Raw genomic sequence first — 266,614 nt, 5'->3', positions numbered from 1 at the left:
ACAAATGACACATCAACACATGAGAATTTACTTGACATTAGGAAAAGCAAATTAAAACCACAAAAAGAGACCACCAGCTATCGATTAGGATGGTTTCAATCAAATCCTAAGTGTAGGGGCCCGTGGGTGGCTCAGTGGGTTAAGCCTCTGCCTTCGGCTCAGGTCATGATCTCAGGGTCCTGGGATTGAACCCTGCATCAGGCTCTCTGCTCAGCGGAGAGCCTGCTTCTCCCTTCCTCTCTCTGCCTGCTTCTCTGCCTATCTGTGATCTCTCTCTGTCAAATAAATAAATAAAATCTTAAAAAAAAAATAAAAACCCTAGGTGTAACAATTACTGTTTATAAAAGCTCTGGCTAAGTGCTTGACCACCCCATGCCTTAGTTTACAGTTTTAAGACAGACATAATACCCACCCAGTTTTAAGATAGGCACAATTTATTGTCACAGTTATATGAAATAATGTATCTAGTTGGGCTTGTAGTAAATACTAAGGACATTTAATCCCCCCCCTCCATTGCCCCTTTTTTCCCTTGTACCAGGGATATGAATCATCTACTCAATGAATGTTTTACTCTTAATTTCTACACAATCTAAAGCCTAATTATCTTGTCCTATTTCATAGGAAAACACCTGAGAGGCCAGCTGACAGCAGGGAGAAGGAACAGCAAAAGCACACCAGGGTCCACTCATACCCATTCATTCACCTGTTCAGCCCCATTTCCTGAGCACCTGATGCTTTCAGGTACTGTCCTAGGATCTAAGGGAAAGTGAAGACTCCGTGAGCTCAGGGAGATCTTGTTCCTATAGGGCACACAGAAGGAGGATACTAGCCAAACCTCTCCCACTTGCAAGTAACAGAACCCCAGTTCATACCAGCTTTGGGACCTTGATGGCCTCTTTTGCTGGGAAGGCTCCAGGCTCCTAGTACTGGGGAAAAGCAACAGAAACTAGAACTCTGGAGCTCACACTAGGGGCTCAAAAAGCCAAGACTCTCCCCAGCCCTCTCTTGTCTCTGCTTGTCTCTCTTTCTTTCACAGCAGCCTCCCTCCCCTCACAGCCATAGCCTTCTCCAGGACCCAGGCACTTGAACCTAGCTAAGATAGCATCCCTTTCTCCAACGGAAGGATTTTGATTGGCCTGCTTGGGGGACACACCTGTCTTTTGGACAAATCACCTTTGCCAAGTCAGGTAGTCACGTGCTATCTGCGCAGGCCTCCCGCAGAAAGCAGAGTCAGCAACAAATTCGATGCAGGTAATTCTCATTCAGGAGGTGACTGCAGGAAGCAGGCATGAGGAGAGTAAAATGGGGTAGTGGGAAAGCCAGTGAAGGGTGAGCTTCGAGCTGGTTAGCGCCAGAGGCCCTGTGGAGTACACCGCAGGACTGACCCCTGAAGGACTGGGGGCTGGAGCACTTCTCACCCTATCCTTGTTCCCTAGGTATTAAGGATTGTCCCTCCCCCGCCTTCCAGGCTGTCCCAGTGCAAGGGCTGAGCCAGCTTCCTGGACTTCAAGGCCAGGAGGCAGCTGCTTGAGGTGGACGGAGCTGTCCAACACCACCAGGTCAGAATTGGAAGTGGTCCAAAGGGATGAGATGGGAGACACAGGGGCCTCGGCTATACTGTGCCAGGAAAGCAAAGTCTGATCAATAAGGAAGGGTATGGGAAGGCTTTGGGGCCAGACCCAATCAGCAGCCCCCACAATCCGGCATACCTCTCCACCAATAGTTATAATACAGCAAATAGGATTGTAATGCAAGGTACCCAGGAAGGGAGCTCTGCAGCGGTGTGGGGCACGAGGACTCACAGATTGCTCCCCCAGAGTTGCTGCCCAGGCCAGGGTCAGCATGGCCCAGAACACGCTCAAAGCACCCCATCCCCACCTGCCTCTTCTCTTACCTCCCATTTATTATATTCTCACCTACAGCTGCCAGGCCAGGCAAGGACGTCACACTGCTCCAGCTCCTGGACCCTGAGCAGTGATGACCATTCTGGACCTGCTCTTCCCATTCCTACAACAGAGAATGGGGGGAAAAATATCCAGCCAAATACTGAACCTTTCTTCTTTCTACTTCGCCAGTGCCTCCCAGTAGGAGAGATAAAATTCTCCACCATTGTGAAGAGAAGCAGACACTCAGAACGTGAAGCGGAGCCCAGAGCTGCCTTCAGCCAGGGTGAGCTGTGTCTGGGTGACACAGACCCAAGCACACAGGGATGGACCTTAAAAGCCTGGGATCTAGGAAGGAGAGGGTGTTGCTTACCCGGCCCGCCTTTCTGGGCTCCAAACCCTTGGCTTTCTAAGTCATGTAGGGCCCATCTGGCCCAGGTATCCATAACATCTAGAAATGTTCTTGAATTGGACTTCATGAAAAGGACAGAGAATTGATGTTTTAAACGATGGAACTCTTCCAGGCTTAGAATGAGAGGTCAATACAATTAATTACGCAGAAAATGTTTCGATCATCATTATTGGCCGATACTTCTATAACATCGACTCTGTGCCAGGCCCTCTTCTAAGAGCTTATTTAATCATTACAAGTTATGAGGTAGAAATGATTATTATCTCCATTTTATAAATGAGAAAACTAAGTTCCAGCAAGGTTAAGGAACTTGCCTGAGAGAGCACAGCTAGCACAGGGCAGAGCTCATGGCCAGCGCCCTACACCGCCTCTCAAGTGTAATTAACAACCACAGCAGCTGGTGAAAAAAATGTGTGGTCAGGACCGGCTGAGAAGACACTCTGGTTGAAGTCGAACCTGTTCTGTATTTTGCAGACTTTGGGCCTTCTCTGGGGGCCCCAGGTTGTTTTCACTGTACAAAAGATTTGATGGTGTCTCCAGTTCTTTGCTAGTATTTGCAGATTGTCCCAGTCTCTATAACTGCTCAAAGTTCACCTGAGCCCCCATTCTTTCTCAAGGATGTTCCTGAGAAGTTGGCGTGCTCTGGGGTACAGTCTGCAGAACGCCAGTTCTGATGGACGAGGGGCAGAGGCTCCCTTCTGGGTGCACGGATGCAGCTGTCCCATCGGGGCCCCTCGTGACCACACGATGCTGTGTGACCATCCTCCGTTCAGCGGTAAGTGAGTGTGGGAGGGGACTAGTCTGCTTCTTTGGGCAGCAAGAGTAACTTCCTGATTGAAACAGATCCTCCACTGGACAGAAAGGCGAATGTCTTGACCCTTCCTGAGTAGCGTCATTAATCATCCCCCTGCTTCCACAGCCCAGCAGTGCTCATGTTTAACCTCATTTCTCAGCCAAGAGCCAATGGTTTCCACACCTGGTGAGGAGTGCGGTCAGTCAGAAAGGCAGGGAGGCGGGGTGTCTCAGAAGACCTCTGGAGCCTTTGTAACTACAGGAGCAGCATCCAAAGGGGCTGAGGAAAGGAAGCAGGATGGGTAAGTGGGGAGTACTGTGAAGGAGCAGTTTGGAGACTTTTGAGTCTTGGTCCCATAAAGAGTAGGGAAGGAGAGGGGAAGGAGGGACACCCCAAAGATTTGCTCAGCAGCAGTGGTGGCGGTGGCTGGCCCTTCCCATCCAAGGGCCCAGAATATTCTAGAACTACTGAGCCTGCCCAGGGAGGGTTCTGAGATTTGACTTTGCCTCCAATGTAAGCACCTACTGTCTACACCTGTCTCCAAGATAGATCAGCACTGTCTGGTTGGGAGATGAAATGTGCGTACAACATAAGACCTAAGGACTCAGGGGAGGGCTATCTGGAGGGGCTGTGGAGAAGAACTCAGCCTGAAAGGAAGTAACATACCTTGGGGCGCCTGGGTGGCTCAGTTGGTTAAGCATCTGTCCTGGGATCGAGCTGCTCAGGCTCACCGCTCAGCAGGGAGTCTGCTTCTCCCTCTTCTTCTGCCCCCTCTCTGCTCATGCTCTCTCTCTCTCAAATAAATAAAGTCTAAGGAAGGAAGGAAGGAAGGAAGGAAAGAAGGAAGGAAGGAAGGAAGGACACACCTCAACTGGCCACGAGGAAAACAAACATATTACAGACAGAAAAATGAAAAACCCATTTATTCATTCCCTCATTCCACAAGCATTTATTGGTCTGCTACCATGGTCAGGGACTGTTTAGGCCCTCAGAATACAAAAGCTTACAAAATGGGACCTTTCTCCTGAGCAGGGCCAGGTCTAGGGTGAGGCAAGGAAGGCACAAAGGACCTTGAGCCTCAGGGGGCGAGCCCGGCATGGACACAATTCTGAGAACGAGAACCTTCTTATGTGCTGCTCCTTTGGCGCCACACCCCAGTCCTAGCCTTGCTTCGGAGGGGTTCGTAGTCTATGATGAGCAAAGGCCTGAAGGAGGGAAGCCGTGACCTCCTCGGTGTGGCATCAAAGCTCTCAGGATTTGGCCACCCCTTGTTCTTTCTCCCTTAAGCCTTTGCCCAACCAGACCATGTTTGTTCTTCTGGAAATGGTGCGAAACTTCACAGCTCCATCCATCCCTCACCTGGAACTCCCTCCTCCTCCCCGACCCCCTCCACCTGTCAGGGTCCTGCCGGCCCATCAAGACTCAGCTGGAGTGACGCCTGCTCCCAGGTTCATTCTTAGTCATCAGGACTGTCCCTGGCAATGCTGAGGCCCTGGGCAAGGACAAAGATGGGCTTGGTTGTGTCCAATATGGTTAGGGAGGTTGGGGAGCAGGCTCTTGTTAAATATGTACCTGGAAGCTTCCTATTTTACATAATCGTTCTTCCTACCAGGTGTCTTGCTGCGTGGGAGGAAAGTCCTATCGTCAGGTAAATGTAGCAACACGTTTTGTTACAAAATCTAAAATCGTTTCTCCCCAAATGTCATTTCCCCTGTATTTGGCTGGTCTGGAGCGAAACCCTGGTGGTCCGAGGTCTGGCTCTGCTTTGGAAGATGAGAGTTTCCCTCTGTGAGCTCCAAGGCCCCCCGCACGTTCTGCCTTAGCACAAGCTTCCCCTCCAACCTGCACTGTCAGCTTCCCAAGGGCGGGGGCTGTCCCTGTTCATCTCTAGATCTCCAGCACATAGCACAGGGCCTGGTACATGGTCAGAGTGGTGACCGAGCTGACCGGACGTCCTGGGGGTCGGGGCGACATCAGGGGCGCATGGGCTCAGACAGAGCACGAAACAAGAGGTAACAGAGGTTTGGGCAGCTGCCGCTCCAGGCAAAGGCCATGTGAGTCCATGTTGAGGCCATGTGAGTCAGCCAGAGGTTGGGGTGGGGGGAGGATGAAAGGCCCCTAAACTCCTCCCCTTGTTCAGAGCAAAGTCAAGTGCCTCTGGGAAGCAGAAGGGGTCTCGAGGCCCCGCCACACCCATGAAGCTGGATCCAGACCTAGGCCCTGTGCTCGGATGAGAATCTCCTCACAGCATGCCGACAGATGCCTCATCAAGGGGAGAAATCGCAGAGAAATTACAACCCCTTGTTGTGACTTCTCCCACAGAACTAAAAACAGCGCATCCGTCCCACGCTCTCTATCCAGATGGATTCTGCAGCCTCTCCACCCCGAGGGGGACTGGGGATGGAGCGGACACGAGCCTGGGAGGGGGTCCGTGGGCGAGGACAAACCCAGAAGCTCAGAGAATGAGTGGCACCCCGGGCTGGGTTTGTAGCCCGGGAGGCAAATCACTCAGTGTGCTCTCCCCACCACCCCCATGAAACCCCAGCCCCAGGGGGAGCCACAGAACAGCCAGGGGACCGCCGGGGTCCTTCTGCCCCTTCATCGTGCTGGAGAAGGTCAGACATAGGCAGGTTAGGGTACATCGGTACCAGCCGAAGAGTCTGCACCTAGGAAAGATCTCTGAGCCCCAGGAAAGAACTGTCCTAATCATTCCTTCCCCTCGGAGCAAATGAGTTGAAAGAACAGAGCCTCCAGACTGAGAAAGGAGAGAAAGGCGCTTCAGCCTCCAGGCCCCTCTCCAGCCCCCAGCATCCCTCCCCTCAGCAGCCCCTCAGCCCCTCCTGCAAAAGCCTGAAAATGTGAGCAATTCCCTCCCCCCAGCAGCCCCTCAGCCCCTCCTGCAAAAGCCTGAAAATGTGAGCAATTGTCTCGGCAGGGTGACTTTCCTTAGCCCCTTTGATATCTTTGGAACTGTACTGCGGGGGATGGGCTTCCCCATCCCAGCTCAGTGGGCCTAAGGGGGCTTGGAGAGGAGGTTATGCCCATGGCTTGTCCCTTCCCTCAGTAGGATCACTTGATGATGTGATGGGGGAGGGGACTGACCCAGTTTTTTCCACCCCCACTAGGCACAGTGAGAAGCATATGGCCAGGCTAAAGGGAGAAGGTCACTTGTGATCACCAGCCCCCCAACATGTATATGTATTTTTTTCATGAGTTTTACCATTTTTTTTAAAAGAATTTATTTATTTGTCAGTGAGAGACAGAGAGAGAGAGTGCCTGCAAACAGGGGGAGCAGCAGGCAGAGGGAGAAGAAGGTTCCCTGCTCAGCAGGGAGTCTTCTTCTCCCTTTGCCCCTCCCCTCCCCCACCCCACCCAACCCAACTCCTGCATGCAAGCTCTCTCTCTCTCCAAAACAAATAAAATCTTAAAAAAAAAAAAAAGTGGGTCTTCTAGAGTCTGCCTGCCTGGTTTTCTAGCCCCCCTACTTCCTGGCTGGGCTGTGTGACCTCGGGCAAGTTACTTTACCTCTCTGAGTCTCAGTTTCCTCACTTATAAAGGATGTTAATTGTATATCTTGGCATAAGGACTCAATGACTTGTAGCTTCAGTGACTGTCAGACTATGGTGGGCTGAGAGATGTGCTGCCCAGATCCCCCTTCAAGCAAGGATTCACTGTCCAGCTGGCGGGAGGGGAGAGGAGGAGAAGGCCCAGCACAGAGTCCCCACTCTTCAGCTCCTTTAGGGTCTCTCAGCCGCAGAGAACCTCTTGGCCCCAGGGCAGGCTTCCCCAGATGACTGATCAAGAAGGGGCCACAAGGGTACCCCCATGTTGCCTGGATACAGGGCACCCTGACAGGCACTTCTCACTCCAGAGCTCCCCTGGAGTTGGCCGAGCCTTTGTTGGGCCTCACAGTTCCACTTCCCCCTCTTCCCAATCCTGTTTTTTTCTCCCTTCCTTTCACATGTGTTGATCCCCAGTAAACTGTCTCAGCCTCCGCTTCCAGGGAACCCAGCCTATGGAACATGATTCATTATTTTGGACCCAGGCAACCATGCAACAAGCCCTGGGTCCAGACTTGGCCACTGTTTCCAGTTTCCCTGAGTCACTCCAGGAGGCCTGGGATGTCTACAGACCACAGTGTTGGAGCAGTGGGGACCAAGGCAATGCCAATGCTTGGTCAGAGCTCAGAATGTTCATGGCATGTCCCAGTAATGGCCGTCCTATGCCATGCCAGACCCACCAGCTGCTCACTACGGTTCAGTGGAACCCTCTCTCCCTCCCTCCCTTCTTCCCCCCCACCCTTCCTTCCTTCCCTTCTTCCTTTCCCAGCCAGAAGTTATGCCAACATGAGTTCTCTGGCATTATTAGGACAGGGAGCTTACAGTCTAACCTGAAAAACAACTCAATTTAGCATGATAAGCATTCAGCTAGAGAACTGCATTGATCACGAAGGGGCTCCCAGAGGATCCGGAGAGGCTTTCTGGAGAAGGAAGAAGTGTCTTTGTTGAGTCCTGCAGGACAGGTAGGAGTTGGGCAGCCAAAGGGGGTAGAAGGAGGTATTCTAGAGAAAGGGGAAGCTCCTATCAGCCTGAACCAGGTATCCATGCACTTGCTGGGATGCTGGGGGCAGTTGCCAATTTCCCTGAAAGCAACTTTTCTTCCTAAGGACTCAAGTTCAAAGAATGAACAGGAGAGCCTGGAGACATGGCCCCCTTGCAGTTAACACTTGTCTGGTTCCCCAAAATGGTTATTACATTGCCCTCAAGCTCATCTTCTCCCACTCATAACCCACCTCCTTCCCTCATTCCCCGCAGGCCCCACCCACCAGCCCTGCCGTCACTCTCACCCTCTAACATCTCCCTTTCCACACACCCACCTCTACAAACTCCCCTTCCAGCCTAGAGGCAAGGTACAGGCAAGGGACAGGGCTCAGGACATGCTACCCCCAGATTACCACATGTTGGCATGGTGAACATTTTAAGCTGAAGGAATTGGAGAAAGTCTTAGAAAACAGCGTGAACAGGAGGCTGAACTTCCCCACCATGGGGAGGTCGTATAAGACCCTCTCACGACAAGTGTCCTCTCTATACCCAGAGGAGGAGGAGCAGTCTATCCTCTGAGAAGGCGGAAGACGGAGAAAGAAGTACACCAGGAGACCTTGGTAAGTTTCTCCCAGTTTACTACCCTTGCTCACGCTCTCGGACATATTCTATTTCCACGCACTGTCCACTCATCATCCAACCTCGCAAGAAAACATTTGGGTGGAACGTTCCCTCGTGTCTTCATTTCCTCATGGCCCAGTGTCATGTAGAACATTGGTTAAAGTAATTTGTAAGGTTTTCTGTTATCCTGTCAGTTTCCTAGGCAGACCCAGCCAAGGACCCCAAGAGGGTAAAAAAAGGCTTTTCCTCCCCTCCACAGGCCAATGGTGGCCAATGGTGGCCAATGTTTGGGTGCCTAGTGTGATGCCTCTGTAAAGTCTCCACTTCCCAGCATGCATTGAGGTCCCAGCTTGGGGCCAGGGAGGGGGGCTTGCTCTCCTGCAAAGTGACAATGCAGCAAATGGCTATAAACACAGGGTGGTTTTCCCCCCAAAGAATCCAGATTTTTTTCCCAAGGGTTGCAGAGAAAACCTTAACAAGTTGGTTTTTTAATGGTCATCCATGTTCGTGTCCTGGCAGCTTTGTGGGAAACAGGGGATATGGCCTCTACCTGGTGCTTCACCTCCCCCAATCCTTAATCCAGAATCATTCCTCCCTTCCCGGTCTTCTTAAAAACAGCTCTATTACAATATAATTTACATACCATACAACTCACCTATTTAAACGATATAATTCAATGGCTTTTAGTATATTCACTGTCCTATTTTAGCCAGAACACTTCCATCCAGGTTAAACCAATAACCTTGTTGTTTAACCCTTAAACTGTCCCTGCCCCACTTCCCCCAGGGGACTTACTCAAAAACAAGTCCCGGAAACCAGTCCCAGGTAACAAAGCCCAAATACAAGGGGGGGTCAGGCCAGGTGGAGACATCAGATCAGTTGGGGGGGGGGGGAGTGCATACCGTCTCCCTAGTTACCAAGGAGTATGGGCCCCCGCCCTTTGGGAGCCAATTCTGGCCAAAGTGATAGGCTAATTCAAATGTCTACTAGGGTAAATTGTAATTCAGTTGGTCACTGTGCAGTTTTCTCTGTGGTTACAATTTCATTGGCCACCTGTGCATGGCCAGGCCCAACTGCATGGCCTTTGCCCTTAAAAGCTAGTCTGTGAAACAGAGAAAGGTCGCCCTCTCTGTAAGAGGCGCGGCCCTGGCCGGTCAGTTTGATTTTTGGTGCTTGGCACGAAATAAAGCTTTGCTTGATCTTCATTTTGCATGAGTCTCATTCCTTTAATCGTGGACCCATTATTGGGGGACCTAACATTCACAGAGTTGTGTACCCATCAACACAATCAATTTTAGAACATTGTTATTACTCCCAAAAGGAACCCTGCATGTCTTAGTCGTCAACCTCCCAAACTCCCCAATCTTATCAGCCTTGGGCTACTACTAATCTACTTTCTGCCTTTATAGATTTGCTGTTCTGGACTTTGTAGGTAACCTTCCTCCTCCACGGCCTATTTGTGGAGGCCGAGAAAATTAAGGCCATCCCACCTCTGGTTTAGCTTTAGCATAAGTACAGCCATCTTGGCAAAGCAAAAGCTGGCACCTTGCACCCCTTCTCCACCCGCTCCCCTCCCCTCAGTAGTATGTGTGACATTCCTCGGCCACCCCTGGCTGCCCTGGAAGAAAAGCAAATAGTCAACTTGCAAAGGTCACAATCCTGCAAGGCAGGAGTCTCCCTTGGTTTACAAACGTCCTAGAGACTTACAACAAAGAAGCTACCTTAACAATAGCACAATTTCCAGAGGCAAATAACTCAGTTCCTCAAGCCCTAAATAAAGTTAAATTTCTCCTAAGCTAAATCTCACTAACAAGGACACTTGATAGGAGAAATGTGAAACTTTATCTCTAAACCTCCAAGATAGTGTCAGCGGTCATTCCCAAGCATATGACCCACTGATACACATCTAAAGGGTCTCACGAGAAGATTTTTATTATTGGTAATGAATAACCTTTTCCCCAGACAACAGCTAGCCCCTCAAGGTCCTGGAGACCTGCTTCCAAAATTCCTTAGAGACTTAGATCATCCATAACCCCCTTTGTCCTCACCCACCGCCGAGTCCACCCCTACTTTGCCTTTAAAAACTCTGACTGGAATCTGGTTCAGGGTCCAAGTCCCTACTCCGCTGCATCGGGTATACTTGGACCCAAGCTTAAGCATGTCACCTCGGGGTCGAAGTCCCTACTCTGCTGTGTCGGGTATACTTGGGCCCAAGCTTAAGCTTGTCAAATAAACCCTCGTGTGATTGCATCAGTGCTTGGCTCCTTGGTGGGCTCTCAGACGTGAAAACTCAGACACAACATATTCTCTACACTATCACTATTATCTGTAGATCATTTACAGATTACAAAGTCTTTTCCTATATATTATCATAATAAGTGTGCTGTAAAAAAAAACTTAAAAATAAAAACACCGGGCCCAGTTCTTCCTTACTCCCTTTGTTATGCAAGTTGGCTGTGCCTGCCCATGTGGGCATGGCGTCTCCTCCTACCTGACCCCTTGATGCCGGCCTCAGTCACGCTGCCGGCTTCAACCAATGGGATGCCAGCCAACAGGAAGGAAGCAGAGACTGGAACAAATGCTGTGTGTTTCTGCTTCCTCTCCTCCTCGTGAGAACATACACAGTTTGCCCTGTGGTGAAAGATGTCCGTGTTGCAGCGGCCCCATCGCCCTCTGCCAGCCCTGTGGAGCAGCTAGCCCACAGCACAGACAACCAAATCTGTGAGCTAAAGAAATGCTTATTGTGATATGCTGCTGAGGTTTTGTGGTTGTTACTAGAGCATTTCTGCGGCAATAAATAACAGTTATCTCATTTGCTTTTCTACCACAATCTTGGGAGGTTGGTAGAGCAGGAAAAATCTAAAATTAAGAGACAAAAATAGGGAAGAGGGAGGAAACTCATGTGTATTAAACACCTACTCTGAACCAAGTCCTGGGCTTGGAATCTCCTATATGTTAACATCTTGCTGACCCTTACAACAACCTCGTGAGACTGCTGTGTTATAGGGAGGAATATTTCAGCTGTAGGTAACAGCATACTTGCTAATGTCTTATGGAATAAAGATCCATCACTATCTCAGATACGATGTCGGGAGGATAGGCAATCCAGGGTTGATGAAGCAGCTCAGTAAAGTCCTCTAGGATCCTTTCCTCTTTCTATTTTTCTTCTCCACCATCCTTGCTACGTTAGCCTTGCTTTTTCAGACTTAACACCTTATGGTTGCAGGATGGCTGCCAGAGCTCCAAGCATCACATCCTCACCCAACCTCATTCATGACAGGAAGATGACAGCGGGACTTCTTGGCATACGAGGAAAAAAAAATCCTCCCAGAAGTCCAGTAGCCTTCCTCTTACATCTCATTGGTTAAAATTGAACCATAGGTCCACTCCTAAACCAAACGATAACAAAAAGAAAATTACATGACCATGATCAGATTAGACCAATTGTAGTTTATCCACTGAGGTGGCTAGAAGAACCCTTCTCTGAGCATGTGTCACCTAAACAAAATCTAAGGAGAAAGGAGAGATGAGCTTTTAGGTGGGTAGCAAACAATAACATCCATGGTGGTTATTCCCACTTTACAGATCATGAAACTGAGGTTTGGGAATTCAAATAAGTTGCCAAGGTCATCCAGCTGAGAACTGGTAGAGCTGAGATTCAACCCCACCTCGGTCTGGCTGCAGAGCCCTTTCTAGTACACAGTAAAGGCACTTGAGCAAATGTATGCAACCAAGGAGTGCCAGCTCAGGGCTAGAACCTGAGTCTCCGGGGTGGAAGCTTTTTCCCCACTGCAGGCTGCCCATTTCCCCCCACTGCCTGGGCACTCCCTTTGCACACACAATCCTGCCACACCACTCCCTTCCTCCTTCCCTTTGAATATTTGTGGTGCCTCTGGACTGGCCATGGTTCCACAATTTACGGCACATCACAGGAGGAGCTCCCACCCCATAATATGTTACAGCCTGAGCCCCAGGCGTGGCTTCAGGGTCTGTAAAATGACTAAGAGTCTTACCTCTCTCTCCCTGTAAATCTAAACGCCTGTGTATCACGTTTCCTGGAACGGGGATATGTGTTCCTGAACCTGGTAACAGACAGCTCCCTTCCACCTATCCAAATCCCTTGCCTACTTCTCCCCAAGAGAAATGGCCTCAGCTCCTCCAATTCAGCAAGTTTTATTGTCTTAACTACCTCCTTTTGGCTCTCAGAGAAGCGTGCCAGAAGCACGTCCCTTTTCTGTTCAGATGTTCCAGTACGAAGCTGGTTATGCCCACTGGTTGTCCCATACCAACTTCAGTCGTGGGAGAACAACTTGATATCCAGGAAAGACCCTCATGGTGTGGGGGGGAAGGTGTTCCACTCGATCCCTGCTCTCACACCTCCACTGGGCCTGTGAGTTTGTTGGTGTTTCCCACAAACCTATCACAGGGACAATGAAATGGGTTCATTCTCCCTCACAGATGGCCTTTTCTTAATGGAAAATACACACACACACACACACACACACACACACACACACACACAACCAAAAGGCTCTTGGTATCCATTCAGACCTCCTTTTCTCACCCCAGGCAGCCCCATCTGCTTGGCCCAGAGACACCCTCCAGGACCGGTGAGTGACTGAAACAGTGGCCAGCATGCCCGGCCTGCCACCTCCCACCTCCGCCCCAGGAGAAACACTTGTTCCCGAGCACTGAGTCTCAAGAAATCGAGGAAAAATTCAAGGTTGAGGTCACACGGGGGCTGGGACTTAAAAAAATGATGTAGAGGTCAAAGAATCACAGAATCTAGACCTTAAAACCAGGGCAGGAAAAATCGTCAAGGTCCTCGAAGCCAATGATTTTGTTGCCATCGGATCTCTAGGTGTAAGGTAAATACAGGTGAAACCACTCTAATGAAGCAGAGGTGGTAGACTTGAAGTACACTTGACCCTCAGCAGAACCCTATGGAACTCAGTTTGAAAACCATGGCTATCGTCAAGTGCTTAGTTTCACCAATGGGGAAATCGAGGCCCCCCAGAAAGAAGTGATTTGTCATGCAAGATGGGCAGCCGAGCTGGAGCTGAGATGTCAGAAACTATTCACCAAATCCAGACTAGAGCCTGGGGAGAGGAGAGCAGGGGAGGGGAGGAGGACCTGGTGAGAGCTGGAAGGACAGTGCAAGTAGCTGGGTACCTTGGACAGAGCTTCACCGGAAGATTCTGGGGCTGCGTTGAGAAGCCCTCCAGCCCAGGGCTTGTCTTCTCTCTCCCCCACACCAGGCCTTGGCGAGGTGTTCCCATGGCAATTCTTCACCACACTCAACTCTTGTGGGGCATTTAATGCACGGAATAAATATCAGTCCCTCACTGAGAACAGCTTCAAAGTGGAAAGTTGACTGAAACTGACCCAAGACTACTCTGGGGCTGCCATTCTTGCAATGGTGTGGGACCCAGCAAAAGGCCATCTTGTTTCCAGGGTCAAAGCAGGGGACACTCATGCTCCAGATGGGCCTGGAGAGAGGGGCCGAGGGTCTAAGAACTGAGGAACTAGGGCAATCATTTTCCTCCTACCCCTGCCCATCCCACAGCCCCTGGCTAAGAAGATCTGGGAGAGGGGCAGTTTGAGGCATAAGTGAGGTGAGGGGAGCTGTTGTTTTATGCAAATGAGGAAGGGAAGGAACCCAGCAGGGACCTGGGAGGACAAAATGTAGGAAGTGGTACCCTCAAACTGTGGTTCTCACAGTGGTTCTGAGAAGGTAGCTTCAGCACCAGCTGGGAATTTACTAGAATGCCTGCACTTGGGTTGGAGAAGGGCTGTCTGAGCCCCCTACAGCAGCACTTGGGCTGAGGGGAGAGGAGAGAGGAGGGGAGAGGGGAGGGTGAATGAGGTGTCTGAGATCAGAATATAAAGAGAACAGCTGGCCCCCCAGGGGGGACAGCTGTCAGAGAGGAAAAAGAATCTGGTTTCCAAAAGAACAAATGTGGGCCAGGATGTGGAGACAATGGAACCCTCCTGCTTTGCAGGTAAGGATGTAAAATGGTGCAGCCTCTGTGGAAAACAGTTTAGCAGCTAGAAAGCTGAACCTAGAGTTACCCTTTGACTTAGCAGTCCCACGCCCAGGGGTGTCCCCAAAGGAAGTGAGGCGGGCCACAGGCCGCAGGTCAGTGAGAGCTTGGTTCCTCACCATGCTGCAGTGACACTTCTAGGTCAACACGGCACCCTGACCAGGTCTCCCGCACCTCCCAAGGCCTGAACTAGAGCCCTGGAGGGGCCTGGGCCTCCCACCTCAGGGGCTCAACCTGAGGGGAAAGCAGGTGACCTGGGTCACTGAGGAAAATGGCTGTCCAGAGGAGAATGGCCTGGATGTGAATCCTGGGGAGCACGTGGACACACGCAGCTTATCACCAGTCTGACCGTGACCCCGAGGACCCCCGCCCAAGATCACGAGGGCAACAAATGGCGACTAAGCCAGGCCTCGTGACTGGATTCATCCGGCACCCTTGAGGGGGGCGCGGGAGCCTGTTCTATGGTCTAGAAAAACAAGTCCCTTGTTTGAGGGGCTTCTTTCCTCTTCTGCAAAATGAGGAGCTGAACTGGGGGGGTCTCCAAGGCCCCTCCTGGCTCTGACCTAGGATGTTGAGGACAGTCATGGCTTAAGGGGGCATAGGGGTGGGAAGGCTTGAGTGAGAAGGGAGGTAGGACAGGAGTGAACTGGGACCGGAAGGTGACAGCAGCCCCACGGTGAGGGCGTTGGGAGGTCTCCATTAGCATGGTCCAATGACCCAGCGAGTTAATCCACAAACACACAAACACCTTCTGATCTTCCGCAGCCCTGGTTTATAAACAGTCCTCTCACTTTATATCATCGAATCCAAAATTGCTGAGTCATTGAATCCACACACTGCTGGGCCATCAAAAGTGAGTCTCTCCAAGTCATAGCACAGGAGCGTCGCTGAATCGGCACAAAGCACCCCCCCTTTCCCTCCCCCCACCGCCACTGAGCCGAGCCGTGGTGCCTCTACCCCTGTTGCCCTTGCTGCCCCTAGATTTTTCCAAAAGCCAAATCCCACTTCAAGTTCCAATCCATCGACGTACTGTGTGAACGTGATATCACTGGACTCTCAACAATCCTGTGAATGATTCTCATTGTGTTTTAAAACGAAACTGAGGCCCTCAAAGGTCACCCAGCCTAGACTCAGGGCCTAGACTCAGGGTCCTCGGATCAAGCCCCGCATGGGGTATCCTGCTCAGCCGGGAGTCTCCTTGAGAATTCTCTCTCCCTCTGCCCCTCCCCTTGCTCTCTCTTAAATAAACAAATAAATCTTAAAAAAAAAAAAAAAAAAAGAAGAAGAAGAAGAAAAAGCTTGTCTAATCTTCCTCATGTCCCCAGCACCCAGCACTCACCTTGGGCGACAAACAGAGCCTGTGAATGAGTCCATTTGAAGAAAACTCTGGCTACTTGCAGGGAACATGACTTCCATGGGGGCAGACCTCCTCAAGGAAAATGCTTTCTGAGGTTCCAGGCCCCATCGTCCCGTGGGTAGCTAGCTCGAAGCTCTAACGTGGGGAGTGGGCTGCATTCCCATTTCCTTTACCTTTTCCTGATGCCAGCATAGTCTAGAGTGAGGTTTTCTGTTCTGGGTCCTGAACCCACGGAACGCTGGATGAGAGCTCAGGCCCCTCTTCCCAGAAAAAATTTCAAGCCCAGCCACGTGAGATTTTTCCACCCACATGAAATTCTGCAGATCGGTGGGTTTGGCATCTCCTCAAGCCCCCCGAGGAAGCCCTGGTAGGCATGTAGACCCCAAGTTAGAAGACGGCCTGAGTTTGGGAAGGAACTAGCGTCAGCAGCAGCAGAGCATGGCCCTGGAGTTTCCGGTACAATCCGGGATCACAGGGAACCCTGGCGGGGAGCCCAACACTGTCCTTCCAGACCTTCTCCACCTCGATGCCTCCCCACCTCCTTTTCGGGCCCGCTTCCCTGGCTGAGAAACCCTGCGTTCTCCCCACGGCACTGGGATGGAGCTTTCTCTACCGTGAGTTGTTTTGCATCTGCTTCATTAGAAAGCCTTTTAAAATGCTGTTTTCGGTACAGTGCGTCTCGATGTAAAAATTTTCAGACAAATCACTTTAAGCACTTTAAACAGGTTGGTTGTTTTTATTCCTTCCCCCTAGGCTCGCCAGGTCTCCAGGCAAACCGGGCGAGAATATCGTAAACCACAAAGCAGATTTGGGGCTTCCAAGGGCCTGGACCCACTTGATTATCTCCGTGCTACCCGACTGGCTGGGACCCCTGTCTAGCCCCTGTGCCGCTGGAGCAAAGGACAGACTCTGAGATGTCACTGTCCCTTCCCCACTGCCCCCCCTCCCTGATCCTTGTTGACCTTGACCACAGTGACAAGAATTTTCCTTCCCAGGGGTTATTTTCTCAGTTTACAGAAGAGGAAAAGGAGGCCCAGGGAGAGGAAGGTGACCTGCAAGTGTCACCCAGGGAATCTGTGGCCTGGTCTCATGAGAGGGTTTCCGAATCCACTGTTAGTTGGATTTTCTACTGTTTGCAAATTCTAAGAGAAGACAGGTTGTATGCAGCAACCTAGGGTTGGTCTGGAGTTTTCCAGACACTGCAGTTCGATCAGCTCGACAAGGCCCAGACAGTGCCAGGGACAATCGTGGGGACAGGGCTGACAGCTGGGCTCTGGACCAAGTGTCGTAGCCCAGACTGCTGACTCTTCATGGTGACTCCGGACTCCAGGCTCCAGTCCCTCGAGAGGAGTGATATGACTGTCGGAGGGGCCGCGGGACACGGCTGAGGACACAGCTGGTCTGAGGTTTCTGCAGTTTCTGTAGGAACATTTCCTTCTCAAAGCAAGACAGAGAGCAGCACAGATTTCTCCTCTGAGCACAGGGGGCTGACGTCCACAGATGACTCCTTGTGTCCTCAAGTCACACATGGCCCTGCTTTCCCATCGGGCTTTCTGTGCCCACTTTCCTCCTCCTCTTTTGCCCTGAGGCTGCCAGCATGGACTCAGGAGCTCCTGGGGTCAGGACCGATGTCCCGTAAGCTGGTCCCCTGCTCAGCCCTGCAACAGAAGTGAGTGATGAAGAGCCCAGCCCAGAGCCTGGCACATGGCGGGCATTCAGCAATTTTCGCTGAGTTAAAAAGTTGGAGAAAATCCTGAGGCCGACCCTGAATCTGGAAGAGTGAGCCTATCAGGGAAGATGCTTGGGGTCTATTAGTTCCAATGGAACAATTGGTTTGTCCTGGCTGGAGGAGGGTCTACTGGGAAACTAGTAAGTTTACCCTTGAGGCCTTCCGCCAGCAAAGACCATTTCCAAGCTCTGCACCCAATTTTGAATTATAGAAGGTACTTACCTTTCTAAAGTAATGTAAGCTTCAGGCTTCACAAAACCCCCAGTCCCAGCGGTCCTGCTTTACAAACTCTAAGGCCTGCGTATTTGAGAATAGAATCTCAGAATTAGATGGAATCTCAAAAGATTATCCAGTTCAGAGGCACCTGGGTGGCTCAGTGGGTTAAAGCCTCTGCCTTCAGCTCGGGTCATGATCCCAGGGTCCTGGGATCGAGCTCCGCGTTGGGCTCTCTGCTCAGCGGGGAGCCTGCTTCCACCTCTCTCTCTGCCTGCCTCTCTGCCTACTTGTGATCTCTGTTGTCAAATAAATAAATAAAATCTTAAAAAAAAAAAAAGATCATCCAGTTCATCTCTTCGGCGGGCAGATCCATCAATTCCCAGGATCATTTTTCTTAAGAATCTGTAAGTGTAGATGCCACGTCCCACTTGCCCATTCTAATGTTAGACTCCCTGAAAGTCAAGAAATTCCTCTTTATGACTGACAGCTGTCTCCTACTTTAACTGAACATTATTACCTCTTGGTCGAGCATTATGGACATGGAGATCATATTTCCCCTCCCTCCAAGAATATTGGCAACCCACCTCAGGAAACCTGGCAGACAGATGGAGGAGATGATGAAACACCGTTGCTTTGAGAGTGCCCGGGCAGCCCGTGCTTCCCATCCTCCCTAGTAGGTAATTTGGGACCACGGGACGGAGTTCTGGCCAATGGATGTGAGTAGAAGATATACACCACTTCCGGTCTTGGCCCTTAAAAGCACATCTTCCAATTCTCCATCCCTTTCTGCAGAACCTTGGGAGGCCTTGTGTTCCAGACAGTATAGCTAACAGATAAATGTAGCATGGGTCCCGAGGCCACGTCTTGGAGGGAGCCACCAAGTAACAATAAGATGGTGAAATGAGAGAGGAGCGAATGGTTACCGTGTTGAGACATTTCAGGGTGTATCCGTTAAGGTAGCATTGCCTAGCCTAGCCTGATTCACACAGGCTTAGTCTCTCCCCCACTTCTCCTCCCTCTCAAGTTTTAGGATGACTCTTCTACGCAACACAGAGGTTCATGCCAACATAAAATAGGACAGTGCAGCATGATGTATCAGGAAAAAAAATCATTTTTAAAGAAAATGAATTCCACGGAATAACTAAACCATCCCTGCACCTCTCTGCCCAGTTAAACAACACCAACACCTTCACAGTTTCCCTGGATCCAAGGTCCTTCCATTTGATCATCCTTTCTCAAGACTGCCTTCAGTTTTCCACCCTTTTTTTTTTCAAAGAACCAGTGACCCAGATTAGAAAGATCGCTGTGATAAGACAAGAATCCATAACATATTTAGTATAGAATACAGGAGACCTCCTCTTGTTTCTCCTTATGTCTACAGTTGCAAAAACATTGAAAAAAAAAACAAAGCTTGAAAGGCTTTTAATCCCACATTTCAGGTAAAGGCTGACAAATTAAGCACATGGATTTATCATTGTTTCTTTCTGAACCGCCACTGAAATGTGAATTAAGGAATTTAAAAAATGTCTGAGCCCATAAGAATGAAAAGAGAGAGAGGAAAAAAAAAAAAAAACCTAGCAGAAGACAAAAGATGTCAACAGATTTTTGGGAGATGGAAAGCAGGTGGAAGAATTATCAGAGCTGAGAAATTTGAATACCACGTATTTACACAGGGGGATGCTATGGAAAGCAGAGCCAATTCAAGCTGCGGGTTCTTGGCAAGACACAAGTATGGCAGGGACTGGGGACTGCAAAAGACCAGGACGAGTTGTAGAACTGGAAACTTGGCAAGTTCTGCCCCACTGGAGACCAAGGGGTCGGTAGAAAGACACCCCAAGTTCCCGCCCCATTCAGTAGAGCCAAGTGACCACCTTTCCCCTCCCCCCAGCAGGAGGAGAAATTGAGGGTCTGCATCCCGATCAGCAAGAATGGTAGAAGAGGGAAGCACCAGAGGGAGGACAGAAAGGTGACATGAAAGTGGATCTTCAAATGGTTGTCCTCCCAGTCCCCGGCGCCATGTTCTCCAAGGATATTGGCAACCAGATCAGCACTGGCCCACCCTACTCATCCATCTCAGCCCCGGAGAGGTTGGTAGATGCTTTTCTAGAGAAATTGAATGGCCCCTAAAAAAAGACTCACCGCTACTGACGTTTGGGGAATCTCAAAAAAATGACCCTTGTAGAAATCTTATGGTGAAACTCATCAACTGACAAATGACATTCATGCACAAGAGTGTCCAGATGGCTTTTTAATGTCTTACTCTCGAATATTAGTGGACTGAAAAGGATGACCAAGAACTTGAGGAAAGTCAGAAACTGAGACCAGCCGATCAACAGCCAAAGGGAGAGCATCAAAGAAACAGGCATCAATGCCTTCAGAGAGATGGGAGAAGATATTTCACTTCTGAAACTAGAATAAAAGACCATACAAAAAGCAAGAATCCAAATTAGATTGTGGTAATGGTTGCACATCTCTGTAGATTTACTAAAAATCATTGAATCACACTTAAAATGTTATGGTGTATAAATTATATCCCCCCCAAAACTGCTTTTTCTTATTTTTTTTAAAGATTTTATTTATTTGACAGAGAGATCACAAGCAGGCAGAGAGGCAGACCCGGGGTGGGGAGCAGGCTCCCCGCTGAGCAGAGAGCCCAATGTGGGGCTTGATCCCAGGAACCTGAGATCATGACCCGAGCCGAAGCTAGAGGCTTAACCCACTGAGCCACCCAGGCGCCCCCCAAAACTGTTTTTAAAAGGGAATGATCAGGGGGTAAAAAGGAGCAAACCCTTGGATATTGAAAATCTGATAGCAGAAGGGTGCCTGTCTGGCTCAGTCAGTAGAATATGCCACTCCTGATCTCAGGTCCTGAGTTCAAGGCCCAGGTTGGGTATAGATCTTACTTAAAAAAAAAAAAATGAAAGAAAGAAAATATGATAGCAGAAATAAAGTAGTCAAGGGGTACCTGGGTGGCTCAGTTAAGCGTCTGCCTTCGGCTTGGGTCATGATCCCAGGGTCCTGGGATCAAGCCCCACATTCGGTTCCCCGCTCAGTGGGAAGCCTGCTTCTCCCTCTCCCTCTCCCCCTGCTTGTGTTCCCTCTTTCACTGTGTCTCTCTCTGTGAAATAAATAAATAAAATCTTTAAGAAAGAAGGAAAGAAGAAAGAAAGAAAGGAAGAAAGAAAGAAAAGGAGGGAGTGAGGAAGGAAAGAAAGAAGGAAGGGGAAAAAAGAGAGAGAAGCCAATAGGAGGGTTTGAAAGATAGGGTCAAGGAAATCTTTGAGAAAGTTGGAAAAAAATACAGGTATGGAAAAGAAGAGAGAGAAAAAAACAGGGAAAGTAGAAGATGAAAAGGAGTCCATGGACAAAGGAGTAATACAAAAATATTTTCCAGACCTGAAGGACTTACATTTCCAAGTTTTAAAAACCCACCGAGGAGCTCCTGGGTGGCTCTGTTGGTTAAGCAACTGACTCCTGCTCAGGTCTTGACCTCAGGGTCATGAGATCAAGCCCCATGTTGGGCTCCGGGCTCAGCAGGGAGTCTGCTGGAGCTTCTCTCTCCCTTTGTTCCCTCCCACTCATGCTCTAAATAAATAGATAAATAAAATCTTGAAAAAAAAAAAGCCCATTGAAAATAAATGAAAATAAAAATTAAAGCCTACTGTGGTCACCAGTGAATGAATGAATAAAGGTCCACACTAATTTTGCGGTGGTGTGTATGAAGATAAAAGAAGATCTTCAAAGTTTTCAGAAGGAAAAAAAAAAGTTCAAAAAAAATCAATACTAAGAATGGCACGAGATATCTCATTATGAGCTTCTCATTCTAGAAGTCAGAAAACAAGAGAAAATTGCCCCCCTTAAACTGGTAGAAACAAAAAAACACTAGAATAATTAAAAAGCAAGTCTTAGAAGAGGGTGTGTGTGTGTGTGTGTGTGTGTGTGTTTCCACCAACTCTCTGGGCTTTCTTGACCTTTCTCCCTGCCCCTCCACCCAGTCTGTCTCTCTCTCTTTCTCTCTCCCCCCCTTCATTCCCATATTACCAGTTCCGTATCCTCCCACCTTCCTTTGTCTTCCCCTTCCTCTCTTTCCGCCCTGCTGTCTCTCTTTGTCGACTAGCCATCACACAGGATGGAAGGAAGTTTATTTTCTAATTAAATTCATTTGTTGAAGTCATTTTACCTTCTCTCTCCTCTGCTTTAAAAGAAGACAAGTGGAACATTTTGTGTTTCTGCACTACAAAGTTGAAACGAAAATGCTCTTTGGTCGTTGCCCCTTGTGGTCCATAAGGCATCTGCCTGGCTGTCTGCCCTGGGGAGTCCTGCCTCACTTCTGCCTCCAGTGGGTGCCGTTCAAGGTTTGTGGGTCACCTCAGAAGGGACTAAGAGGCTCAACTAGTTTTGAGCTCAGCCTCCTCATGCACATTTAAAGACAATTCCAAACTGGTATCTCCTAGTTCATTAGGGAAAAGGAGCTTAGATTTGGTCCCCAACAGGAAAAGGCCTCCTCATTCTAGATCCTTCTATCCAGTTGGCTTCCTAAACCTCTCACGAGGGTAGGATGTTGCTGCAGGCCAGACATCAAGCAGGGACTGGATCATGCTCAGCATCAAGGTTTGTGTGTAGAGCTGGGTGAGGACGGCAATGACGATCCGGATGCTCCTCAGCACGCATTCCTTAGATGCCTGGGATGTGGAGAAAGCTGAGGCCTTCCATCTCAAGAACACACTATCTGTGGCAGAGGGAACGAGCACCTAACACATAACCATCATTCACCCTGACCACTGTGCTGGGGAAAGGACGTGCGAGGCATTAGAGCAGTACGGAGGAGGACGGGCTTCCTTTGGTCCTGCCGTACTGAAGGAGGCTTCCCAGAGGACATGCCTCAGGAACTGAGCCTGGGGGGATATATGTGACATTGTCAGATGGAGGAGGTCTGAGGTAGGGGAGGGCAGGTTGGGCAGAGGGAATGGCCCGTGCAAAGGCACTGAGGTGTGTGAGGACATTTCTGTGTGACTCTGGGAGACGTGACAGGACTGGGGAGGGAAGATCCCAACTCTCCCCTCAGAACCTCCCAGGGCCCCCATGACATCTGTCACTCTGTCTGGGGAGAGACGGCGGTGTCCGGCCCAGCACGTGGTGTCCTGTGAGTGACGGCTCTGTCATTAGCAGGGCAGCAGCACACTGCTCTCAGAAGAGGAGCTCCTGGATTTGACAGCTGCGCTGTCACCCAGCGGCCCCACTCAGTCCAGCCCGACTCTGAGCTCTGCTGCCCCCATCTCAGGAAGGAATGTCCCCTCCTGCAGGGTCACCAGCTTTCCCTGGAGGCCTAGGGTGATGGCAGCCTTGCCGTCTGTGGGGGTTGGGCTGGCTCAGTCTTCAGGACCTGGGAGACCCTGTGGGCAGGTGCTGCCCCTGACAAGGCGGGCCTTGGGAGAGTCCAGTGCGCGGCTCACACTGTGCGCCCCACGCTGCCCTCCCCACAGCCTGCCATGTCTGCTCGATGGATGAGCAAGGGAAGAGCAAAGGGAGAGAGGGAGAGAGACCATCAGCAAAGAGACAGGGAGACAGAGACGGATGGGGTGTAAAAGGGGAGAAAGTGAGGAGTCAGAGCGCCTCCCACCGGCGGGGCGCTCACTCCTGAGCCCTGCTGCAACCTGACATGCATTAACTCCATGAATGCTCCCGACTCATTTTGCAATTGAGGAAACTGAGGCACAGCGGGGCTATGCAACTTGCCAAACTCACACAGCTCACGCGTGTGGGAGCAGGGTGTGGACCCAGGCAGTCTGGCCTCAGAACCCGCACTTCCTACAGCTCAGTGTAATAAAGATCGCAGTCATGGTGGCGAGGCATCTTCATGGGACACAGAGGAGTTTGTGCCCCTGGGGGATGGGATCCCTGACCAGGAGATCAGGGATGGTCTCAGTCCTCTTGTGATTTGCAGTTGGCTCAGTGCACACTCTGGGCCTCGGGCCTCTGTGCTGGCTTCCAGGAGGCTGGATCCTGTGCTCACTGGCTGCTGCAGTGAGCAGGCCTGAATGTTGCTGATCGGGCCTGGGCATTCTCCCGGAGACCCTGGCCTCCACTGCCGGTTGTGGTCAAAGGAGTCCGGCTCTCCAAACCTCAGCCACCATCTATTTTTGGTGCAAAAACAGGTGGCCAGATGGTTGGCTCACTTTGCCCGGTGCCCATCTCCCTGCCTGTGCCCAGCTCCCTGCCAGCGGGACTGCCCCAGGGGTCAGCAGAGGGAGGGTAGGTCCCCACCATAGCTCTCCAGGGTCACCAGGAAACCTTCCCCTCTACTGTCACTTCCCTCCCCCAGTCGGGCGGGCGTCCCTCACTAGCGGTCCGGTCCGTGTCCTCTCTCTGGTCGGAAACACCACCCCATCACCTCTGCTCCTCTCTGAATACTAATCACCTTCATTTGAATATTGTAGAGTGCCGGGCACTCTGCCAAGCCTATGGCATGACTCATCTCACTGAGGGCAAGTCTCATCCTCTTCTCTGTGCGGGCAGGGAGGGAGGCTCTGGGCATTCCCCGATGGGGAGCCCCCAGTCATAGAAACGCTGGGTGGTAAGAGGAGAATCCCACCCCTACTGGAGCCAAGCCCGCCCTTTAGCCTGGACCTCCGTCTTCTCAGCACCACTCGGGGGTCCTGGCATCTTCTCCCCTTTACCGGCTTAGATCCTTTGTCAGATCCTCACTCCATGTCCGAGGGGAAACAAAGTCAGAACAAGGCTGTTTGCAGAAACAGAGCTGGTGGCCGGCGTCACAAGATGGATGGGGTCCGGGGGAATCCTCTTAAGTGCTAAGATGCCCCGAAGGGATGAAAGGGGCTGCAGACACACCACCTGCTGCAGTGGTTCTTAGGAGTCAAAGGGCAGGCCCCTGCATCCACCAGGGAGGGCAGAGAAGCAGAGATAGAGGATCCCTGGTTAAACAGGGAACTGACCCTATGAGAAGCCACATGTGACCCTGGGGTACCGGTTGCTGGGGCATGCATCCAGGACTTACAGGAAGTAGAAACCCAGGCTGGACCCCCTGTCCCCCTACCCCCGCTCCGCCCCCCCCCCGCCCCAGGTGTAGTCTCTCCCGCCAGGTTCTTCTCAGGAGCATTCGCCGGGTCACAGCGCCATCTGCAGGGCGGCCCTGCGTCAATGCAGAGGCTGCCAAGGCTGGTCCTGAGAGCTGTTGGTCATCGCGGTCCAGTCCTAATTGCGCGCCCCTGACGAAGCCAGCGCCCATACATACAGTTCTGGAAAGCTTAGGGGAGCGAAAGAGGAATCACCCTCTTCCAGCATTCTTCCAAATGATTCTGGTAGATACTATTGTACCCATTTTATAGATGGAAAGGCTGAACCTCGGAAAGCTAGCATCATCTAGCCGGTTGGGTGTGGAGCCAGGCAGGATTCCAGCTCAGGACCATTGACTTTAAAAATCTCTGTGCCGGGGCTCCTGGGTGGCTCAGAGGGTTAAGCCTCTGCCTTTGGATCAGGTCATGATCTTGGGGTCCTGGGATTGAGCCCCACGTCAGACTCTCTGCTCGGCGGGGAGCCTGCTTTCTCCCTCTCTCTGCCTGCCTCTCTGCCTACTTGTGATCTCTGTCTGTCAAATAAGTAAGTAATTTTTTTAATTCTTAAAAAATTAAAAATAAAATAAAAATAAAAACCTCTGTGACCCACAATGGCCTCTTCTGTCTCAGAAGATGCATGGAGGAAGTGGGGTCGGAGATAAAGCAAAATCTGCCGCCTGTGGGGGTCAGAGAAGCCAGATGTGTGACTTGGTTCTGTCTCACCAGCCTTTGGAGAGGACCTTCTGTCAGCCAAACCCCACCCAACCCAGCCCCCTGGGGCCCGTCAGCAGATTAATACACAGAGAATTGAGCTGTTTCATTAAAGGGGATTGTGGATGGGCTGAGGTGGATTTGTTTCACGTCTCAATAACTGGCAAGATCACGGAGAACATTATATTGTACTCCTCTCAGTGCCCATCTCGACAGCAAGCCTTGTCAGCCCGGGTTCGGAGGCTGAGGCTGTCTGCCCTAATGAGAAGATACTCAAGTCGTCGAAATTCACCAATTTTTCTGAAATTTGAAATCTATAGTTTACTGAACCATACCTTGTTAATTGGCCACCCAGATTCTTTTTTTTTAAAAATCTAAGTAGCTTTATTAAATGATTTGTGAATTGGGCATCTAAATTCCCGGCCATCTAAATTCTGGAGCTTGTGTTTAAGCATCATTGATGCAAAACGCGGCAACCCAATCGGGTTTTCATTGATGGCGAACGTTTCACTAGCCATGTGTGAAGAATTCGCTCAGGAGTGGTTCACAGTGTGTTTATTTATTCCTGGGACAGCCTTCTTCTGCCGCCCAATCGAAATCCCCCCACGGGTTTGTTCCAAGAGTAGCAGATAAGTGCAGCCTTATCCTGAGTTACTTGCAATATTATCCCATGGAAGCCTGATTAGAGGTGAGATCTCTCTAGAGGATGGAGGCTTCCTCTCTCTATATGCAGAGCACGGTAGATTCAGCTTTCTAGAGAACTTTTGATTATCTATAACATAGCTCGTTTTAATTGACCACTTTTGCATATTGATGTCCCCTATTTAGTAACAAGTGTTTATTAACTGCCTACTGCATTCTTAATCTAAGATGTTTACTTTGGGTAGGGAAGCCAACCAAAAAACATTTGCTCGTTTCAGGTGCTAGTCTCTTCTGGGGTCTTTAGTCAAATGAACAAGTAATATATATTTTACAATTTTGTGTACAAAACGCTTGCGTGGAAATCCACACATCTGAGAATGGATGCATGGTGGAGAATTTCTAGGGTCAGTTAAGGGAGAAAGAAATGCAAATGACAGTGTTCTGGGATTCCTCTGCATGGTACCCAGCTAGAAGAGCCTAAGGATAACACCTTGAGAGCATGCATTAACTCACCAAATATTTATGGAACTCCCGCCCAGTGCTAGCCCCTAGGAAGATTCTGCAAAAATTCAGTCCTTTATCTCAAAACTGACAGCACGGTGGGAAGGCTGTATCTTTTTTTTTTTTTTAATGCAAATCACAGAACAGAACAGAGGTAAAATCCAGGAGTGGGGAGGAAATTTGGCTCTCGGGGAAATAAGTGGAAAGGCTCATTCCGCTTAAAAGTAGAGCATCTTGAAACGTCTTACCTGATTGTTGCCAGCCTTTGTCCTCAGCAGGTTGAGGAAGTAGAGGAGACAACCACTCTTCTGGACTCATTTCTGACTCTCATGGTTAAAAAGAGAAATGACAGGGGCACCTGGGTGGCTCAGTTGGTTAAGCCTCAGACTCTTGGTTTTGACTCAGGGCATTGATCTCAGGGTTGTGGGATCGAGCCCTGTGTCAGGCTCTAAGCTCCACACAGAGTTGGCTTGTCCCTCTCCCTCTGCTCCTCCTCCTGCTCATGGATTTTCCCTCTCTCTCTCTCTCTCTCTCAAAAATAAATAAAATCTTTAAAAAAGAGAAAGAGAGAGAAATGATAGTGTATTGGGGCTCTCCGGAGAAACAGAACCAGTAGGACATATAGTGACACATAAGGGGAGATTTACTATGGGGACTGGCTCACACGGAAGCTGAGATATGCTATTATATGGTGTTGTAAGATGGAAAACAGGAAAGCTGGTGGCAAGCATCAGTCTGAGGCCGTTCAGGAGGTCAGTCCTATGCAAGTCCCAATGCCCAAGGACCAAGAATTCTGGAGTTCTTGACCAAGAACCAAGGAGCTCTGATTCCCGTGTCCAAGGACAGGAGAGATGGATGTTGAAGCTCAACAAGGGAAAGAGAGGGGCGTCTGGGGGGCTCAGTCAGTTAAGCATCTGCCTTTGCCTCAGGTCATGGTCTGGGGTCCTGGGATTGAGCCCCGCATTGGACTCCTTGCTCAGGGAGGAGCCTGCTTCTCCATCTCCCTCTGCCTGTCCCTCCCCCTGCTTGTGCTCTTTCTCTGTCAAATAAATAAATAAAATCTTAAACAACAACAACAACAAAAAGAATAATTAGGGGGAAAAAAAGAAAAGAGAGAATTTGCCCTTCCTCCACTTTTCTGTTCCATTCGGGCCCTCACTGGATTGGATGATGCCAGCCCACACCGGTGGGGATGAACTTTTCCTCAGTCTGCTGAGTCAACTGCTAACTTCTTCTGGAAACACCCTCACAGATTGACCCAGAAATGCTGTTTTCACACTACCCGGGCAGCCCTTAGCCCAGTGAAGTCAACACACAATGAGCTCTTGCAGATGAAGTCGTACTGTCACAGCCTCCCTCTGGAGTGACTTTCTTCTCTGCACTTCCTGCCATGCCAAGCTTCCTAGATTTTAACCTTTGGACTCCTTCCCATGGCACTGCGAAGGCCAACCCACCTCTCCCCATTCCACATCCTTCCCTAGTTAAATGGGAGCTTCTCCCTTCTGTAAGGAGCCATCAATTACGCTGGGTCAGAACCTTGCATCACCCATTCATCCCCAGGGACGCCGCCCCTCCTGTGGGTCTCGAAAGGCAGGGATTCCCCAAGAGGCAGGATGCACCCAATCAGGAGGAAGGGAAGAGCAACAGCTTTTTTTTTTTTTAAAGATTTTCTTTACTTATTTGACAGACTGAGATGACAAGTAGGCAGAGAGGCAGGCAGACAGAGAGAAGAGGAAGCAGGCGCCCTGCTGAGCAGAGAGCCCGATGCAGGGCTCAATCCCAGGACCCTGAGATCATGACCAGAGCCGAAGGCAGAGGCTTAACACACTGAGCCACGTAGGCATCCGAGTAGCAGTTTTTAAAGAAATCCGAGTGGCTTCTCTGGGAGCCCAAGGCTAAACTCAGATTTTAAGACGACATGAATGAGAAAAACTGAAGGACAAATAGATGGTTTTTGAAATGTCTACTAATGAAACCAATATGTGTAAGACAGCACGGCGACTAGAACACGGTTAAGTATCTAAGAAACATTAGGTGGTGTTATTATTATTACTGAATGCCAGAAGAAGGAGGGCTTGGGATAAAAATGTACATGTAACAAAGGCAGCCTTTAAAAGCTAAATTTGTTTCCAGGCAAGAATAACAGGGAAGAGATGTTCAAGGCAGATGACATGATATTAATCAAAGACATTAATAAAAGACTGGGGGAAAGCTAAAGCCTCCTTTCTCCCTAGTTCCTTCCATTTCCTGTGTTAAAGAGAATAATCGTCAAGCTGGAAAGGTGAACAAACATGATTATCAGGTAATTGGGACCCACGACAGATGATGTAGTGCTCAAGGACAGCCCTGCTGCTGTACTTGGTCTCAGCTCTCCTGATTCCAGCTAAATATATCCAAGAACTTTCTGGTGTGACTGCAGAACCCCTACTGGTAAATACTGAGAAATCAGGAAGCTATGAGGAGTAGGGGGAAACTGGAGGTAGGGACATATTGCCCCGATTTGAGAAAGAAAGTGAATTCCAGAAATTAGATTGGCATGTCTGATGTTGACCTGTACTCAGCTAGGTTTTGAGCCCTTATAGAATATGGCAGGTGTTACTAATGGCCAAAGTACTCACTGGGCAAATTAATCTCACTTCCCATGTTGATAGATTGGTATAGGGAGACACTGCTATGCATCCTATATACTTATTTTTGGCCAAGTACCTACCTAACAGAATCCTTGAGGATTCCTGGTGAGCAAGATGAAGAAATAAGGCTAGATTTAAAGTGCAAGGCTCGGAGAGGTTGGTATTTTTATCCATGTCACACAGCTGACCTTTAGCGAAGCGAAGATCTGAACTCAAGAGAACTTAACTCCAGGATTCAAACTGTTAGCCACATCACTGAGCTGGCATCTACCAATTGTCGGGCTTGCCACTGGCCCCCACATTTTAAGAAGGATGATGACAGGGGCGCCTGGGTGGCTCAGTGGGTTAAAGGCTCTGCCTTCGGCTCGGTTCATGATCCCAGGGTCCTGGGATGGAGCCCCACATTGGGCTCTCTGCTCTGCGGGGAGCCTAATTCCTCCTCCTCCTCTCTCTCTCTCTGCCTGCCTCTCTGCCTACTTGTGATTTCTGTCTGTCAAATAAATAAATAAAATCTTAAAAAAAAAAAAGGAAGGATGATGACAGATCAAAGCAAGTGTGGCAGAGAGCTACCAGGAGAATGTGAGAGGCTAGAAATCTTACATATGAAAAATCTTTGGGGGTCCCATATGGAAGAAAAATTACTTGGGGGGAATGCCATGACTGCCCTTAAGCACGTGAGGAAATGTTACGTGACAAAGCAATGAGGTTTATTCTGCACAGTAGGATAAGGGCAAGAGGGGTGCCTGGGCGGCTCAGTGGGTTGAGTCTGTCTTTGGTTCATGTCATGATCAAACCCTGGGCTCCTGATGAGCGGAGAGCCTGCTGTTCCCTCTTCCTCTGCCCCTCCCACCCCCCTACTTGTGCTCGCTCTTGAATAAAGAAAATCTTTAAAAAAAAAAAAAGGCATAAGAGCAAGTGATAAGATTTCAGCTTTCTGAGGATGAGGGATTTATCCCAAACTAGAATGCGCTGCTTTATGAGGACTGAGCCCCCTGGCAGTGAAAGCATTCAAGCAGAGGCTGGACAGCCAGCAGCCAGGCTTGCTACTCTGAGATGGTACTCTCCCCCTCTTCTCAAAGTGCTCACAGCACTGCTGAGAGCTACTAACGCGACACCCTCGTTGCTATTGGTTTCATGATCATAAATTTCACACCGCTTTTTTGCGGTGTAATTTACCTACCATCCAATTCACCCATTATAAGAAAGCAATTTAAAGATTCTTAGTAAATGTGTACAGTTGTGCAGCCATCAACGCAATCCCGTTTTAGAACATTGATTATAGATTTTGCTTCCCAAAGAACATTATAAGCATCCAAGTTAGGTCCAGGTCTCCCTGGCGGCGGTCTCCACTGGCCCAATATTGCATCTCACACTCCCATGCCCTGGCTCTTCCCCTCCATCCAGCACCCATTCCCTTTCCTGTCAGCTGACACAGTTCTGCACCTGCTGCTCTGTCCCCGGGCTCTGGGCCCTACCCAGATTGTCCCCTTCTCTCCCCACGTGCCAAGCTCTGGAGGCCAGTGTGTGGTCTTCAGCAGAGTCTGAGGTGGTGGCATATTCTGGAAGGATATGGACCCCGGTGCCCTGGATGACATTTGAATCATGGCCATGTGGCCTCCAGAAAATCGCTTTATCTTCCGGAAACTTAGTTTCCCTGTTTGCAAAGTGGATGCAATAAACGTGACTTGCACGCCGGGGGCGCCGTGGCGGGGGGGAGAGGGGGGTGTTCCGCGGGAGGGGGAAGAGTAGAGATGACGTATGTAAAGTGCCTAGAAGCCTAGAACGGTATCCAGCATGCTCGGTAGATGGCGGTGACCACTGCTTTACAATTACCATCACTGCTGATACTGCGGCCACCTTTATTATCATTGGCACTCTGGAGTCCTCTGCACTGGGTGGCCATTTGCCCTTCTCTTCCAGGCATATCTCTGGCCGCAGTCCCTGTTTTCTAGGTTACTCCCGGTGTCCAGGCAAGAAGATGGATTCCGCGGCACTAGGCACCCCCCAGGCCCACCCCTGCTGGGGCGGCAGGTAGGTCAGTGGGAACGAAGCAGCAGCACCACCTAGTGGCGATGAGCCGCAGCGAGTTATTTACGGGAGAGATGGGAGGCTGATCTGACTGCACAATTTTGGAGCCTTGAAGTTCAGTGGTCCATGCACTGCTCACGTGTGAGGCTTGTGTGTGCACGGCACCCTCCTTCCCATGCCATGCGTTAGAGTTAGGGAGAGCCCACAGGGTGTGACGAAGTGGTTTAAAAAGCATCTCTGCCAAGTCTAGAGACAGTAAGACCAGTGACTAAAGGTTACCTAGGACTGCGGAGGTCAGAGAGGTGGGGGGTGAATGCTGAATGGTATGGGGTTTCTTTTCAGGATAACAAAGATGTTCTAAAATTGCGATAACGGTCACACAGATCTGAGTATACTAAAAACCACTGATTGTAACCTTTTAAATGGGTGAACTGTGTAGTATGTGAATTAGATCTCATTAAAGCTGCTACCAAAAAAGGTGAGATGGTATCAAGATTTTTTTCATCTTCACATCATCAGATTTTCTGTGTACTGTTTGACAACCTCCATCAGACCTGTGGGCAAAGGAATCAGGTCACTTCTAGGTGTCCTTCCTCACTTCCCTTGAAACCACTTTGACCCTTCTGTGCCGAGCCACTCACATGGAAATATCCCCAGTTCTGTTAAGATGTTATTTAAAATAGATCTAACTACAGGACCCACAGTTGAGAGAACTCACAGAACCCCCACATTACCCATTGTTGGTATTCACACGGAGCCATCTCCCAGGTCAGCCTGGGAACTTCCATTTGCAGGGGAGGAAATAGAGGGTCAGAGGTTGAATAGTCCAACAGAATCCAGCTAGTGAATGGGCGGAGCTTTCATTTCAGCTTCTGACTTTGATTCCAGGTTCAGAGCTCTTGCCATTCCATAGGGCGACCACACAACCCACTTTCCACATTCCCTCTTAATAAACATTGTGCCCTCTAGGGGGCAGTCTTTCCCCTTGGGTTCTGCCTCATCTGTACCTCAGACTGATGCCTTGGGACAGAGCTGTGGTCAGGCCAAGAGCACCTTGGCACTTCCTAAAGTTCCCACTGGCTCCCCAGACCCCTCACCAAAAAGAAAGTAAATTAGTGGTTGCTGGGGGTGCCTGGGTAAAGGGAGGAAGGGGGAATGGATGCTAACAGATCCAGAATTTCTTTTGGGGTTGTCGGAAATTAGTAGTTGTGGTTGTATATGCTAAAAGCACAGAACTTAAAAAAAAAAAAAAGAAAAGAAAAAAAGAAAAAAAAGGAAGAGGAATAGGTGATGATAGGACATAGCAATGTGCTTGTTGGACAAGCATCCGGAGTGGTCTCATTAGCATTCTCCATGGTTAGAAAAGGACAGAGCATTCAGCAGGATTAGAAGGTGACTAGAGCAAGAGAGATTAAATACAGCTCCCCACCATCCCACTACCCTTCTCCTATAAAGAATGTTTATCAGTTTGCAGTCACACTGCCATTCACACTTAGACACCAAGATACTCCCAGGGAAAGAGTAAGATGTGCAAAGGTCAAAGACTCTGGACCCGCACAACACCATTAGGCAGGTATTACTATTATCCCCATTTAACAGAGTGAACTGAGGCTCAGAGATACAGAAGCCAAGAGTAAATGGCCTGTGGCCAGCAGCTAATAAGTGACATAGCTAGGATGTCAACATGGCATTCAGGGACCCAAATCCCAAGTTCAAAGTTACTACACTTAGGTGGCCCCACTTACCCTCCAACCCAGCAGCTCCAAATCATAGAAGATGACCACAGTTGAAAGCACCAGGAAAACTGTCAGTGAGGATTACTGCTAAAGGCATAAAGTAAGTCTGCCAAGACGGAGGGGAAAAGGGATTTTAAAGTCTTTCAAAATATTCAGAAGCACATGGCTGTCCTCTCCTCTTTCCAAAGAAAGTTCTTTATTGTCCAGCCAATCAACAATTATTTAATGAGGCAGCACCATACTAAGCATAAATACAAAAATGTAAGACACAGTCCCTGCCAATATGAGGCGTACAACCTTACTATTTCTCAGGAATTACTCCAGGGTTAAAACAACATCTGGACTTGGATGCCAGTATTGCAAGGAACATTCTTTCAAGTCAATATTTCAAAGAAAAACATCACACCCCACATGTATCATGGTATGAAACTTCTTCCTAGTAATATCAACTTCATTATCATCAACAAGCAGGGTTTATTTTTGTTAAAATTCACCTTACATTCCCCTCCTACATCTGTAATTTGAATAAACATTTTTCTCAAAAAGGGAATATTCAAAGGTGAAGTAAGGGAAGTGCATAGGTACACATTTGGCCAAGAGCCGTCTGCGCAAACGAGCTCTAGACGACCGCGTGAGACCCAGCTCATCCCCTGGCTGTTTCTATGAATGTTTTGAAGACAACATAAAGCACGTCTCCACACAGGACATTACTGCATCCAGAAGACAGAGTCAGCACCCCGGACAGCGGTTGGGATCAGACATTTTTCGCAGCAAAATTTAGCACCAACTCAGGGGGGCAGTAACAGGGGTTGCCGGGAATTTCGTCTCCAAAATGAACCTCTCAATCCTCTTTCACTCTCAGAACTCACAGGTGTGTGGTTCTGGGAACAGAAACTAAGCAGCACCGCAAGCCGAATGGAGACAACTGAACTTGGTGACGATTCCTTCCCAGGAGTGAACCTCCTGCTTCGAGCACAGAACATTCAGCACAGAGCAGAGAAGTGGGAGCAGCTGTCTCAGGAGCCTGAAACCTGAGATGGTGATACAAGGACACAAACAAACAAGACCCTCACCTCCCTTCCGTAACCCGGCCCTTCACTTAACTGCACGGCCCCGGTAAAGAGCCTCGGCCTCACACTGGGTTACTGACCCCAAATGGTCTCCATTTGGCAAATAAGAGGCAACAAGGGGAAGGAACTAGCATGAGGGAAGGACTGGATGACGTTCTAGTGTTACGGACTCTTGATACTCTAATGAGAAAGATCTCAAGTTCCTTTCAATAAAGTACATTAAACCAGGAAGAACATAACTTATGGGAAAATTTCAGAGCTGAATTTCAACCCGGCAGCAAGCAGGTGTCTTTTTTCTTGAGGACCGTTTGCTTTGAAAGCACTGAAAAGTGAGCTGCGAGCTCTGGCAGTGATGGGGAAGAATGACAGGCCCTTCCTCGTTTACAAAAGGCCACCGAAGTCTAACAGGACTCTGGACAGGCAGAGCCACCGGACCCAGGACAGCACAGCTCTACTTGGGCCGCATGCCAGCTCTCCTCCTCCTGCCCACCACGAGGGCCTCTCAGGCTGTCGTGCGCCAGGAAAGCCCTCCGGATCCCTCCATCATCTGCTAAGTTGACCCTCGAAACTCCTGAAATGGGAGGTAGCGTTTAATATGAAACACTGATTTTTCTTCAAATGTAAGCCTGGTTTTCTTGTAGCATGGCTAAGGCACAGTGTGAGAAAGCTGCTCCCACTCCCAGCCACACATCCATCCTCGGCTCCTCACACGCACACATGCACACAGAAGAAGCCAGCTGAGTTTGCCACGATGCACGGCGAACGGAGCGCTTCCGATCACTTCTGCGTTTTGAGCTGGTTGGAGAGCCAGTCCAGGCCTTCGTAAAGCCCATCTCCACTGGTGGCACAAGTGGCCTGAATGTACCAGTTTCTCTGGCGGAGGGAATGTAAGCCGAGCTTGTCTGTTATTTCTGCTGCGTTCATCGCATTGGGAAGATCCTTGAGAAAGAAAATTCAGGAGTCAGTTTCTAATGATGCCTTTTTATAATGAAATACGCTCTTCTCCCAAAACCTCAGTCACAGGGCGCCTGGGTGGCTCAGTGGGTTAAGCGTCTGCCTTCGGCTCAGGTCATGGTCTCAGGGTCCTGGGATCGAGGCCCGCATCGGGCTCTCTGCTTAGCAGGGAGCCTGCTTCCCCCTCTCTCTGCCTGCCTCTCTGCCTACTCGTGATCTCTCTCTCTCTCTGTGTCAAATAAATAAGTAAATAAAAATCTTTAAAAAAAAAAAAAAAACACCTCAGTCACAGTCTCAGCTCAGCAGATCCCCAATTTCTCTCGCTCTCTCTGACCTCTCAACTCCACTTCGGGAAACCCCATCAAAACATGCAGGATCTGACCACTTCTCACCACGCCCACAGCTACCCACCCAAGCCCACCGCCGCCACTTCTACCTCGGGGTACTGACATAACTTCCGAACTGATCTCCTTGCTTTTGTGCTTGTTCCCCTTAAGTCTGTTCTCAACCCAGTGGTCAGTGAAAAGTCGGAGCAAGTCATTCATTCCAAGCCTTGCAGTGGCTGCATCTCTCAGGGGGAAGAGCCAGAGTCCTCACCGTGGTCGGCCAGGCCTTCGGGACCTGAGCCCCCAGGACCCCTCCCTAATTTGCCTGCTTCATCTTATCAAATGCAGCACTCTCCACATGTCACTGTACTATAAAACTGACTTATTTGCTATGTTGATGACTTAGATTACCTGTCTCTAACTAGAACACGAGTTTTACAAGGGCAGGAATTTCTGTCTTGTCCTCTGATTTATTCCAAGTTCTAGAACTGTGCCTGGCACATGTGTGGTAAGGCAGATCTAGTGACATGGATATGGAATGACATCACAACACGCTACGTGAGAAAGCAGGCGGATTCCCAGAACGTAAGTACGAATGCAATCATGCAGCTGCTTATACAGGCATGGGAAGCTGTATCTCTGAAAGAAGATGGAAGAAATTTAACAACTTTATTTTACCCCGAAGACTGAGGCAGGAATATTTCACTTGGTAATCTAAACTGCTGGCAGATTTATACTACGAGCATGTTCTGCTTTTAGAATTAAAAAGAACGAGTGTCATTATCTTTTTGAAAGCCCATTAACTTCATGAGTGAAATTCGGGACTGGCATAGAACCAGACAGTAGGGTAAAGCCTAAGCGAATGCCGGTCCAGCCACCGTTTAAAATCGTGTTTACAGGGGCACCTGGGTGGTTCAGTTGGTCCTGATCGGCTCAGGGTCATGAGCTCAAGTCCTGCACTGAACTCATGCTGGGTGTGGAGCTACTTTAAAAAAAAAAATCTGAGGGCACCTGGGTGGCTCAGAGGGTTAAGTCTCTGCCTTTAGCTCAGGTCATGATCTCAGGGTCCTGGGATAGAGCCCCACGTCAGGCTCTCTGCTCAGCATGGAGCCTGCTTCCCCCTTTACTCTGCCTGCTGCTCTGCCTGCTTGTGAACTCTCTCTCTCTGTGTCAAATAAATAAATAAAATCTGAAACAAAAATAAAAACAAAAAATCTAAGGGGCGCCTGGGTGGCTCAGTCAGTTAAGCATCTGCTTTCCGGTCAAGTCATGATCCCAAGGGCCTGGGATTAAGCCCTGCATCGGGCTCCCTGCTCGGCAGGGAGTCTGCTTCTCCCTCTGCCCCTTCCACTCTCTCTCTCTGTCAAATTAAAAAAAAAAAAAAAAATCTAAAAAAAAAAAAACCAACACAATACAAAATAAAACAAAATCATGTTTACAAAGACCCGAAGGGCAAGAAAAATGCCTTGGATAAATCCGAAGTGACAAAACACGAAGGACACAGCCCCGTCAGATGAGCATGAGCTCAATCGCAGAACGAATGTTTTCATGACGGAGAAAGTGGAAGCAAACACATCACGACCTGACTGAGGTCTTCTCAGGCTGGTACATTCCATGACTCTACCTCATGCCACGACGCTACCTTCTTTCCAAGCTTCGCTCCACTTTGAATCCCAAGGCGGGACAGCTCAACACTCGGCCCTCTTCCCGCTCCTCCTTTACTACTTTCCGCTACATTTACGCGAAGCCCCTTCTTCCTCCTTGACGACAGACCCCATATGATACAACCATCCCCTCCCTCGCTGTCCCTGTCCCCTCCATTCCAGCTGCACTGGCTGCCTTGCTATTCCTAGCCCCATGCAGCTCCCTTCCCGCTGACCTTCCAATCTGCTCAGATGTCATCTTATCATGGAGGCATTCTGGCCCTTTCCCACAGCCAGCCTGCCCCCTCCTCTGCTCAGCTTCTCTACCACACTTCCAGCAGACACGCCACGTATTACTGACTGACTCTCCTACCACTAGAACGTAAACTCCATGAACACAGGGACTTTTGTCTGTCGTGCCGCTCACGGCTATGTCACCCAAACAATGTCTGTATCTTAGTAGATGCTCAATTTGTATCTGTTGAATCAATAAACAGAAGGCATAAGCTAAAAAGGAAGTGGGGGGAGCACCTGGCTGGCTTAGTCAGTAGAACATGTGACGACTCTTGATCTTGGAGTCGGGAGTTCAAGCCCCACGTTGGACACCGGGCCTAGAGCTTACTTAAAAAGGGGAAAAAAAAAAAAAAAAAAAAAAAAGGAGGTGGAGGGAAAAGTTACGGTAGGGACTAGAGAGAGGGAGGCAGGCATCTAATTTAAATATCTGTGGTTTTTTTTTTAAGATTTTATTTATTTATTTATTTGACAGACAGATCACAAGCAGGCAGAGAGGCAGGCAGAGAGACGGGGCGGGGGGGGGGGGGAGCAGGCTCCCTGCTGAGCAGAGAGCCCAATGCAGGGCTCAATCCCAGAGCCCTGGGATCATGATCCGAGCCAAAGGCAGAGACTTTAACCCACTGAGCCACCCAGGCGCCCCTAAATACCTGTATTTTTTAAGGGAACATCTGGCAGCAACTTCAGTCCCAGTACTCAGAAAGCCAACAACATACCTGTTTATTTACAAACACCAGTAAGACTGCATCTCTGAGCTCATCTTCTGCTAACATTCTGGTTAGTTCTTCTCGGGCCTCATTGACTCGCTCTCTGTCATTACTGTCGACCACAAAAATCAGACCTGGAAAGAAATCACAAGCATGTTGGTGATCTGAACCTGGAAAGCGAGAACGTTTACATGTCCTTACAGCTTCTCCCTACCTACGTTTATGGTTTCACTGAAAGCACTCAGGGAGGGACATCTACTCTCCGGAGTTAGAGAGCCTGTCGCACCGCACTAGCCCATCTTTTTGGAAGCAAACAGGCTTTCCCCAGGTTAACAGAAGAAAGAATACAGAGAAAAGATTAGGTTCATGCTTAAACACTTCTCTTCTACATCCTGTTTACATAACAAAGTCCCCATAAAACCCAGGGACATCAAAGTTCGCATAAGCACCCCTGGTTGGCAACACTCTGCAGACATCACACATCAGGTAGCTGGAGGTCGTGCGTCCTGATGGAAAGGACAATGTTCTGGGGACACCCGCATTTTCAGCAGGTGTCCGAACGGAGGGAGTCTTGTACCTCTAACCTGGGAAGTCTGGCCCAACTCCAGGAAGTTGGTGCCGAGAAATCTTCGCAGGATCCCATTCCAGACAGCATCAGAGATATCCCAGGAAGCACAAGACGGTGGAAGAAAGATACCATCACACTGAGTCTATGCCAAGCTGGCTGACCCTGCACAGATCGGGTCCTCACTGGCTGGGCCAGCATAAGTTCCAGAGGATTCCCCAGGGGCAAAGCCAACATACACCCAAATACAGAATGGGGAAGACCCCTCTCAGCAGTAGTTTCTGTGGCAATAATGATAATAAGAACTGGGTGGTTAGCTGAGGTAAGTCCTCTGGAAGACAAATACGTGAAGCGGCTGCCAGAACAAATTTGCTCCTAAGCCGGATCACAAGGATATGGGGGAGAAAAAGCCTTCTCCGTCATCCGTCAGTCAGAACATCCTGCAAGTATTAGTACCTGGTCGCTGCTAGACCCCACACTCTAAAACACAGGCAAACTGAAAGGACTCAAAAAATGCCTAGGAGGGGCACCTCGGTGGCTCAGTGGGTTAAAGCCTCTGCCTTCCGCTCAGGTCATGATCCCAGGGTCCTGGGATCAAGCCCCGCATCGGGCTCTCTGCTCGGCAGGGAGCCTGCTTCCTCCTCTCTCTCTCTCTCAAATAAATAAAATCTTAAAAAAAAAAAATGCCTAGGATGGCAAAGGAATGAGATGCCACGCCAGACCAAAAAGAACGGATACACCAGGGGTAGTTTATCGTGAGAAAAGACTCACTGGAAGGACTGCCAGCTGTCTTTACGCATCTAAAGAGCTATGCCATAAAGAGAGGTTCAACTTGTTTTATATACAGCTCTCTTGGTACACCGACGATCAGGGGATGCAAACTACAGGAAGTTAGCGGACAGAGTCAACAGAACTGAAGAGGCAATGGGCTCCCTCGGGAGGCAACCCCACCACTGGAGACACGCACGTCCAGCTTCAGCCACTGCCTGTGGGGACACTGCCAAAGGGACCTCCCTGGTAGAAGTGTAGTGGGACAAGATGACCTCTTGGCTCCTTCGGACACTGGGATTGCACAGCTGTGTCTGGGAGGGAAAATCAGTGCCTACCCTCCCGCCCTTCCCTCCGGCCTGACCAGCTCTGGAGAGGCCAAGGGCAGCGGATGGCTTCTGGGTGTTTGGGGACTGCATATGAGACAAAGTCACGTCTGTTATATCGCAACAGATTCCAAAAGTGCAGAACATTCAAAACCTCCCCTCAAAATGTGATAGTCTACCTATAGTATAACCAGGACTCTGATCTTAACTAAGCAAACAAGGTTATCCAGAAATTCAGGGAGATCCTGGCAAAACTGACAGGGTGGGAGCAGATATATAATCCCTTTGCCAATCCTAATAAAAATAAAGGTTTATAAATATTAGGGCCCATTTCATACTGTTTTTAATGTAAATCCTTATCTGAGAAACAAAAGAACCTAGCATCAGATTGACTTCACTTTTGAACTGGAAGAACCTGGAAAATTTAAACATGAATAGTGTAAATAGTAAATTTATACATGAATAGGGTGTTCAATTTTGTTTTAAAGATTTTTTTTTTTAAAGATTTTATCTATTTATTTGACAGACGGAGATGACAAGTAGGCAAAGAGGCAGGCAGAGAGAGAGGAGGAAGCAGGCTCCTCGATAGAGAGCCCAATGCAGGGCTCGATCCCAAGACCCTGGGACCATGACCCGAGCCAAAGGCAGAGGCCTTCACCCACTTACCCACCCAGGCGCCCCTAGAAAGTCTTTTTTTTAAAGTCGTTCAAATTTGTTTTAAATGGGAAGGGGTAATGTATTTCCGGCTGCTTGCACATGCATAAAATATCTTTGGACCAATATACAAGGAATACAAGCGCTTGTCTATGGGAGTGGGGAACTGGGTGGTTAAGGAACAGGAATGAGACAATGACTTTTCTTTATATTCTTTTCTATCTTTTAGAATTTTGCACCATATAAATGTATTGCCATTTAACAAATTAAAATAACTGAACCTACAATCAAGGAGAAAAATCCTTCCACACAGGAACTAATGGACCATTTTATGCACACTGTATAACATATCAACTAAGAAATCACACAAACAACTCAAATTTCAATCTCTACAGGTAAAGCCTAAGTGAACACACAGTTAAGTGTCTTACTGGAGAGCTAAAAGCTATCATTAAGTCTGTCATACTCAAAATACTGATGAAAAAATTTCAAATTAAAAAAGACAGCATGACCTTTGAGGAGCCGGCAGGAGAAACAGGGGCAGTCTCCAAGGCTACTCCTGGCTGAGATGTCCGGACCCACCACAGACAGCAAATCCATTCTTCAAACCGTCCCCATTGGCTGGTTTCACGAAGAGTCTAAATGACTCACCCTAGGGTCCTAGGTCAAGCCAGGTGCCTGCCACCACAGCAAATTACTGAAGTTCCATAAAATCGGGCTTGTTATGAATAGAAGATTGAAAACAAAAAGGCATTCCAACTTGGTGACTGAATGTGACACTACATGCGGCAAAAGGACTCCCGCCAGAGAATGAGGAAGTAAAGCCTCTCACAATTTGGGCTCAGTGACAGCTAATTCTATGTGTCAACGTGACCAGGCCATGGGGTGCCCAGAAATTTGGTCAAACATTATTCTGGGTGTGTCTATGAGGGTGTTCCTGGCAGAAGTGAGTAACGTTTGAATCAGTAGACTGAGTAAAGCAGACTTCCCTTCCCAGCGTCCAGGGGCAGGAGGGTGCGGGGGGCGCTCCAATCCACTGCAGGCCTGAGGAGAACACGAAAGCAGTGGAGAGAAATCTCTGCCTGACCATCCTGGAGCTGGTCTTCTGCCCTTGGACTGGACTTTCCACCTTTGGCTCTCCCGGTTCCCCTGCTTGCCAAATGCAGATACTGGGCCTGCTCGGGCTCTAGTAACCATGTGGGCCAACTCCTCATAATAAATCTGAGAGAGAGAGAGAGAAAAAGACACACACACACACACACACACACACACACACACTCCTCCATCCATCCTTTTGGTTCTGTTTCCTCTGGAGAACCCAGTCTAATAAAGGCTCCTATCTGAGTGCCTACTACCTTCCAACCACAGAACGAAGCATTTTACAAAATCCATCTCATTTAAGCCGAGTGATCCAACACAGCAGGTCCTACCTCCATTTTATAGATAAGGAAACGGAGACAAAAAAGACGAACTTTCCCAAGGTTTCACAGTAGAGCTGTGGTTCAAACCCACACTTTCTCATTTTATTAACTAATAAGGAACTGCAATAGTCTGGCCAAAATGGCACGTGCCAAGCCAAGAAACACGAATACTCCGGGTATCAACAGTACTGTGTGCAGGGGGCTGAAACAAAGACACACAAATTGGAGAGTCGTATGGAAGTTGCTTGTGCTCGCTCTGACAAATAGAATCTTTTTTTAAAAATTAAAAAAAAAAACAACCCCAAAACCAGTGGTAAGGAAATAAGGCAATGATCTGGGATACGTGTGTCAATTCATGCAATTTTAGAAAAGCGGGGCAACAGGGAGGGACCACGGCCACACGAGATGCTGGCATCTGGGGTTCCAGCCTTGCCTGTTCATCTCTTTCTCAGCATGACTTTTAGATATTCTCAACAAGTTTAAAAGAGTTTACTGAACTCAAATTCTCTAAAACCTGGTACTGTGCCTGAGGCACATACAACTTTCAATTAACCAAAAGACAAATTCATCAGGAGAGTCATTTTTTAACTAGTCTGCATTAAGAGCAGTTTTCTATGTAGAGCATTAATGCCCAAGTACTTTTTCTAGGAAGGCAGGGACCAAAAAGAAACCTCCCCAGTAAGTTTAAGTGGGCCATCAGAGGAGAAAGAACGACTGGCAGTCCATGTAAAGTGGAGCACAAGATTTTCCTTCAAGCATCCATCTTTAGACACATTTAATCCAAATGGGCCCAAAAACACAGACTGGACAATCTTTACCTTGGGTGTTCTGGAAATAATGTCGCCACAAAGGTCTGATTTTGTCCTGGCCACCAACATCCCAGACCGTGAAGCTGATATTTTTATATTCTACCGTTTCCACATTGAAACCTAAATTGGGAAGAAGGAGAAAATTTTTAATGAAGACTTTTAAACAATTCAAATGAATTTCAGCTGACATTTGGACAGTATTTTTTAATTTACAAAGCAACTTGCTAGTCAAAATCTTTAGCTCACAGAGGGAGCCTGGCTGGCTTAGCCAGTAGAGCATACAACTCTTGACCTCGGGGTCTTGAGTTCAAGCCCCGCATTACTCTTAATTCAAAACAAAACAAACAAAAAAGATATACAGCTTACAAAACAGGGTGTATTCGTCTTCCATTCACCATGACAGGTGTCTCAAACCTTCTCTATTCTCCAACCTCACACGTCCTCTCCCTCAGATCTTACAGCATACTTCAGGGCAAACAGAAGCCATTAATGAGACTGACCTCCACCTTCCACCAAACAGCGTAGAAACCTACCTACCTCTGCACCCATACTTCTTTTTCTCCCTATTAGAAGAGAAGGGGGCAACTATCCAATGCCGATTCCATCTAAGTATACAGTCTGGACTTCTCCTAAGTCTCCAACCCATTCTTCTCAGCATGCTTAAGTCTTTACATCTTTCAAAAGAGCCCTTCCTTGGGGTGCCTGGGTGGCTCAGTTGTTAAGCATCTGCCTTCGGCTCAGATCATGATCCTGGAGTCCTGGGATTGAGCCCCTGTGTTGGGCTCCCTGCTCATCAGGAAGCCTGCTTCTCTCTCTCCAGCCCTGCTTGTGTTCCCTCTCTCACTGTCTCTTTCTCCGTCAAATAAATTAATATCTTAAAAAAAAAAAAAAGCCCTTCCTTGACTGCCCATCTTCAACTGCTCTCACCCTCGATTTTCCCTATCAAAGCCAAATTTCTCTAAGAAGCTGAGTCATATTCACTGCACTCACTGCGTCACCTGTAACCCAGCAGCACCTTCTGCTTCACTGTGTTACAAAGCTGGTCTGGCCAATGTGAGCAACGATCACCATGTCAATAAACCCAACAAACGCTCCCAGTTCCTGCGTAATTCGATTTCATATCTGACACTACTGCTCACTCCCTTCTTGAAACTCTTCCCTGGCTTCCCATTTTCCTTATATTTCTACGGCTGAATCTCCTTGGTCTACTTAGTGAGCTCAACCACATTTAACTGATCCTTACATGATGGAGTTTCTAGGACTCTGTCCTGCCCCATCCATTCTCCTCTTTCCATTGCTCCAAGAGGTAATCTCACTCAGTTATAGGGCTTCGTTACCACCTTTGTGCTAACAACCTTCAAATTTACATTATCTCATCCCACATCTCCTGAGCTTCAGGCTCGTAATCCAGCCTTCCATCCAACATCTTAGATTAGATCTCTCAAAGGCTCTGATAAGACATAATGTCAAAACTGAACATAAGGGGCGCCTGGGTGGCTCAGTGGGTTAAAGCCTCTGCCTTCCGCTCGGGTCATGATCTCAGGGTCCTGAGGCCGCCTTGGGCTCTCTAACCAGGGAGGCTGCTTCTTCCTCTCTCTCTGCCTGCCTCTCTGACTACTTGTGATCTCTGTCTGTCAAATAAATAAATAAAAATCTTTAAAAAAAAAAATCTTACCCATGAAACCTCCTAAATATCTAACAGCCACCCTAACCCAAGAGACAGTCATTTCTAACCTCAATTACTGAAGTAATTACTGACTACGCTATCTGTACCTACTCTTCCTCTCTCCATCCATTCACCATTTTCCAATCAAAACTCTCAAAATATACAATATGGCCCTATCACTTCCCTACACATTACACTTGACTAAGATATTTAAAATGAGAGGGAAAAATAATCTCTCCTCGGCTTCCCACACCCAAATCCCAAACATGACTGCTGAGGTCCACCACAGCCTGGGCCTGCTCACTTTCCAAATCTCACTTTGAGTCATGCCTTGTTTTAGCAAGAGGCATTCACTACATCGCAGCAGTCTCAATTCTTACTAAATAAATGTGTAAACTCAGTTCCATTCTAATCCTAAAGTGATGAGGGAAGGGAGGTGGGGCGTGAAACTTAGCAAAATGATCTTAAATGTAATCTGGAAAAATAAACAAGTAAACGTAACCAGGAACTCTCTGAAAACAGTTAACAAATTATTTGTAAAGATATTATCAAACCTTAGGAATGCATGAAATAATTAAGTTCAAATAACTACAACAGGGAGTTGTCTAGAAGAAGACACACATACCCATGAAAATTTAGTATATGATAAAGAAGGCATTTAAAAATCAGCAAGGAGGGGCGCGTGGGTGGCTCAGTGGGTTAATAAGCCTCTGCCTTCGGCTCAGGTCATGATCTCAGGGCCCTGGGATTGAGTCCTGTGTCAGGCTCTCTGCTTAGCAGGGAGCCTGCTTCCTCCTCTCTCTTTGCCTACTTGTGATCTTTCTCTGTCAAATAAGTAAAATCTTTAAAAAAAAAAAAAAAGTCAGCAAGGATGGGACACCTGGGTGGCTCAGTCGGTTGAGCTTCCAACTGCTGATTTCAACTGGAGTCATGAGATCGGGGTGATGAGATCAATCTCATGTCAGGCTCCATGCTTAGCAAAGAGTCTGCTTGTGCCTTTCCCTCTTCTCCTTTCCCCACTCACTCTCTCTCTCAAATAAATAAATAAAATCTAAGAAGAAATTATAATAAAAAAATAATAAACCAAATCAGCATGGAAAAATTGCCCAATAAGTGGGTGTGGACAACTGTCTACCCCTGCACATGTCCAATATATATGTGGTCATTTGGATTTAATTAAAATTAAGTACAATTGGGGTGCCTGGCTGGCTCAGTCAGAAGAGCATGAGACTCTTTATCTCAGAGTCATGAGTTCAAGCCCCACCTTGGGTATAAAGATTACCTAAATAAAAAACTTGAAAAAATATTTTTAAATAAAATTAAGCACAATTAAAAAGTCAGCTCGTCAATCACACCAGCCACACTTCAAGTGTTCAACGGCCACTCGTGGCTAAAGGTACCACCCTGGACAGCATGGACAGAGAACACTTCCATCACTGCAGAATGTTCTACTGGACAACACTGGCCTACTCATTTGAAAAATATAAATCCTGACCTTACTCATAACAGAAAAGTAAACTTCAAATAAATAAAATATTTTAATGTTTTTAAAAACAAAATAAAAATAACACAGAAAGTTAGCAGCAGAAAATACTGGTAAATGCTTTTATGACCCTGGAGTAAGGAAGACCTTTCTAAAAATGATATCAAAGCTAAAAAAAAAAAAAAGAAAGAAAGAAAAAAAAAAGAAACTGGTGGGATGCCTGGGTGCCTCAGTCAGTTAAGTGTCTGCTTTTGGCTCAGGTCGTGATGTCAGGGTTTTGGGACTGAGCTCCCCATGAGGGTCCACATTCCACACGGAAACTGCTTGTCCCTCTACTCCTCCTCCCCGCACTCATATACTCTCTATCTCAAATTAATAAAAAAATCTTAAAAAAGAAAAAAACTGGTAAATTTGACCTCCTCAAATTCTATATGGCAAAACACAGAAAAAATAAGGTTGAAAGACAATTGACTGGAAAGCTAACACATGACAAGAGCTGTTCCAGACCCGTGATATACCTCTTCAAATGGCTGAGACAAATAAACACGCTAACAAAAAGAAAAGACAGTAGAACCAAATTAAAATCAAGGCATGGACTGGAGTGCCTGGCTGGCTCAGCTGGTAGAGCACAGGACTCTTAATCTCGGGTCGTGAGTTCAAGCCCCACATTGGACAGAGACTACTTAAAAAATAAATGAATAAGGGGCACAAGGGTGGCTCAGTTCATTAACTACCCGACTCTTGATTTTTGGCTCAGGCCATGATCTCAGGGTTGTGGGACTGAGTCTCAAATCTGGCTCTGTGCTCAGCTGGCAGTCTGCTTGAGATTCTCTCTCCCCCTCTCGCTGTCCCTCCCACAGCACGTGCATGCATGCTCTCTCTCGCCCTTTTGCAAATAAATTAAAAAAAGCTTAAACACTCAAGAAAGAAATAAAATTGAGTCATAGAACAAATACAAACAGCCAACGGATGTTTGGATATACCCATCAGTTTTTCTTCTCAGTGTTTTTTCTCCATCAGTTTGGCAAATTCCAGGGAGAAACGAACACTTTTTAATAGTTGGTGACACAGCCTTTTTGGAGAGAAGTTTGGCAATGTGTATCCACATTTTAAATGTACATAAGTTTTATTTTGCTAGTTTTTTGTTTTGTTTTGTTTTTTAAGTAAACGCTATGCCAGCGTGAGGCTTGAACTCGTGACTTGATCCCGAGATCAAGAGTCCATGCTCTATGGACTGAGTCAGCCAGGTGCCTCTAAATGTACATTAGTTTTAACATAGCAATCCTTCCTCCAGAAATTACTGCAAGGAGTAAAGAACATGTCTGCAAAAATGTTAAAGATGCTTACTTCAGTGTCATTGACAAAGAATCACCGCAAATAATTGAATCAACCATCAGTGGAAATTCATTAAAAATATCGCCACATAATGGAATACTATCCAGTTATTTAAAATTTTATGTCAATCTGTATAAATTGTTATTTAAGCTCCAAAACTTAGTGACTTAGAATAATGATTCTGCCCCTCCAACAATTCTGGGGGTTGCATGGGCTTCAGCTATGGAGTTCCCTAAGGGGTGGACTGGGCCCCTCTCTCTCCAGATAGTCTTTTCAAAACATTGAGCATCCTCTTACGTGATGGCAGTGTTCCAAAAGTACAAGCCTCAAGACACAAGCACTTCTTCAATCTTCGTTTGAATTACATTTGCTGATGTCCCCTTGGTCAAAGCAAGCCATGTAGCCAAGCTCAGCATCACTGTAGAAGGGGATGACTCCCCGGGGGCCATCTGTTTCACAATCTATAAGATGGATATCCCATTCACTCACCACATATTTACCGGACAGCTACTATGTGCCAGGCACTTTGCCAGAGGCTTGGGAACAATGGTGAACACGACAGACATGGCTCCTGCCCTTATCTACACACTGCTGGAAGGAAGGGAAGTGGGAAAGCAATGCCAAATATGTTGAGAATTACTAAGAAGTTCTGGTTACTATGGAAACTTTTAACAGGGGGAAACCAGTCCAGGCCATCAGGAAAGGTGCCCCCAAGACGGAACGTTTAAACTAAGACCAAAAGAATGAGCTGGCATTAGCTACATAAAGGGGGAGGAGGCTGAGCAAAAAGACAGGAAAGCATTCCACAGGGAGGAAATAATATAGAAAGAGATCCAAACATACTGTTTAATGCAAAGTTTGAAAACAGCACGCATATGATTTTACAAAGGTATTCACCAAAATCTTAACCGTAGATTGTTTTTTTTTTTTTAATACTTGTTTATGTTTTGCTGTATGTCTAACATTATGGAAGCACGAATTTTTTTTTTTTTTTTTTTTTACGAATTATTTTTATAATTGGAGAAAACCAAGCAATGACGCTATTTTCATTTTGGACTAATAGCATTTTTAAAAATTGTGGATGTGAACATTTCCTCCATCTGGTTTCCTCCTTCTCCAAATGTTGCAATCTCTGAAACTACTGCCCAAGTTCAAAGTTGATCATTTGGTTTCCTGTGACTAATCCAACATTCAGAACACTACTTACGTCACATGTCATCCTGCGGGGCCTATTCTCACTCAGGAGAATGGATCTAGAGGCAGTTCATAAGGCAAAGATTAAGTCCTATCAGATCTGCCTTTGCAAAAAAATGGCCCACAAAACACAGTGCGAGTTTGCAGGAATAACTCTACTGCCAGGTTCTCCTCCAGCACTGGAACAAATCGGTTTCTTCAGTTGGACACCAACTCAAGGAATTGGCTTGAGCCAGAGTAAAGAACATCACACTGCATCTTTACACCCTAGGAACATTCTTCCTGGGGACATACTTCCACTCAGAAAGGCCAGCTGGAAGGAAGATGGCCTGAAGGGACAACAACAGATTCCCAGCTCCCATCTCAGGCTTAGGCTGGGACACACACTAACTGACTGGAACAGAGGGCATAACTGCCCTCCCTGGTCATTTGTCTAAGATTTTATTTTTAAATAATCTCTATATCCAACGTGGGGCTCGAACTCACAACCCTGAGATCAAGAGTCGCAAGCTCTGGAGCACCTGGTGGCTCAGCTGGTTAAGCACTGGTTTCAGCTCATGTTGTGATCTTGGGGTCCCAAGATCAAGACCCACGTTGGACTCTGTGCTGTGTTAAGTCTGCTTGGATTTCTCTCCCTTTCCCTCTGCTCCTCCCCCACAAGGCTTACTCTCTGTCTCTCTCTAAAATAAATAAATCTTTAAAAAAAAAAAAAAAGTCACAAGCTCTACCGACTGAGCCAGCCAGGCACCCCTGCCCTCCCTGTTTTAACATTATCTTTTTCTTTTTTGCCAGGCAGAAAAGGTTAAGTATGCCTATCCTAAATGTGTCCGTTTAATTGTCCTGTAAACCCAGCAATGGTCCAAGAGATGCCAGGGAGCAATTAGGAAATTCAATATTACCTAGTTTGGGCCTCAAAAAGTTTATGCTTTTGGGGCATACAAGATTTTTAAAAAGACGTATTCAATAACATAAAAGGCATGTAAAAGTGTCACATACTAACTTGTAAACTGGTCTCATCACAGGTCATGAACATACCTATTGTAGGGATGGTAGTCACAATCTCTCCCAGTTTCAATTTATACAAGATGGTAGTTTTTCCGGCTGCATCCAAACCCACCATAAGAATCCGCATCTCTTTTTTCCCAAATAAACTTTTAAACAGTTTTTCAAAAACATTCCCCATTGTGACTGAATTCTGTTACCTAAAGGAAAAGAAAGGCAAGTCAAGTAATTGTTCTTTGCAGAGATATAAAAACACCATACATAAAATACAAATCTCTATTAGAGGTGACTCCTAGTAAAAATTTAAACAATTTTAAGTATAATTTGACCAAGAAAGAGTAGTGTGTTTTGTTTTCAAAGGGAAATTCAACTAGGTCTTTTGATGCCTTGCCAGAAAATTCTCTTTTCCACTGCAGCATCCCAGTGGGGTAAGTGGAAACACAGTCTCAATGCTACCTCTATGGCAGCAGACTTTGGTCAGCCTATAGCAATGCCAAAACAAATACATCTGAACTCTCTTGAAATACGAACTAATGAAGCAGAGAACTAGTTTATTTTACAGGATGTAAAGCTAAGTCCTTAAGGTAGGTTAAATATCAGTTTCTTTTAGAAATGTAGTAGTTGCCTTTGGCTAGCAAACAGTATCAACACCCAGAAAAGAACCTAAGTCAATTTCAGAGGGGAGAAATATAGCACTGGGACACCACACCGGGCTAACAGAGAAACTGACTGGCGCACATCCCGTGTTGACCATCGCCTCTCAACCAGTTTAACTTTTTATTGAAATGTAATTTACATAAGATGAAAACACACTTGATAACCAAACAGTTCAATGAAATGTCATAAACCAATCAATATATGATTACCAGCGACCCAGATCTCCTTGTCTCCCGTCCCAGTCATTACCTCCCAAAAGGTAATCACTATTGACTTCTAACAGCATAAGTGTTCAATATTTTATTTTTTAGAAGAGTGCATGATAGATTCTATAAAGGCAATAGTAAAGACAGACTAGCTTTGCAGAAATTTATTCTACAGTCTTTTAACACATCAGCTATTTGAAGTGTGAGCCTGACATTTTAAAGACTTAAAAGTAGTCCTGTGTCTGACCTCTAACCAAGCTCCTGAAAGTCTACAAAGATTCTTCAAAAATAAGAAAAAAGTCCTTGCTTCAAAGACTATGATTTTCCTTTCAAACTGCTAACCACGGGCGTCTGGGTAGCTCAGTCTGTTAGGTGCCAGACTCTTGACTTCCGCTCAAGTCATGATCTCAGGGTGGTGAGATCCAGCCTGTCAAAGGGATCCCAGCTGGGCACAGAGCCTGCTTAAGATTCTCTCTCTCTCCCTCTGTATCCGCCCCCCCCCCAATAAATAAATAAAATAAATTGCTAACCAAAGAAAAACTTTACTCCCTGCAGAACAGAGGCAAAAATGCAACAAGGACAGCCAATCTCCCATTTGTCTGGACCCTAGTGATCTCAAAGGGGAAGTCACCAAATTCCAGAGCGCCCATGCCTGAAATTCAACGCTTTCCCACGGTGGCTTAACATGGATGATGTCCAAGCATACACCATTCCATTCTACGACCAGAGAAGAAAAGCAGGGCATTGGGGCGCCTGGGTGGCTCAGTCCTTGGGTGTCTGCCTTCTGCTCCCGTAATGATCCCAGGGTCCTGGGATGGAGCCCCGCATCAGGTTCCCTGCTTGGCGGGAAGCCTGCTTCTCCCTCTCCCACTCCCTCTGCTTGTGTTCCCTCTCCCACTCCGTCTCTTTCTGTCAAATCAATAAATAAATTCTTTTTTAAAAAGCGGGGGCAGGGCATTTATCCCGTCTAAAAATGAGGTTAAAGTGAACAGCTATAACCGAAGAATGATGAGGGCTCTAACCATTCATAGTAGGTCTGTATGTAAAGTATATACACGTCCAGGGCACTGCAGCAATCAAAATCTTGTTGGGCGACAAAACGAGAGATGCCTTGTCTTTGGTTCCAAAAAAAGACAAGTCGCATCTATGAGAAAAACTAAAAGGATGTCAAGGGTGAAGAGGGGAGGTACTCCCTAATTAGATGTCCTTTGAGGCTCGTACTCGCGCTCGATTCCCCCTCCCAGCTACACACGGTACACCACCTAGGTTTCCCCCTCCTGCTTCTCTTTTCCTCTTCTTTCCACTCATCTGCCAGAGGCGCCCAAATCCCGCTGAGCCTCTGGAGACCCTCTGGGGGAAAACGTCCCAGACCCCGGCGCCTCTTGGATCCGCTCACCCTTCCCTGCCACAAGCACCAACTATCCATCAGGGAGGAACGGCGGACAGGCATGCGCACCGGGTTCTCGGGAAGAGCCTCGAATGCCTTTTCTGCCCACCCTCCAAGCCGCTCCGCCTCGAGATGCCGGTCCTCGGGAGAGCGGAGGACCACGGGTGGACGCGCTAGCTTCCCTCCGGTCCCCACAACGCCGGCCCTACAGAAGGTGGAGAAGCGCCAGAGAGCCCAACCCCTTTCGCAGCTCAACCGCTACTCTCTGGTTTTCCGCCCGCCGATGGTGCGGAAATCCAGCCAGGCCTTAAGTGCTGCCGCTCCTTCTCCGCAGCCCGCTACTCACCTGTCACCGCACTGAGCACGATTACCCACACCACTGCCTTTCGGATTTCGGCTCCCTCTTCAAAATGGCGACTGGAGCGGGGGCGGGAACCTCAACCAACCAATCATCCTCCGCCTCTTGCAGCTTTAGTACCAATGATCTCGAAGTTCCGTGAGTGACGACATGTCTGACCAATGCAAAGGACAATAAGAGCCTAGTCGCGAGGAGGCCCGCCCCTCGCGGCCTAGGCGACGGCACGAAGCTCTAAAAATGCCGGGTTCATCTTCCAATGACAGCTCCCGGCGTCCGGGCGAGACCCTCCTACACGCCCCGCCCCAATGCCGCACAAGACCAATCAAAAAAGTCAAAGGAGTTCCGATTTGCTCCGCCAATCAACTTGGAAAGATCCCTAGGATTGAACTAACCGGGGAGCTTTTGAACCAACCGGGTGGGGGTATGTGGGCGGGGCCGAGTTCCTAGTGATATTTAAGGAAATTTGCCGCCGTTGAGCTAAAAGTAGAAACCAGTTTGGGGTGGTGTCCTGTGTGGGAAATACCCAGATATTGACACAGAAGTTAGGCTTAAGGAAAGTTTCCTACTTAGTCGGAAGCTAGATTGCAGCCCTGCCTCTAAACAGATTTTCAATAGTTGAGTAAGATACTAGCCACTTGCGCTGTTCGGGTGTCACAGTATCCCAGCCAGCCCTCTCGATAACCCAGAGCTTAAACGCCAACGTGGTTAGCTAAAAAGGTAACCAACTCTGTAAATGGTAACTGAGATAATCAGAAAACGAACACCTGTTAAACACATACAGTGTGCCATGAACTATGTCAAGGACTTTACCTGGATGACCATAATGCCTTGTGAGTTAGAAACTGTCATTTCCATTTTACAAAGAGGAAAATTAAGTAGCCGAACAGAGATAAAAGCTTAGGTTTTGATCCCTTTACAGGATACTTTCTTTCCTGGTCGCAATAATTATATATATGACAGTAAATATATGAGAGGTTTTTCTATGTGACTCCTTAAAAATTTTTTTTCTGACTACAAAAAAATTATACAAAGTCACTTTTTATAAAAGATTTTATTTATTTACTTGAGAGAGAACAAGCAGGGGGAGCTGCAGAGGGAAAGGGAGAAGCAGGCCCTCGCTGAGCAGGGAGTCAGACGTGGGACTCTATCCCAGGATCCCAGGATCATGACCTAAGCTGAAGGCAACCACCCAAGGGACTGAGCCACCCAGGTGCCCCGACAAAGCCACTTTTTAAAATACATGAAAATGATGTTCCTCACCAGAATGGACGCAAAGGAGGGGGAAGAGGAAAAAAAAATCACACATCATTCTATCATCTAGGGGCAATCACTGTTACATTTTGGATTATTTCTTTTCAGTCATTTTTCCTTGCAATTTTCTACATAGTTCAGATTATGAATACATAAAATTTGGGGTTTTTTCCAGTTAACATTTTAATTTGAGCATTTTCTGCATTACTTAACTTTTAAACATTTTTGAAAGCTGTGTAATATTCCATCATATGGATATACCCTGATTCATTTAATCATTTTTATGGAGTTCAACATTTAGATTGTTTTTAAGTTTTTCTATATGAATAATGTTGCAGTGAACTTTTCCCCCCAGCATTCCTGTCTACTTTTTTCTTGGGAAAAACCCCAAAAGTGAAATCACTAGGTTAAAACATGAAGATGTTTAAGGCTCTTGATAACATATTAAGCCCCCAAATCATTTTCTGACTATTCAAATGTACATTCCCATCCTAAAATGTACATTTTTCCATTCGCTTGGCAATGTACATTTGTACATTTCCCATTGCCAAGTAAAAACAGTGCTTACTTCATCATTTGGTAAGCTCTTTTTAATGTGTTTTGTTTGCTAATTTGATAACCAAAAGAAAAAAAAGTATCTCATGTTGGTTTCATTTTCATCTCTTTGATTACTTGTTTTTCCCCAACTGTTTGTACCCTACAGAAGGAATGTTGGAGCTGATAATAATGGGATTTTATCCCTCCACCTCAATGACCTGAGAATATGCATTATTTTCCTAAGATCTGCATCATAATGCCTATGAATAAATTCATGATGCCTATGAATAAAATAAAGTTAAAATAAAATTACAACCGTATATAGATACACATATTCACACAGAGAGATGTTTATATGTATACACACATTTATGTTTTATATGTTTATATATACATTTTATACATACATATGTTTCCTATGTATATGTTTTTTAAGATATTATTTTTTTAAGTAATCCCCATGCCCAACAAGGGGCTCGAACTCATGACCCCAAGATCGAGAGTCCCATGTTCTTCCAACTGAGCCAAACAGGCACCCATCATGTATTTTTTATAATAATATGCATGGGAATGTATGGGAATGTAGGGGTTAGAAGAAAATAGGTCTAACTTACTAATGATCGTATTCAGGAGACGGGGTTGTGATTTTTTTCTTTACGTGATTGAGAGAAAATACTAATTTCATAATGCAAAACTCAACTTTTTTTTTTTTAATACAAAACCCACAAGTAGGAACAAGTTTTAATTGAAATCATGGTAACTGTTCAGGGAAGGTTTATTAAGCTCAATTGTGGTGACTCAATAAATGAATTGCTTATAGTGATGTTGATTGAGTAGAGTTTTTTCCTTAATAGAAAACATCTCTTGGGGCGCCTGAGTGGCTGGCTGTCGGCTAGGCGTCCGACTCTTGGTTTCAGCTTAGGTCATGATCTCAGGGTCATGAGATGGAATCCTGTGTCTCGGGCTTCTCCCTCAGCAGGGAGTCCGCTGGGGATTCTCTCCCTCTCCTTCTGCCCCTCCTCACCCCCATGCACGCATACATGCTCTCTCTCTCAAATAAATAAATAAATCTTAAAGGAAAAAAGGAAACATCTCTTGTCGATATAATGTTATTTGTACAGCATGACAAGTAGAAATTGCTCCCGGAAGAAACTAGGATCATTTCACCCTGAGAAACATCTCATTTGGAGATAGCTTTCCTTCTCTGAGTTAGACTTTAAAATCAGCTAATAGTGTTACTAGTATTATAGTACTATTGGTAGTAGTAGTAGTTAGTATCTGTGTAACTGCTGCATTAGCGAGTGAATGTGTTAGGTACTCCGTGATAATTATCTCATCTAATGCTTACACGAAAACATTTAAGTTTAGAGTGTCCCAATGTCACACAGTATACCCACACTCCCCTCCCCCAAGTATCACTAAACTTATCCCTTTATTCTTTTTTTTAAATAAATTTTTATTTTTTATAAACGTATGATGTATTATTAGCCCCAGGGGTACAGGTCTGTGAATCGCCAGGTTTATGCACTTCACAGCACTCACCATAGCACACACCCTCCCCAATGTCCATACCCTTTATTCTTTTTTTTTTAATATAACTTAAGTAATCTCTATGTCCAACATGGGGCTCGAACTGATGACCCCAAGATCAAGACTTGCATGCCCTACTGATTGAGCCAGCCAGGCACCAGTTTATCCCTCTATTCTGGTCACACTTCTGCTCAAGAGATGTCTTCTTCTCTTGGAAAGCCCTACTTCATATGTTCCTTGCTCTAGAAACCACCCTGGAGAAACCATATGCACACCTTCACTTTTTCTCAAAAGCCCTCCTGAGAGCCATCACAGATAGCCAGTATTGTCATGACCAGTGAGCTGTGGTTTACTGGCCTCTAGTGTCTTAAGAATCCACGCAACTCAATACTTCCCAGGAGACTCTGACTTCCTTTTCGCAAGATGCATAAAAGCTCATCAGACCAATATCTGAATAATCCCTTTCCAAAGACCGGCAAGCAGCTCTCTGGCTCTACAATGTTAATATCCAGGGTTAGGCAGCCTGGCAAGCACTTTGGGGCTTGCACTAAAGGATGATCTGGTTTCCATGGCAACATTCATTCCTTTCCACGGAGGATTCTATCATCTCTCCTGCCCACTCAGACTTTCCAGAATGAATTGATTTTTGTAACTAGAGGTGTTTGTCCTTGATATTCCAAAGAGAAAAAACATATTCATCAAAACAAAAAACACAAAAACACCACCAAAAAAAAAAAAACCCTAAAAACAACAACAAAAAAAACCCGACTGCAGCTGAAATGCCGCATTGCACCAGTCTTCCTTTCTTTAAAAATTCCATACCCTTTCTCCATTTTGCTCTCTTCCCTAGCCTTATTCATCATGTTGGGAAATAGGTTTCTCCAAAAGAAAACAAACAGATGGCGACTCCATTTTCCTAAGACTGGTTACCATGGGGCTATAAAATGAAGTTTTCAGTGAGGCTCCCTTAAGCCTGGGCTTAGGGCATGGGTGGCTGACTTGCGGGTTACGATTGGAAGGGCAAGAGTAAGGATCATTATCCACATAAAGCTCCCTAGAAAGAGGTCACAACCTCTGGAATTCCATCAGTAGCAATTTGTTTGTTTAGGTTAGGCATTGCCATCCCCAGCAATATTCTCTTAAATTGCATATACTTCTGGGAAGAATAATATATGAGGTTGCTTATGCGTAAAGAACTTGGGAAAAAGAGGAAGCGGTAAAAGGGGCTCTGGGGACCACTTTTATCTGCTTCACAATGACATCTTCTACAAGAGGGGCGGTGCAGGTCCTTGTCACTTACATACACAGAGCCACTGGAGGATGTTCTCCGACGTTTACAATGCAGTGGCGAATTCACTACATAGCACTGTTCCCTGGAACACCTGAATGCAGTCTTGCTGGAAGATGTTTGAAACCCACATCGTGAAGTGACTAAAACACATCTCTGTTCCCAGCACCATTTATTTAACCCTAGAGTTTCCTCAGACAAAAGGTAGTTTTCCTCTGGGCAATGTGACGAGCATCAAAAAGCTTCATTGCTTTGTTAAATAAACTAGATGACATAGATTCAGCTTATTTCTACTTAGGTTACTATTGCCTTCACTCTTCAGAACACAGAAGAAATTTTTCCTGCAGTTAAATTTTTAACACAACTGTTAAAACCAAAATGCCAGAAAGTTACTAAGGCCCATTCCAATGGAGCTCTTACTAAGTGATGTTTAATGGGCCATAATTTGAACATACAATTATATCCATGCAGTCATTTAGTCTTTGAGTCAGGCCTCCACCTAGAAATGCTGGTTACCCATGAGGGAGGAACAGCTGATATTAAGTTTCACTATGTAGAAGCCTGGAATCACGTTATTGTTACTAACAGGAAATAGAGTGTATTAGTCAGTGTACTAGTCTGTTCTCTATAGAGAAACAGAACCAGTAGGGTGTATTGTATAAATATCTGTATAAAATAAAAAGATTTAAGAAATTGGCTCATGCAATTGTGGAAGCTTAGGGAGTCCAAAAATTTGATGAGGCAGGCTGGCAAGCTAGAGATTCAGGAAAGATTTGCAATTCAAGTCCAATGGCAGAGTGCTAGGAAACCAGGAAGATGTGATGTTGCAGATGAAGTCAGAAGGCAGTCTGCTGGAAAATTTCCTGTTGCTTCCAAGAGAACAGCATTTTATTTAATGTAGGCCTTCAACTGATTAGATGAGGCCCACCCACATTATAGAGAGCATCTACTGTACTCAAAATCCATGGATTTAAATGTAAATCTTGTCCAAAAATATCCTCATGGAAACATCCAGTATAGTGTTTGATCAGGGATCTGGGCACTGTAACCAGGCAAATTGATACATAATATTAACCATCACACTGGGTCACACACTGGTGGCCATATTCAACAAGAACTGATATCGATCAAACCCTTACCACCACCACCTCCATTCCTCACTGTTATTAATCCTAGATACTGCTATATCTAATTCATCATTATGTCATCATCTTTTGTCCTTTCATTCAAGGTACCTAACTTTTTTCTCTGACTCTCTCCAGTTTCATCTCGTCTACCTCCTGCCTCCCTAAAAAGCTCTGCAGCCCTTAGAAAATTATCCTGGTCATTTATACTTCAGGATAAATTTAGGGACACCTGGCTGGCTCATTCAGTAGGGCATGTGACTCCTGATCCTGAAGGTGTGAGTTCGAGCCCCAGGTCGGACACCGAGATTACTTTAAATAAAATAGGGTAAATCTAAATTATTAACTGTCTTACCTACTTTCTCATTGTAAAAGAAAAGCATATTAAGAGGATTTCAGGATCAATGAAGAGCTGAGGGAGGTATTTCTTTTGAGGAAGGGAAAGAAAAAAAGAAAGTGGCAAACAAATGAAGGCAAAGAGAGAAAGCTAGATTTTGCAGAAGATGGAAACCAGATAAACTCCAGGGGTCTAGATAATTCATGAATGGTCTTTCCAAGGTGTCACTATTGCAGTAAATCAGCTCTCACTGTTTTCTATCTTCCTCAGGATAGTCAAGGAGAGAAGCATCTGATTGAGCTTGGGTTCTGTGCTCCTTTCTGGGCTGGGGGATGGCAGGGCACCTTGTCTGACAGTTTCCAAGCTGCATGAGCTAGAGGAACTGTGGCCAGTAAAAGGGGGTATAGATTTGGGCAGCAAAATATTTATTCTCTATTGACTATCACTGTAAGAATTGCTCAAAGGTGATGCAGAATCAGCTCCACTAAGATAACCTTGAATATCAGAGCAAGGCACAGCTGGGAGGCACAGACACTGTGACAGCCTGGACCTATTTCTCAGAATCCTTCTGCTCCAGCTGGACACTAAGTACCTCAAGGGCAAGAGCTCATGTCTATTTTAGTTTCTTTGGTTGATGGACCTGTAGGACTGTATACACAATGCTATTGAACTTATATCATTTGTGAGATGCTACAAAGGTTGGCTTATCATGGAAATAAGTGCTCTAAACAGACATACTGGAACCTCTCCAGCAAGCCTATCTTTCCTACGTGGTAAGTATTCCTCCCCGTTGAAGACCTTAAAGACATTTTCCCTTGCAATCTATTTTACCTAGTAACAAACCAGTGGTGTAAACACATTTGCATTATTCTCTGGCCTTGAAAATAATGTGAGGTCATTGGACTGAGAACCAGTATCATCTTCTGGATCTGTTTGGTAAATCTCTTTGATTTACAGATTCAGAGTATCAAAAAATGTAAGAGGTAACCATTAAGCTCATCTAATTATACCTCTTACTTTGCAAATAAGGAAACTGGGGCTCAGAGAAGAGATATGGCAAATGAGTTGGCAGAGCATGAAAAGGGACAAGAACCTGCACCTCCAGGCTCCCCAGTTCGTTCTCAGAGTTTTTGTAGCTTTTGCGAGTTAATAGATCAGACTTCAACTAGTTCTCTTTCCTGATAAACTCCACTGGTTTGGTTAACATCTGATTTGCCCAATAAAGCAATGTGGTTTTCAGGCATAGCCTGAGAGTTTATAAAACTGGCCTGGTTTTGTTTCTTCTGTCCCTGGCCGGCCTTCAGGTCACTTATTGATTTTTATTCTCAACCATAAACCGCTAAGCATGCTCACCTCTTCTGTTTTCCTTTGCTCATATTGGAACCACTATTTTTTCCTAATCAACTGTGAGAAATGAAAGGTAACAAATCCTGTTGTTTCTCGTCTTGTGTAAATACGGACAGAAATATAAGCTATCAGGGGCAGGGTCAATAAAAGCACCAGGGAATCTCCTAAGCAGAATCTTCTTGAAGCACGCTGCTGCTGCTGCTGTTACTATTATTATTATTTTTTTAAATATTTTTTTATTTATTTGACAGAGAGAGAGATCACAAGTAGGTAGAGAGGCAGCAGGAGGCGGTGGGGCCGGGGGGGGGGGGGGGGGGGGCAGGCTCCCAACTGAGCAGAGCCCAATGCGGGACTCAATCCCAGGACCCTGAGACCTTGACCTGAGGCGAAGGCAGAGGCTAACCCACTGAGCCACCCAGGCGCCCCTGCTGTTACTATTATTAATTCTAATTTTTATTATCCTCTATTCTGAAGACTCCAGTGAGGCAATGGTATAGTAGAAATATCGAGGTAAAAGAAATAAGAGCGAATTTTGGGCATATTTCATTCAAATTCCGCCCTATTGTCTAAAATGAAACAATACTGGGGAATCATAAAGATTGTTAAAAACATTATCTTTATAAATAAACAATAATGGATTAAAATAGAAAAAATAAAGGTACAGCAACAATTACGATTCACTCTTAAATTTGAAAATCGAGTTTTCCAGGCTACACAAAAGTTATATATAAACACCAACATTGATAATTTCTAGGACCGAGGTAAACAAGCTCGCCCACAGAGAAAAGCTTGAATCCACGCAGAACTTGAATTCAGAACCAGCTTTGGGCAGGCCAGTACACGCGCCGGGTGCTTTTAGGCATTTTAGGCTTTTAGGCCATTTCAGTAGGTCTGGAAGCAGAAAGTTAGAAAGTCTCAGAGGCCGTAACCGGGCAAGCAGCAGAGGGCAAAGAGAAGCAAGGCTAAGGGATTAAAACATCAGAGGCCTTGCTACACAGCCAGGCACAAACGGCCGGCTGTGACAAGACTCGCAAAAGAAACCCTTAAGAAAGTCGCCGGCGGACAGGTGCTCTGCAGAAACATAGAACACCGGCACCCGCAGCTCCCGCTCAAAATGGCGTAGTCGCCCCGCCCGCCCCTCGGCGGTCGCGGACCCGCGCGCGCCCTGCGGGGAGGGGGACGCCAGGGAAGCGTCCGGGCGCGCGCGCGACCTCACGGCGGCTGCGCGCCTGCGCGAGGGCGGGCGGCGAGCGCGCGCGGGGGGGCGGGCTCTACTCTGCGCCCAGCTGCAGCCGCCAAGCCGGACGTGTCCGCGAAGATGGCGGGCAGGGTGAGTGCCGGCCCCGAACCTGCGGCTCGAGGCGGGGGCGCCGGGCTCGCGGGCACTCCGAGATCCTCACGGCCCTAGGGAGGAGGCGTGAGTCCGAGCAGATGGGGGTTCGGAAGGGGCGGCAAGCCAGAGAAGGGCTTGAGGGTGAGAAGTAGGAGCGGTGACGGAGGATTAGCCTTCCGCAGAAACTCCATCCCCCTAAGGAAGCTCGAGGGGAGGCGACCCCCTCACTACCCTGGGTCTCCTGAGTCTCCTTTAATTCTCCCTCTCTATCCCTCGGGGTTTGTTACCACGTCCCCTAAACCAGCCGCAGGATTGTGGCTGTCCCAGCCCCGTCGGACGGGCTCTGGGGGTTTCTCCGCACCCCCTTGCTAAGGCTTATTAGGTGCAGCCGCTGGAATGACTGCGGGGGATCCGTCTCCTGCGTTGGGGCTAGGCCTGTGGGAAGGATCATTAGGAACCCATTTCTGTTTCTTTTAAAGTGAAAGGTCTTGGGAAAGGGAGGAGGAGGTGCAAATGACTTTTAGTGTTAAACCCCAGCCATCTGGGGGACCTGTCACTGTCGGAACAGGCAGGAATGTCTTCAGCTGGGAATGGGGATGCGTTTGGGGTGTCGCGTTTTGTTTTTATGAATGACAGTCGCTTTGAATGCAGCGGTCTATGTTGTAGTTCCATGGCTTTAAATTTTACTTCCTCCTTTACCTCTTAAGATCGCGGTGTAGTGGGTTTGGCAAGGGGAGATAGGGCTGGTTCTGTGCAGTACTGCAGTGTGCCCTGAGCTAAAAGCTCTCTGAGGCATGGATCCTGCCCAGAGATTACACTGGTCATAAACCTGGGGACATTAACTGCGTCACTAGGGGATAAGGGTGTGCTTGACTGATTTATTTATACTGGAATATTTAAACAAGTTTGCGTGGATTTATGCTTGCATGCAAATGTCCTATCTAAATGGCCTATCTAAAAGAAAGTCATGAGATGGTAGAGTAAGAAGAAACCTTAAAGGTCATTTAATTTGACCTCTTTTTCTTTCTATTCTCCATAGGCTCTCCTTTTATCAATGGCTTCTCCCTCTACCCATGCTTCAGATTCTCTTTTTTCCCACCCAAGGAACCCCACTCCTGTGCGTTCACCTGTTCCCGCTTAACATACTTAAGCTTCTCCCATCTTAAGACAAACCCTCCCTCCACCCTCACAGCTATCTCCTTTCTTTTCCCATTTTTCAGCCAGGTATTTCGATAGAGTTGTATACATTTATTGTCTTTTATATTTGCTTACCACCGACTCACCCCTCAGCCCACTGCGGTCTGATTTCTGGCCCTATCATGAAATGTGCTTCTAAACTTAATTGACATTTTTCATTCTTTGTCTGACTTGAGGTCTCCACAGCGTTTGACATTGTTGATCATAGCCTCCTTCATGGTAAACGCTCTTTCCGTGGCTTCTGTGCAGCCTTGCTCCTGTTTTTACTCATACCTCTCTTTTGCAGACTCACCCTCCTCTACGCTGTTATTCAATGCAGATATTCCTCAAGGCTCTCTTCTCCATTATCTCTTCAGGCAGTCTCTTCTAAGCCTACAGCTTCAACTACCATCTATATGCCAATGATTATCAGTATTTTACTCCCAGTCCAGATCTGTCCTTAAGTTCTAGATCAATATGTCAGAGTGCCAATTTAAAATTAAGGCACCTCAAACTCTACTGTTCACATCTAAACCCATGATCTTAGCCCACCTAATTAGTACTTTCCTGTGAATGGCATCACCGTGCATAGGCTAGAAACCAGTGGGGGATGGGGAGATGGGGTGGTGGTGTTCATGGTCATCCTTTATACTTCTCTCTCACCACATCCTCTGCTCCCCAGGAAAATTCATCACTGAGTTCTGTTCCACCCACCCCCACCCCTTCTCTAAAAGGGTATGATTAGGGCAAAAGAATGTGGCGTGGGCATTGCTGCTTTAAATTATACCCAAATAGGGACGCCTGGGTGGCTCAGTGGGTTAAAGCCTCTGCCCTTGGCTCAGGTCATGATCCCAGCATTCTGGGATCAAGCCCCACATCAGGCTCTGTGCTCAGCAGGAAGCCTGCTTCCCTTCCTCTCTCTCTCTGCCTGCTTCTCTGCCTACTTGTGATATCTGTCAAATAAATAAATAAAATCTAAAAAAAAAAAAATTATACCAAAATAACCCACTGGACTACTGGTCACGTGGATTCTGTCATTTTAATATCCTAAAATTCTTCAATCTGTCCATCTCTCTTCATCCTCATTTCTACCTCATTTCCCCAAACTACCATCATTTGTGGTTTGGACTACTTTGGGAATCTCACTAGAGGTCTCTTTATAGCATTTTCCACATTGATTGTTTCCTCTCATGCCTGTTGCTGTTTAAACCCCTACCTCAATAGCATCAGATTACTTTTGGGAGATCAGTCCAAACTGGGCCTTTAAGGCCCTTTGTGGTTCTACTCCTGCTTCTCTCTACTCACACTGCCTTACTCCTTATGCTCAGGTTATATAAACCATTCAGTTCCTCGAACTTTAGTAGTTTCTCTTACTACAAGGTCTTTGCATGTACTGTTTCCTTTCTTTCTTTTTTCTTTAAGATTTTATTTATTTTTGACAGAGAGAGAGAGAGAGAGATTGTAAGTAGGTAAGAGGCAAGCAGAGAGAGAAGAGGAAGCAGGCTCCCTGCCGAGCTGGGAGCCCGATGCGGGGCTCGATGCGGGGCTCGATCCCAGGACCCTGAGATCATGACCTGAGCCAAAGACAGAGGCTTAACCCACTGAGCCACCCAGGCGCCACATACTGTTTCCTTTCTTTGTGATGTTCTGTTCCCAACCATCTACCTCCTACTCATGGATCACTCATCTACTCAAGGGAAGCCTGTTCTGATCCCACACAAGTCATGATCCTTTGTTAGATGCTCTTAAAGAGCTGTATTCCTTTCTTTAGAGATTTATCTGTTTGTCGTTTTAAATTTATTGGTATGGTTATTTGCCTTTACTGTTTATCTTCCTTGAAAGAAGAGACCATATTAGTCTTTCATTCATTGTCATCACTGTGTGCTTTGCACACTGCCTGGGGCGTAGGTGCTCAATACCTTTTTGTTTAAAACGAAACTAATCTAATTTCTGAATACTCTAGCAGTAGAGAGTGCATCACCATCAAAGCTAGCCCATTTTAGTGTCATGTTAGAAATGTCTTTTTTATATGGCGTTCCATGTAATTTTTAGCTGTTTAGAGTTACAAAGAACTAAACACAATTCCTTTTCCGTATGATAGTCCTATATATTTGAAGACAGGTTACATATTCGCTCAGATTTTCTCTTTGCAAGTTAAACATCCCCAATTCCTGAAATATTCTGTATTCCAAACTCTTCATCATTTAGGTTATCTTCCTTTGGAAACACTGTTTTGCCAGTGTTTCTTCTAAAATGTGCCCCAAGTGGAACGCAGTGATTAGTGGAGAACATGCTGAACTCCTCTTGAGCTAGACACTACCATTATTAATACAGGGTAAAATCATATTTGCTTTTTTTCTGCAGTAAATCACACTCTTGGGTCATAATGAGCTTGCAGTCAATTAAAACTCTCATATTCTTTTAAAATTGGCTCCCCTACCCTGTTCTATGTATTTTGCAATTATTTTATTGAACCTAAGTACAAAACCTTACATTTATCCCCTTTACAGTCCTCAGTTTTTTTTGTTGTTGTTGTTTGTTTGTTTTTTTTAAGGTCAGGGCCCATCTACTACTTGTTCAAGGTCTTTTTGATTCTTGATTCTTTCATGTTATGCAACATAGTAGCTCTCTCTGCCAATTTTGTTTTCACCTGTAGGTTTAAAATAATGACTTCTGTGTCTACATTCATGTCATTATTAAAAAGGAGAATAAGATGGGTCAGAAACAGCCCTTGAGCATGCTGCTAGAGACCTTTCTCTAGACTGATACACATCAATATACTTTGGGTACCATTACTTAAATACAAACATATCTCATCTAAACCTGACAAAACCATCCTGCAAGCTAGGTATTATTAATATTGTTTTTCTCAGAGATAGGGGCTCATTAATTTGCCAGGTTTACAACTAACAAGAAGCAGGGTCAGGATATGAATTCAGCTCAGTTTGCTACTTATTACCTGCTTTACCAGCTTAATTGCAAGGGTCTAGAAAAGAGTAGATTTACCTTTCTTAGAGCTTTTGGAGGTTGATGTCAAAGTTTAATTTTCAAAAACTACCTTATATCTTTTGGAAAATCTGAGCACCTTTGGCCTATCCTTGATTGTCTTATTTCTTCTGATAACCATAATTTCCTAGTAACTGCTTATTGTTTAACAAATAGAGTTAGCCTTGTGATGCTTTTAAAATAAATTCTGAATTTCCTTTTTTGGAAGAAAAACTATTTTGAATTATTATTGCTTTTGGTTACTTTAATTTTGGCATTCTGACACCTTGTAAATGGTATTTATATTCAGTATGTAATTGAAGGGTTTTTTTTTCACTGTATCATTATATCACATGTATTACTGGTAGCATTAGTAACCTGTATATCTTGTCCTTTGCTTTTTCTGGGCAAAAGAGAAGAGCATCATGTTTGGTTCATCTGGGAAGTTGGCTGAAGAATAAAATGTGTGATATTATTCAGTAAATAACATCTAGGTCATTAGAACTTGATTAATCCTTAAAATTTCTTGAAGCTTTTAATCTGAAAAAGCAAAGAACATGAAAGAAAATAATTTTTGTCATTATCTTCTTTAGTGTATATACTATATGAGAAAAAATATGGGATTATAAGTTGGATACATTTTATAATAAATGATGAATTGATTTAAAGGTACTTGATTCCCTTTGGCCTTTCAAAAAGATTGGATTAGGTAATAAGTGCTCTTGGCTGTTTTAAATTTTTGCTGGTAATATAAAACAGATTCTCTAGTTCTAATTCTTATTATTTATATAAATACAGACTCTTAGTTATATATGAACTCCCCATACAGATGGCTGCCTTTGCCCCAGGCCTCCACACTATCAGAACTCTTACGCTACAGCTTCTCTGAAGTCATAGAATCAGAAGTAGAGGAAAGGAAGAATCTGAAATACAGCCTTAAATGTTTAGGAGAGCTGATTCTAAGTATGGAGAGGCTCCTTAGTAAAGCTTCCCTGTTTGGTGTTGCTTCTTGGCCCCTTCTACCACCACCACCACCACCACCTGGTTACTGAAAAGAAAAGAAGAGAGGCTTTCCACATTGCCTGAACTTTTTTGTACTGTATCTTTTAAAATTGCCCAGAGATGGGGTGCCTGGGTGGCTCAGTGGGTTAAGCCTCTGGCTTCGGCTCGGGTCATGGTCTCGGGGTCCCGGGATCGAGTCCCACATCAGGCTCTCTCCTCAGCGGGGAGCCTGCTTCCCCCTCTCTCTCTGCCCCGCCTCTTTGCCTATTTGTGATTTCTCTCTGTCAAATAAAAAAAAAAACCAAAAACAAAAAACAAAATTGCCCAGAGATCTGACTTGCTGGAGATTCAGCAGTGCCTTTCTGCAAATACACATACGGTAATGCCAATAAAGCCAATGGATCACTTTCTTCATAAATTCTTATACCCCCTTGAGGTGATCTCTTGTGAAGGAATAGGAGTAAGATGATGTTAAATAGAAATCTAAGGGAGAGAACTCTTAGGAGTAGAATGCGGTGTAGAAAGATGTCAGGTGATCCTAGAGTCCTGGGATCGAAGCCTGCATTGGGCTTCCTGCTCAGCGGGAAGTCTGCTTCTCTCTCTCTCTCTCTCCGCCCCCCCCCCCCCGCCTCTCCCCACTGTTCATTCTCTCTCTCTCTCTCAAATAAATAAAATCTCTTAAAAAATTAAAAAAAAAGATATTAGAGGTAAAATTTACCTAATCTCACAATTTGAGAAGGGCAGGCTAGTAAATTTCGTATCAGTTAGTATATTGATGAAACTTTTGTAACCTAATGTAGAAACCTAGCCATTTATGTATGTATGTGTTTTTGAAGATTTTATTTATTTTAGAGAGAGCGTGAGGGGGGAGGGACAGAGGGGGAGAGAATCTGAAGCACACACCTGCTGAGTGCGGAGCCTGACGTGGGGCTCTAGCCATGACCTGGAGATCATGACCTGAGCCAAAACCAAGTCTGATGCTCAAATGACTGAGCCATCCACGTACCCCAATAAGCCGAGCCTTTTGTAATATTTTGTGGGTGAATGGCATCTTTACCAAATAATTGACCTTCAGGTAGTTTTGGAATACAAGTTCTGAATGGGATGGCTTATGTGCAATACCACGAGTCCAAACAAACAATTCAGAATGTTTTGTAGTCTCATTTCCTGAGGTCAGAGTTCTGCTATCCAAAGCATATCAACATTCCGCCATGTTTGTGCGTGTTACTTTAGTGGAGATTTTAAAAAGTATCTTGAAATGCAGTGTGTTTTAGGAACTAAAATTGAACTCTTTATAACACTACTAAATAGCTTCTTTTTGAAACAAAAGGAATTTATGCTTAAAATGGATGTATTCCGTTTTTCAAGTATTTAAAACAAGGTGCAAAGGTATAAGCTGAAAGTATACTGTTGGGGATGCCTGAGTGGATCAGTCGGTTAAGTGTCTGCCTCTGGCTCAGGTCATGATCCCAGGGTCCTGGGATCAAGTTCCATATCGGGCTCCTTGCTCAGCAGGGAGCCTGCTTCTCCTTCTGCCTTCTGCTCCTCCTGCTTGTGCATTCTCTCTGACGAATAAATAAAATCTTGAAAAAAAAAGGAAAGTATACTATTTTATTCTTGAAAATTCTAGAATTGGCAGAACCATGAACCCTTGGAGACACCTGCATTAGCAATATACTAGACACTTGCTCCAGTGCAGTTCTTAAGGGTCCATACTCTGGGTGTGGCATCTTTGGTAAGAATCTCCTAATGAGGTCCTTTCTCACAATTCAATATTAATACCCCTGAATGGGCTCTGAGGCCTACAGTGGGTTGTTTTCAGTTTCTTAGTGATTTTTTTTTTTAAAGATTCTGTTTATTTGGGGCACCTGGGTGGCTCAGTGGGTTAAAGCTTCTGCCTTCGGCTCAGGTCATGTTCCCAGGGTCCTGGGATCGAGCCCCACATCGGGCTCTCTGCTCAGTGGTGAGCCTGCTTCCCCCACTCTCTCTGTCTCTGCCTGCCTCTCTGAGTACTTGTGATCTCTGCCTGTCAAATAAGTAAAAATAAAATCTTTTTAAAAAAAAATAAGATTCTGTTTATTTATTTGACAGACAGAGATCACAGCAGGCAGAGAGGCAGGCAGAGAGAAAGGGGGAAGCAGGCATTCCCCTGAGCAGAGAACCCGATGTGGAGCTCGATCCCAGGAATCTGAGATCATGACCTGACCCGAAGGCAGAGGCTTAACCCACTGAGCCACCCAGGTGCCCCAGTTTCTTAGTGATTTAATCTCATAATTTCCAACTTACATTTTATGATGGAAACTATTCCTTGCTTGACTGTATTTCTAGAAGCTCTGTGCATTTAAGCAAGTATAAATTATATACACTTCAAGAGGTTTCAAACATGGGACACCTGGCTGGCTCACTCAGAAGAGCATGCAACTTTTGATCTTAGGGTTGTGAGTTCAAGCCCCACGTTGGATATAGAAATTACTTTAAAAAAAAAAAAAGAAAGAAAGAAATATTTAAAGATTTAGAGCATGCTGAAAAGTACAGCAAATAGCATAACATGTATCCATATGTTCACCACCCAGATTTAAATGTTAACATATTGTGATATTTGTTTCAGAACTTTAATTTTTAGAAATAAAACATTACAGATCCAATTCAATCTCTTTTGTATCTCCTTTTGATTTCACTAACCTTTCCCAGAAATAACCACTATTCTAAAGTTGGTATAGATCCTTTCTGTTCACATTTACATATGTTTGTGCCCATAAGTAATATATTGTTTTGTGTGTTTTAAAAAAAATATATAGGGGTGCCTGGGTGGCTCAGTGGGTTAAGCCTCTGCCTTTGGCTCAGGTCGTGATCCCAGGGTCCTGGCATTGAGCCCCTCATCGGGCTCTCTGCTCAGCGGGGAGCCTGCTTCTCTTCCCCACACCCCTGCCTACGTGTGATCTCTCTCTCCCTATCAAATAAATAAAATCTTAAAAAAAAAACCCCAAACATAAAAATACATATAGTGATGTCATATTGTATATTTCCATCTGCAAACTGCATTTTTTAAAAAAAGATTTTATTTATTTATTTATTTATTTATTTATTTATTTATTTATTTATCAGAGTGAGAGAGAGAGAGAGTGCGAGTGAGCACGAGCACAACCAGGCAGAGTGGGAGGCAGAGGGGGAGAGAGAAAAAGGCTCCCTGCCGAGCAAGGAGCCCCATGTGGGACTTGATCCCAGGACTCTGAGATCATGACCTGAGCTGAAAGCAGCGGCTTAACCCACTGAGCCACCCAGGCATCCCGCAAACTGCATTTTTAAAATTTAAAATGACATTTGAAATTTAGTCATATTGATAGAGAGCCAGTTAATTCTGTTTAACTACTGTATGGTATCCTATTTTGTGCCTATACCACAATTATCTGTTCTCTTATCTGAGGATAATTTAAGTGGCTTCCAATTTTACTTTTTATGGTGTACACATTTGTCTATATGTCTCCTTACATACACATACACATGTAAGAGTTTCTTAAGGATGTATGTCTAGAAACGTAGCATGTATCCTGTGTGGAATCGCTACACAGAATTGCTGGGTGATGAGTTACCTTTGTCTTTACATAGTTACACCAGTTTGCACTCTTGCCAGCAGTATTTGAGTGTGTGTTACTCATGTCCTTTTGAGCATTTAATGTTGCAGATATTTTAGTTTTTATAATATGATAGGTATAAACAATCTTACTGTTTAAATTTGCATTTTTGTGGGGACACTGGGTGGCTCAGGCAGTTAAGTGTCTGCCTTCCACTGAGGTCATGATCTCAGGGTCCTGGGATTAAGCCGTGGATCGGGCTCCTGGCTCAGCGGGAAGCCTGATTCTCCCTCTCCCCCTCCTCCCCCTTGTGCTTTTTCCCCCTCTCTCTAATAAAAAAATAAATAAAATCATTAAAAAAATAAATTTGTGTTTTTTCCCTAATTATTAGTGAGATTGAGCTATTTTCTTATTGGTCTTTGGGATATTCTCTTCTTTGAATCCCCTTTATATAACCTTTATCTATTTTTACCTTTTGGCTGTTAGTATTTTTTAAAAAATTGATTTTTAGAGTTTTCCTTTTGGGAGGGGTAAGATATGCTTTGGAATCTAATTCTTACGTAGTCGTAAATAGCTTCTCCCAGACAGTGGTGATCTTTTCATGTTTATAGAGTTTTAGACTTAAATTTCATTATAGCTTATAATTATACATTTTTTTTGCCTTTATGATTATTGTGTTTGCGAGCTTTAGCAGAAATCTTTTTTTTTAAAAGATTTATTTATTTATTTTAGAGAGAGAGGGAGAGAGAGAGAGAGAGCATGAGAGGGACAGAGGGAGAGGGAGAGGGAGAGAAAGAATCCTGAAACAGATTTCCCATTGAGTGTGGAGCCCGATGCAGTGCTTGATCCCAGGACCCTGAGATCATGACCTGAGCTGAAAACAAGAGTCAGCTGCCCAACCAACTGAGCCACCCATGTGCCCCAAAGAAATCTTTTTTTTTTTTTAAGATTTTATTTTTATTTATTTATTTGACAGAGACACACAGCGAGAGAGGGAACACAGGCAGGGGCATGGGAGAGGGAGAAGCAGGCTTCCCCTCCGCAAAGCAGGGAGCCCAGTGTGGGGCTGGATGCAGGGCTGGATGCGGGGCTCTATCCCAGGACCTCAGATTCTTTTTTTTTTTTTTTAGGACCTCAGATTCTTAATGACTGAGCTATCCAGTTGCCCCCCTCCCACCCCAAAAGAAATCTTTACCTACCTTCAAGTTAAAAAGATTTTCATCTTAAAGGTTTAAATTTTTGGTTTTTACAATTTGGTGTTTAATTCATCTGGAATTTATTTTTGTGTTTGGTTGTGAATTGGGAAGCTAATTTTATCTTTTCCTTATGTATAGCCAGTTGTCCCAATATCGTTTATTGAGTCCATCCTTTTTTTCCACTGATTTTTTTTTAAAAGATTTTGTTTATTTGACAGAGATCACAAGTAGGCAGAGAGGCAGGCAGAGAGAGAGGGGGAAGCAGGTTCCCTGTTGAGCAGAGAGCTTATGCGGGGCTCGATCCCAGAACCCTGGGATCATGACCTGAGCTGAAGGCAGAGGCTTTAACCACTGAACCACCCAGGTGCTCCTTTTCCACTGATTTTTAATGCTATCTCTGTTTTATAACCACCCTAAGTCTGGACTCATTTGTGGTTTATATTCTGTTTGCCTGTATGTGCACCAATGCCACTGTTTTAATTAAAATAGCTTTAATATTATATTAAATGTATATCATGTTATATATTTTATAATAATTATATTATTTGATGTTACATATATTGTATGATAGTTTTAAAATTATTCTTAGCCCCTCCTTATTTTTCTTTATTTGGCATTTCTTGACCCTTTTCCATATGAAAATAATCTTTCCTCTGTTAAAAAATATCTTTAAATTTAAATTAATCTTTATTGGGGTGCCTGGCTGGCTTGGTCAGTAGAGCATCCAACTCAGTCTCAGGGTCATGAGTTCAAGCCCCGTGTTAGGTGTAGAGATTACTTAAAAAATCTTTAGGAGAAAAATTATCTTTATTGCTATTGATTTTGACCTACATTTTTCCGTATGTTTTACAAGAGCAGGTAAAACATTACTTTACAAAGCTGATTTTCTTTTCTTTCTTTTTTTTTTTTTTGATGTTAAGCCAGAATGTACTAATAATTTATCACGACTTTGTGCTGTATGGATTTGAAACCAAATGAATTAGCATCAGCTGTTTGTGAGTAATGCAGGGTATTTTGGTCCTTTGCTAAATTCAGAATGAAGTGCTAAAGTTCTCACGTGTTTTGCACTAGCCATATAGATCTTTACTAATGGAGAAAATGGGAAAATTATTAAAGTAAGAAATAAATTGTCATTTTTGAAATCCAACATTCACTTATTTTTAAAATCCCTAAATAATAAAAGAATATTTTAGGGGTTTGCTGGTGGAATATCTAAATATTATAAAATGTTTTTAATGTTATGTGCATATGAACATTTTCTTACTTGATTCACAAGCAATTATCACTAATTCTGGGTCTTCCAAAAAACATCAGTGTGGGCGAATTAAAAACATTTAGTTATCCTAGTTACTTTTCTCCTACAGAATAATATTGACAACATTTTGTGAGATGATAGAGGACGTGGTTCTCATGTATGGAACAGAGCCTCTTCCATGAGGTATTACTCGGTGAATGATTGTTGAGTGAATGGATGAACATTTATTTCTAAATACCTTAATAAATCATCATTTTAGACAGTGTAGTTTGAGTTTTACTGTTACATTCTCTGCCGAGCTATTGGCTACTGTTCTGACTTATTCTGTTCTTCAGATCATTAATAATAGGGCATAGATCTAACTTTAAACAGCTGCTGGATTTCATGCTAGTCATTTTTCTCCATGTGCTGATATTGAGTCTGATTATTGTTTTTTATATATAAAACCTTCTAATCAATTTACTACTTATCAAGCACAAAATAAACTTAACTGTATTTATCACGTTAAATGATGAAATGGCCTAAGGGCATTATTGAAGCCTCTTTCCCACATTTCTTTTGTAGAAAGAAAGGAACCTATAGGTGTTTCTGTTTTTATGAAGTTTATTTCTCCTTACTGAATACAGTGATTCTTTTTTTTTTTTTTAAATACAGTGATTCTTAAAGTGGAATCTGCATACCAGCTAATACAGTATCTCTGGAGAACTTTTTTTTTTTTAAGATTTTATTTATTTATTTGACAGAGAGAGATCACAAGTAGATAGAGAGGCAGGCAGAGAGAGAGAGAGGGAAGCAGGCTCCCTGCTGAGCAGAGAGCCCGATGCGGAACTGGGTCCCAGGACCCCGAGATCATGACCCGAGCCGAAGGCAGCGGCTTAACCCACTGAGCCACCCAGGCGCCCCATCTGTGGAGAACTTATTAGAAATGCAAATTCTTAGGCTCCACCCCAGGCTGATTAAATTATAAACTCTCCTGGGGGCCCCTGCAATCTCCTTTAACATATTCTCCAAGTGATTCTGATATATGCTAAAGTTAAGAACCAGTGACTTAGTATATTTTACTCTCCAATTTAGTTCCTTAACAAATTGCTGAAGATATTTTTCCCATATTTCTCTCCAAGTGTATATTCAACCTTGTTATTTCGAGATTTCAGGGTTATTTTCTTTTCTTCCCTTTAATACCTTAAACTGTATCCAATTTTCAAACATTTGCGAAAGCATAGTTATTTCCTACAGTATAGTGAATTTGGTATTCTAAGTGATCTTCCTATAGAAACAATTTAAAATGCTAGATGGCACTGCAACTATAGTTAAAAATAATATATTGTATACTTGAAATTTGCTGAGAGTAGATCTTAAATGTTCTTTATCACACACAGAGAGAATGGTAACTATGTGACTGCTGGATATATTAATTAGCTTGATTGTGGTTAGCATTATACAGAGTATATATCAAAACACTACATTGTACAAATTAGGCAAAATTCCCTAAAACTGAACATATATGTGTATGCTATGTCCCAGCAATTCTCCTGGAGGCTGTGTGTGTACGGGCGTGTATATCCAGTAGACATGCATACATATATTATTCAAAAGACAGGTACAAACATGCTAATAGCTGCAGTATTCATAATTAAAAACTAGAGACAACTCAGATAAGTAATGGTGGCATATTCATATAATTATATACTATAAAAAGCAATGAAAATGAATGCACTAGTGCTGCATGCAACAGTGGATGAGTTTCACAATCAAAACATTGGGGGATAGGGCGCCTGGGTGGCTCAGTTGTTTAAGCAACTGCCTTTGTCTCAGGTCATGATCCCGGAGTCCCGGGACCAAGTCCCATATCAGGCTCCCAGCTCAGCAGGGAGTCTGCTTCTCCCTCGGACCTCTCCCCTCTCGTGGTGTCTCATTCTCTCTCTCAAATAAATAAAATCTTTTTTAAAAAGTTGAGGGATAGAAGTCAGACACAAAATTGTACATTTCTAAACAATTCTGTTTATATAAAGTTTCAAAAATAGACAAAACTATGTTTCTGTCTAAATAACCAAGATAGTGGTTATCTGGGGCACCTGGGTAGCTCAGTGGGTAAAGCATCTGCCTTCAGCTCAGGTCATGATCTCAGGGTCCTGGGATTGAGCCCCACATTGGGCTCTCTGCTCAGCAGGGAGCCTGCTTTCCCCTCTTTCCCTGCCTGCTGCTCTGCCTGCTTGTGCTCTCTTTCTCTGTCAAATAAATAAATTAAATATTTTTTAAAAAGATACTGGTTATCTGTAGTTGGGGGTGAAGGGCTAGTACCCAGGAGGGGGAAGTATGGGAGGCTGGTCACATTCTCTTTCTTAAACTCAGCGTATTCAGTTTTTAGAAATTCATTGAGCCAAATACTTTAATGTACATACTCTTCTGTAGGAATGTTTTTCTTCAATAAAAGTTAATTTAAAGAAATGGTAGTTCTTTTTCTTAAACTGGGGTGAGGCTCTAGGCCTTCTATATTTGTTCTGATAACCTCTCCAAAGATTCTTCTCTTCCTCTTCACCCTTCAAAAGAACATAGGTGCTAAACTTTCATCAAGATGTTGGGAAATAAAAAGAGAGCTTCACAAACATTGTTTTCATTTCTTTAACATTTAGAGGTAACTTTTTAGAGTAAGAGCACTAAGTTACTGAATAAGAATATCTTAAACTAAATGGTATTTTACAGTTGTGAAAACACCTTCACAGATCTTTTTTTGATAGATCCTCAGAGCAACCTTGAGTTAGCACTCTGTAAATTCAGTTCAGCAAGCAAAATTCAACAGAATAATCCACAGCTCACATTATACTTACTGGTAAAAACTGAAAGCTTTCTCTTTTAGGATCAGGAACGAGATAAGGATGCCTGCTCTTGCTACTTATATTCAGTGTGATATTGGAGGTTCTAGGTAGGCAGTTAAGTAAGATAAAGAAAAAAAAAGTCTACAAGAAAGAATTCAATTTGCAGATGACATGGTCTCGTATATAGGAAACTCTAAAGAATTTACAAAAAATGAATCTAGCAAAGTTGCTGGATACAAGATCAATATACAAAAATCAGTTGCATTTCTGTACACTATCAATGAACAATCTGAAAATGAAATTGAGGGAAAAAATCCATTTACAATAACATCAAAAAGAATATAATACTTATGAGTAAATTCAACCAAGTACAAGACTTGTACACTAAAATCTATAAAACATCTTGAAAGAGATTGAAGATCTAAATAAACAGAAAGACATCTTGTGTTCATGGATTGGAAGACTTAATATTATTAATATAGCAATACTCCCCAAATTGATCTATAAATTCATTGTGATCCCTGTCAAAATTCCAATGCCTCCCAGAAATGGATAAGCTGCTCCTAAAATTCATATGGAGTTGCAAAGTCATTGAATCCACAACAATTGGATAAAGTAGAACAAAGTTGAAGACACACACTTGACTTCAAAACTTACTACAAAGCAATAATAATGAAGATGATGTGATGATGGCATAAGGATAGTGTTATAAACCAATGGAATAGAATTGAAAGTCCAGAAGTAAACCCATAAATTTGTGGTCAATTAATTTTTAACAAGCATGTCAAGACCATTCAATGGGGAAATAATAGTCTTTTTAGCAAATGATGCTGGGACAACTGGATATCTTCATGCAAAAGAATAAATTTGGACCCCTACCTCACACCACATACAAAAAAATTAACTCAGAATCAATCAAAGATCTATGTAAAATTCTTAGGAGGAATCATTGGTTAAAATCTGCATGACTTTGGGTTAAACAGTAATTTTCTTTTAGCCATGACAAAAGTGTAAAAAAAAAATAGCTAAGTTGGACGTCATCAAATTTTAAAACTTATGCATCAAAGACAACTATCAAAAAAGTGAAAAGACAATCCACAGAATGGGAGAGAATATTTGCAAATCATATATCTGATAAGGGTCTAGTATCCAGAATATATAAAGAACTCTTGCAACTCAACATTAAAAGACAACTCAATTTTTAAACAGCCAGTGGAAAAATAAAAATCAGCAAAAGATTTGAATAGACATCTCTACTAAACAGATGTGCAAATGACCAGAAGCATGTGAAGAGATGCTCAACATCATGGTCGTTAGGGAAATGCAAATTAAAACCACAATGAGGGACCCCTGGGTGACTCAGTCGGTTAAGTGCCTGACTCCATCTCAGCTCAGGTGTTGATCTCAGGTGGTGCCTTTTAATGCCACAGCATCAAGAAAAACAAAACAAAATACAATGAGGTACCGCTTCGCATCCATTAGGCTTTGAGAGTTCTTTAGTACCCACACTAAAGAAAAAGTGTGTGTGCACATGTAGGGAAATTGGAACCCTTAGCTGCTGCTGGTGGGAATGTAAACTACTGCAGTCATTGTGGAGAACAGTTTGGCAGTTCTTCAAAAAGTAACAGAATGACTCAGCAATTTTAATCCTAGGTATATGACCAAGTGTGTTGAAAGTACATGTTTATACATAAACTTGTTAGATGGATATTCATAGTATTGTTCACAGTAGCCACGAAGTGGAAATAACCCAGTATTCATAGCATTGTTCATAGTAGCCACGAAGTGGAAATAACCCAGTGTCTATCAGGTGATGAACAAATGTGGTCTATTCATACAGTGTGAATGATCTGGTCACTTGCTGCAACATAGAAAATCTTGAAGACATTATACTAAGTGAAAGAAGACAGTTATATGAAGTCATACGAAGATGACAGATTTTATGATTCTGTTAATATGAAATGTCCAGAATAGGCAAAGCCTATTCTGGACATTTTCTAGGCAAAGCCATAGAGTTAAACTAGTGGTTCTCAGAGGGTGAAGGGATAGGAGAATTGGGACTAACTACTAAGTACAGGATTTCTTTTTGGAGTTTGCTGGAAATGTTCTGGAAATGTTAGTGGCGATGATTGCACAACATAGTGAATATAGTAAAAACCACTCATGTGTACACTTCAAAATGATGAATTGTATGTATATGAAATTATCTTAGTCTCTTTGGGCTGCTGTAATAAAATGCCAGAGACTGGGATACTTTAAGTAACAAATTTATTTCTCACAGTTGTGGAGGCTGGAAGTCCAAGATCAGGGTGTCAGCAGGTGATGAAATGGAACTATATTATGTGCTTGAATTATATTGGAGGTGCCTGTAAGATGAAAAAATGCAATCTCCAGGTTATTCACCATAAAATTAGAATTTTTTCTCTTCTAATTATGCAGTATTCCGAATGAATCCTATTAAAAGATCATTTAGAGAGAAGTAATTTTTCTTGTGAGAAACAAAAGCAGTAACTAGAGTGAGGCAGATACAGTTGACCTTTGAAGAACACAGGGGTTAGGGACATTGACAGTTGAAATTCCACTTAGAATTTTTGACTCCCCAAAGTCTTAACTACTAATAGTCTGTTACCAGAAGCCTTACTAATAAATGGTTGAATAACACTTATTTGTATGCTCTGTGTATTATATACTGTATTCTTAATTATACTGGAGAAAAAATGTTAAGAAAATCATAAGGGGGGCACCTGGCTGGCTCAGCTGGTAGAACATGTGACTTTAGATCTTGGGGTTGTGAGTTTGAGCCCCATGTTGGGCTTAGAGTTTACTTCATTATAAGAAATATATATATACAGGGGCACCTGGGTGGCTCAGTGGGTTAAAGCCTCTTCCTTCAGCTCAGGTCATGATCCCAGGGTCCTGGGATCAAGCCCCATATCAGGCTCTCTGCTCAGCAGGGAGACTTCTTCCCTTCCTCTCTCTCTGACTGCCTCTCTGCCTACTTGTGATCTCTGTCTGTCAAATAAATAAATAAAAATCTTTAATATATATATATATAATCATAAGGAAGGGAAAATACATTTATAATAGAGTAATGTATTTATCAAAAGCCACATAGAAGTAGAGTTCAAACCCATGTAGTTCAAGGGGTCAACTGTAATGTTAGATTTTGGTAATAAGAAAGAATTGTGGGCTGGGATGCTTGCAGGTATATAAAGCTCTTAAAACAGTGCCTAACTCATAATAAAGTTCCCCAAACATGTTATCTATTGTTATTAACACTCTTCCCACACCACCACCAAATGGCTAGTGTGTTGTCTCAGCACCAGTATTGAATAGTTCCTCCCCACTCCCCCATTCTCAGTCTTGTATATTAAATTCTCATGTATATCTAATCCTGTTTCTGGGTTGGTGGTTCTACTCCATGAACTGTTTGTTTTTGTACCGGTACCATCTAGCTTTAATTACTGTATATAGCATGTTTGATGTCCAGTAGGGCCAGTTTCCCTCGTTCTTCCTGAAAGTTTTTTTGGCTACTTGAACAAATTAAAAAAAAAAAAATCCCTCCCATTTCCTCTACTGTATTTTATTTGGCAGTTGCAGTTTAGATTGAATTTACGAATGATCCATTGGGATTCTGCTTATAATTACATTACATTTATAGGTTAATTTGGAGTTCGTGATACCCTTATAGTATTGAGTCATTGCATACAATAACATCATAGTTCTCTAAATTTATATGGATATTCTCTTTATGTATTTCCATGGGTTTTCTTTATGAGAGTCTTCGGCATTTTTGCTAAGCTTTTTTCTAGTACTTTAAACATTTTTTTCTGTTGTAGTTGGAACCTGTTGTGTATTTCCTATTTATAGCAGTTTCTAATTTTATGTATTTATCTGCTTAGATAGGCATTAATTTTCTTCAACTTTGTAGGTATATTTCTCCAAAAATTTTAAAATTCAGCAAATACTTGGGATGCCTGGGTGGCTCAGTACATCAAGCAGCTGCCTTCGGCTCAGGTCGTCATCCCAAGGTCCTATGATTTAGTCCCACATTGGGCTCCTTGCTGCACAGGGAGCCTGCTTTTCCCTCTGACCATAGCTCCCCCTGCTTGTGCTGGCTCTCTGTTTCTCTCTCCCTTTCTCTCTGACACATAAATAAAATCTTAAAAAAAAAATAATTAGAACATAAATAAAATTCAGCAAAACTTACTGAGTCTCTCTCATGTGCTAGGTATTGTTCCAGGTTCTTCTCCAGATTTTAAAGTAATTTATTTTAAGGTATTGATGAACTTTCCCAGATTAATGCAGTCTTGGAGAGGAAATTATTCACAGTGCCAAGGACTCTGTCAACTATGATTTAGTGCTCATTTTGATGCTACCCAATGTAACCTGCCCAATATAAATAAATCTTTAACTCTTTGTATAATTATCAAATGGTTCTATGTTTTAGACCATATTTTATAGCTTCTTACTAAGTTTGCTAGAAGTGCTTTTTCTTTATTTACAAAAATCCTTGTCATACCGTGATCAAAATTGGGTTTAGCCAACATGATTTAATTATGAAGAAAAAACACACACAAAGGATGAGGCAGTGTCTTGTATGTAGTGAATAATGAGAATGACCTTTCTTAAGCATGCCTTGAGTTAATTTCCTAATGTGTGTGGTCATAACTGTCTATACAGAAGCAGACAGAGGTCTAAAATGAAATGTCATCAATTAACTTTAAAGATTTATTTATTTGAGAGAGAGGGCAGGGGGAGGGACAGAGGGAGAGGGAGAGAAAGAATCTCAAGTAGACTCACTACTGAGCTTGGAGCCTGACGTGGGGCTTGATCTCATGATGCTGAGATCATGACCTAAGCCGAAATCAGGAGTTGGATGTTTAACTGACTGAGCCACCTAGGTGCCCCACTGTCAATTCACTTTAAGATAAAAATTTTAATTTGGTTAAATTGGAAAATGCAGGAAAAAAGATGAAAAAAAAATTATTTGTAGTTCCATTATCTAGTCACAATTGTTTCTTACATTTTCGTGTGTTTCCATTTAGTTGATTTGCTATTCTTTTAAAAAACCAAGCTGCAAAGTAGTAAAACTTACATACTTTTTTTCATGTTCCTGTGATAAAAACCCATCAGTATATTATGAGCAGTTTGATGATTATATAATATTTAACTAAGTGGATATGTTGTAGTTTACATAGCCTTTACTTAGAAATAGTATTTTTAGGTTGGTTCTAATTCATCACTGTTAAAATAATGCTGTAGAGAACAATTTTGTACATAAAAGTTTCCCATATTTAAAATTATTTCCCTGAGTGCCTGGCTGGCTTAGTCAGAAGAGGGAGCAACTCTTGATCTCGGGGTTGTGAGTCTGAGCCCCACGTTAGGTGGAGAGAACTTAAAATAACTAAATAGACTTTTAAAAAATTAAAGAAAAATTATTTCCATAAGACAAGTGTTATTTATTGTAAAAATAATTTTAGAATTGTGGAAAGTGTTTCCCTAATGCCTTCTTGTTTCTCCTCAGTGATAACTACTATTAATTTAGTGCATATCTTGTTTGTTAAAAAAAAAAAAAAAACTTACCCTACACATTTTTTCGTAACTTTAAAAAAAAATTAGCACTATAATGTGGACATTTCCCTTGTCAATAACACACAGAAGTACCTTGACCTTTGAAATGGCTGCATAGTTGAGATTCTTTTAGCCACACCCCTATTTCTGGCATTTATATAGGTTTAGATATCTGTGATTTTTTTCTTTCTTTCTTTTTTTTTTTTTTTTTGCTATTACTGAATATCTTTAGGATAGTTATAGAATAGCTAAGATTCATTGAGTATTTCCTCTGCATCAGTAAATGAGGATTATCTCCTTTAATTATCATTGTGTACGAGTGGGTGGGTACACATTTCTTCCTATTTCCTCACTTTTCCATTCCTGCCCAGAGGGAGGGTGCAACTTTAGCTCAAACTTTCTTGCCTCTTAATGGAAGAATTATTACAGAGAAAAAAAAAATCCTTACTTATTCTTCTCAGGAGGAAGAATTACCAATCTTACAGTATGGGACGTTTGTGCCAGAAGGAGTTGTAGGTTTTTTTGTTTTTTTTTTAAGATTTTATTTATTTATTTGACAGAGAGAGAGAGATCACAAGTAGGCAGAGAGCCAGGCAGAGGGGAAGGGGGAAGCAGACTCACTGCCAAACAGAGAGCCCAATGCAGGGCTTGATCCCAGGACCCTGAGATCATGACCTGAGCTGAAGGCAGAGTCTCAACCCACTGAGCCACCCAGGTGCCCTGGAGTTGTAGGTTTTATCCTTCATCTTTCACTTCCTGTGCCCAGGGCTGGAAGGCCAGTATGGGCAGCACCCTTGGACTGGCCTTTTAGAGGTGGATCTGACCATTCTCTTAGTTGTGTAGGTTTCCTACATCTGGGATGAGGACTGGTTGGGGAATGAATGGAGTCTGTTCTTCAGGCCTAATTATCTCTCTCTACCAGGTAGGAGTATGAATGTATCAAGGTCTAGGTCTTTGTTATGTAGGAATAAGGGCCCCATTTTGAACTTGTACCTAAAGTCCATTTTCTAGTTTTAGCATTTATCTTGTCTTTGCAATGGACATTATTAAATTGTACTGCCATTGAAAAATCAGAGCGTAATCTCTCAACTTTGTTTTTTTTTTTCAAAAGATTTTATTTATTTGATATATAGAGAGAGATCACAAGTAGATAGAGAGGCAAGTAGAGAGAGAGGGGGAAGCAGGCTCCCTGCTGAGCAGAGAGACGGATGTAGGACTCAATCCCAGGACCCTGAGACCTGGGCCGAAGGCAGAGGCTTAACCCACTGAGCCACCCAGGCGCCCCTCTCAACTTTGTTGAAGTATAACCTATATACAGTAAAATGCAATCAAGATGTAAAACACTGATAGGGCACCTGCGTGGCTCAGTTGGTTAAGTGTCTGCCTTTAGCTCGGGTCATGATTGCAGGATCCTGGGATTGAGCCCTGCATTCGGCTCCCTGCCAAGTGGGTAGTCTGCTTCTCCCTCTCCCTTTGTCCCTCCCCTGTGCTCGATCATACTCTCACCCTCTCTCTCAATTAAATAAGTTCATCTGAGAGAGAGAGAAAGCGAGAGAGCATGCACACAAGCAGGAGCAGGGGGAGTGGAAGAGGGAGAGGCAGGCTCCCCACCAAGCAGGAAGCCATGTGGGACTTGATCCCAGAACCCTGGGATCATGACCTGAGTGGAAGGAAGACGCTTAACTGACTGAGCTACCCATGCGCCCCAAGTAAATAAAATCTTAAAAATAAATAAATAAATAAAAACCCTATAAAACACTCTGTTGGGGCGCCTAGGTGGCTCAGTGGTTAAGTGTCTGCCTTTGGCTCGGGTCATGATCCCAGGGTCCTGGGGTCGAGCCTCACATCGGGCTCCCTGCTCAGCGGGAAACCTGCTTCTTCCTCTCCCACTCTCCCTGCTTGTGTTCCTTCTCTCGCTGTGTCTCTCTCTGTCAAATAAGTAAATAAAATATAAAAAAAAAAAACACTCTGTCATCTCAATAAATTACTTCATACTTCTTTGCTGTCCTTTTCACTCACGCAAGCACTGACGGACCATTTGTTGTTGTTGCTCTAGATTACTTTTGCCTCTTCTAGAATTTCATCTGAATATGAGATGAATTTTAACATAATTTCCAGTGAACTCTTATTTTGCATTTGGCTTCTTTTACTCATTGTTGTGTTTTTGAAGTTTACGTACGTTGTGGCATGTATCCGTAGTTTCTTTTTAATTGCTGGATGGTGTTCCATTGTATGGCTGAAGCACAATTCGTTTATCCACTCATGTGTTGGTAGGCACTTGTGTGTCTTTCCAGTTTGGGTTGTTATGAATAAAGCTTCTGTGTACAAGTGTGGCTACATGTTTTCATTCCTATTGAATAAAAAGTTAAAGATAGACTTGCTGGGTCACATTAACTTTATAAGAAACTGTATTGTGTTTTTGCCTGTACTTAATGTTGCCAGCCTTTTACATTTTGGGGGAGGGGTCCCGCCTCCCAAAAAACCAAAATGGGAACATGTTTTTTTTTTCTTTTTCATTATAAATCTGTAAAGGAATTTTAAGGTCCTAAGGAATGTTAGGAGGTTCATATATGTGAATAATTATTGGTTGGAAATGGAGAAGATAAAACTATCCCTGCAGCCTCTTTGAGAGATAACTTCAGTATGTTTAACTTATTTCTGCTGTATCCCTCACTTTTAGGCTCATGTGACTTCAAAATTTCAATGGAAATTATTGCAGGGTTTATAGCACAGAGAAATTCCATAGGCCTGAAGACAGGTATCACTGATGGCCTTTCTCACATAATCCTAGACTAGCCCTGTCCAGTGAAACTTTCCACAGTGATAGCCACTGGCCACATGTGGCATTTGAAAGGTAGCTAGTGCAACTGAATGGAATTTTAAATTTTAATTTTAGTAGCCATATCTGTCTAGTGGTTCCTTTGTTGAACAATGTATTTCTAAAATGTTATTTTTCAGCAAAGATCATCCGACAAGAAATAATTGAATGAGACTTGTCAGTGGAGCTGGCTATGGGCAACTTCATGTTATCCGTCCTACTTCCCTTTCCTGTGGGGGATTTGTGTGTCTCTAGAGAGATGTAACCAAGGCCTCAAGCACCACAGGAAGAACCAGCGATTCTTGAGTGTTACAGTGAGGGCAGGGCAGTGATTTGGTAATGAGCTCTTCTAGTGAGCTGCTACACTCTGTTTTTTTCTACTTCATTTTCCCTACTGAACTCTTTGGTAAATGATAAAGCATAAATTTCATTAATTCAGTGGACCTTTGGATGGGAGTATGCTATTTAAATTTGAAAACTGTATAATGTTGCCCAGACGAGACCTGGTTAAATTCTTCTATCTTTTTTTGTTTTGTTTTGTTTTGTTTTGTTTTGATGAAGAGAAGCAAATTCTCTTTCTGCACTTTAAAGGCATTCAAGTAATGATATAATTACTTCTACCAAAGTTTCCATTAAAGAATGGTTGAGATTTTTGTTCCTTGAAGTAGCAATGAGTTAATAATTTTTTACATTTCAGGTTATTAGTGAAAACACTTTATAGCCTTTAGATGGTGAAATGTTCTAGTAACTCAAATAACTGACCTTATATAAAAATGCCTATCAATGTCACATTTTTATTTTGTAATAGCTGCGTGGCTTCAGTGGCTGAGGTTTTATTATTGTTTCCTAGAGGCAAGTTCAATGTTAGAAAAATTGTGGAATTTTCCCTTGGCATTACTGTGGTAAGTCAACAGCTACTATTTATAGGGATTTATATTTTGATGAGAAAATGAGATACCCCGCTTGGCATATCATAAAAACACAGATGCTTCTAGATTCCAGTAGGGAGGCCTTTTGCTCACGGCATCTGTTTTGGTTGGCCAGCCAGATGACTTCTACAGAGTTTGTCACTTTTTTTGAAGGGCACTGCCTCTTTCGCAATCTTTTTTTGATGGATGTAGAAAAGTATTATAATGTCATGTATCAGACAGACTGGAAGGTGACCCCCTCCCTTCATCACTGACTCCTATCCGTGCCTCTGTGTCAGCCCCTCTACTTGAGTATATGGGACATGCAGCTTGCTTCTAACAACTAGATTATGGCAAAGGCAATGCAATGTCATTTCCATAATTACATCATGTTACATAATATTCCAGCTTGCTAGTGGACTCGACCTATTGACTCTCCTTGATGACTTGATGAACTAAGTGGCTATATTGAGAATGCCATGTAGCAAAGAATTCAGAGTATTCTCCAGGAACTGCGGATATTTTACAGCAAGAAGCCTGGACAATCAGTCTCACCATAGCGATGAAATAAATTCTGCCAACCGTCCCATTGATCAGTGAAGCAAGCCTCCAGATGACTTCTTGATTATAGCCTTATGAGACTTTAGGCAACCGAGATGGGCCATGCCTAGGCTCCTGAGCCATAGAACTGTAAGATAATAAATGTGAGGACACTAACCTTTTGAGAACTAAACAAGTTTATAAATGAAAAAGTTAACTTGGGGCACCTGGGTGGCTCAGATGGTTAAGCGTCTACCTTCAGCTAAGGTCATGATCTCCGGGTCCTGTGATTAAGCCATGTGTCAGGCTTCTAGCTCATCAGCTTCTCCCTCTCCCCTCTGCCTCTTCCCCTGCTCATGCTCTCTCTCTCTCTCTATCTCAAATGAGTAAATAAAATCTTTAAAAAAATGAACATTTTGTAAATTTTTTATTATTTTGGCTTTATCAATTCTGTGCAATTTTGAACTGTTAGATAATTTACATTATGTCACTTCATATCACTTCCTAAGGAATCTTGAAATGTCCTTTGTGTACCTGTCCTTTGAACTGTTTATTCTGCAGCTAGATTTGTACTGATCCATAATTTATTCAGCAGATATTTGATGAGCACTCACTGTATACCAAGCTCTGTGCTAGTCCTGGGGAACCACACATGGAAGCAAGATGTAGTCTGAGACCTCGAGAAGCTTACTGTTTTTTATGCCATGCACACACGTAAACAGACAATAAAAATAGGTGCTTTCATTTGAACTTTATTGTATCAGTTTAGTGAGGAGGGAAAGGTCTAGAAAGTTCTAGAAAAAGTAATGTCTGAGCTGAGAATTGTTGAAATGAGAGGGGTTAGCTAGGCAAGAGGCTCAGTATTAGTGAAGAAAGAAAAATATACAAGGAAGAAGCTTATAGATGAGAGAGACCCCAGAATGGGTAGGAAACTAAAAAAGTTTGGTATACTTGTCAGATGGCTACTCAGATTGCCCATGGGCAAAAATACTGTCTCATTCATAAAGCAAACTTTTGACCCAGACTTTATTCACCTCATGTTCTAAATTTCTAAATTAATTTAATTCTAATTTCTAAACATTTTATGAATCCCATAAGTAAAACATGTTTTCATCATGTACCTCCAATATGTATACATATTTATTTATAAGTGACATACTAATAATTTATTTACATAGTAAAACATATACAAAGAGCAAAGTGCTACTTCATTATTCTTTAAAATGTTGGCTTAATATTTTATAATATACCTATTTAGAGGTCTGTTTTCTAAATGCAGTTAATTTTGATATTTGGTATCAATTGGCGAATCCTTCTCGTGAACACAGCCTAATTTAGGGACCACTACTCTAAACAACTGGGATAACTGTTGAAACTAGCCTTTTCGTTAAAATAAGAGCAAAGCGAAAAGGTAATTTAGTTTGCTTTATTCATTTGTATTTGGAAGGCAAGTTTAAGAAGAGTCAGCTTTGGCTTGAGATTTAAAGAATGAGCACTTTAGTCACAAACTACATGTGATGACAACAGGGATCATATTTCACTAACTAGGAAACCCTAGAGAATGGCGGAAGGGTTATTGGTTAAGTACGTTATATTAAGGAATGTTTTGCTAGTAGCTGTTGATCAAAAAGATGAATTGTTGCTTTGAAAAAAATAAACCTTCTGGTTATCGTTGTTGGGTGATACTTGGAAGACAGTCTTTCTTAATCCTTAGGAGATGTGGCTCATGACACTTGGGATCTCTTCTAAAAATATTTTTTCATGATACACTTTATTAAACTTACTGAATTTACTTCACTGCATTTGAATCAGTCAAAATTCTTTTCTTCAGGAAAGATGGAAAACCGCACCAAAGAAGCTTGAGTGAAAAAAAGAATTTATTGGTTCATAACCAATGTTCAGTACTTATCTCAAGGGCTTTAACTTGGTTGTCAGATCTGTATTTCGAGGTGTCTATTTGTGTCTCTGTTAACCTTTGCTTTTTCCTGTGATAGTTTCACTCTCTTTTAGAGCAGAAGGTCGTCCTCCGTGAGGTGGTGAGGCAAGGGAAAGGCCTTCTCCTGGCACATGTCTGTATAAAATCCCACGGATGAATTAGAGTCTATGGTTGCATGTGTGCTTTGATTGGCAGGCCCACGAAAGCATGTGGAATGGATGGGGAAGGAACAGTTTCCCAAAGGAAGGGCTTGCTGTTACCACAGGGGCAGGAGTGCAGGGAGTCAAAAATGATAGGTGAAGAGGAATAGAGGACAGGAGGCATAAACTATTCTCTAAGGTTGTAAAAGATGACTTAGGGGTACCTGGGTGGCTTTAGTTGGTTGGGCGTCTGCCTTCGGCTCAGGTCATGATCTCAGGATCCTGGGATCAAGCCCCATGTCAGGCTTTCTGCTCAGCAGGGAGTCTGCTTCTCCCTCTCCCTCCGCCTGCCACTCCCCTGGTTTGTTTTGCTCTTTCTAAGATAAATTTTTTAAAAAATCTTTAAAAGATGATTTAATTTTGTTAATCATTGATTTTTATAGAGTATGCAAGCTGCAAGATGTCCTACAGATGAATTATCTTTAACCAACTGTGCAGTTGTGAATGAAAAGGATTTCCAGCCTGGCCAGTGAGTATCTGATTTTGTTTTCTCCTAACCAGCCACGTGGTATTTTAGAAACTTCTAGAGAGTCCTTATTTTTTAGGAAACTTGAGAATAATTTTTTAATTCCTCTTGCTGAGTGGGAAAATGGAAGAGTTGAGAGTCAATGTATTTCAGTCTTTACTATGTTAAGCATTGATTAATATGTTTTAAAAATCATACATACGTTTTTATCTATAACTTTTATTTTTATCAGCTTTGTTAGCAGAACTTAGCATACTTGTTATATAAATCATATATAGCATAGTCATTAGGATTTGGGGTCTTCAGTCAAATTGTCTGAGTTTAGATTCTGGCTCTGCCAGTTATGAACTGGGTGACCATGGGTAAGTTTCATCTACCATCTCTGTGCCTCTGTGTCCTAATCTGTGAAATGGGGCTGGTGATAATATCTTTCTCAGGGTTGTTGGGCAGATTGACTTATATAAATAAAACATTTAGAACAGTGCCTTGTACATTAATAAGCACAATCAATATTAGCTATTTTGATAATTATTACTATGATAATCTAAGAGACATGAAAATTACAAGATGCACAACAAAATATTTATAAGTATTTACTTATACATATTTTTTTGTTGTCATTTATTTATTGTCATCACCCACTGCCAGAACTTCTAAAAACCCTATTGCCAAGTTCAGTGCCACCCATGTATGCGTCTGAGACTGGTAGAGGTAAGGAGATAAAGGAGACCCACCAGATGGCAGACTAGGTTAATAAGGAACAGTTAGGCAGAATTTTAACTGAGCCTTATTAAAAAAAAAAAAAAAAAAAAGCTATCTGTAAAATCCAGGAGTTTTACAAAGTTAGAATTGCCAATTATCTCTAGTTTTCAGCTTTAGAGTAAGGGGCTGCACTACATGATTGCAGTAATATTGTTCCTTGTCCTAAAAATTCTTTAATGCTAAGTTGAACCCAGAACTTTCTATGTATAAACTGAGGTGTAGATAATCAGTATGATTTGTTTATGGAATTCTCTTTTTTAAATTTTTAAAAAATATTTTATTTATTTATTTGACAGAGATCACAAGTAGACAGAGAGGCAGGCAGAGAGAGAAGGGGAAGCAGGCTCCCTGATGATCAGAGAGCCCAATGAGGAGCTTGATCCCGGGACCCTGGGATCATGACCTGAGCTGAAGGCAGAGGCTTTAACCCACTGAGCCACCCAGGCGCCCCTGTTTATGGAATTCTCTTATATTTGTCAAATGTTCACCATACTCTTGATTACGTTACCTGAAATATAGCAGATATAAGGAACTTGAAGTGGCAAAATGACATGTATGGAAACATTAACCATTAATATTTTTAAAGTCATAGCATTTTAAAAGGTGATTTTCTTAAAAGATTTTATTTATTTATTTGAGAGAGTAAGCAAGCTAGTGAGAGAGAGAACATGAACGGGGGGAGCAGAGGGAGAGGGAGAAGCAGACTCCCCCCTACACCTCCCTGCTGAGCAAGGATCCCAACTCTGGGCTTGATCCCATGACCCCAGGATCATGACCTGAGCCAAAGGCAGATGCTTGACTGACTGAGTCACCCAGGCTTCCCTCAAAGATGATTTCAAAACAGATAGTGCTGTTGCAAAATAGAGTTTGAATCTTTTTTTTTTTTTTAAAGATTTTATTATTTTATTTATTTGACAGAGAGAGAGATCACAAGTAGGCAGAGAGGCAGGCAGAGAGAGAGAGGAGGAAGTAGGCTCCCTGCGGAGCAGAGAGCCCAATGCGGGGCTCTATCCCAGGACCCTGAGATCATGATCTGAGCCAAAGGCAGCGGCTTAATCCACTGAGCCACCCAGGCGCCCCGAGTTTGAAGCTTTTATCACACATGCAGTCCTTGGCAATTTCTTGTTGTAGGAGGTTATGATGAGTATATTTTATCTATTTATGGGTAACTTCTGAGCAGAATGAATTAGCAAAAAATGCCTTGAAATAATAAATATTTGACATCTATATGAAAGCTGATGTATTTTGTGACAATTTTTTATTCTTTTTGAACTATTGTGAGAGCCTACAGAGATTTAATGAATAATCCTAAAACTTAACTTTTTTTGGACTGTTATATCCTGATTCTTCTATCTTTGGTTCTCTTCCCTTTGTTCTATTTAAAGTGTGAAATAATTCCTAGGAGAGAAAATTCATCTAATTTTTACTTAATATCTAAGACTCTGAATCATTGTCTTCACTTTTATGTAAACTGGAGGAAATATAATGGTGTTGATACTTTGATTGGTATGTACTCTCTTGAACTTGATCCTGATTCTCCTTGTTGTGTGCTTGGCCCAAGGTTATGCCTGTAAAACATTTTGAATTGCTGACAGTTTTGAGAAATGAAATTTGTGGTTCTTTTCCTTCAGGACTTTCAAACACTCTGCCATGTTTCCACCTGGTACTCATCAAGCATCAGTTGTTGGAAATGAGCACATGCAGTGGAAGTGATGGTTTGTATTTCCTATGACACGAAGCACCAACTGTGTTTCTGTCTTTTAGGCATGTGATTGTGAGGACCTCTCCCAACCACAGGTACACATTTACACTGAGGACCCATCCGTCAGTGGTTCCAGGGAGCATCGCCTTCAGCCTACCTCAGGTAACCCAGAGGCTAATTTATTCTCTTCCATTCTTAAAAGTCCTGGAAAAATCAGTTCATTTAAAGCAAGTCTCATCCTGGAACTGTATTGATTCATATGGAAGAAAAACATCTAGGTATTTATATAAGGAATTTAAGGATACTTCCTTTTTTTTTTTTTTTAAAGGGAGGTGGAGCAGAGGGGGGGAGGGGGAGAGAGAACCTGAAGCAGCTCCGCACCCAGTGTGGAGCCTAACACAGGGGTTTAATCTCACAACCCTAAGATCCTGACCCGAGCCAAGATCAAGAGATGGATGCTTAACTGACTGAACCACCAGGTGCCCCTAAAGATACATTCTTTTTTTTTTTTTTTTAAGATTTTATTCATTTTTTTGAAAGAGAGACACAGAGAGAGAGAGAACATGCACCCACTTGCACACACAAGCAGGGGGAAGGGGCAGAGAAAGAGGGAGAAGCAGGCTCCCAACGTGGGGCTCGATCCCAGGAGACCTGAGCTGTAGGCAGATGCTTAACCAACTGAGCCACCCAGGTACCCCTAAAGATACATTCTTAATTGTGAGTTTTACTATGTTTGCCTTTTATTGCCTTGAGTTTTTTTCCTAATTTTTAAAAAATTCTGCAGTAATAGCAGTTAGCTATCAGATAGTCTCAAGTTATTTTAATGTTAACTCATAGGGTAACAAAAAATATATAAAATTAACATTTATAGGGGCTCCTGGGTGTCTCAGTCAGTTGAGCATCTGCCTTCAGCTCAGGTCATGATCCCAGGGCCCTGGGATGGAGCCCCGCATCAGGCTCCCTGGGAGCCTACTTCTCCCTCTCCCTCTACCTGCTGCTTTCCCTGTTTGTGCTTTCTCTCTCTGTCAAATAAAAAAAATAAAATCTTAGAAAAAAAATTATAAAACTGACATCTAATAATAGTGCTTTTTAAAATGCAGTGATGTCGGGGCGCCTGGGTGGCTCAGTGGGTTAAAGCCTCTGCCTTCGGCTTAGGTCATGATCCTAGGGTCCTGGGATCGAGCCCTGCATCGGGCTCTCTGCTCCACGGGGAGCCTGCTTCCTCCTTTCTCTCTGCCTGCCTCTCTGCCTAGTTGTGATTTCTCTCTGTCAAATAAATAAAAGTATTAAAAAAAAATGCAGTGATGTCACGCTAGTGAATATGATAGGAGTAGCTGCTATCTCAGAGTACAATGTAACTTGCTGGTCTTCCTAAAGAGTGGAAGGATAATGATTACATTTATAATTGTTGGAGGATTCTGTGGTGGGAAAACTGCCTTGCACTGTTGCAGACACCTAATACATAACTGAGGAGCATTGCAAGTACTAGTGTGTATCCTTTTCTCCCTTATCATCTTACTTGTGCTGCTAATCCCACAGTCCTCAGCAATATAATGCAACCCCTACCTTCTAGTATGCTAATAAACATTGATTTACTCCCCTGGAGGTTGAAGGAAAGACATCAAACACTCTTTAGGGATCTCTTAGAGATCTTTTGAAGCCCTCAAAAATTATGGTACATCTTTACTCGCAATTCCCTTTTCTCTGTTTGGATGCCTCTGATTATCAGGACTATTTTTCACATTTGTTTCTACACATTAGATGTTTGGAATATTTTAGGGTTTGTCAACTTTTGCAGAGCTGGAATTCTGGTGGTCAGAAAAGGGGTTTCTAATTATTTCTTCTTGTCTCTGCTTTTTTTTTTTTTTTTAAAGATTTTATTTATTTATTTGACAGAGAGAGATCACAAGCAGACAGAGAGGCAGGCAGAGAGAGAGAGAGGGAAGCAGGCTCCCTGCCGAGCAGAGAGCCTGATGCGGGACTCGATCTCAGGACCCCGAGATAATGACCTGAGCCGAAGGCAGTGGCTTAACCCACTGAGCCACCCAGGTGCCCCTTGTCTCTGCTTTTAAAAAAAAAAAAATCCCTAATCTATACAATAGGCCAAGTACTATTCTAGATACTCTTGCGTATATTAGCTCCTTTAATTCTCAAAACAACCCCATATGATAGATACTATTACTTTCATCCTTTGAGTCTGTCTTTGGGATTGAAGTACAGAACCTAATTGTGGCCGCTTTTTGATACAAAGTCTGAACTTGCTCAGCATGCTGCTAAATTTCTCATTGGCCAGAAGTGAGATGGACTATTACAGAAGAGGGCATGGAGGGTAGAGAGGAGGGAGAAGCAACCTATGGTGAGAGAGCTAGAGGGGAAAACAGGTGTTGCACACACTCACCATGCAGCCTTTTCACCATCCACCCCCAAATCCACTCTGCTTGATGAGTAGACAGAAAGTGGCTTTTTGGCCAGAAATTATTTTTTTCACTGTTCTTTGAAGTGTTATCAGTAGTGACTAATTTTGAATCCATACCAAGCCAGTCCTAAATTTCTGCCTAAACACAATCTGGCCTGCCTCCGCATATTCTTGCCATTGTAACCATTCTGGACGTGGGAGAAACTAAAGACTAGTTGCAAATGCCTGAAAATCCTTTGGCTAGTACAAAGAATAATCAGAACCATCTAATGATTCAAATCCCTATTTTGGGTTTCAGGCTAGATTAGCTGACCAGCTTCAGTTTAGTTTTCATGAATTGAAAGTCTTTTCTTTTTTCTTTTTTTTTTCTCTACAATTTTATTTATTTATTTGACAGACAGAGGTCACAAGTAGGCAGAGAGGCAGACAGAGACAGAGAGAAGGAAGCAGGTTATCCACTGAGCAGGGAACCGGATGCGGGGCTTGATCCCAGGACTCTGGGATCATGAACTGAGCTGAAGGCAGAGGCTTTAACCCACATTTGAGCCACCCAGGTGCCCCAAATGTCTTTTCTTTTTGAGATACTATAACAAACAGTGTAAGTAACCATTGTACATTTAGAACACCGAAATGTTATCTGATACTACGAAGGCCTTCGGCATAGTATAGTGGACAAAGGAACATCCTCAGTGATACCAGTTTTATTGTACAAAGGCAAGCTTTGTATGTTTTCTGATAGATGTTCAGATGTAAACTACAGCATATAAATATGTTTCCTAGGGGTGCCGGGGTGGCTTAATTGGTTAAGCATCTGCCTTCGGCTCAGGTTATGATCCCAGGTTCCTGGGATCGAGCTCCACATTGGGCTTCCTGGTCAGCGGGAGCCTGCTTCTCCCTCTCCCTTCCACTCCCCCTGCTTGTGCTTTCTCTCTTTTTTTTGTCAAATAAATAAATAAAACCTTTAAATAAATAAATAATATGTTTTGTAGGGCCGCTGTACAAAATATCACAGAGTGGGGTGGCTTAAATTTATTCTCTTGCAGTTTGGGAGTCTAGAAGTCTGAAATCAAGGTGCCAGCGGGGCCATGCTCTGTCCGAAGGCCTTAGAGAAAAATCTGTTCCGTGCTTAGCTTCTGGTGTTGCCAAAAATCTTTGATGTTCCTTGACTGGTAGATGTATCACTTTAGTCTCTGCCAACATCATCACATGACTTTTCTCCCCATGTATCTGTCTGTCTCTTTTCCTCTTGCAAGGACACTGGGTCATATTGGCTTACACCCACCCTAATTTGGTAATGACCTTATCTTACCTTGATTGCATCTGCAAAAACCTTATTTCCAGATATGGAAATATCTGGGCTAAGACTGCAGCATGTCTTTTTGTGGAACACAGTTCAACACACAACAGTAAACCACATTTTGGTCTTTGAATGTGTTCCTCTTGCTGAGGTTCATAGAGATCCTTCTTTTTCTCATTTCTCTAATTTTGATTAATTTGATATTCAAGTGTCTTTCTTTTATTTTACAGCGAAAATGGGCTGGACTTTCTATTGGGCAAGAAATAGAAGGTAGGTATAGTTTTTAGCTACCTAATGTAGATTTTCTTTATGAGTTTCTCATGATTGAGGTTATCTCTAAAATTTTCTATTACTGGTTGTCAGACCATCAAACATTGATCCTATTTAAGTTACTGGTTAGATATATGAGAATGGAAAAGTAAATAGTTATGGTACTTACCTCTTGACTTGCTATTCTGCCTGAAAATTGCCATCTAATGGGGGGAAAGAATATCCATTTATTCATAGCTCACAGAATGTGTACAGGGTAAATAAGTATACAAGTATTAGCATTGGGAACTCTGTGTGAAAGTGCTAAGGGAGAACAGGAGTGGCTGAATTGATTGGAGACTGGAAAATCAGCCAGAGAAATCTTCTTAGGCACTGGAGTTTTGAGCATCATTATGAAGTAGGGGAAAAGCATTACATAGTAGAGATAAGGAAGAAAGGCTCTTAAGATGAGAAATAAGATCAATCAAAGGCATTCATATGGGAGCAAGCAAATCATAGGCAGTGCTTAGGAAGTATGTTTGCCTGATTGAAAGGATTTGCCTGAATGAGTTCTATTAAGTGATGAAGGCATGCAGTTAGTGAAGGGCCTAAAAGTACAAACTGGAAACTGGATATTATTCAAAGACAGTTGAGAGCTCTTGAGGATTTCTGAACGAGCCTGTCAAAATCCTAACTTCAAAAAAGATTCTTATGTCAGTGTGGAAGATAGTGAGGGAAAGGGGAGAAATCAGAAGTCAAGGAAAATAGCTCGGAGATAATTTGACTTGCCTAGAATTAAGTTGAATAGGACTTTCTGAAATTATGGCTATGGGTTTTTTGGTTTTTTTTAAGTCTAAGTTACATTGGGGGTGCCTTGGTGGCCCAGTTGATTAAGCGTCCAGCTCTTGGTTTCAGTTCAGGTTGTGATATCTGGGTCATGGGATTGAGCCCCGCCTTGGGCTCTGCTGTCAGCGTGGAGTTTGCTTGAGATTCTCTCTCTCTCCCTCTGCCCCTCCCGCTCGGGCTCTCTCTCTCTCTCAAATTAATACATCTTTTTTTTTTTTTTAAGATTTTATTTATTTATTTGACAGAGATCACAAGTAGGCAGAGAGATAGAGAGAGAGGGGAAGCAGGCTCCCTGCCGAGCATAGAGCCAGATGCGGGGCTTGATCCCAGGACCTTGAGACCATGACCTGAGCCAAAGGCAGAGGCTTAACCCGCAGAGCCACCCAGGTGCCCCTCAAATAAATAAACCTTTAAAAAAAAAGTAAGTTATATTGAAGAGTAATAATTGGTATCAATTGGTATTGATTCCATTTTACTGTATACTGAGATATGTTTTCTTCTGTGTTTGTTTGGAAAGATAAATCAGATTTAAGTTAAGAAAAAGGTAGCAGTATTTAAGCAAATGGTTTACTTTTAAAAATTTTTTATTTTAATAAAGATTTATTTATTTATTTTAAAGAGAAAGCACATGTGTGCATGCACACAGGGAAGGGGCAGAGAGGGAGAGAGAAAATCCTCATGCATTCTCCCCATTGAGGGAGCCTGATGTGGGCTCGATCTCATGATCCTGAGATCATGACCGGAGCCAAAACCAAGTGTCCAGCCCTTAACCAGCTGAGCCACTGGACATCCCAAATGGTGTGCTTTTTTTAAATGAAGTGTGTATCAAGTCATCATAGTTCACTGGGGAAGGGCATGGAGAGCAGCTTATGACTTCAGGTATAAAAAAAGACTAAGCTGCTTGTGGATTCTAAGCCAAGAAGCTAATAAGCAAAAACTGACATTGTTAGGCACTGTGGCAAATTGAGAAAATGGGGTCTGAATCTTCTTGTCAGATAGTTTCATGCCAACTTCATGGGCACAAGCAGGAGAAGGAAAGAAGAAGAAAGTATAATTAACTCGGGTTTTTGTTCTGCTTGCTTTTCTTTTTTTAAAAATATTTTAAAGATTTATTAGAAAGAGAGTGTGCATGAATGGGGGGAGGGAGAGAATCTTCAAGCAGCTGGACCTGGGGCTCAGTGCCATGACGCTGAGATCATGACCCGAGCTGAAATCAAGAGTCTGACGCTCAGCCAACAGCCACCCACCCAGATGCCCCTTTCTGCTTGCTTTTAAAGCCTAAAACATTTCATATTTATGAAAAGTTTGCCAAAATAAGAGAATCCCTATATACTACTTTTACCCAGATTCACCAATTATCATATTTTTAAAAATTCATTTTCTCTCTCTACACACATTCCTTCACACACACACATTTTTTAAAAAAAAGATTTTATTTATTTATTTGGCAGACAGAGATCACAAGTAGGCAGAGAGGCAGGCAGAGAGAGAGGAGGAAGCAGGCTCCCTGCGGAGCAGAGAGCCCGATGGGAGGCTCGATCCCAGGACCCTGGGATCATGACCCGAGCCAAAGGCAGAGGTTTTAACCCACTGAGCCACCCAGGCACCCCTCATACACACATTTTGAACCATTTGAGATTACATTGCAGAAATCATTCCTCTTTACAGCTAATACTTTAGTGTGTATTTCCTGAGAACAAAGATGCAGTGTTACAGTAATTGAATTCAGGAAATGAAACATTAATATAACTAAACATTGAAGCTTTCTTCTGTAGTCCATAATTCAGTTTGGTAATTGTCCCAGTTACTTCCTTTACAGACTTTTCCCCCCTTCAGTATAGGATCCAGTTCAGGACCATGTATTGTCCTTAGCTGTCATTTCTCAGATCCTCAGCTTCTTAGTTTTCCTTTCATGATGATGATATTTTTGAAGAAAACACTTATAAGATGGGGGATTATTTGGTCAAAGGGTACAAAGTTTCAGTTATAAGTTCTGGAGACCAATGTACAGCATGGCGACTATTTAACAATATTACATTATATACCTAAACTTTGAGAAGAGGGTAGATCTCAGGCATTTTTTATTTTTTTATTTTTATTATTTTTTAAAGATTTTATTTATTTATTTGACAGAGAGAGAGATCACAAGCAGGCAGAGAGACAGGCGGGGGGCGGGGGGAGCAGGCTCCCCACCAGAGAGCCCAATGCGGGGCTCGATCCCAGGACCCGGAGATCATGACCTGAGCCAAAGGCAGAGGCTTAACCCACTGAGCCACCCAGGCGCCCCTAGATCTCAGGCATTTTCATCTCATATGTGCATACACACACACCCACATGCAGAGAAAGAATGTGCACTGAGAAGGAGGCATATTCTCTGTTATCAGGGTGTAGTGTTTGCTGTATATCTGGAAGCTCTGCTTTACTGATTGTACCATTCAGACCTTCTATATTCTTATTATTGGTGGTCACTTACCCCATTTTGCTCTGAGAGTGGTGTGTTAAAATCTTAGTGTTTTTCTATTTTTCCTTGCATCTCCTGTAGTTTCTATTTTACATAGTAGTTTCTGTGTTATTTGGTATGTAAATATTCATAATTTTTTTTTTTTAAGATTTTATTTATTTATTTGACAGAGACACAGTGAGAGAGGGAACACAAGTAGGGGGAGAGAGAGAGAGAGAAAAGTAAGCTTCCTGCTGAGCAGAGAGCCTGATGGGCGGTTTGACCCCAACACCCTGGGATCATGACCTGAGCCAAAGGCAGCTGAGCCACCCAGGTGCCCCCATAACTGTTATATTTTTAATGTGGATTGTGGTTACTAGAATCATGAAGTGTCCTTCTTTGTATTATTTAATGTGTTGTAAATTATACTTTGATGTTAGGATCACAGACCTTGCTTTCTTAACTGCTTTTAATTTGCTCAGTATATCTTTGCCCATCTCTCTACATTTAGCCTTTCTTTTTTTTTTTTTAAAGATTTTATTTATTTATTTGACAGAGAGAAATCACAAGAGAGGCAGGCAGAGAGAGAGGAAGGGAAGCAGGCTCTCCACTGAGCAGAGAGCCCGATGTGGGACTCGATCCCAGGACCCCGAGATCATGACCTGAGCCGAAGGTAGCGGCTTAACCCACTGAGCCACCCAGGCGCCCTACATTTAGCCTTTCTTAATCTTTGTGTTTTAGATGTGTCTGTGGTATACAGGTGTAGAGGTGGGATTTGCTTTATGAGCTAATCTGAAATGTAATAGGTTTATTAAGCCCATTCACAGATCTCAGTTCTGTTATTTTGCATTTAGTTGTGTTTCTCTAATCGGTAATTTTTATTTTGGTATTTAGGAGTGTTTATTTTATTTATTTTTAAGATTTTACTTATTTATTTGACAAAGACCACAAGTAGGCTGAGAGGCAGGCAAAGAGAGAGAGGAGGAAGCTGGCTTCCTGCTAAGCAGGGAAGCCCGATTCGGGGCTCGATCCCAGGACCCTGAGATCATGGCCTCAGCAAAAGGCAGAGGCTTTAGCCAACTGAGCCACCCAGACGCCCCAGGAGTGTTTATATTTTTGTTTTAGTGATTACTTTTGCATGTATACATCTCATAATCCCTTAGTTCCCTCTTTTTTTTTCTTGACCTTTTCAAAAACTGTTCTGTCAATTCTAAGTGACATCCTTTGACTCTCATCTGTTGCTTATATGACAGTTCATGATTATTTTCTACCTCCCCCTTTCTCCTTCTACATTTTTCTTTGTTCTTTTTTTAAAAGATTTTTAAATTTATTTATTTTCAAAGATTTATTTTTTTATTTATTTGACAGAGATCACAAGCAGGCAGAGAGGCAGGCAGAGAGAGAAGGAAGGGAAGCAGGCTCTCTGCAAAGCAGAGAGACTGATGCGGGGCTTGATCCTAGGACCTTGGGATCATGACCTGAGCCAAAGGCAGAGGCTTTAACCCACTGAGCCACCCAGCCGCCCCAAGGCTAAAATTTTTTGATTGGCGGTGGAAATAAAGGAAATTTCTTTAGATATGGGTAGTTGGTGGAGAGATTTGCATAATTAGTACTTTCCACACTTGCCTGGGAGAAACACCTGGAGAGTTTGTTTAAAAAAAAAAAAAGAAAGAAAGATTCCCAGGCCCTCTCCTTGCGAAGTCTGATTCATGAATCTGTGTTTTTAACACTCACTGTTAAGTGATTCCTTAGCCACATTTTGAGAAACAATGACATAACTGATTCTGTTAACTCTAATTTCCTCACCTGAAGCCTGGTGAGAAGCTGAGACAGCAAAGGAGTTCAGCACTAGAGTGAAGTAGGTCAGTGCATGAAACCAGGGTTGTTTGTTTATAGACATTGGCAGAAATAAAAATGTATGCTTATTAAATCTAGTGAGAAAATAAGTGTGTATGAGGCATAGGTTTCTTCAAACTTATTTTTCTAAATATAGTTAAAAGAGTGCCTAAATTTAACCTTTAATGTAGATAAATTCTGTTATGAAAAGGTATGAAAATTCAAGATTATAAATCTTGATGAGCTGAGAAATGTGTTTTGTGACTTAAATTGTGTTTAAAGCATTCTCCTGCTACCAGAAATGGTTGTCTTGATTGTAAAGTCAGTTCTTTAAAAGGCAAATCAAACAGGGGCTCCTGCTGGCTCAGTTATTAGAGCATGTGACTCTTCATCATGGGATTGTGGGTTTGAGCCCCATGTTGGGTGTAGAGATTACTTTAAAAAAATAAAATCATTTTTTTAAAAGTGAATCAGACAGACAAGGAGTAAAATTATAAAACTAAGTGATTAGGTGGGACTAAGGTAGAGGTAGCTTGAGCAAGGAAGAGTCTGGGGGCCTGAAGGATGTGGATGCTGTGGTCATAAAGGAAGAAAGCTGTTTCAGTGTAAGTAGCAATGTGGGCACAGATAGGATAGGACATGTGGTATGAAGGGGAGTGCTAATTCAAAGATTCTGAAACAGGAGTTTTGTCTGTAAGGTGAGAATTTTTTTCAGTCAAGGCAGTAATTTTAGTGTGAAGGACTCTTCTAGAAGAATCATTTTCATATTTATGTATTACAGACTGGGGGCGCCTGGGTGGCTCAGTGGGTTAAGCCTTTGCCTTCTGCTCGGGTCATGATCTCAGGGTCTTGGGATCGAGCCCTGCATTGGGCTCTTTGCTCAGCAGGGCGCCTGCTTACCCTTGCCTCTCTGCCTGCTTGTGATCTTTTTCTGTCAAAAAAAAAAAAAGTATTACAGACTGATGTCCAATTAACACTTTTTGACCATTATAGTATATGCCTTTCATTGTAATGTCTGTTTATTCAAAGAACTGCCTATATCATTCTTTGCTTATAAAAATAATTTTTATTAGTCTTTGGCATTAGATTTCTATTAATCATAAAATAAGGAAACATTCTCAACCTTATAGCCCTTCTTTGCTCCTGTATGAAACATTCAGGGCATTTGTCCCTTTGGGGCTGAGAGTGGTGCTGACCATGGTGCTGCCTGCGTGACTGTCCGTGGTACTGTCCGTGGTACTGTCCATGGTACTGCCCGCAGAATTTGAAATTGTAACAGCTTGGTCTTTTCTATTTAGGAACACTACCTTAAATTTAAGCACATTTGAAAACTGTAGTCGGGGGGGCCTGGGTGGCTCAGTGGGTTAAGCCTCTGGCTTTGGCTCAGGTCATGATCTGAGGGTCCTGGGATCAAGCCCCACATCTGGCTCTCTGCTCAGTAGGGAGCCCTCTTCCCCCTCTCTACCTGCTGCTCTGCCTACTTGTGATCTCTGTCTCTGTGCCAAATAAATAAATAAAATCTTAAAAAAGAAAACTGTAGTCAGTAATAACTGTATTTTAATACACTTATTCAAGTTTTTTGATACACAGATGATACACACATGTATATACAATACACACATAGGTATATGTGTATATATAAATACACACATCCATAAATACACATCATGACATTATAGAATTGTTTTTCAATCTTTAATGCACAGAATGGTATCATGCTGTATGAATCTGCAGTATGATTTTTTACTCAATATTATATTTTAATAGTCTATCCATCTTTTATACATTTAAATTATACATATTTTAACATTTAAATTATACATATACATACAATATAATTTATAATTATACAATTAAATACATGTGAAGTTTTAATTTTAATTGCTGTACAATATTCCACATTCTGAATATGCCACATTTTATTCATCATTCCCCTACTGATCAGTGTTTTTTCAGTGTTTGACTATTACAAATAATGCTGCAAGGAACCTCTCTATAGACTTCTTTTTAGATAAATGTTCAGGAATCTTTCTGGTACAGACACCTGGAATGGAATTGCTGCTGCACCAAGTTGCTCATTTTTACATAAATATTTCATTCTGTACTCATCTTCACTATATGAGGAAACAGGCTCTCTTGCTTATGAAAATTACTTAACATGTAACCTTTACTTTCTAGAAAATCTTAAGAAAGAACAAAGCACCCAGAAGTGGAGGCAGGAAAGTCTATTGAAACTTCCAGCTGAGATTTGAACTTATTCTTTGATCTTCAGTGAATTTTCTATTCTGTACCTGGCTTTCTTAGTTAATTTGCTTTTGAAAATGTTTATCTTTATGTGTATCCCCCTTTATAATGGCAAACCAAAATATTAAAATATGATTATACAAGCAATTTCATTCAGAGAATTTGTAGAAAATTTTTACATATGACTCAACTGACTAGATTATAAGCAATAAGGTTAGAACACAATATAGGGTATGGAAGAAACATAAAGCTTTACATAGTTCCATCTTCTTGTTTTACAGATGTGACAAATCAAGACACAGAAAGCTAGATGATTTACTTAGAATCTTTTTTTTTTTTGAGGTTTTATTTATTTATTTGAGAGAGACAAAGATAGTGACAGAGAGTATGAACGAACACAAACCAGGAGGAGAGGGAGAAGCTAGGCTCCCCCCACCACCACCACCGTGCACTGAGCTGGGAGCCCAGCACAGTGCTCAGTCCCAGGACCCTGGGATCATGACCTGAGCTGAAGGCAGATGTTTAACTGAGTGAGCCACCTAGGTGCCCCCTAACAAAATCTTTTGAAACAAAGACTCCAACTCCAAAGTTCCTTTATCTTGCCTACTTTATTAATAGCATGGAGATTAGGCTTTTTGCTGGTATGTGCTGTTCATACAAAGATGAGTTAAAAACATGGTTCTTGCCTTCTTTTGCATGTTGTGCATGGAGTACTTACTGTAGTTTGCTGGCTATAGTAGGTGCTCAGTAAATATTCTTGTAGTATTAGAAACGTCAAACTCTAAGTTGCTCTGGAGCAAATCTGCATAGCAAATATTGTTTCTCAAGCCTTTTTTGGCGGGGGGTCCTACACACTAACTTGCTAGGGCAAAGGAGTCCACACACTTCTCACATTAGCTCTTGCTTTTGTCAAACAAAAGTCTGGTTTGAAAGCAGCATGCTATGTCAATTCCGCTGGCACTTCCATGCTGTCATTTTGTCCTCTGTTAAATGAGAAGGAGGAAGATGCAGAGACCGTGTGGGAAGGGCTGTGATTTACTGTGAGAGTCGGGTGAGGGTAAAGGGAGAGATAGAGTGCTGCTCAATATGTCCTAATTCAGAGAGGAGCTAGACTTCCAGTGGTTCTATTATTTTCTTCAATCTCTGCCTGTGTCTCCCTCTAGTGACGGCCATGGAAAAACCCCTTTTGGTCGAATTCTGTTAGACTTCATTTATGTGAGACTTGTAATTACTCACAGAACAGCAAGTATTTGGTGTCCTTGAAATTTTAAAAATGCTTCCTCTTTTTTCCCCTAGTATCCTTATATACATTTGACAAGGCGAAACAATGCATTGGCACAATGACCATCGAGATTGATTTCCTGCAGAAAAAGAGCATTGACTCCAACCCTTATGATACTGACAAGATGGCAGCAGAATTCATTCAGCAGTTCAACAACCAGGCGTTCTCAGTGGGACAGCAGGTGGTTTTGAATTTTCTTTCATTTCCTCCCACTTAACAGGCATTCCAACCCCTGTAGTTGTCCAAAATAATAATTCTACTTTTTAGAAATTGCGAGGAGCTTCACATATGGACAGATATATCCAGTTGAGTGGCAAAAAGTGATGGAGATTTGTTTACTGAATCTCTGAGTCCAGTCAGAAAAATTCTATAGTAGCTTTTAGGGTTATAGTGTCATATTTCATTACAGCAACTCTTTCCTCTGTGAATTTGGGAACACTGCAAACTTATATGTCTCAGATTTCTTACTTTTCTTTTTGTGGAACATTTGTTTTGTCTCAGATGGCTTTCTCTCTCTCTGATATATTTCTGTAGAAAAATCATTCTTAATTCTTTGATTGTGAACTAACTTGAGAATCTTAAGACAATTAGGTATATATATTTTCAGGTTTTTCATGGAACATCTGAAGCCCAGATTTTTTATCCTTAGAAGTGATATGCTGATCTTGCGTTTTTTTTTTTGGACTTCGGTTAATATATTGTTAACATCCTAGGAAGAAATTCTGTTCTTTTATAATTTTACTTAAAAAGCTGTGTGAGTTCATAAATTGCTGCTTGTTTGAATGTGTAAATAATCATTGCTCTTTTGACCTCATCATTACTTTTTCTCCAGCTTTGTGACTTTTCTTAATTGTTTCTGACTCCTTCCTCCTTTAATTCACAGCTCCATAGCAGTAGTTCTCAAAGTGTGGTCCAGAGACCTCTGGGGGACCCCTGAAACTCTTTCAGGGGGTTTGCGAAGTCAAAATTATTTTCATAATAATGCCAAGATGTTATGTCTCTTTTTCCTCTTACTCCCTCATGAATTTATGGTGGAGATTTGCAAACTATGTGATGTGTGCTAGCTCATCGGCACACTGACTGTTAAAGCAGATGTGAGGGTCCAGCTGTCTTCCTTTAACAAGACATTAAAGAGATTTGTAAAAATGTGGCAGTGCCACTGCTTCCACTTACGTTTTTTATTTTGGAACTTGGTGTGTTTTTTTTTTAAATAAATTTAAAATGTCATTTATGTTCACACATAGTAAATTTGTTGTCATTTTTATATTAACAAATACATTTTCAGTTTCTTGTCCTAATTTTTACTCTAGTGAATACCAGTGGATATAATCCATTTAAACAAATGCCCTTTGGGGATTCTCAAAAATTTTTAGGAATTTAAAGAGACCCTGAAACCAAAAAGTTTGTGAATTGCTGCTACGGCATTCTGATCTCTAGTGACTTACCTGGACTGTCCTTGCAGGCTGTCATCTGGGGGCGTATGTGGAACAGGCAGTGAGAGAAGTGGTAGAAAGAACTAGCTCTCGGACGAAAGGAGTGTCACTTCTTTGGATTCTGTCATCTAAGTGTAACGGCATAAATCTGGAAGAACAAGGGCAGGCATCTGGATGATCCCTATATTAGGATAATCAAACTCTCACAAGTGAAACTGAATCACTGATAGAAAAGGGTGATAGTACATTTATTATTATTTTTAGAAGTATTAGAATTGGAATGAACCTCAGAGTTTATCTTTTTTCCCCCCTCAGAGGTTATCTTGTCTAACCTCCTCATTTTGCAAATGTGTAATTTTTAAATTCAGAGAAGGTAAATGATGTGCCCATGGCTACACAGCCAGGGCCATAGCTGAGACAAGAACTCATTAGTTAACAGAACAGTTAATTAATTGCACAAATACTTACTGGATAACCTAGTATGTTTCAGCTACTATTTTAGTCCCAGCCGATCAGAACAAAATACACTCATTTCTTATTCTTACAGAGCTTACTTTCTAGTTGGGGAAGACAGAAAAAAAGCAAGAACTGCCATGCACTGTTAAATACTTTGATGTAAGTAAAATGAGATGATGTGCTGGAGAATCAGCATGGTTGCTGCTTGAGATTAGACGGTCCAGGGAGGTTCCCCCAAGGTGACAGTCTGCTGATCATTTGGTGACCACCTGTCCATTGCTTTTTGAACTGTGCCCTACTCCTTCTGGATCTGTACACTTTCTGATGAATAATGATGCTCCAATTGCTTGCCTAAACATCATTGTTTTTACCTTTTTCTTTAACATTATTACTTTAATAGAAGATGCTCTGGTATTTGTAATCATTTAAAACCCAGTAACGTGCAGATGTCTATAAACCCATGAGAGAAAAATCCTCCATAATGCAGAGAAGAAATAAATATCTCACACCAAATCACTGTTCTGCGTATCAACTCCCATTTGTAGTGGTGAGTAGTGGCAGGATTAGCAGTCAGCTTTGCCTGCTATAGTTACTGTTATATCCCAGCAGAGAGGGCCTAGGTTGTAGAAGGCACTCAGTAAATACTCGATGAATGAATGAGCATTCAGAAGCTGTCTGTGAACTTGTATGGCAGGGATTTGTATTGGTGGTAGAAAGGCATGAATCTTCAAGTTATGGACCCAGGACCCAGGCTTGAATCCTGGCACTGTCATTTACTAGGACTCTGGCTTCCATTGCTTAGGCCCTCTCTGGATCTCAGCTCCCCTGCTAGTAAGACTGAGGAAGACTGTTTCCAAGAGAGTTCATGAGTATTAAGTATAGGACCTCCTGTAGTGTTTGTTTGGTACATGAAGATGTTCAGTGTTAGTTCCCTTTTCCTCTCATTGCCTGTGTGAGTAGTTTGCCTGTGGAGCAGATTTGAGAGGGATATACAGAAGAAAACTGCCTTCCCTGCATTTGGGAAACACTGGTGATGAGAATCCCGCCATTATATCATGAAGTGATTTTTCTCCCCTTATCTCTTTTCTACATAGCTTGTGTTTAGCTTCAACGAAAAGCTTTTTGGTTTGCTGGTAAAGGACATCGAAGCCATGGATCCTAGCATCCTGAAGGGAGAGCCTGCGACAGGTAAAAGACAGAAGGTATGTTTTATTTCTGATAATCACTGTGATGTGAATTGTGAAGAATAATATAACATTTCTAGCCATTTTCTTGCTCAGTGTTTTCTTTCATTGTATGTACTCTTTCTTTCTAGGTAGTAGGGAGAAAACATTGGTTTTATAGCTAACACTTATCAAAATATAGCATGAATTACACTTAACTGCAGACTTAATAGTAATTTGAAGTTTGTATGTGTACTTGTAATCCTGGTTGAATGTAGATGGTAATTATTGTACACAAATAATAAGAGTCAGGCATTATCAAAAGATATATGCATTGAAATTAAATTGAAATAGTAGAAGATAGTTAATACAAAAATAAATGGAATTTAGATGATAGTTTGGAAAACTTGCTTTGCTTGAAGAGACCTTACTTCTCCTTCATTTTTGGCCTTGCTTTGAGAAGTCCAGAAGTTCACTCTTAGGCTAACTACTAATTATTGTCTTTCTATATAGATTGAAGTAGGACTGGTTGTTGGAAACAGTCAAGTTGCATTTGAAAAAGCAGAAAATTCATCACTTAATCTTATTGGTAAGATTTGCAATTTTTAGAAAAGCCTAAATAAAGTGGGACTATCTCTATTATTATATGTGACTCAACTACCATGATTTTCAAGTCTGGGAGGAGAATAAGGGCACCTCTGTTGAGAACGGTTATCATGAAATCATACAGTATTTCATCACTGTCTGATGTGCCAATACAGAAAAAAAGTTTGGGGCACCTGGTGGCTCAGTTAGTTACTCATCTGCCTTCAGCTCAGGTCATGATCCCTGGGCCCTGGGATCAAGCCCTGCACCGAGCTCCCTGCTCCGCAGGTAGCCTGCTTCTCTCTCTGCCTCTGCTTCCTGCTTCCCCTGCTTGTGCTCGCTCTCTCTCTTTCTCTCAAATAAATAAATAAATAAATCTTTAAAAAAAAAAAGTTTAAACCTTCACTAGGTCATCATTGTCCATTAAAAACAGAATGTGGGCTATATGTGTAATTTTTAATTTCTTAGTAATCACACTAAAATTCAGGAAGAAAATACAGAATAAAATTAATTTTAAACTTTTCTCTTAAGATTTTATTTATTTATTTGGAAAAAAAAAAGATTTTATTTATTTGAGAGAGCACACAAGAAGGAGCAGAGGGAGAGGGAGAGAAGCAGACTCCCCTACTGAGCAGGGAGCCCGATGTGGGCCTCGATCCCAGGACCCAGGGATCATGACCTGAGCTGAAGGCAGACAGTTAGCCAACTGAGCCACCCAGTTGCCGCTAATTTTTAAATTTCTAATTTTGAGATCAGTTCAGGCTTACGGAAGATTTGCAGAAATAGTTCAGAGAGGTCCTGTATGTTTCACCAGATTCTTTGGGGTTAACGTCTCAAATAATCATAGTACAGTTACCCAAACTAAGTTAACATGGCTATGTCGCTACTAACTAAACTACAGATTTTATTTGGGTTTCACTAGTTTTTTCATTATGTCCTTTCTGTTCCAGGATCTGATTCAGAATCTCACATTGCATTTAGTTGTTTAGTTTCCATAGTCTTCTCTGGTCCCTGACAGTTTCTGAGGCTTCCACTGTCTTTATACACCTTGGTGCATAATGTGTCTGTATGCACGTTGGGAACTGGTTAGTGATTTGTAGACTGCCCCTCACTTGGTGGTGTGTTAAATGTGACATTAGCATCATTTCTATTAGTGATTGAGTTAAATGGTGAATGTGCAGGTAAGGAAAGTCTTTCCACAGATTCATAGCTCAGTCCTACTCTTGTAACGCAGACTGGACTCTAAGAAAAGTAACTCAGCCAGAATGATGATGCCATTAACTGTATGGTAATTCTGATTTGGGGTGATTTTCACTATGCCGATGTCTTCCCAAGTACAAAGTAGAGGATTTTCACTGGTTGCACACCATTATTTCCAAGATTATTTACCTTCAAATATGTGACCTTTTTTATTGATCTATAAATTATCATTCCCTCCTTACTGTTTTTCTCTTAATTTTGCAATAAAATACTTGTTTCATAAATTACTGATATTCACTCAAGAATAGCTCGCACACTCTAAAATCTTAAAATTTGATTTTATTTTCATAATGTTTTATAATTCTTTTTGTTGCTTAACATATTTCAAGCCTCTTAATACACCTCAACAATATAATTTTTAATGCTTATATATGTTGTCTTATGGGGGTCAGATTTTTCAGAATTTCCTATTACTGATCCAATACATTTCTGAAATGATTTCTTTGTATTTCACACATCTTTCATACACCATTTGTTAAGGTATCTTATGTTAAGGGAGTTGCATGACTTTCATACAATGTGGGTATTTCTAAGTCATGCAAAGGTGTGATTGATGGGCTTTTTTCCATTGATAAATAAAATTGTGTACTGATTTAACATGCCCACAAGAGGGCAGTAGAGTGTAAGAAATATATTTTTCATAGCTTCATAAAGGAAATGAGTCCACAAAACCCTAACCATAAAATCACCAACAAGGTAAACTTTTTCTAATGTGATCTTTTCTTCCCTAATTAAAAAAAAAAACTGTATCACTTTATTTTTTGTTTATAGTAGAGTGTATTAAGGCACTTTTATTCTTTTTGAGATGGCTAATGTGGTTCTCTTGAGTTACTTTAGGTGGCACTATGACATTTAAGTTAGATCATTTTTATCTTTGAAAATTAGGCAATGTTAATTTTGAAATCATTAAGACCTTAGGATAATTTTAGACTTTTGTGTGCAAGTGGGGGAAAAAACAAATGACATCAGACTTACTCAGTGCATCTTTTCAGGCTAAGGGGTTTATAAACTTAATCTAGACAAATACATGTGTTTCTAAATATACTTGCTTCAGGAACCTTGAGGGATTGCTAGATTTCAGTTGCATTTCTATCAACTAGTGTTGTCTTCATCAGATGTACACATGGTGTTTGCTTTCATCAGCCAAGTTAGTTAATGTGGTAAGGATTAGAGGTTACTAAGACCAATCTCCATGGATTGATTACAAATGGACTACTGCATGAGTTTAGACGTTTTGGAAATGTTTTACTGGCCCTGAGTGGGTCCACACAGCTAGTTAACATAGCAAAACTCATTCTTCTTATTAGAAAATCAGCTAAAAGCATGTTCATCTTTGCATAGGATAGCTTCTCTTTATGCATTAAGAGTGCCCCATGATTTCTGTCTTTTTTCACCTAGTAATGAAGTTCTTGTTTCACATTTGATTACCTTTGTTTGACATAGGCAAAGCGAAAACCAAGGAAAATCGCCAATCTATCATCAATCCTGACTGGAACTTTGAAAAAATGGGAATAGGAGGTCTGGACAAGGAGTTTTCAGATATTTTTCGACGAGCGTTTGCGTCCCGAGTATTTCCTCCAGAGATTGTGGAGCAGATGGGTGAGTTTAAAAAGGAAAATTTGATAAAATCTTGTATTGTTTAAAAAAAATAATAAAAAAAGAATGCCATGAAATCTTTTGTGAAATAACGTTTTGAAATTATTTTTCAGACCTGCTAGTATATTTTTGTGTTCTAACTTTTTCTTTTTAAAAAATGTTCAAAAAGTTTTTTGAAGTATTAGAATTTTTAAAATTACATTTTAGTATTGGGGGGGAAGTAGAAATATTTGTGGCTACTTTATCTTATTGATTTATTTATTAATTTAAATATGTGTATGGACATATTTAGAAATTTCATTTTATTTATTTATTTATGAATGTTTTTCTATAAGACACATTTAGGAATTTCATCGGACTCTAAAGAGCCACTGTGGGTCTAAGGTTTACGCTGCTGCATCATCGTTATCTGTTCAACTGAGGGCATTGTTCTTCTGTTAGCTACGGCTTCTTTTTATTGTGCTGCTGTATTACCAGATTTGTACATCTTCATACCTAGTAAATGGATTCTTGGCATATTTTTCTATTAGATAAGTTTGATCCAAAAAGACAAATGCAGGATATACATGGGAGTTTCCATATTGCATATAAAGAAATGTGCTGTTCATTTATCATTTCCTTCTTGAAGGTTTATTTAATTTATCGTTGTGTGAAGTGGCTTTATTTGCCATAGTGGAAATGCTGGCGTGACTGTTTTCGTATCCAGATCATAGGTTGAATTGGAATGTGTGCAACAGAATTTCTGAGAAAGGAATTTATAACATAATAGCTTCTGGCAGGCTGTTAGTATAAAAACAGTATCTTAAAAAAACCTGAAGGAATACGGATATATTACTCCCTTCACCTCCATCATTCTTTATCTTTCCATTGCTACTGGCAGATAAAAGTATGGTGGGGAGAAGAACTGCTTTCTAGGCACTAAGTGCTTGGTTCTATTAGCTGCCTATTGTTGGTAGCTTTTCTGCCTGGCCGTTCACTCTGATAAATTACAGGCACAGCACACACCTGTTCTCTGGGTAAAGGTCGAGTTTGGAGTTGGATTAAGAGAAAATGACAGAGACCCTCATCACCTGAGTTTTATACACCTTGAGATGGCAATAACAGACTTTTTTATCTGAGAGATAACAAAGGCCAAGTCCATAAAAAACAGAATTTTAATTTGGAACACAGTAAAAAATGTGGTAATTCACTATCTCGGTACTGTGTGTTTTGAAGCATTATAAGTCCATAAAGCTTTTTTGATCAAGACATGGAAATAGTGTTTGCATATTTTTGGGTATCAGGAGAGAGAAAAGGATGGTTTTAAATGTTCTCTTATTCTTATGGCATATTTTTCACTGGTTTTCAAGACTGAGCTTTGTGCAGAAAGAGTCTAATAATTCTGTTTCTTTGAGCATTTATATTATCCAGCCAACAAGTAGAAAATAATGGCGTCTGTTATAAGCTATATTATAAATATTTTCTCACAGTTTTTGGAAGTCATCAAGGATTCACTTATTCAGATATGCATTTCCTGTTTGTGCATTATCCAAACCCTGCTCATTAGGGTCTCTGTCTGCAGTTGGCTAGATAATACAGAAAGGAGCAAAACTCATGTTGGTCAACTTGTGACTTTGCTAGCTGTTGGAAAGCTTCGAATTCAATCAAAACAGATCTGGAATTTTTTAGTGAATTTAATCTGTGTTTCTGCAGTCCATATTGAAATTAGTTAAATTATAGTAGTTGGCTTTTTGTTATTGTCAACATGTTTTTTGTTGACTAAGTACCATGGATTTTAATTTTGTTTGTGAGGGCTACTATCTAGAACCTTTTTTGTGGATTTATTTTTCTAATACTTTTACGCTAATTGGACAAAAAAATGAATTCTGTTCTTTAAAAAAATTTTTTTTTCTCTTTATGGCTTTTTGCCATCAAGATACATGCTACCAATTTGATTTAAAAGACAAAAAGTATAAAACTACCTTTGCTTTTGGGCTAAATTGAAAGGCATTATTTTCTTTATTCTGAATGAAGATTGTCAGTGTCCTAAGGCTCATTTTTATAGTAAAATGGCTGGGAAATAAATCTCTTGCTATACATGTGTCATTCCCTGTTTTCCATTAGAGTCTTCTTTTTGCCTTTGAATTTTGGGGAATTACATAGTAGAATACCTCATTGCAGTCTAAGAACAGTATAGTTAGAAAATTCCCATTAGGCTTTGGTAAAGGTATATAAAAGTACAGATTGCTACATTTGGATAGAATATAAAATAACTGTGTGCAAGTTCCTTTTGTATATACCCTATGTTCTTTTACTCTGCCAGGTGGGAAAAAAATTGTCTAATTTTTTCCTCACTCTTTATTAACGAAATAGCTAAACATCTATGGTTTGGGGGATCTGATTAGACACTGGGTGTGATTGTTTAAATCAATTAAAATGGAAAAAATAGTGATTAGAAAAGAATAATTTATGTAGGTTATGGAGCTGTTTTGTTTTGTGTTAAGCAGAGAACTTTTTTACTTTTGGCTTGAGACCAAATGATGGTGTTTACCATGGAGTCTAGAGTTATGTCTGCTTTGTAAGTAGGAATCTTAACTAAATGGATCTCTTTGCCGGTATATCAAAGTTGCAGGTTCACAGAGTGATCAATTTGGAATTCTTTTCTCTCACTGGGTTCATGAGTGACAATTTTGCTTCTAGGTAACGCAGTTCTTTCCTTTTGCCTATAAAACTTCATGTTCCTTTCCACCATTGAGTTTAGAAATGTGAGGGATATGAAGACCAAAAGGCTGACCAGAGGCGCACAGGGACGCAGGAAGATTCAAGGTCAGGTGAGGTCATGCATATGCAGTCAGTGTCCTAGGAGCACCTTCCAAGTCCCAGGATAGAGGCGTGGGCATCACAAAGAGGTGTCTCTAAGTCACGGTGAATGACCTCAGCAGCCGATGGCCGTCCTCGAGCTCAGTCAGGTGGCAGCGTGTGTACTTGTGTTCAGACATTCATTGCACTTACTCCCTGGCAAGCGGTTTTGTGGAGAGTGTTGCGGGTCATTAATTGATGAAGTGCCTCAGTTCCTGTTGTGGCTCTTTTGTTGACAAAGCTAGAGATTCTGTAAAGAAACATCATTTTTCAGCATCTCTCCAGTTACCTGTAAGCTGTAAATGCCAGGACGAAAAGACCCACCAAAAATCCTCTTCAAAGGACAGTGGAATGATTGTTAAAGAATTAGCACCTCTTGATGTCGTTTTGGGACTGGGTTTACATGTAGCCAAGGAAAGGGGCTTTGGCAAAAGTTACCCATCTTCGAGCAGGGAGGAAAGGCTGTGCAGACTGAAGACCTCCAGCCTCACACTGCCTTTCGGGGGCGCTATACCTTGCCGAGATCCAGGCCACATAGCGGGGAGGAGAGCCTCTGTGAGCTCTTGTGCCTCCCCCTTCTTAGAAACGGACTCCTTTTGGTCCCCTTTCTCCAAGCCTCCCTCTCCAAGCCCATTTTCAATCTGTATTTTTAAGATTTCTTTTGAAATTCTAGAGGAAAGCAACTCTTTTCTGATACCATAAGTGAAACCGCAGTTACTCTAAGGCGTAGAGCGTCTAGAAGATAAGGAGCCTCTCAGTGGCAGGCAGACCTCTTTCACACGCTAAGAATAGTGCAAATAAAATACGTGGAAGAAAGGGCACTGAGGTTTTGTATGCGCCATATTGGGGAGAGCGGGAGTTCTTGCTCAGATTAACATAAACACTGACACTCTTAAGATGCATTTTCACACCCCCACTCATGAGGGGAGATTGCAATTTAAATGGGGGTTAAGACATCTAGCCGAACTCCAGGGCTCTGTAAAAGGAGCCCTAAGGCTAAAGAGCTTATCTGAAATTTGAAAAAAAGAAAAAAAAATGAAGCTTTCTGACATTCATCTTTTTTTTCCTTGTATTAGTCATAACTTGCTTTTCAGCTATATTTTAGGTTTTGAATGCCAACCTGACATCTGTTCAAGTCTGCCTGTAATTTATTAGGAAAGGAAAAGAAAGCAGTGGCTCACTAGTTAGAGATGCAAAACTTCCCTCTTCTGCTTTACCACCAAGTACTTATAGATGATGCTTGAATATGAAGCAGTAATAACTTACTAATTTACTAATTCCAACTTTATGTTGGGAAATTTGTCAAGTTTTTTTTTTTTAAACTAGAAGAAGAAATGGCTTATGACCATGTGATTTCCAAAAATCTCTAGAACAGGATTTAGAGCTAAAGCGAACACCCTAAAAAAATATTAGAGGTGCTTTTTTTTGAATAAGTTGGAATTTTTAACCTTGAATTTTTTTATTGGTTTTAATTTTGTACGTGAAATTTACTTATATTGGAATAGAAAAAATGTAGCTGTCTCATATCTCAGAGTGAAACCATATGTAAATTCAGTCAGCATTTTTTATTAATAGATAAACTTCTGGAAATAAATCTTCTGAGGAGGCAGAGCTGTCTGTAGAGTCTAAGCTAATGGATTAGGTTTGCTGGAAACTAAAGGTCAGTTACGGATCCATAATTGGGGCACTAGTCTAAGTTTGAACCTAAATGGCCAGCAGTAAGGAAGTAATTAAACTATGCTGCATGCTCTTAGCCTTGCTATGGAACACAGGCAAGTGGGTCTTAAAATGCTACAGCATCGCCCCCATATTATGGAGAAGGGAACTGAATCTCCAAAGGTTGAGTGACTAGCCCAAGACTGATAACTAGTACGTGGCGGAGTCAGATTCGAACCCAGGCGGTCTGGCCTCAGAGGCCGCACCCTTAACCCTTACATCGTTCTTCTGTCATGAAAGCCTGTCCTATAAAGCTGCTAAAATGCGCCTTCTCAGCCCCGCTTCTTGGGGCTTCGGAGGTGGTTTTTGAGGGAACTAGAGCTGGGGGCTTTTCAACTGGGGCATCATAGACATTTTGGGGCCTGATCATTATTTGGTGTGAGACACTGGTTGTCCTGTGCATTGCAGGATGTTTATCGGCATCTCTGACCTCTGCCTGCTAGATGCCAGTGGCTCTCTCCCCACCCCTAGTGGTGAGAATCACAAATATCTCCAAAGACTGCCAACATGGCCCTTGGGGGGCAAAATCACCCTTGGCGATCTAATGCAAGCCCCTGGCTTCCCTTTGCAGATGCAGAAGCTGTGGGCCAAGGTCACTAGGCAAGTCACAGGCAGAACTAGGACTAGAACTTGGTTCTCTTGATTCAGGAGCCCTTGAAGGAGGAGAAGGAAGTGACTTACTAAGTGTGTCCAGCAAGTAAGTGGCTGAGCTGGGGTTGGAAGTAGGACGTCTGGTTCCAGATTCTGATTTCTCAGCTGCCTCTCCAGGTACTGGAGAGATGGAAGGAATCAAGGAGTCAAGCCCTGAAGTTTAGGTCAAAGAATATTTTATGATGAGTAAATAAGTGCCACTTTTTCCTTTCTCCCTTAATTAATTCTCAAAGAAATTTGCAAAGTTTTCCATATAGAAAGGTTCTGGGAACTTAGACATGACAGCCTAGGAGGGTGGGACAGAAGAGAGGAGTTAACTGAAACCCTGAAGGTCTGTAGGTCTGACCTCATCCCCCCACCGTTGCCCACACACCAGTATAATTAAGCATCCAGAAAATACACTGCGGAAGTCAGCTTCTGCATTTAGGTATCAGATAAGACAACTTTCTAACGGTTTAAACTTTTCCAGCCTCTCTGTCTCTGCTAATGAATTAAACCACCTCCATCTTCATCTTCCTCTTTGTCATCCTCCTCTTCTTTCTGTCTGCTCCTCCTCCTTCTCTTCCATCTCCTCCCCACCCCCTTTCTCTTCCCCTTGTTATTTTTGAGATTAGTGGCCTTTTCCAAAATCTTCGATTTTTGTCACGGTAGGAGAGTTTTGACTAGAAATATAAAGATCTCTTCGTCTGTTTGGGTTTTAAAATTTGAGCAGAGAAACTGTCCCAATTGAGATTTTTAAGTTTTCTTATTTCTGGCAGATTTTCTGGGACTTAAATGTGACAAAAATGAGTGGACTTCTCTTGGTCTGGAGAAGGAATATAAGTGCTCAGTGTATGAGAGTGAATGAAGTCTCTATTACGCTAAGGGTTTCTAAATGAACTGTGTTTCTAGTAACCGGCTCCATTCGAATTGTCATTTGGTGATTACTGATTGTGGGTGACAGAGTTGGAGGGGAGAAGTCGGGTCTCACTGAGAGAATGTTCGAAATGAGAAAACCAGGAGGACCTAGTTTGGGGGGATTGGAGAAATTCATGTCATGAGCTCAAAGACATGAAGCATTGGTTGTAGGACTGTAATGTCTGCCTAATACTTGCTAATAAGTTTAGTCTACTTTCTTCGTGTGTTTTTCGGTACCTATGGTATCATTAATACAGGACGGGAGTGATTGCTATGGGTGTATCCGGAAGCTTTGTCTTAAGTGAACTGTCAACTTAGAGATGGAACATTAATGCTAAAATTAAATAATTTAGAAGTTAAGCACCATAACCTAACAAGTGATATCAAAAGTCAGTATATGGTAAAGTGCCAAATGAGCGATATAGATGAAAAGTCCTGTAGCAATTTTAGGAGAGAGAATCCCCGAAGACTTCATGGAGGATGTGGAGCTTGAATGAGGCCCTGAATGCCGAATGAATTTGGATAGGAGGAGAAAGGATGGTTGTCCATGTGCTGGGAAGAGTGACAGACTCAGCAAGGTGTAGAATTCACAGCTTAGACCAGTCTAGCAGAGCTGTTGTTGGAAGAAGCAGGAAATTAGATTTAGAAGTTAGATTGGGGTTGTATGTGGAAAGTGAAGAAGTGGGAGATGAGGACTTCTCTTTTTTTTTTTTTTTTTTTTTGTAAATACTAAACATGTTTGACCTTCAGGCCAGACTCAGGTGCTTCTTCTATGCTTCCTCTGTACCTTGTATATACTTAAAATGTAGCTCTCTTCTTAATACACTATAATTTTTCATTTGCATTACTCAGGGCGGGGTGGTTCTGGACCTCAGCATATTTGACATTTTAAGGTGGATAATTCTTTGTTGGGGGAAAAGCCTGGTCCTGTTTGTTGTAGGCTGTTTAGCACCATCTCTGGCCTCTATCCACTCAATGCCAGTAGTTCCTTGCCTCCTTCTCTCTGTGTAGTGATCGAAAGCATTTCGCCTGGATGTCAGAATTGCCCTGCATTGAGAACCACTGCTCTAAGACCTTTGAAGACACAGTCGTAGCGTCTTTTTAGCAACATGTTATCAACATCAGGGCTGTTTGGAATGTGGTCTACAGACCATTGCTGGACCATGAACCATTGTTACCCGTCCAAGATGAGATAAATATTGAAACTGAGAATAAGACTTTAGAAACTTTTTTTTAACAATTTTACATTAGCACAATGTTTTTTATTGTATTTTGCAAAAATATTGATTAGAAACTTTGAAGGAAAAAAACTGGGCCTTAGCATAGATAGTTTGAGAAGTATTACCCTATGTAAATATTTACTAAATGAATGAAATTTTTTTTAAAAAGATCTTATTTTTAAGTAACCTTTACATGCAATGTGGGACTCGAACTCACAACCCCAAGATCAAGAGTTGCATGCTCTACCAACTGAGCCAGCCAGGCGCCCCTAAATGAATGAAATTTCTGAGCAAATGATTATAATGAGGAGTCACTGGAGAATTTTTAGCAGTGGAATAAGACAAAGTGAATGTTTTAGAATAGTTAATTGGTTATTCTGTGTGAATGGATTACTCTAGAGAAGAGGTGGAAGACTGTGTAGCTTGGGAGACCAGTAGATTCTCCATCTGTGTGGTCCTTAGAACCTGGACTGGGGTGGTGGCAGTGGAGATGGAATGGGAAGAAAAGACACAAAAAGTGTTACAGAGATGAAATTGGCAGAATTTGGTGATTACTGATTGTGGGTGACAGAGTTGGAGGGGAGAAGTCGGGTCTCACTGAGAGAATGTTAGAAATGAGAAAACCAGGAGGACCTAGTTTGGGGGGATTGGAGAATATCATTGCATATCTTTTCATTACCATGAGGAGAAACTAGAACCTGAATTGAAGATAGGAAGAATTACTGATACTTGTATTTAGCAAGGCTAGTTCAATCTCTGTTGACCACTCTTTCTTTCTTTTTTTTTTTTTTTTGAAGATTTTATTTATTTATTTGACAGAGAGAGATCACAAGTAGGCAGAGAGGCAGGCAGAGAGAGAGAAAGAGGAGGAAGCAGACTCCCGACCAAGCAGAGAGCCCGATGTGGGCCTCGATCCCAGGACCCTGGGATCATGACCTGAGCCGAAGGCAGAGGCTTACCCCACTGAGCCACCCAGGCGCCGCTTTTTTTTTCCCCCCAAGATTTTATTTATTTAGACCACTCTTTCTTGAAATATCCTTTTTACTTGGTTTCTCTCACTCCAACGATTTCTGATTTTCCTTCTACCTCTGGCTGTCTGTATTGGGGGGTTGTGTCTGTGTCCTTTAAAAATGCTGGCGTTCTTCAGGAGTCTGTCTTAGATCTCTTTTCCTCACTCTGAGATTGTTCTGTGTAGAATTTATCACATCCATTTCCATAGCTGCAGTTAGTATCTTTATGCCATCGGCTCTCAAATATGCATATTTTATCTCCATCTCAGTTTAAAGCTCCGGATTTTTATCAGTATAACCTGTTGTCTATCTCATGATCACACAGATAAGTTCAAAATTGAATTTATTCAGCTGCCCGCTCCATCCTCCCTAAACATGCTCCTGCTCCTGTTTTCTGTCTCAGGCAGTGCTCTAGCCAGAAAAGTGGGCACCTTCTTTAACTCTCCTCTCTTCTACCCTTCCACTTCCCAGTCAGTGCTACAGTTTCTCACTATCTCAAACCTGTCCAGTCTGTCCGTTTCCCCACCGCCCTGCCATTCTCTTCATCAGGACCCCTTGCCTACACTGCTCCCCAGACCTTCAGCCTTGCTGTTCTCCAGTCCATTCTTCACAGTGTAGCTGGAGCGATTTTTATGAAAAGGCAAGTCTGATCCTGCCCCTCCACTGGTTAAAACTCTCTAGTAGCTCTCCTTAACTCCCTGCTTGGTTTATAAACCCTATGTGTTCTGGCCCCTGCCGAACTTACCCTCTTCCTGCAGCCTTTGTCCCTCCCCCATGCCCTGGGTTCCAGCCAACCTGTCCTGTTCCAGTTCCTCTGATGGGTCACACTACTGTCCCTTTCCTTTGTACCCCCCCCCCCCCCCCCCCCCCCCGCCCCGTGCCTTTCACCATCTTTTTATCCCGTTCATCCCGCTTCTGTTCATCCTCACTATCAAACACTCCATAGAGGTGGCTGGTTGGTGTGATGACTCCATTGCCTAAGGTACTCTTACAGCTCTGTAAGAAGCAAAAATCTTTAATCCATTGCCTTTAGTCAAATGTTTATAGATCTGTTTCCTTATCTTAAACTTTTGTTGCTGTTGAAGGTAGTTAACGCCTTAGATTATCCTCCTATAATGTTTGGTAATTGCCCATTTTAAACAGTGTTTGTTGATAAGGTAGTCAAGGGGACACTTAGAAATATTTTTTCTTTATTTGTGAGCTCATACTTTGGCTGATTTATATTCACTTTTTATCACATTCCATCAGAGAGGAGATGATAAATGCTCTACCACTTGTATAAATCTTGTCAGTTTCTTATATGTGAATACTGACTTAGAAAAAAGACTATCTTGATAGGATACTGGAGGAAGGGAGGTTGAAGAAAGAATTAGCGATAATGTTAGCAAAAAGCTGCCCAGAACTTAATACAGAATTATTTCTGAGAGTACTTCTACCGTGATTCTAAAGAGACTTTTCTTAGAGTTCCATATGACTTGTTACTTGGAGCAATGTACCTTTGATTATATGTTTATAATTTTTTTAAAAAACCTGCAAGAAATGTGGGTTTTGCTTTTTGTTTTTTAAAATAACACGATGTTCTTTCAGGTTTTTCAAAGAAGTTAGACAGCAGTAAATCCCTGCCATATACCATTTTCTTAATTGTGTAAAATTTGGCATTGAAAGTTACTGTAGGTAATGGATTCAGCACTCAAAGATTTCCCATACATGTGGCTTTGAGTTCCTCATTAACACCTCAGGCTCTCACATGGTATCTCTTCTCTGGGCAAGTGATAGTTTGAGTTCTGTTCCTATTCCAGAATGACTGAAAATTGATATATAAAGATACATACATCTGTAGCTTGAACTTTTCTACCGTTTATACATGTATTTACTCGAACTTATCCACAATGACATAATTTTTTTTGGAAGTGCTTTGATTTTTAAAAAATCGACCTAGAATCCTGTCATGAGGGAGAAAACTTAGCAAGACTTAAGAGCCTTTTGATAATGAATGGTTACTACAGGATAAACCTATAATTAGAATGCTGGCAAGCCACACAGATACATTCAGTCAAATCTCAGATATACGCAGGAGAATTATCCAGACTGCTGCCTATTAGTGCATTCCAGGGACATCTCTGTGCTGATCCACAGCTACTTTTTTGACTGATGCTTTTCCTGTGTTACTGAACTTTTTCTACCAAACTTCTCTTGATTGATTCTTTTTTGCTTTTCTGTCGGCCACCTGATTACTTGGCTTCTTCTGTAACTCCTTATTTAGGCAACCAGTTGTGGCTGTGACGAGCTTAGACCAAGGGAGATAGAGAAGATGGCCTTTGCTTGAATTACAGATTCTCTGTAATCTCTTCTTTCTCTGGGTGGAGAAGGCTGCCGAGATGTGCTCATAAATGACAACTCAGCTGTTCAAAATTCAGATTTGTCTGATAAGTGGCAATGGTTCCAGGTGGGATACTGTGCCCCCACGAGGAGAGAAGGATGATCGTTTTTTTTTGGTTTTTTTTTTTAAAGATTTTATTTATTTATTTGACAGAGAGAGATTCAAGTAGGCAGAGAGGCAGGCAGAGAGAGTGAGAGGGAAGCAGGCTCCCTGCCGAGCAGAGAGCCCGATGCGGGACTCGATCCCAGGACCCTGAGATCATGACCTGAGCCAAAGGCAGTGGCCTAAACCACTGAGCCACCCAGGCGCCCCGGATGATCGTTTTTTTACGTAGCAAAAGATTGAATCCTTTTCTTCATTTTATCTAAAAGTGAATTTTTAAAAAGTTGAATGGGTTGAACTTGTAAGTTGAATAATTCTGTTTTCGACAACTCGTATAAGAATTTGAAGGAAAAGATCATTTAGAAGGATAGCAGAAACAGAATAAAAGACCTTATTTACATTTATTACCTTAATTATCCAGTCCATTCTCAGACAGTATTTTGCCCCATTTTGCTTGTACCTCTTTGCTTTCTGTGCTCAATGCTACTGTCAAGGTATAACATTTGCTCAAAAGGATTGTCACCCGCTTTGGATTATTTAATACTCCTCTCTATGAGATAACCACAAGTAGACAGTGTATCTGTAAATATAGTAGATTTAAGTACATTAAGATAGCTGTATATCTAAATCAGAATTAGACCAGGTTAGAGTAGGAGACCTTAGAAATTAGTCCAAATTTTCCAAATTTACTTAAACTTATTTAGGCATACATGAAGATAATGTTGCAGGGAAACACCAGTTTTGAGAAACACTGATTTTTGTTCATGTCATTCTTGTCTTGTAGATTTGTAGAGGACATTGGGGCCCCAGAAGAGTAAGCAGCTTATTTAAGCTAAAGTCACAGGAAGGGGGGCTAGAATCCAATTTGCCTTGCTCCCAGCCTGCTACCCTTTCGGCTTCTTAATTCAGCCACTGAAAAGGATTTGATTTATTACTGAGTTTTTTAATTCCAGATTTCACAACTTGGACGTGAAGCTATACTTCCTATTCTCTAGAATAAACTTCATTATTTTTTGGAGTCTGAATTTGATTCAGAAAACTCCATCCAGCCTTTAGATCACTTCAGGTTATCTGGTGGGCCTGGAGATTCCAGAGATAGTACTTTTATTTACTTAATTTTGAAAATCTGCTCATCATCTTCCCAGCTTTGATAGGGTCTTTTAGATCTCTCAGATCTAAGATTTCTGTTTATAAAAATACTTTTATTAGTTCTTTTAATTATAGAAATACATGTTTATTATTTCAAAAATACACATGAATAAAAAGATAATTACTCAGTGTAAAAGAAAAAAAAACCTGAAAACTGTTATTAATATCTGGAGTATATTGTTAGTTTTTTGCTTTGGGTATGTATATACACATATGTATATAAGTATTCATGAAGGGGGACAAAAATGTATTTTACTGTTTTGTAACCTCTTTTCCTCCACTCAGTAAAGTTTTTCTTAAATGGTCTATACTTTTTTTATTTTATAGAATGAAAATGTCATAGCTAATTTAATCAGCCCACTACAGTTAGACATATCAATTATATTTACTTTTTCACTATTATACACTATGTTGTGATAATGACTCCTAAAGCTAAATGTTTTTTTGCATGTCCGTATTTATTTGGGATAAATTCCTGGAAGTAGAATTGCTAAATCAAAGAGCATTCCCAAATGTAAACCCTTTTCTCATGCACTGCTGAATTTAGAGTTCCTTCTTGAAAAGTCAAAATGTTATAGGTGAAATCAATCACGAAATAGGTTCTCTGGAAGAGAGAGAGAAATGTCAGAACTCTAATGGTTTACTGGGAAACTAATGGACAAGGTGTTGAGAGTTTTGGAGCCTGGTCTTAGATTTGTCATTGACTGACTGTGTGACTCGTTAGTGTAGTTTCCTCATTAGTAAAAATGGGGCAAATCGACTAGATACAGAAATGTTTCTGGAACATTTGCTTCCAAGTTTGTGTATTTATTGATAATTATGAATAAAGCTCATATAAACATCTGTGTACAGGTTTTGGTGTGGATGGTAAGTTTTCAACCATTTGGCTGAACACCAAGGAGTGTAATTGCTGAATCATATAGGAGTAGGTTTAGTATTGTAAGAAGCTGTCTTCCAGAATGGCTGTGCCATGTTGTATCTCCACTAGCAACAAATGAGAGTTCCTGTGTTCCATATCCTCATCAGCATTTGGTGTTGTCAATTTTATGGATTTGGGCCATTTTAATAGGTGTGTAGTGGTATTTTGTTGCTTTAATTTGCATTTCCCTGATGACATATGATGTAGGGCATCTTTTCATATGCTTATTTGCCATCTGTATATCCTGTTTGGTGAAGTGTCTGTTAACGTCTTTGGCCCATTTTTAATTTGGGTTGTTTTCTTATTTTTGAGTTTTAAGAGTGCTTGGTATGTTTCGGCACTTCATCACGTGTGTCTCTTGCAAATATTTTCTCCCAGTCCGGGGCTTGTCTTCCCGTTCTCCTGACGTAGTCTTTCACAGAGCAGTTTTTAATTTTAACAAAGTCCAGCTTATCAGGTATTTCTCCCATGGATCGTGCCTTTGGTGTTGCATCTAAAAAACCAGGGCTATACCCAGTGTCATCTAGGCTTTTTCCCTACGTTGTCTTTTAGGAGTTGTACAGTTTTGGCGTTTTACATGTAACTCTGGGATCCATTTTGCATTAGTTTTTTTTTTTTTTTTAAGATTTTATTTATTTATTTGACAGAGATCACAAGTAGGCAGAGAGGCAAGCAGAGAGGAGGGGGGGGGGCAAGCTCCCTGCTGAGCAGAGAGCTGGATGCGGGGCTCCATCCCAGGACCCTGAGATCATGACCTGAGCCGAAGGCAGAGGCTTAACCCACTGAGCCACCCAGGCGCCCCTGCATTAGTTTTTTGTGAAGGGTGTGAGGTCTGTGTCTGGATTCCTTTTTTTTTTTTTTTTTGCATGTGGGTGTCTAGTTGTTCCAGCGCCATTTGTTGAAAAGACGATCTTTGCTTCCATGTATCACCTTTGCTTTTTTGTCAAAAATCAGTTGGCTATACGTGTGCGCATGCAGTTTTCAAATCCATCATTGAATACTCCTCATTTTTTTCTTCTTCATTTTTTGGATCATTCCTTTTTTTTTATATATATATCTTCAGTAAATTATACGTGAACTATAAGCAGTAGCCTCCTTATTATCTTCCCAGCCTTTAGTCTCTTTTTTCCTTTCTGGAATATTTATTTCAAAGCTCGTTATCTTTGCAAAACTGGCTGGTTCTGTCAGAGAATAACAAGGGACTTACAGGATCTCAGCATTGCAAGGGATCTTAAATGTCATTTAGTTTGTACACTTTTGTTTGAATTTTTCTCTCCTATTTTTGCTAAATGTCTTCTGTTGAGTTCTTTAGTCTAAGCCTAGATTCCTGCAGTGACAGGGGAATCCTTCTCTTTGTTGCGTGTCAGTTTTTGGATACCTATACACATTAGTCTTCCTTATGTTAAGGTGACACGTATATCCTTGTCGCTCCTACAAGCTCTAGTTCTCCCTACTAAGACCATATAGAACAAGGATGCTTCTCCTTCATTGTGCAAGCGCTTAAGGCATATGAAGAGAGCTGTTCTGTCCAGACCTAAAGTCCTGCACGATTCATCTTCTTCCTGGGTTAAATCTCCCAGCTTGGTGGGGTCCTCCAGCCAATATTTTTATAATTTATTTTCAGCCCATTACCATCCTATTCACTGTTCTCTGAACTTTAACATTTGTTTATATTCTCCTTAAGTTGTGAAACCCAGAAATCAGTGATGTCCTCAAGTGTCTCCCCTGTTCTAAAATAGACCAGAACTCTCCTTCCTTTGTTCGAAATCTCATTCTTCTTTTAATGCATGCTGGAATTGCATCAACATTTTTGACATCCGCATTCTATCTTGGATTCTATATCACATTGAATTACTATTGGGTAAAACCCCAAAATCATCTCTCACAAAACCATACCTCCCCCGGCTGTACTTAACTACAGAAATCTTACATTTATTCTTGATAACTTATCTTCTTAGAATAGTTCTTTGCTATTCTACAGCTACAGCTTGTCAAGGAATAAAAAAATGTGTCCTTCTCAGCTTACGATTTAATTAAAGCCATAGAACATATACACTAAATAAAATAAAAACCTCAGAACTCTTAGAAAACGACTTAACATAGTGTCAGTTTTAAGTGTGAACAGTTCTGTGTCCTGTGATCTGCATTACCCACATCTGGCTTGGGGCTGAGGGTGGGCAGGGAGCTTAGTAACTGGTTACCTTCTTCAGCTCTGCTCCCTACTTAATGAGTTCAGATTTCTAGGAGCGATGCCTGAAAATCTGCATTTTAACAGGCTCCAGTGAATATCAGTGCGTGTTGAAGTTTGACTATTGCTACTGTACGCGTTGGAGAATAGAGCCAAAGATGTGATGCGAGAGAGGAGGCATTGACACAGTCAGATGTGACAGGGTTAGGTGACATTACTTAAGGAGGTGATTTCTGAGGAGCAGAAGAACGCGAACTTGACAGAGCGAGTAGAAGTTCCAGGTGTAGGAAAAGAAAGAATTCGTTATCTGCCAGGGAAGATAAGATATTTGCTACTCTGCAGCAGACACCTGTAGAGCAGCAAATAAAATAAGTAGAAAGCTAAGGGACAGAGGGAAAAAGAAGAAAGGGAAGGCTGTAAATTCTGAAACCAGTAAGAACGCACGCTGCCAGATGGCAGCAAGGCAGGACCTGCCATAGTAGAAGCATGATCTTTGTCATCAAGAATTCATGAAATACCGGCCACGCCCTAGGAGGGAGTGTAAAAGGGTGGGGGAGTCAGCAGAGATTAGTTCGGAGAGTTGCTACACATACCCCATCTTTAGTTCTAGGCTATCTAATGAGAAGATCTATACGAAATCTCAGTTGACTAATTTGGATATAGACCAGTCAGGTGGTAGACATCACACAGCTGCTTGGTGCTCAGGGTGGAGGCCTTTTTCACTTTGTCGTAACGGAACTCACTCAGAGTGTTCTTGAGAATATCTGAAAGTTGGCGGGGCACAGCAAGTCTCTGCTAGACAGAGTGACACCTATGGATGAGCAGAGACCTGACTGCCCAAATGGGGTGAGGAGTGAATTTGTAGCCTTGAATGTGTCCTTTCCTTAAATATTTCACAAGTGCTCAGGTCAGCAAATGCAGATGATAGTCCGTGCTAGATGCTGATTGACAGTCTTTGAAATTAACAAACAAACAAAAAGGGCCCCCGTATTACAATGCGTTGATGAAACTGATGCTCCAGGTCCTCACTGCGTGGCTGGAAAATTCACAACTATTTCTTAAAGTAGGTTAATCATATCATACTACTGAAATGATGAGTTGGATGGCAGTAAGAACATACGATTCTAGGAGAAGTTCGAATTAACGCAGACTTTGAAACAAAAGATCGTATATTCATATCAACTTGTGATTGTGTTTCTGCAAGTGCATGCACTGTTTTAAAATAAGCATTCAGTCTGGTTTGCACAACTGCAGAGAGAAGCTTGCAAGACTTAGGAATGTGTCCTGACTTGCCACTAGTCTGTTGATAGTCTCCCTCTTAGGCAAACATGGCAAATCTGTCTGCATTTGCACTGGAAGCTACTTGGACTTCCCCTTTAAACATCAGCTGTCGTTCAAAACCCACTCCACACTTTCTTTCTTTATAGATCATGTTGCCCACGAAATGAATGAAACTCTCCATACCCTGACGCTAATTTGACAGAGATCACTTCTAATATATTATCATTCTGTTCACTCTTGTGTAAAATCAATGGGTTGTTGTTGTTGTATTTAATATACATAATTTTTCCTCTTTCAGATACCTAAAAGTTGACTGACAGTTTCTCCTCAGTGAAGCTTGCCTCTGTATCGTCTTAGGAAAACAATGAAAATTCACTGCTTTTTAACATCAAAGAGCCTAGCAAACATACTTGTCACTGTTTGGGGATAATGTTTTGTAGGATTATAAACAGTGAACATTACTCTTTATTCCTTTAGGTGCAGTGATAAGGCTGTATATTTTTCATTGAGCTATTTTAAGAAGAGAGATTATAATTAGCATAGTAGATATCTTATATTTTCGTGTATAATTTTCCTCAGAGGGCTGGATAAGGTCCTCTTCGGTTTAGACTTTCAGATCAGAAATCATTTCAGGTTATTCGTAGCGTACACCTTAAAGCCTCTTCAAGTTGTTCCCACCAGAATTTGTACGATTGTAATCATTGGGTGTCAGTACCTGGGGCTCAAACAATATGCCAACTTTTATACATTGCTGGAGAATTAATTGCTAATTCAATGGAGGGAGTAAGAAGTGAGGTGGGAAGGCCTATCATACTCATCTGCCTCAAATAAAGAGGCAAAGGGTAGGCTGTGGTCGTCTAGCCTGGCACGTGCGTGGGTGGATGAAGTCCCCAGGAACAGCCTCGGTACCCCCAGCAGCAGCAGGTCATTCCAGGGGAGAGCCGGCAGAGCTGGGTGTGTGCTCCCTGTGAGGGAAGTGGCAGCTAGGGGCTATGACAGTGGTTGCACTGGGGAGACACAGGGGACTTCCAAGAGGAAACATACCGTAGAACGGTAGAACGAGGGGTGGCGGAGACAGCAGGACGCGTGCACATGGAACTGATAATCAGAGTAGCCGGGGTTTCCGGCAATGAGCTGTGTGTTGACCCTAAGTGAGCTTGGAAAACTTGAGACATAGGGATGAACGGCCTCTGCCTGAGGCATAAAAGAAGCAGATAGGATTGACTCAGATAGTTATCTGGTCTACCTGGAAGACGCAGGCTGCAGTCAGGGAGAATCCTGACTTACTGAAACTCCTGTGAAATCTTTGGGAAACTGCTGTGGTCCACCTCATTTACTACTGTGCTCATTTGCAGCTTGAGGTCCATCCGCAGAATGCGTACTAGCACTTGCAAACTTCAAGTGACAGTAGTGTCTGATAAGTGAAGGGGCCACAGTTATTAGTCGCAGAAGGAATTTCATAAGCAAAATAGTCCCTTATTTTCAAGCTTTACTGTCACCTAGCGGTGATGTAATTCTCACAGAACAGTTAGGAGTCTGGTTGCATTTCATTGCTCCTCTCCAACAAGATGGTAAAGTATAAGTTAATATTAATTAATAGCCAATATTTATGAGCTCATACTGTATGCCGGCAAGTACGCTAAGTGCTTTGGATGCCTTGTATTGAATCCTCATACTAACCTTCTAAGGTAGCTGCTGTTAGGAAACTGGCAGGAAACTAAAGAACCAGGATTGAAACCAGGCGAGCTGAGTCCAGAGCTCACACTTTTTTTTTTTTTTTAAACATAGAATATATTATTTGTTTCAGGGGTATAGATCTGTGAAGCATCAGTCTTGCACAATTCATAGCACTCACCATAGCACGTACCGTCCCCAAAGTCCATCACCCAGCAGAGCTCACACTTATGACAGTGTATATAACATGGAATTCGTGGGGCACCGGGGTGGCTCAGTTGTTAAGCCTCTGCCTTTGGCTCAGGTTCTGATCCCAGGGTCCTGGCTGCCTAGTGCTCCCCCTGCTTGTGTTCCCTCTCCCTCTGTCTCTCAATAAATAAATAAATAAATAAATAAATAAATAATAAATAAATGCTTTAAAAAAATAAAATGGAATTCGTTTAACATAAAGACTGTCTTTTATTCTGAGATTACACTCATCCTACCTTTTGATATGAAAATATATCTCTTTTTATGAAATGTGGTGTTTAGGAGATGTCAGGTTTGATTTTTTTGTTATTTAAGAAATCTTTACCCTGAAAAATAAAAACTAAGCAACCCTATGACAGCACTTCTCCCGTTTAAAAAAAAACAACACTTTTTTTCCTAGTTTGTGAAATCAAAGTCTGAAAACCACTGCTCAAAAGGTGAGACTGTTAGTAATTTTTAATGTTCTCTAGAGATTTTTCACTCACATTATTTCCTAATGCATTTAGTCTGATAAATCTCATCCAGTCCATCTGGCACCTGACCACAAATCATATGTTTGTCTGGTGGACGGATACCTATTGTGAGACATAATTAAAATGCAGTTCGTGGTTCATATTTGAGGGAATCATTAAAAACACTTTATGGCAGGGGCGCCTGTGTGGCTCAGTTGGTTAAGCGTCTGCCTTCAGCTCAGGTCTTGGTTCCAGGGTCCTGGGATCGAGCCCCGCATCAAGCTCCCTGCTCATCATAGGACCTGCTTCTCCCTCTCCCTCTGCCTGCCGCTCTGCTTACTTGTGCTTTCTCTCTATCTCTCTGTCAAATAAATAAATAAAATCTTTAAAAAAAAAAACAACTCTTTATGATAGGTGATCTAGAATGAAGTACCAGCAAGCCGTATACTAAATGCTTTTACGGAATGTAGTCTTACGTGAGGTTCCAGTGTCTCATTAACTTAAATCCTTAGTAAACAATGGCATTATCATTGGCTATGTTTATTTTGGGGGCATTTTGTATTATTCCTGCCTTTAGTAGTAGCTGTTGCATAATAATAATGGGGCTAATACACAGGAACTCTTTTCCGTGTCAGTAACATTTGGAGAACAAAATGAGAGAGCAAGAGTAGCCCGCTCCGGAAGTGCTCTGTCTCTCTCAAACAAATAAATTAGATATTTTTTTAAAAAATACAGGTTGAAAGTTCAAAAAAGATATCAGAACCACGGGTTCCATGTTTTTGAATGCTTGCTCTGGGCCCATGAAAAACCAGGGGAGCTGGGTAAGACGCTGCCTGACTGACTTGGTCCTCCTGAGTGTGGATCTTCCCTGTGTTTTCTTTCTCTCTCTGTTATTCTGGATTTCAGTGTCCTTGCTGGTGCTTTGTTCAACAACTTCTCTTCCCAGTTCTTTGGCTTCCTCATTTCCAGTAAACTTTCCGTCATTCCATAGGAGCCCCCCCCCCCGCCCCCTTTGCTCATACCCCAGGCTTCACTGTTAGCAGTCACGACCGCTTCGGGGATCCCCGTGTTAAGCACCCTGCTCTCCAGCCTCCTCCCATGTGTCCCGTGCTAGCACCCTCACCCCAGCACCAGCAGCTTGGGCCCCACAGGATCCCCCAGTTAATTTATTCTCTCGCTTTGCAACCTTTTTATTCTCTCTTCCCTCTTTACCCAGCTTGGATTCTGTGGTCTACCGTGTTTATCCTCCTCACCTACAACCTTAATGGCCTTGCTCCTTATCCTCTGTGTGTCAAAGCCCTGGATATGTCTCAGCCACCTGCCGGCTCTGGATCAGGACCCAGACTACTGACTGTGGCTTTAGAAGAGCCCAAGGCAGGATGTCTGATCTCAATTTAAATTTAAGAAGCACATCTCAAGTGGGTCCTCAGTGTTTCTTGGCTTCGGTATTTTCTGCTGTTCCTTCTGTATTTCCCTACTCTAGCCACTTCACTCTCCTTCTCTGGAAGAGGGCCAGTTCCTCTTTTCCGTTCTCCTCAGACCTCCAGCACCACCTCTTCCAGTCCCTCACCAGCCGCTGGTGCCCTGCAATCATGATTTCATTGAGAAAATAGAAGTAGTCAGGAGAGATCGGTCTCCTCTTCCCCACCACCAAAAGTAGCATTTGTTGAATGAGTGAAAGAATATGCTATCCTGGAACTTTATTTATTCCTATATTCAAATGTAATTAGCAACTTACATTCCAAAACCGCATATAAATCTGGTTTTGCCATTTTAGATTATGCTTTTCACAACCACCATCCTTTATGCTACTGTAACCAAGCGTTATTAATATGTTTGTGCCTTAACCAAGTAAAAACTAGGTATTTTTAAAAAGTTGATTATTAATAGGAGCAATTAGTTAAATAATTGAGTACGGGAAATTAAAGATTTGTTATTTATTTATTTGACAGAGATCACAAGTAGGCAAAGAGACAGCCAGAGAGAGAGAAGAAGAAACAGGCTCCCTGGTGAGCAGAGAGCCTGATGCGGGGCTCCATCCCAGGACCCTGGGATCATGACCTGAGCCGAAGGCAGAGGCTTTAACCCACTGAGCCACCCAGGTGCCCCTGAATACGGGAAATTAAGAGAAGAAATCCTTTGGAGCTATGTTTGATTATGCTATTAGCCCATGATAGCTCTAACTTGTAGAAGTGACAGAAGAAGGAGAAAAGATTCGAATGACGTAGAAAAAAAAGATAAAGCCTCAAACTTTGTGGATGAGAACAAGTCGTGTGAGAGTTTTCATCCTCCCACGTTAGGAAAATTAGATAATAGAATTTACTTAGTTATAAATATGTTGGCTTTAAATTTGTGCTGCTATTTACCTCATGTTCTCAACTTAAAGATTTAGTTTTGAAAAAAAATAAAAGGGTTAAAACAAAAAAAAAATCAAGATCCTTATGCCAGCTTTAATGAAATTTCTATTTGTGGAGTTAAGTAAGAGTCTGCACCTTATGGGGGCACCTGGGTGGCTCAGTTGGTTAAACATCTATCTTTGGCTCGGGTCATGATTTCAGGGTCCTGGGATCAAGCCCCACATTGGGCTCCCTGCTCACTGAGGAGTCTTCTTGTCCCTCTCCTCTCCCTCTGCCCCTTCCCCTGCTTGTTCTCTCTCTCCCTCTCAAATATATAAAGTCCTTAAAAAAAGTCTACACCTCACCAAACACCTTAAGTAGCTTAGGTAATCACAGCAAAGAGGAGAGTCCCTCAGTGACCTGAGTTCTGTATTCTGAGTTCACTTAATGGCACCTGTCTGCTCAGCTGTGAGTTCCCACACATCTTCCCAGTTTCCCATGTTCTTTCCAAACCTTTACCGTGCTTCCCAGGATCATCTCCTCATCCCTGATTTTGTAGATGACTAGCTCCTGCTTCACATAGTAAATAGAGCCCAACAGGCATAACCTCCACTCGCTTCCTCATCCTCCTTTACTTAACTAATCTCTAATCCCGGAAGAAGAGGTTTCCTTGCAAGGTATCTCTCAAAATCCCTCCTTTGTGTTGCCAGAGTTCCCCAAACTCTGTTTGTTCCTGCTTATATTTCTTAGTTTCCTTCTCCCACCGCAACCCGAAATGATCTGACCCTGACCCAAGACGGTATGGCCCAGATCAGCATGAATTTCCTGGTTTTTACATCTAGTGTTCTCTTTTCAAGCCTCAGCCTCTATCTCTGCACCATTTGTTCCCATTGTCACACTCCTCTGCTTAAAACTTCTTGTGGCTTTTCATGTGCTCAGAGCAGGCATTCAAAAACATGGAACCAGTAGTTCTGATATCTTTTTTGAGCTTTCAACCTGTATTTTTTTTTAATATTTAATTTATTTGTTTGAGAGAGACAGAGCACAAGCTGGAGAAGGGAGAAGCGGACTCCCCACTGCACAAGGAGCCTGACTTGGGACTCGATCCCAGGACCTTAGATCATGACCTGAGCTGAAGATAGACGCTTAACTGACTGAGCCACCCAGAGGCCTCTCAACCTATATTTTTTAAGGGATGTTACTACCTGAATCTTAAGCCTTATAGCTAAAAACAAAGTTATGATTTCCTCTGATCTCCTCTTGCTAACTTCTTAGTTATGTTCTAGGGTTTCATCATTTTACCATGTGCCCAGGCTACATACCCTTGGGTCAACCTTGACTACTCCTCTTTCTCTTATTTCCCTTTGGCTTCTGATTTCTGATGAATATCTTCCAAATCTTCCTTTCCTTTCCTACTATAATTTCTTATGACTGTTGTCTCTTTCCATTTCTGGTCTCTTGTATGGATTATTTCAGTAGTACATTCAGGGGGTTTTAAATTTGGATTTCATGAATAGACCTCAGAGGATCTAAGAATATCATCAAAATTGCTTGCACATTTTTTGTACATGTGCATTTTTCAGGACAGGTCCATTAGACTATTCCATGGGAAAGAAAGTAAGAGAATGAGAGACTAGGACAATTTAAATGAGTTAGTTCCACTGATTTCTCTTCTTTCCATGCCTGCTCTTTGCTGTTTAGTTCACCAGCTCAGGGCGCTGATCTCTGAGTAGCGAGGCACGTTAAGACATCGAGAAAGAACAAGTGACAGCAGTCAGTTCAGCTTGGCAGTCAGGACAGTCCAGCGGCCACAGGTCAGAGGCTTTCCAACACCAGAACCATGTCTTAATGTACTCCAGAAGCTCAGGAGAAAGCTGGGGCATCTGTAGGGAGCTGTCCTCCTAAGGCCTCTGGACCCATTTGTTTAAACGGTTCCAAAGGACTTGGAGGAAAATGAAAGTTTAATTGGCAAAAATCCAGAGCCGGCCAGTGAGGCAGTGTCCCCAGAAAAAGGTTAAAAATATTCCTCCAACTAGACTTTTACCCTCTCATCTTTGTTCTTCAGTCCTCCGTTCACTCTACCAGCAGAGTTAGTTTTTATCTTTTTATTTTTATTTTTTAAGATTTTATTTATTCATTTGACAGACAGAGATCACAGTAGGCAGAGAGGCAGGCAGAGAGAGGGGGAAGCCTGCTCCCTCCTGAGCAGAGAGCCTGATATGGGGCTCGATCCCAGGACCCTGGGATCATGACTGAGCTGAAGGCAGACACTTTAACCCACTGAGCCACCCAGGCGCCCATAGTTTTTAAACATATATCTCATTGTGTACTTTCCCTGATTAAAAACCTCAGGGTTTTGGGGCGCCTGGGTGGCTCAGTGGGTTAAAGCCTCTGCCTTTCGCTCAGGTCATGATCCCAGAGTCCTGGGATCGAGCCCCGCATCGGGCTCTCTGCTTGGCAGGGAGCCTGCTTCCTCCTCTCTCTCTCTGCCTGCCTCTCTCCCTACTTGTGATCTCTGTCAAATAAATAAATAAAATCTTAAAAAAAAAAAAAAAAAACCTCAGGGTTTTTACAAAACAAATTAAAAACTACTGGGCATGGTGTCAAGGCCTTCCAACGTTGGGAACCTGTCAGCCTGGTCTCCAGGCACTCCCCACCCCCTCCAAGGCTGTAGTCACAACAGGTTACTACTGGCTGTTTTGAAAGGACAGCTTCTATGTCCATACCTCTATGCCTTTGTTTGATCATGCTAGTTTCCCTTGTTAGGTGCCATTTCCTCTCCCATGCTCAGTCATGAACCTCCTGCTGTCCTTCAAGGCCTGCACTAAATATTATTTCTTCCTGTGTCCATCCCTCATTTTCTGCCATCACCCTGGCGAAGTCAGTCTCTCTTGGCCAGGTTCCAAAAACATTTCATACATATCTCTGATAATATCATATTATATTGTAGATAACCTGTTTTTATTTCTGTCTTTCCTACTAAACCAGAAATGCCCTGCAGGTAGGGACTGCCTTTTTCATGTTTGTATCCCTAACACCTAGTTTCATGCCTAGTCCAAACAGGAGCTTAATACACTTTTGTTGAATGGAATTACTTACGAAGAGTTTTTATGACTCATTTAAAATTAGAGACCAATGCTTATTTAATAAGTCAGAAGAGGCTGTAATAATAGTAGTAATAACAAAGTCCCATTTCCACTGCTTATTCAAGTAACTGCTTCCTTTGTGGAAGTGGATTTTGAAAATCTTCACTTGTCAATGTATATTTTTTTAAAAGATTTTATTTATTATTTATCTGACAGACAGAGATCACAGGTAGGCAGAGAGACAGGCAGAGAGAGAGAGAGAGGGCAAGCAGGCTCCCTGCTGAACAGAGGGACTATGCGGGACTCGATCCCAGGACCCTGGGATCATGACCTGAGCTGAAGGCAGAAGCTTTAAACCACTGAGCCACCCAGGCGCCCCGTCAATGTATATTTTTGATGTGCTTGCGATCCTGAAAGAATTATAGTTCTAATGCAGACTAGAGCTTCTATTCCTTATTTTTGTCATATTGAGTAGATTTGGTCATTTCAGAGAGCTGTACGAGCTACAGTAAGTTCCATGGATATGCATTTTATCTCTTTCAGACTTCATGGTGATATATTGAATCATTTATGAGTTCATTTAATTCAAACCACATTAAATTGAGCATTTTCCACATATGAAAACAGAGTTACGGAGTTAAGATTCTAGTACAGGGGCGCCTGGGTGGCTCAGTGGTTTAGGCCGCTGCCTTCGGCTCAGGTCATGATCTCAGGGTCCTGGGATCGAGTCCCGCATCGGGCTCTCTGCTCAGCAGGGAGCCTGCTTCCCTCTCACTCTCTCTGCCTGTCTCTCTGCCTACTTGTATCTCTCTCTGTCAAATAAATAAGTAAAATCTTAAAAAAAAAAAAAAAAAAAGATTCTAGTACAGACAGTCCCCAACCTATGATGGTTTGACGTAATGATTTTTTGACATTATGATGGTGTGAAAGCAAGATGCATTCAGTAGAAACCATATTTCAAATTTTGAATTTTGGTCTTCCTGGGCTAGAGATAAGCAGTACAATATTCTCTCACGATTCTGAGCTGTGGCACCCACATCTCCCAGTTGCCTGTGCCATCATCACAAGGGTTGTCTTCAACTAGCAGTGAGTTTATCAGGAGGTAGCCTCATCATAAGTTGAGGCCGATCTATGTTATATATTATGTAGTTCTGCTAAGTTTGCAAAGTCCCAGTCACTATAAGTATGTTTTTTAGGCATTAGTTCACTTATGAAAGTAAACACTTCCATAAATGAAGAGCTTCAAATAATTTTTTTAATCTTTTTTTTTTTTTTTTTTTAGGATTTTATTTATTTGTCAGAGGGAGCACAAGCAGGGGGAGTGGCAGACAGAGGCAGAGGGAAAAGCAGGCTCCCCGCTGAGCAAGGAGACCAATATGGGGCTTGATCCCAGGACTCTGGGATCATGACCTGAGCCAAAGGCAGATGCTTAACTGACTGAGCCACCCAGGCTTCCCTCAAATAATTTTTTTAAATTGTCATCTCTCCTTCATTTTCTTTGAGTTTTGTAGGAAAGGAGTCAACAGCAATTTACTTATTCAGCCATTTGCTGAGTACATATTATATGTTAGACATTATGGTGGATGTTTGCAATTCCAGATTGACGAGCTAGCACCTGGCCTTGAATAGTTCATGGTCTAATGGAGAAGGTATATAAACAAATAATTGCAATTTAAACCTTGGAGAAGAGGAAGGAAACTCCTTGAGAAGCCGTGATGAGATTAAGATTGGATGTATCTACAGATGAATTTGTGGTTAGAGAATGAGCTGAAGGGAGTTCATACCTGATAGTCTTTTTTTTTTAAATACGAAGTTGGAGGGGCGCCTGGGTGGCTCAGTGGATTAAGCCGCTGCCTTCGGCTCAGGTCATGATCTCAGGGTCCTGGGATCGAGCCCCGCATCGGGCTCTCTGCTCCGTGGGGAGCCTGCTTCCTCCTCCTTCTCTCTGCCTGCCTCTCTGCCTACTTGTGATCTCTCTCTCTGTCAAATAAATAAATAAAATCTTTAAAAAAAATAAAATAAAATACGAAGTTGGAATCTAGGTCTTTTCTATGAGTTAAACACGTAGGGTAGCACTTGAGAAGAACGGTGAAGATCTAGATGATTAATGTAGAGAATGGGAAATGGACTAACAGAAACCGGTAAAGGGCGGTGTGCAGTATTGAGAAGCAGTGAACATGGAACCGAAAGTGGGTAAAAGGAAATTGTGAGACTATCAGTCAGGACAGTGGTATAATTTTCTCTGGCTGTGCTCTGTGGCCAACACGTAGGTGCAGTAAAGTCGTATTGTGTTCAGGCCTGTGGGATGAGTAGAACAGAAGTGTAAGAAGGCCAAAGAGTTGAAAGAAAGTATAGCTTACTGTGGAAGGACATAGCGTTGTGAGGAAGTGGATAAACTTGGAGAAAGTTAAGAAATTAGAGGAGGAGGATAAGGCCTGGTACTTTGTAGGTCCTCAGCAATTCTTCATTTTCTCCTTTCTGGCTCCCCTTTCCTGTGCCGTGTTTTACCAACACCATGACCACCTGCCTCTGCCGTGGTTTATATGAACAGTTTCAAGTCATGATGGTAGCAGTTGGCTCATAGGGTAAGATTAGCAGCCAGGTTTCGAAGTCTTCATCAGAAGTGCCCCAGTCATTTGGATGCTGGCAGTGTCTGATGAGGCTGGCCTTGGCCTCTAGGAGAAGCTCGCGGCTTACCCCCTCATCCCACTACTTCTTGTGCTCCAAGAGTGGATTGAGGGCAAGGACATTTCATTGGCCATGGTTCTCAGACCAGGAATTTATTTGGTGATGAGAAAACTTAAGACCCTAAGCCTTCAAGGGTTTCCACTGAGTTCCCCTTGTCTCTACAAATCTAACCATAAGCGCACATCTCATTACTTTCAAAGATTTAAAAAGGTGCCTTTTTTTGACATACAGAAGTAATGACCGTATTGGCAACCCAAAGGGTATTCCTTTTTTTTTTTTTTTTAAGATTTTATTTTTTTATTTGACAGACAGAAATCACAGGCAAGCAGAGAGGCAGGCAGAGAGAGAGGGAAGCAGGCTCCCCGCTGAGCAGAGAGCCTGATGCGCACCTCGATCCCAGGACCCTGAGATGACGACATGAGCCGAAGGCAGAGGCTCAACCCACTGAGCCACCCAGGGGCCCCACAAAGGGTATTCCTACTCAGAATCTAAAATACCTAGTAGAGTTGGTTGTACCTTGTGATTTCTTTTATGTGAGTTATTAAATGTATTGTCATAATTTTTTTGAAGAAACAGTTTTTAAGGCTTTCATTCCAAATGAGGACTAACTATCATACATGGAAACATACTATATTTCATTCCCAGAAATTTCCTTTTTCACCTGGACTTTTGAGTGTAACACCGAAATCTAATAAGTCATTATTTCACAGAATGCTTTTTTGCTGTAGTATATAAGGAAAAAACTCATAAGAAAAGAGTCCTGCATCCTAAGTGTAAAACTGCAGGAAAGGTGAGAATTCCTAGAGTTAGTAAAGTGAAACCACAGGTCATCAGAATCTTAGAAATGGAGTAAATGCTCATGAAGAAATCCTGGGGAGTCTAAATCACCAGTCTTGCTCTTTCCCTATTGTTACGGATACCTTTTAAGGCATTTAGCAATGCTTGCCTAGAAAAGAATTGAATACTGTTCTCTTGAAATTTCATCTTCACCTGGGTGGTGTTGAGAAAAGCATGTGCCTCCCTTGGCATTAGTCACATGAAGTAGGACATTCAGCTTTATCCACTAAGTTGTAACATCCATCTGGATCCTATGGATTGCTCTATACCAGCCAACTCAAAACATGTTTGCCCATTCTTCAAGGGCTTGTGTTGACAGGTAGACCTGTAATTTCTATGACTAAGATATGGTTTCCATAGCCTACCATATCATAATAGATTTGTGTTGGGTTAAATTTGCCTAAAAGCAGATCTCTTTTATTCTTCAACTTTAAAGCAAAAGATAATGGAAAATAAGTAATACTTCCTAATTAGGTATTTAGGTCAAAGAGACATTTTCAGAGTTAAAAGTATTTGTTCTAAATGATAGTTCAAATATACTTTTCTAAAGACCTTTAATTGGCAACTTTCACACTCAAATACTGGTACTTGTATAAGAAATTTTTCTGGATTTTCTATTTTAAAAAAGAGTTTTAAGAACACCTGGCTGACTCAGTCAGTAGAGCATGCGACTCTTGATCTCCAGGTCATGCGTTCAAACCCCAAGTTGGGTGTGGAGCCTACTGAAAAAAAAAAGAGCTTTAGTTGTTCATTCTTGTTCTGTTCAGGCACTTGGATATTATATGTTAATGACATGACTGTAGTTTTCCTAACACGCATATGAAGAAGAAAGAAGATTTTCCTTTCGATGTCTTACTTTGATTTTAGGTAATTGATATAAGTCTGTTTTCTTTTCCTTTTTAGGTTGCAAACATGTTAAAGGCATCCTGTTATATGGGCCGCCAGGTTGTGGTAAGACTCTCTTGGCTCGACAGATTGGCAAGATGTTGAATGCAAGGGAGCCCAAAGTGGTCAATGGGCCAGAAATCCTTAACAAGTACGTGGGAGAATCAGAGGCTAACATCCGTAAACTCTTTGCTGATGCTGAAGAGGAGCAAAGGAGGGTAATATTAATATAAGTATAATTTAGTGAAAGTTTGTTACCGCTTTTATGATGAATGAAACCAAAGCTAAGGTGGATAACTTGTTACTGTGATCCATGTTTTGAAAAACATGCAGGTAGAATTTATTTAGTACTGAACTATATCACCAAACCAAGGATTATGGGGTATTTACATGATGTGAACATGTGCCATTACCGACATGGACATAATACCAAGATCAATGATTATATAAGCCAAGGTTTTGCAAAAACAGATCATGAATTTATTTTCAGGTGTCACTTTTATTCCACATTACTTTCAGAAAGTAAAACTCATTTATCCTTTGGCAAAGGGGGAAACTAAATTCATAAAATGACTTGTAGAATTATCTAGATGTAAGGAGCAGGAGCTGAAAGCAAGTTTACTTACCACTGAGTCTCCTCAGTGGTATTCCTTTCATGGAGTGACAGGTATGAATTTTTAGGTCTCAAAGGAAAGTTTGATGTGGGTCTTAGAAAAAAAATTAATTAAAAGTCAAAGCAGAGTTTACTAATTGTTATGGTTAATTTTATGTGTCAGCCTGATTGGGCCTCAGGGTGACCACACATTTGGTTAAACATTATTCTGGGTGTGTTTGTGAGGATATTTCTGGATGAGATTACCATTTGCATTGGTAGACTGAGTAAAGCAATTGCGCTCCCTAATATGGGTGGGCCCCATTCAATCAGTGGAAAGCCTGGCTAGAACAAAGGGCTGCTCCTCCTCTGACTAAGGGAATTTCCTACTGCCTGACTGCTTTTATCTGGGCCATCAGTTCTTCCCTGCCTTTATACTCAGACTGAAACTGCCTCCCTTGGAAGCTCACTCTCCAGCTTGCAGGTCCTACCATTGGCTCTCTTGTGTCTCCAGCTTGCCAAGTGCAGACATGGGACTTGTCAAGCCCCATAATTGGGTTACCCAATTCATTATAATTCATCTTTCTGTAGATAGATATAGATCTATATTTAGATCTATGTAGATCTATCTCTCTACGTGTGTATATTTTCATATGACAATAGGGATGATTCTATAGATCCATCTTACTGATTATATTTCTCTGGAAAATGCTCAGACACTAATACTAACATATTTATTTCATTGACAGAAGTTTAAAAACAATGCCATTAGATTTCTGCTTCCAGCAATACAGTAGAGTAGGTAACCTGAAAACCTGCCTTCTGTAAATACCTTCAAATGCTGGGTAGAATATAACTAAAATCATTTTAAATGCATGATTTAGTTCTCAAGAAAGAAAAGGAGATATCTCCAGAAATGAAAAGAAAACCCTAAAAATTAGAGTGGTAGAGATAAGAGTTGCAGCTTTTTGTTTTGGTAATCTATGACTTTGGGTTTTAGTACCTGCTAGCCGGCAGAAAATGAGTCCTTGAGCCCACTTCAGATGTGGACTTGGAACTGGAACCTTCAAAGGGGTTGTGTCCTCAATGAAAAGAATGGACTAGAAATTGCTCACTAGCACAAAGAAATAACAAAGGCATTAAACCATCTGTCTGAGTTCTTCAGTGGGATCTAAAGAATCTTTCATGGGAATTCTGAACTGTGGTTTCTTACCTCATGCTTAGGATTTGAAAACACACACACACACACACACCCTTCACCACTACCACCAACATCACCACCCCCACCCCTGACTTATGTGGTCTGGGGCCCCCGTGCTGAGAAATTGATTTAAAGATGAACCCTGAACTAATAATAGCATGGGGTTGATAGATATTAACAAACCTCTGGGGAGGAGGAGAATGGAGGCTCAGAAAAAAAGATCCTAGTGTGTAAGGTCACCATCCCTTTGGAGATATTAGCCATTTCTGGAGGGAGCTGCTAAACCGCTGTGCAGCCCTTTTGACAGGCCAGTGGGAACAATGGGCCAGAGGTTAAAAATGAACGGCTCACAAAGAAAGGACACCTGATGAACATGTCTCAGTTTTAGCTGGGACCCTGGAAGGCTGCACAATAGAAGCAGGGGTTAACCCGAAGTAGACATGCTCTCACAGAGGCCAGCTTTGAATTGCATCTCATTTCTCTAAAATTAAATTGAAGCCTCCTAAATCACTGGTGCCCCTCGGCATCCAGCAGAATTGTAGATCCTTCCTGGAGGAAGGTAATATCATGCAAGGCCACAGATTATGAGTTTACAAATGAGATGCCTGGTTATAATCAAAAGCAGTCGTACACAAACACATAGATAACTTGAAGAAAGAGAAACAAAAGGTGATAGAAATTGGGCCTCCAGATATTGGAATTCTCAGATACAGGCTTTTAAAGTAACTTCGCTTAACACGTTCCAAGGGAAACAAGATTGAGGATTTTGGCCGAGCAGTGATTTGTTTAAAAAAAAAAAAATCAAATGGAAATTCTGGGAATGAGAAATTCAACAACTGAAATTAACTCAAATAGATGGGTATAAATAGCAGATTAGACACCGCTGAAGAGAGGATTGGTGCACCAAAAAGTTGTTAGACAAAAATAACCAGGGAAAGGATGAAAGCAATGAAAAGTACCAGAAAATACCAATACAAATGATGGAAACTGGAAATCAATTGAATGTTTTTTCTAAGAAGTTGAGAGAGAAAACTGTTAACTTAGAACTTTGTATCCAGTAAATGGATAAATCATCATGTAACATACAATGAAGTATTACACAGTAATAAATAAACAGAATATGGTCATATGTAGTTGTGAGTGTCACAAATAAATATTGAGCAAAAGAAACCAGACAAGAAAGAATACAGTCTGTATGATTTCATTTATATAAGGTTCAACTAAAATATAATATTTAGGGGCGCCTGGGTGGCTCAGTGGGTTAAAGCTTCTGCCTTCAGCTCAGGTCATGATCCCAGGGTCCTGGGATGGAGCCCCGCATCGGGCTCTCTGCTCAGCAGGGAGCCTGCTTCCTTCTCTCTCTGCCTGCCTCTCTGCCTACTTGTGATCTCTGTCTCTGTCAAAAAATAAATAAAAAAAATCTTAAAAATAAATAAATAAAATATAATATAATATTTAATGATACAGGCCTAGGTGGTAAACAATAAAGAAGAGTGAGAAGTAATTTCCATAAAAAAATCAGTTTGAGGTTGCATATGGGAAATAATGGGGAGGGATACTGAGGAAGAGTTGTGAGGACATTCACTCACGATGCTGGTGCTCTTCTATTTCTTGTTACATTATATGGATATTCATTTTGTGACAGTTTCTTGAAACATGCTTTCATATTTTGTGAACTTTCTCTGTATACCATAGTTCACCATGAAAAAGTTTCAAAGAGGTAAACTTAATATCAGTGCATGAGACAACAATAATAGTCATCAATACAGGTTTTTTTTTTTAAGGTTAGAAGTAAAGTATGGAACAAAACATAGGGGAAGTGGATTAAGTCTGTGTAAGATCTTTGTATTATTTGGGAAGAAGATAGTATTGTTAATAACATCAAGCTTTAAGTTAGATGGGTATGTGAAAATTGTGTATAACTTTCACCCTTTTCCAAAGCGTGAGGAGGAGCTAGAAGAGGAATAGCAAAAACTCAAATTCTTTAGAAGGCATGACTCAGAAAATGTGAAGATACTGAAAATGTAACTTCAAAAAAATTTTCATTTACATCAACAGTCAAAATGATAAGTACTAGAACTAAGTCTTTTTTTTTAAGTTTTTTTTTTTTAGATTTTATTTATTTGATAGATCACAAGTAGGCAGAGAGGCAGGCAGAGAAAGAGAAGGGAGGAAACAGGCTCCCCGCTGAGCAGAGAGCCGGATGCAGGGCTCGATCCCAGGACCCTGAGATCATGACCTGAGCCGAAGGCAGAGGCCTTAACCACTGAGCCACCCAGGCGCCCCTAGAACTAAGTCTTAACAGGAAAATTAAAGGAGAAAATTATAAACATTTTTGAGAATCTTTTTTTAAGAGCTAATAAATGATAAATGATATTTATGTGTGGGAATCTGACAATATCATAAAATAATAGATCTTCCCATATTAATTTATAAATTTATGCTTTTCCAATCAAGTCTGATGGGAATTTTTTGGAATTTGACAACTTGAATTTTTGGGGGGGGGGATACTTTTGAAGAGGCATGAAAATTTTCAAAAACTATGAAGAACTTATTTCATATCATACTGGGAAGCTGTAGTAATTGAGACTGTTATATATTCTTGCATAAATAGACCAAGGAAACAGAATAGAACACAGGAAGTACTTGTTATATGAAAAGTGACAGTACAAATGAAAGGGGAAGGAATATTTCATGAATCAGGATGAGATCATCGGCTTTCTGTTTCGATTAAGGTAAAATACAGTCCTTATCATATCATACAGAACTACAAAATGGATTTGCAAAAAATAAAACTTACCAGAGGAAACATTTTTAGAAGAAATCTAGGCAAAAAGCTTTAAGAATTGAGGCTAGAGAAGAATTTCTTTAAAAGGGGGGGGGTGCCTGGGTGGCTCAGTGGATTAAAGCCTCTGCCTTGGGCTCAGGTCACGATCCCAGGGTCCTGGGATCGAGTCCTGCATTGGGCTCTCTGCTCAGCAGGAAGCCTGCTTCCCCCCCTCTCTCTGCCTGCCTCTCTGCCTACTTGTGATCTCTGTCAAATAAGTAAAATAAAATCTTAAAAAAAAAAAAAAAAAGAAGAAGAAGAAAGAAAGGTATTTATTTATTTATTTATTGCCTTCCAGGCACCCCAAGAAGAATTTCTTTATCAAGATTTGGAAATCAAATCCATAAAAGAAAAAAATGTTAATTTGGTTACATTAATATAATATGAAGAAAATTCCCTCTGACAAAATACACTGAATAGAGATGTATCAAACTGGAGAGGATATTTGCAGTGTATATAATCCACAAAGAACTGGTTTTTTATAAATTATCTGTAATAACTACTTTATAAAAAGTATGAAAAAGGCAAATACCACAATTTAAAAAATAAAACCAACTAACAGGGACACCTGGGTGGCTCAGTCAGTTGAGTGTCTGGCTCGGTTTTGGCTCAGGTAATGATCTCAGGTCTCTGGCCTCGGCCACATTGGTTCTCGAAGGCGTGGGTCCTAGTGGATTGGTACAAGTCCAGTAATTCACAAGTCCAGTAATTCTTCAGGCAGTCCCAGAAACAATTCAGTTTTACCATTCATCCCTAATACTACAATATTTTCTGTTTCAAAAATCTTTTAAACACTCAGTGTACCAAGAAAAATTGTCACCACCATTTACTATCTGGGTTGAAAGAACTCCTTTTTTAAAATTTTAAGTTATTTTACAAATAATTTACAAATGTAAGAATAAAAGGGAGTGAAAGACTATTATATATTTAATAAGAACTTAAATATAGCAAACTAAATTTTTATTCCATATTTTCTTGGTCTTGAAGATATGGACATAGCTATCTATATCTATGTAGATATCTATACATCTATCTCCATCCAAATGGGCAGGAGCCTGAAGGTAACTAATGGTTCATCAGTTATCATGCATGAACTTATACATACCGATTCTAAGTTTTATCTTTTTTTTTTTAAGATTTTATTTTGTATTTGTCAGAAACACAGAGAGCATGCGCACAAGCAGGAAGTGCGGCAGGCAGAGAGAAGCAGGCCTCTTGCTCAGCGAGGACTCTGTCCCAGGATCATGATCTGACCTGAAGGCAGACGTTTAACTGAGCCACTAAGGTGTCCCTGATTCTTAGTTTTAAATACATCTCTAATGGGGTCCAGCTTGTCATTACTTCTGGTTCATTTTGTACTTGCATTGTCAAGACATAATACTTGAAGAATTTTTTTTAATCCTTATTTTGTTAAAGAGAGGAGGGCCACCAGATACTCCATAATTGCAAAACATTTTCACTTTTAGATTTGTTTACACCTTTTAGAATGGTCACATTTTTTAATATCTATATCACCTGTTTCTTATCATCTCTCTGTGTAGTACCTGCCTTCAGCATCCTTCTACTTAGAAACCATATCAAGGAAATTTTGATGTGCAGATGAAATAAAAGATGAAAGAATACTGTCATGTGTCCTTAACAGAAAAATGAGATGGTCTAGTTTCTTGTCACAGAATCTTGCACAATGAAGATTTTTGTTGAATAAGTAACTAGATGAAAATCCCCTTTTTTTGGTCCCAAAAATATATTATTCACTCATTCTTTATTTTTAACTTGAGAGAGAGACAGCGTGCTCACAGGGGCGAGGTAGGGGTGGAGGGAGAGGGAAAGAGAAACTCAAGCGGACTCCCCACTGAGCTCAGAACCCAGCGCAAGGCTCACTCTCCCCCTGAGATTAGACCTGAGCTGAAACCAAGAGTCAGCACTCAACCGACTGTGCCACCCAGGCACCCTTCACTCATTCTTGAGCTTGAGAAAATTTATGCAGAATAACATCATCTGAGGGCACATAGTCTGATATTTTACTTATAATCATCAATTTCATCATCTTCATTAGAGTCTCAAGTGCTGCCGTATCACTCCACATTAATCTTTGGATTAGATATAACACGTGTGACTTATTTTACCCTACTAGTTTTCTTTTCTTTGCCGTAATGGCCAGAGAGGGGGGAATCTGAATTCTCTACGTGTTCAGTTAAAGCTAAGACCAGGGAACAAAGATGGTGGATGGTGTCTCCAGACTTCTTTTATACCTTCTTGAAAGATGTTGTAATTTTTTGGACAACACAGTAAGAAAACTTACAGGGTGATGTAAGAAAACAGGGTGATGTCATAGCGGTCGTGATTTCACTATTGCATTATCCCTCTGAGCAATTCCATCATTCTTTCATTTTTCTTATCATCTTAATCTTTTTTAGGATAATTAGGAATCATTGATGAGTAATAATGATGTCGTTTCTAAAATGTTGGAAGAGCATAATATATCTTAGATTTATAAAAAGTTTCAGTGGACTCATATGGTGCTTGCAAGATAGAATGAGTTTTATTCTATTCCATTTTTTAAAATATATTTTCCATTTTCTTCTGTGGAAGACTTCTAATTTAAAAAGTCATGAAATGTCAGTATTTACAAATAGTTAAAATCGTTCAACCAAAAAAACTTAAAAAACTGAAATTGTGTCTAAGGGACCCTGATGGTATATTGAGGATTAAACACTAGGTGCAGGTGCGTCAAAATGTCCCTTCTTTAAAAAGACATTTTTTAAAAATCTGTTGTGATAGTTTCCACATGGCCACATAGGTGTTTTGGGTACTGGTTTTAAACTTGCGGACAATTTAAATAAGACACTCTTAATGGTACAACTGAGTTGATAAAGAATTTCTAGGTAGATGTTAATCAAGCCAGCCTTTTCAGTTACACCTTTTCTCAATTCTTACAACCAGGAATGGCTTGGTATTCTCAGCTAATGACCCCATAGAGGGTAGATGTGTGTTACATAATAGAGGAAAGCATCACCTCTGTGATTCTGGACAGTCCAGGCTGAGAGATGAACACTGGCATATAGGTCAAACTAGTTAAATATAGAACAGCCGTTATCTTAGGCAGTTGCAGGGGCTCGACAGCATCGGCTCTGTTTCTGTGGGGGAAGACAATGCAGAGGGTAGGAACAGAGCTAGAGGCCAGTGAATTAAAGAGGATTGCATTGTGGAAATTTAAACTCTTGGGTAAAGGTTTAATTGATGAGTCAGCTATTTAATCTGTGAACATTAATCTTAGTATCTTCCCTACATGACTTCTAATTTATTGGAAGAACTTACCTTTATTTAAGTAACACACCTGTAAAAATTGGTGTGTACTGACTAGGTTAGGGGAAGGTACCTGATGACAGGTCACAAGATTGGTAAGGTTCTGAAAAGGTCAGAATGGTACTCAATTATGTTTAAGACAGAATGTTCCTGTGGACCTACGGTGTTCCTATTGTCTTTGGCTTCCCATCCACACAGACGATTTTTAAGGTCAGACTGAGAAGGAAGTCATGATTCCAGTGGCAACATAAGGCACATTGAACAGCAAAATTCATACATTTTAGCAGCTTTTTGTTTCATGCTAAATTGGCAGACAGCCTTGAATAAAAGTGTCTTATAAAATAATGTAGATTCTCAGGTGCCTGCGTAGCTCAGTCGGGTAAGCATCTGCCTTCAGCTCAGGTCATGATCTCGAGCTTTTGGGATCAAGCCCCACATCCCGCTCCCTGCTGGGCAGGAGTCTGCTTCTGCCCCTTCTCCTGCTCATGAGCTAGCTCTCTGTCTCTCTCTCAAATAAATAAATAAAATCCTTTTAAAAAAAGCTATACATATGTTAAAACTCACAAAACTGCTAACCAGAAAAGTCAGCTTTACTTCATAGTGAATTTTTAAAAGCAGATAAAATATCTTGTTATACTTATATTCTACTGTTCATTTTCTCTGCATGATAATAGTTATGTGTTCATCAAGGTTTCTGAAATGTAACCAGGTTTTTTTTCCCTGAACACTACTTCCAGATTGTTCTCCTTCCTCCAGTTTTAAAAACTAAACTAAAATCTGAAAAAAATTAATTTTCTCAATATAGTCATATTTATTGCACAGATATCTGATGATAAATGGTAGCTTGGTTTCTTAAAAAAAATTTCAACACGAAAAGCTATCATCTTTCCAACTGCAGAAAAGACCGAGAATAAGGAATTAGAACTATACCCGTAGCTTTGCCAAACACTTCTGTATGGTAGGGTATTAATTCTTAGAAATTTTGTGACTGAAAAACTGAGATTCTACATAATTTTTTAAAAAGATTTGATTTATTAATTTGAGATGGAGAATGAACAGCAGGGAGGAGGGGCAGAGGAAGAGAAAGAAGCAGGCTGCCCGCTGAGTAGGTAGCCCGACATGGGGCTCAATCCCAGGACCCAGAGATCATGATCTGAGCCAAAGACAGATGCTGAACCAACTCAGCCACCCAGGTATTCTGTAAAGTAGTCAAAATTGTTATGACAAAGAGTAATGTCACAATACTATGACAAAAAATAATGATAATGTTATGACAAAGAATAAGAGCAAGCTTGCCTAACATTGCTCTATAATAGAGTAGGCTTGTAATGATATAAAAATATAAAGCCCAATAGAAATGATATCTCATTGATGAAAAGATGATTTAGTCTACAGTATTAGATGAGTTAGTTAATTGTTTGAATAAGAATCACTTGGATTCTTACTTCACATATACAAAAATGAAACTGATAGACTGAAAAATTATGTGTAAAGTTAGAATTTGAAAAAGGAAATATAGGTGACCATAAGGGTCTTGTAAAGAGGGGGGATTTTAAGGGTGAAAGTAATTTTACAAACCATAAAATTAAAAATGGGTAATTTTGGCTACTACATAATAAAAAAAAAAGTAGAAGTCCTTCAATTGAAAAACGCCATTGTTCAGTCATCAAGTTCGGAATTACTTTTTAGATTTTTCTAATACTCATTACTTGTGAGGATATACCAAGAGAGACACTGTCATATTCCCTGGTGGGATTATAAAGTGATAAAATCTTTCTGGAAACGTGTTTGACAACCTATTTCAAGGGCCTTAAGATATTCAACACACCTTTTAAAGTAGCAATTTGCATTCAGGAAGTAATCAGGTTTATTGTCAAGGAGTTAAGTACAAAAATGTTTATTATGGGGTGCCTGGCTGGCTCAGTCAATAGAAAATGTGACTCGATATCTGGGTCATGAGTTTGAGCCCCATGTTGGGTATAGAGATTACTTAAAAATAAAATCTTAAAACAATGTTTATTGTAGCAACACATATAATAGTAAAAACTTAGAAATTATTAAATATCTGAAAGAAAGAAATTAATGTGAAGTTAGGGGAGTTCTCTGTGTTGCCAGTCATACAGTGAAATATTATGGAACCATTAAAAATTACATAGTTGTAAAACAAAATTATATAGTTGTATCTATAGCCATGTGAAAGGGCTGAAGATAGTATCTGTACGGAAAAAAGAGATACAGACTACCTGCACAGCACCTAATTAATAATACGAGTTACTTGTAGCTGGTTGAATGTTGGATGATTGTGATTTCTTTACACTTTTTAGTATTTTTCTACATTTTTATAATGATCATGTGTTTTGCAAATAGAAACAAAAATAACAATTTTAAAGTTTTCAAAGAATAGTTAATGTTCAGAATAAAGATGCACTGAGTTCCCAATTTTTTAATTAAGATAAATTTAAAATATAGAAATATATCCACAGAATGTTAACAGCATTTATCTTTAGGTATTATATAGTATATATCATAGGTGTGATATGACAAAACTTATTTTTAACTTACTTCCATTTGTTTTACAACTTTTGCTCAGTTAACATCTAATTCTTTTTTTTTTTTTTAAGATTTTATTTATTTATTTGACAGACAGCAATCACAAGTAGGCAGAGAGGCAGGCAGAGAGAGAGGAAGGGAAGCAGGCTCCCTGCTGAGCAGAGAGCCCGATGTGGGGCTTGATCCCAGGACCCTGGGATCATGACCTGGGCTGAAGGCAGAGGCTTTAACCCACTGAGCCACCCAGGCACCCCTGCATCTAATGCTTTTATAATGAAGTAAAAAAGCCCCAACTCTTCGGGGGGAAAAAAACCCAACATTCTGTCCTTACCAAAGTTTTCATGAATACCAACCATATCTAATCCTGAATCTCGTTATGCCCATCATTTATATTATCCATATAAGTTATATTCATTTTTACCTGTTTTGTTAATCCCTGATTTTTTGTTTGTTTAAAAAAAGAAAAGAGATTTATGGAGTATACTTCCTTCTTTGTTTCCTGTAATAAGAGACTTAAGTACTTGAATATAGATTGTTGGAAGGCCCATGTTAACCTAATGAACTATCAGCATTTGAAAGTATTTGAATCTATTAGAAGTTTATAATATATAAACTATTTTCTTGGAATGATGCCTCTGTCTTCAGTAAACTCAAACAAATCACTGCTTAGTTATATAATATGACAAAGGTTAAGCCTGCTGCAACCGGGACAGTGTTCTCACCAAAACTCAGGGAAAATGGGGAGGGAGTCACCATTCACTGACTTAAGTCAGTCACCTGATAATTATGAGTTCTCCTTTCCAGTAGTGAGATAAGAAATGCATGTCAATGACAGATTATTTGATGGACTGTTCACATTCATTAGTATATAATGTGTATTTTTGTTTAATGGCTATTAAATGTGAGGTTCTGGAATGCCTTTTCGGTTTGTAGAATTCTGAGAATGCACTTCCAATACCTTTGGCAGGGTAGAAGCCATGAGTATACCTGCTGTATTTATTAGTCAAAATGGAGAAAAAGCCATCTGTGATGGCTTTCTTTGACTAGTTTGTGTAGTGATATATTCAAATTATGACCTTTACTCTAATTCCTTCCCTCACCAGCTTGGTGCAAACAGCGGTTTGCACATCATCATCTTCGATGAAATTGATGCCATCTGCAAGCAGAGAGGGAGCATGGCTGGCAGCACAGGAGTTCACGACACTGTCGTCAACCAGTTGCTGTCCAAAATTGATGGGGTAGAGCAGCTGAACAACATCTTAGTCATTGGTATGTTTGCTTTAAAAAAAAAAAAGTGATTTCAAAAACATGAGACACACGGGTTCTGAATTAAGGTCTGTGTAGGTGATGGTTAATACTGTGTTGCCCGTGTTTCCAAATTAGAATCAGGTGATACTGAAGTATCTTAAGTGCCTATTTTAATGTCTGGCCTTAATAGGACAAATAAAAGATGGGGGTCAGTGACTCATAGGTGGATGCTCGTAGCTCAAAGATGAAAAAGGCAGCACAGTATAATGCAGTGGTTTTCACACTGCGTCCCATAGGCCTCCAGGGGCCCTCAGAGGCGCCTCACGGTCAGTGAGTGAGCTTCAGATCCTGTCTCCCAGTTATAACTTCTTTTAACTGTTTCATGTACTGAGGTTCTCCCAAGACGACTTTAAAAAAACAAGACCAAAAAAATAAAATAAAATAAAATTTTAAAAAAGACAAAACTTCTGATATTTATGCAGATTGAAAACCATTGGCCTACAGAACCGGAGAGGGCAAATCATGGTCACATTGTCCCTTCCCACTCTGACAGGTTACTTAGCCTCTCTGAACCTCTGAACTCCCCGAACCTTGAAGTTTTCATTACATTTATATTCCGTTGGCAGGATAGTGAAATACTAAAGTGGAGTCTTCAGGTATTTCCATTAGAGCAGATCAAGAACAAATGATATTTTTATTTGAGAATAATTGGTTTTCCATTTGACTTTTATAAAACATCTTAGCTTGTTTGAGAAATTACTGTTCTTACATATCCTGAAGGGACATTTTCTCTTACTTTTGAACTTTTGTTGTTTTGTTTTGAAATCTGTGCTCAGGAATGACCAACAGACCAGACCTGATAGATGAGGCTCTCCTTCGACCTGGAAGACTGGAAGTTAAAATGGAGATAGGTAGGCAGAGTGCTGTGACCTAACGTTGGTTAGAAAAGTTGTGTATCACGAGGAGCACAATGTTTCCCTGCTTAAGTACCTATAAGAAAAGCATTAGGATTATAATAACTTCTATTTTATTTTCCATTTTACCAGGCTTACCAGATGAGAAAGGTCGACTACAGATCCTTCACATCCACACTGCAAGGATGAGAGGGCATCAGTTACTCTCTGCCGACGTAGACATTAAAGAACTGGCTGTGGAGACCAAGAATTTCAGCGGTGCTGAACTGGAGGGGCTGGTGCGGGCCGCACAATCCACCGCTATGAACCGACACATCAAGGTCAGGAACGTCCGCTAGCGCGTTAGGGGTCTGCAGCTCTCTCAGTGCTCAGTGTCAGTATTCTTTCTCTTGCCTTTCAAACCTGCCAAGGGCTGTGGTAGTGCTGACTTTTGACAAAGAAGAGACATGGTGAAAGGAATAGGAATTGTCCGCTGCCCAGGTTTGGAGTGACAGGAAGTAGAGGTTGGCGGCTTCTGCCCCAGGGTAACCACGGACACTTCTGCCACAGGTTGCCGCCATCTGATACAAACATGGGACGATGAAGAGTTGGAAGAGTTTGATTTTTAATCTTTGTACTGTGTTGAGTTATAACATGCCATAGGAAGTTGGGCTTTTCTGCAATGCTGAATTATGGAGGCTGCTTCTGTTCAGCCCATACACCGAAATACCTGTTTTCTGAGTATTAAACTGGAGACACAAAGATGATGAACCACGACCTCTCTCCTCGAGGAGTTGCGAGTCAGGCGGAGAGACGTGTTTCTAAATGAGTACAATAATGTTATCGATACCATGGTAGGAAGACATACCAGGATACTCCTATGTTGAGAAAGTGCTTTTGGTCTTTACCATCCCTTCTCTTCAGGGATAGATGGATGACACCCAGAAGTATGTTTTCATCTCTTGAAAGCTGCTTTTTCCTGCTTTCAGATTTACACAAGATACCTCTACCTCAATGTTTTATCAGGTCTCAAATTTAATATTCCAAAACCAAATTCACTGTCTTTTTTTTTTTTTCTATTGCTTTCCTTCCTGTTCCTGTTTTCCTGTTTATCCCAATTTCCCAGGCATGAAGCTTCAGGAATATCTTTAATTCCTGCCACTCTACTGTGTCCTACATCAAGTTGCTTGTCAAATTTTGTCACTTCTATCTTGGCAGTGTCCTTCAGTTTGTACCGACCTTCTGTTTGATTAGCTTTCCTGTTTGATACTGCTCTACCCTACAGAACCTTTCAGAACAAAGTACAGACTTCTTAGCCTGATCCTTAAGGTCCTCTAGATCTGACCCTATACAGGCCTTTCCACATGTGTTCCCAGTTATTCTCCATACTTTAGCCAAACTGAAATCCTCATTGGTCTTCAGACGTGAATTTATTTTTTCACTTCTCTGCTTTGGCAGAAGTCTTTACCCTCTTTGTTTACTTCTCTTTAACACCTCGTTCAGATGCCACCACTTTGTTCACACCTTTTCCGATCGTCTCCTTTAAGACGGATGTATTGTCTTCCTTCTTGAAATAGTAATGTATCCCTTAAGGTACTTGCAGTTCACTTTGGTTCATGGTAGCTTTATCCAGCCCTTCTCTATGCCAGACGCTGTGCTGGCAGCAAACGCTACACCTGGAAGAGGTAAACCGCCCACCCTGTGCAGCCCACGGTTTCATCTCCACCTTCAGTAACAGCCAGGACAGGAGAGATGTAAGGAAATAAAGGGTATTCGATGTGGTCAGCTTGTGGTGTGAGAGTGTGCTCCGCAGAGACATTTCTGAGGGAACACATCTCTTGGAGGGGTAGGACATTTAGGTAGAAGGCAAAGGAACAGAGGCACAAAATAGCATGGTGTTTTAGGGTAGTTCAGTATCCCTTCAGCATAAAAGGTAGTGGAGGGGAGGTAGAGGGAGACATTGTGGGGAATAAGTCCAGGAGACTAAAGCAGGGAATGGAGCACAAAGAGCCTTTTGTATTGTGCTAAGAAGTATGGACTTTTTTCCTGCGAGTAGTGCTAAGCCATTGAAGAGTTTTAAGAAAAGCAGCGACATAGTGTTAAAACACAAGCTCACTCTGGCAGCTGTGTCGAGTGGAGTATTGATGGGAGTGGAGTTGGGTTGGGAACATCCTATCACTGGTTCTAACCCGAGGACTATGACCCGTGAGCCATATCCAGTTCACCACCAACTTTGATAAATGAAAGTGATTTTTATTATTTATTTATTTATTTATTTATTTATTTTATCTACAGTGGTAGAGTTGAGTCTTTGCAACAAGGATTGCATGGCCCCCAAAGCCTAAAATATTTACTGTCTCATTCTTTACAGAAAAAGTTCGCCAATTCCTGTTCTAGACTTTAAGTCCATATCTTATTCGTGTCTGAATATCCCACAGTGCCCCAAATAGGTCTAAATACTGAGAACATAGCAGGTGTTTGGTAAGTGCTTCTAAAATTAGTAAACTGAAATATGTATTCTGAATCAAGCTCTACCCATGAGTCATAATTTCCCTACATAATAGAAGTGACTTTGTTCTAGCTCAGGACTGTCAGAGGTCAGGATAGTGTGGAAATCCAGTATTGGGTCCTTTATAGAATGGGGCCATCCATCATCTGTTCATTCTCCCATCCTTTCTTCTTGCCATAAGAAATATCTTTTTTTTTTTTAAAGATTTTATTTATTTATTTGACAGACAGAGATCACAAGTAGACAGAGAGGCAGGCAGAGAGAGAGAGAGGAGGAAGCAGGCTCCCCGCCAAGCAGAGAGCCCGATGTGGGGCTCGATCCCAGGACCCTGGGATCATGACCTGAGCGAAAGGCAGAGGCTTTAACCCACTGAGCCACCCAAGCGCCCCTCCATAAGAAATATCTTAGAAGTGATGGGGACTCAAGAAAAATTGTGTAAATGATGTGAGGATTGTTCCCCACCATACTCATCTTTCATCTTGAGCCACATCAGTGCATCTTGGTATAATCCACAGTGACTGGTGTATTATCAAAGCTTTCATAGCCAATGGCCACTGGATTTTTCTCTTAGTCACTTGTCATTTTTACCACAATAGTCCTATCTCAAAATGTCATTCTAAACCATTCTCTCACTAAGAAACATGCGTTTCTTCAAGTATATATTGGATTTATCTACACACAAAACACTGAGTAGTGGTGGAAAGATCACAGGTTTTATAGTCAGAAGGTATGGCTATGTATTACACTTCTTTGACTTTTTCATTTCTTTCTAACTTTTTTAAAGATTTTAAAAATTTATTTCTTAGAGAGCACGCGCCGGGGGATGGGGGGGAGAAGCAGGCCCCTTGCGAGCAGGTTCGAGCCCAGAACCCTGGGTTCATGACCTGAGCTGAAGGTAGACGCTTAGCCAACTGAGCCACCCAGGCACCCCTGACTTTTTTATTTCTGTAAAGGGGAAATAACTACTTACCTCATCAGGGTTTTGTGGAAATCAAATAGTGTATATGAAAGTGCCTTACAAACCATATGAAAGTTAATTATTTCCATTTTTGTTATTATTGACTAATTTGAGAACCATATATATCCTTTCCAATGCCTGAGTTTCTGAATTCGTTGACTGTTCACAGTTAAAATTTTTTCCATTGTAAATATTAGTTACGACTGTACAGAATATATATCCTTAAGATTTGCAAGTAAAGGGGCCCCTGGGTGGCTCAGTGGGTTAAAGCCTCTGCCTTCAGCTCAGGTCATGGTTCCAGGATCCTGGAATCAAGCCCCACATCCGGCTCTCTGCTCAGCAGAGAGCCTGCTTCCCCCTCTCTCTCTCTGCCTACTTGTGATCTCTGTCAAATAAATAAATAAAATCTTAAAAAAAAAAAAAAAAAGATTTGCAAGTAAAAAGTAGTGCAAATAGTTGATATGCTTGCCTTCACTTTTTTCATGTGGTTACTTTTAAATGTAAGGTAATGTATATTGACTTGTGATCAATATCTTTTATACCAAAGAGCTTTTAATTTTTTTTTCAGTATCAATAGAATATCTAATACAAGGGACTGTTTAGGCACTTCAGGGAAGAGAAAGATTTAAAGAACACTAACCCTAGCTCCCAAGAGGAAATAATGTGAACATTTACTTTCTTTTCTGTGTTTTTAAAAATCTGTGTTGTCAAATATCTTGAAACATTGTTTTTCCAACAAGACTCCTCAGCTGAACAAGAGGCATACAGTGTAATGCTTCCATTGTTGGAGATGTTCGCAGCTTCACTAGTAGTGAGTGATGAGTAAGTATTTAATTTGAAGCTTATGGCCTGAAATTGTTATACAATTTTAAAACATCCACAGCATTTAATTGTTTGTTCTACTTTCCTGTCTTTGTATTATAAAAAGCCATGATCGGTTTTATTTTGCATCCTTTTCAAAAGATTTAGGCTTGAATAAAGTCAGGTACACTCAGCTAAACAAGTCTTCCCTGTTAGACTGTTTGGGTTTTTTTTTTTTTCCCCAAGTTTTCTGAAACATGGAGAAAATCCAGTCACCTGATATTCATCACTTGTACTTGAACCCATGTTTGTGGGCAACTGAAATTCATGTGACATTTGGTTGTTTTTTTCTTGAAAGGAATTTCTGCTTCAGGTAGAAAAGATTCATAACCCAAATTTCTTGTGCTCTAATTGGTTGTAAGGAGGTAAATTGAGGACATGCACTCACACACAGCACACAACACTCTACTTGAATCAAAGCTCTGATTTAGGCTTGCAGAATTTCAATAGAATTATTTCTTGTTTTCTGTAGAATTTTGATTGATTAAGGTCATTCTACCCTTAATTTAAGAGGAATGATAAGAACTTTGAAAGGTCAGATTTAAAAGGTTATGAAATTTAAGGGTGACCACTTGATATTTGCTAGTGTTGAAATACAAGTTTATTAGTTTTTGCAGGTATAAGCTGAAAGATGTTGCCTCTTCTATATTGATTAGCCGTTATAAATAAAATGCAGGAAAAAAAATCACCGTAATTCAGACAAAAGAGAAAAGGTTTTCTGAATGAGTAAAAATTCGGAATTGTAGAATATTTTAAAATTAGATTTTACTAATTTTGATAAAATAGTAAAAGTTAGCTAAGAGAGGTCTTTAGAAAACTTAATGAATAGGCAGGAATAATTTATAATTATAATATTGGTTGTTTACAGTTGGGTAACTTCTAAAATTCCTGGCGTGCCTAACAACTTGCTCTAAAATAACTCTCCCCCAGCCATCTTAATTCACTTTTAATTCATCAGGTGAGTCCTTTCTTAATAATAAAAGACAAGTTTCATACAGCTTCAGTCCTAAAATCTATCATATGTTTTGGCAAATGTCAAAAGTTAAGATTTTCCCCTCATATGGCTATATGTTTCATCATTTGAGTTCACTTTCACCAGCAAAGGAAATCAAAACATGAAACGTCATAGTAGAAACTCAGGGCTATATACAAAAGGGGACATTGGGAATGAGGCTGGAGACTGGAAGCTTCATTGGGGTTTTAACATGATTCTATCAGAGCTCCTTGTTCACGTTGACCTGAGAGTTGACACCATGTAGAATCCTTTTTAAGATGTGTCAGAACATTTTAGTCAGAGTTAAAACCTTTATATAAGATTACCTAGGAAGGAAGTCTTATTTCTACCCTTAGTTAAATTATCCTACCCTTAATTTAAGAAAACTTTGAGGCTTGTATAAGGATAAAATAGATAATGGGTATGATGAATGTATATGATAATGTATATGAACATACTTTATAAACTGTAAAGCACTGGGGTACTTGGGTGGCTCAGTCAGTTAAGCATCTACCTTTAGCCCAGGTCATGATCCCAGGGTCCTGGGATTGAGCCCCACGTTGGGCTCCCTGCTCAGCGGGCAGCCTGCTTCTCCCTCTCCCTTTGTCTCTCCACCTACCCCCACCTTGCTTGTGCTTGCTCTCTCTTGCGCTCAAATAAGATAAATAAAATATTTAAAATAATAAATAAAAATAAATAAACTACAAAGCACTGTAGAGATTTATATATTATGAACTGAGCACTATAATTTTTTTCATAGAGGTGCATGTTTCCTATAACACTGTTTCCTTTCTTTAACTAAGAAATGTCAAATAAATGTGGTTAATATATTTTTTTAAGGTATTTTATTTATCTATTTGACAGAGATCACAAGTAGGCAGAGAAAGAGGAGGAAGCAGGCTCCCCGCCAAGCAGAGAGCCCGATGTGGGGCTCGATCCCAGGACCCCAGGACCATGACCTGAGCTGAAGGCAGAGGCTTTAACCCACTGAGCCACCCAGGCGCCCCGTGGTCAATATTTTTTTAAGGTTTTATTTTTTTGTGAGAGCACGAGTAGGGGAAGGAGCAAAAGGGGAGGCAGATAGAGAAAGAATCTCTCAAGGAGAACCCACGCCAAGTGTGGAGCCTGACATGGGGCTCAATCCCGGGATCCCAAGGTCATGACCCAAGCCGAAACCGACAGTTGGATGCTCATCAGACTGAGCCACCCAAGTGCCCCAAATATGGTTAATACTTGTCAAATGCCTAACAGGTGTCAATGAACTTTTATTATATCTATTCAAATATTATTTGTTATTTTTTTAAAAATATAGAGGTCATGTATGAATACATGCTCTTTGTGGAAGATTCAAGGATGCCAAGTGATTGAGGGAAAAGTGAGAAAGGCTATCTCCAATACCCTTTTTCTTTCTGTCTGCAGAGGTAGCCAGCGTTTGGGTTCTATCTGTATAGTGTGTTTTCCTTACATTTACATTAATATATTTATATGCTTTAAAAAAAGTAATGGAATTATACTGCAGTTTGTGCTTTTCATTTGACAGTGTATCATGGGTAGCTTTCCATGTCAGCATATATAAGTCTTCATTATTTTGGACAAATGCACAGTATTCTAGAATATCATAACATAATTTAAAATGTAAGATCCATAAGAGCAGGAACTCTGTCAGTTTTCTATTCTGATGTCTCTGGTGCCTGAAACTGTAAGTAATACTGTTGTGAAAGTGCTTGCCTTTACCTCCCCAAGTGCATGTGAGAATCCTTTTCTAAGGGAGATAGCTGGATGTGTTTTTGAAAACCACATTTAGTTACCTTGTCTTCTAGTTTCTAGTGTTGCTGGTGAGAGATATGCCAGTTTTATTCTGGTTTCTGTGCAGGTAACCTGTTTTTATTTCCCAAAAAGTTCAGGGACTTCCTCTTCACCATTAGTGTTCTGGTAGTTTTCAACAGTGTGTCTAGACAGATGTGGGGTTTTTTCACTCATCCTGATCAGCACTCATTGAATCTTTTAAACTGCAAAGACACAACTTTTTTCAGTTGCAGAAAATGTTTTTCCTTCTTACTGTTTTTTTCTCTATCAGCCTCTATCTTCTCTCCTTCTGAGACTCCTCTCAGGTCAGTGTTAAATTTCTGGATAGATCTTCCATGCTTCTTAACCTTTCTCTTTCACTCTGTCATTTCGTGGGATTTGGGGCAGGAAGGGAGATAAATAAATATGTTCTGTTTGCCATCTTGATTCAGTTTTCTTTTTGACATAGTTCCTTTTATCCTATAAGGCTGATTTTTTACAAAATGTCTGTCATTTCATTTGTCTCAGCAATCTGTTCCTAAAGGAACATGAGTCATATTTTATAGAAATCAATGAAAGGTTGATATTGCTTAACATACTTTTGTTTTACAGTCAGATTTTTGGGGGAAGATACCTTCTTTAAAAAATGCAGTGCCATTTAAAAATTAGACTCACTTGCCTTGTGCTATTGGGAGTGAGCCCAGTCGCATTAAAAAGCATGTTGGTATCTCAGTCACTCATCAGGTCCAGGCAGCTCCAAGTGCTGATAAAGGCCTTGATGCTTCTCCAGATGTCTGTTCTAAGTGTTAGCTCCAGGTGCAGTAAGCAGAATATTTGGAGCTGGCACATGGTTTCTCAACCACAAAGTATGACTACAAATCAAAGTTGTAGGACCTTGGTCTTCTAGAATAATGGTTCACAAGCCTACTTGAGCATCAGAATCACCTGTGGCACTTTATGAAAATACAAATATATGGACCTTCTGTTGGACCTGTTAGATCAAAATCCTGAAGGGAGTGGGGCTGGGCTTCTGTCTTTCTTTAAAGGCTCTGGAGATTATGCTGGTATGCAGCCAAGGATGAGAATCACTGTTCTTAGAGACCCTCAGTATATATTTTCTCCTCCTGTGCCTTATTTGTGGGGGGGGGGGAGGGGGGGAGCTCTCCAGCATTCTTTGGTCAAATGTCTCATAATTTACTTAACTGGTGCCCTCCTGCTAGACATTTAATTTGCTTCTAATCTTCTGTTATTATAAATTACTCTAATAGATATCCTGATATATATAACTTTGCATATATTTGTGGATATATTCATGGGATAAATTCCTAGAAGTGAATTTGTTCAGGCAAAGGTTATGTATGTTTGTGATTGAGAGAGATTTTTTTTTTGTCTGTGAAGAGACACCTTTTAAGTCCTCAGGCATTACACTCTTAGACCGAAAATATTCTTACATCTTGGAAGTCCTTACATTTTGTTTTCATTTCTAATTAGGCCAGTACCAAGGTGGAAGTGGACATGGAGAAAGCAGAGAGTCTGCAGGTGACAAGAGGAGACTTCCTTGCTTCTTTGGAGAATGATATCAAACCAGTGAGTATGGATACTGAGTGATGGACAAGCCAAAAAATAATCATAATTCAAGAGAAAAGTAAATGCCATTTTGCACAATATTCTGTAAAGTTACATCATACGTACTTTTAAGAACCAGGAAATCTCAATATTGGAAGTGTCCTATATGAGAAACGTTTGCACATCAATGCTGGTGACCGGGTAATTAATCAGTACTTAATTGAAATTATTTCTCACGATAGGGAGAGCGCCTTCTCATAACACTGGGTCTTGTCAAACTTAACTTTTGCCATTCAGTTGGATGTAAAATGAGATCTCATTTTGGTCTTGATTTGTACCTCACTGATTACTTATGAAGTTAAGCATCTTTCCATATGTTTATTGGCCATACAAGTGTCTTCTGTGAAATGCTATTCGTGTCTTTTGCCTATGTTTCTGCTGTATTGCTTATTCTTTACTTTTATTTGGTCTGCATAAGTCCCTTATATAGTCTTAACAATAATTATTTGTTGCGAGTATCTCCTTTAAAGACAAAAATCAGTTTGTTTTAGCCCTGTCTACTTTATGATTGTTGTCTTTTAAATATAAAATAATTACTTTCAAAAGTTACTGAACAATGGAAATGATTTAATCTTTTGCTGCTGTCATTTGTAATAGTTAGTGAAAATATTAGAGCCTAGCCTGACTGATTTATCCCAAGATTTTTTTTAATGAAAATATTTTGGCTTCCAGGAAGGGGAAACTAAGATAACTTACTTAAGTAATTAATAACTTACTTTCATTTATTGCACGGATCTGGGGGATAAAACAGAAAATAAAATGACAGGATAAGTAAGGAAGTTTCCTACATATGGTTAGGCTGGGGGTGGTCACTGTTTCCTGGTTCAGGTATCTCGCTGCTGCTCTTGTGAGGCTTGGACTATGTACTTGTACTTGGACTGTCTACCTATTTCCTACAGTAGCCATTCAACCAGTACTTCCTAGGCTCCTCCTTTATCACTTTTTATAGGGCCTTTCAGTTTCCCATATCCAAAACAGGGAATGATAACTTTTCTCTGTATTCAGGAATCAAAAGACTAGTGTGTGCACGGACAAGAGGGTGGTCTGCAGAGTGATTTGGTGGCAAAGTAACGGAGTAATGAAACCACAGTGTATTGTTAAGAGACAGTATTACAGAGAATGACTTTCTGTGAGGTGTAAGTTCTAATGTTAACATCATTCCATATGTTGGGTAATGAAAAACTGACTTTTTGAGGGATGTGATAATTTTTTAAGATTTGAAAATCTCAAGATATGTGACCCTTAGATTATGTTGGGTTTTCCTACTCTTTTCTTCACTTGTTAACCTTATGAAAACAAAATTCATTTAAGTCACTAAGTACTAAATTATTGACTCCTCTTGGTAGCTGGTTTGATGGGAGTTGCAGTGTGAAAGTAGAAGTTGAAAATGAAGAGGGATGTGATTTAAACTCCAAAATGTAGCGAGCACCCTTAAGATGATTACATATAGTAATTGCTTTTATTTCCATTTTCTCATACTTTAGTCTTTCAATATAGCTGCCCATTTCTACCTATATTTACAAACCTAGGCTTACCTTGGTGCCATTTAACTTATGTCCCCTGCTACCTAGCTGATGTGGATAAGATCTTCTCATTACCATTTCATTTCCCATTTTAATCCAAGATACCTACAGTCAGTGTGAGGATAGTATCTCCATCTGCTGAGCCAACTGAAGCCAACTGCTTCTAATTTCTAAGTCCGTGACCTCTTTTTCTCTTTGTTCTTAACAGAAAGCTACATCCAACATACTCCCTTTACAGAAACAAGTACTTCCTTTACAGAAACAAGTACATTGAAACTAACCTTTCTCAGAGATTATGAGGGCGTGGGCTCTTGTAGAATCTGACTGTAGAATCTATGTTTTATTCCATTAAATCACCCAAACTAACTCCCCTAACCACTAGGTAAAAGGATAAATGAGAAACTATAAAATAATGGGCTTTTTGTTTTTGCTTTTATTTGCCTTTTAAGCTTTTTACATTAATATGGGATATTGCTCAGCACTTTTAGTGTGTAGGAATTACTACTCATCTTTTGTACACCTTTAAGTATTTTAGTTTTTATACTAACACCCAAAATGCTTTAAATTATCCTTTTCCTCCATAGGCATTTGGCACAAACCAAGAGGATTATGCAAGTTACATTATGAATGGTATTATCAAATGGGGTGATCCAGTTACACGAGTTCTAGAAGATGGGGAGCTGCTGGTTCAGCAGACTAAAAATAGTGACCGCACACCACTGGTTAGCGTCCTTTTGGAAGGTGAGAAAGAATGAGCAGATGGCATTAAAAGTAAAAAAACAAAAACAAACAAACAAACAAAAAAACCCAAAAACTAAAAACCCACTTTTACAAAGTTATTTAGCACATTCCGGAAAAATGAATTATTTTCTATTCTAAATCTATTCATGATCTAAAAATAATAATCCAGTCTATGTATTGTGTGTATATTGTGTGTAAATGAAAATTTTCTTGGGATAGACTGTCACTGATGAATGATAGCAACTAGTTTTCTTGAGGGATTGTATCTAAATTTCTATTACGTACTAGACTGTATGCTACCACAGAGTACTTGAGTCAATTAAATAACTATCCACTCAGTGCTGTGTTATGTAATAGACTGTACGATAGCACATAGTACTCAATTCAATTAAGTAAGTATTCATTGAGTAAAATGTTTTAGGCATTGAACTGGTTGCTGGAGATACAAAGACACAGAATTCAGTCTGGTCATGAAGAAAAGACGTGTAAACAAATTCTTAACTACAGTATAAATGTGTAAATGTGTGTGTGAATGCAAGTCACTTTGCCCAGGGATGATCAAAGAAAGCGAAGGATGGTGTTTAATTTAGACTTTGAAGGATTAGTTAGGATTTTACCAAGTAGACAGAAAAGCAGGGACATTCTGTTCACTAGTCACTTGTTTATAGTTATGATTAGTACAACAGCAAGGTTTGTTGAGTCCACATGACAGAGGGATCTAACTCCTTCCAGAGTCTGGGAGTAAGGGCCTCCTAAAACCCAGTAAGCCAAGACCTGAAGGATGCAGAGAAGCTGGCCCAACAGAGTAATTGGGGAAGATGTTCTATAGAGGGACCAGCAGGTGAAAGAGGCCTGGGGGAGAAAGGGGATTGAAACAGATAGGGACATTGGCTAGACATGAAACTGAAGTAGTAGAGAGGAGCCAGTTGGTACACAGTCTTGTAGACCATATTGAAGATTCAGGCTCTGTCTGAGGGACAATAGAAGCCATTTGTGGTAAGATTTGTATTTTCAAAACGTCATGAGTGCTTCATGGTAGAGAATAGATTGGAGGGTGAGAAAAGATACAGGAGAACAATGGTTAGAAGCAGTTGCATTAATGCAACTTAATGAAAGCTGATTGTGGTTTAAAGTTACATAGGGTAGGGGCACCTGGGTGGTTCAGTTGGTTAAGTGTCTGACTTTGGCTCTGGTCATGTCCTGGAGTCCCAGAGATGGAGCCCCATGTCGGGCTCCCTGCTCAGCAGAGAGCCTGCTTCTCCCTCTGCCCCTCACCCTACTTTTTTTTTTTTTTTTAAGATTTTATTTATTTGACAGATCACAAGTAGGCAGAGGGGCAGGCAGAGAGAGAGAAGGGAGGAAGCAGGCTCCCTGCTCAGCAGACCCCCCCACCCACCCAGCCCCCGCCATGCGGGGCTTGATCCCCGGACCCTGAGATCATGACTTGAGCTGAAGGCAGAGGCTTTAACCCACTGAGCCACCCAGGCGCCCCAGCCCCTCACCCTACTTGTGCTCTCTGTCTCTCATCTCTCTCTCTCTCTCTCTCAAATAAATAAATAAAATATTTTTTAAAAAGTAACATAGGATAGTGGAGATGGAGGTAAGTAGACCATTTGGAGAAATATGTAGGAGAGAGAATAAATGAGACTTCATTATTATTAATCACAGTTAAGTAAACATTCTTTCAACTGTTATTTGCTAGTGACTCTACTGACACTTTACACTTATCTTATTTAAACCCCACTTCAATCCTCTGAGAGCATATGCTTCTGTTTGGCCTAGCTGGTAAATGGGAAGCCAAACTTAGAAATATTAAGTAACTAGATTGACTATGGGGAAGAGTTATTGAGTATAATTGCCAGGTTTTTAGTATTACACCGCCTGGTAAATGGTGCTATTTGCTAAGATTGAGAATGCTAGTGGAGAAGCAGATTTCAGGAAGAAAAATTATGAGTTGAGTTTTGGATATGTTGAGTTTGAGGTTCCTATAAGATAATTGAATTGGAAATATTAACAGCCCATTGGATATGTGGGCTCAGAAGAGAGGTCTGGCTGGCAGTAACATTCATGAGTTGTGTGTATATATAGACTGTTGTTGAATCCATGGGAGTTGGGTAAGGTGACTTACAGAAGGGGTGTAAGTTGAGAAGAAAAGGGGGCCTAGACCTGATCTCCGAGGTATGTCAGTGTGGAAAAACCAAGTAGAGCAGGAAGAGTAGACAAAGGAGACTGAGCGAGAGGTAAGAGGGAGAGAAGGAGAAGGAGCTATCTCAGAAGTCAAGAAAAGTATTTTTAAAAAGAGGAGTTATCCATTATAGCAAATATTCCCAAGAAGCGAACAGATAAAATGTCTGTTGGATTCGGTGACCTAGAGATCATTGGTGACTCAGATAGGAGCCTGGTTCCATGTACTGGCAATGGAAGCCAGAGGGTTTGTTTGAGGATGGAGGGAAGATGAAAAGTGAAGGGGGCCAGAGCAGATAATTCTTGGAGTAGTTCCATTTTGAAGGGAGAAGAAGGAGTGGTGTTGAGGGGTGTGAGTCCAGAAAGAGTTTTTTGCTTTGTTTATTAAACTGTTAGGTAGACTAAAGCATGCCGAAATGCTGTTGGACAGACTGTAGGGAGGAGGAAGAGGTGGAACAGATGGGGAAGAGGATATAGTGTCAAGTTCCTGAGAAGATGGGAAGGAAGAATTGGTTGGTTTATGGATGGAAGAGGGACACATCTTCCATTTCACAGAAGGGAAAGAGGAAATGTCCAAATACAGTTAAGTTTACAGATTTGGTTGCCTTTATGAGAAGGTCTAACTAAATCTTTAAAATTTTAGCTTTTTAAGGCACATTTGCTTCTAAAAGGCAGCTTTTTCCTACCCCCAATGTCATCTCATAAAAAGATCATATTTTTTGTTAGACATATGATTTTATGGAACTCATAACGTGAGTATGGATATGCATTTGAATGCATTCTATTTTTTTTAAGAAACAAAACCCTTGCATTTTATATATTTAGTCAGAAGTTTGAAGATTATGACTGTGAGAAAGAAGGAAGGAATGTATTTCATCATACCTTTGAGAAATGCTAATCAGTTCATTAAGTTTAGTTGCTAATAAATAAGAGAAAACATGTCTGCTATAAAATTGTGTCAGGAAATGTTAATGAGCTACTAGTTGAGGCCTCAGTACATTGTGGATAAACGTTTAAACTTGTTTTATTCCCTTTTGCTTAGGTTGGCTTTTTTCCCCTGACTTGCTCCTATCTTTGCACAGGCCCTCCTCATAGTGGGAAGACTGCTCTAGCCGCGAAGATTGCAGAGGAATCCAACTTCCCCTTCATCAAGATCTGTTCTCCTGATAAGATGATTGGCTTTTCTGAGACAGCCAAGTGTCAGGCCATGAAGAAGGTATCAAGATTTTTACTTTCATTTTAATCTCCAATCTCTTAGATAGGGGTGTGTCCATAGGTACCTCTGTATCGACCTTTATACATGTATATATGTAAAAGCCATAGCAACTCTGTTCTCAAGCAGAGCTAGATTATCAGCAGAATTTGGGGGGAAGCAGTGACTGTGTTTTAGGTAGATTTAACTTTGTAATATGTTCCTTTTTTTTTTTTTTAATTAACATATAATGTATTATTTGTTTCAGAGGTACAGGTCTGTGATTCATCAGTTTGTAATGCATTCTTATTAGCATTTCTTTATCTTCCAAATTATGGATTTTTAAAAGGATTTTATTTATTTGAGAGAGAGAGCCAGAGAGCATGAGTGTAGGGAGGGGCAGACGGAAAGGGAGAATCAAACTCCCTGCAGAATAGGGAGCCTGGTTTGGGGCTCAATCCTGGGACCCTGAGATCATGACCTGAGCCAAAGGCAGATGCTTAACTAACTGAGCCACCCAGGTGCCCCCAAATTTTGCTTTGTTTAATACATATTACAGTTAATTTTCATTTCTTAGGTTTGTATTGACTCAATTGAAAGATCAAGTTAAAAGTATTTGAGTACAGGGGCCCTTGGGTGGCTCAGTCGGTTGAGCATCCCAGTCATGATTTCTGCTCAGGTCATGATCTCTGGGTCCTGGGATTGAGCCCTGCGTTGGGCTCTGCTCTCAGTGCAGAGTCTGCTTGTCCCTCTCCCTTTGCTCATCCGCTTGTTCACTTTCTCTCTCAAATAAATAAATAAAATCTTTAAAAATAAAAGTATTTGAGTGGAACAAATTCATTTAGGATTTTTTTTTTAATCAGTGTACAAAATCACAGTGTTTGGGGTCAATTAGGTTGACTACATAGTTTGGGAAAGAACAGAGGTACATCATTGGAAAGATAGTCTCAAAACCCCTACAAAGGGATGGTGGTCTCTTAGGACAGTCAGATTCTGCTTGGCAAGTTAATGCAGTCCTCATCCTTCTTCCTTTCTCTGAGTGCTGTTTTTCATGTTCTTAATGCAGCTGCTTTGAGCCATCAGTGAAAGAGCAACAGAAAATAGAATCTTAGAGCTGAAAGGACTGTAAGACTGTCTGGTCCATCTTTCCTACATTCAAACAAATGCCGTGTATGGCTTCTAGGATAGTAAGTGGCTGCTCTTTAAAAAACAACTAAAGTCAGGGTGCCTGGGTGGCTCAGTAGGTTAAGACCTCTGCCTTCGGCTCAGGTCATGATCCCAGGGTGCTAGGATCGAGCCCCGTATCCGGCTCTCTGCTTAGCAGGGAGCCTGCTTTCTCCTCTTCCTCTCTCTCTGCCTGCCTCTCGGCCTACTTGTGATCTCTATCTGTCAAATAAAATAAAATCTTTAAAAAAAAAAAAAAAAAGCAACTAAAGTCACTGATGAAAATGTAATGACTGTTTCATGTCCCTTGGGAGCTTGTGTTCCCAGTGATGCTCTGATTTGGTATACTCCCAGGCAGTGAAGAAGTTTTTGTTTTTGTTTTTGTTTTTTTTAATCTAGTTGAAATATTTCTTTTACTTAAATCCGATTTTTCATGCTTGATCTTTCTTAGCTATGAAAATCAGAATCTGAGAAAAGAGCTTTGAGAATTGGGGTGCTGCCTATAAAGACAGCTCCAGAGTTCTTTAAACTTGCTCTTGGGCCCCCGCTTTATAAAGATGGAGGGTACAATGACTTTAGGTTTTTTTTTTTTCTTTTTTTTTTTTTAAGATTTTATTCATTTATTCGGCAGAGAGAGATCACAAGTAGGCAGAAAGGCAGGCAGAGAGAGAGAGAGGGAAGCAGGCTCCCCGCTGAGCAGAGAGCCCGATGCGGGGCTCGATCCCAGGACCCTGAGATCGCGACCCGAGCCGAAGGCAGCGGCTTAACCCACTGAGCCACCCAGGCGCCCCAGGGAAGAGGCTGCAGAGGAAAGATGATATTTTAAAAGAAGCAGTTTCCCCAAAAAATGTAAGTTTGAGAGGCTAGCTTCTTGTTTGGTCAGATGGCAGAAGATTGTTCGAGTAGCTTGCTTGAAATGGATGGAGGGGGCCAGAGCTTGAACCAGGATTCGTGTCCTGTGCACTGTAGCATCAAGGGAAATATTCTGTGGGGCGCCTGATGGCTCAGTTGGTTAAGCGTCTGCCTTTGGCTCAGGTCAGGATCCCAGGCTCCCCGGCCAGTGGGGAGTCTGCTCATCCCTCTCTCTCTCCCTCTGTGCCGCCCCCTGCTTGTGCTCTCTCTCTTACTTGCTCCCGCTCAAAAGAAAATAAAACCTTTGAAAAAAGGTAAATATTCTGTGTAAAAGTCTTTGAAGTTAGTGTGAAAGAGAGGGAGATGTTGCCAGACAGAAAGAGAACTTAAATATCATAGTCCGTTCATTCTGTGTCTGGGGTGAGACCAGTAGTAGCTCTCCTGGGGAATATCTAGACAGAATCAATCGCTAGAACCAGCAACTTCCCTAAAGTAGGTGGGGGTGGCTTTTCTTTGTTTTTAGGGGTTTTCTTCTCCCCCTCTAAAGGGAACCTAAACCACATCTTATGGTGAAACTTTAAATAATAGCCCTTGGAATCTGTAGCCATGGAATGTAGCATTCCATTGAACAGCTAATTCTGTTCGTATTTCCATAACCCCATCCATTCCTCATACGTGTTCTAAAGTAGTCTCCTCTGCAGATGGTAAATTACTCCATTGCTTTTCCCCAGCTGCCAGCTGCTACCTCAGATGTACTCGGAGATGTGGGTGGAATGGTCCTAGTTTTTCTATAAAGTTTTAAAAAAGCACTTTAGGCTCCTCCAGATCAAAGCTGCTTTGTAAGTGTGAGATATTATCATTTTTATTATTTTAATCTCTTGCAAATTGACTTGAGGGGGGAAGGTAATATGTGCTGGGTTTAGAGGCTTAAATGGTTAAATTAATGGCTTAATAACTTATGATTTAATCTTTAAATTGTTAAAGCCTTTCAAGGTAGAGTTTTAGATGAGTGGAAGGCTAAGGAATAGAAAAATAAGTGTCTATACAAGCTTATTCAAAATTGTTTTGATTCATGATTCACTGTCTGGATCATCCATGCACCCTTAAAGTTACAAAAATTATTTCCATGTCACTGGTATAATAAATTTGTATTAGACTTTTTTATTTTCTCTGGCAAAAAAAAAAAAAAAAAAAAAAATGTTATCCCCTGAAACTAAAGTACATACAGGAACAGAGAAAAGAATGAAGCATAGGTGTCCTAGAAATATATTAGAAATATTGCAAAATCTTTCCCTGCAAATAGTTTTCACATTGTTGCCTAATGATAGGTTGACAAAAGCCTGCGGGCTCAAACCAGTCTAAAGGTGCTAAGTCTTCCAAGCTGCTTTTGAAAATGAAATATAAATGCCATTCCTCAGTACTTCTAGTCTACCTCCCACTGCTGCTCTCTTCCCTTCATTTTTAGTGTTAGGATGGGAAAATATTTTCTTTCTTTTTTTTTTTCAGAACACAAATAATTTGTACTTTTTTTTTTTTTTTTATCAATTCTGGAAAGTCATTTCTTTCCTTTTAAATGCTGCTCCTCCCCAAAGATGCAGCTTTTCTAATCACACACACAAAAAAGAACACACAGAAGGAAAAAAAAAAAGGAGTCTATATTTGTCCTTCAGGTTTCTTCTGTACTTAGACACACACACACACACACACACACACACACACACACACACACACACGGGATCACATTGGACATACTGTTTTCAACCTGCTTTCTTCACTTAATGTATTATGGCTTTTTTGTGTGTGTGTCATTAAAATGTATCTCAGTATTATGTTAATAGCTGTATAATATTTGTTTAAACATTACCCCTTCGCTGAACTTTCAGTTTGTTTCCAGATTTTTTCACAATTAAATAAAATATTCTGTAGAACCACCAAACTAGGGAAATCACTACTCCCCATTTTCTTTTTTAAGATTTTATTTATTTGACAGACAGAGGTCACAAGGAGGCAGAGAGGCGGGCAGAGAGAACGAGGAGGAAGCAGGATCCCTGCTGAGCAGAGAGCCTGATGCGGGGCTCGATCCCAGGACCCTGGGATCATGACCTGAGCCGAAGGCAGAGGCTTTAACCCACTGAGCCACCCAGGTGCCCCTTACTAGGTTTTTCTAAGAGTAGCATCATATTTGAATGACTGAGAACTTGGGCTTAGGTTTCAAATAGATCTGTCTTTGAATCCCAGCTCTACCACACTTACCAGGTCTTGCAGTCACTTAATCTATAAGCCTCTGTTGTGTCGCCTATGAAATGAAGATAATATTCAGAATTAAATGAGATGACAATCTATGTAAAGTATCATGCAGTGCCTTGGGATATCGTATGAGCTCAATAAAGTGTAGTGGTTATTTTTACATATCATTATTACTGTATATACATTTCTGGTTATTTCCTACAGAATCAGGATTGCTAAAGTAAAAACATTAATATTTTGAAGATTTTTGATAAATATTGGTATCAAAACTCATGTAAAAATACTGCTGATTTCTACAGTCTACCTCTTCAAAAAGTTGTACCAATTTACACTCACAGTCCCATCATGTGAGTGTCCATTGCCTTGGACTCTCACTGACACTTGATGTTATTTATAACATCAAATATTAAAATATTTTTTTTGCAAGAGCGCCTGGCTGGCTCAGTCAGTGGAGCGTGTACCTCTTGACCTCGGGGTTGTGGGTTCAAACCCCATGTTGGGTGTAGAGATGCCTTAAAAATAAAATCTTTTAACAATTTATTAATTAAAATATTTCTTGCCAATTCGAGGGGTAATAGATTAGCATTTAAAATTACTTCTTCAGCTACATTTTAATGACTAGGTGCTCAAGTTAAAAGATTTTTCAAGTGTTTTGTAATAGCAATAGTTCGTGATACTCAGAAATATTATAATTTCATATAATTTTTAGCACATTAATTTTTGTTAAAGAGAGGTGGTCTGATTTGTTGCTTCATAGAACGAGCATCTTTATGTACCATTTTATTACTTAAACCAAGAGGTAAGAGTTTTTGTTAGTAGAGAGGGTCGTTCAGCTTGCATTAATGAGCATCTTAGATTTAATTGTAATTAAGCTATTGCTTCTTGTTCACATATGGATAATGCTAAAATACATGAAAGTAGTTTGTTTTCAATTAATTTAAATTTTACCTTGTACTTCTCTTAATTTGCTTAATAAATCCTTTCTCCTTGGATGAACTCCTCAACACTGCCATTATCCTCATATTGCAGGGTGGGGTGGGTGGAGATACCATATGTTCCATTAAGATGTTTGAAGTGTTTACAGATTTTCTTCTCCCCTGTTTTATGTTTGTTTCCCAGCTCCATTCTATTTTTAAATTTTAGTTCCTTTATCCATATTCACACGTGTATTTTTTAAATCTATTTTACTAGTTCTATTAGTGGCATTACATGAACAAAAGAACAAAACAGTGGAGTTTGATTTTAACTAATTACCAAATCTTGATGCTTCCTGAGTACACAATCAGTACAGAGATGAAATAGAACAATCCGATATGACTGAACTGTCTGAAGAAAATTAAGTAGGAATATCCGTGATCTATAAAACTATACCCATTAATAACATAACATAGTCTTGTTTTTAAAGGACTGAAAATTAATGGAAGAAATTTTCCTTTCCACTAGCTTTGCAAAAAGGAAATAATCTTCTCTGAATATCCTCCTGTAAATCCCACTGCAAATTGTAGTCTGTACAGAACAGAATCATGGTGCCTAATCCTCCTCTTTTCATGGTTTAGTCCATACAAAGAACAGAGCTGGAAATTGGATCTTTTGACAGCAGTTACTAAGCAACAGAATTTGGATGTTTTTGGTTAACATCCTAATATATCATGTAGCTGATTTGTCGAAGTTTGTGCATGTATTAACCGAGACAAGTGGACACTCCGGAAGTGACTACTGGTCCCCATACAGCTGGGCGGAGAGTGGGTGCGTGTTGTTTAATACACTTTGTCTTCTGGCGTTTATATCTCTTTGGCACACAAAGGAGGATGGTGTAACCTTTAGGAGAACTTTCAGACTTTGTGACTTTTTATATTATTAAGAATACTCTGCTCTGGGGTTTGCGTTAGGTGAAAAATGAAGGAATTTTTCCTGAAAAACAGGGAGAAAATGAAGGATTTTAAGGTCATTCCAGGAAGCTTTAGTACTTTGCCAAAAGTTTAGGTCCACTTCCTGAGGCAGTTTCATTAGAAGACAGCTAATGTTTGCTTGGTCTACTCCCAAGTTATTTTTAGAAATTAGAGATTATTACTGATAGCACCGATTTGAATTTGCTCATTTACATTTTTATATGCTACCAAATATGATTAGGGTATGCTTTCAACTAATTGCTGACAGATTTACTGCATTAGGGTTTTTCTAAGTCATCAGATTCGTACTGTCATCAGATTCCTACTAAGTACTTCATGCCAGCCACTTCAGAGCTGAGATGAACTCTTTCAGCCCCAGAAGAACCGGAGAATTTGGCTTCACCTACCTCAGAGCACTAATGAGGTTATAGAAAATGGAGGATGGAATCCACTTAGAACACGCTTTGCTGTGGTTTGTGATTCTGAAAGGCTGGGATTAACATGGAGCGAATGCTGGCGTGTTCCCATTTGTACTCAGGGAGACTCCAGAATCGGCAGCTGCTGCCCCTCCCCTGCACACAGGTGGCTCCCGGCTTGTCTGTAGATTCCAGGAGTGGGCTCTGTGCCTGGAGCACTTGCAGTGTCCTTGAGGGCCATACTCAGACCTGCCCCGGCCCTTGTGTGGCAGGAGCCCCGTGCCTCCCTTTGCACAGTGTGCATAGCACAGCCGGCATGTTCTCACCTTCAGCTCGGGCTCCTCGCATTTCACTTTGTCTCCTATGACCTAGTACCTACCTTTGCACAGGAGAGGTGGTACCAGAGAGCAGAAATAGACTGTGGGATTCTGTGTGTTCTAGAGATACGATTCATCTTCTAGAATAGACCTCTCATTATGTCCATGTTCACTGGGGCCACTCTTTCACACACTTTTTCTTCCTTTAGTTCTTCGGATTCTGTTTCTTTAGCGTTCTCTTTCAGACTTCTCCCCAGGCTCTGACACTATCTATACTGATCATTTTACCTGTCCTACAGGAAGCGGCCTGACAGAACTTAGGTGACCAGACATTCCAATTTGTTTGAGCAGTCCTGGTTTTTACCTGTTGTTCCAGAATGATTATTAGCAGCGGCCCCCTTTCAGGTGTCTGGGTTTGCATGGTAACTACTTACCTGATCCCCAATGGGTAACCTCCTCAACAAGAAAGGCTTAAGTGGCATATATTTATCTTACTAAATGAGAGGATCTGAATTTAAATTAATTTTTAAAGAGTCTTCGACCTATAGCACCCAGCTCCAGCTGCAGCCGGCCTAACTGTCCTTCAGCATCATTCAGTTGGGAGCTGGCTCTCTCTGTGCCGGGCGCTCTTTGGAGGGGCAGGTTTGGCACATCAGAGCAGGCAGTTTGTACAATTGTATTTTTTCTGCATCTTTCTTTCTGGTACCTCTCCTCCCTTTTACGTTTAGCTACCTGGAGTTGCGGTAGAACTTCCCAGCTCACTGTGTAAATCTCTGTTAGAGATTCACCTGGCAGCTAATCACATGTACTTGGCCGTCAATCGGAGTGTCCCTTCAGTGAACACTGGAATGGGGCCAGGGCCCAGGGGTGAGGAGCGGAAGGGGCTGAGGAGTGGGCTGAAAACAAGGATTCAGAGGAAGAGTGGTGACCTTACATTACACTAGTGACTAGGTGAGGTAAAGAATTATGTGTGTAAGAAGTGAAAGGGGTGTGTGTATTTAAATTAGAGTCGAGTTGCTACCCAAAGGAGTTTCAGTTGACCTGTCAACTGAAACTGGTCAAGTTACAACTGGAATGGCACAGCCTTTGTCATGGTTAGTAGGTTGTTAAGGGAGCCCTGAGTGTTCCTCTCCTCATGATAGTAATTAGTACATTAAGAGCTGTTAAAAAAAAAAAAAAAAAACCTACATTAAATGACTGCCATAGGTACTTTTCTTCTCAAATCTTATAGGTAAATCATGCAGTCAGCTATGAAGTGATTTGTAATGCTTCATGAACTCAGTGTCTGAGGTAAACTGGTGAGACAGCGGACAGTTTAGCATCAGTTTTGACCCCAGTAATGTCCTGAGTTCCTGGAGCCGTGGAAGCTCTGTACTGTTCTTGAGAAGGGAGAAGGGCTGACTCAGGAAAAATGAAGTACTGCAGATAGCCAGGCCCCCGTGTCCCAGGCCCTGTGGCTCTAATCCACGCTAGTACAGCCTGATTCACAGAATCGTATGCTTGCATCGGAGCCTTTAGCAGAATTCCGAAAAATGATGTGAAGAGCAAGCGTTCTGAAAACTGACTCCTTGACATCACCAGAGTTTATAGGATACCATGTTGACTGCTATCTTGGTCCAGTCTTACCATAAAAAAACAGAGCCAAGAACTACTGCGAAACTGTTTCTAAACTTTTCTCCTGTCTTGGATTCACCAACTCAAGCTTGATCATTACGAACCAAGAAGCTGAAGTAAATGTCCTGTTTTTCTTACCTATTTTAGGGAGCTTGGTAATGGTTCAGAGAGAAATAAAAGGCTCCTCTTTCCTTGCTCTTTCCATGTACTCATGATCCATCCCCAAACCAGCATCTCTCCTGTCCTCTATTTCAGTAGCCAAACCAGCAGGAACCCTCAACTCTAGTTTCTTCCTCATTACCAAACCCATTCATCCCCAAGTCCTTTCAGTTCTGCCTCCTAAATATCTCTAGAATCCATTCATTTTATCAGAACACCCGCTCCCCTTCCCACTTCCAGACCACCATTGTCTTTCACCTGGAGTTCTACAGTATTAAAAAAATGATTGCTCCCCTCTGATGCTTTTCTATGTACCAGCCAGAAAAATGTTTCTAAATCATAAACCTGACATGGTGATCCATTGTTTAAAATTAGTGGCTTTTTATTGCCTTTATAATAAAATTTCAACTGGTGTGAAATTTGTAAGACCCTCCAGTTCCAGGTTCTTCTGTCACCTCTTCTGCTTCATCTCGCACCTACCATTCCCCCACACATACCACACTCCTCTTCATTTTAATTCTTAGAGACTATATGTCAGTTCCGGAATTTCCTCACGCCAAGCCTCCTAATATTCTCGCTCTGCTTAGAACATTTTCTTCCCCATTTTCCACTGATAGTTTATCAGCTTACATGCCATTTCCTAAATTTAGGATACCATTGTTGACTACATAATCCTCCATGTCGGTTAGGATAGGCTAAGTTATGCTGCAGTAATGAGTAACTCCCAAATCTCAGTAGTTTAACGTAACAAAGTTAATTTCTTGCTACGTGTCCATCGTGGCCCAGAGAAGGAGCTCTGCTCCTTGTAGCTTCTCAGAGACTCACCCTAACACATAACAGAAGCTCCCTCTCACATGGGAGATTGTGATAGCCAAGGCAGGATGAGGGGAATATGGTGAATCATGCAGTGGCTCTAAAGCTCCTTTTAGAAAGTGATATATATTCAGTCATAGTTCATTAGCTGAAGCAAGCCCCATAGTCATCCCTGCCTTGAGAGGGGGTGGGGAACGATAATCCTACCACATGCGAGCGAGAGAACCACCCCATGCGTGGGTATCCCCAGGGGCTACCACAGCTCTGTTGTGTATACTACCAATGCATCTCAAGTTTCCTCCGGTGCAGTAGTGTCGTGCTTTATTACGGTTTCCTGTGACCTGCTTCCCCCACTCCCAAGCTTTGTGGAAGTATGATCCTATCTGTCTCATCATTACTGTCTCCACTGCCTTCACTGATGCCTGACACACAACAGGCATTCGAAAATGTTTGTCGAAGGAGCACATCGAGTAACACTCCAAGATTTGGTACTTAGCCTGTTACTCTTTTACCTCTGCCATTTCTCCTCGCGGTCCCATCCCCCCACCTGGTTTCAGCAGTTACTGCCCTGAGGCTGAGCTCCATACCCTGACTTCAGTCATATGTCTCCAACTACTCACTCGATATTTCTGCTTGATTATAAAATCCGTATTTATGGGGCGTCTGCGTGGCTCCGTTGGCTAAGTGTCTGCCTTGGGCTCAGGTCGTGATCTCAGGGTCCTGAGAGTAAGCCCTGCCTGTGGGCCCCCTGCTCAGTGGGGAGTCTGCTTCTCCCCCTCCCTCTTCCCCTCCCACTGCTTGTGCGCTCTCTCTCTCTCTCTCTCTCTCTCTCTCTCGCTCACAAATAAATAAAATCTTTAAAAAACAAAAGAAAATGCATATGTATTCTTGCAGTCAATATTTATTGATTACTTTCCGGTAAGGTATTCTATTAAAGGATAGGAGGATACAGAGATAATTAAGATAGTACTTTCCTTCAGAGTGCTTATAGTCTAGTATAATACAAGGAAGAATGTAATGAATCCTTAATATGTACACAGTATATAAATGCTGTACCATAGCAGAACAGAGACAGTGGTTTATGGCCAGATGGAATTAGAACTTGTGTTGTTTCAACCACTGAGCAAGTATAAATACTGTTCTGTGCTGGGTCCCTGAGATGACATGAATCAAGTTTTTATCCACCTCAAAATCCAGTGGGGGAGACAGGTAGCCGAAGATGAAAGGTAAGTGGGATTTTAACATAGTATGGGGGAGTGACTGAGGGTAAAGGGGATGGTGCAAAGGAAAGCACCAGAGGCTTTCTTTCATTCAGGCATCTAGGGAACATGTATTAACACCAATGCGGTGTCAGACATTGAATACATAGCACTGAGGAAGACAGTGCCTACCTTACAGAGCAGATAGTGTGTTGGGAGGAACTTACTGTCTGGATTGCCAGCGTGAGTTGATTCGTTTTTCCATGTTTTTGTTCTGCATCTTTGAGGGTGACTTTTGAGCATAAAAAAGACCACGCATAGCTAATTTAAGGTTTAGAAAATGAAAAGTCAACATATTAAGATTTTGTAATGAGACCTAGTGTTTTTAACACAAAAGTAAACGAACTTTTAAAAAGTCCAATTACATCTCTCTCTCTGTTTTTCTGAAGATTTTATTTATTTGAGAGAGAGCGAGAGAGGAGATACAAGCAGGGGTAGTGGAGAGGGAGAAGCAGTGAGGGGCTCAGTCCCAGGACTCTGGGATCCTGATCTGAACCGAAGGCAGACACTTAACGGAGCCACCCAGGAACCCCGACATCTCTTATTCTATTTGTAGGTCTAGTGAAATTTAGAAGTTCCTTAAAAGGGGACTTTTGCAACTTAATTAAATTTCTTTAAATATGTTAAACTATATTTACACATTTAAAATGTTTTATTTTCTCTTTGAAGTACTTCAGTTGTCTAAGAAATAAAACATTGAGTTTCAAAGTAATATTTTTTAGTGATAAATTAAAATACAACCAATAATATAAATATGGTGAATCTTAGATTATCTCTACTGCTTGTAAAGCTTCCAACATAAAAGTTTATCAAAATGAATTACTCCATGGCCCATTTTAAGTTGAACTAGTAAGGCTAGTCTATTAATCTTGATGTAGTAAATTTCCATAATTTTTACAAATACTTTCAAGACCAAGTATACACTGTCTTTAAATTTAATATGAGGGGTGCCTGGGTGGCTCAGTGGGTTAAGCCTCTGCCTTCAGCTCAGGTCATGATCTCACGGTCACATCAGGCTCTGCTCAGCGGGGAGCCTGCTTCCCCCTCTCTCTGCCTGCCTCTCTGCCTACTTGTGATCTCTGTCTGTCAAATAAATAAAATCTTAAAAAAATAAACAATATGAAAAATATTAGTAGTGAAAGCCTGATTTACTTTATTTCTGTGCCTAGTGCTTAATTATCTATGGTTCAAAGATAACCACGGCTGGGTGTGGTGCATAAGCAATGAATCTTGGAACACTGAAAAAATAAAATTAAATAAAAAAAAAAAAGAAAAGATAACCACTAAGTAATATTATACCACCCTGAGCCAGATGGGTGGAAGGATGGTTACCATCTTGGTGCACTGAGGTTTTTTATCAACCAGAGAGACTGGGCTGGGATGCGGAAATTAATTCTTACCATTCATATCCATGGGTGCTCTGAAACTGTAACTGGGCCACAATTCTTTTTTTTTAAGATTTTATTTATTTGACAGACAGAGATCACAAGTAGGCAGAGAGGCAGACAGAGAGAGAGGGCGGGGCTCTCTGCGGGCTCGGTCCTAGGACGCTGGGATCATGACCTGAGCCGAAGGCAGAGGCTTTAACCCACTGAGCCACTGAGGCACCCCAGGGCCACAATTCTTACTGACAATAAAACAACATACACTTTTATTCTACCCATCCCTTGTGGCTCCATCTAGCTCTTGAGTCACAACACGGAAGTCACACTCCAGACATAGGAGAGACCACTGTGATATACTTGATGGGATTTGTCCGTTGGTTCATGACCAGCTGCCCCTCCGCCTGCCCAGGTGTGTGTGACACATCCAGCTCGCGGGGCTGAAAACAGCTTCACCCTTCTTCTGGCTCAGCCAAGGTCCAGTTGTGTCCTCTTGACCAGGTCATCTAACTGCTTTGAGCCTCAATTTCCTCATTTTTAGGTTGTAAGAACCCTTAGCTCTCAAATTCTATTATCTGCTGAATTCTAGTGTAGTAGAGTCTGAAATACTGCTGTTACAGTGCTTTGTTTAGGCATTGCTCAAGAATTAACTAAATTTTATCTTCTTGGAATTTGTCGTAATCATGAGAGCGGTGAGATAATAAATGGTTTTTACTTTCTTCCAGATCTTTGATGATGCATACAAATCCCAGCTTAGTTGTGTGGTTGTGGACGACATTGAGAGACTGCTTGGTGAGTCTTAACTTTCGCCATTGTACTATCTTGGCCTCATTACGCTAATGTCTCAGCAATTGCAAGAGAAAAATAACAGGTATTTATAAAGTAGAGAGCAATAGAGACACTTTTCTTTGTCTTATAAGGAATTACGTTATCTGTTCTATCTGAAGTCAGGGATAGAATTCATGTTAAATATGTGTGACTGTGACTCCATCATAAACTGCTCTCCCGTCAGGGCCCACACCTCGTATTATTTTCTTTCTTCCACAGAGCTCTCTGCCCTGTAATAAATGATTAATAATTTCCACTGATGGATGTATTTGCTATTTAGTACCTCTGAGCTGCCTGTGCCCCAGAGTTTCCGCTTAAGAACTTTGACAGAACTAAGGGAAGAAGGGCTTATGAATGGAATGAAATAACACTTGGGAGAAGTGGCAAGTTCCCTGGGACCTCAGTCTCTGCTTTATAAGAACAAGCCCCTGTTATGATGCATTCATTCCAGATTTATCTAATTTTTGCAGTGAAATCAAGTGTACCTGTTTTATAAGAACAGAAACTAGATTCCCTTTCTTACTTATCCCATAGAGGAACTGCACAGACGAACATGAGATAACAGTGTTGAAAACATTCTGAAAGTTACAGGTGCTCTACAGTAGTTAAAAAAAATTTTTTTTTAATATCGATTAACCATCTCTTGTGCTGGAATGCACTGCTACCCGATACAAAGATGAATAATAAGACTGTCCCTGCATGCAGCTCACGAGGTATCATCTCCCAGTAAATGCCAGAAAAGTGTTGTTACTTATATTTTATTTCATTGCAAAAATTAGATAAATCTGGGATAAATGCATTGTAATAGTGACTCAGGATGCTGTATTGAAATTGAACCCACATGGTGACTTCATCAACTTCTGAAAATACTACCCAACACCTGAGTTATCCCTTCTTAAGCTGTCCAAAGTGGTGTGGTAATGATTTCAAGTTAACTGTTCTTACCACATTTTCCTCACGATTTTCAGACTTGCTTTAGGTCCTCTGTTATTTATTCTCTTGTTTCTTAAGGCAATGTTTGTTACAGGGCAAAGATGTCCCTATACATAATAAGGTGAATCTGAGGTCTTCTTAGAAACTATGTGATAGTTTCATCTAGTGACCTGGGATTTTTGGTCTGCTATTTTTGATACATTTCAACCCAGTTTATAGGATTATTTCTTTAAAAGCTTTTAAGCACAAACTCATAGCTCTGTGTAAATTCCTTTATCTAAACACAATTGAGATGTGTGGTCATAGCAACACTACTATGTCAGGAATGTGTGCCCTCTGAGTATATTTTCACTCGTATGAATAGTTATTATCTGTACTTGTTTGTTCATCGATTCGACAAGTAAGCTGAGCCCTTTCTACTGTGCTGGAATTATTAGGGTCTCGGAAAAAATAAGTGACATGCTGCTGTTGTAGCCTCTGTCGGTGAAAATTATTGCACAGTAGAATGTGCTGTGTGTTCTGGATGTTCAGAAAAGGGAAAGATCATTTTGGACTTCAGAGGGCTGGTGCCTGAAGGTAGTTCTAAGCCCAGGCCGGGGTGCGTCTATATGCAGTATGCAGAGAAAGCTGACGAGGGGCCGTTATGCGTAGTCTTGAAGGTTTAGTAGAAGCTTAACAGAAAGTTTTAGGACGTTCTCTGTTCTGGACCATCTGAGGACCAGTCTTAGTGACTCTACCATCATATCGGTTATATTGAAGTACCGTACTTTGATTATGAATTGCCATTTCCCCCTTACTCGTTTTCTAGTATGCTTTGTTGCCTGTGAGCTTACTGTATTACCAGGCTCTGCAGTCATTTCTTGGAAATGGTTAGCAAGTACACCTGAGTTTTTTTCTTCCTTAAAAAAGACAAAACAAAAACAAAAACAAAAAAACTATCTCTGAGTTTTAGACAATGATGTCTACCTGAATTCAAAATGGATATTTCGAAACTTTTTCAAAAGATTTACGGATGAGAGTTATTACATAATGTTTTAAGCATTCAAGTTATTGGAGATACTATTTTTCTAATTATCATTAGTTGCCTGAGTAAGGACGATGTTTACTCTTGATGCAGGTAATTTGAATGTTTGGAATATGTGCATGTGTGTATTGAATCCCTAGAACATAATAATGTTTCTCTTCCAGATTATGTTCCGATTGGCCCTCGATTTTCTAATCTGGTATTACAGGCTCTTCTCGTGCTGCTCAAAAAGGCACCTCCTCAGGTAAAAATAACATAACAAACATTTTCACAGAATTTTCCCAGTAGTTTGCATATAATGGGGCAAACAAGCTGCTAAGTAAGCAAGTGACCATAAACCTAAAATTCTGTTGTTAAGGGCCTTGGGGTAAGTCATCTGGCCTGGCCTTCTGTTTTAAGGTAAATGATTTTTTTTTTTTATTTGACAGAGAGAAATCACAAGCAGACAGAGGGGCAGGCAGGCAGAGAGAGAGAGAGAGAGAGGGGGAAGCAGGCTCACCGCCGAGCAGAGAGCCCAATGCGGGACTCGATCCCAGGACCCCGGGACCATGACCCAAGCCGAAGGCAGCGGCTCAACCCACTGAGCCACCCAGGTGCCCCGGTAGGGATGTGTAAAACCCTGGGGAATTTAGAGAACAACAAAAACAGAACTCACTAATCAAAACTAGGATTTGGGGATCTTCAGGAAGGAAACTTCTCTGGTAAATGATTTTCTTAACAGAGAAGTTTCCTTCCTGAAGATCCCCAAATCCTAGTTTTGATTAGTGAGTTCTGTTTTTGTTGTTCTCTAAATTCCCCAGGGTTTTACACATCCCTGGCTACCTCCATCTCCCATGAGAGATCATGATAGTCACATAGAAGGGATTGAATATACATTCCCATTTGTTTCATTTGTCATTTGATAGATTTTCCCAAGAAATTGTATTTGGGGGTATTTACTTCCTGTAGGCAGATTTTTCTTTTTTCTTTTTAAAAAGTATTTACAGTTGAGCTTGAATTATGTGTCTTGGGTCATGTGGCACTTTTGAGGAGGGAGTTCATAGCCAGGATTTCCATTCATGTGGTTGCATTTTTATTGATGTGGCTACGGGAGACTGGTGATTTTGATAACTTAACATATTTAAAAGTCATCTATGAGGGTTGGTTAAATATGTTAATTATGTAGAGGCTGCCGGAGCATGTTTGGCTATGATACAAGGCACAAATTCTCTTGACTGATTTTGTGTGCTGTAACCTTTGAGAAATGCCAAAGACAGATACAAAGGGGTTAAGCACTAACTTGAAAAACATCTTAATGTCTGTATGGGAATCTTGTATTCGAAGTTAGAGGTTTTAAGTAGGCTGTATGGAAAATATTTCATGTTAAGTTGGTGAATGTGCTTTTTAACAGTTAAAATTGTGTGTGTGTGTGCATGTGTGTGTTAGAACTAAAATGATGGACTTGTCTTGATTTTCTAGGATTTTTTGTTGTTGTTGTTGTTGTTTGTAATCCTAGAATAGTGAATAGAATAGTGAATAGTGTTTCACTATAGTGAAACAATAGTGTTTGTAATCCTAGAAAGTTACAACAACTTTGAAAATTTACTGCATTATATGCATTGTAAGGATTTTGTAATCATTTGTCCATAAACTATCATTCCTAGTAATTGGAGTTTTAGCTCATTCTAAGGCTGAAGTTAGAGAAGTGAGTTTATTTTTCCCTTCTATGATTCCTTCAGTCAATATGTAAATAGATCTAAAGTTGATGAAGAAGGGACACTTGGTTGGCTTAGTCAGTTAAGCATTGGACATTTGATTTTGGCGTAGGTCATGATCTCAGGGTCCTGGGATTGAGCCCTGTGCCGGGCTTCCCGCTCAGTGGGGAATCTGCTTGTCTCCTCTCCCTCTGCTCACGCACACACTCTCTCTGTGTCTCTCTCTCTTTCTCTCTCAAATAAATAAATAAAATCTTTTTTTTTTAAGATTTTATTTATTTACTTGACAGAGAGAGACAGTGAGAGAGGGAATACAAACAGGGATAGTGGGAGAAGCAGGCTTCCTACTGAGCAGGGAACCCGATGCAGGGCTTGATCCCAGGACCCTGGGATCATAACCTGAGCTGAAGGCAGAGGCTTAATGACTGAGCCACCCAGGCGCCCCAATAAATAAAATCTTTAAAAACAAATAAATAGTTTGGGCACCTGGGTGGCTCATTCGGTTAAGTGTCTGTCTTAGGTTCAGGTCATGATCCCAGGGTCCTGGGACTGAGGCCCACATCCGGGCTCCTTGCTCAGCAGGGAGTCTGCTTCTCCTTCTGCCTCTACCTGCCCTCCTCCTGCTTGTGCTTGTGCTCTCTCTCTGCCATATAAATAAATAAATAAAATCTTATCAATAAATAAATGATTAAATAAAGTTGCTGGAAAAAGTAAATAACCCCAATATCCATATGTGTCACATACAAAAAGAACCCTTTCTTAGGAAGTAGCACTTTAAAAATAATTAGATTGGGGGACTTTCTCCAGGCATTTAAATTTATATCTTGTTCAGGGATACCTGGGTGGCTTAGTTGGTTAAGCAGGTCATGATCCCAGGGTCCTGGTATCAAGTCCCACATTGGGCTCCTTGCTCAGCAGGGAGCCTGCTTCTCCCTCTACTGTTCCCCCCTGCTCATGCTCTCTCTCTGTCAAATAAATAAATTAAATCTTTAAAAAAATTACATCTCATTAAGTCTTTAGCTTAAAAAGAATTTATGCTAGGGGCACCTGGGTGGCTCAGTGGGTTAAAGCCTCTGCCTTCGGCTCAGGTCGTGATCCCAGGGTCCTGGGATCGAGCCCCGCATCGGGCTCTCTGCTCAGTGGGGAGCCTGCTTCCTCCTCTCTCTCTGCCTGCCTCTCTGCCTGCTTGTGATCTCTCTCTCTGTCAAATAAATAAATAAAATCTTTAAAAAAAAGAAAAAGAATTTATGCTAAAAATCATTTGGGAGAAAGAAGAATCATTTTACAATGATATTTTTTAAACTGCTTGTCCTTTACATTGTTAAATACATTCATTTAAACAGAGATATTCCTTGGTTGAAAATTATTTGTAATCCAAAATAGATACTGATAGAAATAAATAGAGCATATTTTAAAAAGACTTGCAGCATTTTGATTAAAGACTTAGGAATAACTTTCCATTTTATAAAAATGTAAAATTCTTGAGGAAAGGAACATTACCTAATTTTTTAAATCTCACAGTATCTGGCACAAGTTTATACACATGTACTTCATGAATAACTTATTCAATAAAAAATATAGATAACTTCCTTCCAAAGATATTTTTTGAGTGTCCACTCATTTTCATGGGCTTACTTATTTGCATTGTTGTAATTTATATTTGGCAAGGTGTGATTAAAGTGAAAACATTCAAAAATTAATAAATTTCAAATGGCCAACAAGCACATGAAAAGATGCTCAACATCATTGGGCATCAGGGAAATGCAAATCAAAGCCACAGTGAGACACCACTTCATACCCACCACGATGGCTATAACCCAAAAATCAGATCCTAATAAGTGTTGCTGTGCATATGAAGAAATTGGGACCCTTATACACTGCTAGTGGGTATATAAAAATTGTGCAGCCTTTGGGAGATAGCCTAGCAGCTCCTCAAAAGGTTAGAGATAAAGTTACAATATGACCCAACAATTTAGGTATATACCCCAAAGAAATGAAGATATATGTCCACACAGGAGTTTGTAGATACGTTCAAAGCAGCATTATTCGTAATAGCCGAAAAGTGGACACTGCCTAGATGTTCACAAATAAACCATGGTATATCCATACAATGGAGTATCGTTCAGCAATAAAAAGAAATAAAGTCCTGACACGTGCTGCAGCATGGATGAACCATGAAAACATGCTAAGTGAAAGAAGCCAAGCGCAGAAGACCCACAAAAGACCACAGATTGATTCCATTTGTATGAAATGCCCAGAACTGGCAAATCTGCAGAGACAGAATCTAGTAGATTCATGGTTGCCTAGGATGGGGAGAGGTGGCTAGGGAGAATGAGAGGTGACTAATGGGTGTGGGGTTTCTTTTTGGGGTGTGCCACATGTTCAGAAATTGATCATGGTGATACTTGCACATTCTGTGAATATACTAAAAACCATTGAACTGTACACTTTAAATCAGTGACTTGTGTGTTCTATGATTTGTACCTCAGTAAAGCAGATACTTTAAAGAAGAAAGTGATTGCAAAAGCTACTTAATTGATGAAAGGAGGGTTATAGGGAGAGCTAGAAGCCAGGAGTGAGCATCCCAGATCCATGGCCCAGCTTGGGAGAGGTCTTAGAAACAGGGATTGGATCATGAAAAAGGGATGTGGAATGAATTTCTGTAAGGACTGAAAAGGAAGGGTATAGGAATACGGAAGAAGTCAAGATAGATCTGGTTGCCTTAGTGATTGGAAATGGCAGGGATCCCCTTTTTAAGGATTACTAGCCTGTCATGGATCAGAATTTGGTGACTCTGACCTGGCCTGCAGGACGATGTCTGGTGGTAGAAGTCCATCTGCGGCCAGAGAAGTTCATGTTTCAAATATCTCTAGTTGGCCTACATTTGACGAAATAAAAATACGCTTTCTCTGTACCACCTTGCTTTTTAAATTAGTATGTATTCTCTCAGGAGAGCAAGGGAGAATTTTCAGGCTGATCCAGTGTGGGGAATGTTGTCTTTCTAAAGTGGAAGCGTTGACTTCACCAAACCATTATCCATGTAGGTTTTTCAGATGTTTTCAATTAAATCTTAAAAGTGTATGAACCTGAGTATTGTAGAGCCACGTAGGGTGGTAGGAAACTATTATTTTTATCACTGCCAAGAAAACAGGGAAGTTAAAGGCATTTTTCTTCTAAGAGAGGAACCGTACATGTATACAATATAGTAATCATATCAGCCGCAGAATCCTTAATATTGCATTCGTTGTAATTCCAGCTTTCACACAGAAAAATTATGTGTGCATGTGTGCACATGCTCAAATAAAAGAATCCCTTCGGGGGCACCATGTTGTTATGTATCCAGATATCTTCCTTTCTCCTCCTCCCCTCCCCCACACCCCTCCCTCGTTGTAAATTGGCTTATTAAAACTGGTTCACAAGCCTTCTTTTTTTCCCTTTGTGATTGCCTTGGTCTTAGATTTTCAGTGTAGGACTAAAAATTCAAGTCAGATTTCAGTTACTAGGATAATTTTCTTTGAATTTTAAATTTTTCTAAGTAAATGCATAGATTTTTAATGAACCCGGCATTCAGTGGGTTTGCTTTAAATTTAGCTGGAGAGTTAATTTCATGATTGATTTATTAGCCCTTTGAAAGTCTAAAAAGTGGTATCCGTAGTTCATGAAGACTGAAAAACATCATCACATTTTGTTTAGCATCTTTTTAAAACCAATTAAAAGCTTTTCTAAAATGGATTGAACAGGAGAAAATAAAACATGTTCCCTAGGTCTTTATTTCAATCAAGTTGCCCTGTGTTGTGCAGGAGAAGAGATCGAGGGGGGGTAGAACACTGAAAAGGGCTGTCCCAGCAGGGAGCCACGCCGGAGAAAAGGGCTGCTCTGAGAACTCCCCGGCCGTGGCTCAGAAAGCCCCCGGCCGGCTTCATCTACATGCAGAGTCACACAAGGCGTGGGGGTGCTCCCCCGCACCACAGAGGTTTCACATGTGCTTCCCTGCTGATTCCTGTGAAAAGCTAACAATTGGCTTGGAGGGTAAAAGACCACTGCAGTTCACCCTCCCCGGGCTGGATGTACAATTTGTCCAGTGTTAGGAAATGTCCGGCTTAGCAGTGAGAGGCTTGAAGACACCCCTCCTTCCAGTGAGATTCCTACAGCCGCCTCTTTTACTCAGTGACGCTGGGGCCCTTTTCAGGTTTTGCAGATTTATGGAAGTTGAGGGGAATGTGCTTTTCAGCATCAGGAGGATGAAAGCCTTGGTCTTAGCGGCAAGGAAGACACGGTAGGAAAGCCGTAAGGCCAGGTGAATCTTCCTGCAACTTGTGGCACCCACGGCACCAGTTTTTTTCTTTCTGGGGAGAGAGAATAAAGCGCCCACAAAGGGCGCTAGGCTCTGAAATGACATGACTCCCCAGTGTCCTCAAGCGCAGTTAGTTAAACCCATTAACCTGATTGCTTTAGTGCTCCGTGTCCTTGACACGATGAGGAATCAGATTGGAAGACTGTGTCTGTAGTCTGTCCTACAGTTGTCTGTCGGAAGGACAACCGGTCCTCTCTGAGCTTCATGAGATGGTATATAGAAAACTGTAGCATCCGTGGAGGGACCCGGGTTAGTGGCTGTCGCCACTCTCGGCGCAGCCCCCACCAGCTGCCGCCCAGCCTTCCCCAGGGCTGACGAGAGCTGGTGTCTTTGTCCGCCTAGAGCTCCTTTGCCCCATTCCAGCTGGAAAACTCTTTGGAAACTGTACACTCTTACAAGAGAAGACCACTCTGAATTCATAGCAGTGTTACTGCAGTAGAATTCAGACCTAGCAGTTAGAGTTTTAGGAAAAGTCAGAGTTGTTGGAAAAAAAACAACTACCTCACTGCCCTGGCACCTAGGGTTTAGAGCCGGGACTGGCTTCAAGTACCAGTAGAAAAACACTGTAGTGAGTTGCTGGTGGGAACTCGGGCAGGTGGCTCTGTCTGTCCCATAGACTGTTTTAACCTCACCAGTCTCTCGACGAGACTGCTCTTCACGTATTCCTGACAGGACATCCGAGTCCAGTCTTCAGAGATGTTACTAGGAAGTCTTGGTGCTATTAAGCAACTCTTCAGCCTTTGGGTTGCTTCAGCGAAATAAGCAGATAATGGAAGAGACTCCGGATCGTGCAGGCCTAAACATGAGTATCTCCCCATCTATCTGTTCAAAATTAACTCCGGCTAATGACTACAATATGACTCAATAAGATGTAGAACCACTTTAGGAAAGAGGTGTAGTCATTTTGCCAGACATATTAATCGTAATCATTGATGTGATGACTTGTGCATTGGACTGCTTTGTTGAAGAAAAGCTGTATGATGGTTGACAGTTCAGTGGTCCAGTTTTTCCATTTATTAAGTTAGTGACATTAGATGGCTACTATATTTTATAAAATTCTCTATACTTTGCTTAGTATAGTAGGTTGACTCAAAGTTCTATGTAAGTCAAATATATATATTTTATATATATATATATATATGTAGAATGATTTCAGTTACATAAAAACTAAAGAAAGAAATATGGTGAGTCCTTTTATAAAACAATGCTACAGATACCTGCTGAATAAAACCATGTTTTCAGGGGCACCTGGCTGGTTCGGTCAGTAAAGTGTGTGAGTCTTGATCTCAGGGTCATGAGTTCAAGCCCCACGTTGGGTATGGAACCTCCTTGAAAAAATAAAGTAAATAAATCAAAACAGACACACATTAAAAAAACATGTTTTCGAAATAGGTTTTTGTTGGGTTTGGGAGAGCACATCTGTAATAGGTTTTAATGAATACAAAAAACCATAAGACATGTAGGCACCATTTTCAGCTAACTCAGAATTAAATATCTGAAGTTTAATCATCGGGAAACTGCTAATGGTGCTGAGGCACAATATTCTCTCCCTGCTAGAGTGTCTTCACCGAGCCCTGCTGCGGTAAATATCTTACTATGACATGACCTCAGGGTTAGAGAAGTATTGATTTTTAGTACCATAGTATTCTGCAGTGGTGTGGGTCTTGTGCGGAGCCCCATCTGCAGACCTTGCTCTTTGTATCGGAGCCAGAAAACCCGAGTTTGAGTCTTAGCTTAGTCAACTTTGAACTAGTCCCTTAATATCTTTGTCTATTTCCTCATCTGTAAAATGGAGGTAATTCTCCCTGCCGTACCTACCCCACTGAGGGCCAATGAAGATAATGTATCAGGAGGTCCTCTGTAAACCTGTGGGCTGCGCAGATGGAAGGTTCTGATGCTTCTCATGAAGAGCGTGGAGTTACTGAAAAGTAGGAATCTGCCATTGTCCACAGAGCATGGCGTCTGTAAAGGATTGATTTATAGAGTCTTAACCCAGCATCTTCGAAAAGAGAATGGATGTTCTCTTGATTGGAATATTCCCATTGCTTGGGGCCAAGGGTTGACCCTCTCCGATTCTGTTCCTGTTTTGTGGCTGTTCCAACGTTTTTAGAGGGTCTAGTATTTCATTAAGACTATTGTTTGGAACTAGAAATGTATTTTCCAGTTAGTTAGTTTGTTTGTTTGTTTAAAGAAAAGAGGTGCCTTTGGATGGTCCACGGAATCTTTTTAGCCTGTACAATAGGAAAACTAAAGAACGCAACTGCTGTATAGAGCAGATCGTCAGAAAGTGAGCTGGAGTTCCAACCTGGAATGCCCAGGCACAGGCTCCCTCATTCACAGTACTGGGAAAACATAAGTATGCCCTGTTTCCCTCTCTCCCATGTGCTGGAATTTAGAAGCTTCCTAAGTACTCTGGTCTGAGAATTAGAGATCCCTGTGATAAATGAAGAATCAAATAGAGACAGGAAGTTCAGGGCTGAACAGGGTAAGGAGTCAAGGGAAGAACGGGGCTTCTGGCCATTGTCAGATCTCTGAGGATACTGCCTGTTAGGTTTATCCTCAGCCTCCAAGGACTGGCCCACCTACTTGCTTTTCCCCTACAGCCGCCTGTTGCTTGTGACTAAAGCTCCCCTATTCTCCTAACTTAGTGTGGACCAGGTTAGTGTCTCACAGCTTCCCTCCTGACTTCTTGTCCCTGAAACAAGAGCACAGATCTTTGGAGATTTCCTAGGGCTTTATACTGTGTGGCATAACAACTGTTGGATAAGAAGAGCCAGTAGGAGGAATCTTACAGAAGGTCCAGAACAGTCCGTCAAGATTCCTGATAGCTATTGGGAAGTAGACGGAATGAAGTCTTGATCTTGTTAAGTCACTACTTGGTCTGAAGCCATATGTTCATCTTGAGAACCTTCCATACCCCTCATACTAGGGAATGGAAAGAGGGCTTCCACAAGCAGGCACCAGGCAATCTGAGTGGCCCTGCCTTCGCCTTCCTTTTTTTTTTTTTTTTTAATATTTTATTTATTCATTTGACAGGCAGAGATCACAAGTAGGAAGAGAGGCAGGCAGAGAGAGAGAGAGGAAGGGACAGAGAGCCCGATGCGGGGCTCGATCCCAGAACCCTGGAATCATGACCTGAGCTGAAGGCAGAGGCTGTAACCCACTGAGCCACCCAGGCCCCCCTCTTTTTTTTTTTTTATTAAACCATTTAGGCTACGTGGATGATAGTACTTACTATAAATGGGTATTTTGAAGAAGGTGGGTCTTAACTACACATAGAACTGGCATTGGCAGTATAAATAACGCACAAGAGTTAGAATCCAAAAGACTTGAATTTGAATCTAGTCACATCTGAGCCTCAATTTTCTACTTTTCTAGAATAGGAACAATAGTATTATTGAGGTTAAGAATGTGAGAGTTAAGTAAGTGTTTATTGTAGTTCTCTGTAACCTGCAAAGCACAACACAGCTATTACTTTATTATTCCCTTCAGTGAAAACTTTGACTCTGTCTTTCCCCACACAAAAAATATATAAAACCAACAAAGCAACCAGCCTTTAGCAAAGAAGCTTGGCACCAGGTGGCTGCTGCTCAAGAAACCAGCCCTAGAAAGTGGGAAGAGCATAGCAGCTTTCTCTGCCAGCCATCTTGTTCCTTCCAGCCCCTGCCTGCCTTAGCCAGCCCCGGAGCAAGTAGAAGACGGGAGCCAGTTTCCATAATAAGAGGGGCAATAATGGGAAGGAAGGACAGGGAGAAATAACCAGGTGACCACAGTCAGATGGAAAATTCTGCCCACCCAGCGAGTGACCCATTGTCTCTATAAACTGGGCCAGAAACTGCCGGAGTAACTCTAAAGTCACCTTTCACTTAATCCTGAGTTACCCTCCAAGTGTGATTTCAGTCAAAGAAAAAAGGACTGAGGGTGAGGGAGTGTAATGCCGAAATTGTTCCTTATGGTTGTCTTTATGTCAGTGGCCCTCCAGGTTTTTGAATGCGTACCCCTACCAGTAAAGAAAGCATATGAGCTTATCCTCCCAACCTTTTTTTTTGCCTCCCAACCTTTTAATACTACATCTCTTATTCTGTCAGATGATGTTCCTTTTAGAACATACACAATAAGGAAATTTTTTGAAGAATGCAGTCAAAAATAAAAACCAAAGGAAGTTCTAGTATTTCCCCATCTTAAAGGCACCTGCTGTACCCTGGATGGTAGGGTTATAGGTGATTTTTTTTTTCTGCTTTATTGCTTCTTACAGTTTATAAATTTTCAACAGTAAGCATTTGTTACTTTATAATCAGGAGAAAGAAAAACTTAATGTGTATACTGTTGTTTTCATTTTTTACCAGCAGCATGTAACTGTCAAAATTCTTTAATTCCAATCCTTCCAGCTGATTTGCTCTTCGCCTAACAGGGCTAAATGAAGGCACCTTTGTCTCTCAGCTTGTCTACGTATAATTTCTTTTTTGAACCTTGTTTTTTCTTGTAAGGCTGATTTAATTTAAGGTCTGGTCTGTAAGACACCCTGCGGTCCTGAGAGGAAAACTGTGAAAATGTCTCATGCCTCTCACCGTTGTCCGTGGAGACCCACCTGGCATTCAGCTCAGTGTTGTGTCTCCAGTAGACACTTACGAAGCTGGAATGCCAGTGTGACCAAGGTTGACGAAGATAGATGGTGACAATTGTATTGAGTTCCATGGAAGGGCAATGGGAAGGTTTTTTCCCCCCATCCAAAAATAATTCTTTTGACACACAAGTTTGAAATATTACTTTACAGAATATATGCTTTCCCTAGGATGTGCACTTAAAAGCATTTGTTCCACACTGTAAAATAAAGGATGAATGAGACACTTGTACCTGCCCTCAAAGAGCTTATGATCCAGAACCACCTGGTCAGTTGTGCAGTTGGTGAGCAAAGTAGAGGGACAGTCGAGAATTAACATCCAACCCACCCTTTGCTCACCAAGCCATCCCCCCCAGTGATGTGGAGCTGCAGCCACCGGGAGTGGGGTTGCTGCGTTTGGTAGATAAGAATAAAGGACACGCAGTTAGCAGTTAAATCTGAATTCCAGAAGGACATCAGATAGTTTTTGGTCTATCTCATGCAGTGTTTGGGGCACACCCGGGGCTTTATCTGGCAGCCTTAGCCCTGAGAGTGACTTCTACAAGGTGCGGGGGGGGGGGGGGGGCTTTGCAGGGTGGGGCGAGGAGAGCTGCACGCTTCTTTCTAGTTCATCTACCTAGGAAAGGTTTTGGTTTTTGTTTTTTTAATTAACTGAGTCTAGTGTCCCTGTCACAATCCAGTGATGGAGAGACATGTGTGAACATGATGTCTGATTAGGTTTTATAAGCTGTGTTGGTTCCAGTGGAATACTAAGGAAAGCACAGCCCATCTTACTGAGAAAATCTGTAAACGTTCCGCAAAGCGTTCTTGATCTTGGTCTTGAAAGATGACTAGAACGGGACTTATCAGGGCCATTGTGCCACACTAAGGAATTCCAGCTCGGATGCAATGAGGAAAGATGGTAAAAGATGCATCTACGCCAGAATTAGCAAAATTTTATTACTTACACACTACCTGGTACTTGGAAATGTAAGGTTATGTTTTGTGTAGTTACTTGCCTCAGGCTTCCTACGGCATATTCGTTTTCCCTGGAGACAAGAAGAGGAATTCGTAACAAATCAAAAGGTTTATTTTTTTCAAATGATGAAAGCTTAACCTCTTTAAAATATGTATTGTTACACTTTAGCCTTTTTTAAGAGGAAAAACTGCTACATACATTCGTGGTGTCTCCACTGTGTTAAAGAATAAGGATCATCATTACAAATCATAATCACACGGGTTAGGAATGTCATGGGGGACAGCAGGAACTGTTGGGATGTATACAGCTCTGTCCAGGCAGTCATGAAATACGTCCAGGGTGCCCTGTTTTGTTCTAGTTGTTTGGTACCTTTTCTTGTTCTTAGTGGTTTTACCGTTAGCTGTGACTTGCAAAATCCCATTGAATTGTGTTAGCCTACCTACCTCTGATGGCTCCACTTTTCTAATTTGCTGCCTCTGGTCAACTGTGAACTAAAAAAGGTTGGGACTCATGAGTTGTTTGTAAAGTAGGAATAACCAGGCCACAAGAGTTGGAGGAGTTTTCCTCTGAGCAGGGCCACATTATGACTTATATGGGCCCTTTTCTCCATAAAAAAAAATTCAGAATTTTTATTTTCCAGCTGTTGGTATTTCAGACATCTTCTTGGGGTACCTGACTGGCTCAGTCAGTGGAGCATGTGACTCTTGATCTTAGGGTTGTAAGTTTGAGCCTCACATTGGGGTGTAGAGTTTACTTAAAAATAAAATCTTTAGGGGCGGCTGGATGGCTCAGTCAGTTGAGCATCCGACTTAATTTTGGCTCAGGTCATGATCTCAGGGTCATGAGATCGAGCCCCAAGTCAGGCTCTGTGCTGGGTGTGGAACCTGCTTAAGATTCTCCCTCTCGGGGCGCCTGGGTGGCTCAGTAGGTTAAGTCTCTGCCTTCAGCTCAGGTCATGATCTCAGGGTCCTGGGATCGAGCCCTGCATCGGGCTCTCTGCTCAGCTGGGAGCCTGCTTCCTCCTCTGTCTCTGCCTGCCTCTCTGCCTACTTGTGACCTCTGTCTGTCAAAAAAATAAATAAAATCTTTAAAAAAAAAAAAGATTCTCCCTCTCCCTCTGGTTCTCCCCCCCCACCTAAAAAAATAAATAAATAAAAATGAAATAAAATACAATCTTTAAAAACAACAATAACAACAAAACATTTTCTTTGACCTGAATGTTCTTTGTTTTCTTCTGATTTTAAGAGAAAATAGAGGGGTACCTGGTTGGCTCAGTTGGTTAAGTATCCAACTCTTGATCATGGCTCAGGTCTTGATCTCATGGTTGTGAGTTCAAGTCTGACGCTGGGCTCCACACTGGGAATGGAGCCTACTTTAAAAAAAAAAAATGAATGTTTTTGTGGGCCCTTCCAAGTTTTATGGGCCCTGGCCACTGTGCCCGCTGTGCCTAATGGATAAGATGACAGTAACAGTGAGTAAAATCACTTGAATCTCACTTTGTTTTGGTGCTAGAAGTTTAGAGGATTTTTACTTATTTCTTGGCTCTGTGTTCTGGATAGCTGGAATTATTCAGCCGACTGGCTTCCCTTTAAATGAGGGCATGTTGATCCGTGTTTGAAAAGGTTGGGGCCTGCAGGAGTCCGTGGACTTGTGTTGGGTTAAGTGAGGGCAGAGTGTGGAGAGAAGGCAAGTTCTGAAATATCTTGGACATAAGACATCATTGCAAACTGGTAGAAAACTCTGGAAGCGTTTCAGTAAAGAGGAAGGCTGTGGATAAAAGTCACAGAGGTAGAAATTAAATGAGAAGGAAGAAGAAAATTGACCTGATTAGAGCACAGAGGTCATTGTAGGGCACGTCAAACTAAAGGACGAGAAAGGGAAGGAAACTTCCTGTGGGTGCAGACTAAGGAGTTGGATCTGCTAATGAATCAGTGGTCATCTCAGTTCAGTTTCTAATGAGAACTATTCCTTTCGGCTCTGAGAATACTCGGGCATAGTCAGTCCAGCTTTATTTTCTTAATTTAAACTTTTCTCCTAAGAGCTCAGAGATCATAATTCTTAGGCGATGTAGCTCCCTGCCTCATAATTAAGAGATCAGCCATTGCTGATAGGAGTTAAAAATTGCACAGATGAGAACAATGGGCAGCAAAGCATAATGGAAATGTCTGAGGCCTGAACTCTAGCTTCAGCTCCCCGCCTGGATGTAAAAGCCGCAGACAGGTCCCTCCACCTCTCATCCCAGGTTTCTCATCTACAAAATAACCAGGGGAAGACTAGGTCATCTTTATATGAGGCCATCTTCAACAGCTACTCAGGTGTAAAACCTCATGATTCACTGTCTTTTTCACAAATTGGTACTAAAATATTATGTAATATGATAAAGTGATCTGCGCTTGCCTACAGTAATTATTTTAAATTATTTGGAGTGAAGTTTCTCATTTCATACTCAGTCTGCATCGTGAATTCCTCTCCTTACTGTCCTCTGCCTCGCTCACAGCACCACGAGGATGGTTACAAAGACCTGCAAAGACCGTAGACTAAGAATTTGCTCCAGGGGAGAACCTAATGGAGAGTTTAAGTGTAGTTGTCTGCCTGGCTGTAGCATGATTTATGTGAAACATCCTTCCTTTGGTATTCAACTTAAATATTTAACCACAAAAAAAAAAAAAAAAAAAAAAAGAAGTTACCAGACATTTGAGCATGAGAAATCAGAAATGCATGCAGAATATGCAAAGAGGCCCCAACCTCTCCTTTTACTGTCCTGACTACTGGTTGTTTTGAATGGTCGTTCATTTTCTCCTTTGTTTTAGGGAAACCAAGAGTTATAGGAGATGCTTAATAATACTTGTTGTTCCACTAGCTTGAATTAATGCCTTCTAATGAATCTCCTCTCTTCCCCGTCAATGAAATCTGTATTATCCAATCAGTAGCTTAACTATGCATCGATGAGTTGATTAACTGAACCAAAGAGATGACAGCCTTCCTGGCATCTGCCGACATTGTAAACGAAGTGTAGATGCCATTCATTCTAGATTATTTTCTTGAAAACCTGTTACCGCATTCCCCATTGGGGGCTCCAAGGTATAGACTCTGAAATGGTCGTTATTTTCCTGTTGAACACTTGGTATCATGTGCCTTTTTCCAGGGCGGGAACAGGGAATATAACGAGGAAGGAGTGATCTGCATCCCCAAAGTCTACAGTGAGATTACTGTTTCACGATTCATTCATTCAACGCAAATGTACTCTAACCCCCAACATATCAGTAGATGCAAACAGACAAAAATTCTGTCCTCCTGAAGGAAGACCAGCAATAAATACAATGCATAAGTGAAGACAATAAATGAGTGAGGTATTTCTCATGTTAAAAGGTGATCCATCCTGGGGGGAAGAGAGCAGGATGAAGGGAACGGAAGAAGGGGAGTCTGCAGTTCTACATGGTGGAGCATGGGGGGCTGTGTGAGCCTCGCAGAAGGGGTGACGGTCAAGCAATGCCTTGACGTCAGGGAGAGAATCATGCGGTCTTATAAGGGAAGAGCATTCTAGGTGGAGGGAGCGCAGGAGTGGCTTCTGTGACTGGGGATGCTGCGCTAACAGCCACCAGGGCCAGGATGAATAAAACAGGGCTCCGTACCCTCAGGGAGCCGAGGAACAAGATTCAGACTTGCAGTTAAGGGCAGCCAGAAAGCTGTGTAAGAACTGCGGTGGGTAGGTTTTTTTTTTTTTTTTAACGTCTCTGTGTTGAATAATACAAACAAAGTAAACATATGTGAAATTCTTCCCATTGTGTGACTGAGGCTAGGTAAGTGGGGGAGTAAAGCCCTGCTTACTGGGAATGCTTCTTCACACCCCTGCCCGGAACTGGTCTCTCCCTCAGAAGCCTCTGGCTGAGGCCACTCACTCTCGCCCCCTGCCCTGACTCCTAAAGGCGATGGTGGATCTTTAGTTCAGACCTCATGTGGGCCTCACTGGAACCCTAGTCAACTGAAGACTGGGCCTCTGCTCTCCCCCTGAGAGTGAATCTTGGCAGAAGGCCCTCCCTGTGCATCATTGGCTATTGGGACTCTGGGCTGGGAGGAGAGAGATTTGCAGACACCCCACTGCTTGCCCACCCAACCTAACCGTGACCTCACCTCACGTTAGGGAGTCCTGACCTCCTACACAGAGGATGCTCTGTCAGGTTCCCTTCAAGACCCTTCATTCAAGCTCAAACCTCCTTTCATTCTCGCCTCCTCTCAATGACTGCCCTTCGCCAGCCTTCTCCGCCCCCAACAGCACTCTACTCTGACAGGTGGGTAGGATTTTTATCCCATTTTTATGATCGAAGAGGAGACAGGTACTCAGAAGTGAAATAATCTACCCCAAACCACACTGCTATGAGCGACAGAGCCAGTCCTTTTGCTCCTGTACCAACCCACCAATCCATCCGGAGACTTGTCGCTCCTCCCTTGCCGTCTGCCAGCCCTGGGCTTGCCTTCAAAAGGACATCCTGTGTGTGAGGTCTCTGGGGATGGGGTAGGGGGGTGCGAGGGAGGTGAAGATCCTTCCTGGGTGTGCTGACTTGGAGAGCTGGCATGTCGCTGTCCACCGACCCCTAGACTGTCCTGCCCAGAGCTGCCAGGATCCTCTTTCTCTTCCTCACTCTTCTGCCTCCTCAAGAACCTTCTTTAGTTTCCTGTGGCTTTTTATAGCAAATCTCCTTCCTTAGTTAAGCATTCTGACTCTTCCTTTCAGTGGCTGCCCACTCCCCTCTCTAAAAAGCCTTCGTTTTCAGCCTTGAACTCTCTGGTTCAGCTGCCTCCACCACCCACATAGGATTTAGTAGCATTAAGAGACCCGTCCCTTCTCCAGGACCTCCTCTGTATCCGTGAGTCCCCGGTACGACAGCAATCTTCCTAGATGCTCCGACTCCAAGGAAACTGTCCCCTTATGCTCCGTCCCCTCGGCCATTATAAATCTGTGTTTGCGGATGTGTTACTTGGTACTGGTCCCTGAATGTGCATTTGCTCTTCCCAGCTAAATTGTAATCACTTTGAGGGCACAAACCAAATCTCATAATTCCATAAATACCTGAACAGAATAAATTCTTGTTAATGATCTGACTGACTCGTCTTTTACTTACTGGGTTTATAAATTCTTAACATTCTGAAAATCTTCTCTCTCAAAAAACCCTCAGACTCTTAACAATCAGAAAATAAAGTTTAAGGTCCCGGCACTCAGCAGTTTTGAGTTGCACTTTTAAACTCACTTCTTAATCCATTTCAGGGTTCCCGATTGTTCCCGGTTAATTCTTCTTACCGAGGGTGTATTACACTTGCCCAGCATTGAATGATATGGAAAGAATGGCCTTTCTTTTACTGCATAACTGACTTCACTTTTGTTCACAGGTTAAAATCAGCCCTTCCATTCCACTGCAGTATTATATTGGTGGCATTTTTATTTAAGAAAAAAAAGCTTTCTTCCACATGAACTTTTGTTACAAATCAGTTTATTGGGGCCAATCAATGGGCAGGACCTATGAAAGGGTGTGGATTATCTGGTTAGTCCTTTGTGTGGCAAAAGGCTTAGATACTGCTTAGTACTTTGTTCATTCTTCATCATGTAAAGAAGTGTTTTTTTGAAGGATCAACACCTGACTGAGCCCTGCCTTTTTCATGGAAATGTTTTCACCTGAGTTGCTTCTTATGGCACCGAGAATTAGTTAACTAATACTTATTTAACCTTGGAACAATGTTTATCATAATCCGATTGGCAGATAATCATTTTATTTAGGCCCATTTCTTTATTATATCAGGAACTAGCAAATCTCAGTAAAGAGTATGCTGGGAACAATTTTTTTTTCTCCTTCAAATAAGTTATCATTCTACTTTTTTCCTTTCCATCAAGGGGCATATTTCCATGCTGTAGGCTTAAGACTAGAGGATTTCCCCTCTTGGGTTGAACTCTACTTTTATTTTTTAAAGCCAGCTTTCCTATTACGTGCTGCTGGCAACTTTTCATCCAGAATGTTCTCCAGTATGATTTACCACATTAACACACTCAGAGTTGTTTTTTCATGATAAAGCTTCCTCATGAGCATTACCACTAATTAATAGACAAAATGACCCAGCACAATGTAATTATTTGGTAATGATTTTCGGTGTTTTCGTAAAGATGAGCTTTACAAGTCAAGGCCTGAACTTGCCTGGGTCGTGACCTCTCTGCAGTGTTTGCAGTCTTGTTAAACAAGGAGTAGAGCAAAACATAAATTAGTGTTTCCATTATAAGTTGCTGTACGTTTCCCAGTCTTTCAACACTCCAAAGAGCATAGTCATGGTTAAACGTAAGAGAAAGTTTCACTTGGAAAATGGCAATTCCTGCTTTCTGGAGTGAGTAAGAAGCTTCTTCCTTAAGGCCTTTCTTCTCGGACCAATGTGTGGCCCTCCTGGAGAGGAGACAAGATGAGGGAGTTTGAGTGTTGGGCTATAGAACATTAAAAACCTTAGGAAAAGGAGAGATGACAGTTGCCTTTCATTGTAGTGAGGATGTACTAGCCTGTGTGGCGGCCCTTAGCATGTGTTAGCCTTCAGGGTTGTGTTCCCAAGGTTAGAGATGGAATTTAGCGTTGAGTGTTAAAGTACTACTCTTCTGTGATAGTAGAAATGTGTATGTCTTTGTGTGTATAATTACCCCGACTCCCCAGTTTTTGTTTTCCTTATTTTGCCCTCAGACTTATGTATTTCTGCTCCTTCTGGCTTGGACTATCCTTCCCCTTCATCTTTCTAGTCAACCCACTCGTTCCTTAAGACTCGCTTCCAGAGAAAGAACAGATGTTTCTCTGCCCCATGTTCCCTCCCTCTACCATGACGGCCTGTGCTTAATACCCCCCACTTGCCCGTAATGTATCCTCCTTACCTCTTTTGTAGCTGTCTCTCTCTGTTTACAGGGTCTGTTCCAGGTTCGTCTAGGAGCTTGATAAAGGGCTGCTGATAATGTGTTTGATTTTTAGCTAGTTGAGTTCTTGAATGATAATAATGATTATCCTTCAGTCTGTATACTTCACAGGAATACTGTCCCATGGTCTTTGCGTAGTCATCTGTATGCCAGTCTCTAACTGTGCCAGAAGGGCTTGACTTTGCTTCTCTGATATGCCTTTGTTTGTGTTGGTTCATTTTCCATTATTGGCACAGTAGGTGGACAAAACCAGTGAATAAGACTGAGAACGCACGATCTGCCTTACTGATAGTGGTATAATGTTTACAAAACCCAAACTGAAACTGTTTTGGCATCCGATCGTCAATTTCTTAATATCTTTTCCTGCGTTTATTTTAATTTTCACATAATAATTTATTTTTTCATTGATTTTCTTTTTTTTTTTTAAGATTTTATTTGTTCATTTATTTGGAAGAGAGATGGTAAGAGAGCGTGAGTAGTGGGGAGAAGGAGAAACAGGCTCCTTCCCAGGACCCTGGGATCATGACCTGAGGTGAAGGCAGATATTTAACTGACTGAGCCACCCAGGCACCCCTATTTTCTCATTTTAATATCCTGAGTTTCTAAGGTCCATGAATAGGTTTAATGATTGTATTAAAGGCTTATCTTTGGAGTAAGTGTGTACCATAAATCTAGTGACATAGTTTAAAATGCATTCCTTTTCTATTTTCCAAGTAAAGGTTTTTTAAGATGTGTTTTTCTTCATCAAGAACAGCAGTATAGGGGCACCTGGGTGGCTCAGTGGGTTAAGCCGCTGCCTTCGGCTCAGGTCATAATCTCAGGGTCCTGGGATCGAGTCCCGCATCGGGCTCTCTGCTCAGCAGGGAGCCTGCTTCCCTCTCTCTCTCTCTCTCTCTCTCTCTGCCTGCCTCTCTGCCTACTTGTGATCTCTCTCTGTCAAATAAATAAATAAAATCTTAAAAAAAAAAAGTTTTTAAATAAAAAAAATTAAAAAAAAAAAACAGCAGTATACAGTTTTGGATTCTGGATCTGGCTTCCATTCCTGGATCCATCATATATTAGTTATTTGACCTTCAACAAATTACTTGTATCTGTGAGATTCAATAGCTCCATCAGTAAAGCAGAGAGAATACAAGTACTTAATTCTCAGGATTATATGAACATGAAATGAGACATTGATCTCAAGAGATGCCATTCTGCAAATAGCAAATGGGAGTCTCCATATTGAATGGTGGGAGACCCAGATCCCTTCCCCCATCTACTCCCAGTATGCCGGAAACTAGGCTTTATAGCCTTCAGGAAGAAGATTGGAAGATTCTTTCCTAGGAAAAATGTACACAACCTGACCTTTGAAGGACCCCCAATCATCAGCCAAGTCTTATCTGATCATCCTGTAGTGAAGCCCTCAGACTAAGAGCTTCTAGTCACTAGTTTAGCTCTTAAATCTGAATAGTCATCCAGCAATCACCAGATCCTCGAGGGAAAGCTCCAGTGAACAAATAGGAAAAAAGGGACTCCGGGGAGACAAGACAAAGCAGAAAACAGAAGAAAATATTACAAAATCTGTAATAGTCACACAAATCTAAAATAAGGTATCATACCCATTAAATACAATAAGACATAGTAAAAAAAAAAAAAAATTCAAGAAACAAGAAAGAGCTCTTAGAAATGAAAATATATTATAGAAAGAACTTAATATAAAGGTTGGAAGATAATGTTGATACTAACCCAAAAAGTATTTGAAAGAGAAAGGTAAAAACCAGGAACAAAAAAAAAAAAAAAAAGGAAAAAAAAGTAGAAACTTAGTCTTAGTAGACCAGTATGCAACTAAAGGAGGTTTGGGGGTGAGAGGGTAGAGGGGTATAAAAACCCCCCAAAAACAAAAGCAGAACAGAAAATGAATGAAAAGAAATATCAAAGAAATAATCTAAGCTATTTCCTAAAACTGAATCATTTTTCAAGTTAGAAAGGAACCATCTAGCACCAGCAGACTGAGCAAAGACTTGCCTCAAGGTGTGTGATTTTAAAATCATAGAATATAAAGGTAAGGAGAAGGTCCTTTAAAATTTAAAAAAAAAAAAGAGAGAGAGAGAGACAATATCAGAATAAAATCCGTCTTCTAGCCAGCACCACTGAAAATGAAAAGACAATAGAGTAATGCCTTCAAAATTCTGGAGGGAAAATTATTTTTAGCCTTGTTCTCTGTGCCTAGCTGAACTTTCAGGTATAGAGTGGACGGTATAAATGGTGGAATAAAAGCATTTCCAGACGTTCAAAGTCTTTGCATTTTTACCTCCTGTGCACCCTCTCTCAGGAAGTTATTGAAGTAGGTGCACCGTGGAAAAGGGGATGAATGCAGACAGACCAGGATGTAGGGGATCTGACAGAAGAGAAGAAAGTTCTAGAACTGCAGCTGTGCAGCAGCAATCCATCCAGTCTCTCTGAGAATAGAGGGCTCCAGGAGGGGGATGTCTTAAACAAACAGATAAACTTTAAAATTCCCTGACAAGTTTGAATGTATTAGAAGGATATTCATGGTTGTGTTTGTTTGGGGATGAACTTGTAATAGGCACTTGGTCAACTAAGCAGAGGGAGAAAATGGCAGTTACCAAGTCTAATAGATACAAAATACTTCCTAGGAAAGGAAATGTAATAGTATATTACATGGCTTAGCTGTCAATCATATATATAATCATGATAAATACTGAATGTAGCTTTATTCAAAGACTATGACATAACCACATTGGAAGGGAAGGACAAGAAAAGGAGCACAGGGCAGGGGGTTGTGAAAAAGTAATATTAAATCCCCATCTTCAATAATAGGTGGTCAATAAAATTTAAAGCTTAAAACAAAGATCTAAAAATAGTGGTATAACCTTTTATTTAAAGAAAAGGAGGTAAATACAAGAAGAAAAGCTTAAGAGCTTAAAATGATTGCCTTTGGAGAGAGGGAATCAGGAATGATGGCGTAGGCCTGCTATAGGTTTTAAACATTTTTGGTATGCTTTGGGGTTAAAAATAAAACTGAAATTTTAAAATATTAAATGACACAGTTATGTAAAGCACTTGGCACCCTGCCTTTTACAGATAAGTATTGAATAAATGTAAACAATTATTGTTAACCTTCTCCTTGAAAATTTTTTTTTTATTTTAGAGAGAGAGTGTGTGAGCGGGAGGGGCAGACAGAGAGAGAAGCTCAAGCAGACTCCATGCTGAGTGCAGAGCCTGATGCAGGGACTCTATCCATCTCATGACCCTGAGATCAGAACCTGAGCCCAAACCAAGATCAGACGCTTAACTGACTATGCCTTCCCCTCCAGGAACCTCCATCCTTCTCCTTCTTAAAAGCATTATAAATCTTTGCTAAGTGGGTGATACAGACTTCCAGTTCATTCATTTCCCTTTTTCAGTCCCCACCATACGTACGCCATGTTGGCCGTCAGAAATGGATTACACCATATATTTCAGTATCTTTTTATTTGGCATGTATGCCTCCCTGTCTTACTCATTCATTATTTTATCGACGTGAATGACAAGAAGAAGCTGTTGCCTTTCTGAATCCTGTGCTTGCTACTTTCCTTTAGATTTTCACGAGGAAAAACTGAATTTCATTTTTTTGGCCTAACCACCTGCATTTCTGCAGTTAAATAAATGGATCTTGTTCAGGCTTACTCTAGTTTCCTAACCAGTCTTACCCTGCATTTTAACACATTTTCTCCCTGTGATCAGGGCCGCAAGCTTCTTATCATCGGGACCACTAGCCGCAAAGATGTCCTTCAGGAGATGGAGATGCTCAATGCTTTCAGCACCACCATCCACGTGCCCAACATTGCCACAGGAGAGCAGCTGTTGGAGGCTCTGGAGGTGAAAATGAGTCAACGGATCTAAAAAGTGTCTGTTAGAAAGGAGTGAGGTTGGGAATAATGCTAAGGAGGTGTGGAGGACATTGCCCCCGGTGCCTGGTTTCTGTGCTAACCTGGAACAGGGCACCTGGGATATACCTTCAGTCATTTCAGGACTTCAAGGAAGAGATGAATGTCATTGAAAGTGAATGAATCTCCCATTCCTTGGTGTAGGCAGCTCCCAGCCTTCCAGGAATGAATTACTCTGTGCCCACCAGGAGAGATGCATGCAGATTACATGAGCCAGAAACTCGGAATGGGAGAAGGGGAGGATAGAGTGGTAGAGTCATCAATATGTGGAAAACTTGGTCATTTGCAATAGCTTTCCACTCATTTACTTGCACTTAATAAATTGGCGCAGTGATTAAAACCTTAGAGACTTCAAAACTATAGAAGTTGAAAGGGACTGCTTTATTAACAAGTTCATAGTATGGAAATGTTTACTTAAAGTTTTTGAGGATGACAGAGTTTAAATTATTAAAAATGTAACCTTCATTAAACTTTTGATTAATATCAATGTACACAGGTGACTTGGGGAGATCTGGAAAAGATGTCGTGTGTAGTGATTTGTTCAGCAGTGGTAAAAGCTTCTTAAAATTCTCAAGACCCATGCAGTTGGAGCATACTCCAACAAAATAGAAATCATCTCTATGATAAATATCTCCAGATTACCTATGTGAGCAGCCCTTGGTCTGAGGTCGAGTAAGATTTAAATATAGTCTCTGCTTTGACACATGTGAAAATTTTTAACTGATGCTTATTAGCGGGTTTGAAGCTTTTTTTTCTCCCTGCCCCCAGCAAACGTATCTCTGAATTATAATGGAGGTCTCTAGGAAAACAGGATTTAGGATACCCGTTTTCACATTCGTTAATTGTACCTAATGGGGGTGAAGAAGGTCAGGTTGGATTTTAAAATAGGAGACAATCCTGTCAATGTGAACCAGTCAGGTAGTTGTTACTGCACTGTTCTTTCAAGGATAAATGCGAGCATTAACTCCCGTTGTTGATGCACTCCTACAAAAGTGCTTTTGTCCTTTTTATTGCTTTTGTAGCTTTTGGGCAACTTCAAAGATAAGGAGCGCACCACGATCTCGCAGCAAGTCAAAGGGAAGAAGGTCTGGATAGGCATCAAGAAGCTGCTGATGTTGATCGAGATGTCGCTCCAGGTAAGATGCTGCGTTCTCCCCAGGATGCAGACACGGGATCTTCGTGACGCACCAAGAGGTTTTTATATGTCTTTTGCTAAGGTTTTGCTTTAAAGATTTTATTTTAAGTAATCTCCATACCCAATGTGGGGCTCAAACCCATGACCCCAAGATCAAGAGTCACCTGGTCCACTGACCGAGCCAGCCAGGTGCCCCTCCTTTGCTAAGGTGTTGCTTTTTGGTTTTGCTTTTTTAAGGTTTTATTTATTTATTTGACAGAGAGAGACACAGCAAGAGAGGGAACACAAGCAGGGGGAGTGGGAGAGAGAGAAGCAGGCTTCCCTCCGAGCAGGAAGCCCAATGCGGAGCTTAATATGGGGCTGGATCCCAGGACAGTGGGCTCATGACCTGAGCCGAAGGCAGATGCTTAATGACTGAGCCACCCAGGCTCCCCTTTTGCTAAGGCTTTAATTAGTTTGTTATAATTCTCTTATTTCTGTACTCAAGTTGCTATTAGTGGCCTGCTTCTAAGACCAAACAATAACTTATTAATACTTTTCTAACTTCTTAAAATTCACAAATGGAAGAAAAGATTATAAAGTTACTTTCCATTTTAATTAGGGAATCATTAGATCTTAGAACTAGAAAGGGCTTCAAAGTGGCAATTGCTCTCCTGTCATCACTGCCCACCCCCATTTTAGAGATGAGAGTACTGAGTGTCCCACCAGTGGTCAGTGGGTTTTCCACGGTCACAGCCAATTATCGATGGAAGGAAGATGGCATCATTTATCAGAGGTCTGGAAGCTACTGTGCCTTTCACCAAAAGGGGCCTGGGAGACTGTTTTAAGGGACAAGCTAATTGAATTATACAGAGTAGACTTTGGGTGTCTGTATTTTCCTCTGGCTGGGCTCCTCGAAATTTCATGCAAACTACTGTAGGGTTAAAGCATCCAGGATCACAAAGAAGACTGAGCCCTAGGCCAGCGCCTGGGCAAAGGCAGGTGAAATTTCTCTGGGACTTTTTCATGTCTCCTGGCAACTTACCTTTCCTCTTTTGGGAACTCCACCCCTCCACGTGTCCGTCCTGGGTCTTCCTATCCTTATCTGGCACACTGGCTAGATAATAAATGTATTCCTGCCAAGGTCTGTGACTTCAGGGACCTTGGCTTTTACTCACTGTTTGAATCCATAGTCCCTGGAACAGAGCCGGACACACAGTCGGGTACTCAGGGAACTGTAGTCACCTGGGTCCATCCCAGTTCACTGGTGGACAGACTGGCCGCACCGTTGGCATTGTGTGTCACTGCTCAGGCCTGCCCTCTTGGCCCTGTGAGCGGAGCATGGCAGAAGTGAAGTTTCACTTCCATGGTTACACCGGAAACAGGCTCTTGGACCAATAACAAACGGAGAACGCGAAGTGAATGCTTTTTCATCTTTGCTGGTACACTTATTTTGAAACAGAATTGTGGCTTTCAGAAACCTAGAGTTGAATGTATGGAACATTCAGCGGATTGAAATTTAGTTATTTTCCACAACGAGTGGTAAATTGAAGTTACAAACTAATCACTTGGCTTAAGATTATCCTTGGTAAAGGTGCATATACAGATGTCTTAGCTCTTTGCTTGGGAAAAGATAAATCTGTCAAGACAGTCAACTCTACTCTTCATTTTTTGGTTTCAGCATAATTTTTTTTTTTCAATAATTGCCTAGGAGAAACTATGTGGGCTTTTCACTCCAGCCCCTACCCCTTCTTCCTTTGATGCCTGCGGGTCAGCGATCACCTCAGTGCCTCTTGTGTATGTGGGGCAGAAAGCGAGAGTGGGGCACTGAGGCCTCATCTTCAGCGACTGACACTTCATAGGCCTCTGAGTTTGAACCCCTTCTTGTCAAATGGATTTCGTGCAGCTGAGTGAATTCTCTTCAGATCTGCCTGAGAGAGACCAAGCCTCAGTGGAGAGGCATGAAGTTGAGCAGAATATAAGTCATGTTACCTCTCTGTTCACGATACACGATTCTGTTAAAACTTGCACAGTGCTGAGGATCTGCTCTGACTGGATGTCACCTGAGGGAATAAAGTCATTTATCTAGATTACTTTTTTCCTCCCTTTCTCTTGACTTTTAATTCCATAGCTACAGGCAAGTCAGTAAGTCGTTGCTCACACATATTAAATATATTTAATGGGCAAAGACCTGCAAGCACTGACTACAGCTGAGTTCCAGCCAGTTCCATTTTTTTTTTAAAGAACTTGACAATTGATTCATATGTAATTCTATTCCCAAAGAGGGAAAATGTTTCGTTAGCTGTTCACACTTTTTCTTAGTCCTTTGTAGTCTGACCTCTTAACTTTGCTACATTTGAAACTTCTGTTCGATGTTTTTCTGGAATAGAAGAGAAGAAATCTTAAAAAAAAAAAAAAAAAAAATGTGGTTGGGGGGGTCTAGTTGCACGTTTCCCCACAGCTGCACCGACGTTTGAAAGCTCTCCCTGGAGGGCAGGGAGTTCCCTCTTGGGAAACAGACTCCTGCCCTGGAACATTTTTTAAAAGTTAGGTATGTTTCTTACCATAAAAATTCATCTTGAGGAATTAAATATGTGTTTAATGATCATTTTTAAGATAACTTCACATCTCTGGTGGACCAATGAGAACAAAATATAATTAAATAAATTAGTATAAGCATGAATATAAAAGGAAAATGAATAGAGAAAATTAATAATATCCTGAACTTGGCTCCCTGCACCAAAATTCCCCTATCTTCTCCTAAAAGATTTTATTTTTAAGTCATCTCTACCCCCAACTTGGGGCTCAAACCCATAAGATCAAGAGTCACATGCTCCTCAGCCTGAGCCAGCCAGGCTCCGCTATCATGATGTTTTTCTGCCGCAGGAGACCCGGGTAATCCAGCAACCATGTTAGGGGAGTCACCCCACTCTTCATTTTTTTTTTTTACTTTCAGAACCATTTTTTTCATTAATTGCAAAGAAGAAACTGCATGGAAGACCAAGGCTAAGAAAAGCTAATGTGTCGATCGTGAAAAGTTAATAAGCTACTGTTTTAGTCATTTACTCAACCTCAGTTGGTTTAAGTTTGGTCTCACTTTCATGTGTTGGATGAATCCTGGGACTTGGATGCCCTTCAGCCCCATGTGAACAGCCGTCATCTGGCCTCACACATGTCCCCTCCGACTTGCTTCCTCCTCACACAGCGCCAGCTAAGGGGGCGCTCGGCTGAGGTGCCTGGGAATGACCAGCTGGGTCGCTTGCAACCTCGTGCACAGTAATTCTCTGTGCCAGGAAATCCTGTTCACTCCCGAATGACGTAATCTGCTTCGCTGTGTATCAGAATACTGGTCAGGGAGCAGGTAACATATTTCTGTGACTCAGCAGGGCACCAGTGGATGTATGAAACCAAGCATTTCCTTGACATGAAGCGCATAGTTATTAGACGGTACCATTAACCCATGTTCTTTATTTCTGCTGATGTATTTAGATGGATCCTGAATACCGTGTGAGAAAATTCTTGGCCCTCTTAAGAGAAGAAGGAGCGTAAGTACACACAACATTAGGGCCGTCCGCCAGACTTAGCACTCTACTCAGTCCTGGTGCCTGTTCTAAGCGTTGCTTTACAGTGCATAAACATTTGAATTCTCAACCTCTCTTGGACAACTTTGTTTCCATTTATTAGCCTTCTTCACTGTGTTGTAGGTCTGAGAGACCAAGCAAGGAAGTTGGTTGTACTGTTGGTTTGCTCTCCTTGTCCTGCTTCGCGAAACTTCCTTGTCGCAATGCAGGAAAAAACTCGATGGTACATATTTATTGGAACCTGCTTTTAAATGCATGGGGCTACGACGGTTTTCTTTTGTGAAATGTTATCTAATAGCAAATGCATAGTAAAAAAAAATGTAGAAAACCCATTAAGGAGCTTTTAGTGATTTTGTGATAAATGGGTTTTTTGCACACCCTCACCTGCTTTTTCTGTTTCGGGTGTTTCTTTTTCAGTAGCCCCCTGGACTTTGAAAATGGACTCTTTGAACACGCACAGTGACCAAGGGACGTGACCAAGGTGAAGAGTGAAGACGGCCTGGGACCTTCACTCAGCTTGCTCAAGATCCTAGACAAAGTGAAATGTTCCCTGCCTTCGACATGTGCTCACTCTGCATGATGAGTGCAATAAAACTCCCTTCCTTGTGCTTACTCAGTCCGTTTTGTGGAAGGTACACATTTGCTCTAGAACGCTATGCTTCCCTCTCTGTGCAAGCTAGGATGATTTCTTCTTCCCCGGTCCTGAAGTGTGGGAGAGTCTCTGCACTTGGGAGCGCTACACATTTCAAGCTCCCTACCACCATCTCCACCCCAGACCTCTCAGTAAATGTAATGATGTTGTAGGACAGCACCTGGCCTGTTATAGAAGGAAGACTTTCTAAATGTAAACCAGGAGCAGTGACTTAGAGGTATGGGTTCAGAGGGATAATCTTACAGCTCGCCTGTACTAACACTAAAGCTACTTGGGTATTTGGTTAAAGGTTCTCCCAGAAGACTGGTTGGTTACTTTTGCCTCAAGAAACAGGGCTTTGGATTTCTAAGATGTGGTTCGCAGTCATTTTCAGAGATGTTCCCAAGCTGTAGCCAGGAGATCTTTCTTAATAGAAAGTCCGAATGCCACTGTGTTGGCCGTGGCATCCCCTCAGTGTTAACTCATGTGCTCCGTGGCAAGAGATGTGGCCGCCATGACCACGTGGTAGCTGTTGTTAACGACTTGGGAAAGACCTGTATGGAAAAAGCCTACGCCCCTGAACGGAAAGGAGTCATTAAAATAAAGTCATTTATAAACCTCTCAGCACTAATTAGTGTCCAAGTCTAAATGGGAAAATACAATATTAGAGGCGTATTACTAGTATCACCATTTTTCTTTTTCCTCAGCTTAATGACTTAGAATTTATTCTTCCTTAATTTTAAACCCTCTATGCTATCTAGCGTTGAAATAAAACACTATTCTCCAGAAGAAACCATTTTCGAGCCCTCACCCTGAGACTTTTAACATCCATTCCAGTATGTTTAACACACTTCCTGTCCCCTCCACACGCTCCTTCCAAGGGGAAGGAACACCAGTGGTTTGTCTGGTAACTGAGTCAGAAGGAATGGGTCAGGTCATCATATCGGTGAGGAGACTTAGGAAGCGCACCACTGCCTCCCCACCATGGCTTCGAATGCAGGGACGAGCAGTCAGCAGCCACCTGAAGGTGCCTCTTGCCGTCCGTGAGGCTTGTGGCCACAGTGGCACTTGGGTGTAGCTGTCATTTGTGCCCATGGTAGAAGGCAGATTATCTCCAGATCCCGCCATCTGTATATTTTTGGTTGACTTCTGTGTCATAGCTACTTCATTTTGGGTTTTCAGCCCTAGCTTATTTTGTGGCTTTTTAAAAAGTACATTTTGTATTGTGTAATTCTGTGATCCCTGATGGCCAGTACCCCGGGTCCCCTGATCTGTTGTGCTTGCCTCTTTTCTCCTCCCAGGAAAGCCACACACATTGTATTAACTTATGGCTCTCGTTAAATGATCTTTATGTCTTTGTGTTTTGTCCAAAACTATATTGAAAAATATAAATATATTGTTTCATGCAAATGAAGGAATGCAATAAAGAGTACCTATACTCGAAAACATTCTGTAGACCATGTTTTGTACAAAACGACACGTAACTGATAGGAACGTGTGAAGAGAACCGGGGCTCAGGAAAGCCCCTCCTTGTCTTAACGAGCCTAAGGAGATGGAGGACTTTTATTTAAAAATCTCTGGGTTTCATTATTTAGGAAGCATACTCCGTTGAAGAGAGAAATATATCAATAGCATATTTTCAGGAATTAATGCACAACAAGAACCTTCATACTTATTTTGCTTATTTCTGCCTTATTAAAACACTGAAGCAGACCAAAGCCATAAATGGGTTAGTAATAATCCAGAAAGGAAAATTGTTTCTCAATTAGAGTTCCTCCTTTGAAATGTGCGAACCGAGGGATTCAAACACTCTCAGTGGGATTTCTTCACATGGTTCATTTTTGGAATCCTTTTTGCATTTTTCTGAGCTGTCGGATCTCAGCCTAAAAGCCCGATGCTTAGAGTTGGATGAGGTTAGGACGAAAGGCAGCTCAGAGAATCAGCAAGGCTCAGTGCAAAGAGGCCATCTCCCCAGTTGTCCACACCTCCTAGGAGGACCCCGGGGCTACCCTGGGCCCTGCATAACCTTGGGAAGGTAGGGTCGTGAAGCTGTCCTTGTGCACTTCAAAGCTGCCCCGGGCAGAGGGTGAGAAGTGTACAACGTCACAGGCCTAGCGACAAAGCAAAGGAGACCGGCAGCTGCTGCTTTAGATTTCTTCCTATATGGATGCACTGTGAACAGGCTAGTTTTTGTCAGAAGATATAATTAAAACCTCAGAAAAGGAGGTTATCTCATCCTTTCTGTATTTGTACATCTTCACTGAAATACCTTCAAAACTATATAACCGAGCGGCCCCTGGGTGGCTGTCGGTTGAGCGTCTGCCTTCGGCTCAGGTCATGATCTCAGGGTCCTGGGATCGAGTCCCATATCGGGCTCCCTACTTGGCGGGGAGCCTGCTTCACCCCCTCTCTCCTCCTCCCCCTGCTTGTTCTCTCTCTCCCGCAAATAAATAAAATCTTTAAAAATACATATAGCAGAAAAACTATAATGGTGCCTAAAATCTGAACACGGTTTGCTTTAAGGCTGTCTTTTCATGTCCTAAAAATTACGGTGAACAGCCTCTGGTTTAAGTTTCAACAGCAAATCACGGAGTAGATTCAAGTGTGTAATAATCAAATCCCGGTAAACAGACCTATTGATGCACTGAGTCAGCAAAAAACAACCAAGCCAGGCCAAGCGCAGAAGGTAGAAGCGAGACTTCCCGTCCCTTGCCTGGCCACCTGATTCATAAACCTTTTCAAAGACGACGCCGGGGAAGGTGTGGATAAAAGTTCAAAAAAGCATGTCAGTTTCAGAAGTTATTGCAAAATGATCTAGAGTTTCTCCTCCACTGGCAAGCAGTGCCAGGACCGGGCCATGGAGCCGAGCCACAGAGGGCGTGTGCTGTGCGGACACCAGGGCATGACGACGCTCCACGGAGTGCCTGTGATGGGCAGGAACCCCAAGCCGTGAAGGCAGCATTTGCAAGGAGACTCATGTTTGAAATTTCCCCTCCATACATACATGAGGGAGCACACAGTCTCTCCACACAACCAACTTTGCCACACTCTCTCGGGAGTATCAGATTAATGGTAAGGTCATTCTTTGCCTCCTCAAGCGTTCTCTGTCAAGCTAAGAGAAACGACAGCGTAGCCGCCATCATTTTGCTGCATTAACTTCCCTCATCTGTGTGTCGATCAGCCAGTTTACATGTCTCACTTTCATGTGTTGGATGAGTCCTGGGATTCCATCTATATACCCAGGGCTGGCGTGGATGTACCACTGGATCCGTCTAGAATCACCTACCCATCATCCCTCCCCCTGCTTTCCTCTGCCTGTATTTGTACCCCCGTCCCCCGAGCCTTGAACTCACACACGTTCTCCCCTGCTTTTTTCACATTCTTTCCAAGCTACCGCTTAGAGATCTTCCCACTATCTTGTTTCTTTTGGGTCTTTTTCTTTTTTTTTTTTTTTAAGCTTCCTCTTGTTTTTAGATGTTTATTAGTGTTCATACTTACGGAGAAATGGAATGTTCAAGCACTGTAGTCAACTGTTCTCTTTAATCATACAATATGATTAATCATAGAAAGGATTGCAAATGGCCTTGGTAAGTATGAACAGGGACCATTTAAATGTTTGGCCATCTTATAGGTTTAAAAAAAAAAAAAAGAAAGAAAAGAAAAGCACTCAGGATACTGGGAGAGACGAGTATTAGTTTTATGTTGGAGTGAAGTACAAAGTGAGCCGGGCTGTGAGATACGGAGATTTCTGTCTACGCTCCATGTCCAATAACTTAGGCAGCCAGCACAATGACTTTTTGTGGGTTAAACTTTTCAGGGACTAAACAGAGACACATCAGGGGCACAATAAAGTTCATGAACTTCTAGTCGCCGTTCCTAATTAAGGTTCGAGGTCTGAATGGAGCACAAGGCAGCCCAGCGCCAGCACATAGGGCAGACTGCTTTATTTATATGTTGTTTTTATCTCTGCAGTGAGATGAGTAAGATTTGCTCCTAATAAAGGTAAATCAGGAGAAAGAGAAAAGGAAAGCGTTGTAGCTGTGCCACATCAACCGAAGGTGACATTTTATGGGTCGTCGGTGTGAAGACCAAAGGGCGATCTATCGTCATAAAACTGAGTTATTGCCCCTCATCATCGAGAGAGCATCGCTTGCGAGCTTCAGGTGAGTCCTTTTGAAGCAGCAGTCCGAGGAGAGATCGCCCCTCCCACAGCGTGCCGACTGCTGGGTCCTTTCTGCCCAACCTCCAACAATAACACCTGTTCCAGGCCACCCGGAGGCCAGGGCCAGCCATTTCTTCTTCCCGAACAACCTACCCTTTCTATAGCCGAGCTAGCAGGAGGGGAAGCCATTTCCAGTCAGGTTTCATTTTCAATAGAGCAAATCCTATTTTCCCAATAAATGGAGTTGAAAACGTCGGTGAGGAAAGGATTAACCAACCCCGTGGGCTGCTGGCCTTGCGCCACATCTTTGGAGTGTCTGTGACATTCATTTGTGCAGTGGAAATGCTAGTCTATGAAAGGAATTACTGCCCAAACCGCTTACTTCCAAACCTAGGAATTACTTGTCAGATGTTGACTTAGAACAAGGTAAGCCTGTAAGAAAGTCCTATAGTAGATGAGACCCACTGTCCATGATATCTGAGATGATCCTGCTTAGAGAACGGAGGAAATGGCTTTACTCCAGACCACTCACTTCAGGTGCAAGTTGAGGCCACCACATCCAGAAATCGGATATTCGCGACCTCCTGAGCGTTAATCTGGAAACCCCACACATTGTACAATGTATCCGTTTTTAAGTTTACCTTCTCTTTAATGACTTAACAGAAAAAAACTGCATGATGAAATAGATTTTCTCCAAATATATATATATTTATATAATATATAATCTTAGTTAACTCAAAGGTATATACATTGTATAATAAATAATATTTATAAAAAGAGACTTTTTGAATATAAAATCAAAAAGATCAACAACTTCTACAACTTTTTACAAAACTTTGGATACAGCAGGTCGGTAGGAAATTTCGGTTGGATACTATTACCTGACTACGGCGAGAATAATTACAATGTGCTCAGTGTACTATTATTAAATAATTACTTGTCAGCTACTTGAATACGCCCCAGAAACATGACTTTATCACTTTTAATATAGAATACATAGATATGAAAAGACTGTTCTGAAAATTTGTATCCGTTCTGCTGAAATAATTCTCACATAAAGCAAGCATTATCCGGTTGACATGATTGAAAACTTTTCAGTCTAAGGTGAGATGGGGAGGGGCATTTCGGACTCCCCGGACAGGGGACGGGATGTGTATCTGTAGCCGGGCTCGTTGCCCACAGATTCAAGAGTGCGGGCATGGCTTCTAGACGGTCTTGGCAAGCCTGCCTGACCAGAGCAGGAAGATCACTTGACCCAGCAGCTGAGGTCAGTGTTAGACCAAAGAGAGAAGGGACTAAAGAAAGGAAGAAACAACTCTGTTCCCGTCTTTACCCCTGCCACCTTTCTTCCTGATTCTCCCTAAGACAGAGCTGTGGCCTGGGTTCCTGCTGTCCGTTCCGCTGGCCTCCGTTCAGGACTCGAGAGGGCCTGCGTGGAGCACGGGGAGCTCAGCGGAGAGGTTTTACCGGAGGGAGCAAGTGACTGCTTGCCCGCCTTCGAACACCTCCTCCGGATCCTTGAGAACTGTGTGGACTGGTGGGCTCTCGGCACACAGGTGAGGCCGGCAGGTGTGTGTTAAAGAACTCTGCATTTCTTTTACCCGCACGGGCCAAAGGAGGGAAAGGAGGCCAGAAGACAGGTCTTTACCGGAGAGGAAACAAAGGAGCCGTGTTATCTTCCCTAGCTACAAGTCACCAAGTTGGAACATCAGGAATGGGCCGCTGCTCTGTCTCTGACCCTTTGTCTGATTTCTACCCAGGCGACCTAGACTCCCAGCTGCTCTCCCTGGAGTTGTTTGGTTGGGGAATCTGCCAGTGAGCAGGGCTGGGAGGGAGTGAATGGCCCCTTCTAGAGATCCCGCTTCTTTCTTTAGGAAGCCATTGGAGCTGTAGAAGGCTTACCACCCCCTGAACATAACCTATTTACATCGGTTCAGCGTTTAAAAAAAAAAAAAAATCCCCCAAGCCTTGCCCTGCATTCCTGGTAGACAGTGTGGAAGGGGAGCAGGAGACCGGGAGCTGGGACTGTGGTTCACAAGGGCCTCGTGGGCGGAACAGGGCTGCAGAGGAAGCGAGACTGAGAACAAGACACAGCCGCTCTTCCGACAGCCTGCCAGGCCACCCAGCGCTCCTGGTTCTTCAGGACTCCCAAGCCCACCCCCACAATTGCTTTGGGCCTCCCTCCCACTGGATCCTAGCTAACCCTATGGCTTTCGTGAGAATGTGGAGGTCTATCAGATCTGAGCGGGAGGAGACAGAGAAAAGGAGACTGCTGGGCTCTGTCCTACTTCATAACGCCCACCGCACAGGCATCTTGCATGGCACCGGGAGACGCCGTCTGGAAACAGAATCTTGCCCGAGCTGAGGTCTTCACCACCAGGCAGAGAGCTCACGGCAGCCCAGCCTGTTCTGTCGGAGTAGAATTTTTTTTTTCCATTTTTATTTTCTTTAACATGTGCAAAGATAAGCCTGGGGTCTGTTCCTATCAGACCCTAGAGAACTAAAAAGAAAGCCCCTTCTTTAAAAACCACACACCATCCACAGCAGGGTGAGAAACTTAAGAGAGAGGGCGAGGGAGGCCTCCCCGGCAGCGGGCAGCTCGGGTCCAGGTCATTTACCGCACGGGCGTCTGGCAACAGTCCGGATTCCTGGCTGCCTGGTGCTGAGGGCTGAGCCCGGCTCCAGGTCCTGCTTTTCCATGGGACTTCGGTGAATCTGCCCAGCCACACACTTCACCCGTTCCCAGTGCCCTTTGGAAAACAAAGAGGGAGAATCAGACCCGTAATCCCTTTCTTGGAGGAACTGCCCGTAGGGGTGCCGAGATTAGAGGCTGCGGATGGGAGAGCTCATCGTTTCTCCTGTACTCGGGGGCAACAGGGAACACAAGGGGCTTTCCTGCACCCCCTCCTCCACTCTGGGGGTCTGCTGCTGAGAGAGAGTGCGGGATTTAAACAGAATCAGGAGGGCTTGGGCCACCACTGACTGGGACCCAAACCCTACCTGCCCCACCTTCTGGCCGGGAGCTCAGGCAGCAGCCCCCAGGCAGGAGTCCACCTTGTAGAGAGACTGAAGGCCTCTCCGGTCCAGGGCCCCATTCCCCCCTAGAGTAGACATGGGCACTGCGCTTTTCTGCCCCACCATTGGTTTGATAATGAGCTTTCCTGCCCCACCATTGGTTTGATAATGAGCCATCTACGCAGGAGCACGGCTATTTAATTAACTGTGAATAATTCCTTCTCAGGGGAGCACCAATGTGTACCTCTTACTCATTTGTGTATTTACATCTCACCAAGGATTAGAGGTCCAAAGCGCTTTCATGGGCATTCCCAACCGACCTTCCATTCCCGGGGGGCAGACAGGGCCAGTGGAAAACTACTTCACTGGGGCAGAACCGGAGCCTCAGCATGACTAAGGGGACATGTCCTAAGGTACTGTGGCAAGTTAGTGACAGATGCAGCATTTGGGGCCAGCCAGGCCCCCTGCCTCTTGTCCAGAGAGAGCCCTTTCCAGCTTACTGTGGCTCACAACACTTGAATAACAAGGAAGATGCCTGGTACTTGCAAGGGAGGCAATCGGCATGAGACACTGAACAGAAGCCACAGGCAATGGAAAAGATATTTTCCCCACCAGGGAAGGACTGGGAATCTCCCCGTGGCATAAAGCCGTTTTGACTGGGGCGAGTGTGTGGAAGGCATATGTCCCTGTCAGCCTGTCTCGAAGGTTCCCCTGTTGCCTGCAGTGTCAGTGTGGATGAAGGGAGGGGAGAGGTAACAGGGTCTCAGCCAACCTGGGGCCTGTGGTTCAAGATCAAGCACCGCGCCTGGAGAACGTCACTCGCGGAGGTCAGCTCTGTCTGGTTCGGGGAATCTTTGCTGCCTCCTTGGACCACGAACCAGGCCCAGCCCCAGGGCTATCCAGCCTCTGGTCCACACAACCACCCCTCTGTTCTCAGATGAGGGAACAGGGGCGCAGAGAGGCTCCCCAGCCTGCCCCAAATCACTCAACAAGTTGAAAATTTGTCCAAAGGGCACCACGTGGGGAGAGTTCTCCACTTGTCCCAGAGCAAGGGCTCCAGAGTGCCCATAACAGAGGGGCTCAGGGCCCTGATCTGCCTAAATAAGGCATCTGAGACCAGGTCTCTAAGACTGGAGAAAATAGCATTGTCCTTCAGAAATGGGAGGAAAGAGCTGAGGATGTATTAATCCCTCCTAGGATCAGCACTAATTATACGGGTGGCAGGCAGGAGAGTTTTCCGGATACTGAGGGTCAAACCAGCACCTCCCTCCGCTGGTTGGCAGATGGTTTCTCTTGGCGGCCTCCCCCCACCCCACCCTGGGAGGGGAGGCACCAGAACACCTACTGCTTCTACAGTCCCAGCAGGACCCACACGGGAAGTTCAAGGTCCCTATCGTAGCGATGGGTCTGCCATTAGTGCTCCGGCATCCTAACTCCCCCTCGGCCGCCCCTCAGTCCTGCTTGGGGTCCCCACGCTGGCCCCGGCCACAGGGGCCACGCTACACTGAGCCTGTGAATGCGTTCATCTTCGCGGATTTTTTTCTCTCACTGTGAGAGGCAGGAAATGAAACGCCCAGGCAATGACACCGTCTCGCGGCGTCATGTCACCCTCATGTCACAGCTCTCTTGATGGCAGTTATCACTTCCGATTAGTGTCAGATTCAGACAAGCATTCACTTGGGGCCTCATGAAACTTCCGTTAGGCTCCTGCCTCCCTGGTACAGGTGAGGAAACTGGACTTCGGGCTTCCAGGGCTGGTACGTGGGGAGCTGGGCCACCTGCGTCCCCTCTCCACCGGCCACACGGCGCCCACTCAGACACGAACAAAGCCGTGCCTCCGGCTGCCTTTCTGGACCCTGTCCTGCCAGGTCCTAACTCGAGCTCCACTGAGGGGCCTCCCAGAGGGACTCACCCAGAGCTGTCCCCAGGATGTGGGCGCCTCCACACCGCAGAGGCGCCCAGCCCCTCCCCCAGGCCCACACAGTGTGGACCGGAGCCACCAACTCTGAGGTGCCCTCTGTGGAGCTGCGTGACCCGGTGGGGTGCTCGCCCCTGCCCTGTCCCAGGCGGACGACTCAGGCAGGTATGTTCTTCACGATGAACCAAGCACTGTCTCCACGGCTCCTCCGGGGAGGAAGATAGATAAGGAGGTAGATCTATAAAACCTCTCTTGTTGGGGTCCCCCAGCTGGCAGGTGTGGGCAGCTGGACCAGGGCTCACGCCTTTATATACTAGGCTCCTTCTCAGGTAGAGAAAAGGGAGAGAGGGCACAGCGGCCTCGGACCTTCCAGCTCCCAGACTCCAGGACCACCTTCCATCAGTCCTGACCTATGCTGGGGACCCATGGCTCCAAGGGCCAGGCACCGTGTCTCCCACGCAGGCCACCTCTGGGAAGCTTGGGAACATAATCCACTGGCCTTTGATCCCTTGATTACTCACCACCACCACTCTGAACTTGAATCCCTCCTCCTCCTCCCCATCCCCTTCCATAAACTCGGTGAGAGCGCCCCCGCTCCACCCAAGCTTCAGATCTGTCAGGATATGGGCTGATACACCGCTTCCCCCACCCACCTCCGCAAGGTCAGTAGAATTTATGCTTGTGCAAAAACTTGCCCTCAGAGTTCAAGGTGGATGCAAAATGACTCTGCCCAGGGGTGAAAGAGAGAGGATCTTTGGCCTATCATTTCAACTATTTTAACCCCCTTGTTTTAGGGTAAGAAAACTGAGGCCCATGGAAATGAAATAACAGGAAATTGGGGACTTCCCGGAACAGGGCAGAGTTGAGACCAGACGTCAGGTGTCCTGGCTTCCAGCCCCACAATGTCCCTCCTCTGGCTTAGAGCCTCTAGATGCTCAGTAATGATGGCCAGTGGCCGTGCAAACATCTGACCTGGCTCATAATTTACTAACTTATATACAAACATTAGTCAATTTCGTGCAGTCTTGCGTGCACATGTTCCGCTGGTATCCGTACTTTCCATAATCCACCCAAAGCTGCCCAGGGACCGTCCCCACTGATGCTCGGGGAAATCCTGGCTTCCTGGTTTGGCAGTGGAAACTTGGGTGTCTTGGACAGCTCAGAAAGAGAAGTGGGTTAGTCAGGAAGAGGAGCCGGGAGAACCGGGTCCCTGTCCCAAGGCCCTGCGGCCACCCGGCCCGCGGCCCTACCTGGCTCCCTACTTGCAGGTGTGCACATCGTAGATGCGGACGCACTCCTGGCAGCTCACGTAGCAGCACCAATGGAAGATGCAGTGGCATTTCTCCTTCCGCTTCTCCGTCCTCGTGTTGTGGCCGCGGCCACAGCACAGCAGGTCGCAGCCGTCGATGCCATGGGAGGTGACATTGCAAGTCCGGTCCCTGGTGCCAAAGGAGCCCGTCTCGGGGTTGGGCTCGCAGAAGTTGGGGGAGTTCTCGTAGTAGACCAGGTCCCTCTCGGTGGGCGGCTTGAACAGCGCGTACTTGGCACGGAGGGTCTCCACCCAGCCGCGGGATTCACGGTGCTTCTCCACCACCATCTCCGAGGCACTGTCGTACTTGTCCTTCAGGAAGTCGCCAATAGCGCGGAAGTCGGGTTGGGCCCACCAGCAGGTCTTGACCTCGCAGCTGCCAGACAGCCCGTGGCACTTGCACTTGAGGTGCATGTGGTCCAGGATGGTCTGGGGAAGAGGAGTAGCTGTTGGCCCCCAGCACGACCTCACTCGGGAGCGCACCTAGGCCCTCCCGCTCTGCCCCCGCCTACCCCATCCCTGGAACCTTCTCTGTTTCTACTGGGGGTCAGGAAGAAAACAAACTGGGGCTGAGGTACGGACCTAAAGAATGATGACCACTGTTTCCCTCCCCTTCACAGGCCAAGCATTGGCAGAAATCGCAGCCATTTCTCAAAGCTGTAGGAGATAGGGATTGTGAACCCCATTTAACAGATGGGGAAACTGAGGCCGGGAGCTTAAGTGACTTGCCCTAGGTCAAACAACCAGAGGAAGCCGTGGAGGCTGAATTCAAAGTCAGGCCCACCCGTCTTCATGGCCCTGCCTAGGCAGCCCAAGTGCACCAGATGGGCTGGCGGGGACCTGCTCCATGGGATCTGCATCACTCCTGAGCTGACACATCCCCGGGTGGGCGCAGATGGGGAACAACCCAGGGAGAAAGGGTGAACAGGAGGGATGACTGTGGGGGTGTGGGTGGGGGCCAAGCTCTGCCAAGGGGAAAGAGGAGAGCAGGGAGCCCGGGATGCACAAGGGCCACCGAAAGGGCAGGGTGGGGGCAGGGGCGAGGCCAGGGGGAAAGGCAGGGACAGGGTCTGCAAAAGGGTACTGGGCAGGGTCGGGCGAGGGCAGCCGCAGCTCACCGTGCGGCCGGCCTCGTTGTTGTGCTTGTTCATGGCCGAGCGCGCGTCTGGCCTGTTCTCGCGCGCGTCTGCGAACTCCCGGGACACGAGCACCCCGAAGTCGGCGTCCTCGCTGCAGCCGCCCCACTTCCAGCCCTCGCCAGGCGGCCCCTTGTGGTGCGAGTCGCAGCCGCAGATGGTGGAGGTGCCCTCAGCACAGGAGCGCGTGACAGCGAAGGCCACACCGGCAGAGGCGATGGCGTGCACGAAGGCCGACTCGCGGGTGGCTGCGGGGAGGGCATGGCTCAGGCGGGGTCCTGCCTCGACCTCCCCAGCCGGGAAGAAGGGCTCGCCAGCCCCGAGGAAAGAGGGAGGAGTCGAGGTACCCTTCCCACCCCCTTTGGCTGGCCCAGCCTCTGAGGTATCCCCACTTTACAGATGAGCAAACTGAGGCGGGGGGCAGCTAACTGATAAACCCAGGGCCCCAATACCTGGTACTGGTCAGAGCCAAGCCTGTCAGAAGCAGGGGCAGAAACTGTAGCTCTGGCCCGTTGCTTTAGAGGTGAGGTGGTCCTGCTCCATCCTGGCCCGGGCCCCCCTACCCTCTACCTGCCCCAACTCCGGAGACTGCAGCACAGGCCTGAGCCCTCTCCACCCTGAGAGAGACTGGGGCCTGCTGGAGGGAAGCCTGGGAACCTACTGCCTAAACTACCCAAGTCCACCCCATCCCCCACCTAGATGCACTTGGGCAGACCCCTTCCTTTTCTGAGCCTCAGTTACCCTCTTTGTAAAACGGGCATAACTTCCCTTTGCCACCAGAGTTCCTGGACAGGTGGAGAGTGGCCTGAGTCCCACACCCACTCCCTGGCTTCAGGGGGAGAACCCCTTAAAGGAAAAGGAGAACTTCTCAGGGGTGTCCCCCAACTTCAGGTGCCTGATCACCACCTTTCGGCGCTCAGTACGCACCAGATTCTGCCCTTCAGGTTCTTGATCTTATTTAATCCTCTTAACTAGGAGCAGAAAGTCTTAATACAGGCCCATTTTACAGATGCAGACATTGAGGATTAGAGGGCCACGGTCTGGGAGACCTGCAGTCCAACCATCTCTCTCCGGATAGGCGAGGAACCCAGATGGGCGGTGACCCGCCCGAGGCCACGCAGGCCGGCCTGGAAGCCCGCGCTCCCACGGCGAGTGCTGAGGGGGATTGCGGCTCGGCACACGGGCGGGAAGCCGGGTAGCCTCGCGGGCCACCTGCGGAGGAGCCGCCCGACCCGCTCCCACGGACGCCCCGCCGCCGCACCGAGCCCGCGCCGCCCAGGCGGACTGAGACCCGGGACGGCCGCTGCGCAAGGCCCCGGGCCCTCCCCTCACCCCAACACCGCCCCAACGCCGCCCCGCTCTCATCGCCCGCGTTCCAGCTCCCGCCCTCCCCGGGGCGCCCGGGGGCGGCGGCGGCGCCGAGGGCCAGCGCCTCGCTTCCGGCCGTGCGCGCGGCCTCTCGCGGCGGCGGCGGCGCCCGGGCTCCGGGCCGCGCTCCGTTCCCAGCCCCGGGGACGCGGGGGCGGCGGGGGCGGGGCGGGGATTAGCCTGGGAGCGGCGCTGACAGCCCCGCTGTGCCGGTCCCCGTCCGGCGGGGCCCGCTGGGCCGCTCAATCCGCCTTTGTTCGCGCGGTGTCACACCGCATTACCCGCATAATGCGGCCGCCGGGCCCGGGCCGCCGGGCCGGCCGCCACCGCGTAGCAACGGGCGGCTCCCGCGGCCGGGCCGCGCCCCCGGCCCCGGCGCCGGCCCGCGAAATCCCCATTGAAGCGGCGCCCCCCGCCCCCGCGCCGCGCCGAATGGCCAGAGGGCGTGTGAATGGCGCGGCGGCCGCAGCGGGCGCGGGGCCGGGCCGCGCGGTGGGGGGCGGCGCTCGGGCCCCTTTCAAGCCGCCTAAGCCCCTCCGGGCCGCCCGCGCCGCCCCGCCCGCGGAACGCGATCCCCGGCTCGCCTGCGCCCCGCCGTCGCGGCCCGTCGCCTTCCGGCCGCCGACCCCCGCGGCCTCCGCCCCACGGGCCGGCCAGACCGTGGGGAGCCGGTCCTGTGCTCCGCGGGCGGTGCGCGCCCGGGGCAGGGCGCACCCCCGCCCCCGCGCCCCCTGGCTCTCAAAGCGTGTGTGTGGGTTGGGGTGGAGTGGGGTAGAGTGGGGTGGGGTCGGGGGGTGCAGAGATGAACGCGTGCCCGCCCGCGCGGCGCGGGTGAGGGACTCCCCGACCTTCTTCCCGGACCTTCCTCGGCTTCATCAAATTCCTCGAGTTTCTGACACATTACCCAGCTCCCAACCCCCGCCCAACACAGAACTGCCCTCTTGCAATTCAGAGATGAAGGCAGGTACCAGAACCTACAACGTGATGGAAAACGTTTAACACAGGCGTGGATAGGTAATAAGCTCAAAGGCCCGATTTTCATTGCCAAATGTCCCAAGAGGGTAAGAGCGATCAGAAGGCGAGTCTTGCTTTTGGCGAGCGCGTCTAGACGCCAGGCTGTTTGATTAAGCGCTACCTGGCCCGAGGTGGGGCACCGGAAGGCGGTGAGACTGACACACCGGGCAAGATCAGGTTTGAAATGCAAACCGCCGCCACTTGGCCCCAATTAGAGGCCAAACCTTTTATGTAAACAAGGAATAATTAGCTTTGGTAATAGAAGCGTAAACAGAATCATCATCCATTGATTCGCTAATTGGTCTTCTGTCCCTTGACAATGGCCTGTAGGTCAGACAGACCCAGCATACCTGAGGCCCAGGTAAAGGCGGACTGCCTACTGAAAGGTAGGGGGTCAGCGCGCCCCATCCCCCACTCCCCCCATCAGATCCACCTGGCTCTCAGATCCCTTTTCCTTCCGGCTATAAATACAGTTCTTGTAAGAGAAGGGAGGGCCAGGCTCACCAGTTTGGGTGGCAAAGCCCCTGGGGCGGGAGGGTTCAAGTTGCTGCTGAAAGGGAGCAGTGGTCTCAGGAGGCCTGCTGGGGTCATCAAATGGGATGTGGCCATTCCTCAGAGTTGCCCATCTTCAGCCCAGAACTCTCCAGCCCCAAAACCCTCTTCTTGGGAGCAGTCACCCCCCTCAACCACCCCCCCCCCCCCCCCGGTCATGCTTGAGGTCAAGTTGTGTGAATGCCATTCATTTCAGGCACCAGCAGCTTAGACTCCCGGTTTGCAGGAGGGCAGGAAAGTTCCCCAGAGGCCAGCCGGTCCTCTAGCCCCTCCACAGTCCGTGGGCAGATCCCCCGTGCAGGGGCGTGGGGGCCGGCAGAATCTTTGCACTGAAACGCTTGGGGGCAATGCAATGCCACCAACACCAGTTTCCTCAGCTCCAGCATTTTCTATATGGGCGGGACCTAGAGGTGGTGATGCTCTCCACTCACCCAAAAGCTGGATTGACACAGCACTTAACGCAGTGGTGGGGAAACGTCACAAATGTCCACAACAAAGCCCACCCCACTCCACTGTGCCAGCCAGGTGTGTGTGGGGGGGAAAGGCCATGGCCTCCTGTCCCGCCCTACGATCTCAGGATATGGAGCATCTCAAAGCTGCTCAGCCCCCCAGCAGCACCCAGGAAGGTGTGGCGGGCACAGTGACAGTCTGGGTCAATCCAGAGAGGGAGCTGACCCGCTTTTGTGGAGGCTGCGGGTCCTGACCAGCTTTGTGGCCCTCCCCTGGGGACCCTGGGCTGGGAGCTGAGGCATCCTGAGGGGGAAGGGTCACCGGGTCCTCCTCCCCCTCCCCCGCAGCCCCGCCCCCACCCTCTAGCCAGCCCAGAGACAGTACCTTTGTCCAGGACCGGCCCGAAGATGGCCAGGCTGTCGTCTATGGTGGTGCAGTTCCAGCGGCGGCCCCGGAACTGGTGCTGGCACTCCTGGATGCCCAGTTTCACGCCCTCAGCCACGCTGGGCATGATCTCGATGTAATTCCGGCAGAAGCGCAGTTGCTTGGGGACCAGGCCTGGGATGGAGCCGCAGAGCAGAGGCTGCGAGCCCAGGGATGTGTATTGCTGGCCCAGGGCCAGGGACCTGCGGGCAGACACAGGGTGGTGGCATGGCCCATCAGGGGCCTTTTTTCTTCCTCGTGAGCCCTCTGGGGTGGGTGGAGCCACGGAGGGCCCCTGGGTCAGCCCGAACCCAGACCCTCCAGCAAGCCGGCGCCTCAGCGTGCTCCCTGCCCCTGTGGGGCAGTTCTCCGGCCCAGCCAGCAGCCTTCTGACGGGGGCATATCTGACGTGAGCGCTGGGACTCGCAGGGGCACATCATGAAAAGAACCCTGGACTGGAAAGAGGGATTTGGGGTTCCAGGTTAAATCCCTCCTAGGCTGTGGGCCAGGTGCCCTGATGAGACTTGCAGCGGTTAGCCTGGACAGTCTTTCACAGAGTCCGAGTTTCGGGGGCCACACAGACTCCAGTGACCCATGGAAAGTAACCCAAACCTGAAGTGAGGGAGGTGGCAGGCTTGACCCCAGTCCCATCTCAGCTGAAGCAGAGAAACAGAGAAGCCCCAGTCCCACCAGGGAACTCATTACATACATGTGTGCCTGAGGTTTGCACGTGTGCGCGTGTGCACACACACACACACACACACACACTGCCCATGGCATTGTCCCTTAGCCACCTCCTCAGGATGCTGCCTGCCCAGCCAAAAGCCCCCAGTACCTCCCTAGGGAATCCGTAGCTTCTACTAGGTCCTCTGTCCTTTGTCCCCTGGGGCCTCCGTGACCATCTTAGCAGCTTCCTAGAAGTTTCTAGAGTAACATCTTCCCTCTTACCAGAGACTGGAGCTTGGCTTTGTTTCAAGACAAGTGAAGTTCAGTGTCAGGAGGGAGAAGATCCCAGATCACACTCTGCCAGCCAAGTCACCTTACTCTCCTAACCCTCATTTCTCAATCAATATCCTGTAAACCTCTCAACATTTAGTTTTTAAACAGACTGCTTGGGCATCAGGGCTTTATTTTTTTTAAAGATTTTATTTATTTATTTGACAGACAGAGATCACAAGTAGACAGAGAGGCAGGCTGAGAAGAGGAAGGGAAGCAGGCTCCCTGTTGAGCAGAGAGCCTATGCGGGACTCGATCCCAGAACCCTGGGATCACGACCTGAGCTGAAGGCAGAGGCTTTAACCCACTGAGCCACCCAGGCGTCCCGACTTTAATTTTTTTAAAGGTTTTATTTTTATTTATTTATTTGTCAAAGAGAGAGCAAGCACAGGTAGGGGTGTGGGGCAGGCAGAGGGAGAAGCAGGCTCCCCGCTGAGCAGGGAGCCTGACAGGGGACTTGATCCCAGGACCCTGGGATCATGACCTGAGCCGAAGGCAGATGGGTCACCTACCTCTCAGCTTTTTAAAAGAGTCAACAGAAGGGAACGTCTTGTGGGGAGCCGGAATAAGAGTTTAAAATACTAGAAAACCAAGGTGCCTCTTCCCACTCTCTCTCTCAGCCCTGGAATAGCAAGAATGACATTTTTCGGGAGAAACTGAGAAAATGATCCGTGGGTCTCAGTGGACTCGAAGGTCAGTTGCCATCAGCCCTGTGATTAGGGATAGTGCGAGCTGGAAGAAGGGTTGTGTGAGGCCCATCTCCTCCCCCTTCACATCCCGCACCAAGGCTCCAGCCCGGCAGTGACCTCAGTCAGGTCCCCCACACAAAGAGATGACAGAAGCCTTGGGAAGAGGGATCAGAAGACCCCAAATGCAGATCAGGAAAACACAGACACACACACACAAGCTTCCTGGACTAGACACAGGGCTGAACTCAACGCCTGCCGTTTATCAGCTCTTAGGTTGCTTTGCCTGTAGATTCCTGATCACTTCTCCAAGGTGGAGAACATCACTACCCCTCACCCCAGACCAGGAGGCTGGGGTTTAGGGAGGAAGTTAGTTGCTCAAGCTTTCCAATGCCGGGCCTGTGGCGGAACACAGCATGCTCGCTGGGCGGAGCCTTTTCCTTGGGTTTGCTTCCTTCAATCCTTAGAACAACTGTAGGATGTGGAAGGGGGCCTTACGGCAGCCCCGTTTTCAGGCGGCGTGGCCTTGCGTTCTCAGGCACCAGCCCAGACCACAGAGGGGCTAAGAAGTGGCTCATTGGACCCCATTCCCTCTGACTCCAGAACCACTGTGCCGCCTGCCTTCTGGGTAAGGCCTGCTTGGGGCCAGAGGCAGGGAGGTGGAGGGAGGGGCTGGCTGTAGGCTGGGCCCTTCTGCGCCCTAAGTCTCACCCACAGATCTCATGCCTCACTGAGCTTGAGTGGGTCAGCCCAGAGCCCCCGATGAGCACACGGCCCACAGCCCCCAAGGAGGCCCAGGGGGCCGTTCTTTCCTGTCCCAACCCTGTTTACGGCTCATGAACAGCTTATCACAAGAACGGTGATGTTCAAATAGCCATCACTGATTACACGATGGGCCTTTTCTAAGCACTCATGTCTCTGGCCTTAGGTAATCCTCCCCGAACCTCATTATCATCATTATTATCCCATTTCCTAGACGAGGAAACTGAGGCCAGGAAGCTAAGTACCCTGCCCCAGTCTGCAGGACTGCACAGTGTCAGAATTGAACCTCCCTCCCCATTCAGGCTGTCTCCCCCATGTGCTCTTTTTTCTTTTCCTTTTTTTTTTTTTTTTAGACTTTAATTATTTATTTGAGAGAGAGGGGCAGAGAGCACAGGTGGGGAGGAGAGGGAGAAGCAGACTCCCCACTGAGCAGGGAGCCAGACATGGGGCTCGATCCCAAGACCCTGAGATCATGACCTGAGCTGAAGGCAGATGCTCAGCCGGCTGAGCCACCTGGGCACCCCCTCCCCACGTGCTCTTAACAGGCACCTCGAGCCCCATCCGCCAGCTGTCCCAGCAGCTCCATGGTCACCCCCCCAGGAACCCGCCCAGGGTTCAGGGTGGGGAGTCAGCCCAGTGCAGAGCGGGCGGCTTGGGGGCAAGCCTCCCCTGGGAAGAAGCCCGGGCCGTCCCCACTCCCTCCTCTGACATTTAGGACCTGAAGCCCCAGAGGAGGAGGACAGTTAGAGAGAGGAGCTGAGACCGGATAAGGGACTCTGCCACCCCCATCACCGCACCTGGGTTTGGTCCTGAATGGGGTGATGATTCGCTGCCCCCTCCCCGTCTCCTGGTCTGGCCCCTCCCTGTCCCAGAGCAGCAGGGGAAGACCTGGCACCCACTTCCCAGCCTCAGTGTCCATCCCTTTGGCCAGAGCCAGTCTCCCCCGTGTCCCCACCACAGCTATCTCGGTCTATGTCCGGGTCCGGAGGTGTGGACCGCCCCTATGGTGGCCACGCTTGCCATCAGCTTGGCCTCCAGCCCCCATAACACACTCTGATCTGGGCCAGTCTGTCCCACAGTCACTTCTGGCACCAGGGGCCCTGTCCCATGTCAACCCCCATTATTGGTCTGCTCACCAGCCAAGACCCCGAGGCTCCAGCCTCCTTTCGCCCAGAGACGTGCATCCTCCAAGACTCTCCTCCTCCCTAGCTCTCTCCTAGCCCCTTGGCAGGCCCGGCCCCCTCAAGCTAAGCTGAGTCCCGGACTAGAATGAGAACCTACAATAGGAGCCCTATGAGAGCACGAAGCCCATTTATACAGGTGAAAAAGCGAGAGGCCCACAGAGAGAGGTGGCTTGCCCACGGCTGGCCACTGTAGAGAAGGGAGACCAAGGAGTAGGGACGCCCTCCCCCCCCGGCTCTTCATTTCCACCTGGCGAGGCCACTTCTCATCCCAGCCCTCCAAGGGGCTCTGGCTCCTGGTTTCACCGGCCCCCTCCTCCAGGGTCCAAGGTGGGTCTCCCCAGCCCAGCAGAAGCCCCGAGCTCTGGGCCCTGGCTGGCCACAAAGGCCACAGTTGCTCCCCAAACTTCTCCCCACAGGGAGATACTTCGTTCCCTGCCCCTCCTCTGAAGGACACCAAGTCCTTTCTACTGGTCTTACTGGATGACTGCGGTCTCACCTCCAACACAGGCAGATTCCCTCTTGCCCTCCAAGGTCACGTGCAACGCCAGCAATCATAACAGCAACCGTTTCCTTCACATGTCGCATCTATCTCATCAGATTTTCACAACAGCTCCCACTGGAGGCGTTGCCGCCCCCATTTCAGAGGGGGAAACCAGGGCACAGAGAAGCAAGGCACCTTACACAGGGCAACGGCTGAGCCAGGATTCAACCCTGGGTTTGTCGGACTCCGAGTATGATACCCTCTGAAAACAACTCTGGGCACCAGAGATGATTTCTTGTTTTTTTGTTTTTTTGTTTTTTTTAACATTATTTATTTATTTATTTGAGAGAGAGAGCAAGAATGGGAGCAGAGGGAGAAGCAGACTCCCCGCTCAGCAGGGAGTACAACACGGGGCTCAATCCCGGGACCCTGGGATCATGGCCTGAGCCGAAGGCAGATGCTTCACCAACTGAGCCACCCAGGCGCCTCAGAGATGATGAGTTCTTTCTCCTGCCATCAAACCCGGGCTCTACCCTACTGCCCGGGGGGCCAGCCCAGTGTGCAGCCTGGAGGCAGGCTGCCCGGCACAGACCCGGCTCTGCTGTTGCCTAACTACTGATCTCAAACACTTCACTCAACCTTTCCCTGCCTCAGTTTCCTCACCTATAAAAGAGACATAATAAGAAGAAGGAATGAGAAAAAGAGTCGAACACAGAGGAAGTCCTGTGTTTAGAGGCTGTCCCCAGCGCTTTGTCCCCTTGTCCTGTCAGTAACCTCCTGCTTCCTGTCCCATTCCTGACTTGACAGAACACATCAGAATTTCCAGAGCCCCTTCCCATCTGTTACTGGAAAGGATACCAAGCTGGCCCTTTCCCCGGCAGCTCAGTCCTAACTGGGGTTGCTGGACACGGATATTTGTGACCTGGCTCAGTTTAGAGGTAACCCAAAGGGCCAGGGCAGGGGGACATTCCCAGAATGCTCCATTCGAGGGTTTCAGCTTGGCTCTGCACATCCTGCTGGTCAGGAGCAAGGCCCCCGGGGGAAGGGGCTGAGGAGGCCTCGGCCGTGGGACTGATTTCTGCAGGATAGCTGCCCTTCCCCACACAGGGCCTGGCACCGCTGGCCCTGAGCCTGCTCCCCGCACAGTGCTCGGGTCTGAAACTCCACCGCCACAGATGCATCAATGTCACCCACAGCGCCTTGTCCCCATCATGACATGCGTGCTCCCCCGGGGGACGTCACACGGTGGACCTCGTTCTCCTTCCTTCTTCCTCCCTGCCTCTGCGCGCAGTGAGCCCTCCCTCCCGGAGTGCCTGTCCCTGGCCGGCCCCCGGCAAACATCTTATCCATCCTCGGACAGGACTCCTGGGGGGCACCTGCATGGCTCCAATGGCTAAACATTTGCCTTTGACTCAGGTCATCATCTCAGGGTCCTGGGATCGAACCCCGCATCAGGCTCCCTGCCCAACGGGGACCCTGCTTCTCCCTCCTTCTCCCTCTGCCCCTCCCTCCACCTCTCCCTCTGCTCATCCTCTCTCTCTCTCAAACAAATAAAAAAAAATTTTTTTTTTTTTAAAAATAGGACTGGGGCGCCTGGGTGGCTCAGTGGGTTAAAGCCGCTGCCTTCGGCTCAGGTCATGATCCCAGGGTCCTGGGATCGAGTCCCACATCGGGCTCTCTGCTCAGCATGGAGCCTGCTTTCTCCTCTCTCTCTGCCTGCCTCTCTGTCTACTTGTGATCTCTGTCTGTCAAATAAATAAATAATAAAATCTTAAAAAAAAAAAAAAAGATAGGACTGCTGGGTCACCTCTTTTCTAAGGACTTTCATGGGTTCCCAGACAGAAGTGAGGTCTCCTGTCTCTGTTTCTTTCCTGCACCCTATTCACACCTCCTTATCGCCAAGTGCTGGATTCATTTGTTTCCAGTTCAATCTGGCTGTGAGAGCGGGAGCTCCTTGGGGACAGAGGGGACCTCTCCTCCGGTTTCCCCAACACTTTGACACCCCCCACACGTGTGCACACACACACACAAACACACGCGTGCAAGGGCGCACACAGGCACACTTGGTCTACCGAAAGGCCAGGCATGTGACCGGTAAGGAACCACTCCTTTCCCAGAAGGCCAGCCCGATGTCCCCTGTCTCACAACTCCTTCGCCTCACTCCCCAGGAATGCTGGCATCCGGAGCTCTCGCCTCCACACAGGACAAGACTCCTCGGTTCCGCTGAGGAAGTCCCTACGGTGAGGACCTCGGGCAACAGTGAGGCTCCCAAGGGAGGCAGGGACCCCGCCTGGCACCGGCAGCTGGTGAGGGGGAGGGCGGAGGGCACCGCCAGGCCTGCCCAGCTGGCCAGGGGCTATTCATAGCCAGCTCCTGGTCCAGCCCTGCCCCAGGGCTCTGCCACCCTCCCCCGAGGACAGCTCACCCTCCACCCCAGCCCGGCTGAGGACAGACACGGGCAGCCGGGCAGGGGGACAGCAGGCTGCTCGTGGAGGCCTCGGTGTTGACCGCTCAGAGTGAAATTCCCTCTCCCAGGAGGCCGGACTCCACCAGGCAACGGCCTTGCAGGACTCCTGTGGCCACCTGGGTCCTCGCCTCCCCACCGCGACAACATCCCTTTCTCTGTCTCCGGAGGACCGAGGAGGGCCTGCGCCGCAGGCTAGGGCACAGATAAAACTTCTAACCACGGATGCAGGTCAGCCTAGGTGCCGACTCGACTTCCACATCTATCACATGGCCGGACACTAATGCGTGTCCTGCGCCGAGTGTCCTGGCAGGGGAGCCGTCCCTGCTGCTGGCAGGAATCCAACTGTCGGTCCCGAGATCTTGCCATCGCCCCAGCATAGTAGGATTTTAGAGATGGGAGGGTCGGGGAGCATCTGGTTTGGGGTGGTTTGTATTTGGTAGCTATTTTTTTTCCAGGTGGAATCATACGCAACCTTCCCCCACCCCTCCTCCTAATACATAAAACCAATAAAAAGAAGGGCTTGTTCCTCTTATAAAGATACACATAGAATTAGCGCAGGATCCAGAAATTCTCGTGTGCCCGAGAGAAGTGAAAGCGGTCACGTCCATCAATGTCATGGCGGCACCATTCAAGAGAGCCAAGAGGGGGACACAGCAGAACATGGCCTATCCGTTCCACAGAGTATTACCCAGCCCCAAAGAGGAATGAAGTTCGGACACCTGCCACCACGCAGATGAACCCTGACAATGTGATGCCGAGTGACAAAGGCCAGTCAGAAAAGGACAGATATTGTAGGATCCCACTTACATGAGGTACCCCGGAAGAGGTGATTTCCTCACAACAGAAAGCAGAGTAGCGGTTACCAGGGCCTGCGGAGTGGGAGGGAAGTCGGTGCTGACTGAGTGTAGGGTCTGCCCTCGCCCACCGCCCCTCTGCAGGATGAAACCTGAGAAGCACGGGTCTAGTCAAATCCCTTCCTTCTCTAGTTGGGAAGGCAGAGGCCCGGAGAGGGTCCCAAGTCACAGTCACGTATGGAAGATGGGGGGGGACACAGCCCAAGGCAAGTCTCCCCTTCTCCTTCCGGTCTTGGGCAAGCTCCATGGCCAAGCCTCCCCGAGTTGTGCCTTTTTTGGAGTCAGGAAGGTCCTCACCTTTCCCCAGGGCATGGCTCCGTGTCTCTGCCCACCCCAGACAGGGCTCCTGTCATGGGTGCTGAGAGGGAAGGAAGGAGACAGAAACCACTTTCTCTGCGGTCATCTGTGGTCTCTCTCTCCTCCAGAGTGACCCCATGTTTCTGGAAGTCCTACAATAACCCAGGGCTTGGTGCTCCACCTGCTGGCTCCTGGGCAGTACTGGGCAGGTGCCCTCCCTGCTCCTGGGTCCAGTGGGCCCCCAACCCCCCACCCCACACCCCAGCCTGGGACAAGACAAAAACTTCCAGAAGGAGAAGGAAAGGCTTGAAAATGGACAGGACGTCCAAGAGCCGAGTGTTGGTTTGGCAACACAAGGTTATTACCTTTCCGTTAAGGTCAAGAGACCCTTCAGGGCTGGTGGAGGAGCCTGACAAGTTCAGGGGCACATACGGACTGGGGGAGGCCAGGGGCAGGGCCTGGGGCCCCGATGCATCTAACTCCTGGAATGACACAAGCTATAACCCAGAATAGCAATGCCGTCCCTGCTCCCGACATGGGCCACCCCGGTCAGGACGCTCTGGGTCACCCTGGTGCCCTGGTCAAGAGCTTGCGACAGGGCAAGACAGACCCAAGTCAGTGCACAAGTTACAGCCCTCCTGGCCCAGACACTCATCCTCCTGGAGCTCGTGTGGGCCCCATGGGTGCCGAGCACGAATTCAACCCTGCCCCAGCTCAGTGCAGGTCAAGGCTTGGGAGTCGTTTTTTGGTCCAAAGGGGCTCCTGTGCTCCCTGCATCCACAGAGCAGGCCTAGAGACACCCCAACAGACACCCTTCATCAAAGAAGGGCCATCTAGTTCTCGTGCGCCTCCAGCGGCCGAGGGAGCGCCCTCGCTTATGTACTGGAAGGGAAGAGGATGGGGAAGGTAGAGAGGGTCCGTGCACTGAGCTGGAGACAGTGCACTGACCCCGAGACCAGAAAGGAATCAATAAAGAAACAACTCTAAGAGCTTCTGAGCCCAGGGAGGCCCAGGCCGCCTGCAGGGCTCCCCATCTTGACTCAGTCCCAGCCAGCCAGCCAGCCGAGGGCCCCGGGAGGGCAATGAGCATGCGGAGCGGATGGAGGTGTCCACCCTGGGGAGAGCAGGTAAACAGAGTCACTCCCCGCCGAGTCACTCAACACCCATTTGAGTGATGACTCGAAATCGGGCAGAGTGCCAGGGGCCGGGGACCTGGAGAGGCCTTAAGCCACACCCACGGAGCGGCCAGATCAGGACGCATCTGTCAGTTATGGAGCCACAGCATTCTTCTAGCACCTACTAAGTCAGGGTGCCGGGGGTGCCGGGGGTGCCGTGAACAAGTGACGGAGCATCCCGAGGCCCTTGTAACTGACAACCCAAGTTACCCCCACGCCAGAGAGCGCGCCGTCAGGGCCGAGATATCCAGAAGGGTGGAGGCGAGAGGGTTCCAGCCAGCGGTGATCACGAAGGCAGGGCTGGGGCTCCTCGGGAGGCGCTGGGGTGGCAGGGAAGCCACAGGCATGAGGTGAGAGAGGGAACCGCAGCTGTTCCTCCCCGACTGGAGCCCAGAAGCTGTATAAAGGCACAAGGAGGGGAAAGGGGTCCTCACTGACAAGCTTCATCCTGGCAACCTGAGCAGCCTGAGCTGCAGCCTGAGCAGCAGTCTCCTGAACTAGACTTTGGAAATATCAATCTATTAGACGATATGTAACTGCAAAATGGGTCCCGGGAGAGTGGGTACTAGTGACCCACAACTGGGAAAGGGAGGCTAGTGTGACAGCCGATGCTAAGGAGGGTGTCAGGCTTGGCTGCACCTTACAACCCCTGGGGGGCATGTTTCGTGGGTCTGGGGTGCATCCCCTATGTGGCTAGGGTGGGGCACCACCCCTCTGGGCTCGAGGGGCCTGAGGCTGTGGGTCTTGGGACAGAGGCCTTAGGTGCAGAGCGGAAGCGGTGCATAAGGATGGTCACAGGGACACGAGAGGAAGGAGGAGAGCACGACCAAAGTTCTAAGGCAGGATGACCAGGAAGATAGATGTGATGTCAACAGAGAAAGGGAACTTAAGAGATGAAGCAGGTTTGGGAACAAAGACAAAGATAGTTTGTGGGGCCGAGGAGACCTCCAGGCACCTGAGTTCAGATGGTGCTGGGAAAAGACAGAGCCTAGTTCAGATTTGGGCATCTGTGCTGGAGCTGAGAGTTGAATCACACTGGAGACCTTGTCCCTCCCTGGTGGGCACACGGTAGGGGGAGAGACAGCCAGGGAGCCTCATGGTGTGGGCACAGGACACCATGTGCCAAGGGAGGAGCCCCAGGAATGTGGGGCACTCCTGGGAGGGCGGGCATCAGCAAGGGGATGGGGACATCTTATCAGACGGACCTCACACTTCAGGCCGGGGAGTGGGGAGGGCTCTCCCAAAACCGTGCGGGAGGCAGGTCGGTTGGGCCTTACTCAAGCCAACACTGGCACCGAGCGCCCACGTCTGGCTTCCGTTTTCCGCTATTTCTGCCGAGGTCCCCACGGAGGTGCGGCCGACATACTTGGACAGAGTGAGTCACCACACCCTTCCTTTGCTCTGGTCTTTCCCTCTTCTACTCTTGTTCCCACCCGCCTCCCTGGGTGAAAGCTCTGAACGTGCACTAAGCCATCAACCCTTATAGGGTCCCTCTCTGTGCCCATGGGTGGCACCTCCCAGCCTGACCCTTCTCCTCCTACCTGGGACCCACAAGGGTAGCGCTTTCCTCTCACCCGGAGACACAGCTCCTAGGCCTTTTCCTCAGGTTGGCTCAGCTGAAATCTGGGCCTTTGGACTTTGGTCAGCCTTTTCTAGACCTATCATCCTGTAGTGTGTCCCCAACGTCACCATGAGCATGGCGGGATCAGGAGACTGGGGATGGACGTGAGGGAAAGGGGGTATTCCAGGCCAACTGTCTACACCACCACGGACAGGAAACCCACACATCCCCCAAACACAAAGCAAAGTAAAGAACCATTCCCTCCCCCACTGGGCAGCACTTCGCCATGAGAGCCCAGGAAGGGTCTCCCTACCTTCCTCTCTCTCCCTAAACTCTCCAACACAACTCGCTGGCCCTACTGGCCAAGTGGTCATGTCTATATTCAGCGAGTGACTTGGACCACTGCCTGCCGCCTTCTAGAGGTCCCCTTGCAGGGCCAAGTGGGACCTTCCGAGCACATGCGCTGAGACTACCTGCGATTCCAGAGGGACCACAGCTCTGGGCAAGTGTGGGAGGAGGAGAAGGGGTGGGTGATGGACGCTCCAAGCCAAGGGATCAAAGACTGAGTCCCAGTCAGAGGGAGGAGGCGGAAGTGCTGGCCCTGAGCTCCATCTGCCATCTCTGTCGCAGAGCCCTGTGGGGTGTTTCTCTGGGGAGAAGAGGAAGGGAGGGAGGGGAAGGCGGGCCGGCCTCAGCTGGAATGTTACAGCTTCTGTTCTCCAAAGCAGCTCCCAGAGCGCCTGGCCTGCGGCTCCCGGCTGATCTGATAAGATGTGACAAGACGGCCTGAAAAATGTTGAAACCTGTAAAATGTTTAAACCTGTTTTTTGTTGTGTTGTGAGCATGAGGGTTTTATTTATTTATTTTTTTCCCTCAATTTCATAGGAAAGTGGAGTTGATCGGAGTGGAGAAGGGGGAGGGTGGGAGAGAGAAATTGTCCCCTTCAGCTAAATTGGGAGGCAGGGCTCAGAACAGGATGGTCAGACGTGGGGAGGAGGAAAGGAGGGTGAGAAGTGGGAAGATGAAGGGGGGGAAGGGCCTGACAGAAGTTGGGGGGTGGTGGGGGAGAAGGTGAGGAGAAGGGAGGGACGGAGCTGGTGCGGCTCTGACCTGTCGGCAGCTCCGGCCCGGGTCTCCTGGGGGCTGTGTCCTCCCTCAGCACCCGAAAGGACAGTGAGCTGAGGGTACCCTCCTTCAGGCAGGTGTTGGCCCAGGAAGACTCGCTGTGGGACATGGAAATGCCTGAGCCCAGGTGAGTGTCCAGGTGGGTGTCCAGAGAGGAGTGAAAGGGGGTCTAGGTCAAGGTTCTCACCCCTCAGACTCCCCAGGGGTTTCCCAAGAGGCAGCAAGACCACAGGCAGACAAATGCTTACAGGGGACTGCAGAGGGGAGACTGCTTCCAGGTCCACAGGCTTTCCTGAGCAATTTAGGGCTCACGGCTGAGCCCAAATGACCTCGTCCTTGTTCAGTGGGGTCCTGCGCCTTCACAGCTGGAAGCTGCAGCCCAGCCTCTCCTCTCAGACACGAAAGGGGTTGCCACACTCTCCACAGATGAGGCGACGGAGGCCTAAAGACATTAAATGACTAGCATAGAGTCACAACACTCCTGCCTACCAGTTTTGGGTGACTCTCTGAACGTTCCCTCAGGGGGTCCTGTCTTTCCCACCTGAGAGATGCAAAGCGTTCTGGAAACTGTGGTGGGACCAGGTGTCTCTGGGAGTGCTCCCTGATACAAGACAGATGCTTGATAAAGTCCTGCTGAATAAAAGTTTCTTTTTTTTTTTAATAATTTTTTTAAAGATTTTTTTTTAAAATTTATTTGACAGACAGAGATCACAAGTAGGCAGAGAGGCAGGCAGAGAGAGAGGAGGAAGCAGGCTCCCCGCTGAGCAGAGAGCCCGATGTGGGGCTCGATCCCAGGACTCTGGGATCATGACCTGCGCTGAAGGCAGAGGCTTTAACCCACTGAGCCACCCAGGCGCCCCTGAATAAAGGTTTCTGCCCAAGGAGATTCCCTGCTGGTCTCTGGCTAGTTGGAGGGGGCAGGGAGGGGCACAAGATGCCCGAGAAAGGCTTCAGAAGCATTCTGTAAACAGCCGCCCATGTCCATTATTCAATCACGCTACTGGGCCATAGAATGTCAAAGATGAGTGGGGTCTTGGGCCAATTCATTAGTCCACCCCCTCAGGGAAAACTAAGGCCCAGCAAGGCAGGGTGACTTGTCCAGGGTTCCTGCACTGGTTGGAGGCTGTGTAGGGGGTCACAGCCCAGGCCCTATGACCCCAGCCAGCCCTCTGTCTCCCTTACGCTGTGTGGTTCCTTCTCGGAGCCCTGGGGTCTGAGGGCGGGGACTTGGTTCAGTACGTATGCATCACGTGCCTGGTATGCGTAAGACGTAGCCTCCACCCTCCTCAGAAGCCCCCACCCTGGAGCAGGACAGACATCCCTGCAGGTGACCACGGGAATGGCACAGCGTGAGCATGGAAACCACAGCACGTGGGAACACCGAGGGAGAGAGGCCGACAGCCAGGAGTCCGTCTTCAAAGGGGTCACCTTTGGGCTGGGCCTTGCAGACGAGTTCAGCTTGGACACCTATGACTCCCGGATCTTGGCCATTTGTTTCTTCTGCCTCCCCTTCCACCAGCCAGAATTCTGATTTAAACTTTTCCTAAAGCATGTTTGCATCGTTAGCGCCTTTCAACCGGGGATACTTCTGTCCTTCTCCAGTCCTCCAGCCCCCGAGCTGCATAAGGCAGAGGTCAGTCTCCCATTTTCCAGGTGGGGAAATGAGGGCCCTACACAGTTAGGTTGCTTGTTCGAAGAAGCCACGTCTGCTGGTTCCCCAGGGCAGGATTTTTCTGGGTTCGCACACTCCTTTACCCTTCAGGCCAGTTCCAGTAAAAGACAAGACAGAGCCTGCCTAGCCCTCTTGTTCGCTTGGAATTCCTATTCATCCATCAAGGTTTGATTTTAAACCCCCCCCCTTAATGGTCCAGTTTGAACTGCTCCGTCTGGATAGTCCCCAGTTCTTATACATGCCCAAGGGGAGCCTAAAACACATCCCACTGAATTGTCCATGGACTCGGTTTTTCTGCTAAAACGGAGCTTCTTCAGAGGATGAATTACTTCGCTCATTTTTGTATGATGGTCAGAGTGTCCGGCTTCCCCCCCAGGCACACAGAGCACCCCACCTGACTAGCCCAGACAGTCTCCTCACCTCCTCGGGTCCCACAGGCCACCGACAGGCCCAGCTGAGGGCAAGGGATGGCCTTCCTGGCTCTCTGGGCCTCATTAAGCAGCTGCTGGCTCTTCTGCCCAGAAATCCTTTGTTTGACTCCTAGGAAGAAGCCCAGGAGAGACACAGAAGGGAGAACCACATGGCTGGGAATTCCTCCTCACAGCAGCTCCCTCTGGCTCCTCTGCAAGCCACGGGCTTGGTGTGTATCTTCACTCAACAAACACATATGCTGGGCCAAGCCCTGTGCTGGGCACTGGGAGCAGAGTTGGGGGGGTACCCCTGGTCTTGCAACTCCCAGCTGAGCCTAGGAGCTGCCCCCGGAAACCCCAAGCTCCTCCCCCGCTGGGGCCCAGACTCCCGCCCACCCTGCCTCACCCCAGACAGCACCGCTCACACAGGACCTCAGGTACCTCCATCATCCCACCTACCCTCCCCAACACCACCTTTCAGAGGACAGGGGGCAAGCATTTACCAGCTGGTGGCTGCTAGTCAGGGATAGGAGCCTCGACTCTATGGCACTCAGATCACTGGGGGTGGTTTTGAAAACTACAGAGACCTGGGATCCATGGCCAGCCCTGCTGAATCAGACTTTCTGGGGAGGAGTCCAGAAAACTGGATCGTTGAAAAGCTCCCCCAGAGTGCGACAAGACCGTGGCATGAAATGATGCAACGTAAGGTTCCTAGCCTCCCGTAGGAAGTTCTCTGGCCAAAGATGTTTAACCTCAGTGTCCCCAGGCTTTGAGAAGTAACTGTCATCTGTCAGGAAGCACCAAGGATAGATGAACCAACCAAATGACACAAAGGGGAAGCAACCAGATAAATTCAGAATGTGGGCCAGTACACAGAGCTACGGGACTGAACTTCCCAGAAGCTCCTGTCACTTTAAAAAAGTGGTGGGGGGCGGGGGAGAAGGGGGGTGCCTGAGATTAAAATAAACTTAAGAGACGTAACAATCAAATGATTGGAGCCTAGATTGAAAATCCTATCCGGGAAGGCATTGTGAGGATAACTCGGGAATCTGAATCATTTGGAATCATGATTAATTTTGTTAAGTGGGATAATGGTATACGGTCAGAGGGGTCATCCTTCTACTTTGGAAATACAAGGGTGAAAAAGAGTCATGATGACTCTCTTTCCTTTGAAATGGTGCAGCCCAAGCAAATCGGGCCAAACTGGGGGTGGAGGTAGTTTGTGAGGGGGAGGAGGAGGGCAACTAGGGCAAAATGTGAAACTGTTGAGCTAGGAGGTGCGCATATGTGGGCTCCTTGTACCATTTATTCTGTTTTTCGGATTCACAACAATCTTCATAATAAAACTTCGAAAGAACAGTAACTATAAAAACTCCCACCAACTCAGGACTTCTGGCCACAACTGCACAGGACTCGAGCCTGAAACTCTGGACCAGGCCAGATGAGCTCCCCAGGTGCACAGCCTGGGATGGGGCAGTAGTACGGGAGGTCCTCACAGCCACTGGGCTCTGGGGTGGGGGGTGCCGCTCACTCCCTGGCGTTCGAGGTGGGTGTTTCCACCGCATTCCCAGGAGCGTGTCCTTGCACCGGATCCCCCCGGGGGTTCCCCCACGGCCGCGGTGGACACAGCGAAACACTCTGCATGGCACCTGGACTTCCCCACTCGGTTTAGGGAGGCTCCATGCAAGTTCAAAGCCACGGCTGCCCCTCCTCTCATCCCATTCCCCCATCTGCAGGCAGAGCAGCCTGAGCGAGCCTCAACATCTTCCCTTGCGCTAAATTCACTAAATTCACGGGTCCTGAGTGCCCCCGCCAGCTCCTTCACAGGGCCCTTCCGTTCACTCCCTCTGCGCTTTCTGCTCCGGGGGCTCATTGCCACAGGTGCCAGCCCGGGTTTTGCAAACATCTACTCAGCACCTGTTAAGAACTGTATTCCAGGCCCACCGCAGACCTCTGCAGGACCTCGTTAAGTGTTCCAGCACTCGGAAGGGCGGATCACTGCTTCTTGGCCCTGGCTGCGAGTCAGATGGCCCCGGGGGACCTGACAGCTGCTGGTGCCTGGGCCCCACCCCCAGAGAAACAGATTGAGCAGGTCCGGGTGCCCCCTCTTCTCTGTGCTATTCCATGCTAAGGAGAAGAGGCAGGGTGGAGACAGTCCGAGGTCACAGACGAGGCTTAGAACCCGCCCAGGATGGTGGTGGGAGAGGATGCCCCCCTCACTCCCTGATTGCCACCCTAAGGAGCTCTCCCTCAGTCTCCCCCTCCCGGGCTCGCAACAAATCTCTTCACAGCAAGGGAGACAAACCATTTTTGACCCAGCAGCAGCACATCAGTCAAAAGTGTGTGGGCGTGCCCCTCCATTCACACACACACACACACACACACACACACACACACACATCTAAACCACCGGCTGGCCAGCCACCACGCTCAGATTTTATCTGCCTTACAAAACGGGCTAACGTACGTGAAAAGACAAGATAAGGAGTCTATTTCAAGGGAAATCACGTCCCCCTACAGCCTAACGCTTGGTCTTCCAAGTTTTCTGTACTCCCAGTCCTCTGGTTTTTCCGGCTCTCATTTCCCCTTCTTCCTGATTCGCAACTTAGTTTTCTTAGCCTTGCCATGGTGTGAATGGAGTGAGGCAGCCAAATGTTCTTTGCGCAGGTGCAGGACACCAACAGACGCTCTTGGGGTTCAAGGTCCCAAAGCCTTCTCCCAGCAGGGGTCCATGCCTTCCTTGGTTCATGCCCACAGCCATATATATTATATTATATTATATTATATTATATTATATTATATTATATTATATTATATTATATTATATATTATTTTAATATATATTATATTATATATTATATTATATTAAAAAATATTTTTTTTAATCTAGGACTTCGAGTTCCACACTCATCTCTCACTGGAAATGCTTTGTCTCCTCAAGTTCACGGGTAGAGGTCTCACTCGCCTCCTCTGGGTCTGTCCTCATTTCCTGCTGCGTCACCTCTGCTCACGGCCTACGTCCTGCCCTGCCCATCCCACGGGACCAGGCCCATCGCCACAGAAGTGCCGCTGCCACAGGAAATTTCGGTATTCTCAGTCTGGTGTTCTAGTCATATCTGTGACAAAAGTAGGACTTTCTTTCCAGCAAGAAACACACGTAAGGCAGAAAAAATAAAATCACACACACACACACACACACAAATAGCAAACACGTAAAGTAGAAAAAAAGGAAGAAAGAAGGAAAGAAAGAAAAGAAATGTCTCTACAAATAGGATGTGTGTGTGTGTGATGTGCCTTCAGCCTGAGGGGAAAATGCCAAAGCATATTTGGTCCAGTTAAGCTTCACGGGGATCACCTCAGCCTGAGAAGGCCCAAATCACCACAGACAGGAGGAGGAGCCCATGAAGCGCCGGGAAACTGAGCTCATGGGGACACTCAGTTCGTGGGGACAGCTCATGGGAAACGGAACTGATGGGGACACTCAGAAATGAAGTAAAGGGAAATGCCTTATCCCGGTTTAAACCCAATGGTGGAAAGAACACAGAGGGTGTTTGCTGGGGTAGAGAGCGCCTAAAATGAGGTCATGAGGAAAGAATTTGCTGAATTCTGTAAGTGAGGTAGTGAGGGAACCCACTCAGAGTGGAGGTTGTGCCGAATTACGACAACTAACATTTCTGGAACCAGGCAAGCGCCAGGAGCCACGGAAAACACGCCACGTAGAATATTTTCATTTGCCGAAGAACCCTCTGAGGTTATAATGATCCCTCTTCGACAGGTGACAACATGGGATCAGAGAGGCTGAGCACGCTTGTCTGGGGTCGCACCACAAGGAAATGATGCCACCAAGATGCCTAATAAGGCAGTGGGGGAGACTTTTCTTGGGACAGAGTCTGTAGGGAGCTGAAAAAGGGGGAGAAGGAAAATTCAAGTTGATCCTGCCACGCAGGCTCTCTCGGGATTTACAGGGGGCCCCTGCCCATTGATCTTTTCTCTTTTGAATGTTGGCATGGCCCTTCCATACTCAAGGTCTGTCTGTATCCCAGAAAGGGCTAGACTCACACTCAAAGCATACCCCCCGCCGTGGGGAGGAGACCTCTGTCTGGGGGCTGGAGGGATGTGCGTGTGAGACGGGATGTGTGAATTTGGGACCTCCCCCAGGAGCGCATCCAACAGGGCTCAGGGTAGATGATGCATGTTCCAGCACCTTCCAGTTTGCAACGCCTCTTCCCCCACACAGCATCTTGGTTAATTCTCTCAAGAGTCCCGAGAGAAACACATTGTCTCCACCTGACAAATAAGGAAGCTGAGCCCCAATAAGGAACCAGTAAGTGAAGAGGGGGGTTTGACCAAAGTCTCTGCTGTCACTATTCTGCTGCTCTTGTCTAGACCCCACTGTCTGGGGACAACCAGTTCATTCGAGCAGTATGCATTTATTCGGCACCCACTGTGTGCTCTGCACTCAGCTGGGCACGGGACGCCATCATGGCCCCTAACCTGGAGGAGGGTATGATCTAGTGAGTAGGTCACATACGCCAGAACAGAGGACGTGAACAGGAGACCAGCCAGCTTACAAATTGTTCTGGTGGAGATGGGGGCACCAAGTGAAGGAGAGGACATTGGGGAGGGCATGGGGGGGACAGATAATCCACAGGACTTCAGAGGCTGTGCTCTGAGGTGGATTTTTATGCTCTGAGAGAAAGGAAGAGAAAAGGCACTTCTGAGACATTGGTGAAAAAGGGAAGAAGGCAGGACCTGAAGTCCCAGCTGATGAGTTTAGATCCTATAGACAGTGAAGTGGGGACCAGGGCTCTTCCCCCTTAAAAGAAGCCTGTCGGAGCTGGAAGGAAGGTTGTGGGGGGGGAGAGGAGGGCAATTGGCACAAAATGACAACCCAGAGGCAAGTGTTCACATCCTTTGGCTCTGTAGCCCCACTTTGGGAGTTCCATTGGGATCCCTTGGGGCTGAGGAGCCGAAGGACTCAGCCATCCACGCTAAGGGGCTCTTCCATGTCTTCACAGAATTCTGGTTCTCCTCTGTTCACAAACTCTGTTCTGTACCACCATGGAGAAGAGAAAAATCCAAATATAAAACCTTACCTGATTCTCACACTAGTCAATGTTTTGATAGACCTATCCGTCCATAGATACCTGGGAATTCCCTCATCTTTCCAGACTGGAAATTTCACAGACCCACTTTCCTCAGTCTCTCTGCCAGCCTCGCCAGCTGCTCCCATTCATGGGTACATTTGCCTCATGATATTTGATGGGAAATCTCATCTGTTTACCTCAGCTCCTGTCCCTCTAAGCCGCCATTTTGGGCCCCGCGGCCTCTCCTCAGGTGCTGACAGAGTAACTGCTCCCATGCCTGGAATGCAGCCCCCAACATTCTCTGCTCCAAGCCAAACAGTCTGTGGCGTGTTCCTCTCAAACCTCCTACAGTCACGTCACCGGATTAACCCCTACCCTGAGAACCCCACACCTCACTTCTGCTGTACGACCAGACCAGCGACGGTGCTGGAATAAAGCCCTGGCTACTATGGAGAAAAGAGGACAGTCAACTCCTGGGGTCCTCCTCTTACGAGGAGAAGAACGGAGTCAGCCTACAGGGTCTGAGAGAGCCAGCTGGCGCACGGGGAAAGGGATTCCAGCAAGTTCACCTCAGAAGTCCGGGATGGCTCCCCCAGCCTGATGCCCTCTTAGAACCATCTGTCTTTCACCTGGATAAGCTGCGCAGATAAAAGCGACCACAGATGTCCCCCCTGCAAACATTTCCTGGGCACACACAGGACCCCGAGCCCAGAGCCATGGGTGACGATACCAAGCTGACTTCCAAGATCTCTCTGCCAGGTCTGGATCCTTGCTGATTCACAGGCAATTCTCCTCCCGTGCATTCTCAAAGTCCTTCCTCAAAAGCTTTGTGTTCCTGGGTCTACCACGAAGGCGATGGCAACCCCCAGGCCTCTCCAAGAACTCATTCCCACCCACTTAAACTCTGTCTTGTGTACACAGTGCGCTTAGAATCCTCCGGGCAGTGCCATGATCTTTGGGGGAAGGGCAGAGCACAAACAAGCTGGTCAGGTGCTCCGTGGGGGTCACTGTAGAGGAGGGAGAGGAGCTGCCCAATCTCTGGGTCTGTTTGGGAGGATTCCACTTCCTGATTAGAAAACTGTAACTATCCCGTCCTTCAAAGAGACTGGAGGGAGGAGTCGTTGAGACTATGTAGGAAAAGCTCTCATGACCGTCCCTGGCACAAGGAACGGTGGTGGTCGCTGTGGTTACGAGTGCCAGCAGCGGCCAACCCATTCTCCGTGCCAGGCATGTCTCATGCGATTCCCACGTATTATCAACTCATTTAGTCCCCCAGCAACCTTGTAAGGAAGGTACTGTGATCATCACCGCCACTTAGATAGGGAGAATGAAAGGCCATAGTGCTCTAGATCCCTCTGGAAAGAATCAGGAGAGATGCCATTCAGCAACCAGAGACTGTGTACCCACTTATGGGAATACGGAGAGGCGAGTGGGACACGGTCCCTGAGAGACAGATGCCTAAGAAGAAAATCACTGGCGCCTAATGTGGGACAGTGATTCATTCCACTGTGGAGAAGGTCTGAGGTGCCCCTAGGGTACGATGGCCAGGCTGGTTTCAACTGCTCCCCAGGAGAGGGGATCTAGCTGGGTGACCAACCGAATGACTGATTCCTTCACTCATTCATTCATTCGTGAAAGCATACATTCATCCAATTCAAGCCCTTCTGGGACAGATGCTCGGGGCCGAACTATTTCACAAAAGATGATTTTAAAAAGTTAGAGGACAGGGAGCCTGGCCAGCTCAGTCGGGAGAACGTGGGACACTTCAACTTGGGGTTGGGAGTTCGAGCCCCATGTTGAGTGTACAGATAACTAAAATAAATAAATAGAAAACTTAAAAATGAAATAAAATAAAAAATAAAAAGTCCGAGGAATCCCAGCCTGACTGCTGAGAATAAGATTCAAAGGACACACTGATCTGTGAAAAGAGCAGGAGAATCTTCTAGATCACATTTCCCAAATAGGTAATGGTGGTTATTGCGGGAGAAAAGGCTACCAAATTAAATACTTTTGGAACACAGACCAAATAAATGAAGTCCGGGGTCATCCCTGCGGGGCTGGTGTCGCTGATATGCTAATGAATGCAAATATGTTAATGAGAACCATAAACACCAAGACGCTGGAAGTAGCAGGTGGTACTTCTCCAACTTGTTGACCCCAGAATCCCTACTCAGCAGGGTTATTTGGGAGTGGTGGAAGAAGCCGGCCACGCACAGACCAAGCCTGCTCTGGCCCCGATGTGCGCAGGGGAGCTGGGAGCGAGGTGGCAGGTAGGCTGGAAAGGTGTCCGGGAAGGTGACAGCTCTGAGCTGGATTTTGAAAAGTCCTGGGAAGCTTATGGTCAGGGGCAAGAGTGATGGGAAAGAGATTTCCAGTCGGGGAAGGGATCCCAAGACCCCTTTATCTTTATAGTAAAGACCTGAGGAAGTGGGGTGTCGCCCTGGCGGGGCGGGAGAGAGAAGACCGGGCAAGGCCAAGCGTGTGAGGACAAGGATTCCAGCAGGACAGGGCTACCCCACCTGGTTTTTGAAGTGTGTTGAGGAGCTCACGGCTTTTCTTTCAGAAGGAAGGAACCCCAGCATTTGGATCAAGACTTAGGGGAAAGGGTCACCTTCTGGTTTTTCCTGAAGTGGCACCTGGGAGATGTTCCTGCTGTCACTCAGGCAGTCCCCTTGGGCTGGTGGGCGCTGCCGGGGTGGGACTCCCTGGCAGGAGTGGCATTGTTTCTGGAAAGCGGGCAGGGTTTTCATAGCCCAGGAGGGTGCTTTTGAGGAGCAGAAAGGAGGAGAAGGGGGCGCCTGGGTGGCTCAGTGGGTTAAAGCCTCTGCCTTTGGCTCAGGTCATGATCCCAGAGTCCTGGGATCGAGCCCCACATCGGGTTCTCTGCTCAGCAGGGAGCCTGCTTCTTCCTCTCTCTCTGCCTGCCTCTCTGCCTACCTGTGATCTCTGTCTGTCAAATAAATAAATAAAATCTTTTTTAAAAAAAGAAAAGAAAGGAGGAGAGGTGGTGCAGATGGAGAGGTGAGGCAGAGAAGAGAAGTCTCCATCAGCCACTTTGCCCCCGTCACCAAATGCCACTGATGCCCCCGGCCCTTAAGCAAAAAAATGTGAGGAGCATGAAGGACTAGAAGCCAAAGTCGGGGATTTCCACCAGAAACACCAGGCACGGGCCATATGTTTTTCCAAACGCATGTTTTATGTGTTGACATGAACACCTGGGTCCCCACACTGCCTCCTCTTTGCCCAGTTCTGGGACCTTAAAACGGGCCCCATCTCTGCCAGTGAAGACCACAGATTCCATTTTGCAGCTGCCAGATCAACAAAGATGAAGTCCGTTGATTCCAAGCATCAGAAAATGTAGAGTAAAGATGAGAGTAAATGGGCACAGCCTAACTTCGAAAAAGCTTGGTGTCGTCTTGCAAAGGGGAACGTTCGCACATCCTGCAACAGGCAGCCCCATGAGCTCCTGTGCCCCATGTGCACCCCGAGACACTCGGCCACTGGCAGGGGCTGGAGTCGGCAAGTGTGCGTTCACACGATGGGCCATTACCCAGCTGTGGAAATACAAGAGCTCCAGCAACATCCAGCCACGTAGTTTGAAATTTAGAAATAGAAGGTAGACGGAGCAAAGACAGTATTCAGCACGACACCATTTTTACAATGGCTAAAGAATAAGCAAAAGGAAATATATATCGTCTAGGCATTCTTTACTGGGAAAACTATTATTTTATTTAGATTACGTGACACAGAGAGAGAGACATTGAAAAGGCGAGCATCTAAGCCATTAACTGGGGCCCTATTAAAGCCACACAGACTAGTCCTTGGAACCACGGTAAAAACGGACAGCTTCCACGTTTGATTGATCCTTCCCTTCCCAAGAGCTGGAGGCTTTTGTGAGTCTTTTGGCTGAACAGGACACCAGGTGAGGCCAGAGTCCATGTTGCGTTGGGTCCACTGAGTCACTTCTACCTCATGCCCATCACCCCACTTCTTTCTTCAAACAGGTTAATTAGTCGGGATCAAACACCATAAAGCATATGGTTTTCCCTGAGTGTGGCCTTTTCAGTTTTGGAAGGAATTCAGATCTTTTTGTTGTACAAATCCTGGCCTGGGATATTTGTACAAGCCTTGCTACATTGGAATGACCTTCAGGACATCCTTGATTTATTCTGTATTCACCTTGAACTCAGTTTTTGTGTATTGTTTCATTTCATCCTCAAGGAACGCGTGGGTGGGTCAGTTGGTTAAGCTTTGGCTCGGGTCACAATAACCGGGGTCCCCCAGGACCTCCAGCCCCGTACTGGTCTCCCAGCTCAGGGGAGCGTCTCTTACTCCCTTCCCCCCTGCCCCTCCTCCTGTGTGAACTCTCTCTCTCTCTCAAATAAATAAAATCTCTAAGAAAAAAAAAAATTGTCCTGAGATCAGAATTTTTATCCCCATTTTACAGATGAACAAACTGAGATTCAGAGATTTTTTTTTTTTTTTTTTTTTTTTAAGAAACTACCCAAAGTCCCAAGCTCTTAAGAACCACATCTGAGAGTCACGCCACAGCAGATTTGACCCCTCTTTCTGGAACACTAGGCTGCCTGTCAGCACAGAGACTTAGAAGCTCAGAGCCGGGCCCTCTGTGGAATCTCACAGTGAGGGACAACACCGTCCCAGAGGCTGGGAACCAGCTGAGCCTGGATGGGAGGTTGCCTGGTTCATCAGCCAAACCATCCGCGCAATTACCAGCTGCGCTCCTGTGTTACTCGGGGGGATGGGTAAGGCTCGCTGGAGAGATGAGGACATATAAGGGGAATCCTGCTCTCCAAGGACTGACTCTCCAGCTGGGAAGGCTGGACAGACGCACAGGAAGCGCTTACGAAGGATCTGAGAAGATACGGGACAAGCGCCAGCAGCTCTTCCTGGGAGGACCTCACAGAGGCCACGCGCGTCCGTCCGCAGATAGAAGACTGAGCCTGCGACCGGCAGGTGACTCTCAGCAGTGTCCCTTCATCCCATCACTCATTTTAGAGGACCTTCTGTGTGCCAACCGCGCTATGCTTGGTGACGTGGGTACAAAGCTGACCAGGGGCCGGTCCTGCCCACAGGGGACTCCCAGTCTCGTCCCCGAAAGCACTTCCGCCGGAAGGGGCTGACCTGGGGCCATTGCCCAGGGAAGGCTACACAGAGAAAATGCTCGAACTGGGCCTTGAAGACCACACGCAAGTTCGTAGAGGTCATCCCAAGGGAAGGCAAGGGTAAGGCACAGAGGCCTGGAGACAGGAGGTAGTGGAAGAAGAACACAGACGATAAAACGAGACTAAGGACAGGGCGCCTGGGTGACTCAGTGGGTTAAGCCGCTGCCTTCAGCTCAGGTCATGATCTCAGGGTCCTGGGATCGAGTCCCACATCGGGCTCTCTGCTTAGCGGAGAGCCTGCTTCCCTTCCTCTCTCTCCCTGCCTCTCTTGTGATTTCTCTCTGTCAAATAAATAAATAAAATCTTTAAAAAAAAAACAAAAACAAGACTAAGGACAGCCACATGTGTGGACGCCGCAGCCTCTACGAAGTCACACACGCGTTATGTCCTTAACTCCTTAGAGTGGCCCTCGTCTTACAGAGCAAACGGAGCCTCGGAGAGTTTCGGGCCATCCAAGTACTAACGGCAGAACCGTCTAGGCCCAGGACTGCTGTTCCCCAAGCCCATGCTCTTCCCCAAGCAGGGAAAAGTAGGTCTTGGGGAGGAGGTGGGAGCGGGCCACGAGCTCCAGCGGGGAGCTGGGGCAGGGCCGGCCCATGGAAGGCACCCCGGGCCCTACCAGGGAGCGCGGAACAGCAGGGCAGCCCCACAGCGTGCCCTTCTGATGGGGCCGCTGAAAAGCGACGAATCCTGCCACCCAGGAAGGAAGCCCCTGAGGCCGAGGGTGAGGAAGACAACGGTCCAGCTTAGCAGGCAGGGATGTGAAGGTGTGAGACAACCCCAGCGCCAGAAGGAACTAGAAGTGCGGCCCATGCCGAAGGCAGGTAACCTGCTAAGGGAGAAACGGAAGGCGCCGCAAAGTTGGAGAAAGCAAGCCTACTTTCAGATTGGGTGCCGGCCTGGCCTGGGCCGGGAGCCCTGTTTCCTGCCCAAGTGCCCCGGGGCCCGGCTGGGGTGTTCACGTGGCCTGGGTGAGAGGACAGACAGAGGCCCACCTACCACGGCCTGCCGCGGAAAGACTTCGGGTCAGGTTAACAAACTGTTGGACAGGGTTTGTCCCATCCCACTCAGGGAGCTACACACTTTGACCTGACCTACTTCCTTATACGCGTGCTTCGGTAATAAGTTAAAAAGTCATTCTCTCATCCTTGTTCACCACCCGAGAGGCCGGGTTTTTCCACAGAGTGTTATGCTAGAAAAGTAATATCAGGGTTGGGGGGGATGCCTGCTGGCTCAGCAGAAGAGCATACAATTCTTGATCTCGGGGTTGTGAGTTTGAGCCCCATGCTGGGTTTAGCGATTACTTAAATAAATAAAAAATTAAAAAAAAAACAAAAACAAAAACAGTGACATGGGGAGAGACAGCCTCCATCCAGCCTACCATCTGCCCATCCCTGTTCCTTCCCACACTGGACACCCCAACAGCATCTCCAGGCTCCATCCACAGCCTCTGCAAAGGGCCTCCCCTCACTACAGCTTGGGCCCAGGAGCACCTACACCAGCAGCGTGGCCACCCTGATGGGAGAAAACCCAGGCAGAGGTCCGCACAGACAGAGCCCATTAGCAGGCTCACGGCCATTTGGGCAAGACACTCCGGGGGCTTGAGGAACCAGAGCATAGGCTGAGGGTTGGGAGATGTGGGCTGTGGGTGGGTACGACCCCTGGAACCCCAGACCCCATGCCCTGTGGGGAGGGGCATGGCCCAGTTCCTGGATTTTCCTCGACGAAGTCAGGAAAGACTGCAGTCAGACCTAAGGAGGAACTTCCCAACTGGAGGGTGTGCTCCAGTGGCTGGTGTCACTGGAAGGCCTGGCAGGCCTGGCTGTGGGCACTTTGTGCCGTGGTGGCCGCTCCTGGGCTGGTCAGCTGTGGGGCTCGGGCAAAGGGAGTGGCTCTCTCGGGGCCTCAGTTTCCACAACTGTAGAATGGGCATCACAGGAGTATCTGCGTCCCGAGGTTGTTGGTGGGGGGCACGAGTTAAAGTGCTGCTGTCTCCCCACCACACACCACACACGACGGAGTACTGGCCAGCTGTGACCTGCCTCCCCCACTCGCTTCCTGGCTCCTTAGGCTCCCGTAGCCTCGACGGTCTCAGAGACAAAACAGGGATGAAGGTGCTGGTCTCATGGGGCTGCTTCAGCTGTAAGGACATTGCCGACGTGCCAGACTCCCTCCTTCCTGACAGCTCAGGTCGGCTGCCGAATCTCCCTGCAGAAGCTTCAGTCAAGACGGAGGACCACCCAGCCTGGGGTTAGGCATTGTCTTCTAAAGTCAAGGGGCTGAGTGGAGTGATCGCCAGAGATGCTGCTGGATGGCAGAAGGAGAGGAGGCGAGGATGTACTCAGAGCTGAGGACACCTTGCTGGCCCATGGGTGGGGCCCGGCAGGCCTCCATTGCCGGCTGCCCTTCTCTGTCCCTCCTTGGAGCTCTATTGATGCATGGGGGCTTGGCGCCTTCCAGGCCAAGCCAGTGCTTCCCCCCAACCCCCACTCCAGGGTGTTGCAAATGGGAAAGTCCTTGCTGGCCTTGAAGGACCCTGGTGCTTGTCCCATCCCCATAGGACCTTGGGTCTGGCCTCCAGCTGCTCTCCCTTCCAGTGCTCACACTGGCTGCTGGAGACTGGGAGCCTCCCAGGGGCAGAGACAGGGTGGGTGCTCCCTGGGCATGCTGCAGAATGGCAGCAAAGAGCCCTGGCTGGCTTCCAGCTCAAGGGAAGATGGGAGGAACCAGCTATGAAGGGAGCCAGGGAAAGGGTAAAGCACAATCGTTGGCGGGAAACAGGAGAGCTTTCCAAGAGAAAGATTGTGTACCAACAGTCAAGTTTCGAATGAAGCAGATCATGGACAAAAGAAAAGATGGTGACTTACCCAAAGACAAGGCTTTAGTAGACTTGGATGGAGGCGGAGCTGATGATAAAGAAAGGGAAACTGATCGGAATTCTTGCAACCCAACTCCCTGACAGAGCAAGGTTAAAAAAAAAAAGAATTATGTGTGCCTTGTCTCTTTCCAGAAAGGACTTGACCACCAGCATTTATTCCAAAGACAACAAATATTTAGTGAGTATTGACTCTGTACTTGCCACCGAGAATACAGCAGTAGACAAGTCAGTGCCTGCCCTCAAGGAGCTTGTAATACAAAACACCTGGGATTAAATAATAACATGAAAACGAAAATCAGGATCAAGGCGAAGGAGAAGACAAAATATATTGAGCCAAGGTCAATAGAGGGGCCAGGATTGAACTTCAAGTTTGAGTCTGGGTTTTCTAACAACCAGGACACAAAGGGAAACATACTTTGTCTGAAAAGGAAAGATGCTCGTCCTCCGGGAGGAATAAAGCTGAATAAGGAATTGTAAAGAACCGGGAAAAAAAAAAAAAAAAAAAACAGCTGTCTCGGATGCACTAACTCAAGAATTGGTGTGGGTGAGAAAGATCCTGTCTGGTTGCTTTCTGGTCTGTGTGTGGTAGAGGTCAGTTGTGAAGGAGCAGAAGGGACTCTGTAGAAGGATAAAACTTAGGACTGGAAGTAATGTGAGAGGCCACTTAGCACACCTCCTTCCTGTTTCACGGGTGAGAACGCACTGATTTGCCCAAGCACCCTGCACCTGTCCAGGGGGCAACAAAATGGCCACGTGGTCTCCACTGCCAGGCTCCAACGAGCCCAGCGTGAGGACACGTGGAAAGTTCGCCAGGGACTTGCGAGATGAAGGTCACATGTAATCTTGCCTCAAAGCCATCCTTAGGGGAATAAGGTAGCATGTGAATAAGTAAATTCTTGCCCCAAATAAGAAGTCCACTTTTGACCCTGAGTGGTGGTAGGAAGAAAAAACTGTGGGCCCAACAGGATGGGAATTCCGAGTACCGACTCTGTGCCTCGAGGCTTTGTCTGCAAGTATAGTGTGAGCTGGTGAGCACGGTGGGGACAGGAGTCGCAGGTAGAATACAGACGGGAAAGGTTTGCAAACGGAGCTGGGTTGGAAAATCCAATCCCAGGGGAACCAAGACTCTAGGCACAGGGCTCAGACAGCAGCCTGTTCAGGCCTGGGCTCCCATCCTCTTAAGAGCCCTCCACAGTTCAGGGCTGTCAGCCGCGTGGTCTGAGTCCAGCAGACCTGAGTCAAGCAGGGCAGGCTGACTGCTGGGCCAGGGAACCAGGTCCCGCTCCTTTCAAAGTCAGCAGAAGCAATGGAGAAGGATAAACCCGGAGCCTTGGGTTACGCTGCGGTGGGTAGGGGAGTTGTATCCATTCTGCCCATTCTGTCTGCTCATGACCCCACAGCAATACACGCATATGCAACTTGCACTCTTAGAAACATCTTTTGTCCCTGTGCCTTTACAGAGCGTGTTACGTACAGCAGAGTTGTGTGTTTGTTTACTGACCCCTGCTCTATGCTGGGCACTGGGAGGGAGGGGGGGCGGCGCAGAGAGGAGTTACAAGGGACTAAAACTCTGGTTCTCCCTCGGGCGGGGGGCGTCTATCGTCTAGGAGGAAAAGAAGACTCCCAAAGTCTGTGGCAGAAGGCAGTGGGAACGTATGGCATGTCTGCCCGTGGGGGAGAGGAAATGAGGCATGAGTTTGGAAACCTAGGTGGGCTTCCCAGAGGAAGAGAGTTTGGATCTAGTTTCAAGGCAAAGTGGAATTTCAACAGCTGAGTGTGGGGAAGGTGGTGAGGTTTTCCATGAACAGGCGCAGAGGAACTGGGAGGTCCTCGGGGGTTTAAGAAAGTACTAGTGAACAGGTGGGTAGGGGCCAAATCCTCGGGAGCATCAGGGCCAGACAAGAAGTGGAGAGTCGCGGGAGGTTGTAGAGCAGGGGAGAGGCCCTCAGAAATCCCAGTTAGGAAGATAAGTGGTGAGGGGCTGGACAGGAGGCAGGAAGCTTGGTTGGGCACTGCCCCCGTCCCTATTTGCATTCCCAGTGGCCCTGCAAGGAGAGACTTGTCTTTCTCGCTGTCCCGACTGGCTCTGGCAGATAAATGGGACCCTGTGCCCAGGGGCGGGTTACACACAAGGGCCCTCCCTGCAGACTGGGTGCTTGGTCCTGTTGCTCCTATCCCCTTTACTGTCCCCAACACATGTGTGAGTGTGCGTGCACACACACACACACACACACACACACACACACACACAGTCCTCCCTGGTTTTCCAGCCTAGCCTGAGTGAATGGTCTGCCAGTTTGCAAGTCCTTGTACAGGCAATGACTGCAGGCCTCAGAAAAGTTCCTTCCATCTCAAGGCCCTTTACCCTTACCCCACCCCACCTCCCCTCACAACGCCACCCTTGTGTGTCCCTCCTTAGAAATCCTGCTCTGTGCCTGGCTGAGCACTGGTCAGGCCTCTGGTCTCTGCATTAGGTCGGGAGGGCTCCCAGGCCACGTGTTGTGTGCTGTGGACGTGCGCATGTCCTGTGGCCACTTGGTCTCAGCCTCTGTCCCTCCCTTGGGTGCTCCCCCGGGAGCTGCATGACACCCCTATCATCCCATTCCTTCCTCCTCTGCTGAAAATACCAACTCCTTCAGATCAGGGGCCCAGAGGGTCCTGCGGGGCCCATGTTCAGCACTGTCTGACCAAGGGCCAACTCTCACTCCTCTTTTCTGGTAGGACCAGCAATGACGCCAACTTCTCTGGAAAGAGCGTGACATTTCTCAACAGGCCTCATCAGGACAACTGCTTCCGAAGCTCCAGACAGCCCTGCAGGTGGGCAGGGCCAAGGATGGTCTTACTAGCATCATCCCTGGTGCAGATGACAAAACCGAGGCCTAGGAAGTGGTGAGACTCATTCCTGACCGCACAGCTATTTGAGGACAAAGATTTGTGCTCAGCTCTCCCCATCCTGCCCCGAGGGCAGCTCTCTGTGACCTGCCCTCCTCTACCGGACAGCCGGTCCAAATCCCTGGGTGACCAGAATCCGGGATTGAAATGTCAGAGATGGAAGTCCAAGGCCAGCCGCTTGCCCGACTCCCCTTTTCTTGTGGTCCAGAACAATGAAGGGACTTGCCTCAAGTCACACCCCAACTAGGGGCAGAGCCAGGGCTCAGGACCCCTAACTCACTGGCCAGAAACCTCCCACCACCCCACACTGCCCCCTCTCGTCTCCCAGCACACCTCTGCGTCTCCATCCTTCCCCTGGATGTATGGGTGTGCCTGACATTTCTGGAATTCACTCCACACACATAATGAGGCCATTTTGAGAAGGCCCGCCTCGGGGGGAACCAGAGAGCTGTCTAGTGCCCCCAACCTGACCCCTGCCAACCCCTCCCGGCTGTGCACGCCAAGCTGCAGCTAAATACACTGTTGGCCGAGGCTGCCCTTCCCCCGACTCCTCACACACCTTTCTAGCCTCCAGAACTAGTAGCAGGGTTTTGGGTTTCAAAGCTGCGATGAGACTACATGGGAACCAAGGAGCAGAGGAGAGATGTCAGGGTGTCCCATGGGGCAGCGTTCCCATTGGGGATCCAGATGTCATCACAGCGAGTAACCGAACCAAGTAGGGGTGCAGAAGGGACTTTGTAGCTTTAGCAGGTAAATTGTGGGACGCTCGGAGACAGTTTAACGTGAGGCTAGGGAAGTTCCTCTCCCTGCCCCTGGAGAACCCTCTGGATCTAAGGCAGCCCTTGTGCCCACAGGACACAGGTTGTCTGACACTGAAGAACCGGGTTTCAACCTCCCAGCCCAGTACCTGGTCCCTAGTCCCCAGCCCATCCGTGGTCCACTGAGAACTGAACATAGAAGGAACATACTTGAAGGAAGGATCCAGAAGCAGCAGTAGGATAGGGCACTGGAGGGAAAGTGTGGAGTTGGCACCTTCAGGAAGATTCTAGAAGCCCTTTTCCCCCAGGTGGGTTATTGATTCTCCTGCCCAGAAGCAGGGAAGAGAGGAACAGATCCTCTTTCCCAGACTGTCCTGTGTCCCTGCTCCCTCTGTACGCCAGACTCCCCCGAGTCCTTTCAGGAGGGGGAATTCTGGCCTCTTCCCTTTTTCTCCACCTCCTCCAGCCCCAGAAGCTCTTCCTGCTCCCCTGGCCGAGTCTCTCATTGAGAAGAGGGAATTCCTTCTTTGGCAGCAGGAGAAAGAGGGACCCTACTTGGAGCGTGGGCAGTGATGGGGACAGACCTGGAGGGGGAGAGGGGTAAAAGTCGATCCCCTCCTGCCGCACCACTCATACCTCCCCCCCCAAGAATGTAATTAAGCAGCAGGCCTCTGCCAGGAGCCAAGCTTTCTGCCTTCCGTCTATAAATCACCTTCTGAATCATCTCTCGGCTCCTGGAGGAGCAACTTCTGTGCTCGGGCTGGTCCCGGCGGCCCCAGGGCCACTCCCCCTCTGCGTCTGCTTCTCTACCCCTCCCAGGCCGGGCCCCAGGAGGCTCCAGGTCCCAGCTGGAAATGGCAGTGGCCACAAGAGCCCCACAAACTGTGGGGTGGGAGGAGGGTGAGGGGAGGCTCTGGTGTCTTTGTCCCCACCCTTCCTGGGCAAGCAAAGAGCTGAGGGTAGGTTCTCCTGGCCTAACTCCATCAAGTTAATAAAGCCGGGGTGCCTGGGTGGCTCAGTGGGTTAAAGCCTCTGCCTTCGGTTCAGGTCATGATCTCAGTCAGGGTCCTGGGATCGAGCCCCACATCAGGCTCTCTGCTTGGCAGGGAGCCTGCCTCCCCCCCAACTCTCTGCCTGCCTCTCTGCCTACTTGTGATCTCTGTCTGTCAAACAAATAAATAAAATCTTAAAAAAAAAAAAAAAAGAATAAAGCTACAGTCAGGGCACCTGGCTGGCTCGGTAGGAAGAGTGTGCGTTGGACTCTTGATCTCAGGGTTGTGAGTTCAAACCCTGTGTTGGGTGTAGCAAGTACTAAATAAATAAATAAACAAACAAATAAATAAAAGAAAGCTACGGGCTCATGGTCACCAGTGCCAAGGATAATGGGGCAAGCTGAATTCTGAAGATAAGAAAGCAGGGCCAGGTGAGGCCAATCCAGGAGGGCTTCTTGGAAGTGGCAAGTTTGGATCAAGGACTTGAAGGGGTCCAAATAAGCTTGCAAACAGGAGGTGTGAGTGACTAATAGTCACCTAGCACTTTCTGTAAGCGAGGCATTGTTCTAAGAGCTTTATATGCATTCGCTCATTGAACCTTCTTTACATCCCTATGAGGCAGAAGCCATCACTATCCTCATTTTAGAAACGGGGAAACTGAGGCTCAGAGAGGTTAACTTGCCCTAGGCCACCCAGGTAGAACGTGAAAGAGCCAGATGTGAGTGTGAGCCCGGCTGCTGGGTTTGGGGGCAGCGAGGTCAGGGGTGCACGTGGGCTAGCCCAGCAGCAGTGGGCAGCCAGCTCTGGGACTGAGCGCAGGCTGGTGGGGCTGCGGAAGTCAAGGGCTAGGCTGCCTGAGGCAGGCTCTGAACGGCTGAATGTGTTGGGTGGGGGGGAAGTGGGGCATGGGGAAGGCAGTGGGGAGAGTGACATTGGGGCCTCCCCTTCGCAGCACTGTATCAGTCCCTGTCACAGCTCTGGGGACTCCAAGGCGCAGAAGGGATCCCTCAGGGGAGACAAGGAAAACGAAGCCCAGAGGAAGGCAGGGACTTGAAGCAGAGAGAAGAAAAGAAATTCATCCTAGGTCGCCCAGCAGTGAACCCAGATCTCAGACCCGTCTTCCCACTCCGCTCCAACCACTTCCTGGCACTCACGAGAACATAATGTATACATGGAACATCCCTGACCCTAACCTTGGAGGAGGGGATGAGGCATACCTTCTCTCCCAACCAGGGACTGAGGTAGAGAACGTCTTTCCCTCCCTGGGGGCTTTAGAAGGATTCTAAGGCTCCCAGCAGGATGAGTGGAAAAGTCTAGAAGACCAGGTCCTCCTCGGCTCCTGGGCTCACCACATTCTGAGGCCAGGAAGGTCTTCCTTTTTCCCTTCTCCCCGCGGAAGAGTCTGTTAGCTCCATCCTCCTCTGAGAAAACTCACCTCTCTTGCCCTAACCTATTCCAAGTCTAGAGAAAACCCTAAGTTCAGAGCTCCCTTCCCCTATCTCGTGTCCAGACCACCTTCTCAGGGGCCCACACGGTCTTCCTAATCCTTCATCTGTCCAAGTAACACTCAGGTCTTTTTAACATTCCGTCGTGTAGGGAGGCAGATTAGAGAGGCTTGCTTGGCTGAGTCTACTTTTTGGGGATTTCCATCTAGGGCCCCCCTACCCCATCTGCCTCAGTTTCTCCACCTTCCTAAGTTACTGAACATGCACCGAGAGGCCAAAGTGTGGCGACTGGCCGGGTTTGTCACTGGGAAAGCTACAGAGAGGGAGCGTGTCCACCAAAGAACTTGGCACCACAGTCCAACTCCTGACTCGTTCCACCCATCCCCACCCACCCTTCTCACCAGGCAGCTGTCGCAGACCCGGGACCCTCAAGATCCCTGGGGTGGGGGTGATGCTCAGAGCCCAGACTCCACCCATCGCTCACCTCTTGGCCCCAGAGCTGTTGAAAAATGCTCTGAGAGATTCTGGGAGAACTTTCCCTGACTGCTGCCCCTGTCCCCCCTGCCTTTTCCCCTATGCTAAAGCAGGTTCTTCCAAGAACGTAACTCACCTCCAGGCTCCTGGTATTATTATAATATTTGACCTGTTTTTGTTTTTGTTTTAAACCAAATGTGGTCCCATCTTAAGAATACAAACGGATGCACCACCAATTTTCCTCCCCTTGGACAGCAAGCCCCGCCCACAGTGGGGGTGGGGTGGGCAGGAGGGTTGTTAACTCACTTCCAAGAGACCTGGATTAATTTCCACCACCACCCCCTCAGATCCCCCCCAGGGAAAGGCCTGCCCTGGAAGGGAGACCACCCGGTTCAAGCCTGGCCATCCAATCTGCCCATCTGTCTGTCTGTCTGTCTGTGGGATCAACAGCCTCCAGCCAGCTCAGCTCCTCGCCAGCCCCAGCTCCAGCCCCAGCCAGCTGTAATTCCTGCCTGTTACAAGTGTTAACACCTGGCCTGGGGCCTTCCTCCCCCGCAGTCTCCAGGTGCCTCCTTGGGCCCAGCCCACTGACCCCCACGGGGTTTGACTGAACATGTTCACAAGCCTCTGAAAGGCGGGTGGAGGTGGGAGCGGGTGGGGGGAAGCAGCACGACATATGACAGATAGGGAAACTGAGGCAGGGCTTGGGGCAGCCGCCGGAGTCAGGGAATGGGTCTCATGATGGTGGAAAGAGAACTCAGGTGTTTCCCAGCTCACTGCCCTTGACTTCTGCAGAACACCTTCACCCAAGCTGCGGGGCAGGACAGGCTGGTGAAGCTGGAGCATGAGAGGAAACAGCGCCCCAGGCGGGTGGGTCACTCAGAGGCAGGGTGGGCTCCCGACCCCCAGCAGAGGCCCCTTCCATCAGGGCCTCTGTCTCTGGAATGTAGTAGGCCCTAGGATGGGCCCTAATAAGGGAGTTCATTTTCCCCCAAGAAGGAGAAGAAAGACAAGTTCCTCCAGCAGGCACTAACTGGGACTGACAAGAAGAATTACAGAAATCAGTGCTGCTGTCCCCGCTTCCTGTCCCCGCTCTACCCCTACCTGGCTGGGAAGGCCTGGGGCACATCTCTTCCTTCCACGAGCCTCTGTCTGACACCCTGGTGGCTCTACTTTCTGGTATGCCTTCTCTCGGGACTGGGGCGTGAGCAGCACAGGCCCCTGAGGGTTCAAGGGGCCTTTCTTGAGGGGTGGCAGGGACCGACATCCCAGCTGAACCGTTTCTCCTGTAAACCCCTCCTGGGGAATGTGTGAGCTGGGTGGGCTTAAGAGGGCAGCCTATGCTGGGCTCAGACGCTGAAAGATCTGGAATCTGACAGACTGCCCTGGAGGCAGAGTGGGAGCAGGAATCGGAGGCCTGTCCACTCTGTCGTCCCTGTCCCAGGCCCGGTCCCAGCTCTAAGCAGGTGACTTCCCCTCCACGCCAGTTCCAAGCCCAAAGACAAATGGCCAAAGAGGGGAGGGCTGTGACCACCATCCTCAGACAGACAGGATAAGCTCATGCCAAGAAGACACTGCCCAGCCCAAGAACCTTGGTCAGCGGGGCCCCTCGCAGCTTCTTGGTTAGACCTTTGTCTCCTGCTGGACTGCCCCTCCAGGACCACAGCCGCCCACCAAACACCCAAGCTCAGGATGTCACCCACACCCGTAAGTCATGGGAGTGCAAACATATCCACAAGGCCAGGGCCCCGCCAGCCATGGGCACTTGAGGACAGAGTCCCAGGCAGACCCAGACACAGTCTTCCACTCCTTCCAAGCACAATCAGGTCATGGCCATGAGCACTGATATCCATGCACAAAGACAGCTGTGGGGCTTTCCCCTGACACTGTCGTGAAGGCATGCGCTCACATGCACGCACACACGCGTACGCACACACACACAACACTCACACGCCCAGTCATGAACACAGTCATGCCTAGTGTCACAAGCAGACACAGGGGCTGACCTTTATATGGGCATAGACACTTCTAGGTTTCCTCTGTCTCTCTCTCTCACACACATACATACATCCTGGAATCAGCCACTTGCTGACACTTGTGTATAGAGGTGCAGCACACCCGTTCACGGCCACGGATCCCCCATCTCATATGAGTTCACATCCATGGTGGCCCAGGTGCGGCCATGGACTCCTCCACGCAGAGACACACTCATATTTGGTTGACACCTCTTATGATCCTAGCCCTAGAATACACACACACACACACACACACACACACACACACCCCTCTCCTCTGCTCAGACAAAGCAGCACCCTGGCCTCCCCCTGAACCCCCCCAACGCCAGCCCCCAAACAAGCCATGTGTCCAGCATTACGTTAGGGAAGACGTCCTGGCTTTCCAGGTTTTTCCAACATCTTGCTACCTATGTGTTCCCCAACACACGACTGCACACTAGACTGCCCCCTCCCCACAACCCTTCCCCACAGGCACTGCCCCAGGAAGTACCCTCCTCCAGGAAATAGGGTAGGGGAACTGGCCTCTTCCTCACCCCTGCAGCCCATGGGGCTCCAAGCCTTCTCTCCATACCCTCCCCCCACCAGTCCCCATGAAGGCAAAGAACAGCATGGCCTTGGCCCAGGGATGCAAAGAGGGTCAGAAAGGGTTGCAAAGGCAGGATGGGTTTAGGCAGCAGTCCTCCCCCAACAGGCAGAGCCCCCGACCTGGAATCCCTGGCTGCCCCCGCCACCCCTTGGACTTCTTTATGTACAGGAGGCCCCAGACCAGCCCAAAGCCGCGGAAGATAGGGCTGGACAGAAGAAAGACTTTCCCTCGGGTGTGTGTCCTGGGAGCAACTCTCTGAACCCTCTACACACAGACCCTTGGCTATGCCCTGCTCCTGCCCCCATCCTGGGCCCCCCCACCCAGCAACCGGAGGCAGACTCAGGGTGTGGCCCCGGAATCATGCTGGCTCTGCTCCCCCTAGGTGGGGCTGGAGAGGGGGTGGCAGGTCAGAGAGAGGGGGATGCGCAGGGGGGCACTGCGCCCTGGTGGCCTTCCCCTCTGACTTTAACCTCAGGGGCCACAGGCCCTCTTCTTACTCATGGATCCCAAATTCTTCCTCTTCACCTCCCACCCTCCCCCCCCCCCCCCCCCCCCCCCCCCCCCCCGGGCCGAGGCTCTCCGTCCAGGAGGGTAAGATTCTTTAATTAAAGTTTTCCGGAATGCAGGGGGCTGGAGACTGAGGACAGGCGGGGTATAATTTAGAGAACTGGTTTCAGTGTCTCTTTCCCCTCTGGCCTCTGGGACCTGCTGGGGGGCGGTGGGGCTGCTTGGAAAACAAGGGGACTCCCTGGAACTGGGGCTCCCAAAGGGTTGTTTATTTCTCGGTCAGTCTCCCCCTCCATAGACGCACCCCCCCAAAACACCGCGCCTGGTTTCCCAGTCTTATTTACTAAAAAATGTCTTTTGTATCCGCATTTCTCAGGGATAGAATTCTCCTTTCCCTCTCTCCCTTTCTCCTCGGTCCTCGGTTTTCCAAAAGGAACGAATTTGACATGGAGAATTGGGTTTTTGGTCAAAGAACAAACCCACCCCCTCCCAGACAACTACATCTTCAAAGAGCCCCCCCTTTGCCAGGATGGACAAACAAGAAATGAATAAAATCCGAATTCAATGGCATCTCGGATCAGCAAATACCATATTCACTTCTGAGGCTCAAGATTAATCTGGAGCAGAGTGGGGAGAATCTGATGAAATCCACCCCCCCGGCCTGCTCCCCTGCCCCAGGGTTCCCTGAAGCCATCGCGGTCTGAAATATGAAGGCAAAAGGGGGTTATTGTGGGGGAAATCTCTTGTTGGAGGCGCCAGCGGAGATGGGGGTGGCAATGAAGGAACAGGATGATTTTGCCCATGAAGACCCCAAAATGGAGAAGAGGAGTGGCTGGGCCCCAGGGACAACGCTGGATTTCCAGAAACCCAACTGCAAGCAAATGGAGGGTCTTCGGGGGCCCCAGATGAGGACGGGTGGAGGGTGAGGATTTAAGAATCAGAGACCATCGGAGCCGGGAAAAGTCCTCCAGCCTCTGCAGCGAGTAGCAGGGAAAATGGTGATTATCAGAAAAGCCAGGAGTTGGATTCTGAAGGCGACACCAGCAGAAAATCCAGGAGGGGTGGGCGAGTAGGGGACTGGAGGGAGGCAAGGAGAAAGGAGCCGCAGCCCACCCCGGCCGGCGCCCCCCACCTCCCCGGGACTCGGCGGAGAAATCGGGCCGCGAGCAGACAAGAGGCGAGTCTTACCACCAAATTGGGTAGCCGGCGAGGACCCTGGTGCCACAGAGCAGGAGGCCGAGGAGCAGCCCGAGCAGGTGGGGCTCCATTAGAAGCGGCGCCGAGGAGGAAGTTTGCCCGCGACCATGAAGAGGGGGAGCGACGCCCCCAATAGTTGGAACAAAGTCCACTTGAGATTGGAAATGACTTTCGGGCTTGTCAGAAGCGCACCTCCACCCGCAGCCGCCCCCCTCCCGAGCCCAGCGCGGAGCAGCCGGGTTTGAGGATGTCAGCGAGCAGCCAATCAGCGCCCGCGGCCTAAGGTAAGAGATGAGTCTGTAGTTCAGCCTGTCAATCACGCGCCCCTCCCGCCCGGCCCACGAGTCGGGCTCGGGGAAGGGCATCGCCCAGCAAACTTGGGCAAAGCCGCGCCCCGGACACAGTGGGAACTTGGGGTTGGGGGGGTGGCACTTTGGACCCTCTGCTGGCCCGGGACCGCCGCGGCGCCCCACCCCCCGCCGCCCCCCGCCAGCCAGGTTGAAGAAGCTGGGGCTTTGACGGGGGCGTTCACGTGGTGCCGGGTTGGCGTGGGCATTGATGGGTGGCTCCTTTTCTCTCGGGGGACCGTGACCCCTTTGGACTTGGGCGCGTGAGAAATCGAGAGTAGAAAGCACACGGATGTTTCCAGAAGCCTCGCTCGGGCAAGACAGGATCCGAGGGTCTCGGAGAGGGTTGGGAAATAGAACCCCTCCCAGCCTGCAGCCTTCGGGACCGACGAGCCTGCCGGCCACTCGACCCCGGCCGCGGGAGGTCGCTTCCCGGGTGTCCGAGAGGCGCACGGAAGGGTCCGCGGAGGCTCGAAGGTCTGGCTGCGGGCGGCGCCGGGGGACGGAGCTGAGTGTCATTTGAGTCTTTTGTCAGGGATCAGATCGGTATCGGGACCTCCTGCTGCCTTTGCATTTCCTGCAACTGACACCAGCGGCCAGTTGCATTTCCTGCTCGCGGAGCCAGGTCACTTTCTCCTCCTCGAGGGGTTCAGGCCCGGCCTCCAGCTCGGGTCAGAAGCAGCGCCCGCAGTCCCATTTGGATCTCAGGGATGAACCGTTTGGGCCAGTGAAACGCAGTAGTCCCAGCAGGGAGCAGCTGGGGTCCTCCAAGACATTTCTGCCTGCCCGGGGAACCCTCCCTCCAAGTCTCTGCCTGAGCTCCCACCTGGGGTTTGGTGATAAAAGTCAAATGTACCCAACACCCCCAGGCCCCACCATAGGAAAAAAGTCCCGCCACAGGCCCCTGGGGTCTTTCTGTCCTCTCCCTCTCCAGCCTCCAAGAATTAGGTCTCAGTCCTGAGTGGTGCTGAGAGGGAGGCCACTCTTGGGGGACTTGCCCCCTGTCACCTGGGCGACCTGCTTCCCAAGCCCCTCTCTAGGGCCACCCACAGCCCCAGCGGCAGTCAGGACCCTGGAGCAGCCCTGGGCCTGGGGTGAAGAAAGCAAGGACGTTGATGGGGGACAAGGGCCACTGCTCAGGGGATGGGGGCAGAAGGAGCAGCAAAGGAACTGCCCCAAGACCCTCGGAGGCCTGGAGTGGTGGGCCATCTCTCCACCAGGCGGGGCCACCGCCCAAGGAAGTCCGGGCCACAGGCCACGATTCCTGGCCTTTGATCTGCGCCACTGGTGCCCACAGCTCGAACCTGCTGCCCCTGCCCATCCTGAGAGCCCCCTCCCCACATGGCTGCTGCGGGCGCGGGGAGCTCGGGGAACTGGCCCCGGGGCACCAAGGGTCGGGAGCTCCGCCTGGGCTTGTCACGGCTCCTGCCGCGTTCCTAGCCGGGTGCTCGGCTGAAGGGGTGGGGTGGGGTGGGGGGGAGAGATGAAAGAGAGGAGGGAAGGGGGAACAGGGAGAAACAGAGTGAAGAAAGGAGAGAGAGAGAGAGAGAGAGAAACTGAGAGACAGCAATACAGAGAGAAGAGGGCGGGAGACTAGCAGGAGGAGCTGGAGGAGAGAGAAGGGGAAGGGGGAAGGAGGGAGGCTGAGAGGGGCATGATGACCAAGACGGAGAAAAAGCCCCAACCTGCCCCAGAACGGTGACTGGGATGGAAGCTGGAGAGATGGGGATCGTTTAGAGATGCCCCCGTGATGGGCTGATTCTGGGGTGCCTTGTTTCTGGTTGACCTGGAAAGAGGGTCATGGTGGGTTTGCCATAATCACTGACTGTGGAGCCCTGGGTCCCAGTTCTAGTAGAGAGCCCTCCATACACCCCACATGGCCTGCTAGGTCCTACCCCCGTTCTGTCCTGCCCAGCAAGGACTCTCCCCTGGTTTTCTGATCAGAGGAGCCTGCCGGATCTTACATTCTGCAAGGCAGTTTCGGAGGCTCCGTCTGGAGACTGTAACTGTCATTCTGAGACCTGAGCAGGGCTACCTTGCCTGGCCACCAAGAGACCATTGTGGATTCAGCATGGCCAGGAGGCAGGAGCTGGGCTAGATGGCCTCTTGGGGTCATTTCTAGGCCCTCAGGGACCATAAGTGCCATGCCTGGGCAGCAAAAGATCCGGGGGGGGGGGGGGCGTGCTGTGGGTGGGCTGAGGGTTGGCAGAGACATGCCCAGCCAGGAGCCCTGGGCAGCCTAGGCAAGACTGGTCATTCTCTGAAGGGCCACTCGTATCCAATGCCTCCTTCAGGCAGCCTGGGGGCACCTCGAGACTCAGGTCAGGAGCTTGAAGCAGGGAAGGGAAGAGAGGCCGCGGAAACAAGTGGGTGGGATGAGAGAATCATGAACTTTTGCTGCAGGCACAGCCTGGGGAAGTAGGGGAGTGGGGGGGAGGCCCAGCAGGGAGGTGTGAGAACCCACTGGTGGCCTGCAGGGGGGACCGGAGAATGGAAGCTGGCGTGGGGATTTCCCCCCACTTGAAAGCTCCCCAGAGGAGGGGATTCCTGAGCCCTTGCCCCTCCCCTGCCAGGTGTCCTTCCTTCAACACAGGCTTAATTTCCTTCCTCCCACCGGCCCAGCACTGCCAGTAGAACACAGAAATGGTCCCTACCGGCGAGGGGGAGGCCGCCCCCGCGCCACGTGTCGCCAACGGAAACACTCTCTCTTATTAGGCACCCGGAACCTCAGGGTGGGTTGCAGTCGATGGGGGAAAGGGTTAAATTCTCTCCAAGACCAGCCCGGGTGGCTGAGGTGGCCGCCCCCGAGCCCTCCGCCCTGAATGGGAGGGTGGCCTCTAGAAAGAGGGCCAGGAAGGCGGGAGGGCCCGGGGAGGGGGGTGCCCGGGGTGTTGAGGACTGGCACGTGGGCTGCCCTTGGTGTCGTGTGTGTGCATATCAGGGAGCTCGGCACTGCCGGGTGACTGCCCGGCCTCATCCCCCCCCCCCCCCCCCCCCCCCCCCGCCTCTCTCGTGGCCCCGAGGTTGCTTTTGATGTGCGCCCCCGCCCAACAGGCCGTCGGCAGCTGTGTATTCAGCGCCGCTGGCCGGGTCCCCTGCGGAGCGCCGCCGAGACAAAGACGACGGCAGCCAGGCCCCCGCCCGCCCGCAGGGGGCTACCCGTCTGTCGCCGGGAGGGAGGAGGAAACCTCCGATGGAGCGCAGTGCTATTCATTTTTGCTTGGAACGTGCCCGAAAGCTTGCTCGGGGGCCTAGGAACCTGGCGCCCAGACCGGCCCGGGGAGGGTGAAGAGAGAGGGGAATGCTGCAGGTGCCCAGGCCCAGAGGGCCTAAGGGGGGGGGGAGCACAAGGGGCGCGGGGAGGCTCCACGGTCTCTCACGGGAGAGAGGGGCTTTTAACTTTCTCCTGAAACCTATAGGAGCCTCAGAACGGTTTGAGCGAGCTCCTTGGAAGCCACCAGAAGGCTGGACAACCGGAGAGGACAGCCCAGAAGCACACAGGCCGTAGCGTGGGCGGTGGGCACAGGTATTCACGAACAAGATTACTTTAAACCGTAGAGGTGGCGTCCTGGAAACGCCAGAAGCCTGCACCCGGTGAGCACCCAAGGTAAGCCACGAATGTCCACGGAACCACAGAAAGGCGCCCGGAGCCTGCCAACCCCTCCGTCGTCCGGCCCTGGCGCGCCCCCTGGCGGCGGTGCTGATAACGAGGCAGGAGGTCGGCGGGTGAGGAAGGGCCCTGCCACCCCGCCCCACCCCCACCCGCTCCCCGCGGGGCCCGGGAGCCCGAGACTTTGATGGTGAGCAGCCCGGATCTTTGGGGATCCAGGTTAAGTAGGCGTCCTCGTGAGCGAATGCCCTTAATCTGCTTCGCAATCCCCGAGCTTAGCTGAGGATAAGGTGTGCGTGGCTTCGGGCTCCCTCTGCTCCCCACCCAGGTGGCTCCCTGCGGAGGGCGGGCGGGCCCCAGATGCAGGACGCGGGCGGGCCGAGGTGATGCGAGGTCTCCTCGGCACCGCCTGGCCGGAACCCTGCGGCTGCCTCAGCTTTGTGTGGAGATACGTGAGGCTGCGAACAGGCAGGCAGAGTGATGTCATCCAGTCCTTCCCAGCCTGGCCCACCCGCACCCGGAGATCACAGGTGCCACCTGTGGGAACGTGAGGGCTTTTCCCTGTCGCAGTAATTCCTCTGGTGCTGGTCCTCTCCGGCTCCCCAAGGGCATCTGGGAAAGGGATTTGGGGCCAGAGTCCTTCGAAAGGAGAGGGGAGGGAGCAACTGAAAGCATGAAGGGCACCCCTGGCCAGCTGCCGGTCATCCCTGAGCCTCCCCTCTGCTGCGGGAGGGGGAGATAATGCTTTATATCTCATAGGGAGTTGTCAGCGTTAAATGAGAACGGTGCTGACAGAATGCCAGACCGCGGCCGGGAATCATAAATATTGGGTTTCTTTCTTCTCCTCTTAGGGGCTGAGGAGCCAGCTGCTCTCTTAGGTTGCTCCTTCTGCCCCGTCAGCCTCAGCAAAGCAGTTCCCCCTCTGGGCACCCGAGAGCTTCCTCCAGAAGGGTTTACCGGGGAAAATCTTGTCTGATGTTCCAACTTCAACCTACCTCAAAATCTCCTTTCCAGAAAGATCATCCCCCTTACCACTAGGCACTCCCTGACCCTGTCCCTCTTGGCCTCCTATTCCACTTTCTTTTTCTGCTGACCTTATGTTACATACATTAGGTGTCAGACACGACTGTCCTGTTGCTCACTTAGTGTGTATTTCTTACTCTAAAATCAAAACCCCATGGGACTACCCAAAGCCTGACACCCAGAGCAGGGGCTGGCATGTCAGAGTCCCAATATGAAAGTTGTCCGTGACGAGCTGAGAGAGGGAGGGAGAGAGGATCTCTCTCTCTCTCTCTCTCTCTCTCTTTCTCCTCTGGGTTCCTTATGGCCCTTCAGGGTCCCCATGGTGAGTAGACCTAGGCCCATAGCGCTCCCCACCTACCCCAGTTCCCGGCTCTGTCCTCTGGCTCCTGCTTCCCTTTCAGAGGATGGTGGCACCGCCCCAAGTGGGGTGAGATCAGGGGTTGGCAGCCGGCTGGCATCTGGGACTTGGCGGCCCTTAAGCTGCCCTTCCCCATGCTGCCAGCGCCCCCTCTCTGCCACTCTTTCTCTCCTTCTCCTCCCCTTTCTTCCCCCTCTTCAGCCTCCCTCCAGCCCCTTGATGCTGCCTTTGGCCTCAGAACCCGGCCCCAGAGCCCCCACCCAGACGGGGCCACCCCCCGCCCCCATCGGAAGTGATTGTGCTCTGGGAAGCAGAGTGGCATGGTTTTTCTTGGTATGGACTATGGCTCCCAGTTGCCTTTAAAACCAAGATAAGAGCCATGAAGTTTCTTTCCATTTCAGGAGTCTTTTGGGGAAGACTTCTGTAGGGCATATTAAGGAGAAGGGACAGAACAAGCCTGATATTATTCTTGGAGATGGTGTGGAAATTTCTGGTCAAATCCTGGTCCGGACCCTGCAGAGCTCTGCGGCTAACTAGCGTCCCCACAGAGCAGTGCGGCCAGCAGCGCCATTGCTGGGACCTCAGGATGAGCCCAACCGTGGGCCCCTGGGTCCTGAGAGCCTAGACACACGGCGAGAGGCCCGGTGGGCTGGCCGTGGGGTCAGAGGTGCCTCCACCAGCAGGAGTCCAGCAGCAGGTAGCTGGAACAGGACTAGGCAGGCAGGTCCTTGGGCAGACCTGTGGCTCCTCTCTGGATTGTCCCATACCTGGCAGAGCCCATCTCCTTTGCTTCTTCTCCTTGGCTTCCAGGTAAGGTCTGAGTGGGGTTTCATATGCATGGTGGGGAGACCCTCTGTTTGAGTGCTTGTCTTAGAGCCCAGATCTCTTGCCACCACCATCATCCAGTGAATGTTAGCTCTGCCTCCTACTGTGTGACACCGAGTACATTACCTACCCTCTCTGAACCTGTTTCCTCACCTGCAAAATGGGAACAATAACCCCGGCCTCAGATGGCTGTTACCTGTTCAGTGGAGTGGTGTGTGCAGTGTCTGAAAGGGCACCCAGGACATGTGAAAAGCTCAGTAACTGGCCCTTCTAACATTATGACAGTCCACTGCTCTTTCTTGAGCCTCCTTAGGGTAAAGTTTTCTATGCTGGTGGTCCCTTCCTCAAGGCTAAAAGAGGCCCCCAGTCTGTTCTAATACCTACCCCTTCCCCATCTGGCTCAGAGAGCAATCCTGCTTGGTGTAAGCCGGTCGTAGACTCTTTCCCCTTACCAGGGATTGGTTTAGAGGTAGGCATGTAACCCAGCTTTAGTCAATGAGACATGAAGGGACACCAGATCCCTAGGGTGCAAAAGGACTTCTGGGGAAAGATTTTGGGGGTTCTTAAAAATAAGACTAAGAAATGTCCACTTTTCCTGCCTTTGGACATCATGTCTGGGTGGGATGCCTGGAGCTGCAGCAGCCATCCTGTGACCATGAGGG

General features: G+C 45.0%; 3 protein-coding genes across 4 annotated transcripts; 1 reads left to right on the top strand and 2 right to left on the bottom strand.

The window, feature by feature from the left end:
• Nucleotides 1–33,097: 33,097 nt before the first annotated feature.
• LOC123928749 (ADP-ribosylation factor 2) lies at nt 33,098–51,796 on the bottom strand. The gene is made up of 5 exons (XM_045983739.1): nt 51,728–51,796; nt 49,165–49,331; nt 42,461–42,571; nt 37,918–38,042; nt 33,098–34,926 (listed from the first exon to the last, which is right to left on the bottom strand). The coding sequence occupies exons 2-5, from the start codon at nt 49,310–49,312 to the stop codon at nt 34,765–34,767; spliced, it is 546 nt and encodes a 181-aa protein (XP_045839695.1). The 5' UTR covers nt 49,313–49,331; nt 51,728–51,796; the 3' UTR covers nt 33,098–34,764.
• Nucleotides 51,797–60,392: 8,596 nt separating this feature from the next.
• Nucleotides 60,393–208,204, top strand: NSF (N-ethylmaleimide sensitive factor, vesicle fusing ATPase). 2 transcript variants are annotated; one of them, XM_045985641.1, is made up of 22 exons: nt 60,393–60,483; nt 86,848–86,933; nt 89,457–89,556; nt 93,338–93,377; nt 102,019–102,185; nt 104,988–105,095; nt 105,570–105,645; nt 108,345–108,500; nt 137,074–137,273; nt 148,635–148,800; nt 149,616–149,690; nt 149,826–150,013; nt 158,271–158,366; nt 160,513–160,669; nt 163,936–164,069; nt 176,883–176,949; nt 179,107–179,186; nt 201,230–201,364; nt 202,455–202,568; nt 206,036–206,091; nt 206,251–206,350; nt 206,545–208,204. In XM_045985641.1, exons 1-22 carry the CDS (start codon nt 60,472–60,474, stop codon nt 206,545–206,547), a joined length of 2,316 nt encoding a protein of 771 aa, XP_045841597.1. In that variant the 5' UTR covers nt 60,393–60,471; the 3' UTR covers nt 206,548–208,204. The 2 variants fall into 2 exon arrangements, with proteins under 2 accessions (XP_045841597.1, XP_045841598.1); XM_045985642.1 differs by lacking the exon at nt 206,251–206,350.
• Nucleotides 208,205–211,614: 3,410 nt separating this feature from the next.
• WNT3 (Wnt family member 3) lies at nt 211,615–259,860 on the bottom strand. The gene is made up of 5 exons (XM_045983857.1): nt 259,781–259,860; nt 222,067–222,308; nt 218,281–218,546; nt 217,104–217,591; nt 211,615–213,670 (listed from the first exon to the last, which is right to left on the bottom strand). Exons 1-4 carry the CDS (start codon nt 259,858–259,860, stop codon nt 217,112–217,114), a joined length of 1,068 nt encoding a protein of 355 aa, XP_045839813.1. The 3' UTR covers nt 211,615–213,670; nt 217,104–217,111.
• Between the last annotated feature and the right edge of the window lie 6,754 nt (nt 259,861–266,614).

This window comes from Meles meles, chromosome 18 (genome assembly GCF_922984935.1).
Source record: "Meles meles chromosome 18, mMelMel3.1 paternal haplotype, whole genome shotgun sequence".
In the NCBI taxonomy this organism is placed as follows: Eukaryota; Metazoa; Chordata; class Mammalia; order Carnivora; family Mustelidae; genus Meles; species Meles meles.
Note: the sequence above shows the minus strand (reverse complement) of the source record. Positions and strands in the feature narration are given on the sequence as shown.

Excerpts from the sequence above, each read along its gene's own strand:
- NSF (XM_045985641.1), top strand. Across the intron at positions 105,646-108,344 it reads TTCATCACTTAATCTTATTG|GCAAAGCGAAAACCAAGGAA; the intron begins GTAAGATTTGCA and ends TGTTTGACATAG. Across the intron at positions 108,501-137,073 it reads AGAGATTGTGGAGCAGATGG|GTTGCAAACATGTTAAAGGC; the intron begins GTGAGTTTAAAA and ends TTTCCTTTTTAG.
- LOC123928749 (XM_045983739.1), bottom strand. The coding sequence starts at position 49,312 with ATGGGGAATGTTTTTGAAAAACTGTTTAAAAGTTTATTTGGGAAAAAA. Across the intron at positions 38,043-42,460 it reads TTATTTCCAGAACACCCAAG|GTCTGATTTTTGTGGTCGAC; the intron begins GTAAAGATTGTC and ends ATTTCTTTCCAG. Across the intron at positions 34,927-37,917 it reads TGGTGTTTGTAAATAAACAG|GATCTTCCCAATGCGATGAA; the intron begins GTATGTTGTTGG and ends TTCTTTCTCAAG.
- WNT3 (XM_045983857.1), bottom strand. The coding sequence starts at position 259,860 with ATGGAGCCCCACCTGCTCGGGCTGCTCCTCGGCCTCCTGCTCTGTGGC. Across the intron at positions 222,309-259,780 it reads GCCGGCTACCCAATTTGGTG|GTCCCTGGCCCTGGGCCAGC; the intron begins GTAAGACTCGCC and ends GTCTGCCCGCAG. Across the intron at positions 217,592-218,280 it reads ACAACGAGGCCGGCCGCACG|ACCATCCTGGACCACATGCA; the intron begins GTGAGCTGCGGC and ends CCTCTTCCCCAG.